A 241800-nucleotide genomic window follows, 5' to 3' on the forward strand; every position below is an offset into this window, starting at 1 on the left:
GTGGGGTTATATCCTGCCTGTTTGGCCCTGTCCGGGGGTATCATCAGATGGGGCCACAGTGTCTCCTGACCCCTCCTGTCTCAGCCTCCAGTATTTATGCTGCAGTAGTTTATGTGTCGGGGGGCTAGGGTCAGTCTGTTATATCTGGAGTACTTCTCCTTTCTTATCCGGTGTCCTGTGTGAATTTAAGTATGCTCTCTCTAATTCTCTCTTTCTCTCTTTCTTTCTTTATCTCTCTCGGAGGACCTGAGCCCTAGGACCATGCCTCAGGACTACCTGGCACGATGACTCCTTGCTGTCCCCAGTCCACCTGGCCGTGCTGCTGCTCCAGTTTCAACTGTTCTGCCTGCGGCTATGGAACCCTGACCTGTTCACCGGACGTGCTACCTGTCCCAGACCTGCTGTTTTCAACTCTCTAGAGACAGCAGGAGCAGTCGAGATACTCTCAATGATCGGCTATGAAAAGCCAACTGACATTTACTCCTGAGGTGCTGACTTGTTGCACCCTCGACAACTACTGCTGTTTGGAGTTTTAGGCTGGGTTTCTGTACAGCACTTTGATATATCAGCTGATGTAAGAAGGGCTATATAAATACATTTGATTTGATTTGCTCAGACAAGCCTGGTGCCATTCAGATGAGCTCTCATATACAGCTGAAGTCAGAAGTTTACATACACTTAGGTTGGAGTCATTAAAACTCGTTTTTCAACCACTCCACAAATTTCTTCTTAACAAACTATAGTTTTGGCAAGTCAGTTAGGACATTTACTTTGTGCATGACACAAGTCATTTTTCCAACAGTTGTTTACAGACAGATTATTTCACTTATAATTCACTGTATCACAATTCCAGTGGGTCAGTAATTTACGTACACTTAGTTGACTCTGCCTTTAAACAGCTTGTAAAATTCCAGAAAATGATGTCATGGCTTTAGAAGCTTCTGATAGGCTAATTGACATAATTTGAGTCAATTGGGGGTGTACCTGTGGATGTATTTCAAGGCCTACCTTCAAACTCAGTGCCTCTTTGCTTGACATCATAGGAAAATCAAAAGAAATCAGCCAAGACCTCAGAAAGATTATTGTAGACCTCCACATAGTCTGGTTCATCCTTGGGAGCAATTTACAAACGCCTGAAAGTACCACGTTCATCTGTACAAACAGTACGCAAGTATAAACACCATGGGACCACGCAGCCGTCATACCGCTCAGGAAGGAGACGTGTTCTGTCTCCTAGAGATGAACATACTTTGGTGCGAAAAGTGCAAATCAATCCCAGAACAACAGCAAAGGATCTTGTGAAGATGCTGGAGGAAACAGGTACAAAAGTATCTACATCCACAGTAAAACGAGTCCTATATCGACATAACCTGAAAGACCGCTCAGCAAGGAAGAAGCCACTGCTCCAAAACCGTCATAAAATACCCAGGCAACTGCACATGGGGACAAAGATCGTACTTTTTGGAGAAATGTCCTCTGGTCTGATGAAACAAAAATAGAACTGTTTGGCCATATGCTTGGAGGAAAGAGGGGGATGCTTGCAAGCCGAAGAACACCATCCCAACCGTGAAGCACGGGGGTGGCAGCATCATATTGTGGGGGTGCTTTGCTGCAGGAGGGACTGGTGCACTTCACAAAATAGATGGCATCATGAGGGAGGAAAATTATGTGGATATATTGAAGCAACATCTCAAGACATCAGTCAGGAAGTTAAAGCTTGGTCGCAAATGGGTCTTCCAAATGGACAATGACCCCAAGCATACTTACAAAGTTGTGGCAAAATGGTACAAGGACAACAAAGTCAAGGTATTGGAGTGGCCATCACAAAGCCCTGACCTCAATCCTATAGAAAATTTGTGGGCAGAACTGAAAAAGTGTGTGTTAGCAAGGAGGCCTACAAACCTGACTCAGTTACATCAGCTCTGTCAGGAGGAATGGGCCAAAATTCACCCAACTTATTGTGGGAAGCTTGTGGAAGGCTACCCAAAATGTTTGACCCAAGTTAAACAATTTAAAGGCAAGGCTACCAAATACTAGTTGAGTGTATGTAAACTTCTGACCCACTGGGAATGTGATGAACGAAATAAAAGCTGAAATAAATAATTCTCTCTCCTATTATTCTGACATTTCACATTCTTAAAATAAAGTTGTCATCCTAACTGACCTATGACAGGGAATTTTGACTAGGATTAAATGTCAGGAATTGTGAAAAACTGTGTTTAAAGCTATTTGGCTAAGGTGTATGTAAACTTCCGACTTCAACTGTAGTTAGACAGTCAGACTGTCACAGTCTGCTACAGTACAGTCTGCTGTTTGTCTTTTATCAGCCACACAGCGCTTAGCGGCGCTAAGTTCTGAGCTTGGCTTGGAGAGCTGTGTGACTCAGGCTGCTATCTGTACTGTGTTGTCTTATGTGTTGATACTTGTTTGTCTTTGCTTTGGGTCTGTGTTGTAACTGCTCTCTCTCAATACTGCTTTGATGAGCTATCACTAACATTTGTGATTTGACAATGACATTGGCTATTAATTGTATACATTTAGGCCTTGATTGGATATTTACGTTGCTCACTTATTCCTGACTGGCTGTATTGTGATGTGTCAGACTTAGGCCCTGATTCGCTGGGCTATGGCTAATTTCACCCTTATTATGGCCTGTTTTATAGCTGGATTGATGGCCTTTATGGGTTGATGGAAGATTATGGTATCCTGATGGCATCAGCTGGATGAGTTCTAAGGGTCCATTTCAAGGCCTCTCTCTATCCATCAAATAGGCCATTATGGTCCAGGTCAACTAGATTTATAAAATAGTCACATCTCTGGATAATTGCCTCCAAAGCTATTCACAGATGAGTGATCTGATATGAGGAGGATCATGGTATGTTGAAGAGATATAGAATAAAACAACCTGGTCTCTTGAGTCAGGACAAAGCTTGAATCTATATGGGTACCGTTGTACAGCTATGTGAGTAATAATCAGATTATAGCGTTACTGGCGGCCGCATTAATGCCCGTTATTACTATGGTAATCTATTGTAATATTGCGGGGGAAAACGGATGGAACGCAGAAGCGCAATGGGCCTTGTGGAGGGGGAATTATCTGGGTCGAGATGACATGACGTGGTTACTATGAGGCAACCTCGTGACCCTCTGAATTCAGTTTGGATGGTGATGTAGGATTTTCACCAACAACAAATTCAACAGGAAAAGTTCCGCCCCAATTAATTTTCAACAAGTGCACGAGGCGACATGTGCGAGTGATTGTGGAAAGGTGAGCGGGAAGTACCCTGGTTGTGGAAAGGTGAGCGGGAAGTACCCTGGTTGTGGAAAGGTGAGCGGGGAGTACCATGGTTGTGGAAAGGTGAGCGGGGAGTACCCTGGTTGTGGAAATGTGAGCGGGGAGTACCCTGGTTGTGAAAAGGTGAGCGGGGAGTACACTGGTTGTGGAAAGGTGAGCGGGAAGTACCCTGGTTGTGGAAAGGTGAGCGGGAAGTACCCTGGTTGTGGAAAGGTGAGCGGGGAGTACCCTGGTTGTGGAAAGGTGAGCGGGGAGTACCCTGGTTGTGGAAAGGTGAGCGGGGAGTACCCTGGTTGTGGAAAGGTGAGCGGGGAGTACCCTGGTTGTGGAAAGGTGAGCGGGGAGTACCCTGGTTGTGGAAAGGTGAGCGGGGAGTACCCTGGTTGTGGAAAGGTGAGCGGGGAGTACCCTGGTTGTGGAAAGGTGAGCGGGGAGTACCCTGGTTGTGGAAAGGTGAGCGGGGAGTACCCTGGTTGTGGAAAGGTGAGCGGGAAGTACCCTGGTTGTGGAAAGGTGAGCGGGGAGTACCCTGGTTGTGGAAAGGTGAGCGGGGAGTGCCCTGGTTGTGGAAAGGTGAGCGGGGAGTACCATGGTTGTGGAACGGTGAGCGGGGAGTACCCTGGTTGTGGAAAGGTGAGCGGGGAGTACCCTGGTTGTGGAAAGGTGAGCGGGGAGTACACTGGTTGTGGAAAGGTGAGCGGGAAGTACCCTGGTTGTGGAAAGGTGAGCGGGAAGTACCCTGGTTGTGGAAAGGTGAGCGGGGAGTACCCTGGTTGTGGAAAGGTGAGCGGGGAGTACCCTGGTTGTGGAAAGGTGAGCGGGAAGTACCCTGGTTGTGGAAAGGTGAGCGGGGAGTACCCTGGTTGTGGAAAGGTGAGCGGGGAGTACCCTGGTTGTGGAAAGGTGAGCGGGAAGTACCCTGGTTGTGGAAAGGTGAGCGGGGAGTACCCTGGTTGTGGAAAGGTGAGCGGGGAGTACCCTGGTTGTGGAAAGGTGAGCGGGGAGTACCCTGGTTGTGGAAAGGTGAGCGGGGAGTACCCTGGTTGTGGAAAGGTGAGCGGGGAGTACCCTGGTTGTGGAAAGGTGAGCGGGGAGTACCCTGGTTGTGGAAAGGTGAGCGGGGAGTACCCTGGTTGTGGAAAGGTGAGCGGGAAGTACCCTGGTTGTGGAAAGGTGAGCGGGGAGTACCCTGGTTGTGGAAAGGTGAGCGGGGAGTACCCTGGTTGTGGAAAGGTGAGCGGGGAGTACCCTGGTTGTGGAAAGGTGAGCGGGAAGTACCCTGGTTGTGGAAAGGTGAGCGGGGAGTACCCTGGTTGTGGAAAGGTGAGCGGGGAGTACCATGGTTGTGGAAAGGTGAGCGGGGAGTACCCTGGTTGTGGAAAGGTGAGCGGGAAGTACCCTGGTTGTGGAAAGGTGAGCGGGGAGTACCATGGTTGTGGAAAGGTGAGCGGGGAGTACCCTGGTTGTGGAAATGTGAGCGGGGAGTACCATGGTTGTGGAAAGGTGAGCGGGGAGTACCCTGGTTGTGGAAAGGTGAGCGGGAAGTACCCTGGTTGTGGAAAGGTGAGCGGGGAGTACCATGGTTGTGGAAAGGTGAGCGGGGAGTACCCTGGTTGTGGAAATGTGAGCGGGGAGTACCCTGGTTGTGAAAAGGTGAGCGGGGAGTACACTGGTTGTGGAAAGGTGAGCGGGAAGTACCCTGGTTGTGGAAAGGTGAGCGGGAAGTACCCTGGTTGTGGAAAGGTGAGCGGGGAGTACCCTGGTTGTGGAAAGGTGAGCGGGGAGTACCCTGGTTGTGGAAAGGTGAGCGGGGAGTACCCTGGTTGTGGAAAGGTGAGCGGGGAGTACCCTGGTTGTGGAAAGGTGAGCGGGGAGTACCCTGGTTGTGGAAAGGTGAGCGGGGAGTACCCTGGTTGTGGAAAGGTGAGCGGGGAGTACCCTGGTTGTGGAAAGGTGAGCGGGGAGTACCCTGGTTGTGGAAAGGTGAGCGGGGAGTACCCTGGTTGTGGAAAGGTGAGCGGGAAGTACCCTGGTTGTGGAAAGGTGAGCGGGGAGTACCCTGGTTGTGGAAAGGTGAGCGGGGAGTGCCCTGGTTGTGGAAAGGTGAGCGGGGAGTACCATGGTTGTGGAACGGTGAGCGGGGAGTACCCTGGTTGTGGAAAGGTGAGCGGGGAGTACCCTGGTTGTGGAAAGGTGAGCGGGGAGTACACTGGTTGTGGAAAGGTGAGCGGGAAGTACCCTGGTTGTGGAAAGGTGAGCGGGAAGTACCCTGGTTGTGGAAAGGTGAGCGGGGAGTACCCTGGTTGTGGAAAGGTGAGCGGGGAGTACCCTGGTTGTGGAAAGGTGAGCGGGAAGTACCCTGGTTGTGGAAAGGTGAGCGGGGAGTACCCTGGTTGTGGAAAGGTGAGCGGGGAGTACCCTGGTTGTGGAAAGGTGAGCGGGAAGTACCCTGGTTGTGGAAAGGTGAGCGGGGAGTACCCTGGTTGTGGAAAGGTGAGCGGGGAGTACCCTGGTTGTGGAAAGGTGAGCGGGGAGTACCCTGGTTGTGGAAAGGTGAGCGGGGAGTACCCTGGTTGTGGAAAGGTGAGCGGGGAGTACCCTGGTTGTGGAAAGGTGAGCGGGGAGTACCCTGGTTGTGGAAAGGTGAGCGGGGAGTACCCTGGTTGTGGAAAGGTGAGCGGGAAGTACCCTGGTTGTGGAAAGGTGAGCGGGGAGTACCCTGGTTGTGGAAAGGTGAGCGGGGAGTACCCTGGTTGTGGAAAGGTGAGCGGGGAGTACCCTGGTTGTGGAAAGGTGAGCGGGAAGTACCCTGGTTGTGGAAAGGTGAGCGGGGAGTACCCTGGTTGTGGAAAGGTGAGCGGGGAAGTACCCTGGTTGTGGAAAGGTGAGCGGGGAGTACCCTGGTTGTGGAAAGGTGAGCGGGGAGTACCCTGGTTGTGGAAAGGTGAGCGGGAAGTACCCTGGTTGTGGAAAAGTGAGCGGGAAGTACCCTGGTTGTGGAAAGGTGAGCGGGGAGTACCCTGGTTGTGGAAAGGTGAGCGGGAAGTACCCTGGTTGTGGAAAGGTGAGCGGGGAGTACCCTGGTTGTGGAAAGGTGAGCGGGAAGTACCCTGGTTGTGGAAAGGTGAGCGGGGAGTACCCTGGTTGTGGAAAGGTGAGCGGGAAGTACCCTGGTTGTGGAAAGGTGAGCGGGAAGTACCCTGGTTGTCGAGAGGCAGAATGTTTGCTCTGCTTTATGCAAATTTAAATCGAAGCACCGCCTCTGGTTAAAACCCACTGTAAGGGAAATAATGCACACACAGGCAATCAGTGATGCCAACTTACCAATTTTGTTGCTAGATTTAGTAACTTTTCAGACTACCCTGGAAACTTTTTTTTCAAACAGCACCTAGCAACAAATTTAGCTACTTTTAAAACTCTATTTTGAACTTTTAGCAACTTTGGAAAAGTGACTCAAATGCTAAAATGCACGCATTTTCCCTCTAAATGACACATAACGATTTTCTCTGTCACAGACTCAGTCACAACACACGTGGCTGCAAAAGTGCATTGTGAATGACGTCAGCAGCAGGCGCTCAGCTCTTACACAGGCATCAGCAGGCCAGCAGCAATTTCAGCAAATTTCACGTCATTGTTGGCTGACTGCAGCAGCAGTAGTATGCATTCGACGAGACAAACCCAATGAATATAGTTGGTCACGAATGTTTTATCTTGAACAGAACGTACAACATCAATCAACATGTCTCAATCAAAATTATACAGTCAGAGGTACAGAAAAGAGTAGGTGTCTGTACCTGAATTTAAAGGGTGGCTGAAGCCAGTAATTGGGGATGATTGTCGGGCATACTGTGCGTACTGCAAATCAGATATGCTTGCAAAAATGTATGACATCAAAAAACATTGTGCTACAGCAAAGCATATAAATAAATCAAAACCGTACAACCCCACAACGCAGTCTACATTATCACAGTTGGCTAAGAAAGTGGATAACTGCGGGGTGCACAAGATTTTAAAGGAAGGATGTACGTTGCCCAATTTGGTATTCATCCGCTGTGTGTGTCATTCTTTACAATTAGCTGTCAGTGCAGCATCCAAAGAAACCATCCCTAGGAGTGTTGAGTACTTAATCAGGAAAACCTACAACTGGTTTTCGATTTCCCCAAAACGACATTAGGAGTACAAAGCAGTATATGCCACCATTAATTGTGGCCAGAAACCTCCGCAGATTATCAAAGTGTGTGCCACACGTTGGCTATCGATTGAGCCTGCGGTAACTCGTATATTGAGCCAGTGGGAAGAACTGAAACTCCACTTTGAGGTGACCAAGGCCAGTGAGCATTACTACATGGCGGATGTGCTCCGTGCCATGTATATGGACAAGACCAACTATGTGTCTACCTGACATTCTTCAAATCAATCCTGTCCGACAAAGTTGCAGTGAAGTCATTTGAGGGAGGAGCAAACAGATCCTGTCAAGCTTTTGGACAATCTGGTACACCTCTTAACATCAATTTGCAGCAGAGTAGTCAACCCTATGGCAAAGGATGCCATATATTTTCTTTCCATACTGGTCCCTCATGGGAAGTGAACCCACAACACTGTCATTGCAAGCGCCATGCTCTACCAACTGAGCCACATCTATGTGAGTTACAACAAATATAAATTAAGCCAACATACTTAGATGCTAGCGTAGGTTAGCCAATCACAATAAAGAAGCCTGACAACTTGTCAACAATGTTCTTGGAAAGAAGAGCTTTGAAGGAAGAAGTAACTTTGCTGGCTTCTGGTGAAAGGATGGAGAAGAAAATAAGAAGGAGAGAGAGACTACAGTGCTGGTGTCAGTTTACCATAATGTATGCAAACTCTAGACTACTTAATGCAAGAACAGAGATGGTACAGGTTTATTGGAGTTTGCACACAGGAAAGCATGCATACAATTGTGAAGATTACCTCACAGCTTCAAATGTCGCCAAACGTAATTTAAGTATTTTGCTGAGCTTGCAGTTTCCCTATAAGCTATCCCATGAAGACATATTATTTTTTATTTTTTTTATCAATAATGTCTACCTGCATATCCTCTACTGAGTATAAAACTATTGCAGTAGTAATATCTAACAGTGCAGTAATATCTAACAAGTAATATCCCTAACAATTTCACAACATATACCCAATACACACAAATCTAAGTAAGGAATGGAATTAAGAATATATACATATATGAATGAGCGATGTCAGAGCGGCATGGACTAAGATACAGTAGAATAATATTGAATACAGCATATAAATATGAGATGAGTAATGCAAGATGTGTACACTTAATTAAAGTGACTAAGATACAGTAGAATAGTATAGAATACAGTAAATACTGTACATATGAGATGAGTAATGCAAGATATGTAAACATTATCAAAGTGACTAGTGTTCCATTACGTAAAGTGGCTAGTGATTTCAAGTCTATGTCTATAGGCAGCAGCCTCTAATGTGCTGGTGGTGGCTGTTTAACAGTCTGATGGCCTTGAGATAGACGCTGTTTTTCAGTCTCTCGGTCCCAGCTTTGATGCACCTGTACTGACCTCGCCTTCTGGATGATAGAGGGGCGAACAGGCCGTGGCTTGGGTGGTTGATATCGTTGATGATCTTTTTGGCCTTCCTTTGATATCGGGTGCTGTAGGTCTCTTGGAGAGCGAGTAGTTTGCCCCTGGTAATGCGTTGGGCAGACCGCACTACCCTCTGGAGAGCCTTGCGGTTGCGGGCGATGTAGTTGCCGTACCAGGCGGTGATACAGCCCAACAGGATGCTTTCAATTGTGCATCTGTAAAAGTGTGTGAGGGTTTTAGGTGCTAAGACACATTTCTTCAGCCTCCTGAGGTTGAAGAGGCTCTGTGTGGTGGTCCATTTCAGTTTGTCAGTGATGTGTATGCCAAGGAACTTGAAGCTTTCCACCTTCTCAACTGTGGTCCCGTCGATGTGGTTAGGGGGGTGCACCCTCTGCTGTTTCCTGAAGTCCACAATCATCTCCTTTGTTTTGTGGACGTTGAGTGAGAGGTTATTTTCCTGGCACCACACTCCCAGAGCCCTCACCTCCTCCCTGTAGGCAGTAATCAAGCCTACTACTGTTGTGTCATCTGCAAACTTGATGACACAGTTATGGGTGAAAAGGGTGTACAGGAGTGGGCTGAGCATGCACCCTTGTGGGGCCCCAGTGTTGAGGATCAGCGAAGTAAAGGTGTTGTTTCCTAACTTCACCACCTGGGGGCGACCCGTCAGGAAGTCCGGGACCCAGTTGCACAGGGCGGGGTTCAGACCTAGGTCACAGCTACACGATGAGCTTGGAGGGTACTATGGTGTTGAATGCTGAGCTATAGTCAATGAACAGCATTCTTACATAGGTATTCCTCTTGTCCAGGGATAGGGCAGTGAGCAGAGTGATGGTGATTGCATCGTCTGTGGATCTATTGGGGCGGTAAGCAAATTGAAGTGGGTCTAGGGTGGCAGATAAGGTAAGGTAGAGGTGATATGATCCTTGACTAGTCTCTCAAAGCACTTCATGATGACAGAGGTGAGTGATACGTGGCGATAGTCATGTAGTTCAGTTACCTGTGCATTCTTGGTTAAAGGAAAAATGGTGGCCATCTTGAAGCATGTGGGGACAGCAGACTGGGATAGGGAGAGATTGAATATGCCCGTAAACACACCAGCCAGCTGGTTTGCGCATGCTCTGAGGATGCCGTCTTGGTTGGCAGGCTTGCGAAGTTTAACACGTTTACATGTTTTACTCATGTCAGCCACGGAGAAGGAGAGCCCACAGTCCTTGCTATCGGGCCGTGTTGGTGGCACTGTGTTATCCTTAAAGTGGGCGAGGAAGGAGTTTAACTTGTCTGGAAGCAAGACGTCGGTGTCGGCGATGTGGCTGGTTTTCCTTTTGTAGTCCGTGATTGTCTGTAGACCCTGCCACATACGTCTCCTCTCCGAGCCGTTGAATTGCTACTCCACCTTGTCTCTATACTGATGTTTTGCCTGTTTGATTGCCTTGCGGAGTGAATAACTACACTGTTTGTATTCTGCCATATTCCCAGTCACCTTGCCATGGTTAAATGCGCTTCTTAAGGCTAGGGGGCAGTATCCTGAATTTACGGATGACTGACATGCCCAAAGTAAACTGCCTGTTACTCAGGCCCAGAAGCTAGGATATGCATGAAATAGAAAACACTCTGAAGTTTCTAAAACTGTTAAAACAATGTCTGTGAGTATAACAGAACTGATATGGCAGGTGAAAACACAAGGAAAATCCATGCAGAATTTTTTTTTTTTTGAGGTCACAGGCCTTTTCAATACTAGCCTATGAGATATACAAAAAATAGAACCAGATTGCAGTTCCTATGGCTTCCACTAGATGTCAACAGTCTTTAGAAAGGGTTTCAGGCTTGTTTCTTGAAAAATGATCAAGTACTTGTAGTTTATCCAAGGTGTTCTCATCAGGACATGTAGACTTTTGGCGTGCGTGAACGAGGGAACGCTCTTCGTTATTTTCCTTTTCTATTGAACACCGTTCTTTCCGTCTGAAATATTATAGTTTATTTACATATTAGGGCACCTGAGGATTGATTAGAAACATTGTTTGACTTGTTTGGACGAAGTTTACCGGTAGCTTTTTGGATTCGTTTGTATGCATGTTGAAGGAGTGGATTACTGAAATCAATGGCACCAACTAACAGACTTTTTGGATATAAAGAAGGACTTTATCGAACAAAATGAACATTCATTGTGTAGCTGGGACCCTTGGGATTGCAAACAGAGGAAGATTTTCAAAGGTAAGTGATTTATTTTAGCGCTATTTGTGATTTTTGTGACGCTGGTGCTGGTTGGAAAAGTATTTTGATGTGGGGCGCTGTCCTCAGATAATCGCATGGTATGCTTTCGCCGTAAAGCCTTTTTGAAATCTGACAACGCGGTTGGATTAACAAAAAATGATGTAAAAAAAAAATGATGTAAGACATTTGTATGTTCATGAATGTTTAATATTACAATTTTGTAATTTGAATTTGGCGCACTCCAGCTTCACCGGATGTTGTCGATTTTGAGCCCTAAGAGGTTTTAACGCTTTCAGTTTCACGCAAATGCTGCCATGTATCCACGTTTTTGGTTAAGGTAGGTTTTAATAGTCATAGTGGATACGACATCTCCTATACACTTCCTGATAAACTCAGACACCGTTTCAGTGTATTCATCTAAATTGTTTTCGCAAGCTACCCGAAACATATCCCAGTCCACGTGATCAAAACAATCCTAAAGCGTGGATTCCGATTGGTCAGATGAGCTTGAATAGTCCTTAGCACGGGTACTTCCTCTTTGAGTGTCTGCCTATATGAAGGGAGGAGCAAAATGGAGTCATGGTCAGATTTTCTGAATGGAGGGTGGGGGAGGACCTTGTATCCATTCCGGAAGTTTGAATAGCAGTGGTCAAGTGTTTTACCCCCGTGAGTACAACTGTCAATTTGTTGATAGAACTTCGGCAGCCTAGTCCTCAAATTTGCTTTGGTAAAATCCCCAGCTACAATAAATACAGCCTCAGGATATGTGGTTTCCAGATTTCATAAAGTCCAGTGGAGTTCTTTGAGGGCCGTCGTGGTATCGACTTGAGGGGAGATATAAATGACCGTGGCTATGACAGAGGAGAATTCTCTTGGGAGATAATACGGACAGCATTTGATTGTGAGGTATTCTAGGTCGGGTGAACAAAAGGACTTGAGTTCCTGTATGTTACTACATTTCCACCATGAGTCGTTAATTATGAAACACACATATCCGCCCTTCTGCTTCCCGGAGAGATATTTATTCCTGTCTGCGAGATGAACTGAGAATCCCTCTGGCTGAATATCCCGAGAGTGTCATGTTTCCATGAAACAAAGTATGTTACAGGCCCTGATGTCTCTTTGGAAAGAAATCCTTACCCTGATCTCATCAACTTTGTTAACCAAAGACTGAACATTAGCGAGTAATAATCTCGGAAAATGTGGGTGGTGTGCGCGCCTCCTAACATTGGTGCACGAGATGCAAACATTTGAATTTTGGTGGAAAAATGTTGAAACGTTGTCTTCTCCCCAATTACACATGTGTAGCTGTGACCTCTTTGGTTTGACAAATGCGGTTAATTAATATGGGATTATAATGATGACAGAACTACCTGAGTTTGTATTTTGAAATTCGTGGTTGCACATTCAGATCCGTGGTTGCAAGTACGATTCGCAAAGGTGTAATATAATTTTGCAAGCTTGTATCGTGATGTGTGAAAGATTTAACAATGGTCGCAAACGTGTAACTTGGCGTTTGAAACATTCAATAAGATTGCAAAAATAATGTATTTTCAGAATTATTGTAAGTCCATTAATGACTATTAATATTCTGCTGTGAATCAAAAATACACTTGCAGATTTTGAATCTGCATGTGCTCGGAGTTCTGTTATTGTTGTCACGTTGTAGAAAGTTTTGTAAATTTGTAGAAAGAGATTTGCAAGTAAAATCTTGATTTGCGCCCTCTGGGGGAAGGACCTTTTACTCCTGACCAATCAGTTCCCTCTGCTAAAACCCCAGCCGCCTAACCATTGGCTGGATTGTTCCATCAATAAAATATTAGGAAGTAGCTAGCCACATGAGCAAGAGAAGATGAGGTAAAGAAAACCATAACAATCGAAGGTTAAGTCTGTAACCACGGTGATGTGAGCTAATAGATCACTCCAATATGGTATCATTCTGCACGGCAGGATACATTCCAAGTAAGAATTTCAGATTAGTCCTGTGTACTGGGTAGTGCTGCGGCTGACCCCCTTAAATAGCTGCCGCCACACTACTTCCACCTCGTGTCCTTTTTGAGGTGCCGTAGATCACCGACAAAGAGGATTGGAGTGATCCAATAGCTCACATAACCGTGATTACATACGTACCCTTCGTTATGTAGAACTACATTGGATCACTCCAATATGGTATCACAATTCCAGATTCATTGGTGAACTAGGTAAGGGCCAGACAGGGGGCAAAGCCCCATAGGACTGAGCTCAGGGCAGTCATAGTTGCTATGTCCCTTCGTCCCTACTCAGGGCAGCGGAGGCAACACCCAGCATATCCGGGGATAACAATGATTTGATAGTACCTAGAAAAAGGTGCTAGATAATGCCCAACTGGCTGAGGCGTAAATGTAATTGAGGGGAACTCTTCGGAGCAGTGCCCACGATGTAGCTACTCCATCATGTAGTATGGCCACTACAGCAGACGGCAGAGGCTGGCTGGCCAGACGATATGCTGTAGTAATAGTGTCGTTGTATCGATAGGCTCAGCCCAGAACTCTCTCACCATAGCAAATGAATAGCCAATCAGACTGTCATGTTGTCTGTGTCTGTGTAATGTAACCGTCCAAGGCCCTGACCCAGGCAGAGCACATTTGGGGGGAAAAACACCCAGCTCACCTGCAGCTGCTGGAGGAACATATGCTGTCAAATGTAAGGGCCGGTTCAAATGTCTGTCAAACAGGACCTTTGGCAAGAATGAGGGGTTAAGATGGAGGGTGACACTCCTCTTGTCTGGACCCATTCTGAAAAACATTCAGTGCTCAGTGATTTTGTTACTGTCACCTGAGGGAGACGTGCCCTCATGAGATTTGAGTCTTTGGATTATCCCGAGATAGATCACATTCCATGAGGGGGTCAGGTGACTCTTCTCCTCATTTAGGGTAAGGCCCAGACAAGAGGGTCCTTGTGTCCATTGTGGCCTGTTCCCTGGATGGGGCAGACTATCCAATCGTCCAGGTAAGGCAGTTACTCCTCCAGTAGAATGCGACACCACAGCAAAAGGCAAAGGCTGGCAGGCCAGCCGAAATGTTGCAGTGCCCTCCATGCAATGTGAGAGTCTGGTCGGATAGGTTCTGGCCCAAAACTCTTTCACCATAGTTAACAAAAACTGATGAAGCTTTCGAATTGCCTGCATCTGTGAAAAGTGTCCATTGCCCTAGCACAACACACTGGGGGAAGCCCCTTATTCACCTGCAACAGCAAGAAGGGCATGTGTGGACAACTGTAATGGCTGGTTAACATGTCTGTCAGACAGTTCCCTTGGCCAGAATGAGGGGTTTGGGTGTAGGTTGACACTCCTTCACCTGAACTCATTGGGAAACATTCAGTCACCCAGCGCTTGAACACTAGAAGGCCCTGAGACGATTGAGGAGCCAGTACTATAGCAGTGGACCAACATCGGAATTCGTAGCCTTCCAGCACTGTATTCAGTGCTCATGGTGACCTCACTTGCCTCTCTCACTTTGGCCTTTGGGCCTGTGAGAAGCTGCCAATGCCAGCGGCAAGCACCTCAGAAAAATAGTCAACCCAGCTACACACTGTGCAAGATCGCAGGGAAACTAGGATAGTCACTGGAAACTAGCATAGTTACTGTATGTAGTCTACTGTAAGTAGTGCAACCCAAAAACTCTGGTAAACCCAGCTATACACTGTGTGAAAAAAACAGTAGTTTAACCTTTCTAGCGCAACCCCTCGACAACATTCCGCTGAAAAGGCAGCGCGGGAAATTCAAAAATATATTTTTTAAATATGTAACTTTCACACATTAACAAGTCCAATACAGCACATGAAAGATAAACATCTTGTTAATCTACCCATCGTGTCCGATTTCAAAAAGGCTATACAGCGAAAGCACAACTGTCACGTTCTGACCCTAGTTCTTTTGTTATTTCTTTGTTTTAGTGTGGTCAGGGCGTGAGTTGGGTGGGTTATCTATGTTCGTTTTTCTATGTTGGTTTTTTCGTTTGGCCTGGTATGATTCTCAATCAGAGGCAGGTGTCGTTAGTTGTCTCTGATTGAGAATCATACTTAGGTAGCCTTTTTTCACCTGGGTTTCGTGGGTGGTTGTCTTCCGTGTCTGTGTGTTCCACACGGAACTGTTTCGGTTTTCGTTCGTTCAATTTATTGTTTTGTATTTCAGTGTTCAGTTTGTTCTATTAAAGTTTCATCATGAACACTTACCACGCCGTGCTTTGGTCCTCCTCTCTTTCTCCAGACGAAGATCGTTACAACATATGATTATGTTAGTTCAGAGCCAAGTCAAAAAAAACACAGCCATTTTCCCAGCCAAAGATAGGAGTCACAAAAAGCAGAAATATAGATCAAATTAATCACTAACCTTTGATGATCTTCATCAGATGACACTCATTGGACATTATGTTACACAATACATGTATGTTTTGTTCGATAATGTGCATATTTATATCCAAAAATCTCAGTTTACATTGGCGCGTTACGTGCAGTAATGTTTTGATTCCAAAACATCCAGTGTTTTTGCAGATAGCCACAGGAATCCCAGAAATCCTCATAATAAACATTGATAAAAGATACAAGTGTTATTCACAGAATTAAAGACAGACTTCTCCTTAATGCAACCGCTGTGTCAGATTTTTTTTTTAACTTACGGAAAAAGCATAATCTGAGTACGGCGCTTAGAGCCCAATCCAGCCAAAGAAATATCCGCCATGTTGGAGTCAACAGAAGTTAGAAATAACATTATAAATATTCGCTTACCTTTGATGATCTTCATCAGAATGCACTCCCAGGAATCCCAGTTCGACAATAAATGACTGATTTGTTCCATAAAGTCCATAATTGATGTCCAAATAGCCACTAGTTGTTAGAGCTGTCAGTTTCCAATTAAGGGATTGTTACTGTCTGTACTGTAAAGTACAGTATTACAACAGAACTAGAGTAAACACAGCTACACACTGAAACCCTCAGTGTAATAGAGCTGAGATGTGAGTTTCTAAGAGAAACTATGATAGTTACTGTCTGTACTGTAAACACAATACTGTATAATAGTAAAGATTACTAGTATTCAAGCCAACAGTGTAAACTGCCTGACTGTGAAGGGACAGAGCATTCTACCTTACACACATGTATAGCTTATATCTTGCTTTATACGTGTGGGTCGGCTGTAACTCACTTCACGTTTATAGCTTAGATCCTGCTGTATACGTGGGGGTGCTGTCTTTTCTAACTCCAAGTCATAAGACTGCTGAAAAAGTAATCAAATGGCCACCGGACTATTACATTGACCCCCCCCCATTTGTTTTGTACACTGCTGCTACTCGCTGTTTATTATCTATGCATAGTCACTTCACCCCTACCTACATGTACAAATTACCTCTAACCTGTACCCCCGCACACTGACTCGGTGCCGGTACCCCCTGTATATAATCTCGTTATTGTTATGTTATTGTGTTCATTTTTATTCTTTTTTACTTTAGTTTATTTGGTAAATATTTTCTTAACTCTTCTTGAGCTGCACTGTTGGTTAAGGGCTTGTAAGTAAGCATTTCACGGTAAAGTCTATACTTGTTGTATTAGGGGCATGTGACAAATAACATTTGATTTGTTTTAAAGGTACATAATGAATTTGTCATCTCCCTATAATGCTGTGACAAGGGCCTGGATGGTGACACATCTGCTTCAAGGTGCTAAACTGAATACTGGGGTATTCAGTGGTACCGTCCCCTTTGATTATAGCAAGCGTCTCTGTCTCGTAGCCATTTAATAACATGTACTGTATGAAACAACTCAAATTAATTTAAACTGCTATGAACACAGAACTGATTTATATTCACTTGCCCTGGCTGTGTAGACTGGCAGCCCAATTCTGATATTTTTTTCCACTAAATAGTCTTTTGACAAATCACAGATGTTTTTGTATCAGATATTTTTCAGAGCTGATCTGATTGGTCAAAATACAATTTAGTGAAAAAAAATCAGAATTGGGCTGCCAGTCTAAACGCTGCTGTCATGTCGTTCGTAATAATGATGGTCGGACCAAGGCGCAGCGTACTTCGAGTTCCACACATTTTAATGAAAGTGAAACTTAAGCAAATACAAAACAAAATAAAGAATAAACTAACTGTGATGACAATGCAGTGCGAACAGGCAACTTAACATAAACAATATCCCATAACCCACAGGTGGAAAAAATGCTACTTAAGTATGATCCCCAATTAGAGACAATGGTAGCCAGCTGCCTCTAATTGGGAATCATACCAAAAACCCCAACATAGAAAAAACAACCTAGAACCCCACATAGAAAATATAAACTAGACTAACCCCCCTAGTCACGCCCTGACCTACTCTACCATAGAAAATAAAGGCTTTCTATGGTCAGGACGTGACAGCTGCGTATTTGTCCTATTCGTCAGTCAAGTCTGGGATATATATTTTAGTTGGCACACCTGTGTGATGTCATATATGCATTAATAAAAATGTATTCACCCTGAATATGAGACTTTCTTTGATTTTAAACCTTTTTTTAAGCTCTAAGTGTTGTCGTGATGGAGAGAGTCTGCATTTTGTCAGATGTTTAAGTTACCAGAGGAGTTTGTAACCTACAAACAAATGAACATTAGTAGTTTATACCAAACTTTATTGCATTTGGTGAACATCCCCCAAATGTTCAATTTAAAGCCTTGATAGTTGCATCCTTCCTCAGGCAACTGTCTGCTGATAGCTGACACCAGTTTGGCAGGTTTTTTGATGTGCTGCCACATCAACATCATGGCCCAGGAGACTCACCTGGGAATAGAGGGATGACACGTTAGTTTTTATAAAAGTCTGGGAGACTTAGAGGGAGGAGAGTGCATGAGTTTGAGTGAGTACAGTAAATCCAATCTACCCATTGGCTCTGGATAATTAAGCAATAAGGCCCGAGTGGGTGTGGTATATGGCCAATATACCATGGCTGAGGGATGTTCTTTCGATACAGCCCTTAGCCATGGTATATTGGCAATATACCACAAAACCGAGGTGCCTTATTGCTATTATAAACTGGTTACCAACATAATTAGAGCAGTAAAAATGTTTTGTCATACCCGTGGTATACTGTCTGTCAGCCAGTCAGCATTCAGGGCTCAAACCACCTAGTTTATAATATGCTATATGTCATCACACAGACCGCCATAATGAAGGGGGTTTACATAGTGCATAAAGTATATTACCACTAGCAGAGATTGCAGGAAGTTGGTCTGAAGGCTCTGGATGTCCTTGGAATATTCTGTCTCTGTAGCGAGAGATGGATAAAGGTACTAAATTCTCTTGAAAGAGAAAGCAAGAGTTGTTGTGGTGTCTGTCAGAAAAGTTGCAAACACTATCAATCAACCAATTTAAAAAATGATTTTCCCCCACAAAAACAGCCTTGTTGGACGTGTGTTTCATGCATTCTGGTTTGAAAGAAGCCTTAATCCGTGGTTCAAGTTGTATCTTCATGTCTATAGCTTCACTCTCACTCCCTCTGCCCCTAAGCCCTCACCTCCCATATGCCCAGGGCTTCCGGCAAAAAAACTAAAATTAGTCTCTCTGACATGTTGGATAAGTGTGCCTTGAATTCTAAATAAATCACTGACAGTGTCACCAGAAAAGCACCCACACACATCACACCTCCTCCTCCATGCTTCACGGTGGGAACCACACATGCAGAGATCATCCGTTCACCTACTCTGCGTCTCAAAAAGACACAGCGATTGGAACCAAAAATCTAAAATTTGGACTCATCAGACCAAAGGACAGATTTCCACTGGTCTAATGTCCATTGCTTGTGATATTTGGCCCAATCAAGTCTCTTCTTGTTATTGGTGTCCTTTAGTAGTGGTTTCTTTGCAGCAATTAGACCATGAAGGCCTGATTCACGCAGTCTCCTCTGAACAGTTGATGTGTCTGTCACTTGAACTCTGTGAAGCATTTATTTGGGCTGCAATCTGAGGTGCAGTTAACTCTAATGAACTTATAAGGTGAGGTAACTCTGGCTCTTCCTTTCCTGTGGTGGTCCTCACGAGAGCCAGTTTCATCATAGCGCTTGATGGTTTTTTGGCTACACTTGAAGAAACTTTCAAAGTTCTTGAAATTTTCCTGATTGACTGACCGTCATGTCTTAAATTAATGACAGACTATCGTTTCTCTTTGCTAACCAGCCATGTCGATGGTTCCCAGTGGGGTGATGACAGTAGCATAATACGATGGTTTGAAAAGAGTAGTGGAATGGTCCCACTTAAGTTCATTTTTCTAGGTACTTTACTCACGACAGCTAATCAGCCATAACATTGATTGTCCGGGAGGTGACTATATCGTCTCTACCTCGTGTTGAGATTCAGAGTTCAAACCACTTTAAACATGAGCTGTAACTCTACATCTCTCTGTTCTAATATGTTCATTCTCAATCCATAATTTTATACAGTTCGTTCAAAAAAGGCGGTTCCGTCAGGCTGACATGCTCTCTGACCTCACTCAAAGGGGTGGTGACTACTTACTGTGCACAGTTATAGAAACAATTTCCTCTTATAGTTTCTAAAATCACATCCCTCTCTTAACAAAAACACGTTCATCATTTTTCATAAAGCATGCACAATGCAGAGGACGGAAACTTTGTACATGTGGTCTTTATACTTTTCAAGTTACAGTATTTCCTTTATAACATTTTTAATGACATCACAAAAGAACAACCAAAACGACATTAGTGTTCTTTTAGGTCCCTCCTGCCCATTCCCCACATTCTATGTTCGAAATGTTGTTGAAAAATATGCTTTTGAACGTGTTAGAGTTTCGGCGGGAAAAGTAATCTTAAAACAAAGCACATTCCTTGGGTGAATTTGGAGAGGGATGTCTGAAGTGTAACGGTGTTCCTCCTCCTCTTCATACGAAGAGGAGGAGTAGTGATTCGACCAAGGCGCAGCGTTGTGATATGACATGATATTTATTTAAACAAGACGAAAACAAACTATACTTGAGTAACTAACAAAACAATAAACGATGTAGACTGACCTGAACGTAAGAACTTACATGTAACACGAAGAACGCACGAACCGGGAAAACAGACTACACAAAAACCTAACGAACAAACATACCGAAACAGTCCCGTGTGGCGCAACATACACAGACACGGAAGACAACCACCCACAAACAAACAATGTGACACCACCTACCTTAATATGATTCTCAATCAGAGGAGATGAAAACCACCTGCCTCTAATTGAGAACCATATTAGGTACCCATTAACCAACATAGAAACAGAAAACATAGACTGCCCACCCAAACTCACGTCCTGACCAACTAACACATACAAAAACTAACAGAAAACAGGTCAGGAACGTGACATGAAGGTTCTGTCCTTGATTTACAACAGGGCGTGAGGTGTTAACCCCCACCAGTTCCCTCCTTCTCCCCCTCTGTGGGTGAGAGGGTGTCAGGTTGAAGTTATTTATTGCAAAGCTGATCTGACTTTTTTTGGATCCTCAAGGGATAGTCATGACAACAGCCATAGGTTCTTTACACAGGAGTGTACATGTTTTTATTCCAGCACTTCACTAACACCTTATTCAACTAATTGTGGTCTAAATTGAACAAAAACCTGCACAGTTTAGTCCCCTGGAACAGAAATCACCCATGCCTGTATTATTGAATGAGCTTCCCAGGTTACATTCTTAGCTACAATTCTGCATGATAGAGAATAGCATATGTGGATCTATTTCTATCTAACCTTGTGAATAAACTCCAAGAACAAGATGATTTTCCTGGTGGCTGGGTGGTTCCCAAGTTCTTTGCATCTATCTGGGTGTTGGCAATGTGCTTCAACCTGAGGAAAAGAGCAGAGAGGGGGAAGAAATTAACCTCACTGCTCAAATTTCAGTGCTGAGAATGACAACTACATTAAATGTGCCATCATTTTTTAAACAGTTTTACATACGGTACATTTGGAAAGTATTCAGACCCCTTCCCCTTTTCCACATTTTGTTACATTGCAGCCTTATTCTAAAATGGATTAAATTTAAAAAATCCTCATCGATCTATACACAATACCCCATAATGAGAAAGCGAAAACAGGTTTAAAGAAATACATAATTTTCATTTCATTTCAAGTATTCAGACCCTTTTCTATGAGACTCGAAATTGAGCTCAGGTGCATCCTGTTTTCATTGATCATCCTTGAGATGTTTCTACAACTTGATTGGAGTCCACCTGTCTAGGTATGCATGAAGGGCTGTAGGAAGTCAGGTGAAGGAGAGCAGATATTTGGTAGCAAAACGGAGCCTTTTATTTGGCGAACCAAAAGCACATGGCACAAACGAACACGAAATACAAATACGGGTTGAACATAACCCAGCGCAACCAGCCTAACGTGCGAATACTGCCCGGAAGCGGCGGGTGAACTCCGTGAAGTTGGCCCACTCCAGAGCTCTCCCTGAGAGGCACGAGACGAGGGCGGACACCCTCTCCCTTCCCGAGGGAGATGGATAAACGGTGTCCAGGTATAGGTCCAGCTGTAGTAGGAAGCCCTGGCACCGTGCCGCCGTCCCATCATACTCCCCGGGAAGGGTGAGACGCATCCCACTGGAACCAGGTACAGGAGGGACGGGTAGTGAGGACCCCTGTTGTGCTGGGGGAGGTACTGGAGGACCTCCCTGTCTCTCCCAGCGATCCATTATCTGAACGACGCGGTCCATCGCGGTGCCGAGATGGTGAATCAACGCCGTGTGCTCCTGGACGCGCTCCTCGACTCCGCTACCATAGGTACCTGCTCCTGCTGACTCCATAATGGGTGTGGTATTCTGTCAAGGTATGCGTGAAGGGCCGTAGGAAGTCAGGCGCAGGAGAGCAGATATTTGGTAGCAAAACGGAGCCTTTATTTGGCGAACCAAAAGCACACGGCACAAACGAACACGAAATACAAATACGGGTTGAACCTAACCCAGCGCAACCAGCCTAACGTGCGCATACATGAAAACAGATAAACAATACCACACAAAGACATGGGGGAAACAGAGGGTTAAATGCACAACACATAACGAGGGAAATGAGAACCAGGTGTGTGGGAAAACGAGACAAAAACATGAAAAATGGATCGGCGATCAACGACGATCACCGCCGAACACCGCCCGAACAAGGAGAGGCATAGACTTTGGCAGAAGTCGTGACACCACCTGTGGTAAATGCGATTGGACATGATTTAGAAAGGCACACACCTGTCTATATAAACAGTGCATGTCAGAGCAAAAACCAATCCATGAGGTCGAAGGAATTGTCCACGAAGCTCCGAGACACGATTAAGTTGAGGCAGAGTTCTGGGGAAGGGTACCAAAACATTTCTGCAGCATTGAAAGTCCAAGAACAGAGTGGCCTCCATCAATCTTAAATGAAAGACGTTTGTAACCACCAAGACTCTTCCTAGATCTGGCCGCCCGGCCAAACTTAGCAATTGGGGTAGCAGGGCCTTAGTCAGGGAGGTGACCCTATGGTTACTTTGACAGAGCTCCAGAGTTCCTCTGTGGAGATGGGAGAACCTTCCAGAAGCACAACCATCTCTGCAGCACTCCACCAATCAGGCCTTTGTGGAAGAGTGGCCAGACAGAAGACACTCCTAAGTAAAAGGCACATGCCAGCCCACTTGGAGTTTGCCAAAAGGCACCTAAAGGACACAGACCATGAGAAATAAGATTCTCTGGTCTGATGAAACCAAGATTGAACTCTTTTAGCCTGAATGCCAAGCGTCACGTCTGGAGGAAAACTGCCACCATCCCTACGGTTAATCATGGTGGTGGCAGCATCATGCTGTGGGGATATTTATCAGAGGCAAGGACTGTGAGACTAGTCAGGATTGAGGGAAAGATGAACAGAGCAAAGTACAGAGAGATCCTAAGCACACAGCCAATTCAATGCAGGAGTGGCTTCGGGACAAGTCTCTGAATGTCCTTGAGTGGCCCAGCCAGAGCCCGTACTTGAACCCAATCGAACATCTGTGAAGAGACCTGGAAATAGCTGTGCAGTGACGCTCCCCATCCAACCTGACATAACTTGAGAGGATCTGCAGAGAAGAATTGGAGAAACTCCAAAAATACAGGTGTGCCAAGCTTGTAACGTCATTCCCAAGAAGACTCAACACTGTAATCGCTGCCTAAGGTGCTTCAACAAAGTACTGAGTAAAAGGTTTGAATAATTATGTAAATGTGATATTTCAAATTTGCAGAAATTTCTAAAAACCTGTTTTTGCTTTGTCATTATGGGGTATTGTGTGTAATTGATTACAGAATAATTTATTTTAGAATAAGGCTGTAATGTAACAAAATGTGTAAGTCAAGAGTTCTGATTACTTTCCAAATGCACTGTATTTTCGAGATACATATGATACATAACTCTGAGTAACCAAAAATGTATAATACTCCGATACACACACACACACACAGATCTGATCGTCTGTCTTTGAGAGATCCATCTCCTCCAGGTTTTTGAATTAGAAGTTGGACTGTGTTTTTTGTTAACCTTCCAATCTCCCTCCAGATTAGTGCTTCACAAACAGCTGTCAGGAGTTGTGACAGGTTAATCAATACAGGGCTAAAATGAGAGGAGCACATGAGGGGCTTGGCCTCTCAGATCTAAGTCCCACGAAACCCCACTTTTCAGACTAGACCTAAGAATGCTACACACTAACAACAACAAAATAACTAACACTGTCTCTTTTAACTCTTCTTATCAAACAGATACTGGAATTTCTATGTGCTAGAGCTGTAGCAAGCTTTTTATGAGTGCAATTCAATTCCACAACCCTGTGAAAACCAAAAGACATGAGGTATAGTTTTTCTTTAGGAATTTTTACATGGCCTATAGCAAATTAACCTGATAATCTTCATGCCATTTGCTTTATAGGTAGGCTTTAAAAAATAACACAACTCAATACTTACATACCCACAATCCCCTTGGTCAGCTATTTCCCTTTGGAGCCTTGCAGCCCATGGCAACCTACAATCTCACCCCAAACATTCATTATGTATTGGCTGACACAGTCCTCATGGAGTTGGTGATGCCATACCCCACAGTCTCACCTGAATACACCTTTCATTAAAGGCGAGCTGTGAGTAGCAGTGTACCTGCTGTCCTGTTTGAATTCAAGTCAGTACAATACCTCAGTTGTTGTATTTTTTCTGTGCTGTCCTTTCAACGTTGAGTATTTGCGTTTGTGTTTGAGTCAGGGCTGGACACGTCTCATTGTGGATAATTTCCTTCTCCCTTGACAGGAGCAGATGGAGATGATAGTCCGACATAGAGGTCAGTGGGAACCCGTCACTCTGTCTTTCTACAAACGGTGCCATTAGACTGACTGACAACTCAGTGAAGTGCTTCTGGCTCAGCTAATAATATCTTGTAATTAGAGTGAATATTCAGCACCATCAGTGAATGTACGGCATTTACTTGTAGCATGCACTGCACTATAGGTGAGAGATGAAGGCAACACAGCCTAATCATTCACATTCACATACAATACATGAAATGACTCTAGTGTCACAAGTGCATGACCATATACTGCATTAACATTGTTCTGATCCCATGTAGTGATGTGAAATCTCTCTGATGTGAAATGTTGCTTTCCAATTTCAACATGAAAGGACACTCATGTCCTTGATACCCAGTTTGACAATCTGTGCACCACTGAAATGCCTACGTTGTTATGCATTCCAGCTTGTGATCTGAAACATGTTACAGTGCCGTACCATACCGGGAATTCTGCATAGCTTGAAACGCAATGTAATAATTGTAGCACTTCAAATTGTGTCGTTTTTTTCATGTACACAAACAGGTCATCTATCTATTTGTCCTTTTATATCATCATTCACTTCAAACATTCATTGTTTCACACATCTGTTAGATGAATCAACTGGTGTAGGTGTGTTAGATCTAACAGTTCCTCATCACTCGCGTCACTATAGCTTGCACGCACAAGCACGGCTGCACGCCAAGCACACACACACAGTGGGAATCAGAGATCCAAATGTGCAGGGAGTCTGTTTATAGGAGTCACACACACACTACATGTTCTCATGTTCACATAAGGGCTAATTTACCTTGCCCTATTACTTGTGCAGTGTTCTACACTGTATGGTTTCATTCTTGGCTCTCTACTCTTTGGTTAACATCAAATCTAGACCAAAATATTAATAATCCTGTGTAGGATTTGCTTCAGCAATGCGGAGATATAAAATACCTGTGTTAATCCAACACATTCTGTTTACGTATCGAACTGCTTTTCACAATAATCATACAATTATCGGTCAGTGCCACTGTTACCAAGGTTACGTTGTTTATTCTGGTGCCAATGGAGACCATTTCCAGTGGCTGCACCTAATCCAGTCTAATGCCAAAGTATCACAGAGGTCTGTTAGGGTGAACGGCAAGCAATAACAATGTCTACAGACATATATCTGTTTGTGTGTGTGTGTGTGTGTGTGTGTGTGTGTGTGTGTGTGTGTGTGTGTGTGTGTGTGTGTGTGTGTGTGTGTGTGTGTGTGTGTGTGTGTGTGTGTGTGTGTGTGTGTGTGTGTGTGTGTGTGTGTGTGTATTGGGGGTATTGAGTGTGTGTGTGGGTGGATATGTGTGTTGTTGTCCGTGTGTGGGGCTATGGTTGCCAAGAGAGACGGTGTGCAGGTTTGTGTGGGTGTGTAGCTAGTGTTCATAGATCTAATCATTATGCATAACATTAGTATTATAATACTGTATACATTACATTACTGCTGTTAAACAATGTTTCAGCATGATCATTAGTTAGTGAATCTCTACGTAATGGTTTTAGCCACAATACATTGTAGGTTGCCGTTTATTGTTATGAATCTTGCCCTGGAGGCAGAACTGAGTGCTTGGCACTAGATGGGCTTGCTTCCAAGTCAACATTTGCTATATTGTAAACATTCATGAAATCGAAAATGTGCTTTCTGGTATTAATTTAAGGTTAGGCATTAGGGTTAGCAGTTTGGTTAAGATCAGTGTTAAGGTTAGGTTTAAAATCAGATTTGATGACTTTGTGGCTATGCTAGCTAGTGGCCTCCAGGTCAAGATTCATGACAATAAATACCAACCTGCCCATACATTACCTACGTCTGCTCACTCATGTCCCTCTGAGGCCACCGTACACAAGTTATGATCTGGTTCACATCCTATGCAAATACTGTTCTTATATCTTTATATAAACTATCCTCATACCAGTTCCTACAAGACAAAATGGCGGCGGAAGAAATGGCAGCAGTTTTACGGGCGCCCAACCAATTGTGCTTTTTTTTCACCGTATCTTACGGCAAAAAAGAGCTTCTGGATATCAGGACAGCGATCACTCACCTCGGATTAGACAAATATTTTTTCTTCAACAAGCAAGACGCACAGGACATTCTCCAAACACCCGACAGGGCCAACATCCCCGTTATTTGCAAGAGTAAGCGACGCAGGTACAGAGGACAAAGAGCCGGATGCCTGGTCAGGAACCGGAAAAGGCGAGTGGGAAAGCTGCCGTTACCGTCAATACTACTCGCCAACGTGCAATCATTGGACAATAAACTAGACGAAGTACGATCACAATTATCCTACCAACGGGACATCAAAAACTGCAATATCCTATGTTTCACAGAATCGTGGCTGAATGACGACATGCATATTCAGCTAGAGGGATATACTCTGCACAAGCAAGATAGAACAGCGCACTCCGGTAAGACGAGGGGGGGCGGTCTGTGCATATTTGTAAACAACAGCTGGTGCACGAAATCTAAGGAAGTCTCTAGATTTTGCTCGCCTGAAGTAGAGTATATTGTGATAAATTGCAGGCCACACTACTTGCCTAGAGAGTTTTCAGCTATACTTTTCGTGGCTGTTTATTTACCACCACAGGCAGATGCTGGCACTAAGACCGCACTCAGTCAGCTGTATAAGGAAATAAGCAAACAGGAAAACACTCATCCAGAGGCGGCGCTCCTAGTGGCCGGAGACTTTAATGCAGGGAAACGTAAATCAGTTCTACCAAATTACCATCAACGTGTTAAATGTGCAACCAGAGGGGAAAAAAATTCTAGATCACTAGTACTCCACACACAGAGATGCGTACAAAGCTCTCCCTCGCCCTCCATTTGGTAAATCCATCCACAACTCCATCCTCCTGATTCCTGCTTACAAGCTAAAATTAAAGCAGGAAGCACCAGTGACTCAGTCTATAAAAAAGTGGTCAGATGAAGCAGATGCTAAACTACAGGACTGTTTTGCTATCACAGACTGGAACATGTTCCGGGATTCTTCTGATGGCATTGAGGAGTACACCACATCAGGCACTGGCTTTATCAATAAGTGCTTCGAGGACCTCGTCCCCACAGTGACTGTACGTACATACCCCAACCAGAAGCCATGGATTACAGGCAACATTCGCAATGAGCTAAAGGGTATAGCTGCCGCTTTCAAGGACTCTAACCCGGAAGCTTACAAGAAATCCTGCTATGCCCTGCGACGAACCATCAAACAAGCAAAGCGTCAATACAGGGCTAAGATTGAATCATACTACACAGGCTCCGACGCTCATCTTATGTGGCAGGGCTTGCAAACTATTACATACTACAAAGGGAAGCACAGCCGCGAGCTGCCCAGTGACACGAGCCTACCAGACGAGCTAAATCACTTCTATGCTCACTTCAAGGCAAGCAACACTGAGGCATGCATGAGAGCATCAGCTGATCCGGATGACTGTGTGATCACGCTCTCCGTAGCCGACCGGAGTAAGACCTTTAAACAAGTCAACATACACAAGGCTGCGGGGCCAGACGAATTACCAGGACGTGTGCTCCGGGCATGTGCTGACCAACTGGCAGGTGTCTTCACTGACATTTTCAACATGTCCCTGATTGAGTCTGTAATACCAACATGTTTTAAGCAGACCAGCAGACTGGTCCCTGTGCCCAAGAACACAAAAGCAACCTGCCTAAATGACTACAGACCCGTAGCACTCACATCCATAGCCATGAAGTGCTTTGAAAGGTTGGTACTGGCTCACATCAACACCATTATCCCAGAAACCCTAGACCCACTCCAATTTGCATACCACCCCAACAGATCCACAGATGATGCAATCTCTATTGGACTCCACACTGCCCATTCCCACCTGGACAAAAGGAATCAAATCAATTCAAATGTATTTATATAGCCCTTCTTACATCAGCTGATATCTCAAAGTGCTGTACAGAAACCCAGCCTAAAACCCCAAACAGCAAGCAATGCAGGTGTAGAAGCACGGTGGCTAGGAAAAACTCCCTAGAAAGGCCAGAAACCTAGAGAGGAACCAGGCTATGAGGGGTGGCCAGTCCTCTCTGGCTGTGCCGGGTGGAGATTATAACAGAACATGGCCAAGATGTTCAAATATTCATAAATTACCAGCATGGTCAAATAATAATAATGGCTCAGGTGAGTTGAAAATGTTTCCTTCCTGATTGTCCCTAGATGGGTTCCTCTTTAAATTGAAACTCAATACTTAATTATCCAATAAAACATTGATGATATTCAATTGGATTGAGTTTCATTACTATCACTTTAAAAGATGTGGCCATTGAGATTTTGGTGTAACCTACTAGAATATAGTAGCTTGATCATCAATCATCAAGCTTTATCATTGAAGCTATTAAGAGACTATCACCATAGAAAAATGTTAGTTAGGAAGTAACCAGATTAAGTCAAGAGCAATGGGGTTAGACAGAACCTCCTCTAGTCATCAGTACACCCCATCAGGGATGCAACTTTGGTTTTAGAAGTGGGGGTCGGATAAACACTCCAAATAGCATACCCGACCGCTTGGAGAATTCCGAATGGTTCGAAAGCACCCCGTTGCCTCATTTTGTATCACATTCCAATGATAAAACTGGGTGAGACAAAAATGCAATTTCAGAATGTGGGGTGGTGGGGGGGACATGTCCCCACCATCACTAGTGAAGTTGCGCCCCTGCATCACATGACCATGTTATTGTGCTTTCAAAACAACTGGGAATTTGGAAAAGAACTAGGTCAAATCATGACGTCAGTGATCTTCAGGTCAGAAAATCAGAGCTCTAGAAAGATGTCAGAGTTTCCAACTTGGAATTCTGAGTTGGAAGCTCATTTCTTTCTGAGTTCCCAGTAGTCTTCAGCGCACTGAATTTGGAGATTTCATAGTTCCCAGTTCCCAGTCATCTTAAACATGGCATTAGCTTCTGTAACGACCCCGTAGGTGGAGGTTAGTGTCACATGTGTGGTAGTGCAAAACCAAGATTCATTTCCAGTTCGCAAATGGGGATATATTAAATCATAAGGCTTACGAGCTAGTTTGGGGAATCTTCATGTCCCAAAATCAAGTTCACTCAAACATGGCAAATACTACCAAATCAGACACTGGCCCTTTAAGACAATATCTAAACTAAACTTAAGTATTGGGGAATATATTATTCAACCAGGGCAGACAGAGCTTCAAACCTTATCATATTGGGGTTCTGTTCTGGCTGGTCCAACGACCGCAACAGAGCTTTGGCTCCTTCAAAATCGCTCTCTCTCACCCATTTGAATGCCACTGCATAGCCTTTCTGCTGCTGCTGCTGCTGCTGCCCTAATTGCAGCTCTTGGGGCATTGGCCACTACAACCCACACGTTGAAGCTGAGGTGGGAGGTGTGTGAGCACCTGAGGGGTGTGCAGCTGCAGTCAATTAAGTCACTGTGGAGAGCTGCCACACGTAGCCACCAGATGGGGACAAAAGCAGGGCTTTCCCATCCCTACACGCCTCGGGTCCTTCCACACCTCCGACCGAAGCTTCAACCTGTGGGTTGTAGCGCTCAATGCCCCTAGAGCGTTCTCGCTTGACAAGCAATCTGATCCAAAGCCATTGAGGTACACCCCTGGACCTCGAGGGTCATACACCAAAGGCTGGTATTCAGCCTCACCCTGGTTCACCCTCTTCATGGGTCGGGGTTACTGCCATTTTCTGTGAGACACAAATGATAACTAGTTATTGAGAGGGAGGAGCTTCTCACCTCCGTGCATCTTTGCCTCCTCACCAGCCTTCCTGTTCTCCTTGAATGCCCAGCAGGTGTCCTCCTTGAGCAGCTTGACTTCATCCAATTGGGACTTAGGGTTTCTGCAAAGTCTTGTTCTATCATCACAGAACTGTTCTTTTTTCCCGCAAGGCTCTTTTTCTTAACAGATTATTTTGCTTTATCACCTCCTTCCACCTACTTCTCAGAGTAGAGCAGGTGTCTTCAACCTTTTCTTGCCCAGGGACCGCCTCCCAAGCAGCGACCCAGGAATCGCCCATCATATGTTAGCAAAGAAAACATTTTCATGTCTTGTCTTATCATCAGGTGAATGATAATGGAACGTTCCCTTGTTGACGGGCAACAATTGCTCCTTCCATTTCGCTCTATCCTGTGGCACCTGGCAAGGCTGTTCACGCTCTCCTCTGTTATTTGCCTTATCCTTGGAGCCTGTTGCCTAGACAGTCCGCCAATCCACTTTTCACACACCAATCATTATACAGGACACCAAGGATTACATCTACATACAGTATATGCTGACAATTTACTGCTAAAATACCCAGCATTCTCTTCCTCATATTTTTGACATCTTTAATGAATTTAGCCAAATTTCAGGCAATAAAATCAATTGGGTCAAGTCTGCCCTTTTAACTCTAATTGATATGGGAGATTATCCAATGGTAACACTTGGTACCCCTGTAGTAAAACAGTTTAGATACCTGGGAGATGATATCCACCCACAATCCAATCCATAGTTGACCCTGCAAAGGCAAAAAAAGCGGCCAAGGCATTCCAACTTTTTGGTATTATTTCTGGTAATTTGTTCTCTGCCCTCTCACCACATGGTTTGATCGAGATGCTCAGGTTGCTTGGCGTCCCATAGAGGAGTCCTAGTATATTTGCACAGGATCTGGTCCACTCCAATGTCTCCTTGAGATACTCCCCAAAACAATTTGGCACCTTAATAACACAGGCCTCTCTATGTAAGGCACCACCGAAAAGTTATCCAAAACCAATTGGCACAATCACATATTATATATACTTCACATACTATATCCTTCCACTGGTGGAGTGACAAGGCTGTACATATAGCAGCTGATGAGGGAGGGTTCCGTGCATTTCAGGATTTACAAACAACTTTTAATTTACCGGGCAAATCCTTCTTCTTTTATTTACAGCTTCACTCTGCCATGCAAGCTTATGGTGTTTTGAGAACCGGCCTAAACCTAGGGGACTGGTTTCTGATCAATACTTGTGTTTCTTAAAAGCATATCCGAAGCCTTGATCAACTATGGAAGAAAGAGCTCTCACCTTCAATCACTGAAATGAAAGAGTGATTGCCCCTAAAAACCAACTAATCCCATTGAAAACAGTCTATGTGGCATCAATATGAGCCAGAAACATTTATTCCAATGTCAAAATTGACTTCAAAGTGTAAATAGGATAATTTTTGTCATAAAGTCTCATCTAATACTACGTTGGAACCTCGGTGCGTCACAACGATTAAATGAAGGTTGGGTTTGGATTACAACTATGTCAACAAATCATACCTCCTTTTGCCAAACTCCATGTTCAAATCGCCCCTCTGCCCACTTCCCTTCGTTGAATGGGGCTCAGTTTTTCATTGCCCCCAATGTGTTCAAAGGATCACGGCAGTTTTAAACTGAAAAGCCCTATACGGATTGTCCATGCAATGCATGCTTCCAGCAGAATGCATAGCCAACTGGTGCATGCCCTGCCGAAGGACCCTATCATGCAGAATAGGTGGTTAGAGTACTTTGGTCCCCAGTGGTGGTGAGTATACCGGTAGCTAGACCATAGACTGCTGATTATGTATTTGGTTATGTATATTTTGATAATCATTATCACTATTATTGCTAGCATTGCTGATGACACGTTAGCTAGTTAGCTACCCTAACTAGCTAGCTAGCTACCTATCTAGCTAGCTGGCTAATGTTAGCCTACCTCAATACAACTCGGATTTAGCTTGGAAAAACAATAGCATTTCAAAACAAGGCAAATAATTAGTAGGAAAACCTTTTGTCATGATTGTGATGTCACCAGATTGAGTTTAGATGCATTAGCCATAACTTTTGTTTTTGATGCGATTCCAACAGGTTTTTTTTTTTTTCAATTCCTCTGTGGTTGATGTAAGTAACATAGATTTACATGGAAGTATATTAATTGGCAATATTAATATCCTAAAAGATAAATGTAGTAATAAACAGATTAGGAATATTGTTTGTGATACTACACTTAACTCAGCAAGATTTTTTGGGTTAAATATCTGTCACGCCCTGACCATAGTTTGATCTGAGTGGGCATTCTATGTTGTATGTCTGGTTTGTCTATTTCTATGTGTTTGGCCTGATATGGTTCTCAATCAGAGACAGGTGATTTGCGTTGTCTCTGATTGGGAACCATATTTAAGTAGCCTGTTTTGTATTGTGGGTTGGGGGTTATTGTCTATATGTAAGTTGCCTGTGTCTGCACTTGTCATTTATAGCTTCACGTTCGTTTTGTTGTTTTGTATTAGTCTGTTTAGTGTTTCTCTTCGTTTATTAAATAGAAGAATGTATTCGTATCACGCTGCGCCTTGGTCCTCCTCTCTTTCACATTACGACGAACTTGACAATATCTATGGCGATATATACAAAGGAGGAAAGCATGGAACATTCCTGTGAAATATTTTGTCAGTAACAAGGTTACGGAAGTTTCATTTAAAATGGTAAATATCATTTATCCTGTCAAACATGTTTTGGAAAGATTCAAGCTGAATATTGACTATATTTTGTGATTTCTGTAGAATGGAGAAGGATACCATTTATCATTTGTTTTTTATCTGTATTTATCGTAGAATTTTTGGGATTAAAATACATAACTTTGTTACAAAGAAAACAGGACAGGTTGTACAATTTAATGGTATTGATGTAATGATTTATTTCAGAAATTCTGACATTGATAAAGATGTAGTATATTTAATTCAACTTCTAATAATATTTGGTCAATTTCATATTCACAAATGCAAATGGTCTAATTCAAAACTCTTTTCACTTTATAAATGAATTCAAACAACATGGCACTACTTCAACTAAAGTGAAAAACAAAACGGCAATTAAAACTTGTTGTATAATTAATTTATATTATTTATTTGTTTAGGATTCCTGGCAATGTAAATAGTTTGTATCTATTCTTGTTTGCATGTGACTATTCCTCTTTTGTTAGTTGATATTTGTTTGTTAATTTAAAAATATATACAGTGGGGCAAAAAAGTATTTAGTCAGCCACCAATTGTGCAAGTTCTCCCACTTAAAAAGATGAGAGAGGCCTGTAATTTTCATCATAGGTACACTTCAACTATGACAGACAAAATGAGAAAAAAAAATCCAGAAAATCACATTGTAGGATTTTTAATGAATTTATTTGCAAATTATGGTGGAAAATAAGTATTTGGTCACCTACAAACAAGCAAGATGTCTGGCTCTCACAGACCTGTAACTTTGTCTTTAAGAGGCTCCTCTGTCCTCCACTCGTTACCTGTATTAATGGCACCTGTTTGAACTTGTTATCAGTATAAAAGACACCTGTCCACAACCTCAAACAGTCACACTCCAAACTCCACTATGGCCAAGACCAAAGAGCTGTCAAAGGACACCAGACTGAATCTGCAATAGGTAAGCAGCTTGGTTTGAAGAAATCAACTGTGGGAGCAATTATTAGGAAATGGAAGACATACAAGACCACTGATAATCTCCCTCGATCTGGGGCTCCACGCAAGATCTCACCCCGTGGGGTCAAAATGATCACAAGAACGGTGAGCAATTGGTGGCTGACTAAATACTTTTTTGCCCCACTGTATAAATAAAATTAATAATAACTTTAGCCAGCTAACTAAGATTGAGGGGACCACTGTATCAAGCTAACATTACACACTTTGCTAGTAACAGTAATGGCAACATTACCATTTCTCTAAAGTAAATTTGACGACATCATAAAATAGCAAAGTTGTTTACTACTAATTATTTGCCTACTTTAGCAACATCACTGTATTTAGATGACTCTCTAAGTTTGTGTAATTTAGACAAAACAGCAGAGGTGGGACCAAGTCATTGTTTTACAAGTCACAAGTAAGTCTCAAGTCTTAGCACTCAAGTCCCAAGTCAAGACAGGCAAGTCCGAGTCAAGTCTCAAGTCAAGACCGTCAAGTATCAAGTCAAGTCCCAAGTCCTAAACTTTGAGTTTCAAGTCCTAAACAAGTCATAATGTGCTCTTCACTAAATGTAATATCATTTCATATTTTTCACAAGAGTAATAGTTAGTATATAACATTTACGCAAATCATGAATGCTTTTAAAAATATCTATATAGTGTATTTATTACTTTCCATATAAACATTATATATCCATGGAAATACATGGGTAGCCATGAGAAAGACCCCCCCCCCCCCCAGTAGTGATGGACTATCGAGGATCGCTATGGGGCGCAATAGGACGATGTAAGCTTGCACACAATCGCCCAACCTTAACACACACACACACTCTCTGTGGGGTTACAGTATTACAGTAGGCTAACATATGTCAATGATTTTAAGAACAGCAGTAACATCAGGCAGGATTTATGCTACCAACTGCCTAGCCAGTTGTAGCTCAATCTTGGGTGCAATGATCACGTTCCCGCACTGACTGACTGTGCGGAGGCGCGTTGATTTAATGTTAGGTTAGCCTACATGCTACACTAGTAAAGTTATAAATTATATAGCTGTCGGCTATATTAGCCACGACTTATCATTCTTGGTGCAGCTTCAAATGTCGAACAAAGTTGGAAATTGTTGCGCCTCCATCTGTAATAAGTTTTTTGTTGATACAGCGTTGTCTTTATATCCGAAAATAATAATTTTGGGTATCATCTTTCCAAGGGCTCCATCTGAATTCACCCGCCAACGTTCCTCTGCACTGCCACGCACAACTTTTCCCAGCTGGCACAATTTGATTGGCTGCTGTCCGATTCAAACTGTAATCTGTTAAATGAAGAGTTGATGCGATGCACACTTTTTTTAATAGCATCATTTTTTATATTTGAGCTTGGGGAGGGTATCAAGTCAGGTCGAGTCAAAAGGCTCAAGTCCAAGTTAAGTCACGAGTCATTGTTGTTAAAGTCAAAGTTGAGGTGCAAGTCATCATATTTGTGACTCGAGTCCAAGTCATGTGACTCGAGTCCACACCTCTGCAAAACAGTCACATTAGCCACCGAGGTGCAACCCATGTCTAGGGCACAAATACATCTTGGATCCAGCTATGATGGTACTAGCTAACTCATGTCTGACTACAACAGTATACTAACTAGCAGCAACAAACTCAAACCAACCCAGGGCCATAGCAAAACATGCCAAAGTTGGTTGCTTAGTGTAACGGCATCACCGGCCTGAATCTAATCTAATCTGGAGCCAGTCAGTCAACATCTGTAAAGCATAGAATTACCTTCCAAAAGAGATTACGTTAAATCTCGAGCTATGCTTATAATTGAGGGATGGGAACAATCATTGACCATGTTTATCTGTTAGACAAAGTGCACAGTATGGTGCCAGACTGATCTCCTGGTCATGAATGGATGCCGGAACCTACCAGAAGAAGTAAAGGTGTGTCCAGCAATGTGATTGCAATGGTTTAGTGACCTCCAAAATTATTTTCACAGCTTGTCAAGCAAGAATAAAAGTGTGTTATGCGACACAAGCACCGTTGTGACACGTCCTCTGTTATTGCCAGAGACTCCTTCAACTCCTATGAAAAGAACACGCCATCATGAGGCCTGTGATAGTGAACCGAGTTACTGCCCTGATGACACAGACGGCTTCATCAACAATGATAGGTAATGTGTTGTATGTGAAATATAAAAAGTTGTATTAAAACTTCTTACGGCTGAGATCCCGTTAACGGGATCGACTTGACAACAGCCAGTGAAAGTGCAGGGCGCCAAATTCAAACAAGAGAAATCTCATGATTAAAATTCATTAAAGTATTTTACACCATTTTAAAGATAAACCTGTTGTTAATCCCATCACAGTGTCCGATTTCAAAAAGGCTTTACGACGAAAGCACACCATCTGATTATGTTAGGTCAGCGCCTAGTCACAGAAAAACACAGCCATTTTTCCAGCCAAAGAGAGGAGTCACAAAAAGCAGAAATAGAGATAAAATTAATCACTAACCTTTGATGTTCATCAGATGACACTCATAGGATTTCATGTTACACAATAGATGTATGTTTTGTTCAATAAAGTTCATGTTTATATCCAAAACTCTTAGTTTATATTGGCGCGTTATGTTCAGTAATGTTTTGCCTCCACAACATCCGGTGATTTTGCAGAGAGCCACATCAATTTACAGAAATACTCATAATTGTAACGACTTTCTTCCTGGGATGAAGGAGAGGACCAAAATGCAGCGCAGTTAGTGTTCAACATGTTTAATTTAACAATAAACGATGAACATTAACAACTAACAAAAATAACAAACGTGAAAACCGAGACAGTCCTATCTGGTGCAGAACACAAACACAGAGACAGGAAACAACCACCCACAATCCCCAACACAAAACAAGCCACCTATATATGATTCTCAATCAGGGACAACGATTGACAGCTCTCTCTGATTGAGAACCATATTAGGCTGAACACAGAAACAGACGAACTAGACACACAACATAGAATACCCACCCCAACTCACGCCCTGACCAACTAAACACATACAAAACAGGTCAGGAACGTGACAATAATAAACCTTGATAAAAGATACAAGTGTTTTACATGGAACTTTAGATAAACTTCTCCTTAATGCAACCGCTGTGTCAGATTTTTTTTAAACTTTACGGAAAAAGCACACCATGCAATAATCTGAGTACGTCGCTCAGACACAAAAACAAGCCACACAGGTACCCGCCATGTTGTGGAGTCAACAGAAGTCAGAAATAGCATTATAAATATTCACTTACCTTTGATGATCTTCATCAGAATGCACTCCCAGGAATCCCAGTTCCACAATAAATGTTTGTTTTGTTCGATAAAGTCTATAATTTATGTCCAAATACCTCCTTTTTGTTCGCGCGTTTAGTTCAAAAATCCAAATTCATGACGTGCAGGCCAGACGAAAAGTCAACAAATTCCATTACAGTTCGTAGAAACATGTCAAACGATGTATAGAATCAATCTTTAGGATGTTTTTAACATAAATCTTCAATAATGTTTCAACCGGAGAATTCCTTTGTCTTTAGAAACGAAAAGGAACGCAGCTACCTCTCACGGGGGCGCGTCTGAGTGAGCTCGTGGCACTCTGCCAGACTCCTGACTCAAACAGCTCTCATTCCCTCATCCTTCACAGTAGAAGCCTGAAACAAGGTTCTAAAGACTGTTGACATCTAGTGGAAGCCTTAGGAAGTGCAATATGACCCCATAGATACTGTATATTGGATAGGCAAACCTACAAACCTCAGATTTCCCACTTCCTGGTTGGATTTTTTCTCAGGTTTTTGCCTGCCATATGAATTCTGTTATACTCACAGACATCATTCAAACAGTTTTAGAAACTTCAGAGTGTTTTCTATCCACATCTACTAATAATATGCATATCTTAGCTTCTGGGCCTGAGTAGCGGGCAGTTTACTCTGGGCACCTTATTCATCCAAGCTACTCAATACTGCCCCCAGCCATAAGAAGAAAAGAATATCCGTCTTGGTAAACTAGTAGGCTAATTCCCAAGCCAAGCAGATACAACTAGTAGAGTCATTTTGGTTGTGAAGTGCATAAGCAAAAAGCTTTGTCCTTTCTTTAGAACAAAATGCAATTTACCACTTGGCTGCCTATTATATCACCCTGACACAGGCCCTCCTAGTCAAGACCACTTCATAAGATTGCCTGCTGCAGTTGTTCGAGAGATGTCCAGTTTGCAGCCGAACATGCAGCATAGAGAAGACCAGCAGGGGGGCCCTCATCAGCATCATGCAGATATGCTCTTGCTGTGAGCATTCCTATGAATGCAACAGTCAGACACATGTTGGCAAGTATCCGGCCAGCAACCTTCACCTGTCAGTGACAACAGCTTTCATAGACTCATGATTTGTACAGAAGATAATCCATTTCATTACTTTGATACATTTGAGAACCCAATTGTGAAACATAATTTATGTAAACAGACATTATTTGTTGCTTATTTTCTACTTTTTAGATGCATATAATATCCAATGTCTATTTAGCTATTTCTGAATGTGTTATTCAATGCGTTTCTATGGGCTATAGTAGTAAAGAACAAATTCAATATTTTATCAAATAATTTGTACACATTTTTGGGGATACCTAAAAGGGTTCTAAAATTCCAAATTAAATAGCTAAATGATCCATGTTATGACCGTCTTAAAACAATTCCCCCCTCCCCCAACGGCTTAGACTTTTAGAGGTTAACCTAACCTAATTCTCTCTTTTAGAAATCCTAATCATCAAAATATCCATTTAAATTTTATCCACAGATCTTATCATACCCGCAGAGACCAGGACCAGATTCCCGAACGGCCACGTGCCGCTGGGCCCCGACCTACAAGCCCCCTGGAGGTCGTGGTCCCCTAGATAGCATATAAACATGTCATAAGTAATGGCAAAATGTGTAGAAAAGCAGGACATTTGCTTTAAAACTGCACAGTTCTCTCTCATCCTCATGGCAAAATGTGTAGAATAGCATGAGATCAGCTATAAAACAGCACATTTTTCACTAGAATTGCAGAAAACTATCTCTCAGCTGCATGACAAAATGTTTAGAATAGCATTATTATAAACCTGGTTTTAGCTGTTTCCCCCCCCAAAATGAAATATTGGGGGGTTCAGGGGCCCCCTGGAGGTAGATGCCCCGGGGCCCCAATTCTGGAGACTAGTCTCCAATATGCTCTCCACAATTCTCTAAACATATTCCATACTCAATGACACTCCAAATTGGATCTGTCTTTGCAGGAAAATCGATTATGTCTGGCTGGCCTCATGGCAGCCAAGAAAATGGCTACCTGTTGATGGAAACCTCCCCGTTCACTGTCTAAACATGAACGATTACGGTATTTTATTGACATACAGTATCTTAATTAGAGCTTTTGGTAGCTCAAATGCATGGCGCAAAAAGCCATAACATTGACTATTGGAGTTCCGCGGTGGTTAAGATAAAATCATACCTTTAATTACCTTGAGTACCTGTAGCGGTCCTGTGGGTGGTTGAGCCTGTGGGGGTGTAGTGGTCCTGTGGGTGGAGGTGTGGGAGGGTGTGGGGCCTACTTACCTTTACACATTCTTGTGGTTCTTCTGCATCTCATTGAATTTGTGTGTGTGGGGGGGAGTCTCGGCTCGGGAAGTAGGGATGTAGGGAGGGAGTGTAAATGATTAGCATCCTTCTCTTTTCTCTTTTGTTTGTTTAATTTCATAACTGAGTGTGGGTGGGGGGAGGGTGGGGGTGGGGGTGACAGGGGGCTAATGTGATTCCTCATTGCTTTCTTTGTACCCCTCGGTCAATATATATTAAAAATGAAATTAAAATTGTATAAAAAAAAGGTGAACAATAATGGCAAGAAGAAGTAATCAACATTTTAAAATGAATAGATTTGGCAGATAGTAAAAAATAAATAAAAATACCTCCCTACATTATAATTGGAAGTTGATGTGTATACTTTAACATAGCCTATTAGCTAGAAAGGTAACTCCAAACACTTTTTCGCTAAGAGCAGCTGTTTAGCTGGTTAAACAAAGGTTAGCAATGTTGTTGGCAAAAATGTATGCCCATGTCAAGAAAGCTTACCAGCAGCCAGCGGCACTTGCTGCACTGGTTGCCTATTCACAGATGCTTTTTCAAAGCCTTTTTCAGATACTCCAGTACTTGTAATTGGCTCCAATGAGTGTAAGCTGGACAGTAAATTAGTTAATAGACCAATAAGAAAGAGTTCCAAACCAACAACAGATAGTTTTCAGTTTCCTCTCCCCACTCAAACCACTGCCAGACTGTCCTAGCTAAATTTTTCCTTGAGAAATTGCTCTTTGCTAAGAAGCTGCTTTTGTTTCTTTTTGACCATTGAAGCAATTACAGTAAGGTACTTAATTGTTAGTCAGAAATTATTTGATATTTAGATTTTTTTTAAACGGCTGCATTGGACCTTGAAGTTTACTTCAGTTGTTGCCTTAAAGGGCCAGTGTTTGATTTGGAGTGTGTCATGTTTGAGTGAGTACTTTCTTTTGGGAACTGTTAAACCTTATTAAAGGGTAATTGCACCCGCTGGCCTCATTTTTTTTTTTGGCTTGCTCCTCAAGAAATGCTGCCAATCATGACAGAAGCCAAACGTGAGTTGGCTTGGGGATGTGGTTTGATGTGGGTGTTTCTTGTGTGTGTCCTTGCCACCACCAAGACACATACATCTGTCAGAACCTTGCCCGCAGCTGCTTCCCCCCACTCTATCACAACAAACAAACCTCCTGCATGTTGAGTTCAATAACTACATGCGGATGTATGGTGAGATGCCGGAGGAAGCTTTGAATAGGTCAGAGTGATATGCAGTGCTTAATTTGAGCCGGATCTTGACGGAACAGCACCTCTCAGATTTGACTTTGTTTGTTCCGGCACCTATTTGTTCGGATCCGGTACTTCTTGCTGCATGATTATCAATTGTTTAACTGTTCACACTGTAGACTTTCTAATAAAAGCGATCAGCGTTAAATCAAGTTGAACCCTGCTATTACTCCCGACCCCCAGAAAGACCATCATGTAAAAGCGTGGTGATACTTCTGTGTAATCATCCTATCCTGCCACAATGATTCCAGACCTACTTTCTTATTAGTACATAGAGGTTTTGGTGAGGGCCGGTGGGGAAAGTAACGGATCTTGACACAGGTCTTGGTAGGGGGATTCAGCTAGTGAAGAGGTCCCTACGTAATCACGTCACGTAGCCTAGGCTAGTTCTCTCCCTACTGAATTTGAATCGTAGGAAAGTCAAACAAAACATTTATAAGAAAAAGCAACAGATTTTGATTACATTTTTCCAGTTCAAAAATCCAGAGGAAGATGATGAATCGAACCCGGAACGAGCCAAAGAACTGTCAGTGCCGGAGGAGAGGAGTGAGGGGCAAACTGTTCCTGATGACGATGCTAATCCCGCCAGTTCAGCATCACCACTGGCACCCCCACTAGCTGGCAAGCCTACTAGCGAGGAGTCAGACTCAGCGGGAGAGGGAGACGGGGAGCTCGGAGCAGGTGCAATTTGCAGTACAAGAACAAGTAAACGTATAACCCTTGGCTTGTCATGCAGAATTCAAAGTTGGGCTTGGGTCTAGAAATGACTGGAGGGATTAAACTAGCAAAAGAGTGGGTGGAATGTACAGTAATTTACCATCCTATGCCTCAAAATAACAACAAAGAGCCCTCAGAAACAAATGGTTTTGAACATACCCAAACCAAGGTGCATTTGGTGGCAGCAAGCCTTGTAGACGAGGCTAAAGCGGACACCCAGGTTATAGTTAACACTCAAAATGAAAAAATAGACGTGACAGCCAGACTCTTGAGAACAGCCTTAGGAGAAGGCTAAACATCACAGGCACATGCCCGCTCATGGCTTTGAGCAAGAAATTGACTCTCATGAGTTAAATGGACTTGACATGGGGAGAGTCATTGTGGGAGGTTTTAAAAACTAAGACAGGATTTTTTTTTCTTTACAAACTTGTTCTGTACTGTGACGGTAATTTGAATACGTGCTTCGTATGATCACATAGGCAGGGGGCCTATATATTCTCATGTATGTTCTGCTGTTCTGCTGTGACTTATTTTAAGTTATATTCCGATATTGTGATATTTGTTCTACTGCTACATTGATGTCTTGAAAATGATATGAAATTCGGGCCTTGTAAGCTCCACAGCTGAGTGTGTGCATATGCATGTTGCGGGTGTTCTTCAGTGTCGTCTAAACATTTTCCTGTACATTGATGTCTGGAAAATTAGGCTATAAGAAATTGGGACTTGTGTAAGCCCCGCAGCTATACTAAAATATGTGGGCATACTGCAGTGACATCTAAAATGCTTTGAATGAATCAGCACCTTGGAGAGTGCTGTCCGTTTCACCACCATATGTAACGGATGTGAAATGGTTCCTCTTGAAGTAGTGGTTCCCCTTGCTCTGCAAGGGCCGTGGCTGTTGTGGAGCGATGGGTAACGATGCTTCGTGGGTGGCTGTTGTTGATGTGTGCAGAGGGTCCCTGGTTCGCGCCCGGGTCGGGGCGAGGGGACGGACGTAAAGTTAAACTGTTACATTGGTGCCGTGACCCGGATCACTGGTTGCTGCAGAAAAGGAGGGAGGTCAAAAGGGGGGTGAGTGTAACTGCTTCATGGGTGACTGTTGTTGATATGTGCAGAGGGTCCCTGGTTCGCGAGGGGACGGACGTAAAGTTAAACTGTTACACATAGATAGTAGGCTACTTGGCTGTTTACTCTGTCTGCTGCACTGCTACGTTTTTCTCAATGTGTTCTCGTACCTCAGGGCACCCGGAGGCTGGAGGTAGGTCTTTGACTGCATCCCATTGATGGGCATGGCAGCGTAGATCAGCTCCTGGCCCCTGGTCAAACACAAACACACACACACACAGAGCACGGATTACATTATAAATGGTGGTTATGATTAGCATGGTGGAACCAACCTGATCGTTGCATTCCCCTTTCTATTTCACTTCAGATATCCTGATATGTGTGTGAAGAGAAAAGGTAAACACAGCGATCAGGGTGGTTCCACCAGGTTAGGTTATGAAGGTGAAATGAGACAAAACTCAAAACTGTTTTGACCTTTGACCAGGTCAAATGTCACCAACCTGATTCAAGTGTCCTCCCAATTCCATTTATTGCAATGCTCACAGTGAGGGCATGTCTGGTGATGCTGAGGGTCCCCTTGCTGGTCTTCTACATGTTGCATGTTCAGCTGCAAACTGGACATCTCTCGAACAATTGCACCAGGAAATCCTCATAAACAATATACTTCCTCATTGTATGACGTGGTGTTGACTGGGAGGGCCTGTGACAGGGTGATACAATAGACAGCCAGGTGGTCAATTGCATTTTGTTCTAAAGAAAAGAGAAAGCTTTTTGCTTATGCACTTCACAATCAAAATGACTCTACTAGTTGTATCTGCTTGGCAGGGGAATTAACCTACTTGTTTCTCAAACCTGGTATTTTTTTATACAACTTTTTACATAACACACATTACGGTTGTTGATGAAGCCGTCTGTGTCATCAGGGCAGTAACTCAGTTCAAGCTAATTCTAGGTCGTTGCTAGGTACAACAGCCACAAAGTCATACATTTTTTTATATTTTTTTAATGTGGTTTTAAATCAAACCATAACCTTAACCACACTGCTAACCTTATGTCTAACCCTAACCTTAAATGAAGACCAAAAAGCACATTTTAGTTTTTATGGATTTTTATGACATAAACAATTGGGACTTTGTGGTTGTGGTAACTAGTGGAAACCCTAATTTGATGCTTATCTGATTAAGACGGACTGTAACCCTGTATTGGATTAGATTCAGGCCGGGGATGCCATTACTGTCTTTTTCTCCTAGTTCACTGTATTAGTCAGACTCAGACATGAGTTAGCTACCGCCATAGCTGCATCCATTATTTTGTTTTAATCTAGACAATACAGAATACACTTATATGAGCTATGAACTAAATTGCAAATCTGACTTGTAGGCTAACGTTAGCTAGCTAATGTTAGCTAGCCTGCCTCGCTACCATTATCAAATGATAACGTCACACAACCAGCAGTATCTAGACAATACACAAACTTGTATGAGTTATGACCTAACTAAGTTGTAATGAGGTATCTAGCTAGCTATACTAACATTAACTAAAACATTAGCTAGCCTGCCTCACAAAACCGGATAGCAACCTCTGTCCAGTGAAGTCCACAAAGCATATTGCATGTACAGTAACAGACAGTTACATGACCTACAGCATGGTCAAGCAAGTAAAAATTTCCGAAATTTTTGGACCACTAAACAACTAGTATTTTAGAGCCACAGAGTTACCGCAAGTCGCAAAGACTTGTGTGTGTGTGTGTGTGTGTGTGTGGGTAGAAAAACATGTTGACTCACCCTACTTGTAGAGAAACGCCAATGCCATCCTCCTTTCTTTCATGTTGGCGAAACTGTCTATCATTCTGTCATACAGTAAGTGCTTTTATTTTTTGTTGTCCTAGGCTACCTGGCTAAAATGCTAGCTTGCTAGCCTAACTTCCATTCATGGGCAACGTTAACTAGTTAACATTAGCCTTCAACATATAGCTACATATTGAACTTCCATCCTCTCAGGCCAGGGGCACAACAATGTATGAATTAATGGTTGGATAAGAATCACCGCTATAATCATTGGCCAGTATGGAGAATGAAGTAAAACCACAAGTCCAAATCCCTATCTCCATCCAGGAAAGAGCAAATCTTAGCTAGGGAGGACAACAACACAACCAGATGCAACAATTCAAGTTTTTCTGTCAATGACGTATGCTCTCAATTGGATTTGATAGGAGTGAAGCAAAAGTCAAGCTGGCTTCCCTTGACACTTTTTTTGCTGACCATTCACAGTTGAGCTCGCTCAGTTTAGCTCAACGCTGATTGGATAATTTTGTATACTTTTTTTTCAAGAGAGGCCAGATTCTCGCTGGCTTCCTTTGCCTTTAATGCTATGGGTGGCAACAATGTCATACTTGTTTGGACCAGACAGCATCAGATAAATGGCCTAGACATAGAGAGACAGAGGGGCGCTGTTTCGCTTACTCTGACCACTACCACGCGTGACACACTCCTCCACCTACGGAATTGTTACACTTCCTAAAATAAAGCCTAGTTAACACCTAGTTTTTGGCATGTATATTGAGATACGTGGTATCAGGTATCTTTATGCAACAGGTATCTTTATGCAAGAAAACTCATCACACGTGGCTGTAGTTATAGCTCCCCCAAACTACTGCCACTCTCTACCTCCACCACATATTCCTCTCCCCCATCCAGATCCCCTGCGTGACTCAGCGACATGTCAGGATCCTCTGTTTGTCTTTTTCTCTCTCTGTAAATAACAGCTCCTTTCTCCTGTAAGTGGGTCATTTTGTGTTTTCCACACACGGCCCAGTAATTGCAATCTGTTCTGCTCCCGTGGCCCATGTATTCACTCGTCAGTCCCTCTTTTAACTTGCCTTGCGTTGTAGCCATCAATGGCTAATAGTCCAGAGAGAGAGAGAGAGAGAGAGATAGATTTTCCATTATACAATGTTTATTTTTCACCCTGCATTACCTTGGTTTAATGGAAATGTGACACAGCCATTTCAGGGAATAGCTGAGAACATTGTGCCTTAGTGGATAATCAAACCCTGGTCTCCCAATTAAACCTGAACACCATCCAACTTAACCCAAATTAGACTGAAGCAGTGTCACATATAGTTGAATTGGCTCCTTATTTGAACCAAGATGCAATACAGAGAGCCCCATCCCTCTGTCATTGCCTTACCATTATGTTTCTTTTTCAATATCCAGGGTCCACGTGTAAATACTCAACCCTACTCCTTCTTCGAGACAAAATGGATGCCCATTACAGAGCGCTGCTCTCTGCTAAAGGTACAGTACTCACAGTTTCACCCTCACTACGGCACGCACAGTGCATAACATAACAGCTGGTCTCCACAAACACACGGTCTTGTTCTATTATGTTTTGCAGCTTGTGTGGACTGCTCCCCGCCCAGATCTCTCCTCACCAGTATCAAATGTAAGTGCTTTTGAAATAACCTCGCGGCTGATGTGCCATCTTACATACACATATATACAGTAAATATACATATATACAGTAAATATACATACTGAATCTAAGTAGGTAGGACTGCAGAGGAGTCAAACAGATGGCAACGTCACACCGGATTCAAGAGATCAACTTTAGAATTCTCTAAAGTGTATATCTCCTTTCTCTGCTTCCTCGCCAGAAGTAATTTAGAACCAGCGGAGGAGACATTCTGTCCGATTAGTGTCGTTCTGGTGTGGTGTTCACAACCCTGTCACTAATGCAGCGTTCTCTGCCACTGGCGGAGTCAGTATCTCTCTGAGAGAATGTGGGCTAAAATTGCTCATATGTATATTCCCACAGATGCTACATTGTAGACACTCTCAAGCAGCATTAGCTTGTTGGTAGTTGATTTAAGAGAGGGTTGAGTAGGGATGTCCACGTTCAACACACACTTATGAGGAATTCTCTAGAGAATGATGGTATGTACTTTATCTTACACATTCGTTTCACGTTTGTAGTTCCTAAGTTTTATGCAATCAACCATTTGGGAGTGACATTCACAGAACTGATGTGAGATGCCTTGGCTCATGATATGTTGATTGGGTCATCACTTCAGTATGATTGTGAATGGATTACTTCTATTTGGTATGATAACTGTCAAATGTAATAATATTGTTGTTGTCTATGCCACAGACTGTGACTGGCAGAGGAGAGAGAGATCCAGACAGAGGACAGGAGACCAGAATGACAACCATGCAAACCCGGGCAATCCCAGCGTACACACAGCTCTCAGGGTGAGACTTGTCTGTCTAGTCCCTTATCTAACACCGGACATGTATGGCCCAGATATCCTCAGACCTGGCTAACAGCTGCACTTTAAAACAACTTCTCAAATCGTTCACGATGGACCAAGTTGACCGCAGGCATCATGTCTACACCTGGTATTAAATTGTTGTTTTTATCTAAATGCATCATCATCTAGATAAATACAATAGTGGTGGTCCCCATGGACCGATCTCCATCCCATCCCAATACCCCTTTTCCATGTACAGTTGAAGTCGGAAGTTTACATACACCTTAGCGAAATACATTTAAACTCAGTTCTTCACAATTCCTGACATTTAATCCTAGAAAAAATTCCCTGTCTTAGGTCAGTTAGGATCACCACTTTATTTTAAGAATGTGAAATGTCACAATAGTAGTAGAGAGAATTATGTATTTCAGCTTTTATTTATTTCATCACATTCCCAGTGGGTTAGAAGTTTACATATACTCAATTAGTATTTGGTAGCATTGCCTTTAAATTGTTTAACTTGGGTCAAACAAGTTTTTTTGCCACAACTTTGGAAGTATGCTTGGGGTCATTGTCCATTTGGAAGACCCATTTGCGACCAAGCTTTAACTTCCTGACTGATGTCTTGAGATGTTGCTTCAATATATCCACATCATTTTCCTCCCTCATGATGCCATCTATTTTGTGAAGTGCACCAGTCCCTCCTGCAGCAAAGCACCCCCACAACATGATGCTGCCACCCCCGTGCTTCACGGTTGGGATGGTGCTTCTTCCTTGCTGAGCGGTCTTTCAGGTTATGTTGCTATAGGACTTGTTTTACTGTGGATATAGATACTTTTGTACCTGTTTCCTCCAGCATCTTCACAAGGTCCTTTGCTGTTGTTCTGGGATTGAATTGCACTTTTCGCACCAAAGTACATTCATCTCTAGGAGACAGAACGCGTCTCCTTCCTGAGCGGTGTTTATACTTGCGTACTATTGTTTGTACAGATGAACGTGATACCTTCAGGCGTTTGGAAACTGCTCCCAAGGATGAACAAGACTTATGGAGGTCTACAATTTTTTTTCTGAGGTCTTGGCTTTCTTTTGATTTTCCCATGATGTCAAGCAAAGAGGAACTGAGTTTGACGGTATGGCTTGAAATACAACCACAGGTACACCTCCAATTGACTCAAATTATGTCAATTAGCCTATCAGAAGCTTCTAAAGCCATAACATAATTTTCTGGAATTTTCCAAGCTGTTTAAAGGCACAGTCAACTTACTGTATGTAAACGTCTGACCCATTGGAATTGTGATACAGTGAATTATAAGTAAAAATAATAATCTGTCTGTAAATTTGTCTGTAAACAATTGTTGGTAAAATTGCTTGTGTCATGCACAAAGTAGATGTCCTAACCGACTTGCCAAAACTATAGTTTGTTAACAGGAAATTTGTGGAGTGGTTGAAAAACGAGTTTTAATGACTCCAACCTAAGTGTATGTAAACTTCCGACTTCAACTGTATACACCAAGTCAGAAACATCTAATCTCACTGAATGCACTGCCAAAAATCCAATCACGGGATGCATTTTAATATAAATTGTAGGTGTTGCCTACTTGGTGAGGTCTAAACATTTTCAAGAATATAGCCCTTTACCTATGGGTTCTCTTCGGGGATTAAGCACATCGCCATTTTACGACATTCATCTCATGTCAGTCATCCACCAATCCCTGCAGAGCCCCTTCCAATCTGCTTCTTGTGTCCTTCAATCATTTGGTTGGGATAGAAATTGAGCACATGGAATGTTTCATATACACTGTACAGTACAGAAGATCCCCCATGTTAGGAGTGTGTATTGGAGGCGAAGCCAGGTGCAGGAGAGCAGAGTGTAGTGATCAGGCGCACTTTTTATTCCGGTCAAAATGACAGCACAAAGTAACATAAAATGTGCCCAAACACGGAACATAGACAAAAAGTAATGTGCGTAACAATATCCACAATATCAAAATACACGTAACACAAACAATCCTACACAAAGACATGATGGGGACCAGAGGAATAAATGCATATGGATTGATTGGGGAATGAAAACCAGGTGTGCAGGGAACAAGACAAAACAAATGGATACATGAAAAATGGAGCGGCGATGGCTAGAAAACCAGTGACGTCGACCTCCGAACGCTGCCCGAACAAGGAGAGGAGCCGACTTCGGCAGAAGTCGTAACACGCCATATATTGTTGCATATTCTTATGGAGTCTGTGAGTGTCACTAGCTTTAAATGTAGACGACTGATGGTTCAAATAAGTGAGTCTTAACTTTATTACAGATGTGTAACTTTATGACACATAAATGTGCATTCACATCTCATTGACGTTTCAGTTACTAGAACTTCATAAGCGAGATACATTTCTGCACACGTTGCGATTCTCTTTCATTATTCCAATTGGTTTGTTACCGATTTGCAACAAAACAGGTTGCAAAATCTGAAAACTATTTCCATCGTTGCAGATGACTGAACAAAATCCACTGCCAAAGTACACTGCTCAAAAAAATAAAGGGAACACTTAAACAACACAATGTAACTCCAAGTCAATCACACTTCTATGAAATCAAACTGTCCACTTAGGAAGCAACACTGATTGACAATAAATTTCACATGCTGTTGTGCAAATGGAATAGACAAATGGTGGAAATTATAGGCAATTAGCAAGACACCCCCAATAAAGGAGTGGTTCTGCAGGTGGTGACCACAGACCACTTCTCAGTTCCTATGCTTCCTGGCTGATGTTTTGGTCACTTTTGAATGCTGGCGGTGCGCTCACTCTAGTGGTAGCATGAGACGGAGTCTACAACCCACACAAGTGGCTCAGGTAGTGCAGCTCATCCAGGATGGCACATCAATGCGAGCTGTGGCAAGAAGGTTTGCTGTGTCTGTCAGCGTAGTGTCCAGAGCATGGAGGCGCTATCAGGAGACAGGCCAGTACATCAGGAGACGTGGAGGAGGCCGTAGGAGGGCAACAACCCAGCAGCAGGACCGCTACCTCCGCCTTTGTGCAAGGAGGAGCACTGCCAGAGCCCTGCAAAATGACCTCCAGCAGGCCACAAATGTGCATGTGTCAGCATATGGTCTCACAAGGGCTCTGCGGATCTCATCTCGGTACCTAATGGCAGTCAGGCTACCTCTGGCGAGCACATGGAGGGCTGTGCGGCCCCACAAAGAAATGCCACCCCACACCATGACTGACCCACCGCCAAACCGGTCATGCTGGAGGATGTTGCAGGCAGCAGAACGTTCTCCACGGCGTCTCCAGACTCTGTCACGTCTGTCACATGTGCTCATGTGCTCAGTGTGAACCTGCTTTCATCTGTGAAGAGCACAGGGCGCCAGTGGCGAATTTGCCAATCTTGGTGTTCTCTGGCAAATGCCAAACGTCCTGCACGGTGTTGGGCTGTAAGCACAACCCCCACCTGTGGACGTCGGGCCCTCATACCACCCTCATGGAGTCTGTTTCTAACCGTTTGAGCAGACACATGCACATTTGTGGCCTGCTGGACATCATTTTGCAGGGCTCTGGCAGTGCTCCTCATTGCACAAAGGCGGAGGTAGCGGTCCTGCTGCTGGGTTGTTGCCCTCCTACGGCCTCCTCCACGTCTCCTGATGTACTGGCCTGTCTCCTGGTAGCGCCTCCATGCTCTGGACACTACGCTGACAGACACAGCAAACCTTCTTGCCACAGCTCGCATTGATGTGCCATCCTGGATGAGCTGCACTACCTGAGCCACTTGTGTGGGTTGTAGACTCCGTCTCATGCTACCACTAGAGGGAAAGCACCGCCAGCATTCAAAAGTGACCAAAACATCAGCCAGGAAGCATAGGAACTGAGAAGTGGTCTGTGGTCACCACCTGCAGAATCACTCCTTTATTGGGGGTGTCTTGCTAATTGCCTATAATTTCCACCTTTTGTCTATTCCATTTGCACAACAGCATGTGAAATTTATTGTCAATCAGTGTTGCTTCCTAAGTGGACAGTTTGATTTCACAGAAGTGTGATTGACTTGGAGTTACATTGTGTTGTTTAAGTGTTCCCTTTATTTTTTTGAGCAGTGTAAAAGTAATCAGGTGCTGGAGTTAAAGAAACACAAGTACATTTAATGAGAATAAATGAGAAGCATAGAGAGATAGGCATACTGACATAATGATGAACCTGTAATTGCATTCTCTGTGTGGACTGTGAATGCATCTCATCTCCGTATAGTATATATGCTGACTATTCTTTCCCCGAAGTCCCCGCACGCACGCACGCACACACACACACACACACAAACCCTTTCCAAGTCCCTGAGCACACATCAGTACGCTGAGGTCAACATTAAAACATACAACAGCATCATTACGTGTCCTGCACAATCATCTCCCTGTAGTACAGTAGCGTCTTGAAGTCCCATGCAGACGATGCAGAATGGAAGGGGAAGTGCTCAAAGTTGCAGGTTAAAATTAAAATTAAAGACATAAAAGAGCTGCAGTTCTCCCCTCTCTCCTGGTATCATCCTTATTCTTCGTTCTGACTAACAATCCGCTTAATTTTTTATGAGTCTTTTAGAGACCAAATCAAGAAGTACCACTGTTAGCTATGTTGAATCAAATATGATCACTTGATAGTTTGATAATGCTGTGATTGTGCAGTGGTCTGGTCTTTCTCTCTCACACCTACTCACCCTCTATTCAATTCAATTCAATTCAAGGGGCTTTATTGGCATGGGAAACATGTGTTAACATTGCCAAAGCAAGTGAGGTAGCAATACACAAAAGTGAAACAAACAATACAAATTAACAGTAAACATTACACATACAGAAGTTTCAAAACAATAAAGACATTACAAATGTCATATTATATATATATACAGTGTTGTAGCAATGTACGAATGGTTAAAGCACACAGGTTAAAATAAATAGGCATAAATATGGGTTGTATTTACAATGCTGTTTGTTCTTCACTGGTTGCCCTTTTCTTGTGACAACAGGTCACAAATCTTGCTGCTGTGATGGCACACTGTGGAATTTCACCCAGTAGATATGGGAGTTTATCAAAATTGGATTTGTTTTCGAATTCTTTGTGGATCTGTGTAATCTGAGGGAAATATGTGTCTCTAATATGGTCATACATTGGGCAGGAGGTTAGAAAGTGCAGCTCAGTTTCCACCTCATTTTGTGGGCAGTGTGCACATAGCCTGTCTTCTCTTGAGAGCCATGTCTGCCTACGGCGGCCTTTCTCAATAGCAAGGCTATGCTCACTGAGTCTGTACATAGTCAAAGCTTTCCTTAAGTTTGGGTCAGTCACAGTGGTCAGGTATTCTGCCACTGTGTACTCTCTGTTTAGGGCCAAATAGCATTCTAGTTTGCTCTGTTTTTTTGTTAATTCTTTCCAATGTGTCAAGTAATTATCTTTTTGTTTTCTCATGATTTGGTTGGGTCTAATTGTGCTGTTGTCCTGGGGCTCTGTGGGGTGTGTTTGTGTTTGTGAACAGAGCCCTAGGACCAGCTTGCTTAGGGGACTCTTCTCCAGGTTCATCTCTCTGTAGGTGATGGCTTTGTTATGCAAGGTTTGGGAATCGCTTCCTTTTAGGTGGTTGTAGAATTTAACGGCTCTTTTCTGGATTTTGATAATTAGTGGGTATCGGCCTAATTCTGCTCTGCATGCATTATTTGGTGTTCTACGTTGTACACGGAGGATATTTTTGCAGAATTCTGCATGCAGAGTCTCAATTTGGTGTTTGTCCCATTTTGTGAAATCTTGGTTGGTGAGCGGACCCCAGACCTCACAACCATAAAGGGCAATGGGCTCTCATTGTTCCTCTATCCATCTCTCCCTCTCTCTCTATGTCTTCCTGTGGGACTGTTAGCTCATCCACTAGATTGAAGGGATGGAGTGACTCAACTGTGAGTCTGCTTGATTCTGTTCTGATAACTTGCTTCCTTGATGTCCTTACGCCCTTGCAGATTTGAGAGAATACTTGCCATCATTTTCCTCCTTGAATTACTTTCATTTTTATATATCGGTTGAGAACACATTCTCATTTACAACAATGACTTGTAGCCAGCCACACTAGTCCCACACTAGTCCTCCATTCTAGGGTCAGAAAGGCTCACAAAATGTTGTCACCATCATACTGGAATCCAGCCTTAGTAGCCATCTTAACGCTCAGCATGACAAATTGAGTGTGCTATGTCATGACCGTACAGTGTTCCGTGCGAACAGAGCTGACCAGATGACAGTGACCGTTCAACCATGCAAGTGAGTGTTTGACGGTATGATAGGTGACCACGCTGAACACGTTGATTGAGCACGGTTGTGGTTATCGTGCATCGATTTCCACAGCTCCACACTACAAACCTTCTGCTGAGTGTGTGTGTGTGTGTGTGTGTGTGAGAGAGAGAATGAGTGAGTATCTTTCTGCCTGTGTATCAGGGCACATAGATGAGGAAGCTGCCACCCCCATAGTGAGGATTATACAGAAATACTTTAGTTCATTTCAAAGCTCACCCTCGGACCACCCTTGTGTCCTTTAAAGTGTTACTGTACAGTATACATCATTTCATTTATAGCCTACTATAGAATGAAACCATCATAATTGACACATGTCTCATGAGAACCTGTCTGACTGGAACTACTTCATTTTGACCTTCCCCATATAAAAAGAGTGGTATGACATACAGTAATGACATAACATGAAACAACTCGTAGTGACATTTCAGGTATGAGTTATTCCAGGACAAAGTGACGCTCCTCTTCTCCCTGTAGGCACCCCAGCCTGGCCACCCCACCTCTAGGGACCATCAACAGGCCCAGGGGCCCTACCAGAGCCCAGCTCAAAGGACCTACAGCGGGGACGTCCTGGACAGACACCCAGGGGTGTTCCACAGGGCCGGCCAGAAATCTTTCACCCCCAGGACCCACAGGAACCAGCATGACTCCTTCCTGTCTCAGTATCGCTACTACACCCCACCGCCAGGCCAGAAGAAGGGACAGACTGAGAGGTGATGCTAACTGCTTTTGGGAGACAATTGCTGCTGTAAAATATGCTTGTTCTCTTTTATAATCATGGCTTATGTACATTTATATGCCTTACACCTTTGAGTCCATTGAATTACAGAGGTATTGAACGCTAGCAGCAGTGTTAAAATATATCTAAAAAAAACACATTGTTCCGTAATCCTAATAGTTAGAGGCAGTAGAATGCATTAATTACAGAGTGAAAAGGAAGAGAGGGATAAAGAGGGAGAAAGACAAATGCATGCACAATTATTATCATAATGCAAATGCCAGTCCAGAATGCTAGCAGCGTGTTGTCGTTATTAGGCCCATCATCTACATGCAGTGGGCAATAAGCTTCATGCTAAGCAGGCAGAGAGAGCTAGCTGTTAAACACTTAAAATGAATAAAAAGGACTGAGAATAAAAACAGTTCAAAAGTACTTTTTTTAGAACTGCAGTAGCAGAGCAAGTTAAAAACCATATGAAACTAGCACCTAACACAGACGTGGCTCACCATAGTTAAAAGACATTCCACTGACAAACAATCTGGCAAAACTTCTTTAAGATGGCAGGTGACTCAATTACTGAACGGAAACACCTTTGTCAATTAACCACTTCCATTTGCTGGACCAATAGAAAACAAGAAACTTAACAATGAACACCTGACCGCAATTGGTTGAAAACTATGGAAAATATTTAGTAAATGGAATGTTTGATAAATGACAATGAAATAAGGACATACACAAACATAACTTGCTCTAAAAAATACTTGCAATAAATACGCGTTGAAATGTCTTTAGTGAAGGCCACTCCTTCACACAGACCCAGAGGAAGGAATAAGTTGTTTTTTTAAATGTGAGGGATTAAAGAAACACACACTCACTTTCAATCATAAACACATAAACAGAAGGCACTTGTACCTGTTGGTTTTCTCAATGGCTCATCACTATTCCTGTGCAGGCATTGGTCCTGACTCTCCTGACAATGATTATTAGCCCCCCCCGTCCCCCCCCCCCCCCCCCGTCATCTTCATTATCTCCATCTGTTTTCCATCCGTCTATTTCCTCCTCTCCCTCTTGACAGGAAGAAGCATTCCTCTTCATCACAGAATACATCTGGGGGTAGTTGCCATGGTCACAAGGTCAGGGCAACAAGGAAGCACCTGTGTTTTATGTTACCGTTGCGTAATATGTTACATTACATAACCACACACACCACCTTATATATAGAAGAGCTTGATTGAACCCATGTTGATAAAAGGTCAATGATCCAGACATAGCATTGTGGCATACCGGCATAGCACCATCATCATTAATGTGTTTACCCCTTCTCCCCTTTCTAGTATCCTGCACAGTGGTCTATGAAATACAATGCGACAAACACAGGAGCCGATCAAGCTGTCAGGCTAGATAATAAGTAATTACTATGTCATTAATTAATAATATACACAGTTATGTAATGTAATAGTGTATGTAGCCCAGACATGCATGGAAGAGCTGCTAATGCCCATAGCAGAAAGAGGTCAATCTGTATTTGGAGTATTGAAGTAAAGACACCTGATAGACAGTAGAAGACACTGAGTTGTATCCCGTTACATTAAGCTGATATCAATATACATGAATACTGTATATGTATAGATTTCCAATCCACTGTATTGATTGTGTGGAATTCTATTCATATTCCCTAGGGAGGAAGAGGAGAAAGAGGGGGATGAGGAGGAAGAGGGGAAATATCTACAGTTCTTGGAAGATGTGACCAATGATATTTTACGCTACGGGTTCTACTCTGACAGGTGAAACTTTACATTCATGTTTTCCATTACATTTCCATGAATGTAAGGCGGGAGGGCCGACAAGCTTTGGAGTCCCCTCTGAGATCGGGCCTCCCAGATGGCATACAGTATGTACACGTCATATGCCATATTTTAACATTTTTTATGACAGGACATAAGCTTTGAAACTCAAATTTCTTTCTCAACCTCATAATAATAATAATAATTTGTTCAGCTTCTATAGCTCTTTTCATTACAGAAAGAATCTCAAAGCACTTGAAAAGAAAAATTAACAAGCATAAAAAAGAATAATAATAAAAAGAATATATCAAATCAAATTGGATTGTTCACATACACGTGTTTAGCAGATGTTACTGTGGGTGTAGCGAAATGCTTGTGCTTGTGCAATAATATCTAACAAGTAATATCAAACAATTTCACAATAATACACACAATACACACAAATCTAAAGTAAAGGAATGGAATTAAGAATATATAAATATTTGGACAAGCAATTTCGGAGCGGCATAGATTGAAATACAGTAGAATAGAATAGAATAGAATACAGTATATACATATGAGATGACGAATGAAAAATATGTAAACATTATTAATGTTCCATTGTTAAAGTGATTTCAAGTGATTTCAAGTCTATGTATATAGGGCAGCAGCCTCTAAGGTGCTACTGATGGCTATTTAACAGTCTGATGAACTTGAGATAGAAGCTGTTTTTCAGTCTGTACTGACCTCGTCTTCTGGATGATAGCGGGGTGAAGAGGCAGTGGCTCGGGTGGTTGTTGTACTTTATAATATTTTTGGCCTTCCTGTGACATTGGGTGCTGTAGGTGTCCTGGAGGGCAGTTAGTTTGCCCCCAGTGATGCGTTGGGCAGACTGCACCACCCTTTGGAGAGCCCTGCAGTGCGGGCGGTGCAGTTGCCGTACCAGGCGGTGATACAGCCTGACAGGATGCTCTCAATTGTGCATCAGTAAAAATGTGTGAGGGTTTTAGGTGCCAAGCCAAATTTCTTCAGCCTCCTGAGTTTGAAGAGGCACTGTTGCGCCTTCTTCACCACACTGTCTGTGTGGGTGAACCATTTCAGTTTGTCAGTGATGTGTACGCTGAGGAAATTGAAGCTTACAGTACTAGTCAAAAGTTTGGACACGCCTACTCATTCAAGGGCTTTTCTTAATTTGTACTATTTTCTACATTGTAGAATAATAGTGAAGACATCAAAACTATGACATACACATAAGGAATCATGTAGTAACCAAAAAGTGTTCAACAAATCAAATATATTTCAGATTTCAGATTCTTCAAAGTAGCCACACTTTGCAATAATGATAGCTTTGCACACTCTTGGCATTCTCTCAACCAGCTTCACCTGGAATGATTTTCCAACAGTCTTGAAGGAGTTCCCAAATATCCTTTAGTAGTGTTTTTTTTGCAGCAATTCGACCATGAAGGCCTGATTCATGCAGTCTCCTCTGAACAGCTGATGTTGAGATGTGTCTGTTAGTTGGACTCTGTGAAGCATTTATTTGGGCTGCAATTTTTAAGGCTGGTAACTCTAATGAACTTATCCTCTGCAGCAGAGGTAACTCTGGTGCTTCCTTTCCTGTGACGGGTTTTCCGGATTGACTGACCTCATGTCTTAAATTAATGATGGACTGTCGTTTCTCTTTGCTTATTTGAGCTGTTCTTGCCATAATATGGACTTGGTCTTTTACCAAACAGGGTTATCTTCTGCCTTGTCACATCACAACTGATTGGCTCAAACGCATTAAGAAGGAAAGAAAATCCACAAATTAACTTTTAACAAGGCAGCCCTGTTCATTGAAATGCGTTCCAAGTGACAACCTCATGAAGCTGGTTGAGAGAATGCCAAGAGTGTGAAAGTTGTCATCAAGGCAAAGGGTGGCTACTTTGAAGAATCTGAAATAGAAAATATATTTTGATTTGTTGAACACTTTTTTGGTTACTACATGATTCCATATGTGTTATTTCATAGTTTTGATGTCTTCACTATTATTCTACAATGTAGAAAATAGTAAAAATTAAGACAAACTCTTGAATGTGTAGGTCTGTCCAAAGTTTTGACTAGTATTGTATATACAATGCCTTCGAAAAGTTTTCAGACCCCTTGACTTTTCCCACATATTTCTCATGAATCTACACATCAATACCTTCTAATGACAAAGCAAAAAGAGGTTTTTAGAATTTTTTGCAAATGTAATAAAAATATAAAAACGGAAATATCAGATTTACATAAGTATTCAGACCCTTTAGTCAGTACTTTGTTGAATCACCTTTGGCCCCGATTACAACATAGCGTCATGTGCAAGAAGACTCTACAAGCAGCTTGGCACACCTGTATTTGGAGAGTTTCTCCCATTCGTCTCTGCAGATCCTCTCAAGCTCTGTAAGGTTGCTGCAAAGCTATTTTCAGGTCTCTCCTGAGCTGTTTTATCGGGTTCAAGACAGGGCTCTGGCTGGGCCACTCAAGGATGTTCAGAGACTTGTCCCGAAGCCACTCCTGCATTGTCTTGGCTGTGTGCTTAGGGTTGTTGTCCTGTTGGAAAGTGAACCTTCACTCCAGTCTGAGGTCCTGAGCACTCTGGAGCAGGTTTTCATCAAGGATCTCTGTATACTTTGCTCCATTCATCTTTGCCTCGATCCTGATTAGTCTCCCAGTAACCTGCTGCTGAAAAACATCACCACAGCATGATGCTGCCACCACCATGCTTCACAGTAGGGATGGTGACAGGTTTCCGCCAGACGTGACGCTTGGCATTAAGTCCAAAGAGTTCGATCTTGGTTTTATCAGACCAGAGAATCTTGTTTCTCATGGTCTGAGAGTCTTTATGTTCCTTTTGGCAAGCTTCAAGCGGGCTGTCATGTGCCTTTTAATGAGGAGTGTCTTCTGTCTGGCCTCTCTACCATAAAGGCCTGATTGGTTGAGTGCTGCAGAGATGGTTGTCCTTCGGGAAGTTTCTCCCATCTCCACAGAGGAACTCTAGAGCTCTGTCAGAGTGACCATTGGGATCTTGATCACCTCCCTTACCAAGATCCTTCTCCCCCGATTGCTCAGTTTGGCCAGGCAGCCAGCTTTAGGAAGCAACCTTACTTTGCTACCTGACAAATTTACGGTTTTAATTTTTTAATTACCGTTTATATTTTTAGTTTTTCCCTCACACAACTTTTTTTCATTCAACTTTTTCACTCCGGACGTTTTATCTGGACATGGTTCGTCAGGACCTCCAACAGCCGAAGCTAAGTAGTAACATTAACATGATGCCTTCTAATTGCAGTCGCTGTACTCATAATATACAGGAGAACGATCGCCTTCGTTAGGCAGGGGTCATTTCAGTGTAGGAAGGGATGAAACAACGTCTGTGCCACCAGTAAGTACAGATAATAACGTTCGTATAAATCCCCTCGCACGGTCCCTGCAGCCGGACAACTTTTTCATGGCTTCTGGAGGGAAATGCTGTAGGAATGCTCAACCAGTGTCGCTCATTCAGCCGACAGGAACTTTCAACCGGTTCTCCCCATTAAGCAGCGAGTCGGAGTCAGAGGCCGAGCCTTCTCTGGTCTCTACTCCTCCCGTTACGGGGTCTGAGACGCCGAAGGCTCCCACTATTAGCTCTAACTAATTGAAAACCCTAACGTTAGTCATTGGCGACTCCATTACCCGCAGTATTAGACTTAAAACGAATCATCCAGCGATCATACACTGTTTACCATGGGGCAGGGCTTCCGACGTTCAGGCTAATCTGAAGATGGTGCTGGCTAAAGCTAAAACTGGCGAGTGTAGAGAGTATAGAGATATTGTAATCCACGTCGGCACCAACGATGTTAGGATGAAACAGTCAGAGGTCACCAAGTGCAACATAGCTTCAGCGTGTAAATCAGCTAGAAAGATGTGACGGCCAGAGACAAGTAATTGTCTCTGGCCCCCTCCCAGTTAGGGGTAGTGATGAGCTCTACAGCAGTCTCACAACTCAATCGCTGGTTGAAAACTGTTTTCTGCCCCTCCCAAAATATAGAATTTGTAGATAATTGGCCCTCTTTCTGGGACTCACCCACAAACAGGACCAAGCCTGGCCTGTTGAAGAGTGATGGACTCCATCCTAGCTGGAGGGGTGCTCTCATCTTATCTACGAACATAGACAGGGCTCTAACTCCCCTAGCTCCACAATGAAATAGGGTGCAGGCCAGGCAGCAGGCTGTTAGCCACTAGCAAAGTCAGTGTAGTCAGCTCAGCTATCCCCATTGAGACCATGTCTGTGCCTCAACCTAGGTTGGGCAAAACTAAACATGGCGGTGTTCGCCTTAGCAATCTCACTAGAATAAAGACCTCCTCCATTCCTGCCATTATTTAAAGAGATCGTGATACCTCACATCTCAAAATAGGGCTACTTAATGTTAGATCCCTCACTTCCAAGGCAGTTATAGTCAATGAACTAATCACTGATCATAATCTTGATGTGATTGGCCTGACTGAAACATGGCTTAAGCCTGATGAATTTACTGTGTTAAATGAGGCCTCACCTCCTGGTTACACTAGTGACCATATCCCCCGTACATCCTGCAAAGGCGGAGGTGTTGCTAACATTTACGATAGCAAATTTCAATTTACAAAAAACCCCCGACGTTTTCGTCTTTTGAGCTTCTAGTCATGAAATCCATGCAGCCTACCCAATCACTTTTTATAGCTACTGTTTACAGGCCTCCTGGGCCATATACAGCGTTCCTCACTGAGTTCCCTGAATTCCTATCGGACCTTGTAGTCATAGCAGATAATATTCAAATTTTTGGTGACTTTAATATACACATGGAAAAGTCCACAGACCCACTGGCTTTCAGAGCCATCATCGACTCAATGGGTTTTGTCCAACATGTCTCTGGACCTACTCACTGCCACAGTCATACTCTGGACCTAGTTTTGTCCCATGGAATAAATGTTGTGGATCTTAATGGTTTTCCTCATAACCATGGACTATGGGACCACCATTTTATTACGTTTGCAATCGCAACAAATAATCTGCTCAGACCCCAACCAAGGAGCATCAAAAGTCGTGCTATAAATTCTCAGACAACCCAAAGATTACTTGATGCCCTTCCAGACTCCCTCTGCCTACCCAAGGACGACAGGGGACAAAAATCAGTTAACCACCTAACTGAGGAACTCAATTTAACCTTAGATGCAGTTGCACTCCTAAAAACTAAAAACATTTGTCATAAGAAACTAGCTCCCTGGTATACAGAAAATACCCGAGCTCTGAAGCAAGCTTCCAGAAATTGGAACGGAAATGGCGCCACACCAAACTGGAAGTCTTCCGACTAGCTTGGAAAGACAGTACTGTGCAGTATCGAAGAGCCCTCACTGCTGCTCGATCATCCTATTTTTCCAACTTAATTGAGGAAAATAAGAACAATCCGAAATGTATTTTTGATACTGTCGCAAAGCTAACTAAAAAGCAGCATTCCCCAAGAGAGGATGGCTATCACTTCAGCAGTAATAAATTCATGAACTTCTTTGAGGAAAAGATCATGATCATTAGAAAGCAAATTACGGACTTGTAACGGCTGTTTGAAGAAGAGGACCAAGGTGCAGCGTGGTACGTGTTCATGATGTTTATTAATAACCTGAACACTGAAACAAAAAACAAAAGTGGATAAAACGAAACTGTCCTGTCTGGTGCAGACACAAAACAGAAAACAATTACCCACAACACACAGGTGGAAAAAGGCTACCTAAGTATGGTTCTCAATCAGAGACAACGATAGACAGCTGCCTCTGATTGAGAACCACACACGGCCAAACACAAATAAATAGAAAGCATAGAAAAATGAACATAGAATGCCCACCCCAACTCAAGCCCTGACCAAACCAAAATAGAGACATAAAAAGGATCTCTAAGGTCAGGGCGTGACAGGACTCCCCTTTAAATCTGCGTATTTCTCCAAAGCTCAGTTGTCTTGATTCTGCACAACTCTGCCAGGACCTAGGATCAAGGGAGACACTCAAGTGTTTTAGTACTATATCTCTTGACACAATGATGAAAATAATCATGGCCTCTAAACCTTCAAGCTGCATACTGGACCCTATTCCAACTAAACTACTGAAAGAGCTGCTTCCTGTGCTTGGACCTCCTACATTGAAAATAATAAACGGATCTCTATCCACCGGATGTGTAACGAACTCACTAAAAGTAAAAGTAATAAAGCCTCTCTTGAAAAAGCCAATCCTTGACCCAGAAAATATAAAAAACTATCGGCCTATATCGAATCTTCCATTCCTCTCTAAAATGTTAGAAAAGGTTGTTGCGCAGCAACTCACTTCCTTCCTGAAGACAAACAATGTATACGAAATGCTTCAGTCTGGTTTCAGACCCCATCATAGCACTGAGACTGCACTTGTGAAGGTGGTAAATTACCTTTTAATGGCGTCAGACCGAGGCTCTGCATCTGTCCTCGTGCTCCTAGACCTTAGTGCTGCATTTGATACCATCGATCACCACATTCTTTTGGAGAGATTGGAAACCCAAACTGGTCTACACGGACAAGTTCTGGCCTGGTTTAGATCTTATCTGTCGGAAAGATATCAATTTGTCTCTGTGAATGGTTTGTCCTCTGACAAATCAACTGTAAATTTCGGTGTTCCTCAAGGTTCCGTTTTAGGACCACTATTGTTTTCACTATATATTTTACCTCTTGGGGATCTCATTCGAAAACATAATGTTAACTTTCACTGCCTTGCGGATGACACACAGCTATACATTTCAATGAACATGGTGAAGCCCCAAAATTGCCCTCGCTAGAAGCCTGTGTTTCAGACATAAGGAAGTGGATGGCTGCAAATGTTCTACTTTTAAACTCACACAAAACAGAGATGCTTGTTCTAGGTCCCAAGAAACAAAGAGATCTTCTGTTGAATCTGACAATTCATCTTGATGGTTGTACAGTCGTCTCAAATAAAACTGTGAAGGACCTCGGCGTTACTCTGGACCCTGATCTCTCTTTTGACGAACATATCAAGACTGTTTCAAGGACAGCTTTTTTCCATCTACGTAACATTGCAAAAATCAGAAACTTTCTGTCCAAAAATGATGCAGAAAAATTAATCCATGCTTTTGTTACTTCTAGGGTAGACTACTGCAATGCTCTACTTTACGGCTACCAGGATAAAGCACTAAATAAACTTCAGTTAGTGCTAAATACGGCTGCTAGAACAAAAAAAATGGATCATATTACTCCAGTGCTAGCCTCCCTACGCTGGCTTCCTGTTAAGGCAAGGGCTGATTTCAAAGTTTTACTGCTAACCTACAAAGCATTACATGGGCTTGCTCCTACCTATCTTTACGATTTGGTCCTGCCGTACATACCTACACGTACGCTACGGTCACAAGACGCAGGCCTCCTAATTGTTCCTAGAATTTCTAAGCAAACAGCTGGAGGCAGGGCTTTCTCCTATAGAGCTAATTTTTTATGGAATGGTCTGCCTACCCATGTGAGAGACGCAGACTCGGTCTCAACCTTTAAGTCTTTACTGAAGACTCATCTCTTCAGTAGGTCATATGATTGAGTGTAGTCTGGCCCAGGAGTGTGAAGATGAACGGAAAGGCTCTGGAGCAACAAACTGCCCTTGCTGTCTCTGCCTGGCCGGTTCCCCTCTCTCCACTGGGATTCTCTGCCTCTAACCCTATTACAGGGGCTGAGTCACTGGCTTACTGGTGCTCTTCCATGCCGTCCCTAGGAGGGGTGCGTCACTTGAGTGGGTTGAGTCACTGACGTGGTCTTCCTGTCTGGGTTGGTGCTCCCCCTTGGGTTGTGCCGTGGCAGAGATCTTTGTGGGCCTTGTCTCAGGATGGTAAGTTGGTGGTTGAAGATATCCCTCTAGTGGTGTGGGGGCTGGGCTTGGCAAAGTGGGTGGAGTTATATCCTGCCTGTTTGGCCCTGTCCGGGGGTATCATCGGATGGGGCCACAGTGTCTCCTGACCCCTCCTGTCTCAGCCTCCAGTATTTATGCTGCAGTAGTTTATGTGTCGGGGGGCTAGGGTCAGTCTGTTATATCTGGAGTATTTCTCCTGTCTTATCCGGTGTCCTGTGTGAATTTAAGTATGCTCTCTCTAATTCTCTCTTTCTCTCTTTCTTTCTTTATCTCTCTCGGAGGACCTGAGCCCTAGGACCATGCCTCAGGACTACCTGGCACGATGACTCCTTGCTGTCCTCAGTCCACCTGGCCGTGCTGCTGCTCCAGTTTCAACTAGTCTGCCTGCGGATATGGAACCCTGACCTGTTCACCGGACGTGCTACCTGTCCCAGACCTGCTGTTTTCAACTCTCTAGAGACAGCAGGAGCAGTCGAGATACTCTCAATGATCGGCTATGAAAAGCCAACTGACATTTACTCCTGAGGTGCTGACTTGTTGCACCCTCGACAACTACTGGGATTATTATTATTTGACCATGCTGGTAATTTATGAACATCTGAACATCTTGGCCATGTTCTGTTATAATCTCCACCCGGCACAGCCAGAAGAGGACTGGCCACCCCTCATAGCCTGGTTCCTCTCTAGGTTTCTTCCCTAGGGAGTTTTTCCTAGCCACCGTGCTTCTACACCTGCATTGCTTGCTGTTTGGGGTTTTAGGCTGGGTTTCTGTACAGCACTTTGATATATCAGCTGATGTAAGAAGGGCTATATAAATACATTTGATTTGATTTAATAACAGAGAGTAGGTCTGGACTATGTTTCAAGCCTCCAACAGATGGGGCGACAGTTGAGAGGGATCCACATAGCTGGAGCAGAGGAAGGGATTTGTCAACAGGGGGTTTTAGCATGTCCTCTGCTGGCATGCAGGCAGCACAGTTCACTCTTCATTCAAGGTGTCTCACCAATGCCTCGCCGTTCTCGCTGTCACCTTGCGGGGGGCCCTGTGAAAATACACTACGCTACTACTCAGACTTTTTACTTATTGAATTGTTACATTTGAATTGAGTATGACTGCTGAGTATTACTGTCGAATAGGTAACTATAAGTGTCAAAAGTGGTGCTCTCTCTTTTCCCAAAGTGTTCTGGAGTCCGTCCTCAGCTGGCAGATGACATGGAGACACGACCTGAGTCAGGTTAGTGCAAAGACACACACACAGAGCTTGACTTGGACTGAAATAGGTTCCCGGTACTCATTTTGGGTGCTGGTATTGTTTATATTTAGGTGCAGGAGCTCAACAAAACTTCTGAGCTTATATTCTATAAGAGGAACAGGAGCTCAAACAGTAGAACATTTTAGGTGCTCAGTTCCGGTGAGCTCCTGCCTAAGCACTGCACGCACGCACACAAACACAACTCTATCAAACACCTGTCTTACAAACTCCTCACATCTTTGCTGTGTAATTTAGTGCTTACTCTCATTTGCTTACTCTCATTTTGTATGCCAGTGCAGTATCTAAATCTGTTTAAGGCTATGCTAACTTGAGATACATACAGTACCAGTCAAAAGTTTGGACACACTTACCCATTCAAGGGTTTTTATTTGTTTTTATGATTTTCTACATTGTAGAATAATAGTGAAGACAACAAAACTATGAAATAATACATATGGAATCATGTAGTAATCAAAAATGTTTTCAACATATCAAAATGTAGTTGTTATTTCAGATTCATCAAAGTAGCCACCCTTTGCGTTGATGACCGCTTTGCACCCTCTAGGGATTCTCTCAACCAGCTTCGTTAGGTAGCCACTTGGAATGCATTTCAATTAACAGGTGTTCCTTGTTAAAGGTTCATTTGTGGAATTTCTTTCCATCTTAATGCGTTTGAGCCAATCAGTTGTGTTGTGACAAGGTAGGGGTGGTATACAGAAGGTAGCCCTATTTTGTAAAATACCAAGTCCATATTATGGCAAGAACAGCTCAAATAAGCAAAGAGAAATGACAATCCATCATTACTTTAAGACATGAATGTCAGTCAATCTGGAACATTTCAAGAACTTTGAAAGTTTCTTCAAGTGCAGTCACAAAAACCATCAAGTGCTATGATGAAACTGGCTCTCATGAGGACTGCCACAGGAAAGGAAGTTCCAGAGTTACCTCTGCTGCAGAGGATAAGTTCATTAGAGTTACCAGCCTCAGAAGATGCAGCCCAAATAAATGCTTCACAGAGTTTAAGTTAAAGACACATCTCAGCATCAACTGTTCAGAGGAGACTGTGTGAATCAGGCCTTCATGGTCGAATTGTTGCAAAGAAACCTTTACTAAAGGACATAAATAATAAGAAGAGACTTGCTTGGGCCAAGAAACATGAGTAATGGACATTAGGCCAGTGAAATCTGTCCTTTGGTCTGACAAGTCCAAATGTGAGATTTTTGGTTCCAACCGTCGTGTCTCTGTGAGGTTCCTGTGTGGTTCCTATGCATGTGTGGTTCCTACTGTGAAGCATTGAGGAGGAGATGTGATGGTGTGGGGGTGCTTTGCTGATGACAAGGTCGGTGATTTATTTAGAATTCAAGGCACACTTAACCAGCATGGCTACCGCAGCATTCTGCAGCAACATGCCATTCCATCTGGTTTGTGCTTAGTGGGACTATCATTTGTTGTTCAACAGGACAATGACCCAACACACCTCCAGGCTGTGTAAGGACTATTTGACCAAGAAGGAGAGTGATGGAGTGCTGCATCAGATGACCTGGACTCCACAATCACACGACCTCAACCCAATTGAGATAGTTTGGGATGAGTTGGACTGCAGAGTGAAGGAAAAGCAGCCAACAAGTGCTCAGCACATCAATCAAGTTTATTTTATATAGCCCTTCGTACATCAGCTAATATCTCGAAGTGCTGTACAGAAACCCAGCCTAAAACCCCAAACAGTGGGAACTCCTTCAAGACTGTTGGAAAAGCATTCCAGGTGAAGCTAATTGAGAGAATACCAAGAGCGTGCAACGTTGTCATCAAGGCTGTAAGGACTGGGTGTTGGAGTGCGAAGTCAAACGCAGGAAACAGAGGGTGCAATAACAAATGTTCCCCTTTTAATGAACACTGAGAAACTAAAGTCACCCTTCTAATACACTGGGTGCTCACAAAAACTACCCCAGACACGGGGGGGAATGAAAGCAGTCCAGTAACCACGTAGACACGTAGTTCAAAACAGACACCACGCTTAACAACTAATAATCCCGCACAAAGAACCGGGCGGGCCGGCTGACTGATAAGCTCAACTAATTACCAACAAATGAAAACAGGTGTAATCAATAAACACATAAGGAGGGGGAGAAAAGGATCAGTGGCAGCTAATAGGCCGGTGACGACGACCGCCGGGCGCCACCCGAACGGGAAGGAGAGCCTGCCTCGGTCGGAGTCGTGACAAAGGCAAAGGGTGGCTACTTTGAATAATCTAAAATCTAAAATATATTTAGATTTGTTTAACACTTTTTTGGTTAGTGCATGATTCCATATGTTATTTTATAGTTTTGATGTCTTCACTATTATTCTGCAATGTAGAAAATAGTAGAAATAAAGAAAAACCCTTGAATGAGTTGTGTTCAAACTTTTGACTGGTACTGTATGTGGAACTCAATGTCTCTACCAATAATTTACATGAACGTTGTGCATGCTTATCTGAGGTTAGGAGTCAGAGCCTACCATGGTAGTATATGCAGACTTTACTTCTTGTTTTACCAGCCCGTCTGTTGTGTGTGTGTGTGTGCTTTGTGAGTTAGATTAAATGTGTTGTGAGCCGTCTGACCAGAACAGTTGGTTTGGCACCACAGGAGTCGCTCAGGAACAGTGAAACATCTGCAAGCCTCTGTTTCAAATCAATAATTATCCCTGTCTTCAGTGTGAAACACACAGATAGCAGGGAGTAAATAAAACCAAACAAAATTAAAACTCTGGAGAATTGATTTGGAATGGCTAGTTTGAAACAGATGGAAGTGTGTATGCGTGCCTGCGTGTTGTGCGTGAGTAGACAGGGTTAATTAGCGAGTGGGCAGAGATCCTATCGTTTTTTTTAACAGGGACAGTTTCTTCACTGTGTTAATGTCGTCCCATGCTGTGCCACACTTGCCAGGGCACCTTTCTCGTCTCCGATGCTCATACTGTTGACTTTTCTCTGCGTGACAGAGCCAAGGCAGCGTCAACACACACACACACACACAATTTTCTGTGTGATCATATGACAGCAAGCTACTGCCCTGTTTAGGCCTGTACTTTGTTGTTGACTCATTCTTTATTCGTTATTTTATTATTAGTTGATCCCACTGACTGGAAATCTCTTCTACATGGGAGACCTGTCCTAAGTTGGCAGCAAACAAACAGTGAGCTACAAGGCCTTTTCAGCCCTGAAGGAGAGAAAGAAAGCCACTTGACTCTGTTCTAAACATGTTTTGTGATAAAGATTGAGCTAATGCACTAGGCTCTGCGTTTGCACATTCTTCCAGATAGAAATTAGATTTCTAGATAGACCTATTTGTAGTCAGAAAGCGAGATACTTGTTTGACAATGAGCTAGTTGGCCTTATTCTTTGAGCCAGAGTGTAAGAGATACGAGGCCCTGTTTGGCCGTATTACACATGTCAGTAGTATATTACTGGACTGCATCACTTTCTATTTTGCCTTGCCCGTCATCCCTCTCTGTGTTCTTTGTGATAGACAGTCCACTGTAACACTTGGCCCAGCTTGGCCCCATGTTTTGTGACAGAGAGTGAGCTACTTGGTCCTAGTTGGCTCCTGTTACTTGTCAGTACACTCTCAGAAAGAAAAGGTGCTTTTTAGAACCTAAAAAGGTTATTTGGCCGTCCCCATAGGAGAACCCTTTGAAGAACCCTTTTGGTTCCAGGTAGAACCCTGGAACTTTGGAACACTTTTCTAAGAGTGTGGTAAAGCACTCACCCCATTTGCCCTGTGTTAGTCTCTCCCTCTCTCTCTCTCCCCATCGCTCTTTCTCCCTCTCTTTCTCTCTCTCTCTCTCGCTGACGACCATGTCTTATCTCTCCTCCGTAATCACACAGAGAAAACAAGGGAAGACAGTCGGTCCCAGAGAAAGATGAATGAATGACCCTGTATGGATAATAAATCAATTCCAGTGGAAAGCCGGGAGAAAAACATGTACAACACTTACGTCAGCAGTAGAGAGAGAAAACGGGAACGCTGTGTTAAAACATTTGTTCAGCACTTCTGTCTGGTGGATGGGAGCTATAGCATTTATCCCTATATACACAGCCTTACTGTACCCCTAATCTTAGTTACCCAAAAGTACAAATCTTGTTTTCTTGAATTTTTATGATGTAGGCAATTTTTACTTTGTGGCTGTGGAATCTAGTGAACACCGTTTATCATCTGCACAAGGACTTGAAAATCACGCACCAGTTTAAACACCACCTTCGCCCAATCCTGATTTGTCCAAATAATCAAAGCCGAAAACCGTAAACCAGGAACTATTTCTGCTCGTACTCACATAATTCTACATGCCTCCGAGAATCTGTCCACGAGAGATTATTGTATACCTGGACTAGATTATTCAGTGATTGTGTAGGATTTTATTCTTATGTTCACTTTAAGATGGGGAGGTGTGTTTATTTGTGCTGACTGTGCCAGTCTCATGGGATTTGTGTTTTCATCAGTTGTATTTGTGTTTCCATACGGTGCACTATTACATTCTTTAATGATTTATGCGAGCAAACCGCCCACAGTTTTATCCCCAGTTTTATCCTACATTATTACTCTGGATTTTGTATTGAGCTGTTTACCAACCAAACCAACAACATCAAACGTTATAGGTTGTTCATCAACATGTTGTCTTCTAATAGCCATAGTCTTCCTGCAGAAAATGAATAATTATTTTCCAGAGAATTCAGTACTTGAGGCTTTATTGGTCATGGGGAAACATATTGCTGATCATTTGTCCCCGTCTTAGAAATCCTGCCCAGTGGTGTCACGGTCCTGTGGAGAAACGGACCAAGGCGCAGCGTGCTCTGAGTTCCACATCTTTATTTAGGTGAAACTTTCAAAACAAAAAGGAAACAAACAACAAACCGTAACATCAGAGGAGCACATGCATTAACTCAAAACAAGATCCCACAAAAACCTGTGGGGAAATGGCTGCCTAAATATGATCCCCAATCAGAGACAACGATAAACAGCTGCCTCTGATTGGGAACCATACCAGGCCAACATAGACATAAAACAACCTAGATAACCCACCCTAGTCACACCCTGACCTAACCAACATAGAGAATAAAAGGCTCTCTATGGTCAGGGCGTGACAAGTGGGTGTGTGTGACCTGTGGTTCAGGGTCTTTTGGGGGTCAGAGTGTGTGTCTGTGTGTGCGTGTGTTCGTGTGTGTGTGTCCCTCTGGGTCACGGTGTCCCTGAGGTGCCGTTGACCTGAGGGTGTGTATGGGTACAGGATCATTGACTAGGACAGAAATAGCAGCCAACCGATTCAATCAGCAGCCTTGATCTAATTTTAGCGCATGGTCTTAACTCTGTGTGAGTGTGTTTGTTGAGGTTGGGGGTAGGGAGTAAAGGTGTGTGTAAAAACATGGAAAAACTCCTTGTCCTAAAAAATGTTCATGGAGATTGTACTTCACTTACAAAACCAATGTATCCAAAGTCAGTCTGTCATTTCTCTATGATAACAGAACATCCAGTTTATCGTACATCCCCTGTGCGACCACATCAGAGTGAAAACAGCAGGTTTAGAAAGGACATCAAAACTAATTAAACTGAAAAACGAATAAGTCACAAAATCAATGAATCCGCCCTCAATTAGAAGCATAGCTTTAAAGTCATGGCCATCATGATTGATCACACCCCTGACATCCCTAAATACCTTTTCTTTGAATGGGATGTTTTAGCTGTCAGGGAAGGGAGGAAAAGTCTCCAAACTTTTTTAATAAACAGAAACACTGAAATGAAAATGACCCGAAATACTTCCATGCCACCAATAGAACAGGTTTTAAAATGCATAAAGTTCATTTATTCAAATTCACTCATTTGAAATCCATTTCATCACAGGAAAAAAGCGAGAGAAAAAAGTTTTCAATTTGTCAAGATTGCCAACAGAAACTCTATCCATTATTTATTGACTTTTTTACATTTTTACCTTCTTAGAATTGCTTCCTATTGGCATATTTCTCCTTTTTACAATTTCCATGGGGGCTTCCCACTGGGGACAGACAACAAATCAATGTCTATTCCACATTGGTTCCACGTCATTTAATATTGTTACGTTACAGCCTTATTCTAAAATGGATTAAATATTTTTTCCCCCCTCATCAATCTACACACAATACCTGTCACGACTTCCGCCGAGGTCGGTCCCTCTCCTTGTTCGGGCGGCGTTCGGCGGTCGACGTCACCGGTCTTCTAGCCATCGCCGATCCACCTTTCATTTTCCATTTGTTTTGTCTTGTTTTCCTGCACACCTGGTTTGCATTCCCTCATTACTCGTCTTGCATATAACCCTCTGTTTCCCCCCATGTCTGTGTGTGGAATTGTTACGTGTAAATGTATGTGTACTCCAGGCTGGCTTGCGCCAGGTTATTGTAATCCGTGTGTGTTTAGTTTTCTGAGGGCCGTGTTTTGTTCGCCTCAATAAAGGGCTCCGTTTGCTACCCATTTCTGCTCTCCTGCGCCTGACTTCCCTGCAGCCAGTTACGCACTCCTTTACAGAATTCCACACCCGAATTATGGAGTCAACAGGAGCAGGTACCACAGGTAGTGGAGTCGAGGAGCGCGTCCAGGAGCATGTGGCGATGCTTCACCATCTCGGCGCCGCCATGGACCGCGTCGTCCAGACGATGGACCGCTGGGAGAGACAGGGAGTCCATCCAGCACCCCCACCAGCACAACAGGGTCTCCACTACTCACCCCCTCCGCACCCGGTTCCAGTGGGATTCGTCTCGCACTTCCCAGGGAGTACGATGGGACGGCCGCACGCTGCCAGCGTTTCCTGCTGCAGCTGGATCTATACCTGGCGACCGTTCACCGGCTCCCTTCGGGCCGTGAGAGGGTGTCCGCCCTCGTCTCGTGCCTCTCGGAGAAAGCTCTGGAGTGGGCCAACGCTGTGTGGAGAGAAGGAGATGCGGCGCTGGACCACTTCGAGGATTTCACCCGCCGTCGTCTACCACCCGCCCGAGGGTAGAGCGGCAGGTGAACGTCTCTTCCACCTGAGGCATGGGACGAGGAGCGCCCAGGAGATCACGATGGTCTTTCGGACCCTGGCCGCCGGTGTGGGATGGAAAGACAGGGCCCTGATTGACCACTATCGCTGCAGTTTGCGCGAGGACATCCGTTGGGAGTTGGCCTGCAGGGACACCACCCTCACCTTTGACCAGCTGGTGGACCTGTCCATTCGGCTGGATAACCTGCTGTCTACCCGCGGACGTCCAGATCTGGATCTGTTGGTTCCATCCCCCAGCACCACCGCTCCGATACCCATGGAGCTGGGAGATGCTGCGCTCAGGGAGACCGGAGGAGGTTCCTTCACGTGCACCATCTGTGGCCGCAGAGGTCACACTGCCGGTCGGTGTCGGGTTGGTTCCTCTGGGGGTCGAGGCAGCAGGCAGGGCACTCTGGCGTCACCCCAGGTGAGCCGGCACCATTCTCACCCAGAGCCCTCTGTTGCACACCTGTTTTTGCATGTTACTTTTCCTGAGTTTTCCCCGCATTCCCAGCATAGGGCTCTCGTCGATTCAGGCGCGGCTGGGAATTTCATAGACAGATCATTCGCCCATAGTTTAGGGATCCCTATTGTTCCAGTGGCTATGCCCTTCCCAGTTCACGCCTTAGACAGTCGACCAATAGGGTCAGGGTTAATTAGGGAGGCTAACACTCTCCTGGGCATGGTGACGCAGGGGGGTCACAAGGAGAGAATTAGTCTCTTCCTCATTGACTTTCCTGCGTTTCCCGTGGTGCTAGGCCTACCCTTCCTCATGACCCCACTGTTTCATGGCAATGGAGGGCTCTCACGGGGTGGTCGCGAGAGTGCTCGGGGAGGTGTTTAGGGGATTCCGTTGGTGCTACTACGGTGGAAAGTCCAGACCAGGTCTCCACTGTGCGCATTCCTCCAGAATATTCCCATTTGGCTCTCGCCTTCTCCAAGAAGAAGGCGACTCAATTACCACCCCATCGTCGGGGGGATTGTGCGATTAACCTCCAGGTAGACGCCGCACTTCCTAGGAGTCACGTGTATCCCCTGTCACAGGCGGAGACGGTGGCTATGGAGACATATGTCTCCGAATCTCTGCTTCAGGGGTACATTCGGTCCTCCACTTCACCCGAGGCATCGAGTTTCTTTTTTGTGAAGAAGAAGGTGGGAGGTCTGCGCCCATGTATTGACTATCGAGCCCTAAACCAGATCAAGGTGAAGTGCAGCTACCCGCTACCTCTCATAGCCACAGCAATTGAGTCAATGCACGGGGCGGCTTCTTCACAAAACTAGATCTCAGGAGCGCTTACAACCTGGTGCGTATCCGGGAAGGAGACGAGTGGAAGACAGTGCTCAGTACCACCTCAGGGCATTATGAGTACCTCGTCATGCCGTACGGGTTGATGAATGCTCCATCAGTCTTCCAGGCCTTTCTGGACGAGATTTTCAGGGACCTGCACGGGCAGGGTGTAGTGGTGTATATCGATGACATTCTGATATACTCCGCTGCACGCGTCGAGCATGTGTCCTTGGTGCGCAAGGTGCTTGGCCGATTGTTGAGCATGACCTGTATGTCAAGGCTGAGAAATGCCTGTTCTTCCAGCAGTCCGTCTCCTTCCTAGGATACTGCATTTCCACCTCAGCGATGGAGAGTGACCGCATTTCAGCCGTGCGTAATTGGCCGACTCCCACCACGGTAAAGGAGGTGCAGCGGTTTCTAGGGTTTGCCAATTAAAATCCTCTTAAAGATCTCTACAGATCGGTGTCCCACCCTCGGGACGGTTGAGCTAATGTGCGCTAATGTGATTAGCATGACGTTGTAAGTAATAAGGACATTTCCCAGGACATAGACATATCTTATATGGGCAGTAAGCTTAAATTATTTTTAATCTAACTGCACTGTCCAATTTACAGTTGCTATTACAGTGAAAATATACCATGCTATTATTTGAGAAGAGTGCACAGTTATGTACTTGAAAATGTACACTACCGTTCAAAAGTTTGGGGTCACTTGGAAATGTCCTTGTTTTTGACAGAAAGGCACATTTTTTGTCCATTTAAATAGCATCAAATTGATCATTGTAGTCATTGTTAATGTTCATCTAAGAGAAAGGCCATTATCTGACTTAGGACTCTAGGCGCAATTTAGAATTTGGCCACTAGATGGCTGAAACGTAACACAATGTGGAAAAAGCGAAGGGGTCTGACTACTTTCCGAAGGCACTGTATATAGACTCTGCATAATTGCTATTCATCAAGGTCAAAAAGCCAGATGCCTGTTGAGAATGCGTCGACGAGTGGAAAATCCACCTTTAGCCTCTGTTCTTCTGGCGAACGTGCAATCACTGCATAATAAACTGTATGAGCTCCGTTCAAGACTATCCTATCAATTGGACATTAACAACTGTAATATCCAATTTTTTACAGAGTCATTGTTAAACAAGGACATTGATAATATACAGTTAGCTGTATTTTCTGTGCATTGGCAAGACAGAACGGCAGCCTCCGATAAGCTGATGCGTGGTCTCTAATATTAAGGAAGTCTCAAGGTTTTGCTCTCCTGAGGTAGAGTACCTCAAGCTGTAGACCACACTATTTACCAAGATCATTTTAATCTATATTCTACATAGCTGTCTACTTACCACCACAAACCGATGCTGGCACTAAGACTGCACTCAACGAGCTGTATAAGGCCATAAGCAAACAAGAATATGCTCATCCAGAGGCGGCACTCCTAGTGGCCGGGGACTTTAACTTAAGGATAAATATTCGCCTAAAATTACATACCCAAATCTTACTGCCTGTAGCTCAGGAGCTGAAGCAAGGATATGCATATTCTTGATACCATTTTAAAGGAAACACGTTGAAGTTTGTGGAAATGTGAAATTAATGTAGGAGAATATAACACATTAGATCTGGTAAAAGATAATACATTTCGGTTCAAAATGTTATATCAAGTCTGCCCAAATATGCCTAATTGGTCAGTATATACACTACTGTTCAAAAGTCTGGGGTCATTTAGAAATGTCCTTGTTTTTGGAAGAAAATAACACATTTTGTCATTAAAATACCATCAAATAGATCAGAAATACAGTTTAGACATTGTTAATGTTGTAAAGGACTATTGTAGCTGGAAACGACTGATTTTTTATGGAAAATCTACATAGGCGTAAAGAGGCCCATTATCAGCAACGATCACTCCTGTGTTCCAAGGGCACATTGTGTTAGCTAATCCAAGTTTATCATTTTAAAAGGCTAATTGATCATTAGAAAACAATTTTGCAAATATGTTGGCCCAGCTGAAAACTGTTGTTCTGATTAAAAAAGCAATACAACTGGCCTTCTTTAGACTAGTTGAGTCTCTGGAGTATCAGCATTTGTAGGTTCGATTACAGGCTCCAAATGGCCAGAAACAAAGAACTTTCTTTTGAAACTCGTCAGTCTATTATTTTTCTGAGGAATGAAGGTTATTCCATGCGAGAAATTGTCAAGAAACTGAAGATCTCGTACAACGCTGTGTACTAATCCCTTCACAGATGTCACGCCCTGACCATAGAGAGCTTTTTATTCTCTATGTTGGTTAGGTCGGGGTGTGACTAGGGTGGGTCATCTAGGGGATTATGTTTCTATGTTGGCCAGGTATGGTTCCCAATCAGCGGCAGCTGTTTGCCGTTGTCTCTGATTGGGGATCATATTTAGGCAGCCATTTCCCCTTTTGTGCTTTGTGGGATCTTGACTATGGATAGTTGCCTGTTAGCACTATTATTAGCTTCACGTTTCGTTTTGAGATTTATTGTTTTTGTTTTGCTGTGAGTTTCACCTAGTAATAAAAAGATGTGGAACCCAGATCACGCTGCGCTTTGGTCCAGTTATTCTAACGACCGTGACAACAGAACAGCGCAAACTGGCTCTAACCAAAATAGAAAGAGGAGTGGGAGGCCCCGGTGCACAACTAAGCAAGAGGACAAGTACATTAGAGTGTCTAGTTTGAGAAACAGATGCCTCACAAGTCCTCAATTGGCAGCTTCATTAAATAGTACCTGCAAAACACCAGTCTCAACAGTGAAGAAATGACTCCAGGATGCTGGCCTCAGCAATCCTCAGCAATCTACACACAATATCCTATAATGACAAGGCGAAAACAGGTTTTAGAATTTCAGCAAATGTATTTAAAAAAAACTGAAATACCTTATTAACATAAGTATTCAGACCCTTTGATATGAGACTCGAAATTGAGCTCAGGTGCATCCTTTTTCAATTGATCATCCTTGGAGTCCACCTAAATTAAATTGATTGGACATGATTTGGAAAGGCACACACATGTCTATATAAGGTCCCACAGTTGACAGTGCATGGCAGAGCAAAAACCAAGCCATGAGGTCAAAGGAATTGTCCATAGAGCGCCAAGACAGGACTGTGTCGAGGCACAGATCTGGGGAAGGGAACCAAAACATTTCTGCAGCATTGAAGTTCCCAAGAACACAGTGGTCTCCATCATTCTTAAATGGAAGAAGTTTGGAACCACCAAGTCTCTTCCTAGAGCTCTGACAGAGGTCTAGAGTTCCTCTGTGGAGATGGGAGAACCTTCCAGAAGGACAAACATCTCTGCAGCACTCCAACAATCAGGCCTTTATGGTGGAGTGCCAAAACGGAAGCCACTCCTCAGTACAAGGCACATGACAGCCCACTTGGAGTATGCCAAAAGGCAACTAAAGACTGTCAGACTATGAGAAACAAGATACTCTGGTCTGCTGAACCCAAGATTGAACTCTTTGGTCTGAATGCCAAGCGTCACGTCTGGTAGAAACTTGGCACCATTCCTACGATGAAGCATAGTGGTGGCAGCATCATGCTGTGGGGATGTTTTTCAGCGGCAGGGACTGGGAGACTAGTCAGGATCGAGGCAAAGATGAATGGAGCAAAGTACAGAGAGATCCTTGATGAAAACCTGCTCCAGAGCGCTCAGGACCTCAGACTGGGGCAAAGGTTCACCTTGCAACAGGACAACGACCCTAAGCACACAGACAAGACAATGCAGGAGTGGCTTCAGGACAAGTTTCTGAATGTCCTTAAGTGGCCCAGACAGAGCCCGGACATGAACATCTCTGGAGAGACCTGAAAATAGCTGTGCAGCAACACTCTCCATCCACCCTGACAGAGCTTGAGAGGATCTGCAGAGAAGAATGGGAGAAACTCCCCAAATACAGGTGTGCCAAGCTTGTAGCATCATACCCAAGATGACTCTATGCTGTGATTGCTGCCAAAGATGCTTCAGCAAAGTACTGAGTAAAGGGTCTGAATAATTATGTAAATGTAATATTTAATTTTTAGTATGTTTTATAAATTAGCAAACATTTATAAAAACCTGTTTTTGCTTTGTCATTATGGGGTATTGTAAAGGAGTGCGTAACTGGCTGCAGGGAAGTCAGGCGCAGGAGAGCAGAAATGGGTAGCAAACGGAGCCCTTTATTGAGGCGAACAAAACACGGCACTCAGAAAACTAAACACACACGGGTTACAATAACCCGGCGCAAGCAAGCCTGGAGTACACATACATTTACACATAACAATTCCACACACAGACATGGGGGGAAACAGAGGGTTATATGCAAGACAAGTAATGAGGGAATGCAAACCAGGTGTGCGGGAAAACAAGACAAAACAAATGGAAAATGAAAGGTGGATCGGCAATGGCTAGAAGACCGGTGACGTGACCGCCGAACACCGCCCGAACAAGGAGAGGGAATTGGTCACCCAGATGTAATTCCATTGTGGAATTGGTAAGGGGTGTAGGTTAAATCTGGGCAGGTGCCTAGGAGCCTTACACTGGGCGCACACTGAGTAGGAGGAAACATAAACCCTCACGTCCTTAGCCAAGGTGGACCACCAGTACTTCCCACTCAAACAGCGCACTGTCCAACCGATCCCTGGATGACCAGAGGAGGGGGACGTGTGAGCCCAATAGATCAGCCGGTCACGTACAGCAGACGGAACGTACAGACGCCCAGCGGGACACTGGAGGGGAGCGAGCTCTGCACGTAACGCCTGCTCAATGTCTGCGTCCAGCTCTCATACTACCGGCGCCACCAGGCAGGAGGTCGGGAGTATGGAGGTAGGATCCATGGGCCGCTCCTCTGTGTCATACAGCCGGGACAGTGCGTCTGCCTTCACATTCTGGGATCCTGGTCTGTAAGACGGGGTGAAAACAAAACGGGTGAAAAACATGGCCCACCTTGCCTGACGAGGATTCAGTCTCCTCGCTGCCCGGATGTACTCCTGGTTGCGGTGGTCAGTCCAGATGAGAAAAGGGTGTTAGCCCCCTCAAGCCAATGTCTCTCGTCTTCAACGCTTTTACGACAGCCAACAGCTCCCGGTCCCCCACATCATAGTTTCGCTCCGCCGGGCTGAGCTTCTTCGAGAAGAAGGCACAGGGTCGGAGCTTCGGTGGCGTGCCCGAGTGCTGAGAGAGCACGGCTCCTATCCCAGCCTCGGACGCGTCCCCCTCCACCGTGAACTCCAAAGAAAAATCCGGATGGGCCAGCACGGGCGCCGAGGTAAACAGAGCCCTTAGGTGACCAAAAGCCCTATCCACCTCAGCCGACCACTGCAACCGAACCGGACCCCCCTTTAGCAGTGAGGTAATGGGAGCCGCTACCTGACCAAAACCCCGGATAAACCTCCAGTGTTAATGAACTCGTTTTTCAACCACTCCACAAATTTCCATTAACAAACTATAGTTTTGGCAAGTCAGTTAGGCCATCTACTTTGTGCATGACACAAGTAATTTTTCCAACAATTGTTTACAGACAGATTATTTCACTTATAATTCACTGTATCACAATTCCAGTGGGCAGAAGTTACATACACTAAATTGACTGTGCCTTTAAACAGCTTGGAAATTTCCAGAAAATTATGTTATGGCTTTAGAAGCTTCTGATAGCCTAATTGACATAATTTGAGTCAATTGGAGGTGTACCTGTGGATGTATTTCAAGGCCTACCTTCAAACTCAGTGCCTCTTTGCTTAACATCATGGGAAAATCAAAAGAAATCAGCCAAGGCCTCAGAATTTTTTTTGTAAACCTCCACAAGTCTGGTTCATCCTTGGGAGCAATTTTCAAATGCCTGAAGGTGCCACGTTCATCTGTACAAACAATAGTACGCAAGTATAAACACCATGGGACCACGCAGCCGTCATACTGCTCAGGAAGGAGACGTGTTCTGTCTCCTAGAGATGAATATACTTTGATGCGAAAAGTGCAAATCAATCCCAGAACAACAGCAAAGGACCTTGTCCAGATGCTGGAGGAAACAGGTACAAAAGTAACTATAAACACAGTAAAACAAGTCCTGTATCGACATAACCTGAAAGGCTGCTCAGCAAGGAAGAAGCCACTGCTCCAAAACCGCCATAAAAAAGCCAGACTACGTTTTGAAACTGCACATGGGGACAAAGATCATACTTTTTGGAGAAATGTCCTCTGATCTACAAAAATAGATCTGTTTGGCCAACTGTTTGGCCAAAATGACCATCGTTATGTTTGGAGGACAAAAGGAGGATGCTTGCAAGTCGAAGAACACCATCCCAACCGTGAAGCACGGGGTGACAGTAACATGTTGTGAGGGTGCTTTGCTGCAGGAGGGACTGGTGCACTTCACAAAATAGATGGCATCATAAGAATGGAAAATGATGTGGATATATTGAAGCAACATCTCAAGACATCAGTCAGGAAGTTAAAGCTTGGTCGCAAATGGGTCTTCCAAATGGACAATGACCCCAAGCATACTTACAAAGTTGTGGCAAAATGGCTTAAGGACAACAAAGTCAAGATATTGGAGTGGCCATCACAAAGCCCTGACCTCAATCCTATGGAACATTTGTGGGCAGAACTGAAAAAGCGTGCGCGAGCAAGGAGGCCTACAAACCTGACTCAGTTACACCAGCTCTGTCAGGAGGAAAGGGCCAAAATTCACCCAACTTATTGTGGGAAGTTTGTGGAAGGCTACCCGAAACGTTTGACACAATTTAAACAATATAAAGGCAATGCTACCAAATACTAATTCAGTGGATGTAACCTTCTGATCCACTGAGAATGTGATGAAAGAAATAAAAGCTAAAATAAATAATTCTCTCTACTATTATTCTGACATTTCACAATCTTAAAATAAAGTGGTGATCCTAACTGACCTAAGACAGGGAATTTGTACTCGGATTAAATGTCAGGAATTGTGAAGAACTGAGTTTAAATGTATTTGGCTAAGGTGTATGTAAACTTCCGACTTCAACTGTATGTGTGAATGCTGTTCTTTGACTACAGCTCAGCAATCAACACCATTGTGCCCTCCAAGCTCATCGCTAAGCTAAGGACCCTGGGACTGAACACTTCCCTCTGCAACTGGATCCTGGACTTCCTTACGGGCTGCCCCAGGTGGTGAGGGTGGTCAACAACACTTCCGCCACGCTGACCCTCAACGATGGTAGGCCTGATCAACGACGAGAATGAGACAGCCTATATCGAGGAGATCAGAGACCTGACAGTGTGGTGCCAGGACAACAATCTCTCCCTCAACGTGAGCAAGACAAAGGAGCTGATCGTGGACTACAGGAAATGGAAGGTCGAGCACGCCCCCATTCACACCGACGGGCCTGTAGCGGAACGGGTCGAGAGCTTCCAGTGCTGAACCTACACTGCTCCGCATCCATAATCATGTGAGGGATTGTTATGGGAATATTACTTTGCTATGGTACTATGGTAGTTTATCTGTGGGATGTTGTGGCTGGGGCGACATTACTCTTATTCTTGAGAGTAACATTTTAGTGTGTGTGTGTGTGTGTGTGTGTGTGTGTGTGTGTGTGTGTGTGTGTGTGTGTGTGTGTGTGTGTGTGTGAGAGAGAGAGTTTGTCGCTGGTTGAGGGTTGTGTGGGTGGCAGCTCAGAGCGTTTCCCAGTGTTTCCTGTGACCTACATGTATCCTAAGGAGCCTGTCAAACTGACAGACACAGCATGGTGTTAATCCACGCACGCGCACACATACACACAGACACACATCCACACACCCACTCATGCACGGACAGAGGATGAACTACACACAACACACGCCAATCAAAAACATGCATATGCACTCACACACACATACTCTCTGGAGGTCAGTTGTATAGCTCAGAGCGCTGTTAAGCATGAAACCAAGAGATGGAACAGTTAAGTTTGTATTTTAAAAACATAAACAATTAATAAAATCCATCAACTGATCAGATACAGATCTTTGGCCTTTAACGATGGGGATTAGACCCTTATCTACAACCATTAGGCCCTTAGAGACTAGTATGTGGCCCTTATCTATGGGCCCTCATCATAATGCATCAGTGTGACTGTTGTCACAGGGGGAGAGGGAGATAATCAGCTCCTCTTCAGACCCTTAAGCTTCATTCGCCTCATCTGTCACTCGGACCACATCACACTGACTTAGCTTCCAGCCCTGTCACCATGGACCATGATGTCTGTACCAGTGGAGGCTGCTGAGGGGAGGACGGCTCATAATAATGGTTTGAACGGAGCAAATGGAATGGCATCAAACACATGGAAACCATGTTTTTGATGTATTTGATACCGTTCCACTGATTCCGCTCCAGCCTTTACCACGAGCACGTCCTCCCCAATTAAGGTGCCACCAACCTCCTATGGTCTGTACACTAGTTTAGCTTCTAGCCCTGTCACCATGGACCATAATGTCTGTACACTAGTTTAGCTTCTAGCCCTGTCACCATGGACCATAATGTCTGTACACTAGCTTAGCTTCTAGCCCTGTCACCATGGACCATAATGTCTGTACACTAGTTTAGCTTCTAGCCCTGTCACCATGGACCATAATGTCTGTACACTAGTTTAGCTTCTAGCCCTGTCACCATGGACCATAATGTCTGTACACTAGTTTAGCTTCTAGCCCTGTCACCATGGACCATAATGTCTGTACACTAGTTTAGCTTCTAGCCCTGTCACCATGGACCATAATGTCTGTACACTAGCTTAGCTTCTAGCCCTGTCACCATGGACCATAATGTCTGTACACTAGTTTAGCTTCTAGCCCTGTCACCATGGACCATAATGTCTGTACACTAGTTTAGCTTCTAGCCCTGTCACCATGGACCATAATGTCTGTACACTAGTTTAGCTTCTAGCCCTGTCATCATGGATCATGATGTCTGTACACTGGCTTCACAGGGTGACAGCTTGACAGGGGGCTGATACTCAGCGTCATATTTAATTTTAAAAAATGCTCTGGCACTAAGTAAGATGCATGGAACTTCTATTTGAGAGAAATACATACAGGAACATTAGAGTTGTGATATTTGGGATCGTATGCAAAGCATGAGTTGATTGATGGTAAAGAGTCAAATCACACAGACAGACCTCTCTAGCCTGTTGTCCATGCCGGGTCCTGGAGGACCACAGTGTGCGTGGTTTTTGTTCCAGCCCAGTCTAACACTCCTGATGCTATTCAGCTTAATGAAAGGGTTGATGATTTGTTGACTAGTTCAATCAGGTGGTAAAGGGCAAGGCTGGGACAAACCTCTGGCCACACTGTCGCTCTCCTCGGTACCAGGAGAGAAGCACACTGTTGTAACTGATTTAGTAGGTCGCATCAGGCAACAGGAGCTCCAGTGGAGCTGTTTAATTTAATTCAGAACACTTTAATCTAGTGTGTAGCCCAGCGCTGGTTTACGTATTAACTGTACCTCGGGGGCATGTGTCTGTGGTTAGCCATTATTAGCAGTTAGCGGTGCTAGGAGATGAGAGGACTCCAGACCAGCCAGTCACTATTATGGTCTGTTTGGATGACTCAAACCCCTTCTCCCAACTCTTTATCAGATCAACCATGAGCACACAAACCGCTCAGGGCCTATGGGTGAATTAAGTATCTCTTTTTGATTTTATGAGCGTGTTATTAGTCGATTGTAACTGTTAAGTTAGTCTGCATGCAGGGAATAGCTGTTGCTGCTTTGTTGTGTGCAACAGGGATGTTTTATAAGCTGCTATGTGTTGCGTGTTCAACTGAGTCTGTTCAAGGCTGTAGACTAATTAGATAGCAATGAAAAAAAGGCTATTTTCGAAGTTGTTTTGGTTGACATTAAAAGGGGAACTGGGAAAGGAGAGAGAGAGAGGGGGGAGTGTGTGCGTGCGTGTGTGCGTGCATATGTGTGTGTGGACCCCTAAAATGAGATTGGACCCCTTCAGCAACAAAGGTGTTCTCTCTCCTGTTTGGATTGATCTGTATTTAAAGGTCCAATGCAGACATTTTTTATCTCAATATCAAATCATTTCTGGTTAACAATTAGTTTTTTCCAACAGTCACCAGTGCTAAGCTACGCTTCATCTCTTCTCCGGCCTGGGTCTGGCCACAATACTTCGTCCACATCACAAGATACGTTTTCTCTTGCCAAACATCGAGGGAAGTATCTCCTAGCATGGCTTATCCAACCTTGGACAGAGGCAACCTCTATGTCCCCACATGCGTCCTCCATTGCCTGGAGAAGCGGCATGCGGGCATAGGGTTGGCGATCATACACTTTCCAGCGCCAGGCTGAGAAGAATTCCTCTATGGGATTTAGAAAAAGTGAATATGGGGGTAGGTAAAAAACTACAAATTGTGGATGGGTGGCAAACCAGTTTTGGACCAGAACAGCCTGGTGAAAACTAACATTGTCCCATAAAACCACAAATCTAGCAGGCTCCTGATCTGGATCAGGGACAAGCATTGTGTAAATTGCATCCAGAAAAGTGAGCATATGGCCGGTGTTGTACATGGTGTGGCATTGTGATGGAGGACCCCGTTTTGAGTGATGGTAGCACACATAGTTATATTACCCCCACGCTGTCCAGGGACATTGGTAATTGTCCTCTGTCCTATTACATTTCTTCCGTGGCTAATTACATGGGCATCCAGCTCCAACACTCTCTGTAACAGACAAAAGGATATACAGATGAGTAAATATGGTATGTCTGAAGTACTGGAAGTAGTGTTGCATACATACCTCTACAAAGTAATGTCGCATATTCTTGACTCTGTCAGAGTTTCTCTCAAATGGCACCTTGTAAAGTTGTTTCATCGTCACTCGGTGCCGTTGGAGGATGCGTTGTATGGTCGACAGGCTTACAGCATTGATGTTGTTAAATATGGTGTCATTATTCAAGATATGCTCTCTTATCTCTCGATTCCTAATTGTATTGTTGGCCAAAACCATATTTATAATTGCAGTCTCTTGTACATCTGTAAACAAGCGTCCTCGTCCTCCATGATGTCTTTGCCTTTCCACTCTGTACAGAATTCAAACACAGTATGTGTTCAACATAGGAACTGTAAACAATGTACAAAAAAATGTAGTACCGCATGATAACCAACCTCATTCATTCAAAAAAGAATTTAGTCATTTTAGCAGACGCTCTTATCCAGAGCGACTTACAGTAGAGTGCAGTAAATGGATGGCTTAGAGTTACAAATGTTTATGCAATACTATGCAGTCATACGTATTTTACAGTACATTACTGTAATGCTAAAATAGTCATTAGATAGTTGCATACCTGTTCTCATTTCTGAAGGTTCGAATTATGGACGCCACTGTAAATCGACTCAAGTTGGGCTGGACTCTCAGTCCAGCCTCTCTCATGGTCAAACCGTGGTTGATCACATGATCAACAAGTGTTGCCCTAATCTCATCAGAGATGGCTCTCCTTCCTTCTCTTCTTTGCCCTCGTCCTCTTCTTCCTCTTCCTCTCCCTCCTACTCCTCTTGCTCTCTGTCCATTGTTGGCATCCATTGTTCAAAACAGGTCATCTGACCTTTGACCTATTTATAGGCCTATACTACTGTCACGTTCCTGACCTGTTTTCTGTTGTTTGGTATGTGTTTATTGGTCAGGGCGTGAGTTTTGGGTGGGCAGTCTATGTTTTCTGTTTCTATGTTGGTTTTGGGTACCTGATATGGTTCTCAATTAGAGGCAGGTGGTTTTCATCTCCTCTGATTGAGAATCATATTAAGGTAGGTGTTTTCACACTGTTTGTTTGTGGGTGGTTGTCTTCCGTGTCTGTGTATGTTGCGCCACACGGGACTGTTTCGGTATGTTTGTTCGTTCGGTTTTTGTGTAGTCTGTTTTCCCTGTTCGTGCGTTCTTCGTGTTACATGTAAGTTCTTACGTTCAGGTCAGTCTACGTTGTTTTGTTATTTTGTAATCCTTCCAAGTGTTTGTTTTCGTGTTTCGTAGTTTGCTTTAATAAATCATTATGTATTCACAACCCGCTGCATTTTGGTCGAATCACTACTCCTCCTTTTCGGATGAAGAGGAGGAGGAATTCCGTTACAGAACCACCCACCAAACCCAGATCAAGCAGCGGGTTAACGGACAGCAACGACAGCAGCAGTGGGTCAAGGAGGATTGGACATGGGAAGAGATTCTGGACGGAGAAGGACCCTGGGCAGAGCCAGAGGAGTGTCGCCGTCCCAAGGCGGAGCTGGAGGCATCTAAAGCGGAGAGGCGACGATATGAGGAGGCAGCACGGAAGCAAGGCTGGAAGCCCGCAAGTACAACCCAAAAATTTTTTGGGGGGGGGGGGCTAAAGGGTAGTGTGGCGAAGTCAGGTAGGAGACCTGCGCCAACTTCCCGGGCTTACCGTGGAGAGCGAGAGTACGGGCAGACACCGTGTTACGCAGTAGAGCGCATGGTGTCTCCTGTACGTGTTCATAGCCCGGTGCGGGTTATTCCACCTCCCCGCACTGGTAGGGCTAGATTGAGCATTGAGCCAAGTGCCATGAAGCCGACTCTACATATCTGGCCACCAGTACGTCTCCTTGGGCCGGCTTACATGGCACCAGCCTTACGCATGATGTCCCCGGTTCGCCTACATAGCCCGGTGCGGGTTATTCCACCTCCCCGCACTGGTCAGGCGATGGGGAGCATACAACCAGGTAAGGTTGGGCAGGTTCAGTGCTCAAGGGAGCCAGTACGCCTACACGGTCCGGTATATCCGGCGCCACCTTCCCGCCCCAGCTCAGTACCACCAGTGCCTGCACCACGCACCAAGCCTCATGTGCGTCCTCAGAGCCCTGTACGCACTGTTCCTCCTCCACGCACTCTCCCTGTGGTGCGTGTCTCCAGCCCAGTGCCTCCAGTTTCGGCACCACGCAGCAAGCCTCCTGTGCGTCTCCAGAGCCCTGTACGCACTGTTCCTTCTCCCCGCACTCGCCCTGAGGTGCGTGCCCTCAGCCCGGTACCTCCAGTTCCGGTACCACGCACCAGGCCTATAGTGCGCATCGAGAGTCCAGTGTGCCCTGTTCCTGCTCCCCGCACTAGCCTTGAGGTGCGTGTCTCCAGTCCGGTACCACCAGTTCCGGCACCACGCACCAGGCCTACTGTGCGCATCGAGAGTCCAGTGTGCCCTGTTCCTGCTCCCCGCACTAGCCTTGAGGTGCGTGTCTCCAGTCCGGTACCACCAGTTCCGGCACCACGCACCAGGCCTACTGTGCGCCTCAGCGGGTCAGAGTCGGCCGTCTGCCCAACGCCTTCTGCACTGCCTGTTTGCCCAGCTCCGTCTGAGCCATCTGTCTGCCCAGTGCCATCTGAGCCATCTGTCTGCCCAGCGCCGTCTGAGCCATCTGTCTGCCCAGCGCCGTCTGAGCCATCTGTCTGCCCAGCGCCGTCTGAGCCATCCGTCTGCCCAGCGTCTTCTGAGCCATCCGTCTGCCCAGCGCCTTCTGAGCCATCCGTCTGCCCAGCGCCTTCTGAGCCATCCGTCTGCCCAGCGCCTTCTGAGCCATCCGTCTGCCCAGCGCCTTCTGAGCCATCCGTCTGCCACGAGCCATTAGAGCCGCCCGTCTGTCCCGAGCCATTAGAGCCGTCCGTCAGTCAGGAGCCGCTAGAGCCGTCCGTCAGTCAGGAGCCGCCAGAGCCGTCCGTCAGTCAGGAGCTGCCAGAGCCGCCAGCCAGTCAGGAGCTGCCAGAGCCGCCAGCCAGTCAGGAGCTGCCAGAGCCGCCAGCCAGTCAGGAGCTGCCAGAGCCGCCAGCCAGTCAGGAGCTGCCAGAGCCGCCAGCCAGTCAGGAGCTGCCAGAGCCGCCAGCCAGTCAGGAGCTGCCAGAGCTGCCCTACAGTCATGAGCTGCCCTACAGTCATGAGCTGCCCTACAGTCATGAGCTGCCCTCCAGTCATGAGCTGCCCTCCAGTCATGAGCTGCCCTCCAGTCATGAGCTGCCCTCCAGTCATGAGCTGCCCTCCAGTCATGAGCTGCCCTCCAGTCATGAGCTGCCCCTCAGTCCGGAGCTGCCACTCAGTCCGGAGCTGCCATTAGTACAGAGTTGTCCCTCTGTCCTAAGCTACCTCTCTGTCCGGAGCTACCTCTCTGTCCTGAGCTACCTCTTTGTCCTGAGTTGTCTCCTCTATTTTAGAGGAGCGTTGGTGAAGGTTCCTGGACCATGGTCGGGGGCGAGGGTCGCCACTCAAAGGACGCTAAGGAGGGGGACAAAGACAGTGGTGGAGTGGTGTCCTCGTCCACCGCCGGAGCCGCCACCGCGGACAGATGCCCACCCAGACCCTCCCCTTGAGTTGTAGGGGTGCGCCCGGAGTTCGCACCTTGAGGGGGGGGTTCTGTCACGTTCCTGACCTGTTTTCTGTTTGGTATGTGTTTATTGGTCAGGGCGTGAGTTTTGTGTGGGCAGTCTATGTTTTCTGTTTCTATGTTGGTTTTGGGTACCTGATATGGTTCTCAATTAGAGGCAGGTGGTTTTCATCTCCTCTGATTGAGAATCATATTAAGGTAGGTGTTTTCACACTGTTTGTTTGTGGGTGGTTGTCTTCCGTGTCTGTGTATGTTGCGCCACACGGGACTGTTTCGGTATGTTTGTTCGTTCGGTTTTTGTGTAGTCTGTTTTCCCTGTTCGTGCGTTCTTCGTGTTACATGTAAGTTCTTACGTTCAGGTCAGTCTACGTTGTTTTGTTATTTTGTAATCCTTCCAAGTGTTTGTTTTCGTGTTTCGTAGTTTGCTTTAATAAATCATTATGTATTCACAACCCGCTGCATTTTGGTCGAATCACTACTCCTCCTTTTCGGATGAAGAGGAGGAGGAATTCCGTTACAACTACAGTAAAGCAGTGATTGGTTAGTGATCTTATTAAGCTATTAGTGTTTGCACATGTGAGGAGTGTGTGTGTGACCTGGTGAATAAGTGTAGCATTTTGATTGGTTGTGTTTGGAAAAGGAAAGCAAGTCACTTCCTGTTAGATTTTTGTGTTTTAGGTAGAGAATTGTGTGTAGTGTTTTGAAAAAAGTGTTTTATGCAATTGACAACTGAGTCAAAGGCTGAGAAATAGCTTATGGTTTTGGATATTTGGTGTGTAGTTTTGCACTTTGAGTGAGAGGTTTCAAAAATCGTGTGACATGAAAAGATTTTGTGTGTAAGCAGTTGGAAAAAACTGTAAGTACCTTACTGTGATTGTTACCAATTAAAATATTTTTTTTAATTACAAAAATATCTTCTTAGCAATTTATAAAGCAATAATTAAGCTAGGACTTTCTGGGAGTGGTCTGAGTGGGGAAGGGAAACTGAAACCTAGCTTTTATTGTTCCTAAAACAGACAGCCCTGTGTGTGTGTGTGCGTTGTGATTTTATGGCCAGTTTCTCAGTTTGAAAAGGCCTTGGATATATACAGCCTTTGAGCATAACTGATGCTTTTCAGGTTTAGCTGTATCATGGTACTGCACACTTTTTAGAAGGCAGATAATGGTCTCTGTATGGCAGACTACACTAATGTTGTCACTACACAGGTTCCAAAGGGGTTCCAAATGGGTTCTTCGGCTTTTGGTTTCAGGTAGAATACTTTTGGTTTTCATGTAGAACCCTCTGTGGAAATGGTTCTTCATGGAACCCAACAGGGTTCTAACGGGAACCAAAAGGATTGTACTTGGAACCAAAAAAGGGTTCTTCAAAGGGTTCTCCTATGGGGTGTCACGCCCTGACCTTAGAGATCCTTTTTATTCTCTATTTTGGTTAGGTCAGGGTGTGACTAGGGTGGGTACTCTAGTTTTTGCATTTCTATGTAGGCTTGGTATGGTTCCCAATCAGAGGCAGCTGTCTATCGTTGTCTCTGATTGGGGATCATATTTAGGCAGCCATTTCCCACCTGTTGTTTATAGGATCTTGTTCATGTATTGTTGCTTGTGAGCACTGCATAGCTTCACGTTCGTTTTGTTCTGTATTGTTTTGGTGAGTTTCATTTATTAAACATGTGGCACTCTACACACGCTGCGCCTTGGTCTAATTCTTACAACAACGATCGTGACATGGGGACAGCAGAAGAACCATTTTAGGTTCTAGATTGCACCTTTTTTCCCAAGAATGTAGGATGATACATAGATTAGTGGCGTCACACAGGCATTATTCCTCCTGCCTCAGATGGGCACAAAGTGGCACCTGCCTCTCCATGATAGCTTCTTAGAGCACACATGACCTGATACTGGGTGTAGGTGATACCTTGATACTAGTGTACTACATCAAAACACTCACCTGTATAAGCATGTACTCTAAATCGGCTTGAAGAGTTTTTGGCCAACTATAGTTGAATCAAATCTCACTTTAATATGCGTGTGACAGAGTTTCACGTTTTTGAAATACTAAAATCAAATCCAGCTGTGCAGAGGGATTTGCCAGAGGCTATACAGAGACAGTGGGCTAGTTGGCTTAAAGAGCATTCAGAATATCCTGGGATATTCATGTTATTACTAATGTCTTCAGAGCTTAATCGATTATTTCCTGTTTGCTGTGGTGGTATTTCAACACATCAATCTCAATTATCCTTTTATCCTGAATACTTTTTATATTCTTATGTTGTTGCTTAACAGGTGAAGATGAGGAGGCTTACAGAGGAACTGAAAGCTTCCCTGAACTCCTGAGTCACCCTGGCTTGTCGTCGGGCAAAGCAGAGAGTGTTTTTGACTGCCCTTTTGGCTCATATTTAAACATGGATCGGCAGCTAACACAATGCATGTAGTGCAGTAGAGAAGTCGAATATCTGACCCTTTATCAGGAGAATATCTGCCTACTGGAGGATGGAAATAATGACCTTTGGATTGCTGGGTTTAAAACCAAGGGGGAGTTGTCTGTTATTGTATGATACTTCAGTGAAATTTCATTAATAAAACTATTTTGAAGCTCATCCAAATTGCTATCTAGATTTCCTTTCTAATAGGTGTGCAAAATCTATTTGGAACAGTTTGAACGCACAGAAAGTACAAAGGCTATAAAGCCAAAATGTCTGCATTTTACCCCTTGCTGCACAATAAAAAATCATTAAAGAATTGTTAAAGAAGAATCTTTGATTCTTTGTACTTAATGTGTGTGAAATATTGGAGTATGTGAAGCTAAAACAAAACATTTGAATGATTTATATCTGAAAAATGTATGAATAATTTATTATGAAAATAAAGTAGAAAGTTGAAAATCGGTGTTCAAATTATTTGGTCTTGACAGGTAAGATGGTACTTGATTGGAGTCACTCCATCACTTCAACTTTACTTAGAGGGAGAGGGAGAAATATAGAGAGAGTAGGAGACAGAGACAAAGAGAGAGAGAGAGACAGAGAGAGACAGAGAGAGCCAAAGAGAGAGAGAGACAGAGCGAGATAGAGAGAGCCAAAGAGAGAGAGATAGAGAGAGAGCCAAAGAGAGAGAGAGAGAGACAGAGAGCCAAAGAGAGAGAGAGAGAGACAGAGAGAGATAGAGAGAGCCAAAGAGAGAGATAGACAGAGAGAGAGAGAGACAGAGAGAGCCAAAGAGACAGAGAGAGACAGAGAGAGATAGAGAGAGCCAAAGAGAGAGAGACAGAGAGAGAGACAGAGACAGAGAGAGCCAAAGAGACAGAGAGAGACAGAGAGAGATAGAGAGAGCCAAAGAGAGAGAGAGAGAGACAGGGAGAGAGCAACAGTGAGAAAGAGCGAGAGAAATAAGAAACATCATGCCAGCTGCATTTGACACATCTCCACACATCCTCTTCTCTCTTGAGTTTTAATCAGGCACTGAGGACTGCCCTTAGCTCTCAGGGCTCAGAGGCTTGTCTGTCTACTGGGTGGTGAGAGGACATTTTTAACCCCTTTATCCTGTCCTCAACTCTGCCCTCTCCACTCCTCTTTTTCCTCCTCTCTTTTCCTCCATTTAGTAATATAATATATGCCATTTAGCAGATGCTTTTATCCAAAGCGACTTAGAGTCATAAGTGCATACATTTTACCTGAGGGTGGTCCCGGGAATCAAACAAACTATTCTGGCATTGCAAGTGCCATTCTCTACCAACTGAGCTACAGAGGACCATCATTCTAAAGCGTTGAGTCAACCATTACCATTGCACGTAATGGGGCAAGAATTATGCACTCAGTAATGATCCAAATGAACCAGGGGGAACCAGACCTCAGTATAGATCCCCAGTATACACAACAGGGGAATATGTGGAGAAATATTGCATTGGGAAGCTGAGGGGATGAGTTGCACAAATTTATTTACTAATCAAAATAATAAACAGACAATGTGTTCGTTTTTCATGTTTATAATAATAATGAGAGTAAATAACACATGGTAAATGGTATATGTTTATATTATTATCTTGTACATATGACAAATAGCCTATACTTTAATTTGATTAACCACACAAAGACATGTAGAGATCAATAAACTATATGCTACTGCTGTACTACTTTTGGTTGAATTTACAAAACATTATACAGATTGGGACTCCACATAGTAGTTTTATACCTTCCCAACTAAATGTGCAATTATCTCCTAACACCAAAATAGACTCTGTGGTTAGCAGAGGTAGACCATTCTTCTGTCGTCTAGCTAGTGAAAATAAGTGCTTTGTCTCCCTCTGCAGGTACATGTGGGTTATCAAATCAAATTGTATTTGTCACGTACACATAGAGTGCAGTAATACTTAAAAACACAAAACAATACACGCAAATCCAAAAACGAAATAGAAAGGAATTAAGAAAGGTAGAAATATTAGAACAAGCAATGTCAGAGTCCGGAATATAAATATATATGTATATGATGGTGTGTATAGACATTATGGACAGTATATGAATAGAAAAGGTGAGTACAGCAGTAGTTATATAGGATAAGCCTTGACTAGGACACAGTATATACATATGAAGTGGGTAAAACAGCATGTAAACATTATTAAAGTGACCAGTGTGCAATGACTATATACAATACAGTCTCTAAGGTGCAGGGTTGAGTATCGGGTGGTAGCCGGCTAGTAACAGTGACTAAAGTTCAGGGCAGGGTATTAGTTCCAAATGCCCATGCTTACTTAAAGAGCTTACTTAAAGGCCCAGTGCACCTAAAAAATAAAATGTCCTATGTTTTATATATATTTCCACATTATGAGGTTGGAATAATCCTGTGAAATTGTGAAAATGAGGATACTTCCCTTTTAGTGTAAGAGCTGTTTGAAAAGACCACTGAAATTTCAACCTGTTTTGGTGGGATGGTGTTCTGGCCTGACTGGTGACATCACCAGGTGGTAAATGAGTTAATAGACCAATTACAAAGAGAGTTTTAAACCTCTCTGCCAATAACAGCTAGTTTTCAGTTTTCAGTTTCCCCACCCAACCCAGACCACTCCCAGCCAGTCCTAGCAAAACTGCTATTTGCTAAGAAGCCGTTTTGGTTTATTTTGTACCATTATAATTAAAAACAATCATAGTAAGGTACTTAGTTGTTACCCAGAAATTATATGATATTGAGATAAAATGGCTGCAATGGACCTTTAAGTTGCCTACATGACCAGCATGTCACACAAAATGAATTGCCACCTAAAACAATGGAAATTGATCTCTAGAAGAAAAAGAATATGTGAATGTTAGCTGTATGTTGTTTTATGTTCCTTGTAGCCAGGGATGGCATTATGGGTGAGCCTTAGGGGGCCTGGCCCTCCCTACCGTACCTCCTTGCCCATCCAAATAAAATATTGAAATACTGATCATTTATTTGACCGAGATGCTCGCCAACAGAGGCGCATCAATCTCACATAAAGCATCCGAGAGAGCGAAACAACGCCCCTTCGTATCCGTATGTGTAGACCGTATCTGATGCTGTCTGAACAAAAGGAGTAAGGCATGCAATACTCTTTTTGGCCAGACAGCATCAGACACATGGGCTACATATAGTAAGAAAGAGCCGCGCTTGTTTCGCTCGCTAGTTTCAGAAGAGAGGAAGAGGCAAAGCGAGAAGGATCACTCTCGCCTAAATCTGTCCTGAATAACCTAATGCGTTTCTATGCCAACTTTAGCTTGTCGCCTGCATTCCCGCATTTGGAACGATTCGCATTGTTAGGGCAGACACATAATAATCTCGTCATTATATTAACATCTCTGGTTTCAGCCACTTGCCAATTAGAAAGGAAAGTTGGCGGGTGCACAGTGCACTGTTCTGATGCTGGCTTCCCTTAAAGTAAATTGATGTTTTGCCAAAATTATATAATTACTCCAGTCTAAGTAAAATCATTCAGAATACTTTACCAGAGAGCTTGAGTTAGCCACACAGGATCATAAGCTTATTTGAATTTTAAATAGCTGTGGAGTGTTTCAGAAGTGCGTTGGCCTATGTCCATTTGGGAAGCCAGCAATTTGGGCAGCGCACGTGGCAATATAGGGCTTGATTATTGAGTTGCGGTTGTCAGTGAAAAGCATCTCAAATGTGTGAAGATAAGGTGTCTTTGAGTATTATTAAAAATGTTGTGTGGCAAAGAAATGGGCGTCTCTCTTCAGAATGCATGCATTCAGCTCTCCAGAATGTGCTCCACTGTCTCCCATCAATTCTTGCACATTCATTGTTTCATTGAATTGTTTGCCCTTTGATTGCTTGATCAATTTCACATTACATGTGTAACCAGTAGGCCGACATGTTTAACCGTCATTTGGTTACATTCATTTACACTACATGACCAAAGGTATGTGGACACCTGCTCGTCCAACATCTCATTCTAAAATCATGGACATTAATATGGAGTTGGTGCCCCTTTGCTTCTTTAACAGCCTCCACTCTTCTGGGAAGGCTTTCCACTGGATGTTGCTGCGGGGACTTGCTTCCATTCAGCCACAAGAGCATTAGTGAGGTCGGGCACTGATGTTGGGCGATTAGGCCTAGCTTGCAGTCGGCGTTCCAATTCATCCCAAAGGTGTCCGATGGGGTTGAAGTCAGGGCTCTGTGTAGGCCAGTCAAGTTCTTCCAAACCGATCTCGACAAACCATTTCTGTATGGACCTCACTTTGTGCACACGGGCATTGTCATGCTGAAACAGGAAGGGCCTTCCCAAACTGTTGCCACAAAGTTGGAAGCACAGAATCATCTAGAATGTCATTGTATGCTGTAGTGTTAAGATTTCCCTTCACTGGAACTAAGCAGCCTCGCCCGACCCATGAAAAACAGCCCTAGAGCATTATTCCTCCTCCACCATACTTTACAGTTGGCACTATGCATTCGGGTAGGTAGCGTTCTCCTGTCCGTCAGACTGCCAGATGGTGAAGCGTTATTCATCACTCCAGAGAATGCGTTTCCAATGCTCCAGAGTCCAATGGCGGCGAGCTTTACACCACTCCAGCCGACGCTTGGCATTGCGCATGGTGATCTTAGGCTTCTGCGCATGGTAATCTTAGGCTTGTGTGAAGCTGCTTGGCCATGGAAACCCATTTCATGAAGCTCCCTACGAACAGTTCTTGTGCTGATGTTGCTTCCAGAGGCAGTTTGGATCTCGGTAGTGAGTGTTGCGATCAAGGACAGATGATTTTTATGCGCTATGCGCTTCAGCACTTCGCAGACCCGTTCTGTGCGCTTGTGTGGCCTACCACTTGTTGCCCTTAGATGTTTCCACTTCACAATACACCTGTCAGCAGCGGGTGTGGCTGAAATAGCCAAATCCACTCATTTGAAGGGGTGTCCAACTACTTTTGTATGAATAGTGTATGTTAATGCATGCATTACAGTCATTTACTGTTCTCATTGTCAGAGTGGAAAGGTTGTTTGCAGACTTCACAACCTGCTACCCTTGTGAGAAACAAGTTTTGGTTAATTTCATAACCATCATTTAGGATTTTGGCCAGTTTTCTAATTGTCTTTTGTTTGGAGTGCTCCATGTGAGCAATGAGCATGTGTGTGGTTTCTCTGTCCTGTTAACTTGAGTGAACACAGGCGCCTAAGCACGCCCACCTGCTGAGTTGATACAATGTTGCACTTCAATAGTGATGGCTCAAGTCAAGACAGAGAAAGGGAGGCAGACAGGCAGAGTAGAGAAATTAATGCGATTGAAAAAAACTGCATTTTTATCTGGATATTTTGTACAGTTTTCATTTGTTGTCTTAGGCCTATGTATTTTACTTAGTTGACAATGGAAGCTATAGGCCTACTGCTGCATTGGCCTATAGCAGTGGCAACTCGTCATTCAGGGAAATGAGCATGTGTATGGTTGAGCCCCACCCGTTTAAATAAAAATAAGTTGTTGCCTGTTTTGCATGTTATTTTGGCATTAATATGTGTCACATATGAGTTTGCAAACAATGTTGAAAAAGAATCATTGAGTTAATAAAGCCACGTACAAGCATGGTCTCTTTTTTGCTTTCTTGAGGAAGGCAGCTCCAAAAAGCAGGTGTTTCAGCCTAGCTCAGTGCTTTCTGTGGTGGTGGGGCAGCCAGCGGAAAATATGGAGCGTAGGGGTAGGTAATGTTCTCTAGTTGCGCTATGATTGGCTCAGTGTTCTGTCACTCATGGGGACACTACGTCACTGTAAAATCTACGGGGAGAGATTGAAAATTCAAGCCCCTTGGGTGCTGCCATAGATTTATATTAGAAGTGCCCATCCATGAAGGCTCAAGGTCATTGGCATCAGACAAAATTACGTAAAATCAAGTTATATCTACTGTATCTTTGATTGGACTGATCATGTCAACATCAGACTGTTAGCTAGCAAGCAGTCATCATCATGAATCACGTTGACAATCTACTGGCAAATCCTTTTCAATCCTTGTCATATGAAGAGAAATTCTAGATAAAACGTATCGGTGCTCATCGGCCATTGGACATTACACAACAAGTTGGAAATTGCATATTTAACAATGAGTGGTTTGGAAGTGTAACGAGTGCGCTGAGAGTCGGGAAGCAAGTTCCAGGAGAAAGTGTTTTAATAAATACATGAAACATAATACAAAACAAGGAACCACAAGGAACCACGAACAACGCACAAACATGACACAGAAACCGAAACAATGACACCTGAGGAAGGAACCAAGGGGAGTGACATATATAGGCCAGGTAATCAAGGAGGTGATGGAGTCCAGGTGAGTGTCATATTACGCTAATGCGTGTAATGATGGTGACAGGTGTGTGCCTTGACGAGCAGCCTGGTGACCTAGAGGCCGGAGAGGGAGCACGTGACAGGAAGGAATCAGTGGCTAACTGAAAGATTTGCAAAGCAATCACTAGCCTGCTATTCAGGGGAGAGGGTGTCTGGTCCAAGTCTGGATTTAACATTCACTTGCAACACACCATTGGCCAGAAAAGGTTGAATACGTTGGCCATGCTGTCAATCCAGCATGACTTCTGCTGGGTTCAAAACAAATGGAAACTCTTAGACTTCAGTGAGTTTAAGACAACTGGGAACTCTGGAAAAAACTAGCTCCGACTGGGAAAATAAGTTTTGAACGGTCATCCAACTCGAAATTTCAAGTTGGGAACTCTGGCCTCTTTCTAGAGCTCCGACCTGAAGATCACTGATGTCATGATTCACCTTTTTCAGAGTTCCCAGTTGTCTTGAAAGCACCATAAATCCAGAGAATGCCAGACTTTGACAAAATTTTGCCCACAAGAAGGACCGCCGTGCCACCTTCCTGTTCAAATGAGCACAGCACAACAAGGTGAGCCCAAAAATGTCTTGTATGCTGCTGCATAAATTATGTAATATGCCAGGGAGATATGTATACTGTAGCTAAGAAAGTAATACTAACTGTATGTTCTGTAGTAAACTGTTAGTAGCCCATGTGCCTCACTCTAATAGTTTAGTCTATTTTTACCTCTTAATTTCCCCTACTGTTCTGACTTGGTGGTGCACATGTAGCCTATAGCATGCTTTAGAGAAATGTAGTCATCAAATATTGTAAAAGCTTTCATTGTCTGGTTATATGCAACCTTTATTTATCCTACAGTTCTGACTTGGTGTACAGGGAGAATACTGTAAGAATGGCCCATGTTCTGAATTATTTCACTGTACATTTCAAAAATGCAAATAGTTATATTGACTACGTCTGTCCTAGCTTGCTCATTAATGTCTTAATCAATATTATGGATTGCCTCTATCCGCACGTCGTTCCCTTATGCCATAGTTGTGTCTCAATTGTCAGTAGAAACCACATTTGTTTAAGCAAGTCAGCCATATGAGCTATGCTTTTAAAAAGGGCAGGAAATGAGGCTGAATGAACTGTTGAGTTGCCAGATGCCAGGTGTAGCAGCGGTAAGGATTCACTCCATGGTGCTGAAAAGAAAGCTATGCTGTTGGAACAGCTTTATGTTGGCCCTAACAGTTAGTGGGCACCGTTTAACACCGTTATAGTGCAATCAATGTATTGTTTTGTGTTGTATTGCTTTGCTTTGCTGGCATGCATAAACAAAAATTGGGGGGAGTTTGCCCCACATAGCCTATATTGGTGATTTTAGCTTATAAATCTATCTCAAAGTTCCATGCGCTAATTTCTTTAGCCGCCAGTGGATCGTGGTGTAGGCTATCAATGTGTCCGTATGGTAAAGTGCATGCACACAAGAGGTCCCGTGAAAAAAACGGGCCCGCCTATAAAAATAAAATAAAGTCCAACTGATTCGTTCTGGCGCCTGGCCTGCATGTACAGACCTAATGTTGTTTAATGCACTTAAATATATCTATTAATTCAATTGATTCTCAATTAATAGAGTCTAGGTAGTTTATATGACTGAAACTGAGTGCATATGCTTGGTACGGCAATGATCAGGATTTGTTTTTCATCATATTATTGCTTTCCCCAAAGTCAATCTGAACCAGAAAGGATATGGCCACCAGAGGATGCAGTTTGGTTACTAATCCAAACTAACAGTCGCCAAAAGTCAGTTTTAGTTAATGGTGATAATAAAGCATCCGACCCATTTCTCATCAGATTATGTTGGGACATGTGTTGATTAGAAAAAAATGCTAATGCCTATGAAATATTAAATAAATAAATAATTAGAGACGTTCCAAATAAATGATAGTTTACTACATTTCCTAAGAGAAATTTCTTTATTGAATTGAAGGAGAAAAAGTAGCAGGAACTGTTCGTTTGAAAGGCTTTTAATATAGGCTAGACTACTAACAAAGGCGAAAGGACATAAATATATAAGCGGGTCCCCTTTGTTCCCTGTTTAGTCATCTCTCGCCTAAAACCATTAAACGAGGAGCCGCCACTTCTCCGTTAGCCTTGCATTCCTGAAATTCCATGATGTGATGTCAGAAGGGACGGGACATAGGCTACGTATCTAAACCTATGCGCTGCTCTCGGCTGCTCCGGAGTTGTGGAGTCGACGTTATATCACAAAACCCAGGGTCTAAGGGAAAGTCGATCACCTACTTTTTTATATTTTTGGCACAACTTGGATAACTTTGCCGAATGTTGTTTTGCTTTTGGGGCTCATGAACTTCACTCAGTTGAAGATTAGGATATAGCCTACGACTCGCATCTTGAGGGGTAAAGTTCCTTTGGAGTTTTTTATTTATTCTCCTTTTCGACAGATTTTGTGTATTCTGGAATAAAATACTTAATTTTAACAATTTCAAACAGAATTTTGACAAATGGAAATGGAGATTAAAACTGTTTTGAGGATTAACTCAATTTTGAGGATTTGAGGAGGCCGTTCCACTCCGTCGAGCTCGCAGAATTTCCTCAGCGCAGACACAATTTCGGCATGTAGCAAAGGAAATACGGTGGGTGTCTCTACCAGTCGATTGGCTTTGGCTGCTTTTTATTGATTTGTTTCCTTTCAAGGGAACGCTTTTAGTGCAACAAAATAACGGCGCTTTGTTACCATGTTAAAATCGCAATACTATTTTATGGGTTATTCTTCATTCAGCCAAGTCAAAAGCTTGCTTTGGTAGGCTAAACCCATGTAAATAGTAGTTTTATGCAGGGAGCAGGCAAAGTGAAGGCCATATGCGTTCGCCTCGGCTGCCTGCCTGTCCACGTAGAGCAACTTTTTTTCGTCAGCCAAACGGGAACATTCCAGGGGGTCTCGCGGCGGGGTTTCAGGGCAAGCCGCGACCTGTAGTGGGAAAGGGTTCATCTGTTCAATGCGCTTTTGTGTTTGCTTCCAAAAACGAAAACTCATCAAAAACATCTGCTGTCTTGGGTAGGCCTAGGCTAGAAATAGGCTTAGACCGTATTGTGTGTCTGGTTTTCTCTCCATGTAGGCTGCAATAGCTGTGTTACACCATGCATATAACAGTTACCAGAGAGCACATTTTCAGAGAAGTGGAGAATTCAGATGACGAAACAGCTCAAGGCAAGGCCATGAAAGAGAATGAAAGGAGAGAGCAGATGAGTGTTGAGTCCAAGGTCTATGCAAGCGTCATATAGAAATGCAAGCCAACTCCATGGTGGCAACAGCACTGTCTGTCTATGGCATGTCACATTACTGACCTCTGAAAAGAAGAGAACATAATGAAGAAACCAATACTGTGTGTGCACGCAGGTGTTGATGCATGTGAAAAAGGGTTTGTATGCATGTGTGTTTGCATGTATGTGTGGGTATGCAAGTGTGTGTGTTTAATCATGTCTACCTCAGTCTCTGTCAATTTCAAATTAAGGGTGATTATTGGCATGGGAAACATATGTTTACATTGCCAAAGCAAGTGAAATAGATAATAAACAAAAGTAAAATGAACAATAAAAAGTTAACAGTAAATATTAAACTAACAAAAGTTCCACAATAATATATACATTACAAATGTCATATTATGTCTATATACAGTGTTGTAACGATGTGCAAATAGTTCAAGTACAAAAGGGAAAATAAATAAACATAAATATAGGTTGTATTTACAATGGTGTTTGTTCTTCACTTGTTGCCCTTTTCTTGTGGCAACAGGTCACAAATCTTGCAGCTGTGATTGCACACTGGTATTTCACCCAATAGATATTTGAGTTTATCAAAATTGGATTTGTTTTCAAATTCTTTGTGGGTCTGTAATCTGAGGGAAATATGTGTCTCTAATATGGTCATACATTGGGCAGGAGGTTAGGAAGTGCAGCTCAGATTCCACCTCATTTTGTGGGCAGTGTGCACATAGCCTGTCTTCTCATGGAGCCAGGTCTGCCTGTGGCGGCCTTTCTCAATAGCAAGGCTATGCTCACTGAGTCTGTACATAGTCAAAGATTTCCTTAATTTTGGGTCAGTCACAGTGGTCAGGTATCCTGCCACTGTGTACTACCTGTTTAGGGCAAAAAAGCATTTTAGTTTAGTTTGTCCTCCTGAGAATTTCTATCAGGGCCCAGGTCTGACAGAATCTGTGCAGAAGATCTAGGTGCTGCTCTAGGCCCTCCTTGGTTGGGGACAGAAGCACCAGATCATCACCAAACGGTAGACATTTGACTTCAGATTCTAGTAGGGTGAGGCCAGGTGCTGATTCGTTGATATATATGTTGAAGAGGGTGGGGCTTAAGCTGCATCCCTGTCTCACACCCCCTGTGGAAAGAAATGTGTGTGTTTTTTGCCAATTTTAACCGCACACTTGTTGTTTGTGTACATGGATTTTATAATGTCGTATGTTTTTACCCCAACACCACTGTCCATCAATTTGTATAGCAGGCCCCTGAAATCAACAAAGCATGAGAAGACTTTGCCTTTGTTTTGGTTTGTTTGTTTGTCATTTAGGGTGTGCAGGGTGAATATGTTGTCTGTCGTACAGTCATTTGGTAAAAAGCCAATTTGACATTTGCTCAGTACATTGTTTCTGCTGAGGAAATGTACAAGCCTGCTGTTAATGATAAAGCAGAGGATTTTTCCAAGGTTTCTGTTGACGCATATCCCACGGTAGTTATTGGGGTCAAATTTGGCTCCACTTTTGTGGATTGGGGTGATCAGTCCTTGGTTCCAAATATTGTACAGTATTTTAATTTTTTAATTTTACTTTTATTTAACTAGGCAAGTCAATATTGGGGAATATGCCAGAGCTGAGGAAGATGTTAAAGAGTTTAAGTATAGCCAATTGAAATTTGTGGTCTGTATATTTTATAATTTCATTTAGGATACCATCAACCCCACAGGCCTTTTTGGGTTGGAAGGTTTGTATTTTGTCCTGTAGTTCCTTCAATGTAGTTGGAGAATCCCGTGGGTCTTTAATAGTTGATTCTACAATTTTTATTTGATCATGTATATGTTTTTGCTGTTTGTTCTTTGTTCTTTGTTATGGAGCCCAAAAGATTGGAGAAGTGGTTTATCGATATATCTCTGTTTTGGATAAATAACTCTTTGTGTTGTTGTTTGTTTTGAGTTTCCCAATTTTCCCAGAAGTGGTTAGATTCTATGGATTCTTCAATTGCATCGAGCTGATTTCTGACGTGCTGTTCCTTCTGTTTCCGTAGGTTATTTCTGGATTGTTTTAGTGATTCACCATAGTGAAGGCGTAGGCTCAGGTTTTCTGCGTTTCTATGTTTTTGGTTGGATATGTTTCTCAATTTCTTTCTTAGGTTTTTGCATTATTCATCAAACAATTTGTCATTGTTGTTAATTTTCTTAGGTTGTCTGCTTGACATTTTTAGATTTGATAGGGAAGCTGAGAGGTCAGATATACTGTTTAGGTTTTCTACGGCCAAGTTTACACCAAGTTTAAACATTTTGTCCAGGAAATTGTCTAGAAGGGACTGGGCCTCCAGCACTGTCTGTGGTGGTGATGGCATTAGCATTAGCACATTGCTGGGAAAAAGCAAGGCTCCAGGACTGTGTTCAAAATGGTGTGTGCGAGTGAGAGCAATCTGTTTGGACATGCACCTAGAATTACTACCACTGTAAAGTAGGAGAGTACAGTAATGGCATATATAGCATAGCTGCAGGAGGCGTGCCCCCCACACACACATCTGGTCGCCTTTATAACCTCAATGGCATGCTGAGCAAATTATATGGTGCTAGCACAAGTGGACTGGGAGTACACAGCAGCAGCTTTTTAAACACTGGTAGAGGAGCTGAAGAGCTTGACTGGCAGTGGCTTTAAAGAAATGCTCCAGAACATTGGTGACTAGTAAGTATTTTTTAAACCTCCCGCTTTTGGCTGGATGTGTCAATGTGTCCTTCATACTGTACATGCATAATCTATAAGCAGAATAACTGTTTTACTTAAATTAGCCACAAAATCCCTATTTTGAAAGCTACTGTTTACTAAAAGCTGTGCTACGCCCCATGTGGGCCAGCCCCCTAGCAATTCGAGTTTCAACCAATGAAGCACAGCCCCTCGCCATTTTATTGACAGCTAGCAGGATGCACACACAGCAGAGTATGTGGCGTAGTATGCAATTTTTGGGGACCACTTTTGGCTCTCGTGACCGCTACTTTCAAAACTACTGGCTTAAAAGTATTTTAAAAAAGCACAGGAGAATCTCTTTAAGAATGTTGCTAGTAGGCAGCTATATCTGTATGCTTGGATTACCTACTTCTGTGCAGCCATATTCTTTACTTATTTTTATTTAACCAGGCAAGTCAGTTAAGAACAAATTCTTATTTACAATGATGGCCTACTTGTCAAGCCCCCCCGGCCAAACCCAGACGACGCTGGGCCAATTGTGCGCCGCCCTATGGGACTCCTCTCACGGCCGGTTGTAGCCCAGGATCAAACCCGGGTCTGTAGTAACACCTCTAGCACTGCGATGCAGTGCCTTAGACTGCTGCAACACTGCGCTATTCGATTTCATTCTATCCTGTTATATTTTATTATTTGAGAAGTGTACAGAGAGGATAGTACTGCTGTGTTTGTGAGTTGTATAAGGCAGCTCTACAGCAGCACCTCACCTCAGACAATAACAGAGGCAGACATGTCTCAACCCGTCCCTCTCTATCCCAGGTACTCATTTCACTCACCTGCTGCTACAGGGAAGCTGTCAGTCACTCTACAGCCCGCCCGTCTGGCCAGTCAGGTACACAACACACACACAAGCACACATACACCTGAACACTCACATACATTCACACACACATGCGCACGCAGTCGTGCACACACACACACACACACACACACACACACACACACACACACAGAAAGCCTCTTCTGTCATCATTCTCATTTTTTGCTACAGGTATCTCTGTATTGCAGAGAGAAAGAGTAGACAGGAGAGAAAGAGGCATAGCAATGTTGTATAGTGTTTTGTTGGGAAGCCCCTCGGAGTTTGAATGTTGACTGAGGGTTTGGCATGAGAAAGCACGCTTAGGGGTTTTTGGTGAGTGAGTTATTTTGTGTTGGGTGTGTGTGTGAATGTGCTCGTATGTTTCTGTGTGTGTTTGTGGGTTATTGCATTTGTGTGTGCGTGTCCCTGTGTGTGTGTATGTGTGGCCTACATGCTGCTTTTGTGTGTGTGATGTGGTTTGGGGGGGGGGGGCATGGAAAATCTAGCTGTAAAGTGGTGGCTGCTGAATTTCAGTAGACACAGCCTATCCCATACTGTTGTGTTGGAGGTAGTTGCTCAGATACGGTTCCATGTTGATACTCCCTCCATCCCTCCATCACTCCCTCTGTCCCCAACATCCCCTCAACCAACTGGACTAACATGATAAGAGCCTGGGATAGGGGTGACAGGGGTTTAACCAGCCCCCCTCTCTCTGTTCTCTGTCCCTCTATCATTCTCTCCATTTTCTCATCCTCTCATTAGAATGAAGGATAGTGGTAGTGTTGGTTGGGTTAACTTTCTCTCCTCTCCAACTCTCTCTCACATACACAGACACACTTTCTCACTTGGCCTCCCCTTTTTCTCTCTCTTTATCTCTCCCTCTCATCCGCTCCCTACTCTCTCCATGACATCAGCGACTGTTTCCTGTGGCACAGGATGAGTCGTGGTGCGGTGGTCCAGGTTCGGAAAAACGTCTCTGCCGAGTGTCACTGAGACTTATCCTCTTTGATCCTCCTCCTCTGTCCATGTCAGGGTGACAGCTCTGTTTACATGGGAACTGCAGTCAGGAACGCTGAACATGACCAGTTCATTCCAGTCCAGAACACCAGGGCACTGATGCCAATATACACACAGGTTTCTGTTAGGAAAATATGGGGCCGGACATTTGACCGGCAGCATTTTAATTTCCCAGACATTTGAGAAATTTACCGGACCCATATGCATTGAGTGTGTAACCTGATTAGGGCGTCCACCCACGGTGCTCAGAATGACAGAAATCACATTTAGAATATGGTCATTCATTATAGCAGCTCTTGTTAGTCGAGGATGCAACAATGTGCGGTTCTTCTTGCTGAATTCTATCGCGCACTTTGAAGATGTTAGAAGAACGGTCCACATTTACTCATATAGCAATGAGTCTGATGCAACAGGTCAGAACGTTTCGCTTAAAATGTTGATAAACTATTATTTATTCACATTATAAGCGCAGAAGGCAGTAATGGAAAACACCTTTGTCAAAGCACACTGCACATGCGAGCAGTTTCATGTGACAGAGATTAAAATATCCCATAGAAATGTAGAAAGAGGGGAGATCTAATACGCAACAACCTGCATGGGTTGCTAACAGTGTTCCCTCAAATGTTTTGTGGCACTGAGCAAATTTCTGGTCTTCTGAGTGCAAACTTGAACATGTGAAAATGATGTGCAACTTCCGGCTCGCGTTTCCTGTGAACACTGAGGCTGTACCCACTTTAGGTTACAGTTTTACTGTGAACACTGAGGCTGTACCCACTTTAAGTTACAGTTTTACTGTGAACACTGAGGCTGTACCCACTTTAAGTTACAGTTTTACTGTGAACACTGAGACTGTACCCACTTTAGATTACAGTTTTACTGTGAACACTGAGACTGTACCCACTTTAGGTTACAGTTTTACTGTGAACACTAAGGCTGTACCCACTTTAGGTTACAGTTTTACTGTGAACACTGAGACTGTACCCACTAGGTTACAGTTTTACTGTGAACACTGAGACTGTACCCACTTTAGGTTACAGTTTTACTGTGAACACTGAGGCTGTACCCACTTTAGGTTACAGTTTTACTGTGAACACTGAGACTGTACCCACTTTAGGTTACAGTTTTACTGTGAACACTGAGGCTGTACCCACTTTAAGTTACAGTTTTACTGTGAACACTGAGGCTGTACCCACTTTAAGTTACAGTTTACAGCTACTGTGGCTATTTGATCATGATGTAGGCCTACCAGAGTGGCCTACCATCAAAAACAATGGAGAAAATGCATCCCATAACATTGTAACATGGAAATAGCTGTTCTATCATTCAGCCTACAGTTGCAGTCAATGTGTGGTGTTCAATGTAGGCCTACATTCCATGAGACTTGAAAAAAAACATGCAGGGTTTGACATGAACCTGTTTATCCACTTGTCCTTCAGACGAGGAGGTGACTGAAAATGTTGTTTTTGTGCTCTTGTTGGAAGCAACTACTCCCCCATTGTTGACTAGAAATTAGCTATAACTGGGCTAAAAACTCACTAACTAGCGAAGAATATGAACCAAAGTTGCATTTGTGGCTACATGCAGCTCTCACTTTGATCTCAAAACAAGTGCATCTACTCATGACCACTGTAACCTAAACACAGTCCAGTTCAAAGTGAATGGCACAGATCCATATATGGCAAAGGCTATTTGCATATAGGCCTACTGCAGCTCTGATTGGTTATGGCGCACCGGTCTGTGTAGAGTACGGGCCTGAGTCATGCCTGTCAATGCAATAGAATCCTACTCCAATACGCTCATTTCGTGCACAGTTAGTTCTGCATACTAACTCTTGCATAGTTGGTTTTCTTTCGGTATATTACATTGAAAGTGGCTAATATTGCATTGATTCGATCACAATTCCCACAGTAGAGCAAAACATCAATAGTGTTAACTACAATTTTCAGGTTTCAAACAATTAAGTATATTTAAAATAGCAATCATAGTCTTACTGCCTCCAGCTCATTGCAAAGTGGCGTGTGTCGCGCTGATGAATCCTGCCTTCCGTTGGCTATGCATTTGCTGTTTAAGATGCTGTAGCAACAGCCTGGCCGATGTTTTTCTGCTCAAAGTCTCTGTATCTGCATGCTTTACGAGTGTGATAAATAACATACACAACTAATATACTGTACACGCGCCAATTTCATTCCACAAAATGATGCAAATGAACCTATAGACCAATAAGCATGACTAGTCAAATGTATTTCTATCAACTGGTATTTCCATCAATGAATAGGCTAAGAGGTATTATTTCGCAATGGGATTTTTTCTTCTTCTCCCGGAAAATTGGCCTATTAATCGGGCTTTTCAAATTTTTCATCGGCCAAAAGACGGCTATTGCCGGCTAACAGAAACCTTGACGCACACACACACACACACACACACACACAAAGTCTCTGTTTAGGGTTTATTTAATTTTACAGTTCACTTATTTACTTGGATTAGGTAGAATTCAAATCAAATTAAATCAAATGGGTAACTACATGATCATTATCTAATAATTGTATTTTCATTTGTTTGAAATGAATTATAAATCAACGATGATATGCAATGAATGGTCACCACTACCATGGTCCCTAATGGCTAGCTACTTTATCCCACCGCTGGCACCAATGGTTCTTTTGAATATCCAGTCTTGCAGTGTTTGCATGAAAACGCATTGTCACACATTGTTATTGGTAGATTTTTGTTATATTTTTTTAACCTTTATTTAACTAGGCAAGTCAGTTAAGAACAATTTTTAATTTACAATGACGGCCTACCAAAATCCAAAAGGCCTCCTGCGGGTACGGGGGCCTGGGATTAAAAATAATAAATAAATACAATATCAATATAGGACAAAACACACATCACAACAAGAGAGACAACACTACATAAAAAGAGACCTAAGACAACAACATAGCAAGGCACCAACATAACAACAACACGGTAGCAACACAACATGGTAGCAGCACAAAACATGGTACAAACATTATTGGGCACACCTACTTTATCATTAAGCAAGGCCTAACTACAGTATCAGTATGTATCATATGAATGTGCATTCTTGTAAGTTATATCTGCTATGCAGTGTACTATAGATCACTATAAACACATTCCTTTATCTTTAACAGAGCTCTGTCAACCCTTAACTTGACCCTCTCATACGTTAACAAGGCTGAGGTGGCTCCCTGCTCCCTCCCTGTCTGAGTCTCACCTCAGTGTGAATGCTCAACACTGTGTTTGTCAGTGTCTCAGTGTTCTCACACACCACAGAGAGAGAGAGAGAAGAAAGAGAGAGAGAGAGAGAGAAGAAAGAGAGAGAGAGAGAGAAGAAAGAGAGAGGAGAGAGAGAGAGGAGAGAGAGAGAGAGAGAGAGACCGACCAAATGAAGAGTGAAACAGCAGATGCGTTTCTAACAAGGACCCTGACTGTCTGGCTCTACAATCTGCTTGCAGCTGCTTGTGTGTGTGTGTGGTGTGTATGTTTTTGCGTGTTTGTGTGTGTGATCATTCACACAGATGAGGAGAGTTAAAGCTATTGTCCTAACTGAGCAACATGATACTGCTAAACTATTAACAGAGAGTTTTTGAGTGGGTTTTCCGAGGCAGACAGAAACACACATGGCTAGTGTGTCAGGTAACAAAGGGGCACCCAGGGGTGTGTTGCATCGTCCAGTGAGGCATCCCAACAAAACTCCTTCCTTCATTGCCCCTCAGGCAGTCTGGGGAATCTGAGATGCCGGAACCATAGTGTTATGAGTCCACACGTGTTTGCTGGAATGTGTGTGTGTTGTGTCCTTAAACTTTCCTCTTACTTGTTGAAGTCATATTTCTCTCAGGAGTTTTTTGAGTAGTTCAACCAGCAATGAGCATCCAGACAGATTCAACACAACCCTTTGAAGAACAATCAGCAGAAACTGGAACCTGAAATAGTGACGGTTCTTTATCTGAGTGAGGTGGCTTGTGGTTGTCTGTATGTGTTGTTAACAGTAGTCCTTAGAGGTACCGTAGCATCTGTGTGTGTGTTGGGTTGGAGAACACAGAACACGTCGTGAAAACGAAACTAGTGACAGACCAGCCCCGGGCACTAAACCTGTTTGTTTTGCTAAAGTTCTCATGTGTAGCGAGGGACAGAGAGAGACTCAGAGAGAGAGAAAGAGGGAGACTCAGAGAGAGGGAAAGAGGGAGACTCAGAGAGAGGGAAAGAGGGAGACTCAGAGCGAGAGAAATAGAGAGACAGAGAGAGACTCAGAGAGAGAGAGACTCAGAGAGAGAGAGAGACTCAGAGAGACTCAGAGAGAGAGACTCAGAGCGACTCAGAGAGAGACTCGGAGAGAGAGAAGAGAGACAGAGAGAGAGTCAGAGAGATTTAGAGAGGGAAAGAAGAGAAGCGCGAGAGATCAGATTGATTAAATTACACATGATACACTTACGTCCTCACTCCAAATGCCCTGCGTCTAATGGTTTTAACAGTAGGTGACAAAGTGCTGTTTTGTTCCCTCTTTTGTGTGGGCATGAATAGAGAAGAATTGTCGAAGGAGCCCTGCTTTGACAGAACACCCACATTATGTGTCTGAATGGAGATTTTTGTAAGATGTGTTGTGTTTACTTTGGGGTCACTGGCGTTTTCCATCATGATATATCAAATAGAGTTTTTGAATAGCCACACAAGATTACTAGTTTTCTTCACTGTGTATGATAGTGTTGTTTTACTACTGGTAACCCGATAGCTGGCGACTACAGAAATCATAACCTCTGTCCCTGTGTGTGGCATTAGGTTACAGATCTGGGGAGGAGACAGAAAGAGTCCGATAAGATGTGTTTAATTCCTGAAGGAGTTGAAATGGTTGACCGTCCAATTATCATAGGTCTGTTTACCTTACTTTTTCTGTTTAGTGGGGTATGAAGATATAGTCGACTGGTGTGTATGGACACATTGTTCAGTAATAAGTTCACAGTGTGTATGTGTGTGTGAATGTGTTGTTCATTTGACACTGAAGTGTTGTCATGTAACGGGAGTTACTAAAGACTTGTGCTGTCACTAGATTGAGTATGAGCATGGTAGGACAGTGTTGTTCTTTGTTGACGTTCCAGGCGGTCTTTGTCTTACGGGTGGAGAGAAAGTAGTATTGCATTCTACACAGCTGTAAGATGTCTGTCACACAGATAGTATGATTTATGGTCAGTAGATTGATATGTGTGTGTGTTGGGGGAGTGTTTTACACAGTGTTTTACACTGTTACGCTACGCTGGAAGCCAAACATCAAAAAGCTGTTGCTGCCTTTCTCTGTGTGCCTCTAGTAGTGGGGAGAAAAAAATATGCCCTAGACAAGATGGTCTCTGTTCTGCAGACTTGATTTTCCAACACACACACACCACAGATCAGTAAGCGTGGGGGCTGCCCAGAGTCTGCCTGTTTTTCAAAGTTCAGTGAAACACGATAATATGAATTGTCCTCTCTCCTTGTAGAGAACCAGTGTACAGGGTTTGTATCATAACTATTTAAGACACTGCTTTGGTTTTCCAATATTAAAGGATTGTTATTTGCAGTATTCTGTAGATAGTGTGTCAGTATGACTAGCATATTTAGGTGTGTAGTGAGACAGTAATGCTGTGTTTTGGTTGTGCTATGTAAGCATATTTAGGTGTGTAGTGAGACAGTAATGCTGTGTTTTGGTTGTGCTATGTAAGCATATTTAGGTGTGGAGTGAGACAGTAATGCTGTGTTTTGGTTGTGCTATGTAAGCATATTTAGGTGTGTAGTGAGACAATAATGCTGTGTTTTGGTTGTGCTATGTAAGCATATTTAGGTGTGTAGTGAGACAGTAATGCTGTGTTTTGGTTGTGCTATGTAAGCAGGTTTGAGTGTGTAGTGAGACAGTAATGCTGTGTTTTGGTTGTGCTATGTAAGCATATTTAGGTGTGTACTGAGACAGTAATGCTGTCACGCCCTGGCCTTAGTATTCTTTGTTTTCTTTATTATTTTAGTTAGGTCAGGGTGTGACATGGGTATTTATGTGGGTTTTGTAGTGTCCAGGGTGATTGTAAGGTTTAGGGGGTTTATTTAGAGTAGTTGGGTTTATGTTTAGTATAGTTGTCTAGCTGTGTCTATGTTGGGTGTAGTTTTCTAGGAAAGTCTATGGTTGCCTGAATGGGTTCCCAATTAGAGACAGCTGGTTTCTGTTGTCTCTGATTGGGAGCCATATTTAGGGTAGCCATAGGCTTTAGTTTGGTGTGGGGAATTGTCTATGTGGAACGTTTGTAGCATGTGTGTGTGCACTACGTTTATAGCTTCACGGTCGTTTGTTGTTTTGGTATAGTTTGTATAAGTGTTTCGTTTCATGTTCATCTTCGTCGTTCTAATAAAAGAAGATGGCTTATTTTCCTCATGCTGCGTTTTGGTCCGTCTCTCCTCTACACGATCGTGACAGAATTCCCCACCAACATTGGATCAAGCAGCATGAGCGGAACCAACAACAGCGGCAAAGTAACCAGGACTCATGGACATGGGAGGAAATATTGGATGGTAAGGGACCATGGGCTCAACCAGGAGAATATCGCCGCCCTAAAGCTGAGCTGGAGGCAGCGAAGGCAGAGAGGCGGAGATATGAGGAGGCAGCAAGGAGACGTGGCTGGAAGCCTGAAAAGCCTGTGAGTACTACCCAAAAATTTCTTGGGGGGGGGGGTTAGAGGTAGTGGGTCAAGGGCAGGTAGGAGACCTGCGCCCACTTCCCAGGCTAACCGTGGAGAGCGGGAGTACGGGCAGACGCCGTGTTACGCAGTAGAGCGCACGGTGTCTCCTGTACGGGTGCATAGCCCAGTGCGGGTTATTCCACCTCCCCGCACTGGTAGGGCTAGATTGGGCATTGAGCCAAATGTCATGAAGCCGGCCCTACATATCTGGCCACCAGTACGTCTTCTTGGGCCGGCTTACATGGCACCAGCCTTACGCATGGTGTCCCCGGTTCGTCTACATAGACCGGTGCGGGTTATTCCACCTCCCCGCACTGGTCGGGCGACGGGGAGCATTCAGCCAGGTAAGGTTGGGCAGGCTCGGTGCTCAAGGGAGCAAATACGCCTGCACGGTCCGGTATTTCCGGCGCCACCTCCTCGCCCCAGCCTAGTACCACCAGTGCCTACACCACGCACCAGGCTTCCAGTGCGTTTTCAGAGCCCTGTTCCTCTTCCACGCACTCTCCCTATGGTGCGTGTCCCCAGCCCAGTGCCTCCAGTTCCGGCACCGCGCACTAAGCCACCTGTGCGTCTCCTGAGTCCTGTACACACTGTTATTTCTCCCCGCACTCGTCCTGAGGTGCGTGCCATCAGTCCGGTACCACGCACCAGGCATATAGTGCGCCTTGAGAACTCAGTGTGCCCTGTTGTTGTTCCCCGCACTAGCCTGAAGGTGCGTGTCCTTAGCCCGGTACCTCCAGTTCCGGCACCACGCACCAGGCCTACAGTGCGTCTCAGCCGGCCAGAGTCTGCCGTCTGCCCAACGGTGACTGAACTGCCCGTCTGTATTGAGCCTTCAAAGCCGCCCGTCTGCCATGAGCCTGCAAAGCCGCCCGTCTGCCATGAGCCTACAGAGCCTTCCGCCAGACAGGAGCCGCTAGAGCCTTCCGCCAGACAGGAGCCGCTAAAGCCTTCCGCCAGACAGGATCAGTCTGGGCCATCCGTCTCCTCAGCGCCGTCTGAGCCATCCGTCTCCCCAGCGCCGTCTGAGCCATCCGTCTCCCCAGCGCCGTCTGAGCCATCCGTCTCCCCAGCGCCGTCTGAGCCATCCGTCTCCCCAGCGCCGTCTGAGCCATCCGTCTCCCCAGCGCCGTCTGAGCCATCCGTCTCCCCAGCGCCGTCTGAGCCATCCGTCTCCCCAGCGCCGTCTGAGCCATCCGTCTGTCCCGAGCCAGAGCCGCCCGTCTGTACAGAGCCGTCAGAGCCGTTAGTCAGTCAGGAGCCGCTAGAGCCGTTCGTCAGTCAGGATCTGCCAGAGCCGCCAACCAGACAGGATCTGCCAGAGCCGCCAACCAGACAGGATCTGCCAGAGCCGCCAACCAGACAGGATCTGCCAGAGCCGCCAACCAGACAGGATCTGCCAGAGCCGCCAACCAGACAGGATCTGCCAGAGCCGCCAACCAGACAGGATCTGCCAGAGCCGCCAACCAGACAGGATCTGCCAGAGCCGCCAACCAGACAGGATCTGCCAGAGCCGCCAACCAGACAGGATCTGCCAGAGCCGCCAACCAGACAGGATCTGCCAGAGCCGCCAACCAGACAGGATCTGCCAGAGCCGCCAACCAGACAGGATCTGCCAGAGCCGCCAACCAGACAGGATCTGCCAGAGCCGCCAACCAGACAGGATCTGCCAGAGCCGCCAACCAGACAGGATCTGCCAGAGCCGCCGGCGAGCCATGAGCGTCCAGAGCCGTCGGCGAGCCATGAGCGTCCAGAGCCGTCGGCGAGCCATGAGCGTCCAGAGCCGTCGGCGAGCCATGAGCGTCCAGAGCCGTCGGCGAGCCATGAGCGTCCAGAGCCGTCGGCCAGCCATGAGCGTCCAGAGCCGTCGGCCAGCCATGAGCGTCCAGAGCCGTCGGCCAGCCATGAGCGTCCAGAGCCGTCGGCCAGCCATGAGCGTCCAGAGCCGTCGGCCAGCCATGAGCGTCCAGAGCCGTCGGCCAGCCATGAGCGTCCAGAGCCGTCGGCCAGCCATGAGCGTCCAGAGCCGTCGGCCAGCCATGAGCGTCCAGAGCCGTCGGCCAGCCATGAGCGTCCAGAGCCGTCGGCCAGCCATGAGCGTCCAGAGCCGTCGGCCAGCCATGAGCGTCCAGAGCCGTCGGCCAGCCATGAGCGTCCAGAGCCGTCGGCCAGCCATGAGCGTCCAGAGCCGTCGGCCAGCCATGAGCGTCCAGAGCCGTCGGCCAGCCATGAGCGTCCAGAGCCGTCGGCCAGCCATGAGCGTCCAGAGCCGTCGGCCAGCCATGAGCGTCCAGAGCCGTCGGCCAGTCATGAGCTGTCCCTTAGCCCAGAGCGGCTATTTCTCCAGAACTGCCCCTCAGTCCAGAGCTGTCTCTCTGTCCGGAGCTGCCTTTCAGTCCGGAGTTGCCCCTCTATCCTGAGCTACCTCTCTATCCTGAGCTACCTCTCTATCCTGAGCTATCCCTCTGTCCTGAGCTATCCCTCTGTCCTGAGCTATTCCTCTATCCCGGTGCTGCCCCTTGTGTCGATGTTACCCAAAAGATTAAGTGGGGGTAATATGAGGGTGGTCATTTGTAGGGGGAGATATAAGCTGGGATTGACTATGGTGGGGTGGGGACCTCGCCCTGAGCCTGAGCCACCACCGTGGTCAGATGCCCACCCAGACCCTCCCCTAGACTTTGTGCTGGTGCGCCCGGAGTTCGCACCTTAAGGGGGGGCTATGTCACGCCCTGGCCTTAGTATTCTTTGTTTTCTTTATTATTTTAGTTAGGTCAGGGTGTGACATGGGTATTTATGTGGGTTTTGTAGTGTCCAGGGTGATTGTAAGGTTTAGGGGGTTTATTTAGAGTAGTTGGGTTTATGTTTAGTATAGTTGTCTAGCTGTGTCTATGTTGGGTGTAGTTTTCTAGGAAAGTCTATGGTTGCCTGAATGGGTTCCCAATTAGAGACAGCTGGTTTCTGTTGTCTCTGATTGGGAGCCATATTTAGGGTAGCCATAGGCTTTAGTTTGTTGTGGGGAATTGTCTATGTTGAACGTTTGTAGCCTGTGTGAGTGCACTACGTTTATAGCTTCACGGTCGTTTGTTGTTTTGATAGTTTGTAAGTGTTTTGTTTCGTTTTGCCTTCTATAATAAAAGAAGATGGCTTATTTTCCACATGCTGCGTCTTGGTCCGTCTCTCCTCCACACGATCGTGACAAATGCTGTGTTTTGGTTGTGCTATGTAAGCAGGTTTGAGTGTGTAGTGAGACAGTAATACTGTGTTTTGGTTGTGGTATGTAAGCAGGTTTGAGTGTGTAGTGAGACAGTAATACTGTGTTTTGGTTGTGGTATGTAAGCAGGTTTGAGTGTGTAGTGAGACAGTAATACTGTGTTTTGGTTGTGGTATGTAAGCAGGTTTGAGTGTGTAGTGAGACAGTAATACTGTGTTTTGGTTGTGCTATGTAAGCAGGTTTGAGTGTGTAGTGAGACAGCACAACCAAAACACAGTATTACTATGTAAGCAGGTTTGGGTGTGTAGCAGACCTGTGTTTTGGTTGTGTAATATTAGTCTGCTCTGGTGTGTAGGCTAGCGTGACTCTGTAAGAGCATGTTTTGGTTAGGGTAATCTCCATAGGCCCTAACTGAAAATGAGCTGTTTTTGGTAGAGAGGTTTGGAACTCTCTTTGCTGTTGGTCTATTAACTCATTTACCTCATGGTGATGTCACCATAGAAAGCCAAAACTCCCACCCATGCAAATTCAACCAGCAACTTTTTAGGAAATAACACTGATCAATTTCTTTCACACTTTTACAGTGTTAGTTTCATCAGCTGTTATACAATATGATACAACATTCTGATGGCACTGGACATTTAAACCAGTGAAAAGAGTTAGCATCTTATTGGGGCATTTTTTGTTTGCATCAAGGTAGCTCCTGTTTGGGATGTGGATTTATATTTTGTCCCTTTTCACTGTAGTTAGGTTAGCTTGTCACTCATTCAATTCCAGAAAACTAAACAGCGGAGGAATCAATGATAAGACTATATGAATATGATTCTTTAATCCATGAGTCCACCGTGTATCTTTCTAAACAAAGCCCCCATGAGGTCAGATAGACAACAAGCTGAGAAAGAGATAAATCCTAATAAAAACAGGATGGGTGGGAGTTTACTCTCTTTTATTACATTGGAGCGACACCCCACAGTGGCACCTCACGGTTCTCATCAAACTGACAGAGGAACAGCTGTCTCCCAGCCAGCACAGAGAGGGGGAGCGGGAAAAAAGGAGAGAGAGGGAAAAACTCTGGAAGGGTTTCATAGTAAACACTGCTATATTGGAAACAAAAAAACAACTCACTCTCGCTCTCTCTGTGTCTTTCTCTGCTACCCCTTGCATTTTGGGCACCGCAAAATTACAACGTGCAAATTCATAAATGTATAGGCTGTTTATGTGAGCCGAAAATAAACCCGCTGGCAGGGGGAATGTTGTGGCTGCGTTTATGTAACGTTGTGCCTGAAGTGGGAAGGTTTGGTCTCAATCTATTGTCTTTCTGTGTATCTTCAACCACAGACAAAATGATGCAGTTGATTGCTAGTTTTATATTGCAATAACTGCTGTCTGGTCCCTTGGCTAACCTCTGAAGGGTGTGTTTACTGTGTGTGTGTCGTGCGTGCCCGCGCACATGTGTGTTTGCTTGTTTGCTTAATCAGTTGCCATCCCCTAGTGATTTAGCTGGTCTGTGTGCGTGAGAACATTTCTATGGTGGTTTGGGTTAAGTGGGGTTTACTGTCAGCTGTTGATGTCACTTCCCCCAATCTCATGCCACAGTCAGGGTCAGAAGGACTGTGGCTCAGGTCCGGTGACCACAGTGCTTAACAGACCAAAGTCCACCAATCAGAAAACAAGGCCGATTTAGTCACCCATTGTTAACTAATTATAGTAAAAAACACATGAACAAGAAGCTACAATAGCAAGTGTTTGTTTTCTCAGTGAGATTCAGGATTCCAGGATTCCAGGATAAGGAATGTGTAACGCCCCATCCATTTTGCCCAGTCAGGTTGGGGTTGTTGTTGTGATACCAACCTATTACTGGATTGAAATTATTATTATTTTTAATTCACCTTTATTTAACCAGGTAGGCCAGTTGAGAACAAGTTCTCATTTACAACTGCGACCTGGCCAAGATAAAGCAAAGCAGTGTGACACAAACAACACAGAGTTACACATGGGATAAACAAACGTACAGTCAATAACACAATAGAAAAAAAGCTATATACAGTGTGTGCAAATGAAGTAAGGAGGTAAGGCAATAAATAGACCATAGTGGCGAAGTAATTACAATTTAGCAATTGACACTGGAGTGATAGATGTGCAGATGAGGATGTGCAAGTAGAAATACTGGTGTGCAAAAGAGCATAAAAAACTAAAATGTATTGTTCAGAAGTTCATACTGCACCTATTGGCCATACAGCCACCTCCTCCAATCTCTCTCTCTTTATCTCTTACACACACACGCGCACACACACACACACCATCCCTCCGCATACTTCTGTCAGGTGTGCTCTGTTTTTCTAGTCGGGGTAGAGAGGAATCTGGGCTTGGATCCAAACTGAGTATCAGCACCACACTGCCAGAGACCAGACAAGAAGCAACACATTCCCACTGTCTCTCCTCTCCTCCTACTCCCCTTTTCCTCCTTTCCTTCTCTCTCTTCCTTGCTCACTTGAGCCTTTTTTACACTCCTTTTAAGTCCTAGCCCACATCTTCTCCCTCTCTTCACTCTCTGTCTCTCTCTCTCTCTCTCTCTCTTCCCTCTGTCTCTCCATCTCTCTTTCTCCCCCTCTTCCCTCCCTGTCTCTCTCTCTCCCTCTCTGTCTCCCCATCTCTCTCTCTCTCTACCTCTCTTCCCTCTCTGTCTCTCCGTCTCTCTGTCTCTCACTCTCTGTCTTTTCGTCTCTCTCTTCCCTTTCTGTCTCTCCGTCTCCCTCTCCATCTCTTCCTCTCCCTCACCTCTATGAGATCTTGGTTGACACTACTTCTCAGCATGTTTTGTTTTGGGCTGGAGGAGAGGTTGTGGTTCTCTACAGGAGGTTTGGGGGATTTTGATTGGTGTTGTGGGCCCTTTAGCCTATCAATCCTGCCTAAGGCCAGTTCATTCCACTGACTGGTTGCAGTTCCCAATTATCTGGAAGCCTCTTCCCAATTGGAATAAAATGTGCAGGATTCTATATTTTACGCACAGTCTCTTCTCTACTCCTTCATCTGCCCATAGAACAGGCTACTGTCAAGTTTCAGTGATGAATAGAGAATGGTGCTAGTTTAATAAAATAAAAAACATGTCTGCAAGATCACATAATGATGGTATTCTACATAACATAACCGATAATAGCATAGTATAATGTTACGTACTGCAAGACAAAAAACACCTCATTTTAGGATGAATGTGCGAATGGTCACATTTTTCTCTAATTTCCTCTCATGCCAAAACTCCACAGTCCGCCACTAGGCAGAATATGTGCTTTGATTGAAACAAAACACAGGTATGCTACAGTTTGTTAACACCATCTGCTCTAAAATTCACTCACTGTACATAATTCAAAACAATACAGTACTTCTAATCAACACTGTATAACACAAGAAGATCTAAATGCATATCCCCATGAAACTGATTGAGATCAAATGGTTGGTATGCAGATGCTGCATGGACGTTTCACCAGTAAAACAGTGAACACAAAAATGTGTATGTGTAAAGTACAGGTAAAGAAGCACATGTGCAGAATGTGATACATATTTTTAGCTCTGGGGTAGAGTCTTCCAGGGGGTAGGAACAGGGTGGTTACCTTTGGAACCGCAGCCTCTGCCTTAAACAGACAGTACTGTTAGTGATGCTAATGTTAATTCTAGCTCAGCTCCCCACTACTGTTAGTGATGCTAATGTTAATGTTAGCTCAGCTCCCCACTACTGTTAGTGATGCTAATGTTAATGCTAGCTCAGCTCCCCACTACTGTTAGTGATGTTAATGTTAATGTTAGCTCAGCTCCCCACTACTGTTAGTGATGCTAATGTTAATGTTAGCTCAGCTCCCCACTACTGTTAGTGATGCTAATGTTAATGTTAGCTCAGCTCCCCACTACTGTTAGTGATGCTAATGTTAATGCTAGCTCAGCTCCCCACTACTGTTAGTGATGCTAATGTTAATGCTAGCTCAGCTCCCCACTACTGTTAGTGATGCTAATGTTAATGCTAGCTCAGCTCCCCACTACTGTTAGTGATGCTAATGTTAATGCTAGCTCAGCTCCCCACTACTGTTAGTGATGCTAATGTTAATGCTAGCTCAGCTCCCCACTACTGTTAGGGATGCTTATGTTATTGTTATCTCAGTTCCCTTCTACATAATGGAGCATTAACACTAGAACCGCTGGGACGGTTTGTAATGGACTTTTCCTAAATATGTGTATTTTACACTCTAGCAAAACTTTGAGATAAATATGCATATTTAATAATAGATTAGCCGGGCCTCGATGAGTACCAATAGCTGCCAGTCTAATAAATCCAGTTAATATACACAGTCATTAAGAAATCCATTAATATTTAGTTTAAGAAGGTAATTAAAAACATGATACTAAGAATTTATTTCAAAAGAACAGAATAGCATGTTTTTAGTTTTTTTATCTGTGCTTAGTAGCCGAGGCTTCGCCATGCCAATTAAATCAACTTGTTCATTTAGCAGACATCACATGTTTGTTTTATCCTGCCCTACCACAGTCAACACACACTTATTTTACAGTAATAATATAATGGAATATAACAGAATAAAATAGAAAGGATATTTAAACCCAAATGACTGTTGCTGATTGTCGCCAGTACTCACAAAGTTATATTTTGAAACAGAGCCCATCTGCGCAATTTTGATAGTTCATTAGAAACCTTAGATAGGGTATAGCAATCAAAACATCTGGCCTGCATGGACCTGTAAAAGTTGATTTGAAAAGGTGCTTTTTGGTAAGCTCCGTTCACTTCTATGCCAATGCACACTCGCTGGTCATCAGTCTCTTCAGTCTCAATTTGACAATTGACATTATTGTCACCCAGCAGACTGTTGTCAATGTAATCTTGTCTTTAGGCCACATCTATTATTATAGGTGTGATTATATGTGTTTAAATATAGTTTAGGTGTAGTATGGATGGGCCATTAGCTGGGCAGGCAACTGTTGTCTTACAGTCAGAAAATACAGTATCGTCTTATTTTATTATTTACAGTCTATGCGCTTCTGGATCAATCAATAGATTTTCTTTCTCATTAAATTAACATTTGGTGTCCTGAGGTTTCTTATGACCTATTTTAACATAATAAATGCATTCATTTGACAATTTATTATTTATTATGGAATATTTATACAATTGAAATATCAATGGTCAGAATGAACATCATGGCCATTCTAGTAGTTATGTAATTCTGGTTAAGCTATATGATATTACCTCTGGGTGGTAACTATGTAATAACTCTTAACTTAATCATCACCAGTATGCTTTCAGTGTTGTTTATGAAATAGAGCTTGGTGAGAGCGTGCTTGTCCTAGGGTTATTTTGCATTCAACCGTCCCACATCTTTCTGGTAATGCTGCAAGATAGTTGCTTGGCTTTGGAACATTCTCAGCATATTGAAGGAACTTCGTATATCAACACTAACATAAAATTTCCTAAAAGTTCAAACAGGGTTACATTTAATACAAATGCTGGTAAGAAACATTCTCCAACTGGTTTGACATTGGGAATGTTCTCAAATAGTTCAGAGAACGTTAAGAAACAACGTTCTTCTGTTGGAAATTCAGTACTTCAGCATAACGTTTCCAACAGGTTTCCTCATGGTTCTATTTAAAGTCATGTTCTCCAATTGTTCATTATGTTAAGAAAACTTTCCATAAAAACACAAGAAAACTGTAATAACATTCAGAGAATGTTCTAATGATGTTATTTAAAAACATATACTTTACATTCCATTCTCAATATCAAAAAACCTCTATCCTCTATCTTCAAATCAAATTGTATTTGTCACATGTGCCGAATACAACAGGTGTAGACCTTACCATGAAATGCTTACTTACAAGCCCCTAACCAACAATGCAGTTAAAGAAATAGAGTTAAGAAAATAATTGCAAAATAAAATAAAGTAAATATAAAAAGTAACACAGTAGAATTAGTTAAGCATGTTCAAGTGTGTTGGCCGTTCCCATTAATTGGACACACCTGATCTTAATGAGTACTTATTTCCTTTTAAACGGGGTCTGTTTGAATAGACTCAAATGAACAGCTTTGTATGAGTAAAAAAACATGGAATGCTAGCTCCATCCTGGTGGCACAGTGGACTAATTCCATGGATAGAGAACAGAAGATAGGTTAAAATCTCACTGATGCCATTTCACAATAAATAATACATGTGTTTGTATGATTAATGGTTAAGGAAATTCATTTCCAAGTGTCCTATCAGTGTTTGTCGTTCAAAAAGTGTAGCCAAAATAGGCTAGCAGTGTTATTGGGATTGTCTTATAGACTTAAGTCTTATTGAAACATTCACTGAAACTTTTAAGGAAGTTGGTCAAAAACCTCCAAATAACCAATAAATTCTGTTCCCAGACCAACAAAATGTTCGCTTTTACCGGTCAGGAAATGTATGGCTTCGTTCCCACAACCAATGTGAAACCAAAAACATATGTTCCCACAACTTCCAAGAAACCAAATGTACTAGCTGGGGTTTGTGTGTGTGTTTCAGGGTTTCCGTTAGCCGGTAATAGCCGGCTAATAGCCGGCTTTTGGCCGATTTAAAAAAAAAAAAAAAAAAAAAATGTCCGGAAGAAGGAAAAAAATCCCATTGCAAAATAATAATTGGTTGGAAATACCAGTTGATGTAAATACATTTGACCGGTCATGCTTATCAGTCTATTGTTTAATTTGCGTAATTTAGTGGAATTAAATTGGCGCATGTGTATATTCGTTATGTATCTTATTTATCATGCGCACAGCATACAGATACAGAGCCTTTGAGCAGAAAATCTGTCAGACAGCACTTTTATTTAACCAGGCAAGTCAGTTAAGAACAAATTCTTATTTTCAATGACGGCCTAGGAGCAGTGGGTTAACTGCCTTGTTCAGGGGCAGAACGACAGATTGTTACCTTGTCAGCTCGGGGATTCAATCCACCAACCTTTCGGTTACTGGCCCAACGCTCTAACCACTAGGCTACCTGCCACCCCTACCTGCCCAACCATTGTACAACAATTCTAAATGCAATCGGGTGTTAAAAATTGTTTTTGGACCACGATTAAAAATACATCATATTTTTATTTCTCAACTGGTAATTGAAGCGTGCTTCCCATTCGCCATTCAAATGCATAGGCAATGGAAGGCAGACTTCAGCAACACATCACACACCACTGTGCAATGTGCTGGAGGCAGTATGCATTTTAAAAACATATAGCTACTTAATTGTTTGAAACCTGAACGCTTTACTACATTTTACGAGGCATGTTTTACCTTGCTTCAAAGTAGCCCAGGCAAAATCTGACCATATCCATGGAGGCAATTCTTTTATAAAGACTTCCATATGCCATTGAAACCATTAGCCTATTTCTCTATCAGTTTTCAACTTTCTTTCATTGTCTGGTAGCCAAATGCACATTTTCGCGTACCCTACTGTCTTGTGCACATTGGTGCGCTAATAAGGTTTAGAATTAATAGTTTATCAACATTTTAATCTAAATGTTCTGATCTGTTGCAACATATTTTTTTATGTAGCCTAGGCCTACTGGTTGTATGAATTTGGGATCTATCGTCCCACAAATGTCCAAGAGTCTGTTTGTGCTATTTCTTTCTCGACAAGCTGACCAATAGAATATGTCAACTTTTATACTATGTTAGATAGTAGATTGACATAGGCTCATAGGCGGCACGTCCATTGTTGGGTCAGTGCCACTGAAAAGTTTGTTTTTGGACATTCATTTCCTCCTCCAGTTTAGATGGACGTCATATTCTATTTGTCTCCCCTTCTCGTAGGCTTATTATATGGACGTAATTTTTATTGTCAGTGTCAGAAGAGTAGGCTACCCTGTAATTTGTCATATAAAAAAATATTTTTCTAATGTCTGCAGTCATATAAAGTGTAGTAGAATTGCATGAAATGTGTTTATAAATGGCCCAATTTGTATCGTGCAAGGAAAGAAAACACTGCATCTATGTGCTAGAGGCGTCACTACAGACACCCTGGTTCGAAACCAGGCTGTACCACAACCGGACGTGATTGGGAGTTACATAGGGCGGCCCAGCGTCGTCCGGGTTTGGCCGGTGTTGGCCGTCATTGTAAATAAGAATTTGTTCTTAACTGACTTGCCTAGTGAAATAAAGAAAGAAAAAAAAAAAATGGATATAGCCTGTAGCCTAGGCCTCTACGCTATACGCTGTCAGCCATACATAGAACAGTCTTTTTTGCTAACAGTGATTGAGTTATATTATTAGGCTACATTATGACTATCCAATCAACTCATCACATAGGATTTAGGGCTGGGCGATATGACAATATAAACTCAGCAAAAAAAGAAACGTCCCTTTTTCAGGACCCTGTCTTTCAAAGATAATTCGTAAAAATCCAAATAACTTCACAGATCTTAATTGTAAAGGGTTTTAACACTGTTTCCCATGCTTGTTCAATGAACCATAAACAATTAATGAACAGTCACTTGTGGAATGGTCGTTAAGACACTAACAGCTTACAGACGGTAGGCAATTAAGGTCACAGTTATGAAAACGTAGGACACTAAAGAGGCCTTTCTACTGACTCTGAAAAACACCAAAAGAAAGATGCCCAGGGTCCCTGCTCATCTGTGTGAACATGCCTTAGGCATGCTGCAAGGAGGCATGAGGACTGCAGATGTGGCCAGGTCAATAAATTGCAATGTCCATGAGATGCTTATTAAGACAGCGATACAGGGAGACAGGACGGACAGCTGATCGTCCTCGCAGTGGCAGACCACGTATAACAACACCTGCACAGGATCGGTACATCCGAACATCACACCTGCGGGACAGGTATAGAATGGCAACAACAACTGCCCGAGTTACACCAGGAATGCACAATCCCTCCATCAGTGCTCAGACTGTCCGCAATAGGCTGAGAGAGGCTGGACTGAGGACTTGTAGGCCTGTTGTAAGGCAGGTCCTCACCAGACATCACCGACAACAATGTCGCCTATAGCCACAAACCCACCATCGCTGGACCAGACTGGACTGGCAAAATCTTCTCTGACAAGACGCGGTTTTGTCTCACCGGGGGTGATGGTCGGATTCGCGTTTATCGCCGAAGGAATGAACATTACACCGAGGCCTGTACTCTGGAGCGGGGTCAATTTGGAGGTGGAGGGTCCGTCATGGTTTGTGGCGGTGTGTCACAGCATCATCGGACTGAGCTTGTTGTCATTGTAGGAAATCTCAACGCTGTGCGTTACAGGGTAGACATCCTCCTCCCTCATGTGGTAACCTTCCTGCAGGCTCATCCTGACATGAGCCTCCAGCATGACAATGCCACCAGCCATACTGCTCGCTCTGTGCGTGATTTCCTGCAGAACAGAAATGTCAGTGTTCTGCCATGGCCAGCGAAGAGGCCGGATCTCAATCCCATTGAGCACGTCTGGGACCTGTTGGATCGGAGGGTGAGGGCTAGGGCCATTCCCCCCAGAAATGTTTGGGAACTTGCCGGTACCTTGGTGGAAGAGTGGGGTAATATCTCACAGCAAGAACTGGCAAATCTGGTGCAGTCCATGAGGAGGAGATGCACTGCAGTACTTAACTTATGGCTGCAATCCCGTTAACGGGATCGATATGACAACAGCCAGTGAAAGTGCAGGGCGCCAAATTCAAACAGAAATCTCATAATTAAAATTCCTCAAACATACATGTATCTTATACCATTTTAAAGGTAATCTTGTTGTTAATCCCACCAAAGTGTCCGATTTCAAATAGGCTTTTCAGTGAAAGCACCACAAACGATTATGTTACGTCACCACCAACTCACAGAAAAATTCAGCCATTTTTCCAGCCAAAGAGAGGAGTCACAAAAAGCACAAATAGAGATAAAATTAATCACTAACCTTTGATGATCTTCATTAGATGACACTCATAGGACTTCATGTTACACAATACATATATGTCTTGTTCGATTAAGTTCATATTTATATCCAAAAACCTCAGTTTACATTGGCGCCATGTTCAGAAATGCCTCCAAAATATCCGGAGAAATTGCAGAGAGCCACGTCAAATAACAGAAATACTCATAAACTTTGATGAAAGATACATGTTTTACATAGAATTTAAGATACACTTGTTCTTAATGCAACCGCTGTGTCAGATTTCAAAAAGCTTTACGGCAAAACACAATATTCAATAATTTGAAAACAGCGTTCAGCCACAAAAACAAGCCATACAGTTACCCGCCAAATTGTGCAGTCAACAAAACTCATAAAAAGCATTATAAATCTTCACTTACCTTTGCTGATCTTCGTCGGAATGCACTCCCAGGACTCCCACTTCCACAAGAAATGTTTGTTTTGTTCGGTAATGTCCATCATTTATGTCCAAATAGTTATTTTTGTAGCGTGTTTGGTAAACAAATCCAACGTCAGGAAGCGCGTTCACTAAAAGCTGACGAAATGTCCAAAAGTTCCATAACAGTCAGTAGAAACATGTCAAACGATGTATTGAATCAATCTTTAGAATGTTTTTAACATAAATCTTGAATAACGTTCCAACGGGATAATTACATTGACTTCAGATGAGCGATGGAACAGAGCTCCCTCTCATGTGAACGCGCATGGTCAAAGAATGGTCAGGACCTGACTAATTCCCCTCTCATTCGGCCCCCCTTCACAGTAGAGGCATCAGACAAGGTTCTACAGACTGTTGACATCTAGTGGAAGCCGTAGGAAGTGCAAACTCATCCATATCTTGCTGTGATTTCAATAGAATCTTGGTTGAAAATCGACCAGCCTCAGAATTTCCACTTCCTGTTTGGATTTTTTCTCAGGTTTTTGCCTGCCATATGAGTTCTGTTATACTCACAGACATAATTCAAACAGTTTTAGAAACGTCAGAGTGTTTTCTATCCAATACTAATAATAGCAACTGGGACTGAGGAGCAGGCCGTTTACTCTGGGCACCTCTGTGCACCTTTCATCAAAGCTACTCAATACTGCCCTTGCAGCCATAAGAAGTTAATGCAGTTGGTGGCCACACCAGATACTGACTGTTACTTTTGATTTTGACCAACTTTGTTCAGGGACACATTATTCAATTTCTGTTAGTCACATGTCTGTGAAACTTGTTCAGTTTATGTCTCAGTTGTTGAATCTTGTTATGTTCATACAAATATTTACACAGGTTAAGTTTGCTGAAAATAAACGCAGTTGACAGTGGGAGGATGTTTCTTTTTTGAGTTTATATCTTGTGCCGATAGATGTTTGTCTATTGTTTCATATTATGCTCTATTGTTTATTTCGTTGTCGCAAATCACTCTTTACGGCAATATTTTTCGCTAATTGGACGACGCTTTGCCATGTGGAAGGAAATATGCAACACAAACAAACATGGAGGAGAGTGAACGTGACACAGTGCACAGAGACACTGAGCTCGTACCTAAAAGAGGGGCTACTTCAGTCGCATGGACGTGGTTAGGGTATGAAAGTCTGACAGGGACCAGAAAACCGTCCTCTGCAAAATATGCCGCAGGCCGGTCACGACAACAGGCTCAAACACCACTAACCTATTTTACCACCTACGCAAGAATCATGTGAAACAGTACGGAGAGGCTACGGATGAGACCCAAAAAAGTACAGTTGAGTGCTCAAAACAAACCTCCGACTCAGACGTTGCAAGAGGCTTTTGCCCGCGACACACCATATGGCAAAGAATCATGAAGATGGAAGAAGATAACAGCTGCCGTTACAACTTACATCTGCAAAGACATGGCCCCAATTTATACTGTCGAGAAACGGGGGTTTCGTGAGTTGGTGCTAACACTCGACCCGAGGTACCAAATGCAAATTGATATGTGACACGTATTAATGCCAAAATAACATGCAAAACAGGCACGCCCCCAAAAATATATATATATTTTCGGCCTATATTGATTTTGTTTTTCACCTATAGTTGAAGTGTTTTCTATTTACCTTTTTTATATTTTATACATTCATATTTTATATTTTGTTTTTTGCGCCAAGGTTCTAAATAAAAGGTGAAATAATCAAATATGAGTAAGTACCTTTTTATTTGTTGAGTATAATTCAAAATGTAATAAGAAATAGGCTTTTACATGTGATCATTTTATATAAACTATTTATTCATTGAATTTACAGGAAATGACCTATATCAGGATATGAGATTTTGGCCATATCGCCCAGCCCTAGTAAGATTAGTAGGCTATTTTACATAAGTCTGCAAATGCGATGATGCTTTATTATAAAGGTGCATTTTTATGGTGAATATTAGCTTCCCAAAACTTTAAACTCATGTGCCGCTTATGCATGGGCTAGTCATTTTGCTGTTTGTTACTCGTCCTGTTGGCTGAGGTAAAGTAAATGTGGAAAGTTGTTCTAACATCTTCAAAGTGCGCGGTAAGAAGGACACAAATCATTGCGTACTCGACTTGCAAGTTCTGTGAAGAATAATTACCATCATCTGAAGTGATTTCTGTTGTTCTGAGCACCGTGAGGGAGTGTCCTAATCAGGTTACTATGCAAAGGCCTATGGGTCCGGTCAATTTCTCAAATGAAAATTCTGCTGGTCAAATGTCCAGCACCACATTTTCATAACGGAAACAGTGGTGTGTCTGTGTGTCTGTGTGTGTGTTGAACAACTTCAAAGCCCTTTTTCTCTCCTGATGGTAGGCTCTTCTACAGAACATGAAAGCCCAGACCTGATAATTAATCCAGGGATAGTGTTCAAAGGGTTCCCATTCTAGTACTCTCTGAACCCTACTAACCACACACTGAGTGTGTAAGTGTGTGTGCACGTGTGTGTGTCTACTCTGTCTAAAATATTCACATGTTAGGGAGTCTACATGTACTTCTAAGCTGTAGGAATTGTTTGTTAGTGTATGAGAGTTATATTTGGAGTAGAGATCGCGTGTGTCTATAATGTAACGCTACACTGTATAATGTCTGGTGTGCTGTCCTCTTTGGCTGAACCAGATAAAAAGGAAAGGACTCCCACTCAGGAGATATGAGAAGAGAAGCTCCATTAGTTCCTCCAAAGCCAGCTGCTGCCTCGCATGAATTCCTCTTTCTACTGTTTGAACTTGATCCATCCATGTCTTCACATCTTCCCCCAGACTCAAACAGCTCTCAAATGGAGGTTTAAAGAAGTCAGCTGCTTGGCTTGAAGCACCAGTACTACTACTAGTTGGTTGTGCCATTTCAGTGATTTTAGTTGACAATCTACTGTTCTGTCCTTTAAATTCATTCACTTGTGTTAAATTATTTAGGCAGGGCGCCCCACCTACTAGCTTACATTTTTTACATTTACATTTTAGTCATTTAGCAGACGCTCTTATCCAGAGCGACTTACAGTAGAGTGCATACATTTTATTACATTTACATACATTTTACATACCCTACCGGCCAAACCCTCCCTAACCCGGACGACGCTATGCCAATTTGTGCGTCGCCCCACGGACCTCCCGGTTGCGGCCGGCTGCGACAGAGCCTGGGCGTGAACCCAGAGACTCTGGTGGCGCAGCTAGCACTGCGATGCAGTGCCCTAGACCACTGCGCCACCCGGGAGGCCTACCCTCACTTGAAAGATTTGGGGTTCTTTTGGTCCTGCTTCAGGGCTTTTGAGTTACATCAAAAGGCATCTAGAGGAATCTATAACTGCTCAATCACTCACATGTACTGTACTGCACTGTCCTGTATTGTTATTTTAGCTGGTATATTTTTTCTGATATGAAATCTTTCTTCTTTCCCATCTCTCCCTGCAGCTCCCAGTGATCCTCCTCCAGTCCACCTCTCCTCTTTCTCCTCTTCCAGACGTCTCAGGGAATGGGCCAGCGCCTTCCCAGAGAGCACTGCTTCACCCTGGGGTGTGGCTGCCACGCGAGGGTGGGAAGAGCAGCATCAACGTCCTAAAGCCCCACCCCCTCATTCTCTCGTGACCTTTCACCTCTCACCGCACTGTGACCTCTGAGCCATGCCGTTCAGGCTGATGCTGCGTCGGACACGGCGCTACAATGTGCTAAGCAAGAACTACTTTGTGACGCGGATTCGTCTGCTGGACAACAACGTGATCGAGTGTACTCTGTCTGTGGAGAGTACGGGGCAGGAATGTCTGGAGGCAGTGGCCCAGAGACTGGAACTACGAGAGGTGAGGGGAAAAACACACACTAGCTCTGCAACTACATTCATCTCTCTATTGCTAGCACACCCCTCCCACAGCTTACAGTACATGATGTTGATCCCACATAAACAGAAAGATATGCGTACACAAGCACACACACAACACTGTTCACAATCAGCAACACTGATTGGAAAAAAGAACATATAGTTATTGTGTGTGTGCTTGTCTGTGTATGTCAGTGAAGGTGAGATGGCATGGTTAGATCTAGGGAAGATCAGAAAGTATTCAGAAAGTATTCACACACCTTGACTTGTTCAACATTTTGTTGTGTTACAGCCTGAATTCAAAATGGATCAAATATATATCTTTTTCTCACCCATCTACACATAATACCCCATAATGACAAAGTGAAAACAGGTTTTATAACTTTTTGCTCATTTATTGGATATGAAATACAGAAATGTCTCATTTACATAAGTATTCACACCCCTGAGTCAATACATGTTAGAATCACCTTTGGTAGTGATTACAACTGTGAGTCTTTCTGGGTAAGTCTCTAAGAGCTTTCCACACCTGGATTGTACAACATTTGTCCTTTATTCTTTAAAAAATTATTCAAGGTCTGTTAAGTTGATTGTTGATCATACAGCCACTCAGGGACATTCAATGTCGTCTTGGTAAACAACTCCAGTGTAGACTTCAGCTAGTGTTTTAGGTTATTGTCCTGCTGAAAGGTGCATTCGTCTCTGTGTCTGTTGGAAAGCAGACTGAACCATGTTGCCTGTGCTTATATTCTTATATTCTTATATTCTTGTATTCTGTTTATTTGTATCCTCCTAAAAACGTCCTATTCCTTGGCCACATTATATTCAGTTTTACTTTAGTGCCTTATTGCAAGCAGAATCCATGTTTTGGAATATTTTTATTCTGTACAGAACTCTTTCCTTCCACGTTGTCATTTACGTTAGTTTTGTGGAGTAACTACAATGTTGTTGATCCATCCTCAGTTTTCTCCTATCACAGCCATTCAACTCTGTAACTGTTTTAAATTCACCATGGTGAAATACCTGAGCGGTTTCCTTCCTCTCCGGCAACTGAGTAAGGAAGGACTCCTGTATCTGTGTAGTGCAGGGTGTATTGATACACCATCCAAAGTGTAATTAATAACTTCACTGTGCTCAAAGGGATATTCAATGTCTGCTTTTTTTACCTATCTACCAATAGGTGTCCTTCTTTGCGAGGCATTGGAAAACTTACCTGGTCTTTGAGGTTGAATCTGTGTTTGAAATTCACTGCTCGACATATAATTGTGTGGGGTACAGAGATGAGGTAGTCATTCAAAAATCATGTTAACCACTATTATTGCACACAGAGTCCATGCAACTTATTAAGCATATTTTTACTCCTGAACTTATTTAAGCTTGCCATAATAAAGGGATTGAATACTTATTGACTCAAGACATTTCAGCTTTTCATTTTTTATTAATTTGTAAAAATGTGTAAAAACATAATTCCTCTTTGACATTATGGGGTATTGTGTGTAGGCAGGCTAGTGACACAAAATCTCAATTTAATCAATTTTAAATTCAGGCTGTAACACAACAAAATGTGGACAAAGTCAAGGGGTGGGAATACTTTCTGAACGCACTGTAGGTGTTGTGTGTGTTTGACAGAGACAGAGGACTGTGTGTGTGTGTATCTCTGCCACGTGTCTCTCTGCAGGCCTTGTGTATTTTTCTCTGCCCTCCGCTCCGTCTCTCCATAGGGGCTCTTGTCTTTCTCTAACGAAGCATAGCATCTCTTTGTCCTCCATTCACTGCAGGAGAAAGAGATACCCGTCCCCAGACCCACTACCCCCACTTTCCATCGCCCTCTCTCAAACTCCCACCTCCTCCTCGTCATTCGATGATAAATATCTGCTGGTTTAGAGACTGAGCTCATGTTTTTATTGTCATTCCCTTCCTTTCTTGTTCTCTCCTTCCTCCCTCCTTTTCTCACTCTCTTTTTGATTCCTTTTCTTTGACCTCGGCAACTTTTCTCTCTCCTCCTTTGCTCCTTTTCACACTATCTAATTTTTTTTCTCCTCCTCTCCTCCATCTCCCTCACCCTCTCCCCCTTCTCATCCTGTTTGACTGTTCTGGCCTATATGGAGGTTTTCCTCATTACAGCCCAGTTCAGAGTTAACAATGCTTGTTAAAGCTTCAAACCCATTTAAGACAGACTTGGGCTTGGTCTGCAGTGTTTAGTATGTGTATGTTTGTTTGTTCACTGTTCAATGTGTATGTGTATGCCTGTGTGAACCTGTGTGTACTTGTGTGTGTGTGTGTAAGTGTGAATGCGTGCGTTGTGCATGCGTGTATGTGAGAGAGGCAATGTAGTGCGTACTGACACAATGTTGTGATATTTCCCAGGCATCAGATATGTCATAAATACAAGGTACAGTTACACCCCCGCTTCAGCCTCTGTCTAACCCCCTTTCCTCTCCATTTACCCCCCTACCTCTATCTAACCCCCTCTCTTCCCCACCTACCCAAACACTACACCTACACGGCAGGCCTGACTATGGTCAAAAAATAACTATCTTTCTCTCTTTCACTCTCTTTCTCTCTCCTTTCATTGCTGATGTGTCTCGTCTTTCACCACAGCTCATCCTGACAGCGCCAGGAGTGTGTGATTGATGGGTGTCTGAGACTGTGTGTGTGTGTATGTACAGTTGAAGTCGGAAGTTTACATACACTTAGGTTGGAGTCATTAAAACTCGTTTTTCAACCACTCCACAAATTTCTTGTTAACAAACTATAATCTTAACAAACTATAATTTTGGCAAGTCGGTTAGGACATCTACTTTGTTCATGACACAAGTAATTTTTCCAACAATTATTTCACTTTTAATTCACTGTATCACAATTCCAGTGGGTCAGAAGTTTACATACAGTTGACTGTGCCTTTAAACAGCTTAGAAAATTCCAGAAAATTATGTCATGGCTTTAGAAGCTTCTGATAGGCTAATTGACATCATTTGAGTCACTTGGAGATGTACCTGTGGATGTATTTCAAGGCCTACCTTCAAACTCGGTGCCTCTTTGCTTGACATCATGGGAAAATCAAAATAAATCAGCCAAGACCTCAGAAAAAAATTGTAGACCTCCACAAGTCTGGTTCATCCTTGGGAGCAATTTCCAAACGCCTGAAGGTACCACGTTCATCTGTACAAACAATAGTACGCAAGTATAAACCCCATGGGACCACGCAGCCGTCATACCGCTCAGGAAGGAGACGCGTTCTGTCTTCTAGAGATGAATGTACTTTGGTGCAAAAAGTGCAAATCAATCCCAGAACAACAGCAAAGGACCTTGTGAAGATGGTGCAGGAAACTGGTACAAAAGTATCTATATCCACAGTAAGACAAGTCCTATATCGACATAACCTGAAAGGCCGCTCAGCAAGGAAGAAGCCACTGCTCCAAAACCGCCATAAAAAAAGCCAGACTACGGTTTGCAACTGCACATGGAGACAAAGATCGTACTTTTTGGAGAAATGTCCTCTGGTCGGATGAAACAAAAAGGGTACTGTTTGGCCATAATGACCATCGTTATGTTTGGAGGAAAAAGGGGGAGGCTTGCAAGCCGAAGAACACCATCCCAACCGTGAAGCACGGGGGTGGCAGCATCATGTTGTGGGGGTGCTTTGCTGCAGGAGGGGCTGGTGCACTTCACAAAATAGATGGCATCATGAGGCAGGAAAATGATGTGGATATATTGAAGCAACATCTCAAGACATCAGTCAGGAAGTTAAAGCTTGGTCGCAAATGGGTCTTCCAAATGGACAATGACCCCAAGCATACTTCCAAAGTTGTGGCAAAATGGCTTAAGGACAACAAAGTCAAGGTATTGGAGTGGCCATCACAAAGCCCTGACCTCAATCCTATGGAAAATTAGTGGGAAGAACTGAAAAAGCGTGTGCGAGCAAGAAGGCCTACAAACCTGACTCAGTTACACCAGCTCTGTCAGGAGGAATGGGCCAAAATTCACCCAACTTATTGTGGGTAGCTTGTGGAAGGCTACGTTAAACGTTTGACCCAAGTTAAAACATTTAACGGCAATGCTACCAAATACTATTTGAGTGTATGTAAACTTCTGACCCACTGGGAATGTGATGAAAGAAATAAAAGCTGAAATAAATAATTCTCTCTACTATTATTTTGACATTTCACATTGTTAAAATAAAGTGTTGATCCTAACTGACCTAAGACAGGGAATTTTTACAAGGATTAAATGTAAGGAATTGTGAAAAACTGAGTTTAAATGTATTTGGCTAAGGTGTATGTAAACTTCCGACTTTAACTGTATGTACACTACATTACCAAAAGTATGTGGACCTGCTCGTTGAACATCTCATTCCAAAATCATGGACATTAATATGGAGTTGGTCCCCCCTTTGCTGCTATAAAAGCCTCCACTCTTCTGGGAAGGCTTTCCACTAGATGTTGGAACATTGCTGCAGGGACTTGCTTCCATTCAGCCACAAAATCATTAGTGAGGTCGGGCACTTACGTTGGGCGATTAGGCCTGGCTCGCAGTCAGCATTCCAATTCATCCCAGAGGTGTTTGATGGGGTTGAGGTCAGGGCTCTGTGCAGGCCATTCAAGTTATGCCACACCGAACTCGACAAACAATTTCTGTATGGACCTCACTTTGTGCACGAGTGCATGCTGAAACAGGAAAGGGCCTTTACCAAACCGTTGCTACAAAGTTGGAAGCACAGATTTGCCAAGAATGTCATTTTATGCTGTAGCGTTAAAATGTCCCTTCACTGGAACTAATGTGCCTAGCCTGAACCATGAAAAACAGCCCCAGACCATTATGCCTCCTCCACCAAACTTTACAGTTGGTACTATGCATTGGGACAGTTAGCGTTCTCCTGGCATTCGCCAAACCCAGATTCGTCCATCGGACTGCCAGATGGTGAAGCGTGATTCATCACTCCAGAGAACACGTTTCCATTTCTCCAGTCCAATGGCTGCAAACTTTACACCACTCCAGCCGACGCTTATCATTCCGCATGTTGATCTTAGGCTTGGTCCAGCTGCTCGGCCATGGAAACCCATATCTCGAAGCTCCCGACGAACAGTTCTTGTGCTGAAGTTGCTTCCAGAGGCAGTTTGGAACTCAGTAGTGAGTGTTGCAACCGAGGACATACGATTTTACGCCCTACGCGCTTCAGCACTCAGCGGTCCTGTTCTGTGAGCTTGTGTACCCTTCCACTTTGCGGATGAGCCATTGTTGCTCCTAACAGCTGAGCCAAATTTTACGAACTGACTTGTTGGAAAGGTGTCGTTCTATGACGGTGCCACGTTGAAAGTCACTTAAGATCTTCAGTTAGGCCATTCTACTGCCAATGTTTGTCTATGGAGATTGCATGGTTGTGTGCTCGAGTTTATACTCTTTTCAGCAACAGGTGTAGCAAAAATATGCGAATACCACTAATTTGAAGGTGTGTTCACCTGAAATGTAATTGAATTAAATTCAAAGTTTTGATCATAGGCTGTGTGGAAGTGGATGGACTTGTGTGTTTCGTATGAAGTGTGTGAGTGTGTGTGTGTATCACCTAAAGCGATACAGCAAAGTTGAGGATTCCAGGTGACACATACACACTCAATTACTTAAAGGTCACACTCTGACGCACATAACAAATAATTGACTTTGCACCTGGCCTTTAGAAACAGGTGTGCTGAACACACACATACACACACACACATACACACACAGACAGACACACATAGAGGTATTTTTTTTAATACAACAGCAGGATAAAAATACTGTTGGATTTGGAACATTCTATTCTCAATCCAACTAAAGTCCAGCTAGACACACCTGGTGTCACACCCTGACCTTAGAGATCCTTTTTATGTCTCTATTTGGTTTGGTCAGGGTGTGATTTGGGGTGGGTATTCTATGTTCTTTAGTTCTATTATTTGTATTTCTATGTTTTGGCCGGGTAGGGTTCTCAATCAGGGACAGCTGTCTATCGTTGTCTCTGATTGAGAACCATACTTAGGTACCCCTTTTTCCCACCTGTCTTTGTGGGAGGTTAACTTTGTTTGTGGCACTTAGCCTTAAGCGTCACGGTTGTTTGGTATTGTTTATTGTTTTGTCGGCATCATCACCTAATAAAAGGGGATATGTACGCTCACCACGCTGCACCTTGGTCCTCTTCATTCAACGGCCATGACACCTGGGGCCTCATTTATTAACCATGTGTATACACACATCTGTGCTTAAACCATGTGTGGGATCATTTCCATGCAAAGTGTGAAATGTATCAATATGAACGGAAATGTATGCACTGCCATGAGCATGCATAGTGCCAAGTTGTAGAAGCTGCTTGTCAAGCATGGGGAAATATATGTTGAAATTGGGAGAGTAATGATGAAATCGTTTTTCTATTTAATCGTATATCCATTTTGAATTCGTGAAACATCTTGAAAGGCTAGATATAATTTGCCCACGTCAGTGCATTTGTTACGATAATAATCAATATAAAGTACAGTAATTTGTTTAATTAGAGGCATGTGTGAAAGTGAAACCTTTGTTGAAATACTATAAAAGACTGTGATAATGGAAATGGAAAGAGAGATGGCTGATTTTGCTGTGTTGGAAGATTTGTCACACGATGCTTTTCACACAGTGCATTTTAAAGATCGGTAGGACTTTTTTTCCAGAAAGTACAGATTGGCTCATCAGATATTGTTTCACAAAACCAATCGTATAGGATCTTTGCGAGGATTTAATTCCTACTAAAGAGAAAACACATGCCATTCCAGTGCACATCAATTTGGGAACAATTTGGGAAATTTGATGTTTGTTTTACCATCAATTGGTTCAGAAATGCGAACGGAGCAATAGACTGCACACACATAGCCCCAAAAACACCATACCAAAACGAGTTCAAATATGTGAACAGAAAAGGCTTCCACTCTTGATGTGCTGGTGATAGGTTATGTGATGCGCAAAAAACACTGCTCAATGTGGTGGCCAGGTGTAATGCACAACTCGTTCATTCTGCAGAACAGCAATGTTGGCCTAGAGGATGGATGGCTTGTTGAGGATGGATGGCTTGTTGAGGATGGATGGCTTGTTGAGGATGGATGGCTTATTGTTGAGTGTTGCCTACTCATTTGAAGTAAATTTGCCATTGCTAAAGCAAGTTGAATTGTCCTAATGGGCTTTTCTTTGTAGCTGTTTTTTTGGGGGGGCGGGGGGGGTTTACCTCAACTGAGTTAGCCAAATAAAACCTTGTGGTTGTATTCAATCTCTTACACTAGCACCTCTAATGTAGTCTCGAAAAATGGGTTGCGCCATTGTAGGCTATTTCATGACATAGTGTTGTATATTCCCGCCGTCTTTAAAGTGATGGTTTTGACCATATATGGTTAATTAGGGGCATTTTGAAATGTTTATAATACCAACATGTTTCAAGCAGACCACCATAGTCCCTGTGCCCAAGAACACTAAGGTAACCTGCCTAAATGACTACCGACCCGTAGTACTCACGTCTGTAGCCATGAAAACCTTGAAAGACTGGTCATGGCTCACATCAACACCAGTATCCCAGAAAAACCCAGACCCCCTCCAATTTGCATACCACACCAACAGATCCACAGATGATGCAATCTCTATTGCACTCCACACTGCCATTTCACACCTGGATAAAGGAACACCTATGTGAGAATGCTATTCATTGACTACAGCTCAGCATTCAACACCATAGTACCCTCAAAGCTCATCACTAAGCTAAGGACCCTGGGACTAAACACCTCCCTCTGCAACTGGATCCTGGACTTCCTGACGGGCCGCCCCCAGGTGGTAAGGGTAGGTAACAACACATCCGCCACGCTGATCCTCAGCACCGGGGCCCCTCAGGGGTGCGTGCACAGTCCCCTACTGTACTCCCTGTTCACTCATGACTGCATGGCCAGGCAAAACTAAGCCATGAGGTCGAAAGAAGAGCTCCAAGACAGGATTGTGTCGAGGCACAGATTTGGGGAAGGGTACTAAAAAATGTCTGCATCATTGAAGGTTCCCTGGAACAAAGTGACCTCCATCATTCTTAAATGGAAGAAGTTTGGAACCACCAAGACTCTTCCTAGAGCTAGATGCCCAGCCATAATGAGCAATTGGGGAGAAGAATCTTGGTCAGGGAGGTGACCAAGAACCCGATGGTCACTCTGACTGAGCTCCGGAGTGCCTCTGTGGAGATGGGAGAACCTTCCAGAAGGAGAACCATTTATGCAGCACTCCACCAATCAGGCCTTTATTGTAGAGTAACCAAACGCAAGCCTGGTCTGATAAAACCAAGATCGAAGTCTTTGGCCTGAATGCCAAGCGTCACGTCTGGAGGGAACCTGGCACCATCGCTACGGTGATGCATGGTGGGTACAGAAATCATTCTGGGGGAATGTCTTTCAGTGGAAGTTACTGGGAGTCTCGTCATGATCAAGGGAAGTAATAACTGAGCAAAGTACAGAGAGATCCTTGATGAAAACCTACTCCAGAGCACTCAGGACCTCAGGCTTGGGCGAAAGTCCATCTTCCAACAGGACAACAACCCTAAGCACACAGCCAAGACAACGCAGGAGTGGCTTGGGGACAAGTCTCTGAATGTCCTTGAGTGGCACCGCCAGAGCCCGGACTTGAACCCGATCTAACATATCTGGAGAGACCTGAAAATAGCTGTGCAGAGATGCTCCCTATCCAACATGACAGAGCTTGAGAGGATCTGCAGAGAAGAATAGGTGAAACTCTCAAAATACAGCTGTGCCAAGCTTGTATCCTGCCTGGTTGGCCCTCCACAGTGTCTCCCGACCCCTCCTGTCTCAGCCTCCAGTATTTATGCTGCAATAGTTTATGTGCCGGGGAGTAGGTTCAGTCTGTTATGTCTGGAGTATTTCTCCTGTCTTATCCGGTATCCTGTGTGAATTTAAGTATGCTCCCTCTAATTCTCTCTCCCTCTCCCTCCCCTCCCGGAGGACCTGAGCCCTGGGACTATGCCTCAGGACTACCTGGCCTGATGACTCCTTGCTGTCCCCAGTCCACCTGGTCGTGCTGCTGCTCCAGTTTCAACTGTTCTGCCTGCGGCTTTGGATCCCTGACCTGTTCACCGGACGTGCTACCTTGTCCCGGACCTGCTGTTTTCGACTCTCTCACTCTACCGCACCTGCTGTCTCTAACTGAATGCTCGGCTTTGAAAAGCCAACTGACATTTACTCCTGAGGTGCTGACCTGTTGCACACTCTACAACCACTGTGATTATTATTATTATTTGACCCTGCTGGTCATCTATGAAAGTTTGAACATCTTGGCCATGTACTGTTATAATCTCATCCCGGCACAGCCAGAAGAGGACTGGCCACCCCTCAGAGCCTGGTTCCTCTCTAGGTTTCTTTCTAGGGTCCTGCCTTTCTAGGAAGTTTTTCCTAGCCACCGTGCTTCTACGTTTGCATTGCTTGCTGTTTGGGGTTTTAGACTGGGTTTCTGTATAGCACTTCGTGACATCGCCTGATGTAAAAAGGGCTCTACAAATATATTTGATTGATTGTAGCGTCATACCCAAGAAGACTAAAGGCTGTAATCGCTGCCAGAGGTGCTTCAACAAAGTACTGAGTAAAGGGTCTGAATACTTATGTAAAGGGGATATTTAAGTTTTTTTTATATACATTTACTAAAATTTGTAATAACCTGATTTTGCTTTGTCATTATGGGGTATTGTGTGTAGATTGATGAGGAAAAAACGATTTAATACATTTTAGAATAAGGCTGTAACGTAACAAAATGTAGAAAAATACTTTCCCGAATGCACTGTATCTCAAGCAGGACCACCATACCTTTCTCGACATGCTGCTGCTGTCTCTGTGGAAACAAACCCTCTTTCAGATGCAATAATAATATGTATGTCTGTAATGTGTAATCATTACTTTCTTCCTCTGTCTCTCCCCCCCAGACCCATTATTTTGGCCTGTGGTTCCAGGGGAAGGCCCAGCCCCAGTCCCAGCGCTGGGTCGAGCTGGAGAAGCCTCTGAAGAAACAGCTGGATAAGTTTGGCAACGAGCCACTGCTCTTCTTCGGGGTCATGTTCTACGTCCCCAATGTGTCACGCCTTGAGCAGGAGGTCACCAGGTAACACTATGTACTACAGCCTAAACCCTACATCCTACACACTAAACCCTTCACCCCAACGTGTCCTGCCTGAGCAGGTGAACAGGTAACGCTACAACCTAAACCCATTCTTGCCTTAGCATCTACTGGTAGATATCATAACTTGGAACATCTCTCCTACCGCTGTCGTTCTTTGCTCCATGCATCAACCAGGTGTTGGAGATCTGTACGTTCTCTGCCTCACAGATTATCTAGGCTATACTGTATGTGTGCAGTGCACGTGTGATAAATAATCGACATAGCGAACAGCTTTGGAAATTCATCAGTTTTTTTATCAGTTATATAGCCTAGATAAAAAATAGCATTATTACAATATTTTTTCCGCTGGGCCACAGACGGGGATGATTGACTGGCCCGGATGTCGAGCCTTGACACACACAAACAGGGGCATTCCCATGCCATCCCATGGCATTCCCATGCCGTTTATTTTTGGTCAATTGCACATTACCGTTTGAATAAAATTGTGAACCAAAACTAACGTGACCAGGTCAAATTCTTTCACTGGTGTCCTTGAGACCAATTAAAAATGTGTGTCACACTGCCAAGTCAAACGGTCGCAAATGCGACTGTTTTGGTCGCAGTATCGAACTCTGGGTCACCAGATGACACTACAGCCTAAACCCTACACCCTCAACCAAACACTCTACCATGGCTCCATACCATACCCATCCACTGTCCCTGGCCTGTACCTTTTTGTATGTGCTCAATGTGTCCCACCTGGATTAGGTCACCGGGTAACATACACTACACCCTATACCTTAATACCTTACACTCTACCTCTATCCTCTATCATGGCCCAATACCATACTGATTATCTGTCCCTGTTCCAAGGCCTCACATGCCTCATGACAGACCACAGGACAGTACCATACCACACCCTCTATTAGATGGTGTTGTATCACACCCTAGACACGGGTTAAGTAGTGTTATTGTGATGTTTTTCCTCTATAACCCAGGCTTGTTGTTGAGCCTGCTTCAGAGGACTGACTGTTAGTTTGGAGTGGCAGGGCAGGCAGTGGGTATCATAACAATGTCTAGACAGACAGAGAGAGAACGCTTATTAAAACAGGCCTCAGATCTTAGTTATAGGAACACATACTGACACACACCACACATTCCTCCCTCTGTTTACTACGAGACATGAAACCACAATCTAATTTGTCTAGCGTATTGTCTGCTGCAGTAGCAAGTGGTTTGCTCCCTATTTGAGAGAAAAATGTTTTCTCTGAGTGGTTTCATTGAATCTTATGCTACAGAGGCATGGCAGAGTATCAACCATTTCACTAAAGGCTTTAGAATCAGCCTGGGGGAATTATGAAATGACATTCGATGTGTGTGGCTCTGGATGAACAGATTGAGCTTGTCTAGATTTAGGTACAGTACAGTAGCTGCCTGGCTCTTTGAAGAGTTGGACTGGAAACTAGACCAAATTCCTGTATATGTAAAAAGCTGCATGGCTTTTTAAAGATGTTCTGTTGAGCTCTCTAAAGCCAGGCCTGGAGGTTAACTGGCAGGGGGCAGACAGCCTTGTGATGTCGGTGAAATGTGTCCCTCTGATGTTGCCGTAGTGGGCTTGACCTCTGTGTAGAATTTCTCGGGGTCAGATACAGATGGGTCTATATCACCACAGGCCATTTTCAACTTACCATCAAAACATCAAAAGGCGTGTGTAGGGAAGGTAGGGAGGGGGGATTGTGTGTGTGTGTGTGTGTGTGTGTGTGTGTGAATCTTGTCCAAAGCAACTTCAGCTAAGAAAAACAGTGTCAGACAGTGGTGGAAGTGGACACCAGCGCTTGAGTGAGAGTGAGGGGTTTGTGTGTGTGTGTGAGAGAGAGAGAGGTGGGGTTTGTGGATTATCTATTTCACTTGCTTTGGCAATGTAAACATGTTTCCCATGCCAATAAATATCTTTGAATTGAGAGAAAGAGAGAGAGAGAGACAGAGAAGGAGTGTCTGTGTGTGTGAATGACCTGAGAGACAAGGCAAGAAGGGACTTCTATGCCATCAAAAGGAACATAAAATTTGACATACCAATTAGGATCTGACAAAAAATACTGAATCAGTTATAGAACCCATTGCCCTTTATGGTTATGAGGTCTGGGGTCCGCTCACCAACCAAGAATTCACAAAATGGGACAAACCAAATTGAGACTGCACGCAAAATTCTGCAAAAATATCCTCAGTGTACAACGTAAAACACCAAATAACCCCACAGCCCCAGGACAGCATCACAATTAGACCCAACCAAATAATGAGAAAACAAAAAGAGAATAACTTGACACATTGGAAATAATTTACAAAAAAACAGAGCAAACTAGAATAATATTTGGCCCTAAACAGAGAGTACACAGTGGCAGAATACCTGACCACTGTGTCTGAGCCAAAATTAAGGAAATCTTTGACTATGTACAGACTCAATGAGCATAGCCTTGCTATTGAGAAAGGCAGCTGAAGGCAGACCTGGCTCCCAAGAGAAGACAGGCTATGTGCACACTGCCCACAAAATGAGGTGGAAACTGAGCTGCACTTCCTAACCTCCTGCCAAATGTATGACCATATTAGAGACACATATTTCCCTCAGATTACACAGACACTCAAAGAATTTGAAAACAAATCCAATTTCGATGAACTCCCATATCTATTGGGTGAAATACCACAGTGTGCAATCACAGCAGCAAGATTTGTGACCTGTTGCCACAAGAAAAAGGGCAACCAGTGAAGAACAAACACCACTGTAAATACAACCTATATTTATGTTTATTTATTTTCCCTTTTGTACTTTAACTATTTGCACATCATTACAACACTGTACAGTGGCCTGCGAAAGTATTCACCCCCCGTGGCATTTTTCCTATTTTGTTGCTTTAAAATCTGGAATTAAAATAGATTTTTGGGTGGTTTGTATCATTTGATTTACACAACATGCCTACCACTTTGAAGATGCAAAATATTTTTTCTTGTAAAGCAAACAAGAAATAAGACAAAAAAACAGAACTTGAGCGTGCATAACTATTTACCCCACCAAAGTCAATACTTTGTTGTAACGCTCGTCCTCCTCCTCGTCTGAGGAGGAGCAAGGATCGGACCAAAATGCAGCGTATTGTGAAGACATAATCTCTTTTATTTAAACGAAGACGAAAAACACTTGAACAAACTACAAATAACAAACGACGTGAACAGACCTGAACTTGAGAACAAAACACATGAACGCACGAACAGGACGGAACACACAAACGAACGAAACGAAACAGTCCCGTGTGGCACAAACACTGACACAGGAACAATCACCCACCAACAAACAGTGAGAACAGCCTACCTTAATATGGTTCTCAATCAGAGGAAACGTAAAACACCTGCCCCTGATTGAGAACCATATCAGGCTAATAACAATGAACCCAACATAGAAACACATAACATAGAATGCCCACCCAGCTCACGTCCTGACCAACTAAACAAAGAAAACAAAGGAAATAAGGTCAGGAACGTGACATTTGTAGAGACACCTTTTGCAGCAATTACAGCTGCAAGCCTCTTGGGGTATGTCTCTATAAGCTTGGCACATCTAGCCACTGGGATTTTTTCCCAATCTTCAAGACAAAACTGCTCCAGCTCCTTCAAGTTGGATGGGTTCCACTGGTGTACAGCAATCTTTAAGTCATACCACAGATTCTCAATTGTATTGAGGTCTGGGCTTTGACTAGGCCATTCCAAAACATTTAAATGTTTCTCCTTAAACCACTTGAGTGTTGATTTAGCAGTATGCTTAGGGTCATTGTCCTGCTGGAAGGTAAACCTCTGTCCCAGTCTCAAATCTCTGGCAGACTGAAACAGGTTTCCCTCAAGGATTTCCCTCTATTTAGCGCGATCCATCATTTCTTCAATTCTGACCAGTTTCATGATGCTGCCACCACCATGCTTCACTGTGGGGATGGTGTTCTCAGGGTGATGAGTTGTTGGGTTTGCGCCAGATATAGCGTTTTCCTTGATGGCCAAAAAGCTAAATTTTTGTCTCATCTGACCAGAGTACCTTCTTCCATATGTTTGGGGAGTCTCCCACATGCCTTTTGGCAAACACCAAACGTGTTTGCTTATTTTTCTTCTTTAGCAATGGCTTTTTTCTGGACACTCTTCCATAAAGCCCAGCTCTGTGGAGTGTACGGCTTAAAGTGGTCCTATGGACAGATACTCCAATCTCCGCTGTGGAGCTTTGCAGCTCCTTTAGGGTTATCTTTGGTCTCTTTGTTGCCTCTGATTAATGCTCTCCTTGCCTGGTCTGTGAGTTTTGGTGGGCGGCCCTCTCTTGGCAGGCTTGTTGTGGTGCCATATTCTTTCCATTTTTTAATAATGGATTTAATGGTGCTCCATGGGATGTTCAAAGTTTCTGATATTTTTTATAACCCAACCCTGATCTGTACTTCTCCACAACTTTGTCCCTGACCTGTTTGGCGCGCTCCTTGGTCTTCATGCTGCCGCTTGCTTGGTGGTGCCCCTTGCTTAAGGGTGTTGCAGACTCTGGGGCTTTTCAGAACAGGTATATATATACTAAGATCATGTGACACTTAGATTGCACACAGGTGGACTTTATTTAACTAATTATTTGACTTCTGAAGGTATAATTGGTTACACCAGATCTTATTTAGGGGCTTCATAGCAAAGGGAGAAACAAGTCCTCAACTGGCAGCTTCATTAAACAGTATCCGCAAAACACCAGTCTCAACATCAACAGTGAAGAGGCGACTCCGGGATGCTGGCCTTCTAGGCTGAGTTCCTCTGTCCAGTGTCTGTGTTATTTTGCCCATCTTAATCTTTTCTTTTTATTGGCCAGTCTGAGATATGTCTTTTTCTTTGCAACTCTGCATAGAATGCCAGCATCCCGGAGTCGCCTCTTCACTGTTGACGTTGAGACTGGTGTTTTGCGGGTACTATTTAATGAGGCTGCCAGTTGAGGACTTGTTTCTCCCTTTGCTATGAAGCCCCTAAATAAGATCTGGAATTGGAACACAGGAGTGATGGTTGCTGATAATGGGCCTCTGTACGCCTATGTAGATATTCCATATCCATATTCCAGCTGCCGTTTCCAGCTACAATAGTCATTTACAACATTAACAATATCTACACTGTATTTCTGATCAATTTTATGTTATATTAATGGACCAAAAAATAGCTTTTCTTTCAAAAACAAGGACATTTCTAAGTGACCCCAAACTTTTGAACGGTAGTGTATATAAACTTGGATTTTCGCAAGGACTTATACAAGATACTACCCGCTACATCAAAACCTTCACTCCAAATCACAATTCCAAACTGTATAGCAAACCAAAACCTGCAGAAGAAACATAGCAGAAACCTGGAAATACCATCTAACCCAAAACTGAGTGAGTAATATTCAGGTCTAAAGCTACTTCTGAAGCCAAAAATAAAAAGACAATAATCTCTAGATATTTTGTTATATATAATGACTTGATGCTAATTGTAGGCTACTAAGCTACAAAGCTTGCTAGGACAGCACTGACGTCCCGGCTGCAACTTCTAGTTGCTCTGAGGTGTGAAGTGAGAGGTGTGAAACCCTTGAACCCAACAAAGGCAGCAGAGCATCACAGCCTCCCCCACCCAAATACAGAGGCCTCTGATGCCCTCTATGTTCCATACCCTCCTCCTGTGCAGAGGTCATCACTGTACAGTACCCCTTAGATATAAAAAAGAACACTGCATGGAACAAGTGTAAAAAGAAGCTCCTCAAGGACAATTCAGAGACACTATTTGCTGATTGTTAGAAAGAGAGGAAAATAAGCAGCTTAATTTTCCACCCATCCCCTGGCATGGCACAGTGCTAAAAGAGAGACAGAGACCCCTCTGTCAAGAGAGATGTGTTAGGTTCTGAACAAACAGAGTAAAATCTATGAAAAGCTCAAAGTCACACAAGCACATCTGTATACCTTACAACTAGGCAGTCATCTCCTTGCATGTCTAAGATAGACACTCCTTCTCTGTTGTTAGGTTCATCTTACCGGTATTGTCATGGCCCTGCCTAAGTATAGGACCCTCGTGTGTGTGTGTGTGGCCCCCCTCCGAGCAGTGTCTTCTCTCTTTAACTGTTGACCTTATCTCGAGTTGAGTTCCACATCCCTCATGGTCCTAGATATGGTCCTAGATCCTCAGCAGCTGACCTGCCTTATCAGGAACTGAAACTAGACTGTTGCTCTTTGCCTCCTTCCAAATATTCAATTTGAACAGAATATTAACTTTCTGCACTTCCCCTTGTCTCACGCAGTAACTTTCCATACAGCAAGTTCCTATTCACCCTTCATTGACTCCAACATATACATTTCTTATACATGTAAAGTACTCAATAAATTCTGAACATGAATAAGTATATTTTAAGCTAGAATCCAACAGATTCTACAGATTTCCATGGTGGAAACTCAGAATACTAGACATTGAGGACCATGAAACTGAAACAACCTCTGCCAACGTGTACAGGGCTTGAACAGGGTTGGTGCATGGCAAACTCAAACAGTTTCAGCAGGACTTTTATGGGATCAAAGAGAGAGCGCAGAAGGAGAAGCTCACTCTTGGTGACGACTCCCCCATCCTGAGCGAGTCTAATCACACCCCCACCTCAAATTGCCCCACAGATGTGCAGCCCCAAAAGGAGAATCAACCTATAGCACTGAACAGACCCACTACTGCACTGCTCCTCTATTGTTGATAGAGATAAATCCACAGAGCTGGAGAGAGAGATGGTGGAGCTCAGAGTGCTAGTCCACACACCCCAGACAGCACAGACTAGGGTTGAATAGCAGGAAGCGGTTTACTGAGATTTACAGAAATTTCCCACCCAAACCCACTCCCATTTCCCGTGATAAATAACTGTGAGAATCCAGTAAATTCTAATCAATTATATATATGAACGGCATGACATGAAATGGAACTGCTAAATGATATGTGATGTCTAAATCTGGCTTCTCTACAGCCTTCTCTCTGCTTTCTGCGTGATCAATCATCAACGCTCAGAGTGGGGACAGACAGGCCATCTCAGTGTGGAATGCAGTTCACAATGCATGTAGACATATCTCATCATAGGAACTTTTTTTCTTGTAACAGGTAGACCTACATTTGCTGCAGCATAGCCTATGCTACATTAATATAAGGACTGAATGTGCATCTAATTTACCCATATCCATCTGGCTTTCCATCTAATTTACCCATATCCATCTGGCTTTGCATCTAATTTACCCATATCCATCTGGCTTTCCATCTAATTTACCCATATCCATCTGGCTTTCCATCTAATTTACCCATATCCATCTGGCTTTCCATCTAATTTACCCATATCCATCTGGCTTTCCATCTAATTTACACATATCCATCTGGCTTTCCATCTAATTTACACATATCCATCTGGCTTTCCATCTAATTTACCCATATCCATCTGGCTTTCCATCTAATTTACACATCTCCATCTGGCTTTCGGGAGTAACCTCATTTTTTAATTGTAAAGATAAACTAACGTGACCAGGTCACTTTTGTAAAGATAACATTTTTTAAAATTGCAGCTGCAGAGTTTTAAAACAGCCTATCACTCTAATATCTTGCTTTAAATCCAACCGCCCAGTTTAAATTAGTGCATACGTGAGCACTCTCTCCCAGTCATTCTCTCTCTCCATCAATTCCATTCAGATTGCATCCAAAATAGATAATCCTGTTTAAGATTGATATACAGTTGAAGTCGGAAGTTTACATGCACTTAGGTTGGAGTCATTAAATCTCGTTTTTCAACCATAGTTTTGGCAAGTCAGTTAGGACATCTACTTTGTGCATGACACAAGTAATTTTTCCAACAATTGTTTACAGACAGATTATTTCACTTATAATTCACTGTATCACAATTCCAGTGGGTCAGAAGATTACATACACTAAATTGACTGTGCCTTTAAACAGCTTGCAAAATTCCAGAAAATTATGTCATGGCTTTAGAAGCTTCTGATAAGCTAATTGACATTATTTGAGTCACTTGGAGGTGTACCTGTGGATGTATTTCAAGGCCTACCTTCAAACTCAATGCCCCTTTGCTTGACATCATGGGAAAATCTAAAGAAATCAGCCAAGACCTCAGAAAAAAATTGTAGACCTCCACAAGTCTGGTTCATCATTGGGAGCAGTTTCCAAATGCCTGAAGGTACCACGTTCATCTGTACAAACAATAGTACGCAAGTATAAACACCATGGGACCACGCAGCTGTCATACCGCTCAGGAAGGAGACGCGTTCTGTCTCCTAGAGATGAACGTACTTTGGTGTGAAAAGTGCAAATCAGTCCCAGAACAACAACAAAGGATCTTGTGAAGATGCTGGAGGAAACAGGTACAAAAGTATCTATATCCACAGTAAAACGAGTCCTATATCGACATAACCTGAAAGGCCACTCAGCAAGGAAGAAGCCACTGCTCCAAAACCGCCATAAAAAAGCCAGACTATGGTTTGAAACTGCACATGGAGACAAAGATCATACTTTTTGGAGAAATGTCCTCTGGTCTACAAAAATAGAACATATTGGCCATAATGGCCATCATTATGTTTTGAGGAAAAAAGGGGTGGCTTGCAAGCCGAAGAACACCGTCCCAACCCGTGAAGCACGGGGGTGGCATCATCATGTTGTGGGGGTGCTTTGCTGCAGGAGGGACTGGTGCACTTCACAAAATAGATGGCACCATGAGGAAGGACAATTATGTGGATATATTGAAGCAACATCTCAAGACATCAGTCAGGAAGTTAAAGCTTGGTCGCAAATGTGTCTTCCAAATGGACAATGACCCCAAGCATACTTCCAAAGTTGTGGCAAAATGGCTTAAGGACAACAAAGTCAAGGTATTGGAGCGGCCATCACAAAGACCAGTCCTCAATCCCATAGAAAATTTGTGGGCAGAACTGAAAAAGTGTGTGTGAGCAAGGAGGCCTACAAACCTGACTCAGTTACACCAGCTCTGTCAGGAGGAGTGGTTCAAAATTCACCCAACTTATTGTGGGTAGCTTGTGGAAAGCTACCTGAAATGTTTGACCCAAGTTAAACAACATAAAGGCAATGCTACACTCAATTAGTATTTGGTATGTAAACTTCTGACACACTGGGAATGTGATGAAAGAAATAAAAGCTGAAATAAATCGTTCTCGCTACTATTATTCTGACATTTCACATTCTTAAAATAAAGTGGTGATCCTAACTGACCTAAGACAGGGAATCTTTACAAGGATTAAATGTCAGGAATTGTGAAAAACTGAGTTTAAATGTATTTGGCTAAGGTGTATGTAAACTTTTGACTTCAACTGTATGTGTCAGCCTACAAATTATACAATTGTGAAATAGGCGCTATTATATTTCAAAATAAAAATTTGCTAGCCTATAATTGTAACTTTGTAGGTCACATGTCCTGCACCAGCATCGCATGTTCCAGTCCATATAATACTGTATAATACAATACAGTACAGTAATACAGTCCATACTCAAAAATAGTAGCCTACTGGAGCTTGTTTCATTTATTTACACAAGAGAGCATAGCTACATCTGTGGCCTTTATGTTTTTCTGTCATGCGTAATGTGCGGTTGTCTATATAACAGGCATTGGATAATGGCACAGTCATTTTGTATTTTTTGGGCTTGGGATCATAAAATGTCTTTAATGTAGGACTCATCAGGCTCAGGTAGCATCAGCTTGAATTTTCATGCGGATCAGAACTCTAATCAAATCCAGACATACACTGAGTATACAAAACATTAAGAACACCTGCTCTTTCCATGACGTAGAGCGGTGTTTCCCAACCCTGGTCCTCCATTACCCCCAACAGTACACAGTTTCACTGTAGCCCTTGACAAACACACCTCATTCAACTCATTGAGGCCTTGATGATTAGTTGACAAGTTGAATCAGGTGTGTTTGTCCATGGTTACAATGAAAATGTGTACTTTTTGGGGGTACTGGAGGACTAGGGTTGGGAATCGCTATCATAGACTGACCAGGTGAATCCAGGTGAAAGCTATGATCCTTATTGATGTCACTTGTTAAATCCACTTCAATCAGTGTAGATTGGGGAGTAGACAGATTAAATAAGGATTTTTAAGCCTTGAGAGAATTGAGACAAGGATTGTGTATGTGTACCATTCAGAGGGTGAATGGGCAAGACACAATTTAAAAATATATATATATTTAACCTTTATTTAACTAGGCAAGTCAGTTAAGAACAAATTCTTATTTACAATAACGGCCTACCCCGGCCGAACCCTATAACGACGCTGGGCCAATTGTGCGCCACCCTATGGGACTCCAAATCACGGCCGGTTGTGATACAGCCTGGAACCAAACCAGGGTCTGTAGTGACGCCTCTAGCACTGAGATAAACCTTGTGGGGCTGTCTAAGGCACTTTAAGTGCCTTTGAACGGGGTATGGTAGTAGGTGCCAGGCGCACCGGTTTGTGTCAAGAACTGCAACGCTGCTGGGTTTTTCATGCTCAACATTCATCCAGCATGGGATCTACAAGGTGTCGAAAGCATTCCACAGGGATGCTGGCACATGCTGACTCCAATGCTTCCCAAAGTTGTGTCCCGGTGTATAAAAAATGGTCCACCACCCAAAGGACATCCAGCTAAATCGACACAACTGTGGGAAGCATTGGAGTCAACATGTGCCAGCTTCCCTGTGGAATGCTTTCAACACCTTGTAGATCCCATGCTGGACGAATTGAGGCTGTTCTGAGAGCAAAAGGGGCAGGTGCAACTCAATAATAGGAAGGTGTCCTTAATGTTTTATACACTCAGTGTATTTATATGCTTTTGAATAACACTTCCGGTTTTGGCGGGAAATACGTGTGCTATCCTGGAGCACGAGTACAGGACATTACTGATACTAGTGCTGAAATTTTTCAGGCCCTGTTCCATTGTTGGGCCACAGCTGTGAAAGATTCAGCAGGCTACTGGCATTACTGTAAGATTACTGTAGCTTTGTTGGCAAAACTTTTATATATAACTTTCTGGAAACAGTAGATGCTCTACAGGAATGACAGAGTCCATCCAAATCATCTTGGCTCCTGGACTCTGTCCACGCATTTCAAGGCTGCGTTGAGACAATGATTTATCATCAATGACCCAAGCCCTGCTCAGATAATCCCTACCATTGTGTGGCTGAGTTGTCGTAGTGCTGCAGCAAATGTACATTGTCCCAGGGGCGTTGGCAGTTAAAATGTAAGTAACCTAATTTAGGTCACTCTAACTCCCCTGAATGCCTCTGTCGATCCTATATTTATTGTATGTAGTAATCATGCATCTATGGTGTGCCCTAGTAGGAAGTTTGCTGTGTGCAGCTTACCCCTGCACTATCAGCTCTATCATAAATATCAGTGTGTGTACTTCCGATAAGCAGTTCAGTATAGCAATAAAAACGATCAAGCATCCCAGAAAAGTGCAAAAAATAGCCCACCTTAACATATGTCGCCTAAGAAACAAGGTTCATGAAATCGATAACGTGCTAGTAAAAGATGACAGTCATATACTGACTATCTCTGAAACACACTTAGATAACACCTGTGATGATATAGTGGTAGCAATACATGGTTATAATATCTGCAGAAAAGACAGAAATACCAACAGGGATGGTGTTGCGGTCTATATTCAGAGCTACATTCCAGTAAAGCTTAGAGAGGATCTCATGTTAAATACTGTTGAAGTAATATGGCTACAGGTTCACTTGCCTTACCTAAAGCCCATTCTGGTCAGTATCTGGATAATGTGTGAAATGCTTGATAATGTATGTGATATCACCAGAGAGGTATATTTTCTGGGTGACCTAAATATTGACTGGCTTTCATCAAGCTGCCCACTCAAGGAAAAGCTCCAAACTGTAACCAGTGCCTCCAACCTGCTTCAGGTTATCAGTCAACCTGCCAGAGTATTTACAAACAGCACAGGTATGAAATCATCCACATGTATTGTTCACATCTTTACTAATGCTGCAGAAATCTTCTTTAAAGCAGTATCCAAATGCAATGGATGTAGTGATCACAATATGGTAGTCATATCTAGGAAAACCATAGTTCCAAAGGCTGGACCTAATATTGTGTAAAAGAGATCCTACACAACGTTTTGTAGTGATTCTTTTGTTGATGATGTAAATAATATTTGCTGTTCTGTGGTGTGTAATGAGGATCAACCAAATGCTGCACTTGACACATTTCTGAAATTGCTTACTCCAGTTACTTATAAGCATTCAGAAAATGACTGTAAAAACTGTTATATCCCCGTGGATTGATTGACAAATGTTATGGTTGAGAGGGATGTGGCTAAAGGAATGGCAAACCTGGCTGCATAACTGATTTGCAAACCCACTGCATATTGAGAAATCATGTGACTAAACAGAACAAAAATAAGAAGAAAGTACAGTGGTTGCTCCACTAAAGGTTGTGTGATTATGCTGCGGGACATAGAGGTCATTTGTGGTTTAGTACGGTACCCAGCCTCACCTCTTCATTGCTCCAGACCAGCGCAAGGGGGAGTTAGAGCACTGATTATGCTTTTGGGTCCTACGGTCTCTAAATGACAATGAATGGGCGACATAAACCTATATAGAAACTGATAATTGTGCACGACTTCAGTATTACTTACTAAAACTGTTGTTACACTAAGGTTTTTATTCTTTTATTTTGGTCTTACTGTACTGTAGGCCACTCCCGACCGGTCACGTTATACAGCGCCTCAGTGGCGCAACGGTTGCTACAGATGCTGGTTCAATACCCGTGCTGCCCTCGACTGGGAGACACATGAGATGATTCTAGGTTTTTGGTTTCTCATCCTCTAAAAACAAAAATAAATAATTCTAAATATCAAACTGGCTTTATTTACAAATTAGTAACACTGTCTTACCCCATGTTCAAGAATGGTATTTTTATCGCTCATTTTACCTTATTTGAAAACGAAATCATCTCCAAAATATTGTTATTTTTTAAACAAAGCGATTATTATTAATTTAGAATTATATAAAATCTCGTTGGATATTCTCACAGATATATTATGAACCCTGTTATTAGCAGGACAATATATATTGGTTATATTGTACATGGCTCCCGAGTGGCGCACAATGGGATTACCTTGCCGTTCTCCAGCTGTATCCACTGAAAGTGCGCGAGGTTCAAGGCACGAGGGCAGGGGGCACGGGATGGGCCGCAGAGCCGCGCACAGAAGACCGACCTAACCCATGGGGAAGGGAGGAGGAGCAAGGGGGAAGGGCATTGTTGGCAACACTTTAAAGGGCATTGCACTAATAATGGCGCTGACTAGGGAAACGTTCCCGCTGTTCTGTTCTTAGTGCCAGTCTGCACGTTCAAACTAAAACAATGTAACTAATAATGGCATCTTTATGCTTTCATTAGTAAAATAATTATAAAAATTATCTTTCAAAATGACGATGTTTATTTAGTTATGGATCCATAACACACCTACTCATTCCAGGGTTTTTCTTTATTTTTACTATTTTCCACATTGTAGAATAATAGTGAAGACATTACAACTATGAAATAACACACATGGAATCAGTTAACTTCTCTGGGATATGTGGGATGCTAACGTCCCACTTGGCCAAAAGCCAGTAAAAATGCAGAGCGCCAAATTCAAATAAATTACTATAAAAATCTAACTTTCATGAAATCACACATGAAAGACACCAAATTAAAGCTACACTTGTTGTGAATCCAGCCAACATGGATTTACGGCAAAGGCACACCAAACGATGATGTTAGGTCAGTACATAGCCACAGAAAAACACCGCCATTTTTCCAGCCAAAGAGAGGAGTAACAAAAAGCAGAAATAGAGATAAAATTAATCACTAACCTTTGATGATTTTCATCAGATGACATTCATAGGACTTCATGTTACACAATACATGTATGTTTTGTTCGGTAAAGTTCATATTTATATCCAAAAATCTGAGTTTAGGCGGGACGCTACTGTCTCACTTGGCCAAAAGTCAGAGAAAATGCAGAGCGCCATATTCAAATAAATTACTATAAAAATCAAACTTTCATTAAATCACACATGGAAGATACCAAATTAAAGCTACACTGGTTGTGAATCCAGCCAACATGTCAGAATTCAAATAAGCTTTTCGGGGAAAGCAAACGATGCTATTATCTGTGTTAGCACCATAGTAAACAAAGAGAGATAAGCATATTTCAACCCTGCAGGTGCGACACAAAACGCAGAGAAAAATATATATTATTCATGCCTTACCTTTGACGAGCTTCTGTTGTTGGCACTCCAATATGTCCCCTAAACATCACAAATGGTTCTTTTGTTCGATTAATTCCGTCGATATTTATCCAAAATGTCCATTTATTTGGCGTGTTTGATCCAGAAAAACACCAGTTCCAACTCGTGAAACGTGACTACAAAATATCTCAATGTCAGAGCCGTGTGTATAGGTGGCAGGGAAGTCAGGCGCAGGAGAGTTAAACTGAGTGTAAATGGAGACTTTTAATAAATGTCCACTTAACATGCTCCAAACACGAAAATGTACATACATAAAATAAACATGGGTACGAGGACCTGTCGCGCACCTATACACCAATAAACAACAGTTGACATAAAACAATCCCTGACAAAGACATGAGGGGAAACAGAGGGTTAAATACACAAGAGGTAATGGATGGGATTGAAAACAGGTGTGTGGGAAGACAAGACAAAAGCAATGGAAAATGAAAAATGGATCGATGATGGCTAGAAGACCGGTGACGTCGACCGCCGAACACCGCCCGAACAAGGAGAGGCAACGACTTCGGCAGAAGTCGTGACAGTACCCCCCCCCCCTGACGCGCGGCTCCAGCAGCGCGCCGGCCTCGGGGACGACCCGGAGGGCGAGGTGCAGGGCGATCCGGATGGAGGCGGTGGAATTATTTTAACATGGAAGGATCTAAAACGTCCTCCACCGGAACCCAGCATCTCTCCTCCGGCCCGTACCCCTCCCAGTCCACGAGGTACTGAAGGCCCCTCGCCCGACGTCTCGAATCCAAAATGGATCGAACAGAGTACGCCTGGACCCCCTCGATGTCAAGAGGAGGCGGAGGAACTTCACGCACTTCAGCCTCCTGGAGCGGGCCAGCCACCACCGGCCTGAGGAGAGACACATGGAACGAGGGGTTAATACGGTAATTAGTGGGCAGTTGTAACCTATAACATACCTCGTTCACTCTCCTCAGGACTTTAAACGGCCCCACAAACCGCGGACCCAGCTTCCGGCAGAGCAGGCGGAGGGGCAGGTTTCGGGTCGAGAGCCAGACCCTGTCCCCTGGTGCGAACACCGGGGCCTCACTGCGGCGACGGTCTGCGCGCCATTTTCTGGCGCCTTATGGCGCGCTGAAGGTGGACGTGGGCTGCCTCCCAGGTTTCCTCAGCGCGCCGAAACCAATTGTCCACCGCAGGAGCCTCGGTCTGGCTCTGATGCCAAGGAGCCAGAACCGGCTGATACCCTAATACACATTGAAAAGGAGTGAGGTTAGTGGAGGAGTGACGTAGCGAGTTCTGGGCCATCTCTGCCCAGGGCACGAACTTCGCCCACTCCCCCGGCCGGTCCTGGCAATAGGACCGCAAAAACCTGCCCACATCCTGGTTAACTCTCTCCACCTGCCCATTACTCTCGGGGTGAAAACCTGAGGTAAGACTAACCGAGATCCCCAGACGTTCCATGAACGCCTTCCAGACCCTTGATGTGAACTGGGGACCCCGATCAGACACTATATCCTCAGGCACCCCATAGTGCCGGAAAACGTGTGTAAACAGGGCCTCTGCAGTTTGTAAGGCCGTTGGGAGACCGGGCAACGGGAGGAGACGACAGGACTTAGAAAACCGATCCACAACGACCAGGATCGTGGTGTAACCCTGTGAAGGTGGAAGATCAGTCAAAAAATCCACCGACAGGTGCGACCACGGCCGTTGAGGAACGGGTAAAGGTTGAAGCTTACCTCTGGGCAGGTGTCTAGGAGCCTTGCACTGGGCGCAAACCGCCATCCTTCTTCTTCACAAAAAAGAAACTCGAAGAGGCTGGTGAAATGGATGGCTGAATGAACCCCTGACGCAGGGATTCAGAGATATATGTATCCATAGCCACCGTCTCTCCGCTTGCGACAGGGGATACACGTGACTCCTGGGATATGCAGCGTCTACCAGGAGATCTATCGCACAATCCCCCCGTCGATGGGGTGGTAATTGAGTCGCCTTCTTTTTACAGAAGGCGAGAGCCAAATCGGCATATTCGGGGGGAATGCGCACGGTGGAGACCTGGTCTGGACTTTCCACCGTAGTAGCACCAACGGAAACCCCTAAACACCTACCTGAGCACTCTCGCGACCACCCTGTGAGAGCCCTCTGTGGCCAAGAAACAGTGGGGTTATGACAAGTTAACCAGGGTAGGCCTAGCACCACAGAATACGCAGGAGAATCAATAAGGAAAAGACTAATCTTCTCCTTGTGACCCTCCTGCGTTATCATACACAAAGGTGCGGTGACCTCCCTGATAAACCCTGAACCTAATGGTCGACTATCTAAGGCATGAATAGGGAAAGGCATATCCACAGAAACAATAGGGATCCCTAAACTATGAGCTAAATCTTTATTAATTAAATTCCCAGCTGCGCCTGAATCTACTAGCGCCTTATACTGGGAATGCAGGGAAAAATCTGGAAAAGTGACAGAGACAAACATTAGTGCGACAGAGGGCTCTGGATGAGAATGGTGCCTACTCACCTGGGGTGATGCCAGAGTGCCCTGCCTGCCTTCTCTATTCCCAGAGGAACCAACCCGGCACCGACCAGCAGTGTGATCTCTGCGACCATAGATGGTGCTCGAGCGGGAACCCCCTCCGGTCTCCCTGCGCACCATCCCTCCCAATTCCATAGGTTCGGGAGAGAGGGTGCGGGAGGATGGAACAACCAGACCCCGATCTAGACGTCCACGAGTAGCCAGCATGTTGTCCAGCCTGATGGACATGTCCACCAGCTGATCGAAGTTGAGGGTGGTGTCTCTACAGGCCAGCTCCCGACGGACGTCCTCGCGTAGACTACAACGGTAATGGTCGATCAGGGCCCTGTCGCTCCATCCAGCGCCGGCAGCCAAGGTCCTAAACTCCAAAGCGAACTCTTGTGCACTCCTCGTCTCCTGCCTCAGATGATAGAGGAGCTCACCCGCCGCTCTGCCTTCGGATGGGTGGTCGAATACCTTCCGGAAATGGCGGATGAACTCCTCAAAATGGTCCAACGCCGCATCCTCCTCTCTACGCACAGCGCTGGCCCACTCCAGGGCTTTCCCGGTGAGGCATGAGATGAGGGCGTAACTCTTCTCACGGTCCGATGGTACTGGAGAGACCGTGGCCAGATACAAGTTCAGTTTTAGGAGAAAGCCCTGGCAGCTGGCAGTATCTCCATTGTATCCCGCGGGTAGGGATAAATGGATTTTGTTATGTTCAGGAGGAGGAAAAGCGTTCGACGGAAATACCGGTTGTGGTGGTAGAGGCGCTGGAAAAACTCCCTGTCTCTCCAAGCGATCCATATTCTGGACAATGCGATCCATGGCAGCGCTCAGACTGTCAATCTCCTCCGCTTGTTCCATGACGCGTTCCTCTAGCTCCATGAGCGAAGTGTCTCCTCCTGCTGACTTCATAGTTCTGGTCAGGGATTCTGTCAGAGCCGTGTGTATAGGTGGCAGGGAAGTCAGGCGCAGGAGAGTTAAACTGAGTGTAAATGGAGACTTTTAATAAATGTCCACTTAACATGCTCCAAACACGAAAATGTACATACATAAAATAAACATGGGTACGAGGACCCGTCGCGCACCTATACACCAATAAACAACAGTTGACATAAAACAATCCCTGACAAAGACATGAGGGGAAACAGAGGGTTAAATACACAAGAGGTAATGGATGGGATTGAAAACAGGTGTGTGGGAAGACAAGACAAAAGCAATGGAAAATGAAAAATGGATCGATGATGGCTAGAAGACCGGTGACGTCGACCGCCGAACACCGCCCGAACAAGGAGAGGCAACGACTTCGGCAGAAGTCGTGACACTCAAAGGTTACCTGTAAACTTTGCCAAAACATTTCAAACTACTTTTATAATACAACTTTAGGTATTTTTTAACGTAAATAATCAATTAAATTGAAGACGGGATGATCTGTGTTCAATACAGGATTAAAACAATCTGTAGCTAGCTTTCTGGTCATGCGCCTCTAACAAACAGTACACAACAAGTGACCCTGATTCAAAATGGCCGTACTTCTTCATTACACAAAGGAAAAACCCTCAACCAATTTCTAAAGACTGTTGACATCCAGTGGAAGCGGTAGGAACTGCAAGAAGGTCATTTAGAAATCTGTATTCCCAATGAAAATCCATTGAAAAGAGAGTCACCTCAAAAAAAAAAAATCTGAATGGTTTGTCCTCGGGGTTTCGCCTGCTAAATAAGTTCTGTTATACTCACAGACATGATTCAAACTGTTTTATAAACTTCAGAGTGTTTTCTATCCAAATCTACTAACAATATGCATATCTTATCTTCTGGGGATGAGTAGCTGGCAGTTGAATTTGGGTATGCTTTTCATCCAAACGTGAAAATGCTGCCCCCTATCCTAGAGAAGTTAAGAACAAATTCTTATTTACAAGGACAGTCTACTCCTTCCTTCCCATCGGGGAATTGAACCCTGGTCTGCATTCTCTAGTACAGCCACTATTGAAGGCTATCAAATGCTTCTGAAAGGTGCCCTCTGGTGGTCAAAGTAGCACTAACTAGCATTATTAGTACCAGAGGTTCACGCTTAAATAACCTGCCATAGAATTCTGCGACACCATGCAAGCTGCGCCGCAGTACGCTGCAACTTTTAAAGGACGAACCACTGTACACTATGAAATGAAGATAAATTATATCAAGAATGATAGTAAAACGCTTTGGAGCACCTTAAATAACATTTTGGCCAAAAAGGCGAACTCAGCTCTATCATTCATTGAATCAGTTCGCTCATTCCTCAAAAAACCCACTGATATTGCCAACTGTAATAAGAATTCAGTAAAGTGAGTGTGGAAGAAGTGAAAAAAATAATGTTGTCCATCAACAATGACAACCCACCTGGGTCTGACAACTTGGATGGAAAATGACTGAGAATGATAGTGGACGATATTGCCTCTCCTATTTGCCATCTCTTCAATCTAAGCCTACAGTAAAGTGTGTTCCCTCAGGCCTGGAGGGAAGCAAAAGTCATTCCGCTACCCAAGAATAGTAAAGCAAACTTTACTGGCTCAAATAGACGGCCATTCAGCCTGTTACCAACCCTTACTAAATCTTTGGGAAAAAATGTGTTTGACCAGATACAATGCTATTTTACAGTAAATAAATTAACAACAGACTTTCAGCATGCTTATAGGGAAGGTCAATCAACATGTGCGGTGCTTACACAAATGACAGATGATTGGCTGAGAGAAATTGATCAAAAGACTGTGGGAGCTGTTTTGTTAGACTTCAGTCTTTAGACTTTATTGATCATAGTATGCTGCTGGAAAAACGTATATGTTATGGCTTTATACCCCCTGCTATATTGTGGATTGAGAGTTACCTGTTTAACAGAACACAGAGGGTGTTCGTTAATGGTAGCCTCTCCAACATAATCCAGGTAGAATCAGGCATTCCCCAGGGCAGCCCCTTACTTTTCTCAATGTTTACTAATGACATCCCACTGGCTCTGAGTAAAGCCAGTGTGTCTGTACACGTCAGCTACTACAGCGAGTGAAATCACTGCAACACTTAACAAAGAGCTGCAGTCCAGGGTTACTCCAAGCAGTTTAGTCACCTCGACTTTCTCAATTTCCACATTATTCATTACAATATTTAGTTGAGGTTTAGGGTTTAGTAAATTATTTGTCCCAAATACAATGCTTTTTAGTTTTTTAGTTTTGTTATTTCTTGCCACCTATTCTGAAACTGACTACAGCTCTTTGTTATGTGTTGCAGTGATCTCACTCGCTGTAGCAGCTGACATAGTGCTGAGACCACTGTTATGGTCAAAACATATTGATGCAACAGTAGCTAAACTGGGGACAGGTCTGTCTATAATAAAGCGCAGCTCTGCTTTCTTAACATCAATATGAACAAGGCAGGTCCTGCAGGCCCTAGTTTTGTCGCACCTAGACTACTGCACAGTCATGTGGTCAGGTGCCACAAAGAGGGACAGGGCAGCATGGCTGGCCCTTAAATGTACATGTAGAGCTAACATTAATAACATGCATGTCACTCTCTCATGGTTCAAAGTATAGGAGAGAAGTGTTGACATGCTGAATGCACTGAGCTGTCTGTTTAAACTATTAGCACACAGCTCGGACCACTATGCATACCCCACAAGACATGTCCCCAAGTCCAGAACAGACTATGAGAGGCACACAGTACTACATAGAGCCATCGCTACATGGAACTATATTAGATGTCGACCGATTATGATTTTTAAACTCCGATACCGATTATTGGAGGACCAAAAAAAGCCGGTTGTAGTTTATTATAGAAATTATGACACGTTGACTATTTCTCTCTATACCATTTGTATTTCTGTCACACCCTGACCATAGAGAGCTTTTTATTCTCTATGTTGGTTAGGTCGGGGTGTGACTAGGGTGGCACATCTAGGTGATTTATATTTCTATGTTGGCCTGGTATGGTTCCCAATCAGAGGCAGCTGTTTATCGTTGTCTCTGATTGGGGATCATATTTAGGCAGCCATTTCCCATTTGTGCTTTGTGGGATCTTGACTATGGATAGTTGCCTGTTAGCACTATTATTATCTTCACGTTTCGTTTGAGATTTATTTTTTTGTTTTGCTGTGTGTTGTGTATTGATATTCTAGTTTTGTCCCTTTAGGGCACCTGTAACCCCCCCTTGCTTACCTATGTTGAAATGCTTGGAATGTTCTTCCTGTGAAACGCATTAAACAATGCCCACGTTCATTTCTACTCCCATCTCATGTCCTGTCCTTATATTAGTTGTATAAGTAATACAGTGTGCTATACAACAAAATTGGCGACGAGGAAGAAACGTTCTCACGTTTGTGCTCATCATCTTTGGCAGAAAGTCTGAGTTAAAGCTGTAATTTTTTTTTTTGCCGTAGAAAGATGCAAACAAAACGTGGAGCTAGCCAGTCGAGTGATGCTGGCTAGCTTTTGATGTCACGGCAACGAGAGCTTTGAGGGATAGGAAGAGTTTTGCTGCGGGAGAAAGTGAAGTCAGCGTGAGTTAAAAGAAAGAAAGAAAAGGGTCTGGGAGTAAGGGACCGTCTGAAAAGTGTGAGAAAGAAATAAACCGAAAATGTCTGCATTGATTGGAAATATAGGAACATTTGATGAATCTGTGGAACAATTGAGTTCTTACATAGAACGTTTTGAGTACTTTGTGTTGGCAAATGGAATTAAAGCAGAAGTCGTTGTGCCAACATTTTTGACTGTTATGGGAGGAAAAACATTCAATCTACTGCGCAGCCTAGTAACGCCTGAAAAACCAGGTGATAAATCATATGATGAAATTGTAGCTACCTTAAAAGGACATTATTCTCCCAAACCACTGATAATCGCAGAGAGATTCCGGTTTCATAAGAGAAATCAAGATGAGGGGGAATCAATCTCACAGTTTGTGGCTGTATTGAAACAGTTATCTGAACACTGTGAATTTGGGAGATCAATGAGTGACACTATACGTGATAGGTTAGTGTGTGGCATGCGCAGCGAGGCATTTCAGAAACGCCTTTTGACTGAGAGTAACTTAACATTGCAGAGAGCAATAGAAGTGAGTACGTCAATGGAAATGGCAAACAAAGACGCACAACAGCTAAGTGCATTGACCAAAGTGCATAAGGTGTCTACGTGGTTAAAAAACAAGGCAGGAGGTGGCAAGCCATGCTATCGCTTTGGGAAACCAGGTCTCCAAGCAGAGGAGTGTTGGTGCAAAGACTTAAACTGCAGAAGTTGTGGAAAAAAGGGTCACATCGAACGTGCATTTAAAAACAAAAAGACACAATCAAACAAAAGTACCAAACAAAGGAAAAGCGACTTCAGGAAGTACAAAAAGAAAGTGCATAAAATGGAGCACACAGAGGATGAACAAAGTGATACCCTGTCTGAAGGGGAAGAATCTTTGCATGTTTTGTCCATTTCAGACAATGGATACGGCTACGGGGTGACACCGCTACTGGATGGAAACGCAGTATGGATGCAAGTGGACACTGGAGCAGCCATATCTTTGCTGTCTGAGGCTGTATACAAGGAGAAACTACATCACCTCATACTACAGCCCACAAAGATGACGCTGAAAACATACACCGGTGAGTTTGTTCCAGTGAGAGGAAGCGGGATTGTTACGTTGGAGCTCAACAAACAGAAGGTAAAGCTACCACTCTACATGCCCTAAGGAGCGTGTAGAGTGGGTACTTCGCCCCGCACCGGAGCCGCCCCCGACAGTAGATGCCCACCCGGACCCTCCCCTATTGAGTCAGGTTTTGCGGTCGGAGTCCGCACCTTTGGAGGGGGGGTACTGTCACGCCCAGACCATTTTTATTCTCTATGTTGGTTAGGTCGGGGTGTGACTAGGGTGGGTCATCTAGGTGATTTATATTTCTATGTTGGCCAGGTATGGTTCCCAATCAGAGGCAGCTGTTTATCGTTGTCTCTGATTGGGGATCATATTTAGGCAGCCATTTCCCCTTTGTGCTTTGTGGGATCTTGACTATGGATAGTTGCCTGTTAGCACTATTATTAGCTTCACGTTTCGTTTGAGACTTATTGTTTTGTTTTGCTGTGAGTTTCACTTTGTAATAAAAAGATGTGGAACCCAGATCACGCTGCGCTTTGGTCCACTTATTATAACGATCGTGACAATTTCATATACCTTTGACTATTGGATGTTCTAATAGGCACTTTAGTATTGCCAGCCTAATCTCAGGAGTTGATTGGCGTGAAGTCATAAACAGTGCTGTGCATCAAGCATTGCTAAGAGCTGCTGGCAAACGCGGAAAAGTTTGAATGAATGCTTACGAGCCTGCTGCCGCCTACCAACGCTCAGTCAGACTGCTCTATCAAATCGTAGACTTAATTATAATATAATAAATACAGAAATATGAGCCTTGGTCATTAATATGGTCAAATCCGGAAACTAGCATTTAGAAAACAAAACATTTATTCTTTCAGTGAAATACGGAACCGTTCTGTGTTTTATCGAATGGGTGGAACACAAATTCTAAATATTTCTGTTACATTGCACCTTCAATGTTATGTCATAATTATGTAAAATTCTGGCAAATTAGTTTGCAACGAGCCAGGAGGCCCAAACTGTTGCATATACCCTGACTCTGCATGCAATGAACGCAAGAGAAGTGACACAGTTTCCCTAGTTAATATTGCCTGCTAACATGAATTTCTTTTAAATAAATATGCAGGTTTAAAAATATATACTTCTGTGTATTGATTTTAATAAAGGCATTGATGTTTATGTGTCAGCGTTAGTGGTCTATAGGTGAGGACGGAGTCAAGCGCAGGAAACAGAACTGAGTAAAAATAACGTACTTTACTCGGGGGGAAAAATATACAGAACAAATAAATCCACGTAGGGAATAACAAACCTTAACACGGAAGACTAACACATAACAGGAACAATCACGCACAACACAACACAACACACTGGGAACCAGAGGGTTAAATAGGGAAATATTACTAACTAAATGGGAACCAGGTGTGTACACTCAAGACATAACAAATGGAAAACAGAAACATGGATCGGTGGCAGCTAGAAAGCCGGTGACGACGAGCACCGAACGCCGCCCGAACAAGGAGAGGCACCAACTTCGGCGGAAGTCGTGACAGTACCCCCCAGTATGTCCTCCACCGGCACCCAGCATCTCTCCTCCGGACCGTACCCCTCCCACTCCACGACGTACTGAAGGCCCCTCGCCCGACACCTAGAGTCCATGATGGCCCGTACCGTAACGCCGGGACCCCCTCGATGTCCAAAGGGGGCGGAGGAACCTCCCGCACCTCAGACTGCTGGAGCGGACCAGCCACCACCGGCCTGAGGAGAGACACATGGAACGAGGGGTTAATACGATAATCAGGGGGAAGTTTTAACCTATAACATACCTCGTTCAGTCTCCTTAGGACTTTAAATGGCCCCACAAACCGCGGACCCAGCTTCCGGCAGGGCAGGCGAAGGGGCAGGTTTCGGGTCGAGAGCCAGACCCGGTCTCCTGGGGCCTTACTGCGGTGGCGATCGGCGCTCGCCTTCTGTCGCCTGATGGGCCGTTGCAGGCGTCTGAGCTGCGTCCCAGGTTTCCTCCGAGCACCGAAACCAATCATCCACCGCAGGTGCCTCGATCTGGCTCTGATGCCATGGTGCCAGAACCGGCTGATAACCTAGTACACACTGAAATGGAGTCAGGTTAGTGGAGGAGTGGCGGAGAGAGTTTTGGGCCATCTCTGCCCAGGGGATGAAAACCGACCACTCCCCCGGCCGGTCCTGGCAATAAGATCGCAGAAACCTACCCACATCCTGGTTAACTCTCTCCACCTTCCCATTACTTTCGGGGTGAAACCCTGAGGTAAGACTGACTGAGACCCCCAGGCGTTCCATGAACGCCCTCCAGACCCTTGATGTGAACTGGGAACCCCGATCAGACACTATATCCTCAGGCACCCCGTAGTGCCGGAAGACGTGTGTAAACAGGGCCTCCGCAGTCTGTAGGGCCGTAGGGAGACTGGGCAAAGGAATGAGACGGCAGGACTTAGAAAACCGATCCACAACAACCAGAATTGTGGTGTTCCCGTGTGACGGAGGAAGATCTGTCACGAAATCCACCGCCAGGTGGGACAATGGTGGGACAATTTCCCTCGGGGTAGGTGTCTAGGTGCCTTGCACTGAGCGCACACCGAGCAGGAGGAGACATACACCCTCACGTCCTTAGCTAAAGTAGGCCACCAGTACTTCCCACTAAGACAGCGCAGTGTCCAACCGATGCCAGGATGACCAGAGGAAGGTGAAGTATGAGCCCAACAAATCAATCGATCACGAGCATCAGACGGAACGTACTTACGTCCAACTGGACACTGGGCGGGAGTGGGCTCCGCACGTAACGCCCGTTCGATGTCCGCGTCAACCTCCCATACCACCGGTGCCACTAGGCAAGAAGCCGGAAGTATGGGAGTAGGATCCGTGGACCGCTCCTCTGTGTCATACAGCCGAGACAGTGCGTCTGCCTTAGTGTTCTGGGAACCTGCGGTGTGGGTTGTGGTGTTGGTTGGAGAGAAGTTGATGATGTTATAGGAAAATCCCCTCTTTCCCATCGCTCCATGTTGAGCAGCACGCGATCCATGACTGTGCCAAGATGTTGAAACATCGTCGCATGCTGCTGGACTTGTTCCTCCACTGGTACTGGAGGAATGGGTGTACCTGCTGACTCCATAATATGGTGCGTGATTCTGTCAGCGTTAGTGGTGTATTGGTGAGTACGGAGTTAAGCGCAGGAAACAGAACTGAGTAAAAAATAATGTACTTTACTCTGGGGAAAAAATATACAGATCAAATAAATCCACGTAGGGAATAACAAACCCTAACACGCAAGACTAACACATAACAGGAACAATCACGCACAACACATACTGGGAACCAGAGGGTTAAATAGGGAAATATTAATAACTAAATGGGAACCAGGTGTGTACACTCAAGACATAACAAATGGAAAACAGAAACATGGATCGGTGGCAGCTAGAAAGCCGGTGACGACGAGCGCCGAACGCCGCCCGAACAAGGAGAGGCACCAACTTCGGCGGAAGTCGTGACATTATGGTTAGGTACATTCGTGCAACGATTGTGCTTTTTTCGCGAATCGGCCATGCCAATTAATCGGTCGCCCTCTAAACTCTATTCCACATCAAGTAACTCACGCAAGCAGTAAAATCTGATTTTAAAAAACGGATAAAAATACACTTTATGGAACAGCGAGGACTGTGAAGAGACACACACATAGGTACAAACACACATACAGTATAACATACACACTATACACACATGTACACCCGGATTGTGTGTTGTAGTGGCCTGAGGGCACACACTTAATGTCTTGTGAAATATTTTGTAAAATGTATTTTAATGTTAACGTTTTTTATTGTAATGTATTATACTGCCTTAATTTTTGCTGGACCCCAGGAAGAGTAGCTGCTGCCTTGGCAAGCATGGTGATGGCTGTATCATGTTATGGGTATACTTGTCATCAGCAAGGACTAGGGGATATAAATATACGAAATACAGCTATAAGCACAGGCAAAATCCTAGATGAAAACTTGGTTCAGTCTGCTTTCCAACAGACACTGGGCGACAAATTCACCTTTCAGTAGGACAATAACATAAAACACTAGCTGAAGTCTACACTGGAGTTTCTTACTGCGATGATTGAATGTTCCTGAGTGGCCTAGTTACAGTTTAGACTTAAATCGGCTTGAAAATCATCTATGGCTTGACTTGAAAATGGCTGTATGGCAATGATCAACAATCAACTTGACAGAGCTTGAAGAATCTTTTAAAGAATAATGGCCAAATGTTGTACAATCCAAGTGTGCAAAGCTGTTAGAGACTTACCCAGAAAGGCTCACTGCTGTAATTGCTGCCAAAGGTGATTCTAACATGTATTGACTCGGGGGTGTGAGTACTTGTAAATTAGAAATGTATTTAATTTCCAAAACATTTGCAAAAACTTCTAAAAACACGTTTTCACTTTGTCATTATGGGGTATTGTGTGCAGATGGGTGAGAGAAAAAAAATATTTAATCCATTTTAAATTCAGGCTGTAACACATCAAAATGAGGAATAAGTCAAGGTGTGTGAATACTTTCTGAAGGTGCTGTATATGTCTATTTATTTTCTCTTTCATGTTTCACATGTTTGCATATTGTTAAAACACTGCATATAGCCAGTAATATTTTGTGAGTGTAATGTTTAATGTTCATTACTGATTGTTGATTTCACTTTTGTTTATTAGCTATTCCACTTGCTTTGGCAATGTAAACATGTTTCCCATGCCAATAAAGCTCTTTGAATTGAGAGAGGGAGAGAGAGAGCGAGGTAGAGAGAGTGGGAGAAAGAGAGAGGGAGTGTGAGCTAGCTGTGAAAAGGGCATGCAGGGGTCAGTGTGTAGACAGGGCAGCAGTGTCTGCCATCTGAGATTCACACACACACACACACCCTAGGTTCCCACCGTGAGTCTGATAGCACTGAGCTGCTGAATTTGCGGCTGCTGCTTGACTGGATGTGGGAAAGGTTGTTCATAAGTCAGAGTGTGCTGTTTGACATGGGAGTCAGGCGTATATACAGTTGAAGTCGGAAGTTTACATACACCTTAGGTAAATACATTTAAACTCAGTTCTTCACAATTCCTGACATTTAATCATTGTCAAAATTCCCTGTTTTAGGTCAGTTAGGATCACCACTTTATTTTAAGAATGTGAAATGTCAGAATAATAGTAGCGAGAATGATTTCTTTCATCTTTTATTTCTTTCATCACATTCCCAGTGGGTCAGAAGTTTACATACACTAAATTAGTATTTGATTGGCCTTGCCTGTAAATTGTTTAACTTGGGTCAAACGTTTCGGGTAGCCGTCCACAAGCTTCCCACAAGAAGTTGGGTAAATTTTGGCCCATTCCTCCTGACAGAGCTGGTGTAACTGAGTCAGGTTTGTAGGCCTCCTTGCTCGCACACACTTTTTAATATCTGCCCACAAATTTTCTATGGGATTGAGGTCAGGGCTTTGTGATGGCCACTCCAATACCTTGACTTTGTTGTCCTTAAGCCATTTTGCCACAACTTTGGAAGTATGCTTGGGGTCATTGTCCATTTGGAAGACCCATTTGCGACCAAGCTTTAACTTCCTGACTGATGTCTTGAGATGTTGCTTCAATATATCCACATCATTTTCCTCCCTAATGATGCCATCTATTTTGGGAAGTGCACCAGTCCCTCCTGCAGCAAAGCACCCCCACAACATGATGCTGCCACCCCCGTGCTTCACGGTTGTGCTTCAAAGCCTCCCCCTTTTTCTTTCAAACATAACGATGGTCATTATGGCCAAACAGTTCTATTTTTGTTTTATCAGACCAGAGGACATTTCTCCAAAAAGTACGATCTTTGTCCCCATGTGCAGTTACAAACCGTAGTCTGGCTTTTTTATTGCGGTTTTGGAGCAATGGCTTCTTCCTTTCTGAGCGCCCTTAAAAGGTTATGTCGATATGGGACTCGTTTTACTGTGGATATAGATACTTTTGTACCTGTTTCCTCCAGCATCTTCACAAGGTCCTTTGCTGTTGTTCTGGGATTGATTGGCACTTTTCGCACCAAAGTACATTCATCTCTAGGAGACAGAAGGCGTCTCCTTCCTGAGCGGTATGACGGCTGCGTGGTCCCATGGTGTTTATACTTGCTTACTATTATTTGTACAGATGAACGTGGTACCTTCAGGCATTTGGAAATTGCTCCCAAGGATGAACCAGACTTGTGGAGGTCCACATTTTTTTTTCTGAGGTCTTGTTTGGTTTCTTTTGATTTTCCCATGATGTCAAGCAAAGAGGCACTCAAGGTAGGCCTTGAAATACATCCACAGGTACACCTCCAATTGACTCAAATTATGTCAATTAGCCTATCAGAAGCTTCTAAAGCCTTGACATCATTTTCTGGAATTTTACAAGCTGTTTAAAGGCACAGTCAACTTAGTGTAAACTTCTGACTTCAACTGTGTGTGTGTGTGTGTGTGTGTGTGTGTTCACAGCAATCATTCTATGAAATCACTTCAGTGTATTTACATGTAGTTAGGGGTTGGGCAGTGGACAGGACTGAACATGCTACACATACTCTAGTATTATAGTATGAAATACCTCGTCAACAATTCAATTCAATTTAAAGGGCTTTATTGGCATGGGAATCAAGTGAAATAGATAATAAACTAAAGTGAAATAAATAATAAAAAATGAACCGTAAACATTACACTCACAGAAGTTTCAAAGGAATAGACATAATATAATATTAGGGATATGTACAGTGTTATAATGGGGTGCAAATAGTTAAAGTTCTCTCTCTCTGGTGTGTGGTTAGGAGTCCGTGTGGAATGTTGGCACAGCCGTAGGAGGATAGGAGGGAGTGGAGGAGGAGGAGGGAGGAGGACCACACATTCCTCCCAGCAGAAGTGCTAGGCAGGGGTTTGGGAGTCGGGTTGAGGTGGGGGGGCCGCGGTAAATGTCTCCCTGACACACACACACACCCTCCCTGACACACACACACCCTCCCGCTCGTCTCCAAGAATCTGTTCAGTAAAGCCCGACGATCAATCCACTTTCTTTAACAGCCTTCAGCAGCATCATTTGTAACTCCTCACCACTTCATTCTACAGTCATTATAATGCATAGAACAGGTATGAGTGCCTTAGCAGCCAGCTGGGTCCTCCTGGCAGCAGTCTGCTGCTCCAGGTACAAGTTGCTCTAGGCACAGATCTAAGATCAGTTTACCTTAGCCCAATCCTAACATTAATCCTTAGGGAGGGGGTACACAAACTAACCTTAGATCAGTGCCCTGGGGCAACTTTATACAACTTTTAATCTGTTAGAAAGGCTTACAGATTCATTCACAGGATGAGAGTAAAACCAGTGACCCATGTCTTTGGTGTCGTGGCGTCTCCCATAGCAACGAGCTGGGCGGTCATTCTATTGCTTACACACCTGGCCTGGGGGGGGGGGGGGGGGGGGGGGGGGGGCAATAGAGGGTGAGGGGGGAGAGGAGTATTGAGGGAATGAGAAAGAGATGGAAAGAGGGAGAGGAGGAAGGGAAAAGGGAACTAAGGTTGTAACACACAGATAAGATTGGTTGGCTTCAGTTCCGGCAATGGTTTCAGTTGTGAATAGTATCTTTGAAGTGAAGCAGGGTGCTTTTGATGTGAAACCTGATACTAGATCCCTCCCTCCTTCATTCCATCTCTCTCTGCAGCTGTGAAAATCACAGAGGTAGGGTTAACTAGGGTTAGGTGGGGATGAGGTGTTGGGGCATTGGCTAATGTGAGAGTTCCTCTCATAAACCATGTTATGTGTAAACTCAGTCATCTCAGAGGAAAAGGGAGAAGTGTTCAACAGCATGGATTGTGTCTGTTTGTCTTTTTCTCTCTATCTGTCTCCCTCTGCCTGAAGGAACCAAACTCACGATACACCAAATCACATTAGCGTCTAACTCTGCTAATGTTAGCCGCTGTGTGTTGTCCAAACCCTATACACCATGCTGGAAATGTCCAACCCCTTAATCCAGACCAGACCTCATCACCTGGCCACAGTGAGCCATGGGGGCAGCAGCATATACAGCCTTGAAATCCCATCTTTGTTCAGCTTGTTATCAGAGCTGTTCCCCCACAGACACACATTTTACCCTCTGTCGGTTCAATGATAATACCATGTAAAAGCACAGAATCCCCCCACCTCCCACATACACCGGCTGGCCCCATCTGGGGGTGCGGTGGTGGATGCGGCCTATCTGTATGAGGAGGTTGTCTGGATGTTTTTTTTGTGTCGGGGGGGAGTAGGCATCTTGAGTTGAGGATACACTAGAGCAAACTGTGAGCTGAAGACAACAAACCTGTCTTTGCTGAAGGAGTGTGGTGAGGTGAAACACACACATCTGATATTTGGGGGGCTGAGAAAGTGTGGGAATATAAGTATGGGAAAATAAGATAACCATAAAGCTCTGAACACTGAATGTCCAAACGGCCAAAATGAGCAATCGGGGGAGAAGGGCCTTGATCAGGGAGGTGACCAAGAACCAGATGGTCACTCTGACAGAGCTCCAGAGTTCCTTTGTGGAGATGGGAGAACCTTCCAGAAGGACAACCATCTCTTCAGCACTCTACCAATCAAGCATTTACTGTAGAGTGGCCAGATGGAAGCCACTCCTCAGTAAAAGGCACATGACAGCCCGCTTGGAGATGCCAAAAGGCACCTAAAGACTCTCAGACCATGAGAAACTCAATTCACTGGTCTTATGAAACCAAGATTGAACTCTTTGGCCTGAATGCCAAGCGTCACATCTGGAGGAAACTGTGGGGATGTTTTTCAGCAGCAGGGACTGTGAGACTAGTCAGGATCGAGGCAAAGATGAACGGAGTGAAGTACAGAGAGCTCCTTGATGAACGCTTAGGACCTCAAACTGTGGGACCTTACATAGACAGGTGTGTGCCTTTCCAAATTATGTCTAATCAATTGAATTGACCACAGTTGGACACCAATCAAGTGGTAGAAACATCTCAAGGATGATCAATAGAAACAGGATGCACCTGAGCTCAATTATGATGTCATAGTGGTGTAATAATACTTGAACATACACTGGGATGGCATTCCCTGACACTATTATAAGAGTTACAAATGACTTGTACCATGATCACTTTCTAACAAGACAACGACCCTAAGCACACAGACAAGACAACGCAGGAGTAGCTTTGGGACAAGTCTCTGAATGCCCTTGAGTGGCCCAGCCAGAGCCCGGACCTGAACCCAATCAAACATCTCTGGAGAGACTTGAAAATAGCTGTGCAGCGACGCTCCCCATCCAACCTGACAGAGCTTGAGAGGATCTGCAGAGAAGAATGGGAGAAACTCCCCAAATACAGGTGTGCCAAGCTTGTAACATCATACCCAAGAAGGCTTGAGGCTGTAATCACCACATCAATAATATGGCTTGAGATCTTCAGATAAGGCCATCATTTTTGGAATAAAGAAGTGTACCAATGCATCATCAGGGTTTCAAATGTGGGGCAAGACACATCACATGGGAGTTGACCACTGGTCTGAAAACCAAACATCAAAAGTGAGAAAATAACTATTGTTTAACTGTGCAACCATTGAAAATAAGGTTGAATGAAGATACATAAGGGTTCAATATTATGCACATTTGTAAGTGCATTTATAAATGGTTAATAGCTGGAGGTAAATAGTGGCTCACTATTTAGCAAGCACTGACTAGCAATCACACTATTTTGACCAATTTGTTATAATGCATTTACAAATGATTAATTAACCGTTAATAATGTAATTACAAACCCTTTATAATGGAACCATATTGTAAAGTGTTACCAATTTTGGTACATGTTTTTTAATAAGAATAAAAAATAATTTTGTTATCAAAAATATTATTTTATGTGGTGGTTATCATCCTACTGTTAGATAAAACCCTAATTAGAAGTTAATGGGAATCTTAGCTGGGAATGTTCCCGGTTTGCTGGGTAATAATTATTCTTATAAAGGTTAAGTTACTTTTTCACAAAATAGAGGCATACAAAGACAAAACAAATGTGGTACCGTGGGGAAATGATAACACCTGGGTGAAGAAAATGCAGAAATAATTTTGGGTTGATGTTTGATGAACAGTATAAAACAGATCAGAAGAGAGAAAGACCCATTAAAACGACTTAACATATATGTGTTGCCACCTCAGTGACATGCACTACTCATTAAGTATATTTAGAACTTTATTATTAAAAAACATAAAATACCGTCATGCCGTTAAAAATGAGAAAAATATTGTGATAGGATATTTTGGCCGTATTGCCCTAATACCAGGTGTGTCCTAAACACCTGGTTTTCTAAGCATGAGTAACCAACCAGGTGAGATAAAAATCAACCAGCAGACACGGTTGACTCTAAGGACTGTACAGGACCATTTCATGCTCTCTTTCAGTCTGATTCAATTCAAATCTATAAAACTTCATTTATCCTTGAAGAGATGTAATTGTGCTGAAGACGGTTTACTTTAAGAGGCCTGGCTTGCTTCTCAATCATCATGTCTACAGTTTACAGTCTGCCACTCTACCATGGCTGCTCACATATATAAATATAAACATCATAATGTTGTTATCCTTCTTCCTAAGAGAAAGAGACAACCGCACCGAGACACCATTTCCCCTCTGACCCAAGAGGGTGTTAAGCATTGAGGGAACATTCACGCAACATAACTAGAACCCATTCCAGAACCTCTGCAGTGTTTTCCTGCTGAAGCACCGCCCACTTGACCACTGTGGGCTCCTCCCCATCCAGGGGTTAGCTAATTAGAGGGTTGCCAGGGGAACAGAATGGCAGCTCAGCCAGCCGGTGTAATGACAGGGTGAGGGAGAAGGGCGCGGTCAGATTATAGACCCCGAGTACACACAGTGGAGCTAAAAAAAGAACCTGAGAGACGAGAGGAAGAGTGCGAGGAGAGAGAGGGGGGAGGAGGGAGAGATAGGTGAGAAAAGAAAGAGAGAAGGGGAGACAAGGCAGGGAGAGAGAGAGAGGAATAGAGAAGAGTTTGAGAATTATTAAGTAAGGTAGAGAGACAAAGAAGGTTAAGAACACAGTAAGACCGTGGCATATTATAGTGGTTTCTAGTTTACAGGTGACTTTAACAAGTCTTGCTCATGACATTCTCTCTCTATGGGTTATCCCTGGACTTCCCCTGTGTGGCTAACTTCAACAGAACTGCACTTGTCTATAGCAGGCTGGAGTGACTAAGCATGCAGGGATGGCTTGGTGATTTCCAGACCACAGTTTGTAGACTCTGGCATGTACAGCCTGATGCATGTTCCCCTATGAACTCCCCACTGCCCTGTGTGTGTGTGTGTGTGTGTGTGTGTGTGTGTGTGTGTGTGTGTGTGTGTGTGTGTGTGTGTGTGTGTGTGTGTGTGTGTGTGTGTGTGTTTGTAAAGGTGTCTCACAGCCTCCAGTGGAAACACTCACTGTGGTAGCCATGGCAACAAACAGGAAACCAGCAAGTTCTTTGCAGCTGAAACTGGTCAGCTGGACTCACCCCTGACACTGCTGTGTTTTGATAATGGACCGTTTTGACTTTCTCTCACACTTTCCTTCTCTCCCCCTCCCTCTCATTAACTACCCTCTCTCTTTGCCTCATTCTCTCACTCTCCCCCTCTCTTCTCTCTCTTCTCTAATGTGTGGCCTTGTGTGACTACTTCACCCTGCCCAAAAGTCAAACACAAAATTGAATCAAGGCCTAAAATGGGGGGGAAATGATTTAGAATCCCTGAAAAGCTGGACGTTTCGTCCTGTTCTTTCACTTTATTTTGGCACTCTAACCACACTCTGTGAAGGTCGCTCTGGGCCAAGTCTGAAAAGTATCATATCAACTTACCTCTGGCAAACCAGTGGCCGAGCCACCCACAGTAATAACACTAGCCCAGCCCCACCGAGCCCTAGCTAGTAGTCTTTTTAGACCAGTGTTATTCAAACTTGTTCAGGGGGGACCCCATTTTTTCACAAAAGATTCTCACAACCCCACCCCAAATCTAATGAAACAACCTTAAAATCGGTACATTTCAATTTTTACACAAAAAAAACCTTCAATGCATTACATTTTCATCATTATCAAAATGCAAAGGAACCAATAAATAAATGTATTCAATATAAGTGATCTTTCACAAAAACGTTGTATATTGTCCCGTACATGAATCTGTACTTTTAATTTTGTTTTGTTTTGTGACCCCACTGCAGTTCCCCCGCGATCCCAACTTTGAATACCAGTGCTCTAGACAAATGTCTTGTCTCCAATGTACCAATGTTCCAGCTTTGCTGCCCTAGGTTTGGGATTTCAGAGACTACCTAGCAAGCACTCTACTCCAACACCCAGTCATAACTCTAGCCCAGCCACAGCTAGACATAGCTGGTTCACTACTCCAACACCCAGTCATAACTCTAGTCCAGCCACAGCTAGACATAGCTGGTTCACTACTCCAACCCCCAGTCATAACTCTAGTCCAGCCACAGCTAGACATAGCTGGTTCACTACTCCAACACCCAGTCATAACTCTAGTCCAGCCACAGCTAGACATAGCTGGTTCACTACTCCACCCCCAGTCATAACTCTAGTCCAGCCACAGCTAGACATAGCTGGTTCACTACTCCAACACACAGTCATAACTCTAGCCCAGCCACAGCTAGACATAGCTGGTTCACTACTCCAACACACAGTCATAACTCTAGTCCAGCCACAGATAGACATAGCTGGTTCACTACTCCAACACCCAGTCATAACTCTAGCCCAGCCACAGCTAGACATAGCTGGTTCACTACTCCAACACCCAGTCATAACTCTAGTCCAGCCACAGCTAGACATAGCTGGTTCACTACTCCAACACCCAGTCATAACTCTAGCCCAGCCACAGCTAGACATAGCTGGTTCACTATTCCAACCAAGAACATGAGTCAGTGTTGCACAAGCTGGTGGCTACAACCCTCCATAGTAGTGATTCACTTATTCCTAGTAACAGTGTGGTAATATTTCCATTGCTAGTACTACCGGAGTTTACAGGTAACATTTCTACAGGATCTTCATTTGATCACCCTGTTGCAGGAGAACGTTCCTGCAATGCAGGAAATGTAAAACATGTAGTGTGTTTGAGGTTTCAAATGGCTTCTGACGTTTGTAATTTCCACGTAGAAATGTCCAACTTGATGAAGACCTACAATAAATGTTCATGAATTATAATCCACATAATAATTCACGTTTCCTGTTGCTGCAGGATTATTTTCCTTCTGTAGCAAACTGGCTCAAATTAAGATCCTACATCTGTATGTTGCTTTCTTCTTGTGTTTAGTAAGTCCCTTACTGTGTGTTTTTATGCTCTCAGTATGTGACACTTCTCTTCTCGCTAGGTATCAGTACTACCTGCAGGTGAAGAAGGAGGTGCTGGATGGACGTCTCCACTGTACCGTAGAGCAGGGCATCAGACTAGCAGGCCTAGCAGTGCAAGGTAAGACAGAGTACACACAGGAGTATACCCCATAGCTTTACCACTAACCTCGTTTTATGTCTTAAACCCTAAGTCCAGAGGGAGATAGAGAGAGAGAGAGAGACTCACACTTTCTTAGCTCATCCTGGGTTCACTACCTAATATGGCTGCATACCGCCAGAAGAGCTGAGTCCACTTGAGTTCCTATCAGGATTCCTTTCCACAACACACACACACACAAACGCACGCACGCACATGCATGCACATGCGTGCATTTGCAAACACACACATCCACGTATTCACACACACAGACACGCGCACACACTTTCTTGGCCTTGTTGGTGACCCTGTAATCTTCCAACCCCGCAACACAAACACACACACTCTCTCTCTCTCCTGCTGTCCCTGGGCCCTGTGTCTCGGGGGAATGTAAACAGTCGTTAGCTTATCGCTAACACCAAGGTTAGCCATGGCAGGAAGAACCTTATCTGTAGGGAGGATGGATTCTACACTACACCCCTCTATATCAGACATACATTACATTACATTAGAGCAGCCCTAAAGGATGTAGCTACCTCTGTGTATCTGGAGATAGTACTGTACATTGTCCAGAAAGACAGTAGCTGTATGTCATTTCCTTTTATCAATGGAGGGTTGGGTAAGATGAACCAGGATGGACCCAAACCCCAACATGACATCACAGGGCCAGGGATATGTGTGTATGGCTGGGTTGACATGAGCATGCCTGCTACAGATACTGTAGGTGCTATAAGGGTTTCTACTTTCTATGTATCTTTGAGGTCATCCGACCACAGTTCCTGTCCATGCCTATTGAAGGTGTTTCTCCCTTGTGTTATATAGTTCATATATCCTTAAGAGTACACTCTTAGAAAAAAAAGGGCTCCAAAAGGAAAGGGTTCAACATGAAACTCAAAAGGGTTCTACCTGGAACCAAAAGGGTTCTACCTATGGGGACAGCCGAAGAACCCTTTAAGGTTCTAGATAGCACCGTTTTTCTAAAAGCGTATAACATCCTTAGATGATGTATGTGTTCCATGTGTAGGGTAGAAAAATTCCATTAACTTTGCCTGAATTCCCAGGTTTTCCTGAAAACCCAGTTGGAAGATTCACAGAATTAGGAGGGAATAAGCAGGAAATCTGTAATTTTCCAACAAGGATTTCTGCAAACCTGGGAATCTGGTGGAAGTTACTGGAACTCTATCCATGTGTTTCATTTCAATGAGTTGGTGAGTTGAGTGTAGATCTCAGTGTGGGTCTCAGTGTGTGTATAGTTAGGTGTAGATCTCAGTGTGTGTAGAGTTGAGTGTAGATCTCAGTGTGTGTAGAGTTGAGTGTAGATCTCAGTGTGTGTAGAGTTGAGTGTAGATCTCAGTGTGTGTAGAGTTGAGTGTAGATCTCAGTGTGTGTAGAGTTGAGTGTAGATCTCAGTGTGTGTAGAGTTGAGTGTAGATCTCAGTGTGTGTAGAGTTGAGTGTACATCTCAGTGTGTGTAGAGTTGAGTGTAGATCTCAGTGTGGGTCTCAGTGTGTGTATAGTTGAGTGTAGATCTCAGTGTGTGTAGAGTTGAGTGTAGATCTCAGTGTGTGTAGAGTTGAGTGTAGATCTCAGTGTGTGTAGAGTTGAGTGTAGATCTCAGTGTGTGTAGAGTTGAGTGTACATCTCAGTGTGTGTAGAGTTGAGTGTAGATCTCAGTGTGGGTCTCAGTGTGTGTATAGTTGAGTGTAGATCTCAGTGTGTGTAGAGTTGAGTGTAAATCTCAGTGTGTGTAGAGTTGAGTGTAGATCTCAGTGTGGGTCTCAGTGTGTGTATAGTTGAGTGTAGATCTCAGTGTGTGTAGAGTTGAGTGTAAATCTCAGTGTGTGTAGAGTTGAGTGTAGATCTCAGTGTGTGTAGAGTTGAGTGTAAATCTCAGTGTGTGTAGAGTTGAGTGTAGATCTCAGTGTGTGTAGAGTTGAGTGTAGATCTCAGTGTGTGTAGAGTTGAGTGTAGATCTCAGTGTGAGTAGAGTTGAGTGTAGATCTCAGTGTGAGTAGAGTTGAGTGTAGATCTCAGTGTGTGTAGAGTTGAGTGTAGATCTCAGTGTGGGTCTCAGTGTGTATAGTTGAGTGTAGATCTCAGTGTGGGTCTCAGTGTGTGTAGAGTTAAGTGTAGATCTCAGTGTGTTCTCTCCTCTCTTCTAGCTGACTTTGGGGATTTCACACAGTTCCTGTCTCAGGACTTCCTCAGGGAGTACGTGCTCTTCCCAGTGGTGAGTCAACTGTCACATTACACCTCTGTGTGTGTGTGTGTGTGTGTGTGTGTGTGTGTGTGTGTGTGTGTGTGTGTGTGTGTGTGTGTGTGTGTGTGTGTGTGTGTGTGTGTGTGTGTGTGTGTGTGTGTGTGTGTGTGTGTGCGTGCGTGCCTGCCATCTTTTGTGTTTTTCAGTGCTCAAGTGTGTGTGCTCTCATTCGGTATTCTCAGGTGTGTGTTTGATGTTGCCTGTCTCAGATGTTTTTCAAGCTCAGGTGTGAGTGAGTGAGTGAGTGAGTGAGTGAGTGAGTGAGTGAGTGAGTGAGTGAGTGAGTGAGTGAGTGAGTGAGTGAGTGAGTGAGTGAGTGAGTGAGTGAGTGAGTGAGAGTGTGAGAGTGAGAGAGAGTGAGTGAGAGTGAGAGAGAGTGAGTGAGAGTGAGTGAGAGTGAGTGAGAGTGAGAGTGAGAAGACAGACAAGAGGCCCTGCTTAGAGAGGGGGAGGGAGGGAGAGATGAACTGAGAGGTAGGAAGAGAGGGAGAGGTGAGGGAGTGTGTGGGGAGTAAGGAGAGGTAGTAGAGAGAGTGAGGGATAAAGGAAGGAGAAGAATATAGGATAAAGAAGGTGGTTACAGAGACAAACTAATAGGCATAGAGAAACATAGAGGAGGGGGGGCAGAAAGAGAGAGCGAGCGATGACAATGGACGTCTGAGGCCTGCATAGAGTAATTTTTCTCTCCCGCTCTGAAACACACACACACACACACACTCAGTGATGGAGTGCTCTAATGGAGGGGTAGTGAGTGGGTGTTGAAGGGGTGAATATGAAGGCTGTGTGTGTAATCTGATATAGCTCATTCTCTCTGTTCGCTCAAGTCCTGCAGAGATTAATGTCCACTTTCTCTTTCACCCCATCACTTCTTTCCCTGACACCCCCCTTTACCTCCCTGGCTTGCTTTCTCTTTCACTTCCTCTATCGCTATCTCTCCCCCTCTCTCCTTCTCTCCCTCCCTCTCTGTCTCTCACTCACTCACTCTCTCTCTCTCTCCCTCTCTGCCCCCCCCCTCTCTCCCTCTCTGTCTCTGTCTCTCTCCCTCTCTCTCTCCCTCTCTCCCTCTCTCTCTCCCTTCCCGCTCTGTCTCTCTCTCTCTCTCTCTCTCTCTCTCTCTCTCTCTCTCTCTCTCTCTCTCTCTCTCTCTCTCTCTCTCTCTCTCTCTCTCTCTCTCTCTCTCTCTCTCTCTCTCTCTCTCTCTCTCTCTCTCTCTCTCTCTCTCTCTCTCTCTCTCTCTCTCTCTCTCTCTCTCTCTCTCTCTCTCTCTCTCTCTCTCTCTCTCTCTCTCCACCCTCTCAGAACTGGCCTCATGTAGATGAGGTGCTGGAGGAGTGGACTCAGAAGGTGGCAGAGGAACATAAGAGTCACTGGTAGGCTTCCTGTTCATAACTCCATCCTACAGTCTACCAAGCCCTACTATAAACTACACTGCTCCTACAGGCTTCCTGTTCATAACACCACCCTACAGTCTACCAAGTCCTACTATAAACTACACTGCCTCTACTGGCTTCCTGTTCATAACACCACCCTACAGTCTAACAAGCCCTACTATAAACTACACTGCTCCTACAGGCTTCCTGTTCATAACTCCATCCTACAGTCTACCAAGCCCTACTATAAACTACACTGCTCCTACAGGCTTCCTGTTCATAACTCCATCCTACAGTCTAACAAGCCCTACTATAAACTACACTGCTCCTACAGGCTTCCTGTTCATAACTCCATCCTACAGTCTACCAAGCCCTACTATAAACTACACTGCTCCTACAGGCTTCCTGTTCATAACTCCATCCTACAGTCTACCAAGCCCTACTATAAACTACACTGCTCCTACTGGCTTCCTGTTCATAACACCACCCTACAGTCTACCAAGTCCTACTATAAACTACACTGCCTCTACTGGCTTCCTGTTCATAACACCACCCTACAGTCTAACAAGCCCTACTATAAACTACACTGCTCCTACAGGCTTCCTGTTCATAACTCCATCCTACAGTCTACCAAGCCCTACTATAAACTACACTGCTCCTACAGGCTTCCTGTTCATAACACCACCCTACAGTCTAACAAGCCCTACTATAAACTACACTGCTCCTACAGGCTTCCTGTTCATAACTCCATCCTACAGTCTACCAAGCCCTACTATAAACTACACTGCTCCTACAGGCTTCCTGTTCATAACTCCATCCTACAGTCTACCATGTCCTACTATAAACTACACTGCTCCTACTGGCTTCCTGTTCATAACACCACCCTACAATCTACCATGTCCTACTATAAACTACACTGCTCCTACAGGCTTCCTGTTCATAACTCCATCCTACAGTCTACCAAGCCCTACTATAAACTACACTGCTCCTACAGGCTTCCTGTTCATAACTCCATCCTACAGTCTACCAAGCCCTACTATAAACTACACTGCTCCTACAGGCTTCCTGTTCATAACACCACTCTACAGTCTACCAAGCCCTACTATAAACTACACTGCCCCTACTGGCTTCCTGTTCATAACACCACTCTACAGTCTACCAAGTCCTACTATAAACTACACTGCTCCTACAGGCTTCCTGTTCATAACACCACTCTACAGTCTACCAATAAGCAGTTATTCTCATGTTCATTCAACAGTAGTCTAACCTGAAAATTGCAAAGAAAGTTGCATTTAGGCCTACGTTTACTTTCAAATGAAGTCCATTTGTCTGTCCTTATATCACTGACTGCCACAATCAATTCATTCTGGATTGTGTTGGATGTATCCGAAAACATATACAATCACTCTAAGAATGTAGCCGTCGTTAGCTCAGCTGACAACTCAGCTGGGGTAAATTATAAACAATTCTAGCTATTAGGTCGCTAACCTATTTTATAGTTTTCTGTCAGTTTAGACTGGTTTATATTTACTTTCATAAAGCTGCCAAAATGGTAGTTTCGATTTATGGACACTATTTCTTTGATGCGTTGGATTTATCAAGATAGAATTCCGTTGTGATGCAACTCGTTCAACAAGGTGTTAGTAAGGTGTTCCCTTCGGTTTGTTTATGGCCTTTATCACCCCCATGTGTATGTGTGTGTGTGTGTGTGTGTGTGTGTGTGTGTGTGTGTGTGTGTGTGTGTGTGTGTGTGTGTGTGTGTGTGTGTGTGTGTGTGTGTGTGTGTGTGTGTGTGTGTGTGTGTGTGTGTGTGTGTGTGTGTGTGTGTGTGTGTGTGTGTGTGTGGGTGTGTGATATTTATGATGTATGTGTGTGTGTGTTTCAGTCGAATGCAGCTTGCAGAAGCAGAGTTGCTCTATATCAAGGAGGTAGAGAAGCTGGATGGCTTTGGACAGGAGAGCTTTGCTGCTAAGGTGTGTCTACATACACACATACACACACACACACACCACTACATGATTTTCCATACTTTAATACATAAGTTTGTATTTCACAGGACACCTACACCAATGACATCTTCATTGGTGTGTCCTTCATCGGAGTCTTCGTCAAACACAGGAACGGCAGGTCCATTATGCACCACAGGTGGGTCTCCTCTCACCCCTCAACACCTTTTGCTATTGGTTGGGTTTGCCTTGCTAAAGGAAATGAAGTAACATTAACCTCTACTAAACTGTATGCATATGTGTCTCTGTGTGGGTGTGTGTGTTTATTTGTGGGTGTGCGTGCGTGCGTGTGTGCCTGTGTATCTGTGCACATGCATGGGTGTGTGTGTGGGTTCTGTGTGTATGTGTACGTGTGTGTGTGTGTGATACAGATGGAAAGACATTGGTAACATAGCGCACAACAAGTCGGCCATCACAGTAGAGATAACCAGTAAAGATGACACCATCATGTTTCACACGGTGAGTGTCATATCTAACAACGAAACACACAAAAGCCGTCTCACGGGACACGGATAAACATACACACACACACATGCACTTGGATACGATGTGGGGTGAGGAGGTTTCCCTTTTGGAAAATATTTGTCATTTGTATCACATTATACAATAAACATCATTTCTGAATGTGCCAGTCATAACACCCAATGTTGTGTGTAACCCTCCAATAAAGATGTTGACATTGTGGTGTGTTGACGTTGTGTACATGTGTTGTGTGTTGACATTGTGTACGTGCGTTGACATTGTGTACATGTGTTGTGTGTTGACATTGTGTACATGTGTTGTGTGTCGTGGTGTGCTGACATTGTGTACGTGTGTTGTGTGTCGTGGTGTGTTGACATTGTGTACATGTGTTGTGGTGTGTTGACATTGTGTCCGTGTGTTGTGTGTTGGCATTGTGTACATGTGTTGTGTGTCGTGGTGTGTTGACATTGTGTACATGTAATGTGTGTCGTTGTGTGTTGACATTGTGTACATGTGTTGTGTGTCGTGGTGTGTTGACATTGTGTACATGTAATGTGTGTCGTTGTGTGTTGACATTGTGTACGTGTGTTGACGTTGTGTACATGTGTTGTGTGTTGACATTGTGTACTTGTGTTGTGTGTCATGGTGTGTTGACATTGTGTACTTGTGTTGTGTGTCATGGTGTGTTGACATTGTGCACGTGTGTTGACATTTTGTACATGTGTTGTGTGTTGACATTGTGTACATGTGTTGTGTGTCATGGTGTGTTGACATTGTGCACTTGTGTTGTGTGTCATGGTGTGTTGACATTGTGTACATGTGTTGTGTGTCATGGTGTGTTGACATTGTGCACGTGTGTTGACATTGTGTACATGTGTTGTGTGTCGTGGTGTGTTGACATTGTGCACGTGTGTTGACATTTTGTACATGTGTTGTGTGTTGACATTGTGTACTTGTGTTGTGTGTCATGGTGTGTTGACATTGTGCACGTGTGTTGACATTTTGTACATGTGTTGTGTGTTGACATTGTGTACATGTGTTGTGTGTCATGGTGTGTTGACATTGTGCACGTGTGTTGACATTTTGTACATGTGTTGTGTGTTGACATTGTGTACATGTGTTGTGTGTCGTGGTGTGTTGACATTGTGTACTTGTGTTGTGTGTCATGGTGTGTTGACAGTGTGTACTTGTGTTGTGTGTCATGGTGTGTTGACATTGTGTACTTGTGTTGTGTGTCATGGTGTGTTGACATTGTGCACGTGTGTTGACATTTTGTACATGTGTTGTGTGTTGACATTGTGTACATGTGTTGTGTGTCATGGTGTGTTGACATTGTGTACATGTGTTGTGTGTCGTGGTGTGTTGACATTGTGTACTTGTGTTGTGTGTCATGGTGTGTTGACATTGTGCACGTGTGTTGACATTTTGTACATGTGTTGTGTGTTGACATTGTGTACATGTGTTGTGTGTCGTGGTGTGTTGACATTGTGTACTTGTGTTGTGTGTCATGGTGTGTTGACAGTGTGTACTTGTGTTGTGTGTCATGGTGTGTTGACATTGTGTACTTGTGTTGTGTGTCATGGTGTGTTGACATTGTGCACGTGTGTTGACATTTTGTACATGTGTTGTGTGTTGACATTGTGTACATGTGTTGTGTGTCATGGTGTGTTGACATTGTGTACATGTGTTGTGTGTCGTGGTGTGTTGACATTGTGTACTTGTGTTGTGTGTCATGGTGTGTTGACATTGTGCACGTGTGTTGACATTTTGTACATGTGTTGTGTGTCGTGGTGTGTTGACATTGTGTACATGTGTTGTGTGTTGGCATTGTGTACATGTGTTGTGTGTCGTGGTGTGTTGACATTGTGTACATGTGTTGTGTGTTGGCATTTTGTACATGTGTTGTGTGTCGTGGTGTGTTGACATTGTGTACATGTGTTGTGTGTTGGCATTGTGTACATGTGTTGTGTGTCGTGGTGTGTTGACATTGTGTATGTGTGTTGATATTGTGTACATGTGTTGTGTGTCCACAGGATGACATAGAGCTGTCCAAGTACATCGCTCGGCTCTTCACGGCCAGACACAAGTTCTACAAACAGAACAAGATCTGTGCAGAGTGAGTCTTAACATTAAGTTATACTGTCAGTTTTCCACAATGGCGAACGTGCATGAAGATGGCAGAATTCAGATATGACGTCATTGTTTTAGCACTATCCACTGAGTTTTATAACTATGGTTCAATGTGCCAATAAATCAGCATTATCTACTTTCTCTTTCTCTCTCTCTCTCTCTGTCTCTCTGTCTCTCTCTCTCTCTCTCTCTCTCTCTGTCTCTCTCCCCTTAGACCCGCCCACTCCCCTGCACCTATCAGGAGGCGCCCCACCTGGACCCACCGCCTCTCTCTGGTACTGTCAATCACTCAGTCATGTCTCGTTCGTCCTCTTGCATGTTAGATATATTAATTAGAAATGCAATAGAAGTTCCTTGCTATCTTTGCTTGCCACTGGTTGAGTTCTGAAGAGTAGCTTGTGTATTATAGGGTTAAAGTTTGAATTCAGACTGTAGGACGATTTAAAGCCCCTCTCTATCAGGGCAGCCCTAACCCAGGCGGTGGTGGTGGTGGGTGGTTAGGGCGTTGTTTGAGTGTTGTGTGGCCGTTGTGTGGGCGTTGTTGGGGCGTTGTGTTTCCGATGTGACTGACAATAGAGTCAGTGATTTCCCTCTCTCCCTCCCTGCTGGTGGGACAATGAGGAGGCTATATGTGGCACAATGGTGGTACAGTCCAAATCAGACTCTCTGGAGGACCACAGTCCACTGTGGGAGACCCCTTAGATCACAGGTTTGAATGAACTTCTCTCTCTCTCTCTCTCTCTCTCTCGCTCTGTCTCTCTCTCTCTCTCTTTGTCTCTCTCTCTCTCCATCTGTCTCTCTCTCTCCATCTCTTCTGTCTCTCTCTCTCTGTCTCTCTTTCTCTCCATCTCTCTCTGTCTCTCTCTCCATCTCTCTCTGTCTCTCTCTCTCTCCCCCTCTCTCTCTCGCTCTCTCTCTCTGTCTCTCTCTCTCTGTCTCTCTCTCTCTCTCCCCCTCTCTCTCTCTCTCTCTGTCTCTCTCTCTCTGTCTGTCTCTCTCTCTGTCTCTCTCTCCCTCTCTCCCCCTCTCTCTCTCGCTCTCTCTAGCCAAGGCCCCAGTCCTGTATCCTCCAGCCAATGCACTCCCAGTATGCAGAGCATTACCAGGACACACAGAGCTCTCAAGGTACTGGACAAAAACACATTTACATGACTTTTACATGTTGGTCATGTAGGTTACAGTTCAACAAGGTACTCATGTATGACGGGTACCTCCTTTATACTGTATAACATTCACTTATATCATCAGTCACAATCACTGCTCCATCTCTCCATCTGGCGTGTAACCTGAAGTGGTCTTGATATGATTTAACTCATTCAAGTGTTTTCTCCTTCCACACTTTGTAGATGTATCCATCTACACAGGAAGTCCTTGTATGGTCATAAAAGTAAACTGTTAAATCAAGCTAACTACGCATTTCCCAGCAGTAGTATGAGTCAGTGTCTATTTCGGTTTTAACAATCTCTCAGCCAATCAGATCACTTTGATTGGAGTGCTGAGAAACTGAGAAATGTGGTGGCGTTCCCTCTTTCATTCTCTCGTTCACCCACTTACTCTGCCCTCTAATCCAGAACACTTCCATCATGATCTCTGACACTTCGGAGAGAGTGGAAGAAAACACTGTGCATATGTTACCCAGTGTGGGTAACCCAGTGTGGGTATCTCTGTGTGGGTATCTCTGTGTGGGTAACCCAGTGTGGGTAACTCTGTGTGGGTAACCCAGTGTGGGTAACCCAGTGTGGGTATCTCTGTGTGGGTAACCCAGTGTTGGTAACCCAGTGTGGGTAACCCAGTGTGGGTATCTCTGTGTGGGTAACCCAGTGTGGGTAACCCAGTGTGGGTAACTCTGTGTGGGTAACTCTGTGTGGGTAACTCTGTGTGGGTAACTCTGTGTGGGTAACCCAGTGTGGGTAACTCTGTGTGGGTGTGTGATAAGCTCTTATTTGAAGGGTGGCATTGATCTGAGTGTGTTTGATAGTGTATGAAAACAGTATGTGAATATGTGTGTTTGATAGTGTATGAAAACAGTATGTGAATATGTGTGTTTGATAGTGTATGAAAACAGTATGTGAATATGTGTTTGATAGTGTATGAAAACAGTATGTGAATATGTGTGTTTGATAGTGTATGAAAACAGTATGTGAATATGTGTGTTTGATAGTGTATGAAAACAGTATGTGAATATGTGTGTTTGATAGTGTATGAAAACAGTATGTGAATATGTGTGTTTGGATGCTTTATGTGTGTGAATCTGTAACGCATTGCTTCTCCTATGTCTCCCCCCCTCCCTTTACAGACAGCATATTCCATGAAGACCCCTACTACAAGTCTGAGACTAGTCTGGACCGGTGTCCGGTCGAATTCGGCTTCCGCAATGGAACTGTTCCCAATGGCAGCATGTACAGTAGTCCCAGCCTCAGCTCCCTTAACCACTCCCAAACCTTCGTACAACCTTCACCCATCTCCTCTAACCTCAGTATCCCTGGCAGCGAGCTGATGCGCCCCGACTACATCCCGAGTCATCGCCATAGTGCCATCATCGCCCCTTCCTATAGGCCCACGCCAGAGTATGAAGCTGTGATGCGCCAGAAGTGCCACATGCTCCCCGCCCACCATGACCTTCACAGCCAATCACTGAGGAGTCTCAATATTAGTAATGCCTATGCATATCGTCAGCCAGAGGCGTTGGTTTATAGCCAGCCAGAGATGAGAGAGAGGGGCCCCTATCCAGGACCTAACCCTTATGGCCCTCAGGTCAGCTACAGTAAGCCTGTGAACCCTGCTCCTCACCTGGGCCCCGGAGCCAGTCAGGGCCCCTGCCAGTCTGCATGTGGAGGAGGAGGGGGTGGGAGCTCCATCTCTCACACGGTCAGCACGCCTGAACTAGCCAACACCAAACAGGGGGCTACTACAGGGAGCTACGGCGCTACGGCTAACATGCTGAGGAACCACATGTCGCGGCCGCCCCCTCCCTACCCGTCCTTCCGACCCGCCACAAGTACCCCGGACCTGGCCAGCCACCGGCACCACTGCATGGGCGGCAGCAGCCCCGAGCTGGTCACCCGCATGGTGCAGCTGTCTGTGAAGACTTTCCAGCCGGACAGCTCTGCCGTGGTGCACCAGTCTCTGCAGGAGGTTAGCGAACCGCTAACTGCGGCTAAGCACCGATCAGCCCTGGGGAAGAGACACAGCATGGAAGTGACCAGCAGCATGAGGGGGGGAGGAGGGGGAGGAATGGAGGGCATGGTGGTTTTGAAGGGGATGGCTGCCCCACTAAACAGGAGGAATACTCTCAGAGAGCACGTGATGCCACCCCAACCTCAGACCCAGCCTCAATCACAACCCCCCCAACCCCAATCTCACCAGCCCAAAGAGCTGCCTGTGCAGAGAGCCCCAGAGACCCCCATCCCATCCTCCACGGCGCAGGGAGTGGGCGGGGCCTACCAGCACCAGAAGACCCTCTCCAACGCCACCATGCTGATCCACAGCAGTGAGAGCGAGGAAGAGGAGGAGGAGGAGGAAGAGGAGAGGCCTGAGCTGGACGTTCAGATCCCAGGTCTGAACGAGGACATTAATGCCCAGCTCCAGGCCGCCCTTGCCAAGCTCCCCAACAAGCCCCCTCCGGAGTACCCCGGACACCCTAGACCAGCCACCAACGCCCCCCTCCGCTCCCGCGATCACAGCCACCCTCACCACCACAACCAGGGACACCAGACCCAGGGAACCAAGGACCCAAGCCAAGCCCAGGCCCGGGTGCTGAAAGCTGGGCAGAGTCAGGGCGGTGTAGGGGGTGGTGGCGGTACCCTGACCCGTGGGGATCAGGCTGGGATGAATGGGGCAGTTCTGGGGCCGTCAATCTCTGAGCCAGACCTGACCAGTGTGAAGGAGAGGGTCCGGAAGGAGCCAGTTAAAGAGAGGCCAGTGTCTGAGATGTTCTCTCTAGAGGATAGCATAGTGGAGAGAGAGATTGCACAGAGGGTAAGATACACGTTACTCCAATCTATTCTATTCAATCTATTCTATTCAATCTATTCTATTCAATCTATTCTATTCAGTCTATTCTATTCTATATTATATTCTGGTGTGTAGAAAACTGAAACATACTGTATGTCTATTATGTAGGGCACATGTATTCTGTATGAACCCATTGCTATAACATGGCTTTACAAATTGTTACAACCGTCACATATCCACTTCATCAATTCACTTCATTAAGTCCTCCTCGATAGTCCAAGGCTTTGAGGAGGTAAACACAGTGAACAGTGCCTAAAAACAGATTTGTTAAAGATGTGTCTAAAACATCACCCTTGCTGTAAACAAACAAACAGTTTGGGTTTTGTCTGCAGTGTACTTTCCCAGTAAGTGATTAACACAGTAATCTGGAGTTCAGCACCTGAGGGTAACATTAGGTTCCAGTCCTTACAGCTTACCACCATTAATCCATTAGATTACCCTTTTTGTGGGGGGGGGGGGGTGCATGCGTGTTTGTTAGCATGTTGAAAGTCCCAACTTTAAAGCCTCCCTGTCCAGCCAGCCTTTAATTTCCATATGGCTATATGCCCCTATATGTTTTCCCCATTATACCTACCCCCCTCTCATCCATAAGCCTATTACGCCCATACGTCTACCCACCCCCATTCTCCCCTACCTGCTCCCCTATAGATTTCGGTCCAGACCCTAAGGGTTCCCCCCTGACCCCCAAGCTGTTGTTTGGGCTGATCCAGGAGGGCTGAAGGGGGGAGAGGTGGAGGGGTGGAGGGGAGATTAGGAGAAGTAATCCTGGAGGGAGGGACCAGGCAATGTGGGCCAGGGTTTGGTGTCTTAGAGAGAAGGAGGAAAGAAAGGAAAAACGAGAACGAGAGAGAGAGGGAGACAGAAAGAAAGAGAGCGAGAGAGAGAGACAGGGAAAGAAGGGGCGAGAGGGAGAAAGAAAAGGTGAGAGAGAACAAAGGAGAGAGGGAGAGAAAGCGAGAGTGGGGAGGATAGTACAGGAAGAGGGAGTGAAGAGAGGCAGAGAGAGAAGAGAAGCAACAGGTCTAGTCTGTAACGAGCTCAGACAATGTGGTCAGATAGATCAGGGGAGTGAGTGTTCTGTAGGATCCACAGACAGACAGTCTACAGCTAGCAAAGCATCACGTCTACTCCCCCACCAAGGGCACCCAGGACAGATCAAGCAAAGTTTAGCGACAAACAGATCTAATCCACACACTCACCAGGGCGGGCACGGTTCAGTCTTTGCATCGCTACGGTAACCGTAACCATGACAGCGGGCTTGTCCTCTTTCCTGAAGACGCTGGAGAGACAGAAGATGTCGGTGGACTCAATAAAGAGACCTCTGATGATGGCGGCCCTCAACGGGCTCTATGTCGCCAGGGTGCCTGTACCAGAGAACCCCCGGGAGGATGGGGCCAAGGCTGCTGATGAACGGGTAAGACAACACCACCACTATGCCCAACAGGGGGGGGGGGGGGGGGGGGGCAGTGTCAAAAAGTACCTGAGATTCCAGGCGTCTGGTTTTCTACTTACTATAAGCCCCATAGTTCTGTTTTTGGTATTTTATTAGGATCCCCATTAGCTGTTGCGAAAGCACCTGTGCACATTATCAACCACCTTGGCTAGTGTTATTAACTAACATAGTGTTGTCCTTTACCGTTGTTTGTCTATGTAAGTGTAGGTTAGGCTACAGTAGAGCAGTATTTCATGGCTAACACAGCTAGCTGTGGTTGTCGGTCTTCTTCACCAGTCCAGACAGTTGTGCTGGGAGGTGTGAAACACAGCCTTTGTCCCAGGCGTTGCTAGGCTAGCGGGGGCTAGCAGAGCGCTAAGTGGGCTGTGGAACGTGTGGCATGACCGTGCTTATCGCCTCTAGGCCCGCTAATATGTCAGGAATGTGACCCAGGGGGGAGAGAGAGAAACAGACAGACTCCCCCAGCCCCTGGCTGCATACCCTCTCACTCACAGCCCAGCCACAATAAGCCCCAGCCCAACAACACATTCCACTGACTCCACTACACATAGACTGTCGGGATGGAGAACAGAAATTCATAGTGGAGGTAGGGTCATATGGGTTGGAGTGTTTTAGGGTGGATTATCAAAAAGTTGCATTATAGACATTTAGGAATTGAGTGAGAGTCCTATCACTCTTGAATTCAACTAACCTCTTTCCACATGTCCTTTCCTCCCTCTTTTATTACCTCTTTCGACCCCCCTCCTCTTCTATCTCTCTCCATCCCGCTCTCACCCTCTCTCTCTCCAGTGTAAGACCCTAGAGTTGAAGTTGGAGGAGGAGAGGGTCTTCACGGAGTACGAGCAGATCCCAAAGAAGAGGGCCAACTGCGTGGTCACCACGGCAACGCTGCCCGACAACGGCGAGCGGAACCGATTCCGTGACGTGGTTCCGTACGAGGAGAACCGGGTGGAGCTGGTTCCCAACAAGGAGAACAACACAGGCTACATCAATGCTTCACACATCAAGGTGGGGTCAGGACACAGAGTCTACACAAGTAGACTGATCAGAGTTAACCATATCCCTTTTCTCTGACTCTCACTCAGCTATTGTTTAGTATGCTGCTGTCACCAAGTATAAGTGTGGAAAAACACCTCTGCTTTTCATCTATCCAGGCCATTTACAGTTGAAGTCGGACGTTTACATACACTTAGGTTGGAGTCAATAAAACTCGTTTTTCAACCACTCCACAAATATCTGCTTAACAAACTATAGTTTTGGCAAGTCGGTTAGGACACCTACTTTGTGCATGACACAATCATTTTTCCAACAATTGTTTACAGACAGATTATTTCACTTATAATTCACTGTATCACAATTCCAGTGGGTCAGAAGTTTACATACACTAAGTTGACTGTGCCTTTAAACAGCTTGGAAAATTCCAGAAAATGATGTCATGGCTTTAGAAGCTTCTGATAAGCTAATTGACATCATTTGAGTCAATTGGAGGTTTACCTGTGGATGTATTTCAAGGCTTACCTTAAAACTCAGTGCCTCTTTGCTTGACATCATGGGAAAATCAAAAGAAATCAGACAAGACCTCAGAAAAATAATTGTAGACCTCCACAAGTCTTGCACATCCTTGGGAGCAATTTCCAAACGCCTGAAGGTACCACATTCATCTGTACAAACAATAGTACGCACGTATAAACATCATGGGACCACGCAGCCGTCATACCGCTCAGGAAGGAGACGTGTTCTGTCTCCTACAGATGAATGTACTTTGGTGTGAAAAGTGCAAATCAATCCCAGAACAACAGCACAGGACCTTGTGAAGATGCTGGAGGAAACAGGTACAAGTAACTATATCCACAGTAAAACGAGTCCTATATCGACATAATCTTTTTAAGGGCGCTCAGCAAAGAAGCCACTGCTCCAAAACCGCCATAAAATGCCAGACTACGGTTTGCAACTGCACATGGGGACAAAGATTGTACTTTTTGGAGAAATGTCCTCTGGTCTGATGAAACAAAAAGGGTACTGTTTGGCCATAATGACCATCGTTATGTTTGGAGCCGAAGAACACCATCCCAACCATGAAGCACGGGGGTGGCAGCATCATGTTGTGGGGGTGCTTTGCTGCAGCAGGGACTGGTGCACTTCGCAAAATAGATGGCATCATGAGGGAGGAAAATTATGTGGATATATTAAAGCAATCAGTCAGTCAGGAAGTTAAAGCTTGGTCGCAAATGTGTCTTCCAAATGGACAATGACTCCAAGCATTCTTCCAAAGTTGTGTGAAAAATGGCTTAAGGACAACAAAGTCAAGGTATTGGAGTGGCCATCACAAAGCCCTGACCTCAATCCCATAGCAACTTTGTGGGCAGAACTGAAAAAGTGTGTGTGAGCAAGGAGGCCTACAAACCTGACTCAGTTACACCAGCTTTGTCAGGAGGAATGGGCCATAATTCACCCAACTTCTTGTGGGTAGCTTGTGGGAGGCTACCCAAAACGTTTGACCCAAGTTAAACAATTTAAAGGCAATGCTACCAAATACTGATTGAGTGTATGTCAACTTCTGACCCACTGGGAATGTGATGAAAGAAATAAAAGCTGAAATAAATCATTCTCTCTACTATTATTCTGACATTTCGCATTCTTCAAATAAAGTGGTGATCCTAACTGACCTAAGACAGGGAATTTTGACAATGATTAAATGTCAGGAATTGTGAAGAACTGAGTTTAAATGTATTTGGCTAAGGTGTATGTAAAGTTCTGACTTCAACTGTAGATTAGGGGTCACCTTTAAGGAAGGAGGGAGGGAAGGAAGGAATCAAGGAAGGAAGTAAATGGGTCCTTTAAAGACTATTTATACATATCGCCTACATCTACAAATTATAGACTCAATGGAATTCCCTGGGAATGTGGTCCAAACCCCAAACCCTCTTAAATGAGCTTGAGCTGTTCTCTCACTCTGTGCCCATGCTCTTAGCTCCTCGTTGTGTGTGTGTGTGTTTGTGTGAATGGAATGGAATGCTAACTCAGTACTGAACCATGGCCTAATAACGTGTAACCCTCTTATTTCAGTCATCTGAGGAAGTTGAGGACAAAACCCCTGTTTGTTCCTGAACACTGTGTTTTATGGTCACGAGGTGGCCTGATCACTCAGCTGGTTGCATTGGATTGGGGTTGTGTTGGGGTTGTGTTGGCGTTGTGTTGTGTTGGGATTGGGTTGGTGTTGTGTTGTGTTGCGTGGGGTTGTGTTGCGTGGGGTTGCATTGCGTTGGGGTTGTGTTGCGTGGGGTTGCATTGCGTTGGGGTTGCGTTGGGGTTGCGTTGGGGTTGCGTTGCGTTGCGTTGGGGTTGCGTTGGGTTGGGGTTGCGTTGGGTTGGGGTTGTGTTGGGTTGTGTTGCGTTGGGGTTGCGTTGCGTTGGGGTTGCGTTGCGTTGGGGTTGCGTTGCGTTGGGGTTGCGTTGGGTTGGGGTTGCGTTGGGTTGGGTTGGGGTTGTGTTGGGTTGTGTTGCGTTGGGGTTGGGGTTGTGTTGGGTTGGGGTTGCGTTGGGGTTGTGTTGCGTTGGGGTTGGGGTTGTGTTGGGTTGAGGTTGTGTTGGGTTGAGGTTGTGTTGGGTTGAGGTTGTGTTGCGTTGGGGTTGTGTTGTGTTTGGGTTGGGGTTGTGTTGTGTTGGGTTGTGTTGGGTTGGGGTTGTGTTGGGTTGGGTTGGGGTTGTGTTGGGTTGCGTTGGGGTTGTGTTGCGTTGGGGTTGTGTTGGGTTGGGGTTGTGTTGGGTTGGGGTTGGGTTGGGTTGGGTTGGGGTTGTGTTGCGTTGGGGTTGTGTTGGGTTGGGGTTGTGTTGGGTTGGGGTTGTGTTGGGTTGGGGTTGTTGGGTTGGGGTTGTGTTGGGTTGGGTTGGGGTTGTGTTGGGTTGGGGTTGTGTTGGGTTGGGGTTGTGTTGGGTTGGGGTTGGGTTGGGGTTGGGTTGGGTTGGGTTGTGTTGCGTTGGGGTTGGGTTGGGTTGGGGTTGTGTTGTGTTGGGTTGGGTTTGGGTTGGGGTTGGGTTGGGGTTGGGTTGGGGTTGTGTTGGGTTGGGTTGGGGTTGTGTTGGGTTGGGTTGTGTTGGGTTGGGGTTGGGGTTGTGTTGGGTTGGGGTTGTGTTGGGTTGGGTTGGGTTGGGGTTGTGTTGGGTTGGGGTTGTGTTGGGTTGGGGTTGTGTTGGGTTGGGGTTGTGTTGGGTTGGGGTTGTGTTGGGTTGGGGTTGTGTTGGGTTGGGTTGGGGTTGTGTTGGGTTGGGGTTGTGTTGGGTTGGGGTTGGGTTGTGTTGCGTTGGGGTTGTGTTGGGTTGGGGTTGTGTTGGGTTTGGGTTGGGGTTGGGTTGGGTTGGGTTGGGGTTGTGTTGGGTTGGGTTGTGTGTTGGGTTGGGTGTTGGGTTGTGTTGGGTTGTGTGTTGGGTTGGGTTGGGTTGTGTGTTGTGTTGGGTTGTGTGTTGGGTTGGGTTGTGTGTTGGGTTGTGTGTTGGGTTGGGTTGTGTGTTGGGTTGGGTTGTGGGTTGGGTTGTGTGTTGGGTTGGGTTGTGTGTTGGGTTGGGTTGTGTGTTGGGTTGGGTTGGGTTGGGGTTGTGTTGCGTTGGGGTTGTGTTGGGTTGGGGTTGTGTTGGGTTGGGGTTGGGTTGGGTTGGGTTGGGGTTGTGTTGGGGTTGTGTTGGGTTCATTTCCAGCCCTTAGTTAATATGGGCTTCCTGAGGTGTTAAGGGTGAAAGTGTATTGAGGAATATACACTACATGCCCAAAAGTATGTGAACGCCTGCTCCTTGAACATCTCACTCCAAAATCATGGGCATTAATATGGATTTGGTCCCCCTTTGCTGCTAGATGTTGGAACATTGCGCGAAGACTTGCTTCCATTCAGCTACAAGAGCATTAGCGAGGTCAGGCACTGATGTTGGCCGATTGGGCATGGTCACTGTCGGCGTTCCAATTCATCGGCCATGGAAACCCATTTCATGAAGCTCCCGACGAACAGTTCTTGTCCTGACGTTGCTTTCAGAGGCAGTTTGGAACTCGGTAGCAAGTGTTGCAACCGAGGACAGACAATTTTTACGTGCTTCAGAAATCGGAGGTCCCGTTCTGTGAGCTTGTGTGGCCTACCACTTTGCGGCTGAGCCGTTGTTGCTCCTAGATGTTTCCACTTCACAATAACAGCACTTACAGTTGACCAGGGCAGAAATTTGATGAACTGACTTGTTGGAAAGGTGGCATCCTATCCACTAATTGGAAGGGGTGTCAACATGCTTTTGTATATATAGTGTACCACCAAGCCCTATGTGAACCATGGCGACATTGCCCTCCTGTGGTAGACCAGTATATTGTACAGCTCTCTTTGTGCTCAATACACTTTCTGAAAAATGAATGTGATAGTATAGTCTTAACTGGTTTGGTTGTTTGTTGTCTGTTCGTGTGCATGTGTGTGTTTTTGTTTCAGAAGATGGATGTGTGAGGGTATTCGGTGTGTGTTTAATTGATTCTAACCACATTGTGTGTGTGTGTGTGTGTGCGTGTGCGTGTGTGTGTGTGTGTGTGTCATGCAGGTGATGATCAGTGGGGAGGAATGGCACTATATCGCCACCCATGGACCGCTGGCCAACACCTCTGCAGACTTCTGGCAGATGGTCTGGGAGCAGGGAGTCAACGTCATCGCCATGGTTACTGCCGAGGAGGTACACTACACACACACACACACACACACACAGTATGAAGAGAAACATCTGTGGATGGAAGGCCTTGCCAGGTTTCAGAACAGTGAATTATTGAATGCGTGAATGTGTGTGATGTATTATTGATATGCAGTGAGAACACAGTGGTGTGTGAATAATGAAGGAACAGAGCTTGGCGGATGTTTTAATCCATACACACCCTGTGACCTCTGTCTTCAGCCCCTCAGAAGTCATTTCATATTGTTCCCTATGTTTCAAAAGGGAGTGATATGGTACCAATATCTCATAGTAGAATTGTGTTTGTGCCTGCATGCATGTGTGTGTGTGTGTGTCTGTGTTCCTGCACCTGTGACCATGTGCGTTTTTCCTTGTCGGTATGCATGTGTTTGTATATCCACCCCACATGTACACAAACCTTCCATTCAACCTGTCTCTGCCTCCTCCCTCTCCTCTCTCTCAGGAGGGTGGTAGGTCAAAGAGCCACCGGTACTGGCCCAAGCTGGGCTCCAAGCACAACTCAGCCACCCACGGCAAATTCAAGGTGACCACCAAGTTCCGTACGGACTCAGGTTGCTACGCCACCACAGGGTTAAAGGTCAAACACCTGCTTTCGGGCCAGGAGCGCACTGTGTGGCACCTGCAGTACACTGACTGGCCGGACCACGGCTGTCCCGAGTACGTCCAGGGATTCCTCTGTAAGTCACACCTAAAGGACTTTAAAAGTCTTGAAAAACTGTAGATTTTCTTAATTTACTTTGTTTTGTTAATTCCACAAAGCTAATGGAGTAAAATGGAGGCTTCTGCCCTGTGTAGTGGTCCAAAGGCAACACTGCAACTTAGATGTGAAAACTGAATATTGATGAATATGCATTGTCCCTGACAACTAAATGAGAGAAGTATGAATTAATAGGACTGGCCTGAAATATGGCCTGAAATATGGACCACACTAACCCCCCCCCCTCTCCCTCCCAGCTTACCTGGAGGAGATCCAGTCAGTGAGAAGACACACTAACAGCATGCTGGACACCTCCAAGAGCCTCAACCCCCCTGTGGTGGTCCACTGTAGTGCTGGGGTGGGCCGCACCGGGGTCGTCATCCTCACCGAACTAATGATCAGCTGCCTGGAGCACAACGAGGTGAGGGGCATCCTGCCACTGACATGAACTCTGTCACTGTTACTCTCCAAAATGTTACACTGTTACAACAGCATGTATTGTATATCATCGCCTCCTGATATTTTGGGATATTTGTGAGTGATGGGCTAAAGTATGTTCCTGGTTTATAATGCTATTGTACTGTACTTAACTTGACTGGGATTCTTCTCTCTCTCTCTCTCTCTCTCTCTCTCTCTCTCTCTCTCTTTCTCTCTCTCTCAGAGGGTGGAGGTCCCTATGATGTTGAGTCACCTGAGGCAGCAGAGGATGCTCATGGTCCAGACCATCTCCCAGTATAAGTTTGTTTACCAGGTCCTTATCCAGTTCCTCAAAAACTCCCGTCTCATCTAAACCCTCACCTCTGACCCTTGACCCTTGACCTGGTCCCACATGAGCTGACACAAGGGCAATGGAATACTGGTGCCGCAAATAACCCCCCCCCCCCCTCGCAGTCCTAGAGGGCTGGGTAAGTGTGAATAGCATGGTGATAGCCTCACTCAGCCCTCTGGTATGGTAGGAGTTTCTGCCATATTGCATACATCTATCTAGTCCTATCAAAGACAGGGGAAAGTAGGTATGTTTTCATGTTTTCAGATTTGAACACAGCCAGGGACAACTAATATATCCCAACAGTAATTATACAGAGTGTATATTTCAGACCTCCACATTTAATCTGAAAAGCGTCCTACTATTCAGTCTGTCTCTCTTCTTTATCTTGGAGAGAGAGGCTTTTCTGTTGTATTAGTGATAGCCTCTCTGTCTTATGTCTTGTCAATGGAGAAACCTGAGAGAGATACAGACCAGACTAGCATTCTAGATGTTAGCGTTTAAAGTCACATGCTAAATGATGAGTGTTGGTCGTTTCTTACCTGAGTTTAAACCAGGTAAACCCAGGAGACAATTATCTCAGCATTTTCACATTTATTCCTTTAAAACAAATGCTAATTGAATAACTTTTTGGAATATGGTTCCCCATTTGATAATAATGGCATTTCAAATGTAAGGCTAATGAACCCTTGTTAATCAAATTGAACCGAAATCTAGGAAAAGGTTAATGACATGGCATTGTTTTTCATTGAATATAATGCAGAGCTCTGTATTGTTAAAATGAGAAACTGTCATTTTTTCCACTAAATTAGATGATAAAGCTAACGTTACATAAATGTTTTTTCAGGTGCCACTTAAAAAAAATACAGGACATGGCACTGTTGGTTGTTATTTCAAGTTATGTAGAATCATATGTTTTTCTAAGCTGTCAGAAACCTTTCTAAATCTATGGTAAGGCAGACAATTGTAAGATACAGTGAAGACTTGTCTCAACATTTCAATATTTAATATTGTTGTATTTTTTTTTTTTTTTTTAACTTTTATTTATTTATCCTAATACCATCCTCATATTTTTCCTGAATGTGGCTCATTGGAGTGCATGTTGACAGTCGGATCATCTTTGCAAATAGTTCTGTGGACATTTGAGTAGGATGTGTCTAAAATTGTCATTGCCCTTCAAGTATTCCACTCACCACTCACGTACTTCCAGATATCTCTCATTCCTCATTGTCTTGACTGGTAGTACATCTATTGTTCTTTTTCATCCTCAGCCAACTTTTCATGTACATTACAGTATGTCCATTTACAAAGGCATGTCAAATACATATATGTTTATCCCAGACTTCCATTGTAATTATCTCCTGTGTTCTCTCCCAAGTAGTTTCACATATTGTAGGCATTCCTTCACCTTTCTTGAGAGAAACACCCTTTCTTTTCATGAGTCTAATGTACAACGCCCAAAGTTATTTTAGTTCTAGATCCTACATGTGTGTAGTCCCAGATGCCAGTATGTCTCTGCTCTAGTTGACTAAAGCAGACTGACACTCAGGCTGCTGAATGTTATGTAGGCCCCAGTTTGTCACACTGTGCCACTCTACAGAGGAGTCCATGAAAGTTCATGTTGAATAGAGAAGTTTGTGTTCTGATATGGTGGCAGTGAGCCAAATCCAGAAGGACAGATAGAGCTGATCCCTAAGATGGAGGACAGACACTAACAGTAGTATTGTGCCTTATTAAAGTGCAGGGATGGGCTACCCGGATGTTTGTTTCCATAGGGAGGGACTGGTAGAGTCCAATCAGTTTCCATAGGGAGGGACTGGTAGAGTCCAATCAGATTCAGAGCTATAGATCTACAGTTTGGCAAACTTCCATCTTGGCACCAAAGGTTCCATTTAGATTTGGTCTATTTGATATAATGGTATTGTCTCTTGGTGCCAATATAGTGTCCAATGTTTTTTAATCTCAAATTGAGTTTGCCAAACGGTATATCAATGGCTCTGAATTGATGTTAAATCTATTTTGATATTATAGACCAGCTAGATATGATCTGTTTTAGACCGTATATTTATCGACCAACATGGGTTGTATCTAGGGTTACAAAAATCCAGGAACTTCATTAAATTCCCTGGTTTTCCAGAAATCCTGGTTGGAGGACTCCGGATTTCCTGCTTATTCCCTCCTTATTCTGGGAATTTCTGGAAAACCAGGGAATTTATTGAAAGTCCCAGGAATTTTGCAACCCTAGTTGTGTCCCAAAAGGTTTCAGTGACCAACCAGTCAAAGCCGCAATGGCTGCCATTCGTTTTTGTATAACTGTAAAATCTATCTCTGTAAGGATCTTAGGGCTCAATTCAATCTGTATCGCTGAAGCTCTACAGATGGCGTGATTGAAATTCAATTTCCGATTTAAGCCGAAATCTGCAGCGTTTACCGTGAATGCAGTCTCCTCTAAAGCAGGAAAATTGCCTTTAAATTTCAATCACGCTGTAATGCTGAACATCCGCACTACAAATTGAATCCAGCCGTTAGTGTTCCTATGTGCCTAAACCCAGCTATGGCTGCATCCTACAATCTGTTATGTTGTTTTTCTATATCTGTGAGAGTTGTGATGCAAAGCCAGCCATGTCTAAATTAACGTGTGTATACCGGGCATGCGAGAAAGATTTCTACAAATGTTTTATTTTTTTTGACTTGGTACCCTTAAAATACCGTAAGATAATGAACTATGCATGCTTTTTTTATATTCCAATGTATATATCTATACTCAAGATACGTATATACGCTTTATGTTCTCTTGACATATGAGTGTTCTATTGCATTCTCTTCTGTTTGTGAGTATTTTCCCACATTGCATTAATGTTAATGTGTTATTTTCCATTTAATGTTTCTGGCATAATTCCTGAGAAACTTTCAATATATGTTGTGTATATATGTTTTGTATATGCTTTTGCCAGTGCATCAAGTCTTTTTTTTCTTCCTACCCCCAGTTATGTATGAAGCTGTCATACTTGCTTATTATGCAATAAAGCATTATTTTCTCTACATGCCTGTTCTTGCCGAGGACATTTCTGTACAGTAACTATGACATTGTTTATGTGATTTTAAAATCCACCGTTGCTAACAGACGTGTGTTTTCTCCTCTCACACCATTTGAAATGGTAGTTAACACCAACCAACCACAGCGTAAGAACTGGGCGACGTGCTAATGTTTTCTAACCGCCCTCCATTGTGACAGGGTCACTTTCACAAGCGTTCTTTAGACCCACCATGACAAAGCAGCTGTCGCCACCCAGGCAACGGCTCATCTCATTGGCTGAGAATAACTTTGTTGACACGCAGAGCCCACCCACATGTAAGCAACTCAGAATTTATGAAAGACCACAAACAGCTGAGATGTCTATTTAATGGCAATTCTATGGATGATCTATTCTCATAAAACAAGTATGCATTTGGGAGAGAATTGTCCCAAGTGCACCTCAATCCATGAAAACATTTAGACATATTAACAAAAGTTTGACAGGAATCAAAGATCTGCTCAGTACAAAGGTATTCCATATTTAATAACTGCACTCGTAGTCAAGACCTCAAATGTATAAAATATTTTAACCACATAATTAAATAGATCATATCTCCATGACTTTACCATTCTCCTCCTACTGTGCTTTAAAACCAAGGAGAAGGGAAAGTGCCGTACACTGTAGCTCTTTGTGTGTGAGAGAGAGACAAAGAGAGACTTCATTTCTGTTATTCCCAGTGTGTGAGGTCACTTCATTTCTGTTATTCCCAGTGTGTGAGGTCACTTCATTTCTGTTATTCCCAGTGTGTGAGGTCACTTCATTTCTGTTATTCCCAGTGTGTGAGGTCACTTTGTTTATTTCTGCATCTCGATCTCTTTACGAAGCTCTATCAGATACTGATGATCCTTTCCATGAGCCACCTCCATTATGGCCATCGCCTGGACGCACACACACACACAAAGAGAAGAGTTTAACAGTCTGCTATGTCTTTCACTCAAATTGACAGATTCAATAGAAGCATATATTTTCGTATCTCTCACTACATGTTATAACAAGTAACCGCTATGGAAATGGAACTAACAGGCTTCTAGTAATGTTACCTTCTTCAGGGCGTCGATGCCCGATAACTTTCTCTCCAGGCCCAGGTACAGACGGCCCAACTTCAGATACATGGAGGCCACATTCATGGAGTAGGGAGGGTACAGTATGCTAGAGAGGTCAAGAAAAGGTATATGGTTACTATCAGCTGACCTAGACAGGTAAGAATCATCACTGTACAAATCTGGGGAGATAAACATTACAGCTATACTGTATCAATTTGACAGGTGAGGAAACGGATCATAACCTGAAGGGTTTTAGGTGAATATGGATCAGTTTCTGTAGGGTTCCAGGTGTATGTATGGATCAGTCCTTCAAGGGTTCTAGGTGTATGTATGAATCAGTACTTGAAGGGTTCTAGGTGTATGTATGGATCAGTCCCTGAAGGGTTCTAAGTGTATGGATCAGTACCTGTAGGGTTCTAGGTGTATGTATGGATCAGTCCCTGAAGGGTTCTATGTGTATTTATGGATCAGTACCTGAAGGGTTCTAGGTGTATGTATGGATCAGTACCTGTAGGGTTCTATGTGTATGTATGATCAGTACCTGAAGGGTTCTAGGTGTAAGTATTGATTATTCCCTGAAGGGTTCTATGTGTATGTATGGATCAATACCTGTAGGGTTCTATGTGTAAGCATTGATTATTCCCTGTAGGGTTCTATGTGTATGTATGGATCAGTCCCTGAAGGGGTCTATGTGTATGTATGGATCAGTCCCTGAAGGGTTCTATGTGTATGTATGGAGCAGTACCTGTAGGGTTCTATGTGTATGTATGGATCAGTCCCTGAAGGGTTCTATGTGTATGTATGGATCAGTCCCTGAAGGGTTCTATGTGTATGTATGGATCAGTCCCTGGAAGGTTCTATGTGTATGTATGGATCAGTACCTGAAGGGTTCTATGTGTATGTATGGATCAGTACCTGTAGGGTTCTATGTGTATGTATGGATCAGTCCCTGGAGGGTTCTATGTGTATGTATGGATCAGTACCTGAAGGGTTCTATGTGTATGTATGGATCAGTACCTGTAGGGTTCTATGTGTATGTATGGATCAGTACCTGAAGGGTTCTATGTGTATGTATGGATCAGTACCTGTAGGATTTGAGGACCTTCTCTCCATAACGGATGGCTTCGTCCCAATCCCCCATGTAGAGACACACTCCCATGGCCTGGTACATCATGTGCAGCATGTACACGTTGGAGTCCTCAAACACCTCACCCATCTTGTCCAGGCTCAGCTGGCACATCTCCATCAGCTCTCCAGGGGGTGCTCAAGAGTCAAGGTCAAGACTGAATTTACAGAATCAGGAACTAAGCCAGTGAGACTGTAAGCCAATTTAGCCAACTTCTACGCTGTAGATATTTGAGCTGTTGGGCAGAAATTAAAACCTATAATATAAGACACTTATTTGCATCTCTAAACTCGTCCACTTTAGCCTAGGTTGAGAGGCTACATGGAGAGAAGGATATTTTTCAGATATTTTTCTGCTATTTGTTTGGCAGAACGGAACTCTTTGATGGTGTTCCTAGCGTAGCGCATCATGCTACTGATCTCCTCCGGTCCTGGAGGCTTGTTCCTCTTACGCACCTTCAGCTTCAACTTGTCCTAAAACAATTAACATTTGGGTGACGTATCCCTTTAAAATCTGAATTATTCAAATATGAATATTCAAGATTTAGGAAGTAACTGATGATCATACATAGGCCTCTTACTTTAGATTTGGTTTTACACTCTTTGCAGTCGCAGGTGAAATAGTACGCGTCTCTCAACCTCTCGTTTCTGTCTGCTGTAGGGTAGAGGAGGTCTATGTAGCTGGTGAACACCTGGGAACACACACACAATACATGTATAAACATTCACCATTTAAGTTACTATTCATACAAGTCGTATATTGAGATCAGTGAGATCCATTTCATATCGGCTCAGCTTTTTTGATCACCAGTCCTCAGAACAGGTTTTAAAATAACCCCACAAAGCTATTTAATCAGCTGCTGCTGTGTCTGCTCCTTCTCTCCTCCCTCCCTTCATCTTCTAAGACCCCACTAAGCCACACACTCCACTATCTACAGTGTGTTCCTCAAAAGCCCCCTTGCCAAGATGAGAGACACAGACTAGACTACTGCAAGCCACCTATGACCTAACTTCCTGTCACCTGCCTACATCCAACCCCGGTCATGACAAGGTTCATTCCCACTATGCACTTCTCTGACTCAGCAGTGTACTAGCAATTCAATACATGACACTGTTGCCCACTTCTACCTGCACCTTCCCTTAACCCCTCAATACTCTCCCCCTTCCTACCTGAAACATTGAACCTTGACACCAACCCACCACTGCCTTCCAACAGCTGTCCCCATCCTTACCTCTTCCCCAGGGGTCATGTCCTGCACAGCCCGGACCTCGGCCACATTCCCCTTGTACGTCACTATGACGTTTGGACAGCAGCTGTGGTTTACCAGGGCCACACTGAGAGAGAGAGAAAATGAGATAGATGGGGGGTGAGCATGGGAACAAAGAGGGAGAGAAATGGGAAATAAATGGGAGACAGAGAGAAGGGGGAAAATACGGAAAAGGGGTGCTAATAACATCGCCATAGGAATGACATAAACACTCCCAGAGGGAACAACTTCATCATAACTGTTTACATGTATTTTTGTTGTGTTAACATTCACTATATAGACTATACTGAGGTCACAGAGTCCTCTTTTGGTTAGCGGTCTAGTTTACCCAGATGCAAATAAAAAAAACTATCTCATAGCTAGCCAGCTGTGCCATGGCACTGGCCCACTCATCAAAGGGAGTGGGATATTATTTCTTCCAATACCTTAAGAGTAAGCGCTTAGCTGTTGTGGTGGCCAGGATAAGCCATCTCTTTTCAAAGGAAACATACAGTAGGCCTCTCTTAAATGTGTCGGGCCCTAAATAGTGAGCTAGGCATGGGCCTATGGAGAGAACGGAGGACTGAAAAGAACTACCACAGGCTGAGTGGGCAAATACAGACACTTCACTACACACTCACTATCCAAGGAGATTTACAATCAAACAGCCTGTGTGTGTGTGACACCATTTACAAATTACCCACCACCACAGAAGGGATAGTTTCCTTTTTATGCTGGTCTAGGATTAGCTTTCCTTTGTCTGTGTGTGTGTGTGTGTGTGTGTGTGTGTGTGTGTGTGTGTGTGTGTGTGTGTGTGTGTGTGTGTGTGTGTGTGTGTGTGTGTGTGTGTGTGTATTCTTACTCAGGGTAGACTGCTGAGCCCATTTTCGACAACTCCTCATCCTCCACTGTGAAGCCATTACAATTGACCTGGAAGACAGAACAGGAAGGAGTCCCAGAATGGGTACAGACCTACAATAAGACAGAAACTAGAGGGACACTGAGGTGATACGAAAGACAATAGTTTTTCTTTGTAATTAAAACTGCAGAGAAAATGTGAGTGTGTGTTTGTGTGCGTGTGTGTTTTACCTGTGAGAAAAGTGTGAGGAGGGCTGTTTTGCTGGGGAAGTCCAGGTTTTTGGAGTAGAACTGGTGCAGGCTGGCTATGTCTCCCTCGTTCATCTCCCTCTTCTCATTGTCTACATCGTCTATGTCTGAGAGACACAATGAAGGAGAGAGAGAGAGAAACTCACTTAAAGATTGTGTAAAATATTACAAATGATGGTGTCTCCACAAACCTTATTGTCGAAGAGATGTCATATGAATAAAGTTGATCTAAACGTGTGCTGCTCTTCCTGCTGTGGACTCCCTGAGAGGGTCTTTCCTTCCATGCTAATCCTTGGACAGCTGCAAAGAGCTTCCAATCACGAGTCCTTCCCCCCACCATTCATATTTTTCACCTTTATTTAACTATGCAAGTCAGTTAAGAACAAATTCTTATTTTCAATGACGGCCTAGGAACAGTGGGTCAACTGCCTTGTTCAGGGCCAGAACGACAGTTTTTTACCTTGTCAGCTCGGGGATTCGATCTTGTAACCTTTCAGTTACAAGTCCAATGCTCTAATTAATTGTATGTTCAATGTATGTAAAGCTGCTGTGCTATCAGGATGAATGGATGTATTCTATAAGGGGGACATTCGTTGGGAGGCTCTGGTAAAGGCCTGGTAGAGGAGAGTGTCGGGTGACATTTCTCACTAATGTATAAATAGAGAGGGCCAGCTTGACAACACTATTCTGTCTGTCTCTCTGAAGACTAGGTTTGAAGATAAGCTGTTGTTCAAAAGCAATCAGTATTAGGGCCAAAACATGGATGAATGATAATTACACTAGATTACATTATACTGTATATACAGTATATGGTAGCGACCTTAACCCAACACCTAGCAACCTTCTCATTAGTTTTGGATCTCTTGGCGTAACAGCTAAGGGGTTGGGTTGACAGTCACTGGACCCGGATTCGGGTCCCGATCGGGGCTACACCCCGAATTTGCTACATATGGTGTAAGAAGTGAGTTAGCATGCATGAGGCCTTCAGCTAGGCGTGTACATGTGAGGTACCAAGTCCAAGAGGTACCAATGATAGTGTAATGAATTCGGAACCCCCCCGAATTCATTACGCTATCATTGTATCTTCTTTTACTTTGTGTCACGTTCAGTACCATGATGAAAGAGATGTATGTCTTTCACACAGAATGACAATAAGCAGACACAACACAATGGAACACTCAGTGTATTGACTCATTCTCTCTGTGGGTGTTTTGTTAGTACGTGATTCCAGCTCTCCAATCAGCAGCAGCTCCTCTGACGTACTCCTCTCTTTCTGGGCTTTCTGCAAAAACAGACAGAGACAGTTGCGTTAACACCCTCTGTCTGCCAAAATAAGCATCCCAAAACAACTAGCAGCACTAACAACACAGATACCATACAGACCTTAAACTTTTACTGCAGTGGGCTAAATCAGGATCACACAGAGTGTTTCTTGGTAGTCTTAAACAAATCTACTTTGAAACACCTCACACACACAGTTATGGGCTTAAAAAAGAAGACACCTGTACCATGTCAGATATAGAGTTGAAATGTATTACATTGAGTTTGCATCCCAATATGACACTTTATATACATCACAGAAGACTGAAACATAACAAAACCATTTGAAATAGAAAAAACTGATTTTGGCGTTTATTAATTATGAAATTAGGCAGCCGCTACTCTTCCTTGTGTCCGGAAAAATTAAGGCAGTTATACAATTTGAAAAATATTACAATAAATTCATTACAGAATTCACAACACACTAAGTGTGTGCCCTCAGGCCCATACTCCATACTCTATGTTGCTTCATAGTCCTTGCTGTTACATAAGATGTATTTTTATATTCTTTAAATCTGATTCTACTGCTTGTATTAGTTACCTGATGTGGAAAAGTTCCATGTAGTCATGGCTCTATCTAGTACTGTGCGCCTCCCATAGTCTGTTCTGGACTTGGGGACTGTGTGCTAGTCGTTTAAACAAAGCTCACTGCTTTCAACTAGAGGTCGACCGATTATGATTTTTCAATGCCGATACCGATACCGATTATTATAGGACAAAAAAGTCGATACCGATTAATCGGCCGATTTATGTAAAACAATTGTTTTTTTAAATATATATATATATCATACACACACACACATTTTTGTAATAATGACAATTGCAACAATACTGAATGAACAATGAACACTTTTATTTTAACTTAATATAATACATAAATACACACACACGCACACAGCTCTGAAGTGACAATGATACTGAAGAGTCTGCTTAGGAGACAAATACTCTCAACTGTTTGAATAAAAATAGAGTTTAAGTTACCTGTGATGAATGTTGAAAACAAAAACTTTAATTTCTATATGCAGGAAATCCTATTTTAATAATGGGCATGGTAAGAATTGACAACCAAAGTGCGAGTCATAATTCCCATGACACCTTCTAGCAAAATCTGAAAAGCGGTTCCTTCATTTATTCCATAGGATATTTTTAGATTCACTTAAAATAAGGTCTGTGTTTCGTGTAGGCTTACATCACCTTGCCAATGTTATAACTGTGTAGATATCCATAGGACAAGGTAACTCTGATCAATATTGGCTAAATATAAGCGAAGATAAAAAAAAATTGTAGAGTGGATTTATGAAAATCTGTTGACAAACGTTACCTTATCCTAGTGAGATTTACACGGGTATCAAAACGTTGAGGCGGTTTAAGCCTGCACGAAACACAGACCTTATTTGAAGTAGATCAAGACATTCTCTATGGAAGACATGAACGGTAAAATAACTAAGGAACCCCTTTCAAATTCAGCCGCAAGTTATTACAGGAATTATAACGCGTCGACTATTTCTCTCTAAACCATATACCTTTGACTAATCCGGAAACTATCACCTCGAAAACAAAACGTTTATTCCGTTCCGTATTTTATCTAACGGGTGGCATCCATGAGTCTAAATACTCCTGTTACATTGCACAACCTTCAATGTTGGCATAATTACGTAAAATTCTGGCAAATTAGTTCGCAAAGAGCCAGGCGGCCCAAACTGTTGCATATACCCTGACTCTGGGTGCAATGAACGCAAGAGAAATGACACAATTTCACCTGGTTAATATTGCCTGCTAACCTGGATTTCTTTTAGCTAAATATGCAGGTTTAAAAATATATACTTGTGTATTGATTTTAAGAAAGGCATTGATGTGTATGGTTAAGTACACATTGGAACAATGACAGTCATTGATTGATTGTTTTTTATAAGATAAGTTTAATGCTAGCTAGCAACTTACCTTAGCTTACTGCATTCGCTAACAGGCAGGCTCCTCGTGGAGTGCAATGTAATCAGGTGTTAGAGCATTGGACTAGTTAACTGTAAGGTTGCAAGATTGAATCCCCCGAGCTGACAAGGTTAAAAATCTGTCGTTCTGCCTCGTTCCTAGGCCGTCATTGAAAATAAGAATGTGTTCTTAACTGACTTGCCTAGTTAAATAAAGATTAAACAAAGGTGTAAAAAAATAAATAATAATAATAAAAAAATCGGCGCCCAAAAATACCGATTTCCGATTGTTATGAAAACTTGAAATCGGCCCCGATTAAGGCAGAACGTTCCTAGGCCGTCATTGAAAATAAGAATGTGTTCTTAACTGACTTGCCTAGTTAAATAAAGATTAAATATTTTTTGAAATCGCCGCCCAAAAATACCGATTTCCGATTGTTATGAAAACGTGAAATCGGCCCCGATTAATCGGCCATTCCGATTAATCGGTCGACCTCTACTTTCAACATGTCAATACCTCTCACAAATACCAGTAGTGATGAAGTAAATCTCTCCTCTACTTTGAGCCAAGAGAGATTGACATGCATATTACTAATGTTTGCTCTCTGTGTACATCCAAGGGCCAGCCGTGTTGCCCTGTTCTGAGCCATTTACAATTTCCCTAAGTCTCTCTTTGTGGCACCTGACCACACGACTGAACAGTAGTCCAGGTGCAACAAAACTAGAGCCTGTAGGACCTGCCTTGTTCCTATTTTAGCTAATGTTGTATCAATATGTTTTGACCATGACAGTTGGTCATGACAGTCACCTCAACTTTCTCAATTTCCACATTATTTATTACAAGATTTAGTTCAAGTTTAGGGTTAGTGAATGATTTGTCCCAAATACAATGCTTTAGGTTTTTGAAATATGTAGGGCTAATTTATTCCTTGCCATCCATTCTGAAACTAACTGCAGCTCTTTTTAAAGTGTTGCAATCATTTTAGTTGCTGTAGTAGCTGCCGTGTATAGTGTTGAGTCATCCGCATACATAGACAAAATGGCTTTACTCAAAGCCAGTGGCATGTCGTTATTAAAGATTGAAAAAAGTAAGGGGCCCAGCTGCCCTGGGGAATTCCTGATTCTACCTGGATTATGTTGGAGAGGCTTCCATTAAAGAACACCCTCTGTGTTCTGTTAGACAGGTAACTCTTTATCCACAATATAGCAGGGGGTGTAAAGTCATAACACATACGTTTTTCCAGCAGCAGACTATGATCGAAAAGGTCAAAAGCCGCACTGAAGTCTAACCAAACAGCCCCTAAAATATTTGTATTACCAATTTCTCTGAGCCAATCATCAGTCATTTGTGTAAGTGCTGTGTTTGGTGAATGTCCTTCCTTATAAGCGTGCTGAAAGTCTGTTGTCAATTTGTTTACTGTAAAATAACATTGTATCTGGTCAAACACTATTTTTTCCAAAACTTTACTAAGGATTGGTAACAGGCTGATTGGTCGACTATTTGAGCCAGTAAAGGGGGCTTTGCTTCCCTCCAGGTCTGAGGGCACACCCTTTCTAGTAGGCATAAATTGAAGATATGGCAAACAGGAGTGGCAATATCGTCCGTTCTTATCCTCAGTAATTTTCCATTCCATTCGTTGCTGGCATGTCATGCCTAAATTTGCTAATCTTGCCAATGAAAAAATCATTGAAGTAGTTGGCAATATCAGTTGGTTTTGTAATGAATGAGTCATCTGATTCAATGAAGGATGGAACTGAGATAGCCTTTTTTCACTAAATTTAATTGAAGGTGCTCCAAAGCTTTTTACTATCATTCTTTCATAGTGTAGTTTCTTCTTCTTTTTACTCAGTTTAGTCACATGATTTCTCAAATTGCAATATGCTTGCCAATCTTTTGTGTAGCCAGACTTATTTGTCATTCCTTTTGCCTCATCCTTCTCAGTCATACAATTTTTTTAATTCCTCATCAATCCATGTGGGATTTAACAGTTTTTACAGTCCTTTCCTTAATGTGTGCATGCTTATTAGTAATTGGGATAAGCAATTTCATAAATGTGTCAAGTGCAATGTCTGTTTACTCCTCATTACACACCACGGACTAACAAATATTGTTTACATCATCAACATAGGAATCACTACAAAACGTATTGTACGACCTCTTATACACTATATTTTGCCAGCCTTTGGAACTTTGGTTGTCCTAGATATGGCTACTATATTGTGATCACTACATCCGATGGATCTGGATACGTTACTGGTAGTGACTGTGGAATAGAGCTACTTCTCTCTCTCACCTGTTTGGCGATTATCCTAGCCACCAGTCGGACGGACTCAGATGGACACCATTTCTCCCCGTACGCTATCATGGCCCCGCACTCCAGCTTGTGCATGGCCCAATCCCCTTTCTGAGGAACACACACAGGAGCTATGTTTAAGAATGTTGGCCCACTAAAGGTGTCCATTTGATACCACAACTGTATAACTTGTGCTAGCCTCCACTCATACACCTTTTGATTGGATGGAGCGTGCTAAAGAGATAGACAGCATGCAACTCCACAGACTTTGGATCATATTACCCCCAACATATTTGCCCCTCTATTACAAGCTACCTCACCGTCTCCAATTACATTTACATTTTAGTCAATTAGTGGACACTCTTATCCATAGCGACTTGCATTCATCTTGAGATAGATAGGTGGGACAACCACATATCACAGTCATAGTAAGTACGGCAAAGTCAATGCTAGTTGGGGGGGTTGGGGGGGGATATTTAAGATACTCTGTGAAGAGGTAGGGTTTCAGACGTACACCCCCATTACTCATGCCCGACAGAAAATATCCCGACCACATTAACCCACAATTCGAAACAACCAGTCTTTAGGGATGACCCTAACCCAAACTATATGCTTTCCCCTAACCCTGCTGATATAGTATATCCTCTACCCTCTTACCTACCCACTCAAAACTAACTCCTCTACCCCAGCCCCATCCATGCCCTCAGCCATTCCTGGAACTATAGGCATTCTGCCTACAGGATATTAGTGACACATTATCTGCCCTCTAAAATAGAACACACAGGACTTCACATTCAGAACTGAGAGTATACAGTATACACACTGATGCTGGAAGATAATGCAATGTTAGGTACTTGTCTATGGCTGTATGCATGTATAGTACCAGTCATGAGTTTGGAGACACCTACTCATTCAAGGGATTTAGAAAAGTAGAAAAGTAGTGAAGATATCAATACTATGAAATAACACATATGGAATTATGTAGTAACCAAAAAACTATTAAATAAATCAAAATATATGTTATATTTGAGATTCTTTAAAGATTATTTTCCTTTGCCTTCATGACAGCTTTGCACACTACCTGGAATGCATTACAATTAACAGGTGTGCCTTGATAAAAGTTAATTTGTGGAATTTATTTCCTTCTTAATGCGTTTGAGCCAATCAGTTGTGTTGTGACAAGGTAGGGGTGGTATACAGAAGGTAGCCCTATTTGGTAAAAGACCAAGTCCATATTATGGCAAGAACAGCTCAAGCAAAGAGAAATGACAGTCCATCATTACTTTAAGACATGAAGCTCAGTCAATCCTGAAAATTTCAAGAACTTTGAAAGTTTCTTCAAGTGCAGTCACAAAAACCATCAAGTGCTATGATGAAACTGGCTCTCATGAGGACCGCCACAAGAAAGGAACACCCAAAGTTACCTCTGCTGCAGAGGATAAGTTCATTAGAGTTAACTGCACCTCAGATTGCAGCCCAAATAAATGCTTCACAAAGTTCAAGTAACAGACACATCTCAACATCAACTGTTCAGAGGAGACTGCGTGAATCAGGCCTTCATGGTCGAATTGCTGCAAAGAAACCACTACTAAAGGACACCAATAAGAAGAAGAAACTTGCTTGGGCCAAGAAACACGAGCAATGGACATTAGACCGATGGAAATCTTTTCTTTGGTCTGATGAGTCCAAACTTAAGATTTGTGGTTCCAACCGCCATGTCTTTGTGAGACGCAGAGTAGGTGAACGCATGTGTGGTTCCCACCGTGACGCATGGAGGAAGAGGTGTGATGGTTTGGGGGTGCTTTGCTGGTGACACCGTCTGTGATTTATTTAGAAGTCAAGTCACACTTAACCAGCATGGCTACCACAACATTCTGCAGTGATACGCCATCCCATCTGGTTTGCGCTTAGTGGGAGTATCATTTGTTTTTCAAAAGGGCAATGACCCAAAACACACCTCCAGGCTGTGTAAGGGCTGTTTGACCAAGAAGGAGAGTGATGGAGTGCTGCATCAGATGACCTGGCCTCCACAATCACCCAACCTCAACCAAATTGAGATGGTTTGGGATGAGTTGGACCACAGAGTGAAGGAAAAGCAGCCAACAAGTGTTCAGCATATGTGGGAACTCCTTCAAGACTGTTGGAAAAGCATTCCAGGTGAAGCTGGTTGAGAGAATGCCAAGAGTGTGCAAAGCTGTCATCAAGGCAGGGTGGCTACTTTGAAGAATCTAAAATCTAAAATATATTTTGATTTGTTTAACACTTTTTTGGTTACTACATAATTCCATGTGTTATTTCATAGTTTTGAGGTCTTCACTATTATTCTACAATGTAGTAAATAGTAAAAATAAAGAAAAACCCTTGAATGAGTAGGTGTGTCCAAACTTTGACTGATACTGTATGTACGTGCAATGTCATCACCACCATCATCATCATCATGTCTTACCTGACATTTCACATTGCAATACAACGCTTTTTTGCACTTCCCACATTTTGCCAAGCCCTCCTTCCTATGGATGACAAGACAATGGGTTAGTGGGGAATAAGTACTAAAATATCCATAGCTTCTAGTCACATTTTCACCTAATACTGTTACAAACAGGGCATCACAGCCAGGTAAATACTGCTTCACAGAGCACAGTGGTATGCTATCATGGCACAGTTTAGCAGCCACTACCAAACATAGTAAGGAGTCAATTCCATTTCAATTAACTTCCTTTATTGACTGAGTTGAAATGGGTTTGGCCCCAACCCTGAATATGGTTCCTGATGACCATGGCATACACAACTGCTGTAGATACACACACATGACATGTATGGCTGAGACATGACAGTCTGTAGTAGAGGTCGACCGATTAATCGGAATGGCCGATTAATCGGGGCCGATTTCAAGTTTTCATAACAATCGGAAATCGGTATTTTTGGGCGCCAATTTTTTTATTATTATAATAATTTTTTTACACCTTTGTTTAATCTTTATTTAACTAGGCAAGTCAGTTAAGAACACATTCTTATTTTCAATGACGGCCTAGGAACGAGGCAGAACGACAGATTTTTAACCTTGTCAGCTCGGGGGATCCAATCTTGCAACCTTACAGTTAACTAGTCCAATGCTCTAACACTGATTACATTGCACTCCACGAGGAGCCTGCCTGTTAGCGAATGCAGTAAGCTAAGGTAAATTGCTAGCTAGCATTAAACTTATCTTATAAAAAAACAATCAATCAATGACTGTCATTGCTCCAATGTGTACTTAACCATAAACATCAATGCCTTTCTTAAAATAAATACACAAGTATATATTTTTAAACCTGCATATTTAGCTAAAAGAAATCCAGGTTAGCAGGCAATATTAACCAGGTGAAATTGTGTCATTTCTCTTGCGTTCATTGCACGCAGAGTCAGGGTATATGCAACAGTTTGGGCCGCCTGGCTCTTTGCGAACTAATTTGCCAGAATTTTACGTAATTATGACATAACATTGAAGGTTGTGCAATGTAACAGGAATATTTAGACTCATGGATGCCACCCGTTAGATAAAATACGGAACGGAATAAACGTTTTGTTTTCGAGGTGATAGTTTCCGGATTAGTCAAAGGTATATGGTTTAGAGAGAAATAGTAGACGCGTTATAATTCCTGTAATAACTTGCGGCTGAACTTGAAAGGGGTTCCTTCGTTATTTTACCGTTCATGTCTTCCATAGAGAATGTCTTGATCTACTTCAAATAAGGTCTGTGTTTCATGCAGGCTTAAACCGCCTCGACGTTTTGATACCCGTGTAAATCTCACTAGGATAAGGTAACGTTTGTCAACAGATTTTCATAAATCCACTCTACAAAAAAAATGATCTTCGCTTATATTTAGCCAATATTGATCAGAGTTACCTTGTCCTATGGATATCTACACAGTTATAAAATTGGCAAGGTGGTGTAAGCCTACACGAAACACAGACCTTATTTTAAGTGAATCTAAAAATATCCTATGGAATAAATGAAGGAACCGCTTTTCAGATTTTGCTAGAAGGTGTCATGGGAATTATGACTTGCACTTTGGTCGTCAATTCTTACCATGCCCATTATTAAAATATGATTTCCTGCATATAGAAATTACAGTTTTTGTTTTCAACATTCATCACAGGTAACTTAAACTCTATTTTTATTCAAACAGTTGAGAGTATTTGTCTCCTAAGCAGACTCTTCAGTATCATTGTCACTTCAGAGTTGTGTGTGTGTATTTATGTATTATATTAAGTTAAAATAAAAGTGTTCATTGTTCATTCAGTATTGTTGCAATTGTCATTATTACAAAAATGTGTGTGTGTGTGTATGATATATATATATATTTAAAAACATTTTGTTTTATATAAATCGGCCGATTAATCGGTATCGGCTTTTTTTGTCCTCCAATAATCAGTATCGGCGTTGAAAAATCATAATCGGTCGACCTCTAGTCTGTAGTTAATAGTTGATCTTCACAGTCATATTTTGAGTGCCGGTTCAAAGAGAGAGAAAAAGGCAAGACAACTGGTGTCTTCATCACTGTGTGTTGTCAGTTTTACGGAACAACCCATTCCTCCTGAGGTGGGGGCAGGAGTTGTTAATGGCGTTTCTCCCATCGTAACCGAGGGGGACTGTAGCCTTTGAAACATTCTGGGGTATTAATAGATGTGCCCTTTGAGTTGGACCAGCTGCCATTTCAGACAAGAACAAGAACAGTAGAAAACTCCAAACAGGCCACTGATACTGCAGGGAGTCTATGGACCTGGGAGTCAAGACCTACCGTTGCAGTGGGTTGTAGGCTATCTAGTTCCTTTAGGGTTATGGCTAAAGACTGAACCATTGGTCTCAAGATGAAAGAACTGTACTAATCCCGCAGGTATTGTCTACAGACAAAAAAGGGGTTGCAACTTCCAAACGGTTGTTATATTACTCTCCTTTTTGACTAAAGAGCAGCATCATCAATCCATTAATTGCAGAATAGTGACAGACTACAATACAGCAATTAAAGCAGCTGGATATCTCAAATGTCTCATGTACGCCTTGAGAGAAGAGATTAAAAAAAAAAAAAAATTGCTACAGATGTAGGATCTTAATTTGATCACTCTTTTGTTGCTGATAATTTTTCTGCACAGCAGGAAATGCAAACTTGCAGTGTAGTCGAGGTTTAAAAAAGCTACTAAAGTTTGTAATTTAGACTTTAAAATATCAGACCTGATTTGCCCTAATAAAAAACTGATCAACCCCAAGAAAAAAATGTCCATTAATTATAATCTACACTACCGTTCAAAAGTTTGGGGTCACTTAGAAATGTCCTTGTTTTCCATGAAACATACATGAAATGAGTTGTAAAATGAATAAGACATATAGTCAAGACATTGACAAGGTTATAAATAATGATTTTTAATTGAAATAATAATTGTGTCCTTCAAACTTTGCTTTCGTCAAAGAATCTTACTCCATTTGCACACACTGTATATAGATTTGTTCTATTGTGTATCTATTGTGACTGTATGTTCGTTTATCCCATGTGAAACTCTGTGTTGTTTGTGTCGCACTGCTTTGCTTTATCTTGGCCAGGTTGCAGTTGTAAATGAGAACTTGTTCTCAACTGGCCTACCTGGTTAAAAAAATACTAATAATAAAAAAATCCTCCATTTGCAGCAATTACAGCCTTGCAGACCTTTGGCATTCTAGTTGTCAATTTGTTGAGGTAAGAGATTTCACCCCATGCTTCCTGAAGCACCTCCCACACGTTGGATTTGCTTGATGGGCACTTCTTACGTACCATAAGGTCAAGCAGCTCCCACAACAGCTTAATAGCGTTGAGATCCGGTGATTGTGCTGGCCACTCCATTACAGACAGAATACCAGCCGACTGCTTCTTCCCTAAATAGTTCTTGCATAGTTTAGAGCTGTGCTTTGGGTCATTGTCCTGTTGTAGGAGGAAATTGGCTCCAATTAAGCACAGTCCACAGGGTATGGCATGGCGTTGAAAAATGGAGTGATAGCCTTCCTTCTTCAAGATCCCTTTTACCATGTACAAATCTCCCACTTTACCACCACCAAAGCACCCCCAGACCATCACATTGCCTCCACCTTGCTTGACAGATGGCGTCAAGCACTCCTCCAGCATCTTTTCATTTTTTCTGCGTCTCACGAATGTTCTTCTTTCTGATCTGAACACCTCAAACTTAGATTCGTCTGTCCATAACACTTTTTTCCAATTTTCCTCTGTCCAGTTTCTGTGTTCTTTTGCCCATCTTAATCTGTTATTTTTATTGACCAGTCTGAGATATGGCTTTTTCTTTGCAACTCTGACTAGAAGGCCAGCATCCCGGAGTCGCCTATTCACTGTTGATGTTGAGACTAGACACTCTAATGTACTTGTCCTTCTGCTCTGTTGTGCACCGGGGCCTCCCACTCCGCTTTCTATTCTGGTTAGAGACAGTTCGCACTGTTCTGTGAAGGGAGGAGTATACAGCGTTGTACAAGCTCTTCAGTTTCTTGGCAATTTCTCGCCTTCATTTCTCAGAACAAGAATAAACTGATGAGTTTCAGAAGAAAGTTATTTGTTTCTGGCCATTTTGAGCCTGTAATCGAACCCACAAATGCTGATGCTCCAGATAATCAACTAGTCTAAAGAAGGCCAGTTTTATTGCTTCTTTAAATCAGAACAACAGTTTTCAGTTATGCTAACATAATTGCAAAAGGGTTTTCTAATGATCAATTAGCCTTTTAAGATGATAAACTTGGATTAGCTAACACAACGTGCCATTGGAACACAGGAGTGATGGTTGCTGATAATGGGCCTCTGTACACCTACGTAGATATTCCATTAAAAAATCTGCCGTTTCCAACTACAATAGTCATTTACAACATTAACAATGTCTACACTGTATTTCTGATCAATTTTATGTTATTTTAATGGACAAAGATGTGCTTTTCTTTCAAAAACAAGGACATTTCTAAGTGACCCTAAACTTTTGAACGGTAGTGTATATCCTCCTTGATAATATGCATTGACTTCCCATTCGCCAGTCTCTAATCAACTATCTGCACCTGTTCCGCCTGTTATGCAAAGCATGAGTGTCTTCTTAAGTACGTGTCTTCTTAATTTGTTTGTACCGCACTGATGAAGGCATAAGGCTGAAACATATGCCATGTTCCATTTTTGTTATATATATAGCACCTTGCACTTGTGCGAGTACTTTTTCAACTCCACAGATATTTTCTCTCCCACGCACCAGCCGCCTTTCATTTTAGCCTGAGCGCAAACCCTCATACTGGCTTTCCCCATTAATTATAATCTACATTCACATTTCCTATTGCTGCAGGATTATTTTCCTGCTGTAGCAAACTGGCACAAATTAAGGGAAAGGTTCACCCATTTTGGATGTTAAATTATTGTTGTGCATGCCTGAGTGATGTTTTATCGATTCCCTGGGTAATTTCATGTTTTCATGTGTATCTCAGTTATTGGCATTCCAGCAGGCAGAAATCAATGACGTATGATGTAGCAATGTGATAAAATCGCTCTCACCACACTGGAAGTTAATAGGAATATGACTTTTAGATTGTGAAAACGACTATAATACATGTCAGATTTCAATACTGGCCGATGTCATAACTCGGGAGGATGTCTTCTCTCGAATGAGAAATGTATCATATTTTTGCGATATTCCTACCTCGAGAAATTTGTAATTCACATTGTCATGTGGCGGCACGGTTGCTAAGCTAATCATTTTTTCATTTTTTTATCATCACGCAATCCCTTCTCAAAGTCAGTATATATGTTGAAGCGTGCCTATTTTTCTCTTAAGTGCATAATGTCACAATTCAAAAGCTATACAATATTATAGATAGCAAGTTAATCATCTCATATCTCAGAAAATATTTGTAATGTTGTACTTCTTGTTGACGAGATTCGTGCTAATGTTGGGTTTTTGAGCTAGCGCCCAATAGACTCCCATTCACTCCTTGAAGGTGAGCGCTCTTTGTCCCAGAATCGCCCAGAATGCACCGTGTGGCCCACTGACGTAGCATGGGCAACGTTTCACATCTCCTCAAAAAGTATATATGCCAATTGTAAATGTTTGATTCCACTCTGTGAGGCACATCAATCTGCAGGTTGAACATGCTGAGATTGTAGACTACTAAATTGATAGTGCAGTTTGTTTAGTTGATTTTACAACTAACTAGATACTTTACCAGCTGATATTGTCTTTGATATTATTGTGTGTAGCTATGTTTGCTAGCTAGCTAGCTACCTAGCCAGCCAGCCCACAGAGAGAGCATTGCATTGTGGATTTTGCAGTGAACTTGAGCTGCAACAGATTTCCACAACGATTTTTCACGTTGCTACCAACATTATAACCCCCAAATGATACATTTCTTCACAAAAAATATTGTTCTCAGATATTAGTGTTATTTAACACCAGATAATTATAGGAATGAGTGGATTTGGTGGATTTTTCCTTTAAGATCCTACATCTATAGCATTTACAAAGAGATGTTTCACTGCAGGAAGACAGACATCTCTTTTTCTATCCAGATAGAAGCACAAAAGTTTACTTGAACTGTTATACTTGTCTCTAAAAAGGATGGGGATAAGAGAAAAGGTTAAGGTTTAATGAATAGCACACAGTATATTCTCCTTTGAAAAGTCTCTCTTGATAAAATGAACATACACTTTGGCATTTCAGAAAGAGAACATGATACAGATCTAACAGCATAATAACATAAGACATAAGCTACATATGAGAACCAAAAGGCAAAGGGGTTCTTATCCCATACCATGAAAAAATGGTGCTCTTCATGACAGATGCTGATCATACAGCAATATAATATAGAATGCAAATGCAAATCATCCAAATATAGCAGTAATCTTAAAGAACAAATTGTTCTTCATGTTACTTCTAAGAGAGGTTATTTTCTGCCAAGTAATTTAATGAAGTGAACCACCACCAAATGCATAAACAAGGACAGGTCAGTAGAGTAGTTCAGCTCACAAAGGCACATTTTTAATTGCACAGAAAGAGAACTGAAATGTTAGAATATTTGAATAGGCATTCATATTTGCTATGTTATCCATTAAGGGTGAGCATTTTAAAAGGTCTCACGCATGTATTTACTACTAGGCCATAGCAAAGACAAGCAGCCAGCCCCAGAGAAGCTGTCACAAAGACAAAGACAAGCAGCCAGCCCCAGAGAAGCTGTCACAAAGACAAAGACAAGCAGCCAGCCCCAGAGAAGCTGTCACAAAGACAAAAACAAGCAGCCAGCCCCAGAGAAGCTGACACAAAGACAAAGACAAGCAGCCAGCCCCAGAGAAGCTGTCAAAGACAAAAACAAGCAGCCAGCCCCAGAGAAGCTGTCACAAAGACAAAGACAAGCAGCCAGCCCCAGAGAAGCTGCCAAAGACAAAAACAAGCAGCCAGCCCCAGAGAAGCTGTCACAAAGACAAAGACAAGCAGCCAGCCCCAGAGAAGCTGTCACAAAGACAAAGACAAGCAGCCAGCCCCAGAGAAGCTGTCACAAAGACAAAAACAAGCAGCCAGTCCCAGAGAAGCTGTCACAAAGACAAAGACAAGCAACCAGCCCCAGAGAAGCTGTCACAAAGACAAAAACAAGCAGCCAGCCCCAGAGAAGCTGTCACAAAGACAAAGACAAGCAGCCAGCCCCAGAGAAGCTGTCAAAGACAAAAACAAGCAGCCAGCCCCAGAGAAGCTGCCAAAGACAAAAACAAGCAGCCAGCCCCAGAGAAGCTGCCAAAGACAAAAACAAGCAGCCAGCCCCAGAGAAGCTGTCAAAGACAAAGACAAGCAGCCAGCCCAAGAGAAGCTGTCACAAAGACAAAGACATTTTCTGCCTTCAGGACGATGGAATGATCCCTCTCGACGGGAAAAGAGAAGGATTGGAGAAAGAGATGATAGTATCTAGATCTTTCAAGGTGTTGACTGTTGAGTAAAGGACTATGTAGACACCACCCACTGGGGAGAAATTGTTTGAATCAACGTTGTTTCCATGTAATTCCAACCAGAAAATGCAATGTGATGATGTTGAATCAACGCAGAGAGAAAAAAAAGAGTCAGAAACGTAAGAGAATGTCGTATTTTTTTCACCCAACATTTAACTTAAATCCAATGAGATGGTGAAATGTTTTGTTGATTTCACGTTGAATTCTCATAAGTTGAGAACTCAACCAAATGTAGATCAAAACTAGACGTTGAACTGGCGTCAGTGCTTAGTTTGCAGGTGATCTTGCAGATGACAGCTCATCTGTACTTACAGGGACCTCACCCCAGGACTACTCCAGTTTCAGGTGTGTAGAAAGAGTGTGTGTTGCAACATGGAGTGTCTGTTAAAAGAATAAATTAAAATTGACATTAATATGTGTGTATTTAGTAGAGGTCGACCGATTATGATTTTTCAACGCCGATACCGATACCGATTATTGGAGGACCGAAAAAATCCGATACCGATTAATCGGCCGATTTTTAAAAATGTATTTGTAATAATGACAATTACAACAATACTGAATGAACACTTATTTTAACTTAATATAATACATCAATAAAATCAATTTAGCCTCAAATAAATAATCAAACATGTTCAATTTGGTTTAAATAATGCAAAAACAAAGTATTGGAGAAGAAAGTAAAAGTGCAATATGTGCCATGTAAAAAAGCTAACGTTTAAGTTCCTTGCTCAGAACATGAGAACATATGAAAGCTGGTGGTTCCTTTTAACATGAGTCTTCAATATTCACAGGTAAGAAGTTTTAGGTTGTAGTTATTATAGGAATTATAGGACTATTTCTCTCTATACCATTTGTATTTCATATACCTTTGACTATTGGATGTTCTTATAGGCACTTTAGTATTGCCAGTGTAACAGTATAGCTTCCGTCCCTCTCCTCGCCCCTACCTGGGCTCGAACCAGGAAAACATTGCAACAGCCATCCTCGAAGCATCGTTACCCATCGCTCCACAAAAGCCGCGGCCCTTGCAGAGCAAGGGGAACAACTACTCCAAGTCTCAGAGCGAGTGACGTCACCGACTGAAACGCTATTAGCGCGCACCCCGCTAACTAGCTAGCCATTTCACATCGGTTACACCAGCCTAATCTCGGGAGTTGATAGGCTTGAAGTCATAAACAGCTCAATGCTTGAAGCATTGCGAAGAGCTGCTGGCAAAACGCACGAAAGTGCTGTTTGAATGAATGCTTACGAGCCTGCTGGTGCCTACCATCGCTCAGTCAGACTGCTCTATCAAATCATAGACTTAATTATAACCTAATAACACACAGAAATACGAACCTTAGGCCATTAATATGGTCGAATCCGGAAACTATTATCTCAAAAACAAAACTTTTATTCTTTCAGTGAAATACGGAACCGTTCCGTATTTTATCTAACGGGTGGCATCCATAAGTCTAAATATTCCTGTTACATTGCACAACCTTCAATGTTATGTCATTATTACGTAAGATTCTGGCAAATTAGTTTGCAACGAGCCAGGCGGCCCAAACTGTTGCATATACCCTGACTCTGCATGCAATGAACGCAAGAGAAGTGACACAAAATCACCTGGTTAATATTGCCTGATAACCTGGATTTCTTTTAGCTAAATATGCAGGTTTAAAAATATATACTTCCGTGTATTTATTTTAAGAAAGGCATTGATGTTTATGGTTAGGTACAGTCGTGCAACGATTGTGCTTTTTTCGCAAATGCGCTTTTGTTAAATCATCCCCCGTTTGGCGAAGTTGGCTGTCTTTGTTAGGAAGAAATAGTCTTCACACAGTTCGCAACGAGCCAGGCGGCCCAAACTGCTGCATATACCCTGACTCTGTTGCAAGAGAAGTGACACAATTACCTTAGTTAAAAGAAATTCATGTTAGGAGGCAATATTAACTAAATATGCAGGTTTAAAAATATATACTTGTGTATTGATTTTAAGAAAGGCATTGATGTTTATGGTTAGGTACACGTTGGAGCAACGACAGTCCTTTTTTGGGAATGCGCACTGCATTGATTATATGCAACGCAGGACACGCTAGATAAACTAGTAATATCATCAACCATGTGACGTTAACTAGTGATTATGATTGATTGATTGTTTTTTATAAGATAAGTTTAATGCTAGCTAGCAACTTACCTTGGCTTCTTACTGCATTCGCGTAACAGGCAGATTCCTCGTGGAGTGCAATGTAAGGCAGGTTAGAGCAGGTTAGAGCGTTGGACTAGTTAACCGCAAGGTTGCAAGATTGAATCCCCGAGCTGACAAGGTAAAAATCTGTCGTTCTGCCCCTGAACAAGACAGTTAACCCACCGTTCCTAGGCCGTCATTGAAAATAAGAATGTGTTCTTTTTTTTTACCATGACCAGTTTACAATGCAGGGTTACTCCAAGCAGTTTAGTCACCTCAAATGTCTCAATTACCACATTATTCATTACAAGATCTAGTTGAGGTTTACAATGATTTTAGTTTTTGAAATACTAGGACTGACATATTCCTTGCCACCCATACTGAAACTAAATGCAGCTCTTTGTTAAGTGTTGCAGTCATTTCAGTCGCTGTAGTAATTGACGTGTATAGTGTTGAGTCATCCACATACAGTGGACACACTGGCTTTACTCAAAGTAAAGGGCCTAGGCAGCTGCCCTGGGGAATTCCTGATTCTACCTGGTGTCGTGTCGTTGGCATCATTAAAAGTGAAGACTGTTATTTTATCAAATCAATTCTCTGTAATTATTACGTGATTAAACTAATCATGTAAATGTAATTAACTAGGAAGTCGGGACACCAAGGAAAATTTTCAGATTACAAAGTTATAATTTTCCTCATATAACTCCTCAGATATTTTAATATCTGATCAATTAGTCTTCTAGTCTTCTAATTAATGAATTATGAATTATTACCTCACGTTAGTCTCATTCCAAATGTTGTAAATTGTTGGTTATCTGCACGAACCCAGCCTTTACTATGAATCAGCCATACACCAATTGTCTTAATAATTTATTTACTAACTAACTAAATAATCACAGAAATGCATAAACAAACAAACAGTAGATATGTTACTACCAAATGATAGGGAAGATTCCCTAGTGGGCTAAGCCGATATGACGGCTTGGTGGACAAAGGGAAGTGAGTGTGGACTGAGCGAGAGTGGGAAAGACAAAAGGGATCACTACACACACACAGTTGATAATTATATTAATTGAAATGCTAATCCTTTGCACATGAACGCTCACTCATTCGGGAATAATTGCAATCAATATATATTTACGCCCAGGTGTCATCGTGATCTCTGTTGGAATCGTCAGTCCATCTGCTGGAGAGTCAGTTCATCTGCTGGAGAGTCAGTTCATCTGCTGGAGAGTCAGTCCATCTGCTGGAGAGTCAGTCCATCTGCTGGAGAGTCAGTTCATCTGCTGGAGAGTCAATTCATCTGCTGGAGAGTCAGTCCATCTGCTGGAGAGTCAGTTCATCTGTTGGAGAGTCAGTTCATCTGCTGGAGAGTCAGTTCATCTGCTGTAGAGTTAGTTCATCTGCTGGAGAGTCAGTTAATCTGCTGTAGAGTCAGTTCATCTGCTGGAGAGTCAGTTCATCTGCTGGAGAGTCAGTTCATCTGCTGTAGAGTCAGTTAATCTGCTGGAGAGTCAGTTAATCTGCTGGAGAGTCAGTTAATCTGCTGTAGAGTCAGTTCATCTGCTGGAGAGTCAGTTCATCTGCTGAAGAGTCAGTTCATCTGCATCTCTTTCTCTCTTTCTGGTTCCCTGAAGATCAAAGTCTTTCGTGGTTAGAATGGATACTTCAGAGTACCATTCAGAAATGTTCTCATACAATACATCTTTCGGCGGTTGTCGGTAATAGCATCCCAGGGTTACATAATTTATAGCTGCAGACTAGCAATTAGTATCTAACATTTGCTCTTATTCTGTCGGGATCGATAGTCTCAGAGTTGAACCATTTCCAGCCGTGTAGCCAATGCTCCACGTGGTATGGTTAGGATTTCAATAACTATTCGCAATCACAGCTCACGCTGTGGGTTTGCTTAGTCTAAACTATTCGCAATCACAGCTCACGCTGTGGGTTTGCTCAGTCTTGGTACTCAAACCTGTGCCACCTCAGCTGACACCGAGGTATGCGTGGTCTCAAGAGGGCTTCCTCAGGGGGGGGGGGGTTATTCGTAACAGTAGAAAAGGCGGTTCTATGACACCTGATCATGTCTGTGCTCACAGGGGCAGGCCAATGACTTAGTTAAACTTTAAAGGGAATAGAATGCTCTCACATTAAAGGTTTAACATCACATTACATAATTTCTGTCACGCCCTGACCGTAGATTGCTTTGTATATTTCTATTTTTAGTTTGGTCAGGGTGTGATGTGGGTGCGTATTCTATGCAGCGTGGGAACATGGACTCCTGGACATGGGAGGAAATTTTGGACGGCAAAGGACCATGGGCACAGCCGGGAGAGTATTGCCGTCCGAAAAAGGAGCTGGAGGCAGCAAAAGCGGAGCGGCGACACTACAAGGAATTGGCGCGAGGTAACGGGCACGAGAGGCAGCCCCAGATTTTTTGGGGGGGAGGGCACAAGGGTAGATTGGCGGACTCAGGTAGGAGACCTGAGCCAACTCCCAGTGCTTACCGTGGCAAGAGAGTGACTGGGCAGGCACCGTGTTATGCGGTGAAGCGCACGGTGTCCCCAGTGCGCACGCATAGCCCGGTGCGTTACATCGCAGCTCCTCGAATTGGCCGGGCTAGAGTGGGCATCGAGCCAGGAGGGATGATGCCGGCTCAGCGCATCTGGTCTCCAGTGCGTCTCCTCGGTCCGGGTTATCCTTCGCCAGCTTTGCACACTGTGTCTCCAGTGCGTCTGCACAGCCCAGTGCGTCCTGTGCCTGCGCCCCACAGGTGCAGGGCCGAAGTCACCATACAGCCAGGACGGGTTGTGCAGGCTTTTTTCTCGAGACCTCCAGTGCGCCCAGTGTATCCGGTGCCTCGGCCAAGGACAATGCCTCCTGCATGTCTCCCCAGCCTGGTGAGTCCTGTGCCTGTGCTAAGCTCTAACCCTCCTGCATGTCTCCCCAGCCTGGTGAGTCCTGTGCCTTCTCCCAGAGCCAGGCCTCCTGTGTGTCTCTCCATACCAGTGAAGATCCATGGCAAGAAGCCTCCAGTGATGATCCATGGCAAGAAGCCTCCAGTGATAATCCATGGCACGAAGCCTCCAGTGATGATCCATGGCATGAAGCCTCCAGTGATGATCCATGGCACGAAGCCTCCAGTGATGATCCATGGCACGAAGCCTACTGTGATGATCCAAGGCACGAAGCCTCCTGTGATGATCCATGGCACGAAGCCTCCAGTGATGATTCATGGCACGAAGCCTCCAGTGAGGATCCATGGCACGAAACCTCCAGTGAGGAGTTATGGCACGAGGCCTCCAGCGTCGCCCTCTAGTCCGGAGCCTCCAGCGACGCCCTCTAGTCCGGAGCCTCCAGCGTCGCCCTCTAGTCCGGAGCCTCCAGCGTTGCCCTCTAGTCCGGAGCCTCCAGCGACGCCCTCCAGTCCGGAGCAGCCAGAGTCTCCCTCCTGTCCGGAGCAGACAGAGCCTCCCGCCTGTCCGGCGCCGCCAGAGCCTCCCGCCTGTGCGGCGCCGCCAGAGCCTCCCACTTGTCCGGCGCTGCCACAGTTTCCCTCATATTCGGGGTCCGTTGTAAGGGTCCCCAGTCCGGGGTCGGCGGCGAGGGTCGCCACTCCAGAGGCGCTACATAAGGGGGCCAAGACTAAGGTGGAGTGGGGTCTACGTCCCGCACCAGAGCCGCCACCGTTTGGTCAGGGTGTGATGTGGGTGCGTATTCTATGTTTTAGGTCTAGGTTTTCTGTTTCTATGTGTTTGGCCTGGTATGGTTCTCAATCAGAGGCAGCTGTCTATCGTTGTCTCTGATTGAGAGCCATACTTAGGTAGCCTGTTTTCCCACTTGTGTTTGTGGGTGGTTATTTTCTGGTTAGTGTTTGTTGCACCTGTCAGAACTGTTCGTTGGTCGTTTTGTTGTTTTTGTTTGTGTATTCATTTTTGATTTAAAGTATTATGGATACGTACCACGCTGTACTTAGGTCCTCCTCTCCTTCTCCCGACGACTTTCGTGACAATTTCACAAATAGTTTCATCTCTACTCATTCATTTTATACAAGAATTAGATGCAAACCTCATAATTGAGAAATATACACATTCAGAGATATAGTTGTGTGTTTTCTGTCCTCTCTGAGGTCACCAAATGAAACACACTCGTCATACCCGTCCCTTCAGTGTCCACGGACCATTCCCACCTTTTCACAAGTGGACATTTTGTTTCATATTCTCATTTTAGTAAAATCCTTTGTTCTCTCTGTGTCTCTCTTTCTGCATGGCCAGGGGGAGAGAATCTCTGCCAGGAATTTACGACCTGAGATAACATAAACTGGGTGTAGGAGAGAGTGGGAAGCCATTATCTATACCCAGAAAGGGCCACGTCAAGACACTGGATTATGTTGACTTGCCTAGTTAAATAAAGGTTAAATCAAATAAATAAAAAATGTTGGAGAGGTTTCCATTAAAGAACACCCTGTGTGTTCTGTTAGACAGGTAACTCTTTATCCACAATATAGCAGGCGGTGTAAAGCCCTAACACATACGTTTTTCCAGCAGCAGATGATCGATAATGATCGATAATGTCAAAAGCCACACTGAAGTCTAACAATACAGCCCCCACAATCTTTTTATCATCAATTTCTCTCAGTGCTGTGCTTGTTGAATGTCCTTCCCTACAAGCGTGCTGAAAGTCTGTTGTCAATTTGTTTACTGTAAAATAGCATTGTATAAGGTCAAACACTATTTTTTTCTAAAGTTTACTAAGGGTTGGTAATAGTCTGATTGGTCGGCTATTTGAGCCATTAAAGGGGGCTTTACTATTCTTGGGTAGCGGAATGACTTTTGCTTCCCTCCAGGCCAGAGGGCACACACTCTCTAGTAGGCTTAGATTGAAGATATGGCGAATAGGAGTGGCAATATCATCCTCTATTCTCCTCAGGATTTTCCATCCAAGTTGTCAGACCCCGATGACCTGATTTTTTTGTAAGTGTCATTTCAGTCACATATGGCAGGTGTTTAATAAATCCAAGAGATTTACAATAATTCTTCAAATTAAAAGGTTATTTTTTTCAAGAATGCAACATTTAATATGATGATGCATTGTTTCATTCCTAATATATCAAGTCCACTAATTAGGGGTTCAAAGCAAAGCTGTTATTCTTACATTTAAAAAAAATTGTCAAATAACTCCAGCATAGAATGATAACTTTTTAAAGAATTTGGCACACAGAAACTACAGACCATGAGTAACTTGGTCAAAAATAATGGTACCAATTGGCCTATAGGTGGCGCTGTTATAAACAGTCTCACTTAAACCTTCATATCCTCCCCCTCATTGGACCTAGAGAACATTTTCATGTAGGTGTCTTTCCTCATGCTAAACAAATGTGCCTCAATAACGTCCATCAGGATAGATTTTCCTCCATCTTGGACATTTTAAAACCTTTGAAAATTTTTATTTTCATTAACTATAAGTCCAAATATCACCAAATTCGGTATGTAGACCCATGGTACATCTCTTAGCTTTTTAAAAAAAGCTAATAAACAGTTACATGATCTAGAGCATGGTCAATCAAGTTAATGTTTCCAACATTTTCGGAACACTAAACAGCTATTGACTTAGAACACTGGAGAGTTACCACAAGGATGCTTTCTCCTGTGAGATACATTCAGCCTCTTGCAAATTGAAGCAAAATTATGAAACAAATATGCATTATTTTATATATGTTTTTTTATTGTTCCATTTTTTTTGAGATGCCTGGCTTCCCTTGGCCTCCATGAATACAAGCCACTGAAGGGATTGGTTAAGAGATGGCTGAGTTATTGCTAAGTTAGGAAATCAGATTTTACATGTCCATTTAAATCCTTTGTAAATCCACTTGCCATCACTATCATGAACATCCCTAAGATGAACCTCACTTGGTTTGGTATTGATATCTCAAAAAACAAGGAAACTATTAACAACTCATTATTTGCACATGTAAAGCATATGCTAATGCTCAAAATCATCTGCAATCATTTTCTCCTCAAGAACCATATATCAGATACACTCCAGATTTTGTATTTTAGACTCATGATTACACATAAAAGAAAACGGTTAATACATGATCAAATGCTTGCTTTGTTATCCAATTGATCCTGTCCTTTTCTGTCATCGTGTGAAACCGGGCATGGCTGCTTGCAGCTATACACATTTACATTGTAGCTATTAAGCAGACGCTCTTATAAAGAGTGACTTGGGCCTACAGTTAGTACATTCATCCTAAGGTAGCTAGCTAGGTGAGAAAACCACATATCACAGTCATAATAAAAACATTTCTCCTAAATAAAGCAGCTATCAGCACAGTCTGTGTGCTAAGAAAACACAAGTGGGAGTGTTAGTCCAGTAACGTTAATTACTGTTTCTCTTCTTGCGACAATTGTGAGCTCACACTGGTTCTGTGATTAACTCACCTGTGATACACAATCACAGTCAAATACATCCGTTATGGAGAGGAATAAAAAATATATGACACCAATGAAACAAATAGGCTAAATGACGAATCAGTTCACCTCCACATGCAAGACATGAGAAAAGTGGTTGACACTTGTCACCGTGGAGTGATAGATAGCCTACCTTGTGAAGCAGAATTCACAGTTAGAGCCTCTCTCGCTGGCAGTCAGGACGTAAGTATATGGAAGACTAGCGAAGAGAAGCTCCCCAACTTTGAAGGGTTTGGTGACCCGGAGTCCTCGCCCTTTTCCCGGACTGACGAACCTCTCAATTCCCTCAATGCTCTCCTTCATTCTGTTGCTTATACAGTAGATCCGCCGAAAGAACTTCCTTCCGAATTCCACTATTCACCAAGAATCAGCTACAATAAACCCACGTTTGGCGCTGCAATTGCCTACGTGTCGTTAGAATTACACCGGTATGGTTTAGTGCCCCTTCCATATGAAAGCGACAGCGTCACCGTCCCCAATAACGGTTCATACATGGTAACATCATCGACGCATCCCTCACGGAAATCCGGAGGGGTCATAAAGTCCGGCCAAAAATAAGCTTCTCTGAGCACCGGACAGAGATCTGCGGCGCGGTGCAACTCATTGTCGTTAAGAATATGATGACCCATTTCTATCAAAACACATTTTAAATTCCAACTGAGAAGTGGGTAAAACATGTCGTGTATTTAACACAAGTGTTGATGATTTTATTCTAATCTGGATAGAAGAAATTGTATTAGTCTTCATTGATTATGAATAATAATGATAGGCTAATAAAAATAATTTCATTGGGGGTTTTTTTCTTCAGAATTCTCATGACATATCCTGATGATTGAGTTCTAAACAACCTGACATCAAAAGTATCAGAGTCACAAATCAACAATGATCTATTTCATGCGCTGATATATTAGCAGGATTTAAATGACCATCAAGGTCCTCATGTGGCAGGTGGTTTGTAGGGAAGACCGGGATGGTTCTAACACTTTTCACCTTTTCGTCAGTTTCTCAGAGATCGTTTATGGTAGTGTATTCAAAACTTGATACAAACAACCTACATCTGTCCTTTATAACGTGGTTATTATATATGTAAATTAAACTGCAAATGCACGGTGTTGTCTTAAATACAAGGAGTGAATTGTTACAATTTACCCCATGATTATAACAGTGCTTGGGGTGAATTGTAACAGAATAAAAAAGGGCATAAATTATGACATGCAACTAATTATTGAATGCCTTTATTTAGACCATGAGAGCATCATTGCCATGTTTTACATTTTGTTTGGCAGAAATAATGATACATGTTTATTATTTTACCCTCTACTAAATGGTCTTTCTCAAACAAACAAAATCTAATCTGAACATCACGAGTCGGTGATTGTGTGTGTGTGTGTGTGTGGTTGTGTGTGTGTGTGTGTGTGTGTGTGTGTGTGTGTGTGTGTGTGTGTGTGCGTGCGTGCGTGCGTGCGTGCGTGCGTGCGTGCGTGCGTGCGCGTGTGCGTGTCTGTGTGTGCGTGTGTGTTTGCGTGTGTGTGTGTGTGTGTCTGTGTGTGTGGGTGTGTTTGTCTGTGTGTGTGACTGAATGTTGGACATGTTCACTTAATCAGAGTCACAGTTCCTGGGGTACAGACTTGGTGGGCCCATAATTTGCATTCCCAGCACTGCACCCAGATCTCCTTGTACTTGGAATTGTTAAAGTGCTCCATGCACACAATGCAGAAGCTTTCCTCGCTGGAGGGATCTGAATCATCTGGTTCAACGTACTTTGTTATGGCTGTTTTCTCAGGCAGGACAATTTTTAGTTGTTGTTCAGTGTGGTTTGTCTTGGCTTGCTTCTTTCCAGCAGTTTTTGTAGGCAGGGCAATTTTTCTTTCTGCCATCTGAGTGCTTGATTTTGATGCTCTTCTTCCAGTGCCTGATTGATGGGTGTATTCGTCAAAATGGCAGTTATGTCATTTTCCTGGGCCTTGCTTTTGCGAAGGGGCGTACATCAACTGGGTTGAAACCAAAAGAGTAATCAGGTGTTTCCCAACCACAGACTGATACATGTGGGGAGGAGCCCTGTGAAGTGGCTGGAGAGGTGGCCGGGAAAGCAGTTGGAGAGGTGGCCTGGAAGGCAGCTGGAGAGGTGGCCTGGAAGGCAGTTGGAGAGGTGGCCTGGAAGGCAGATGGAGAGGTGGCCTGGAAGGCAGATGGAGAGGTGGCCTGGAAGGCAGTTGGAGAGGTGGCCTGGAAGGCAGATGGAGAGGTGGCCTGGAAGGCAGTTGGAGAGATGGCCTGGAAGGCAGATGGAGAGGTGGCCTGGAAGGCAGCTGGAGAGGTGGCCTGGAAGGCAGATGGAGAGCTGGCCTGGAAGGCAGATGGAGAGATGGCCTGGAAGGCAGTTGGAGAGGTGGCCTGGAAGGCAGATGGAGAGGTGGCCTGGAAGGCAGTTGGAGAGGTGGCCTGGAAGGCAGATGGAGAGGTGGCCTGGAAGGCAGATGGAGAGGTGGCCTGGAAGGTAGCTGGAGAGGTGTGCTGGAAGGCAGATGGAGAGGTGGCCTGAAAGGCAGATGGAGAGATGGCCTGAAAGGCAGATGGAGAGGTGGCCTGAAAGGCAGATGGAGAGGTGGCCTGGAAGGCAGTTGGAGAGGTGGCCTGAAAGGCAGCTGGAGAGGTGGCCTGAAAGGCAGCTGGAGAGATGTGCTGCTAGGCAGATGGAGAGATGGCCTGGAAGGCATCTGGAGAGGTGTACTGGAAGGCAGCTGGAGAGGTGGCCTGAAAGGCAGCTGGAGAGATGTGCTGCTAGGCAGATGGAGAGGGGTGCTGGAAGGCAGCTGGAGAGGTGTACTGGAAGGCATCTGGAGAGGTGTACTGGAAGGCAGATGGAGAGGTGTGCTGGAAGGCAGCTGGAGAGGTGTGCTGGAAGGCAGCTGGAGCGGTGTACTGGAAGGCATCTGGAGAGGTGTACTGGAAGGCAGATGGAGAGGTGGCCTGGAAGGCAGCTGGAGAGGTGTGCTGGAAGGCAGCTGGAGAGAGGTGCTGGAAGGCAGATGGAGAGGTGTAATGGAAGGCAGCTGGAGAGGTGGCCTGGAAGGCAGCTGGAGAGGTGTATTGGAAGGCAGATGGAGAGGTGTGCTGGAAGGCAGACAGAGAGGTGGCCTGGACGGCAGCTGGAGAGGTGTATTGGAAGGCAGATGGAGAGCTGTGCTGGAAGGCAGACGGAGAGGTGGCCTGGAAGGCAGCTGGAGAGGTGTGCTGGAAGGCAGATGGAGAGGTGGCCTGGAAGGCAGCTGGAGAGGTGTATTGGAAGGCAGATGGAGAGGTGGCCTGCTAGGCAGATGGAGAGGTGGTCTGGAAGGCAGCTGGAGAGGTGTACTGCTAGGCAGAATGAGAGGTGGCCTGAAAGGCAGCTGGAGGGGTGTGCTGGAAGGCAGCTGGAGAGAGGTGCTGGAAGGCAGATGGAGAGCTGGCCTGAAAGGCAGTTGGAGAGGTGGCCTGGAAGGCAGCTGGAGAGGTGTACTGGAAGGGAGCTGGAGAGATGGCCTGGAAGGCAGTTGGAGAGATGGCCTGGAAGGCAGCTGTAGAGGTGGCCTGGAAGGCAGATGGAGAGGTGGCCTGGAAGGCAGTTGGAGAGGTGGCCTGGAAGGCAGATGGAGAGGTGGCCTGGAAGGCAGATGGAGAGGTGGCCTGGAAGGCAGATGGAGAGGTGGCCTGGAAGGCAGTTGGAGAGGTGGCCTGGAAGGCAGATGGAGAGGTGGCCTGGAAGGCAGTTGGAGAGATGGCCTGGAAGGCAGATGGAGAGGTGGCCTGGAAGGCAGCTGGAGAGGTGGCCTGGAAGGCAGATGGAGAGCTGGCCTGGAAGGCAGATGGAGAGGTGGCCTGGAAGGCAGTTGGAGAGGTGGCCTGGAAGGCAGATGGAGAGGTGGCCTGGAAGGCAGTTGGAGAGGTGGCCTGGAAGGCAGATGGAGAGGTGGCCTGGAAGGCAGTTGGAGAGGTGGCCTGGAAGGCAGATGGAGAGGTGGCCTGGAAGGCAGATGGAGAAGTGGCCTGGAAGGCAGTTGGAGAGGTGGCCTGAAAGGCAGCTGGAGAGGTGGCCTGAAAGGCAGCTGGAGAGATGTGCTGCTAGGCAGATGGAGAGATGGCCTGGAAGGCATCTGGAGAGGTGTACTGGAAGGCAGCTGGAGAGGTGGCCTGAAAGGCAGCTGGAGAGATGTGCTGCTAGGCAGATGGAGAGGTGGCCTGGAAGGCATCTGGAGAGGTGTACTGGAAGGCAGCTGGAGAGGTGTACTGGAAGGCAGCTGGAGAGGGTGTGCTGGAAGGCAGCTGGAGAGGGGTGCTGGAAGGGAGCTGGAGAGGTGTACTGGAAGGCATCTGGAGAGGTGTACTGGAAGGCAGATGGAGAGGTGTGCTGGAAGGCAGCTGGAGAGGTGTGCTGGAAGGCAGCTGGAGAGGTGTACTGGAAGGCATCTGGAGAGGTGTACTGGAAGGCAGATGGAGAGGTGGCCTGGAAGGCAGCTGGAGAGGTGTGCTGGAAGGCAGCTGGAGAGAGGTGCTGGAAGGCAGATGGAGAGGTGGCCTGGAAGGCAGCTGTAGAGGTGGCCTGGAAGGCAGCTGGAGAGGTGTATTGGAAGGCAGATGGAGAGGTGTGCTGGAAGGCAGACAGAGAGGTGGCCTGGAAGGCAGCTGGAGAGGTGTGCTGGAAGGCAGCTGGAGAGAGGTGCTGGAAGGCAGATGGAGAGCTGGCCTGAAAGGCAGTTGGAGAGGTGGCCTGGAAGGCAGCTGGAGGGGTGTACTGGAAGGGAGCTGGAGAGATGGCCTGGAAGGCAGCTGGAGAGGTGTACTGGAAGGCAGCTGGAGAGAGGTGCTGGAAGGCAGATGGAGAGATGGCCTGAAAGGCAGTTGGAGAGGTGTACTGAAAGGCAGCTGGAGAGGTGTACTGGAAGGCAGCTGAAGAGATGGCCTGGAAGGCAGTTGGAGAGATGGCCTGGAAGGCAGCTGTAGAGGTGTGCTGGAAGGCAGCTGGAGAGGTGGCCTGGAAGGCAGATGGAGAGGTGGCCTGGAAGGCAGATGGAGAGGTGGCCTGAAAGGCTGCTGGAGAGGTGGCCTGGAAGGCAGTTGGAGAGGTGGCTTGGAATGCAGCTGGAGAGATGGCCTGGGAGACAGCTGGAGAGCTGGCCTGGAAGGCAGTTTGAGAGGTGGCCTGGAAGGCAGCTGGAGAGGTGGCCTGGAAGGCAGCTGGAGAGGTGGCCTGGGAGACAGCTGGAGAGGTGTACTGCTAGGCAGAATGAGAGGTGGCCTGAAAGGCAGCTGGAGAGGTGTGCTGGAAGGCAGCTGGAGAGAGGTGCTGGAAGGCAGATGGAGAGCTGGCCTGAAAGGCAGTTGGAGAGGTGGCCTGGAAGGCAGCTGGAGGGGTGTACTGGAAGGGAGCTGGAGAGATGGCCTGGAAGGCAGCTGGAGAGATGGCCTGGAAGGCAGCTGGAGAGGTGTACTGGAAGGCAGCTGGAGAGGTGTACTGGAAGGCAGCTGGAGAGAGGTGCTGGAAGGCAGATGGAGAGCTGGCCTGAAAGGCAGTTGGAGAGGTGTACTGAAAGGCAGCTGGAGAGGTGTACTGGAAGGCAGCTGGAGAGATGGCCTGGAAGGCAGTTGGAGAGTGGGCCTGGAAGGCAGCTGTAGAGGTGTGCTGGAAGGCAGATGGAGAGCTGGCCTGAAAGGCAGTTGGAGAGGTGGCCTGGAAGGCAGCTGGAGGGGTGTACTGGAAGGGAGCTGGAGAGATGGCCTGGAAGGCAGCTGGAGAGGTGTACTGGAAGGCAGCTGGAGAGAGGTGCTGGAAGGCAGATGGAGAGATGGCCTGAAAGGCAGTTGGAGAGGTGTACTGAAAGGCAGCTGGAGAGGTGTACTGGAAGGCAGCTGAAGAGATGGCCTGGAAGGCAGTTGGAGAGATGGCCTGGAAGGCAGCTGTAGAGGTGTGCTGGAAGGCAGCTGGAGAGGTGGCCTGGAAGGCAGATGGAGAGGTGGCCTGGAAGGCAGATGGAGAGGTGGCCTGAAAGGCTGCTGGAGAGGTGGCCTGGAAGGCAGTTGGAGAGGTGGCTTGGAATGCAGCTGGAGAGATGGCCTGGGAGACAGCTGGAGAGCTGGCCTGGAAGGCAGTTTGAGAGGTGGCCTGGAAGGCAGCTGGAGAGGTGGCCTGGAAGGCAGCTGGAGAGGTGGCCTGGGAGACAGCTGGAGAGGTGTACTGCTAGGCAGAATGAGAGGTGGCCTGAAAGGCAGCTGGAGAGGTGTGCTGGAAGGCAGCTGGAGAGAGGTGCTGGAAGGCAGATGGAGAGCTGGCCTGAAAGGCAGTTGGAGAGGTGGCCTGGAAGGCAGCTGGAGGGGTGTACTGGAAGGGAGCTGGAGAGATGGCCTGGAAGGCAGCTGGAGAGATGGCCTGGAAGGCAGCTGGAGAGGTGTACTGGAAGGCAGCTGGAGAGGTGTACTGGAAGGCAGCTGGAGAGAGGTGCTGGAAGGCAGATGGAGAGCTGGCCTGAAAGGCAGTTGGAGAGGTGTACTGAAAGGCAGCTGGAGAGGTGTACTGGAAGGCAGCTGGAGAGATGGCCTGGAAGGCAGTTGGAGAGTGGGCCTGGAAGGCAGCTGTAGAGGTGTGCTGGAAGGCAGCTGGAGAGGTGGCCTGGAAGGCAGCTGGAGAGGTGTATTGGAAGGTAGATGGAGAGGTGGCCTGAAAGGCTGCTGGAGAGGTGGCCTGGAAGGCAGTTGGAGAGGTGGCCTGGAATGCAGCTGGAGAGAAGGCCTGGGAGACAGCTGGAGAGGTGGCCTGGAAGGCAGTTGGAGAGGTGGCCTGGAAGGCAGCTGGAGAGGTGGCCTGGAAGGCAGCTGGAGAGCTGGCCTGGAAGGCAGTTGGAGAGGTGGCCTGGAAGGCAGCTGGAGAGGTGTATTGGAAGGCAGATGGAGAGGTGTGCTGGAAGGCAGACAGAGAGGTGGCCTGGAAGGCAGCTGGAGAGGTGTGCTGGAAGGCAGCTGGAGAGAGGTGCTGGAAGGCAGATGGAGAGCTGGCCTGAAAGGCAGTTGGAGAGGTGGCCTGGAAGGCAGCTGGAGGGGTGTACTGGAAGGGAGCTGGAGAGATGGCCTGGAAGGCAGCTGGAGAGGTGTACTGGAAGGCAGCTGGAGAGAGGTGCTGGAAGGCAGATGGAGAGATGGCCTGAAAGGCAGTTGGAGAGGTGTACTGAAAGGCAGCTGGAGAGGTGTACTGGAAGGCAGCTGGAGAGATGGCCTGGAAGGCAGTTGGAGAGATGGCCTGGAAGGCAGCTGTAGAGGTGTGCTGGAAGGCAGCTGGAGAGGTGGCCTGGAAGGCAGATGGAGAGGTGGCCTGGAAGGCAGATGGAGAGGTGGCCTGAAAGGCTGCTGGAGAGGTGGCCTGGAAGGCAGTTGGAGAGGTGGCTTGGAATGCAGCTGGAGAGATGGCCTGGGAAACAGCTGGAGAGCTGGCCTGGAAGGCAGTTTGAGAGGTGGCCTGGAAGGCAGCTGGAGAGGTGGCCTGGAAGGCAGCTGGAGAGGTGGCCTGGGAGACAGCTGGAGAGGTGTACTGCTAGGCAGAATGAGAGGTGGCCTGAAAGGCAGCTGGAGAGGTGTGCTGGAAGGCAGCTGGAGAGAGGTGCTGGAAGGCAGATGGAGAGCTGGCCTGAAAGGCAGTTGGAGGGGTGGCCTGGAAGGCAGCTGGAGGGGTGTACTGGAAGGGAGCTGGAGAGATGGCCTGGAAGGCAGCTGGAGAGGTGTACTGGAAGGCAGCTGGAGAGGTGTACTGGAAGGCAGCTGGAGAGAGGTGCTGGAAGGCAGATGGAGAGCTGGCCTGAAAGGCAGTTGGAGAGGTGTACTGAAAGGCAGCTGGAGAGGTGTACTGGAAGGCAGCTGGAGAGATGGCCTGGAAGGCAGTTGGAGAGATGGCCTGGAAGGCAGCTGTAGAGGTGTGCTGGAAGGCAGCTGGAGAGGTGGCCTGGAAGGCAGCTGGAGAGGTGTATTGGAAGGTAGATGGAGAGGTGGCCTGAAAGGCTGCTGGAGAGGTGGCCTGGAAGGCAGTTGGAGAGGTGGCCTGGAATGCAGCTGGAGAGAAGGCCTGGGAGACAGCTGGAGAGGTGGCCTGGAAGGCAGTTGGAGAGGTGGCCTGGAAGGCAGCTGGAGAGGTGGCCTGGAAGGCAGCTGGAGAGCTGGCCTGGAAGGCAGTTGGAGAGGTGGCCTGGAAGGCAGCTGGAGAGGTGGCCTGGAAGGCAGCTGGAGAGGTGGCCTGGGAGACAGCTGGAGAGGTGTACTGCTAGGCAGAATGAGAGGTGGCCTGAAAGGCAGCTGGAGAGGTGTGCTGGAAGGCAGCTGGAGAGAGGTGCTGGAAGGCAGATTGAGAGGTGGCCTGGAAGGCAGTTGGAGAGGTGGCCTGGAAGGCAGATGGAGAGGTGGCCTTGAAGGCAGTTGGAGAGATGGCCTGGAAGGCAGATGGAGAGATGGCCAGGAAAGAAGCTGGAGAGGTGGTCTGGAAGGCAGATGGAGAGGTGGCCTGGAAGGCAGATGGAGAGGTGGCCTGGAAGGCAGTTGGAGAGGTGGCCTGGAAGGCAGATGGAGAGGTGGCCTGGAAGGCAGTTGGAGAGATGGCCTGGAAGGCAGATGGAGAGGTGGCCTGGAAGGCAGCTGGAGAGGTGGCCTGGAAGGCAGATGGAGAGCTGGCCTGGAAGGCAGATGGAGAGGTGGCCTGGAAGGCAGTTGGAGAGGTGGCCTGGAAGGCAGATGGAGAGGTGGCCTGGAAGGCAGTTGGAGAGGTGGCCTGGAAGGCAGATGGAGAGGTGGCCTGGAAGGCAGATGGAGAGGTGGCCTGGAAGGTAGCTGGAGAGGTGTGCTGGAAGGCAGATGGAGAGGTGGCCTGAAAGGCAGATGGAGAGATGGCCTGAAAGGCAGATGGAGAGGTGGCCTGAAAGGCAGATGGAGAGGTGGCCTGGAAGGCAGATGGAGAAGTGGCCTGGAAGGCAGTTGGAGAGGTGGCCTGAAAGGCAGCTGGAGAGGTGGCCTGAAAGGCAGCTGGAGAGATGTGCTGCTAGGCAGATGGAGAGATGGCCTGGAAGGCATCTGGAGAGGTGTACTGGAAGGCAGCTGGAGAGGTGGCCTGAAAGGCAGCTGGAGAGATGTGCTGCTAGGCAGATGGAGAGGTGGCCTGGAAGGCATCTGGAGAGGTGTACTGGAAGGCAGCTGGAGAGGTGTACTGGAAGGCAGCTGGAGAGGGTGTGCTGGAAGGCAGCTGGAGAGGGGTGCTGGAAGGCAGCTGGAGAGGTGTACTGGAAGGCATCTGGAGAGGTGTACTGGAAGGCAGATGGAGAGGTGTGCTGGAAGGCAGCTGGAGAGGTGTGCTGGAAGGCAGCTGGAGAGGTGTACTGGAAGGCATCTGGAGAGGTGTACTGGAAGGCAGATGGAGAGGTGGCCTGGAAGGCAGCTGGAGAGGTGTGCTGGAAGGCAGCTGGAGAGAGGTGCTGGAAGGCAGATGGAGAGGTGTGCTGGAAGGCAGCTGTAGAGGTGGCCTGGAAGGCAGCTGGAGAGGTGTATTGGAAGGCAGATGGAGAGGTGTGCTGGAAGGCAGACAGAGAGGTGGCCTGGAAGGCAGCTGGAGAGGTGTGCTGGAAGGCAGCTGGAGAGAGGTGCTGGAAGGCAGATGGAGAGCTGGCCTGAAAGGCAGTTGGAGAGGTGGCCTGGAAGGCAGCTTGAGGGGTGTACTGGAAGGGAGCTGGAGAGATGGCCTGGAAGGCAGCTGGAGAGGTGTACTGGAAGGCAGCTGGAGAGAGGTGCTGGAAGGCAGATGGAGAGATGGCCTGAAAGGCAGTTGGAGAGGTGTACTGAAAGGCAGCTGGAGAGGTGTACTGGAAGGCAGCTGGAGAGATGGCCTGGAAGGCAGTTGGAGAGATGGCCTGGAAGGCAGCTGTAGAGGTGTGCTGGAAGGCAGCTGGAGAGGTGGCCTGGAAGGCAGATGGAGAGGTGGCCTGGAAGGCAGATGGAGAGGTGGCCTGAAAGGCTGCTGGAGAGGTGGCCTGGAAGGCAGTTGGAGAGGTGGCTTGGAATGCAGCTGGAGAGATGGCCTGGGAGACAGCTGGAGAGCTGGCCTGGAAGGCAGTTGGAGAGGTGGCCTGGAAGGCAGCTGGAGAGGTGGCCTGGAAGGCAGCTGGAGAGGTGGCCTGGGAGACAGCTGGAGAGGTGGCCTGGAAGGCAGCTGGAGAGGTGGCCTGGAAGGCAGCTGGAGAGGTGGCCTGGGAGACAGCTGGAGAGGTGTACTGCTAGGCAGAATGAGAGGTGGCCTGAAAGGCAGCTGGAGAGGTGTGCTGGAAGGCAGCTGGAGAGGTGTGCTGGAAGGCAGATGGAGAGCTGGCCTGAAAGGCAGTTGGAGAGGTGGCCTGGAAGGCAGCTGGAGGGGTGTACTGGAAGGGAGCTGGAGAGATGGCCTGGAAGGCAGCTGGAGAGATGGCCTGGAAGGCAGCTGGAGAGGTGTACTGGAAGGCAGCTGGAGGGGTGTACTGGAAGGCAGCTGGAGAGAGGTGCTGGAAGGCAGATGGAGAGCTGGCCTGAAAGGCAGTTGGAGAGGTGTACTGAAAGGCAGCTGGAGAGGTGTACTGGAAGGCAGCTGGAGAGATGGCCTGGAAGGCAGTTGGAGAGATGGCCTGGAAGGCAGCTGTAGAGGTGTGCTGGAAGGCAGCTGGAGAGGTGGCCTGGAAGGCAGCTGGAGAGGTGTATTGGAAGGTAGATGGAGAGGTGGCCTGAAAGGCTGCTGGAGAGGTGGCCTGGAAGGCAGTTGGAGAGGTGGCCTGGAATGCAGCTGGAGAGAAGGCCTGGGAGACAGCTGGAGAGGTGGCCTGGAAGGCAGTTGGAGAGGTGGCCTGGAAGGCAGCTGGAGAGGTGGCCTGGAAGGCAGCTGGAGAGGTGGCCTGGAAGGCAGCTGGAGAGGTGGCCTGGAAGGCAGTTGGAGAGGTGACAGCTGGAGAGGTGGCTTGGAAGGCAGCTGGAGAGGTGGCCTGCGTGGGAAAACATAAGTTTGGGGGATTGAGTTTCCTATTGCATTTATTGCACATGCCATTGACACTAGTGTACCCCTTTCTGCTTATGTTATTGCTCCAACTTGTTTGGTGCCATGTTTCACAACCACTCTATCAGGTGTTTGTACTGTGGTTCTTCCTGTCTCATCAACATTCCATGTCATTGGCATCAAAGCTTTATTTATTTATCACCTCCTAGTTTGCTGAAAAACTCTGCCACATTTGTTCTGTTGAAACTTGTGGCCCGCGACAGACTAGTTGCTTCAGCACTCCTAATGGAGTAGGTAGGGTGCCGCTTTAGGTAAGACGAGAACCAGTCTGCTCCTGCCATAGAGGTCTCATCCCATGACTGAGGATGCTTGTAACCATACTGTACAGCGAGTCGGTAGGCACATTTCCTGACCTGTAATAATATCTTTTCAGAGTGGCTTCCCCAACATTGGTTATAGGTTAAGATAGTGGCTGTCTCCATTATTGATTAAATCTGTTGGTTCTCACAGATCAAAGAATGATCTGCATTGGAGAAAACTGGTGGTAAATGTACCACTTATGCAAAGTGTTCTGCTCTATCAAACAGTGCATTCTCTGGGCGTTTGCTCCAACAAAAATTAAAAATGACAAGACAAAAACAGCAGAAGTTAGCTGTTTCTATATGTTCTCATAGGGCCAACCAGGGCCATCTACTGGTGGGTATGAAGAATGCACTGAAGTTAAACCACAGTATTATATTAGCAGAGCAACAGCCAGAGATCCTACTGAATTCTATATGTAATTCTATGGCAACAGCTCTGTGGATAGCTTGGTTCACAACAATTTCTATTTGTGTGACCTCTTGACCTTGAGAGAGAGAGAGAGTGAGTTAGAGTTTCTCTTTCCTTACCCACATATACGCCTCTTTCTGTCGACAGACAGATGTAGTCGTGTCACTTAGTCTGGATTAATGTAAGCCATTTATCATGAACTCACTGCCCTCTTGTGGTTGTTCATTGTAAGCGATAACTGTGTGGACAGACCTCATCACTGACCGTCTCCACTATGTCATCAGAAGAAGTTGACTCAGTGCCTCAATCATTAATCAGCTTACATTTGCCACAGAATATAGTTAGCTATATGACATGACAAAATATAGAATGATAATCTTAATTGTCCCCAAGGTGAAAGTTGTCTTGGACACACAATATTATTTTGTGTTATAACTACTGACATAAACATCACAGTTGCATAATGCATCATGACAGCAATATAGAATCAGGTGTATCATCAGTTGCTATGACTACTATTAATGGTGTCTGTTATTATCTCACGACAAATCCAATGTTAGCAGTTGTCTGTAGATTATGTTGCCACAGGACCAAAACACATTTTTTCCCACTCAGATTGGGAAAAAATTATGGTTTCTGCACAGCTCACCTGAAGTGCTGTGCAGATTTCTTTACACTCCCCTTGCTCTGTAGACAATATGATATTTCATTATTTGTATGTGCGTGCACACACACGCATGCGCGCACGCAAACACACAAACACGCGCACCCATACACACAGTGAAGATTTGTCTCACATCTGTATCAGAGGGTTTTAGCCAACCTTGCCCCAGATTTTCCCTGATTTACTGTAATTCCATTTTTTCAATCTTTCAATCTAAAGACTTGTTTCTCCCCATTTTTAATAATATCTAGGCAAGGCAGGCATGTCCCTTAGTGATTATGCCGTGGTCTCTGCCGTCTCGTCTTGATTACATCAGAGGAATCTGATTTGTTTCAGAAGAAAAACAGTGTATCTCTTTAGACCTCTCCCCAACAGTGATTTCTTGATCTGTCAGTGAGGATGCTCTTGATGAATATGATTTGAAAAAGAGGGAGGGAGAGAGGGATTAGATGAACCGGATTATAATTTGAAATGAAGGGAGATGATAAGGAACGATAAATCATAAGTAGATTTAGTTCTCAAGGATGAATTGGAAGAATGCAAAAAAGAAACATTTGAAATACACCCGCACGTACGCATGCATGCGCGTGTGACTGTCTGTCCACAAATGCATACAAGACGGTGTGAGCACGTCTACGTGACCTGTGTGTGCATTTGCACTTGACCATTTGTCTATGTGAAGACATATGTATACGTGCATGTCAAGAATCAACAGCAGAAGATATTCCCCTATTCTCTCAGGCCCAGCCCACGTATGTACTGTGATGAACCCAGTGACTTCACTGAGACAATGTCTATCATCCACCACCATTCAGCCATCCCCGTCAGGGAGCCATGCCTTAAGCCTAGCCCCCCTGTCTCCCCTGCTCACTGGAGGGGGGACGTGTCGCCTGCCTGGCCGTCTTAGCCCAGCCGGCTTTACAGGCGTGGAGTGTCATCTGGGCCTGTTTATCCATGTGTCTTTGCTTTGGCCTGGGCTCTGTGCTGGGGACCGTGTGGGCCGGAGAGGGGCCACTGCCCTGTGTCACTCCCGTAAGCTCTGCTTTCACTGTGAGGCTTAACGCCTCAGACCTCAGCCTCTTTATCAGCCGACAGCTGGAGCCCTCGGTAACCCACCACCCCACCGCCGTCGCCGACTCCCGTCTCGTGTCTGTCTCCTGTCTTCCATCCACTACCCCTCCATTCCCAGCCAGGTCACCCGTGATACAAGTCAGTAATAGACATCCATCCATATGTGAGGACGTCGGGAGATGACACGTAAACTTGCCACTAGGGGCAACAGTGAGCTCTGTTACCTTCAAGTAGGTTTAGTTTTTTTGCTAAAGTGTTGTGGATGGGAATGGAGGCATTCTCATCTGGTGTTCCAAGTTCCAATCCAGCGATATAAAGTTGTTTTTGAGATAAAACATTTCGAGTTAATTCCTAAACTTAACCTTAAACACTTAAAAAATTGACATTTGTAACAACTTTTGAGAAACATGGATGAATGTCTAATTCTGACGTGAGACTGTGAGAGCTTGTTGCCATTCCCTCCTGTCTTCATGTCTCCCGTCACCTTCTCCTTCCTCCCCTTGACACACTCTGTCTTCTCCTTTCCCCCTTGTCACCTTTAGATGTCCATTGCATCCCCCTGTCGCACCCTTCCTCCCCTCCTGCCTACTCGTCTCCCCTCTGTTTACCCTGTCTTCTACTGTCTTTCCGTGTCTCCCCCCACCTCAGTCCCACCTCCCTCCCCTCCCTGCCACCACGCGAGCCGTCCAGCTAAACTTAGAAGTGACAACAGTTGCATGGTGACACCAGGGCTAAATCAGAGGAGAACAATAGCCTCCCTCCATCTCCCCCCCTTTAATAGACTGATATTGTTCTCTCCCGCTGTTGCTCTTTCTGGGTTTGTTAGCTATGCTAATGACTGCTGGCCAGTGTGGATTTAGCACACAGAATTTTATGCTCTTTAACTGGGCACTTTTAGAAAGGAGAAGAGTGTGATTGGAGTCGAGGCAGGGAAAGTCCAAATGTCAGAGTTTGTAAATTGTATGATGACAATAGTTACATTACATCGTTGTTATTCGGCCTGTTATTACAGTGGTTACCGCAGTTTAATCTACCGTCTCTCACAGTCTCACGTCAAAATCTCAAATGTCAAATTTCGAAGTTGTTCCAAACGTCAAATTTCAAATTGTTTAAGGCATTAACTCCAAATTCTTGATGAACATGATTTGTGGTAAGGGTTAAGGTTTGGGATAGACTTAAAACAAAAATATCTAAAACAACTTTCTAAGCCTGGATTCAAACCTGTGGAGTAAGAGGCTGGAGCTTGAACCCATTCACCATCCCTGCACACAACATCCTAGCGAAACCAAAACTTACTTGATGGTAACAGTGCTCACTGTTGCCCCTAGTGGCTGGTTTATACACAATCTCCCAGGGTCCTCAGACATGGATGGATGTTGAATACTGGCTTGTATCATGAGTCACCTTGCTGTTGTAATACCAACAGTATGATACCAATACCTGTTAGAATGTACTTAAATAAATAATGACGTAGAAATAAGAACACTGTAATGTGTTACTCCTAGTCCAAGACAGCAGAAGCAGGGTCAATAATAAATACGAGCTAAGTAGATCTTAAAGACTAAAATATATATTACTACCAGGAAGAATAGAGTAGT

The 241800-nt window shown here is 44.3% G+C and overlaps 2 protein-coding genes across 3 annotated transcripts; one reads left to right on the forward strand and one right to left on the reverse strand.

The window, feature by feature from the left end:
* Window positions 1-98275: 98275 nt before the first annotated feature.
* Window positions 98276-197965, forward strand: LOC120019040 (tyrosine-protein phosphatase non-receptor type 14-like). 2 transcript variants are annotated; one of them, XM_038962260.1, is made up of 19 exons: window positions 98276-98478; window positions 127608-127990; window positions 137963-138138; window positions 173942-174039; window positions 176220-176287; window positions 177617-177687; window positions 179573-179660; window positions 179744-179832; window positions 180065-180152; window positions 182189-182271; window positions 182500-182560; window positions 183332-183410; window positions 184582-186263; window positions 187576-187713; window positions 188542-188760; window positions 193315-193443; window positions 193901-194135; window positions 194413-194576; window positions 194817-194945. In XM_038962260.1, exons 2-19 carry the CDS (start codon window positions 127817-127819, stop codon window positions 194943-194945), a joined length of 3771 nt encoding a protein of 1256 aa, XP_038818188.1. In that variant the 5' UTR covers window positions 98276-98478; window positions 127608-127816. The 2 variants fall into 2 exon arrangements, with proteins under 2 accessions (XP_038818188.1, XP_038818189.1); XM_038962261.1 differs by lacking the exon at window positions 98276-98478 and having other exon boundaries at window positions 127817-127990; window positions 194817-197965.
* Window positions 197966-198307: 342 nt separating this feature from the next.
* On the reverse strand, window positions 198308-227017 carry LOC120019535 (N-lysine methyltransferase SMYD2-B-like). The gene is given in 12 exon segments (XM_038962833.1): window positions 198308-198876; window positions 199039-199147; window positions 200127-200292; window positions 200466-200640; window positions 200748-200858; window positions 201399-201501; window positions 202276-202343; window positions 202503-202627; window positions 203742-203802; window positions 208063-208173; window positions 210509-210572; window positions 226816-227017. Coding segments are annotated over 12 exon segments (1347 nt in total). The 5' UTR covers window positions 226986-227017; the 3' UTR covers window positions 198308-198792.
* Between the last annotated feature and the right edge of the window lie 14783 nt (window positions 227018-241800).

This window comes from Salvelinus namaycush, chromosome 24, assembly GCF_016432855.1.
Source record: "Salvelinus namaycush isolate Seneca chromosome 24, SaNama_1.0, whole genome shotgun sequence".
NCBI classification, from domain to species: domain Eukaryota; kingdom Metazoa; phylum Chordata; class Actinopteri; order Salmoniformes; family Salmonidae; genus Salvelinus; species Salvelinus namaycush.

What these genes read in the sequence shown, in the direction of transcription:
- LOC120019040 (XM_038962260.1), top strand. Translation starts at nt 127,817, where the DNA reads ATGCCGTTCAGGCTGATGCTGCGTCGGACACGGCGCTACAATGTGCTA. An exon ending in GGACACACAGAGCTCTCAAG is followed by an intron (nt 183,411 to 184,581) that starts GTACTGGACAAA and finishes CTCCCTTTACAG; the next exon opens with ACAGCATATTCCATGAAGAC. An exon ending in AGAGAGAGATTGCACAGAGG is followed by an intron (nt 186,264 to 187,575) that starts GTAAGATACACG and finishes TCTTTCCTGAAG; the next exon opens with ACGCTGGAGAGACAGAAGAT.